Here is a 288358-nt window from a genome sequence, read left to right on the forward strand (position 1 = left end):
CCAAAGATGGCAGGAGGATGAAGAACACGTTTATTCAGAGAGATCAATTGAGAACAGAGTACACAGGTAGAAGGTTACAGAGATATAGAGTATAAGGAGGTATTGATACACATTGTACAGTATATCTCTGCCGTGTTTACATTGATCTATGTAATACAGTGGACTCACTGTCTATTCATTATGATGCAGATACGATGCAAGTTAATGGCAGCACTTCAACGAATCAACTAGTTTATCCCTCGCTCGTTATACTAAACGCACTATACTGTACTTGACTATTTTGAATGAGTAGATTAGTAACTTTATTTGGGGTTCTTAAGTATGGTGTTGCTTACGACAGTAATAACAGCAAGCTGAATCGTACATCATGCAGCCAAAATAAAGAAAATAAAAACGACTAAGCAGTTATCGATTTTGCAAATGCAAAATACCTCTCAATTTATGAATAAACAATAGTAGATCAAGGCTCAAGACGTAGTGTACAGTAGATTGGCCATCCACTGTTGTGTGTTAATATCTGAAACTGAAGCTATTCTACCGCTGCGGCTGCAGGAATTCGTAATAATCATCCAAAATTTTTTAACAAGTACTGTAGAACTTGAAATTCGTTTACCAGAACTGCAGAAGTCATGTAGCAGTGAACTATTGCCAACGTGCACTTGAGTGATTTGACGTCATACCTTATCTAAGATGAGTTATTTTATTAACTATATTATTAATCTATCGTGGTTATGATTATAATATATCGATATTGAGTATCTGGTCACCAAATTTCAAATGAATTTAGATTGCACTTAGAAAGCTCAACACATGACTTGACAGAGCAAAGATTCGCTCTGCTTGTGCTCGTTGCAAAACACTACTACTTGATAATTTACTTCAGGAAAGCTCATTTTTACCGCGATTGCCATCGGCTAGTGCTGCAACCAAGTTAGTTGTGTACAATAGTAAGACCTAATTATAAGCTTCCAAACTAGTTGATTGCAATCATCATAAAGTTTTTTTAACTTAAACAATTGTCAAAAGAGTTTTATCTCTCGGACTAAAGGAATTACTTGATACAGTAAGAATCGGTTATGATCCAGTACTTATTCGAACTATCCTTCCGGATATCAGTACTGCTTTCGCTTCAATATTAAAATAAGGATTTGAGGTAAATACAAAATGTAAACTGTAAATTGTATTTGAGACCTCAAATAACTCCATGTCTCGAGCTACAGTAATGTCACAGTAACACTTTACCATCATTTAATCGCAAGAACTCAAGGAGAAAAGCTCCCAATTTACAGTATTCACTGTCCTGTAACATCAATATTACAGTTCATGACAATGAATATTAGATAATGAGATAATCGAACATTTAACATAGCTACACTGGGTACTAACTAAAGTACATTCACTTGGCAATGGCACACAACAGAAAAGCTTCATCTGGTTGTTACATAGTTGTATTCAATGCAAAGATAACAGTCATCTCATATTCAGGAATTTTGCAATGATGTTGCTAGTTGAGCTAATAATATTGTATTATCTAAAATTATAACAGCATTTCTTGTTATAAAACTAACCTCTAACATTTCAAAACTGGAAAAATTTTTTACAGTATCATGCAAACGGCTACGCAATCAAATTGAATGGTCAAAAATTTACAAGTACGCGTATTCATTACTTCTTGACTGTAAAATAGTGATATATGAAATTTGGACAGATTTATCAATCTGTCCCTGCTTAGAACCTTAGGCTAAAATACAAGACATTGGAATTAAATAGTAATACAGTAATATACTGCATAATTGAAGGAAATACGGCTAAGATGATTTGGAAAATTCGTCATTGTTATATCTATTCCAGTCTGCCGGAGGTTTCTCTCTCAATTTCCATACAGGATTTGAATTCCCTATTAGCTTTTTCGCATCTTCTTTAATTTTAGCTTGACTTTCTAACAGTTGTTGTTTAGTTTCTTCCGATTTGGTTGTTTTATATGACATGCATTTCCTAAAGCTGGTCATATGTTCAGAGCAATCTCTGAAAGTACCATAAATGTAATAAAAGCGAAACTGATTTATCGATGAAGAACACCTTCTCCAATAATAAAATAAGTCTACGCAACTAGGTACACTATCCTTGTCGCTATCATTACTCTCCATGCTGCATCAGTAAAATGATGAAATGCTTGCAATTCTGAAGACGATATCTTATTCAGGGCTTTGCGATGTCTTTTGCAGCGTAGTACCAGGCGTTGGAAATATTGTATTACTAATATTATAGGTATACGAGATGATCTATGAAATTAATGAATTGATAAAGGTAAAATAACAGGATGGTGTCAATAGGGATTTGAGTAGTTGTAGAATAAAGTCTTTTAAATCGATCAAGATGATGAAATTTGATGGAGGTTAATTCACTAATTGACCATGATTCAAGGAGGTGCTCGAATTGCATGGGGCTACTGCAGAAGAGCACATGCGCAGTAAGCTGCCTTGCGTCTAAAGCGAACTGTACTGAAGCTATACTCTACTGTTTACTTTACATTATAGCATTGTTTTAATATTGTCGCTGCAGTACTGTATGAGTACTATTAGGCAAAAGACATTAGGGTACGTGATCAATCCTCTTCAAACTATAGTTATGACTTGAATCATTTGCTCACGCTCGCACACACTAGATTCTACAGGACTGTAGTCAGCCATAGCTATCTGATTCAAGCCATCGCTAGTGGTGTACGGTAAATAAATATCGATCAATTCATTTTGGTAGAAATAACTTATTCCTGTACTGTTCTGCTGATTTAAGTTTGATTTGAGATATACTCTAACTACGTATATAGACATAGATGCTTGTCTAAAGTGATTCCAGTATAATTCAACTGTCGTACAAGGATATACTGTACAATAGAGCTCAATCAGCTCAATGGAAGGTAAGGCAAGATTTCAAATTTTGTACTTGAAATTAGAATGACCATTTACTATAGCAAGCAATAAGATGTGCTTGAAATTAGAATGACCGTTTACTATAGTAAGCAATAACACGTTAAAATACCTGCTTATAAATCAAATTCTTATCTACTATAATTTAGATTGTATTAAATAGTTTATAGATAAAGTACTTATGATAATATATATTATCGTATAGCATATCATTCGTATAGTTATTGTAGAGGATACATACTAGTGTGAATTACGTGTATTGTTTTATGCAGGATAGCTAGACAACGATATAAAAACGTAATCTGCATTCGATGTTCATTTCCTTAACGTTGTATCGCTTTTTTTGTACTATAATTTTCGTCTTATCTACCAACAACAGAAACTGAAACTTCAAATGCAACGATTACTGAGCTAAAAGCAAAGTTAGTAAATTGCACTCAATTAAATTTAGATTAGATTACCTAGCAGAGGCATTGCACACGCTAGATGATGTGCGTAGGACTATTAACACAACAAAAATTGATACGTATAATTATAATCATTGGCTACTTTACAGATCCATGGAAACGATATCAAGTGAGGAAAAAGAAGAAGTTATAGGGTAATCTAATATCTGATGCGATCAATTTTGATGATGTATAGTATAAGAATTCATAATCGGATAGAGGAATAAGAAATTACAGACATACCGCATGAATTAACGAATACTATCAGCCGAGTTATCAATACTGTACAAGCCTATGTACAAGCTAACAAAGTTATATTAGCTTATGCTCTATTAATAACAAACGCTAACGCTTAACATAGTATACGAATATCGTCGTATGGTAGCAATCTTCTAGGATAATCATGATGTGTCGGTCTAGAATGTAAGGCGACAAAACTTACTAACCCTATGACCTTTTGTATGTGTAGTAATAATTTATGCATTAAAATAATCCTAACTACTCGTATGTGTCAAAAGAAAGTTACATCTGTAGAATATTTTTACAGAGTTTAATTCGTGAGGATAGTATCAAGGATTGTCTACAAGAAACCTAAGCCCTTTCTAGATTATTACATAAAGTCATGATTGCCTCATGAATACATTGCAATATAAATTACATATATTGACCTATATTTATGTACATGAGATTATACTTCTCAGGCAATAAATTACAATAACTTGATTATTCTAATACGAACTAATGCAGAATATCGAATAACAGATCATTTCATCATTGTCTTTCTTATCATATTACAGTTTATTCTCTTTGTATTAGTGAATATCAGCGATCCTTTGCATATTGAATGAGTATGATCATTGATATTGGACCATTAATGTCATATAGTACCGATATACTATTACGTTAAAATAAAGACAGGCTCAGTGATATCGATTAATATTCTTGTATTACGCATATATATTCCAAATAATTTCCAAAGTTTACTTTTATTTCTAGGGCTAAGAGAAAGCTATCACAAGAAGACGACAAAGATAATGTACGATCTTGAAAGTATACAATCATCCTTTAACTGCTACTTTATGATTATCATATAAATTCGTACTATTGGATACGATTTAATTATGCCAGCTCACTTAGTACTAAGTATTAGCAATTTCACAACGCACAAATTAATTAGGCTTACCGTACCTATACAACTAAATTGTTTATGCTCATATTCCCTTTGCTTGCTGCATTAAATATGATTATGATTGATGTTTTAGTAAAGGGTAAGCAAATTATAATGAATCGGACAAATTAGTAGCTTACTGTAGTACAACATTACTTTAATTCTTATAATTAACTTAAAAATGACCTTTTTTGTTAGAAAGAGCTAGCTAGTCATGTAGCAAAACATTATAATGAACTAAGAGAAGAAGGCATCGATGCACGTTATGAAAGCCGCATATTCTTCCTTAGGAATTTTAACAACTGGGTTAAAAGTATGCTAATAGGGGATATAATAGAAAGGATAAAAAAACAAAATTTAATTGAGAATAAAAGAACAATTAAGGTATTGGACATGGCTTGTGGGAAAGGTGGTGATATTAAAAAGTGGATGCAGGGGGATGTCAGTTACATAGTCTTTACAGGTAAAATACGATTTCGTATGTAACCCATGTTAACAATCAAATTCTGATTTCTATGATCAAAAATAGTACCTCTTACTTATGTATAGCACGTTTGTAAAATAGCCTACGAAAATATAGAATTTAGAACTTATTTTTCATATTTATTCAATTCTATAGATATTGCTGGTATATCTGTCGAACAATGTCGTAAGCGATATGAGGATACAAAGAATTCATCCAAAACAGTTAGTAGATCAAATCCGAATAATTCGCAAAGGTATCACAAACGTATGAGGGCTGATACTTCGTCAGTAAGTGACTATATAAAGAAAAATTTCTATTATTAAATCTCAAATTTTTGCTCCCTTGATAACTTGGACGAGCTTAAATTAAAGTAGTAGTTGTTTTAAATCTATAGCAAATGACGGATCCTAACCCTTCATCAGCCCAACAAGACTTCTTTGGCGCTGAATTCATTACTGCTGACTCTGCTCAGGTAAATTTTTATATATTGCATTTATAAAAGCTTCTAACCATTAATTAGTGACCTTCACAACAATTCACGTACTAGTAATTAAACTTTTCGATTATTTATAGCAAAGGCTGAAAGACCTTTATAAAGACAGCAATATCAAGTTTGATGTTACTAGTTGCCAGTTCGCATTTCATTATTCCTTCGAAAGTCAAGAAAAAGCAGAACTCATGTTACAAAATGCTTGCGAATGTTTAAGACCCGGCGGATATTTTATAGGAACAACACCGAATGCTTATGAAATAGTGTAAGTAGCTTATTGTAGAGCATCACTAGTGTTACAATCTGCGATACAGGTAGATTGAGAATACTGCTTAGAATATTCTATTGTATTGAATATCCGGTAAGTGGAAATGAGCAAGTAGGATGTAATAGCTACTTGCTTACATATTCAATTTGCAGTAGGAGAGCGAGAGAATCCGAAACTGGACTTCAATTTGGTAATAGTGTATATAATATTAAATTTGATCAAGAGCACTTTATGAAGTTGTTTGGAGGAAAATATGATTTCGCATTAGAAGGTGTAGTTGACTGTCCGGAATTTCTAGTCTATATGCCATTATTGAAAAAGTGAGTGAAACCGTTTTTATTTCATCTTATTAGTTACTTTACCGCAATTTTATACGAGTTCTACCAATGATCACTTTAAATTCTTATCATTATTTCATTAAGGATGGCTGAAAAGTACAATATGGAGCTTGTTTATTGCAAAACATTTGGGGAAGTTTTTGATGAATATTCCCTTAAGGCAGAAAATCGAGATTTATTATTTAGGATGAAAGCTTTAGAGGTAGTTTTTACTTTATTTGCAATAGAAAAATTTTTATTCTTCAGGTAGTAGCAGTATCCATACAAATTAACGCATAAATAAGTGTTATTATGCGAACATGTTACAAATATCAGATAATAAATTTGTAAATTAGAAATCCGGCGTAAAAATTTGTAGCTATTATAAACTTGATAGGCTAATTGAAGCTCTTGATTGCTAAAAAATTCGCTATCAAATTTAATTTCGTATTGTAATAATTTGAATATTTACTGCCCTACTCGTCTTTGTTAAGAAACCTTGATTTTGTTTGTCTTACAGACTTATCCACCCGATCCTAATGCGAGAAGGATGCCTAGGAAGCTGATGGGGAAAGAATTAGAATATTTAAAAGCTAAAGAAGTGTATTCTAGTGAGCGAGAAAAGCTGGTAATTTCTGCTTTCAATATTCACTCTTTATCTATCCTGGTGTGACAATATACAGTATATAAATTTACAATGCAGTGGCAGTATAATTATTGATTTACTTTAGCAGTTTTGATGAATTCTTCTTTATTAAATGCTAACATGACGTTTGAGTATTTAGAGTGAGATATATCATATGTCAAGTCACTAACTCATATTGTGTTGCATAACACAGGGTGTATTATCAAAAGATGAAAGCGAAGCAACCAGTAAGATGTTGATATACTCTGTAGCTTGTATTAAAACAATTTAGCTAATATTGTTAACTGAATTTACATTCGAATAACTAATTACCATTTCTATGTTACTTCTCTCTATTAACACTTCCTTTACCCACTTTCATAGGCATTTATGTGATCTTCGCCTTTCAAAAAAAGATTACTTGATTGACCTCGTACTGTATTTTATAGAAGAAATCGTCGATATCTATAAATTTCAATTATTTGTCACACCATTACTCTAGTAATCCAAAAGATGCTTTACGCTGAATAAAAATTAGGAATTGTCATATGCATAATGCAGACGTTTACCATTCATGACTTACTGAAGAATAGTAAAGTGTAAGAAAATTAGATTACGATACGAATTATCAAAGCTCATTATTCATTCTATATTGTTTGCGACTGTATTTGCGTAATTTTAATGATGCGATTAAATACTACTTATAAAATTTTATGTCCCATAAGTTAATATACATAGGATTATTTCATACTTAACTTTATAACTGTACTTTCGTGATTATGTAGTATGTTACATCCTATGTAAAATAATAATAATGCAACCCTGTTTCAATTTGAGTAAATAAAACATTGATTACTGGTCTTTTAGATCATAACAAGCAAAACGTTTATGTATACATTTACTACCTTAAATAAATATCTGAAGGAGCTATATCTAATGTTTTCGATGCGATATATATGAAGAACAATAACTGCAAAAGTTAACTGCTTGAATTCAGTCAGTATACGTTGATAATCTTCATTGCAGGTATGAACGATAACTACAGTATATCCGAAATATCAATTCATTGTCAACCAATGGGTATATAACAATAAGCGACAGAGTATGATCTAGTAGTCATTCATCGCAGCAATCCCTTTCAAATACTGGTATGCTAATGGTACTACAATATTATCTGTCAGCTGGATGTTTAGACCGTAGATAAAAGTCATTTTTGTTGATTAATAACCAGCGTAACACAGTATTCATAAGAGTACACGCGCAAAAAGATATCACGAATCATCATTGAATATCAGGAGGATCAATATTTTATTATAATAACATCACGAGAATAATGTGTAGCGAGTTTAACACTACAAGTCGTTAGCAAGGTCAACCAAGGAATTATCTAGCAGCTTGATATCGTTTAGCCTTTCTTTCTAATTTTTTCTGCTTTTTAGGATCAATATTTTCTTCTGGCGCAGGAGCAAAAAAGAATGGTGACAAGATATTTACCCACAGTAGATAAAGAGCCCGTGCAGGTAACTATAAATATTCAAAAAAGAATCATAAATGGATATAAATGCAAGTACCTTGTACATATTATAAGCTAAATCATACGGATGCCGCTTTACTACAGTGTGGCATCTACTTAATGTTTTCTTTGTAAATTTAATTCAAAAAAAAAAATTTTGCAATTTACCAGAAGCCACAAGAACCAGCAGTAAAACCATATTGCACTCGAGACTTGAACAATTGCCGTAAGTAGAATAATATCTTTCAAATGCCTAATTTAATAAAATTTGTAATTACTATTCGATTTAAATAAATTTGATATTCATAAGTTGTAGCAATTTAATCTAAATGATTTACGCACTAAAATGTTCCAATTCGATCAGCAGTTACGCACGATGAACAACATTTATACTAAGTTCTATCACAAACTCACTCTCCCATCCCAGATCCCATGTTTAGATCGAAGCCAGCATCAGCTAGGGTATTGCCTTCGAATACTGGTGTGCTCATAGAAGACATCGTATAGTAGGATACTGCAAGTGCTATATTGATAAGAAGCCATCCAGCCTATAATTTAAAATAGTTAATAATTAATAACAAATTCCTATAATTTAAAATTCATATTGACCATCAGAAAGTAATCACAATAATCCTACACAGCGTATTTTTAACTTAATCGTAGAGGAGAAATATTTTTTATATTTCTGATATAATCTTGGCATTTGAATCTTTTTAAAAAGGGATGTGCAGTACAAATTATCGCTATAGCTTCGGAATACGTATACCGTATCAGCTTTGCAAATCTCAGATAAGGACAATTCAGTTTCTTTACAGAGTTGTTTTATAAACTATTACATAGTGCATATCTAGTAGATCGAATATGAGTAAAATATACGTATTCATGCTTTACTAGTAATATATTACCGTAAAGAGAGATTTTAATTAGCTTAAAGGTGATCTATACATACTATGCAGCCAAATGAGGAATCATAATTAGATAATACCAGTCGAAAAACAATGTTTAATCCCTACAAATATCAAAGAAAAGAGCAATAGACGTTAGTTATCCAGGAGAATTTGAGAATCACTCGAATTTAGAATTACAGTCTGATATAAGCTATGATTTAAATAATCGAGATTTGAGCGTATTTATTAATCGATCATTTCACTTCTTTTACATATTTTGAAAAAGTATTATAGTTACAGGTGTTATTCGTTAAAATAATACTAACATTGCCAATTAGGATAACTTTTTTGTAGTAATCCAATGTTGCTATGTTATCCTGATGTATTTCTTTTTGTCCTTTGGTTCTCTTCTTTCCCTTATTTGCCTGAGACTGTAATAGCAAGTATAGCAATTTTATATTATTACATTAATTATGAATTTTAGTTTTTATTCTCTGAAGCATAGATGTGACCAAAATAATTAATATTTGTTCGAGAATTACTTATAAGCAAGGTTACATTGCATTGCAATAAATCGTAGTTGGAAGGATATTAGTCCATGCTATTCCAATAGACGAGCAAAAAATGATTTCTTTACAATTATGGTGACAAATTGATGATAGATTATGTGTCACTCTACTTTGTAATTTTCAAGAACAGCTTAAATTAGTAGTCTTAAGTTTACACGATATTGCTCGATATTACTGTACCGTATAGCTTGCTATATACTGTTTACGTAGGTAGAAATTTAAGATCAATCAATCAATAATAACCCTATCATATACTTGTATGTATGATATTTTTATTCGGTTATGACGGTGACCTTCAATTTACTTATTCTAAATATACAGTACTGTACTGTATTTCTAGTCTACCGAAGTAGTACGGTAATAGAGCCAAGCGAAATAATGATGGTATGTACAATTAATCGTGATTAGAGTCATTAAAGCTACGTTTATTAAGATAATTCACATCCATTATGATCATGAGCCTTGTCAATAGACTACAGCATTATCGTATCCTAAGCCCGTACAGTCCAAACTACACATTCTATAAGACGCTAATTTCTTACTGCTCCACTCATTTTCAGATCTAACGATGCGATATATAATATGAAAAGTATAAGAGAAAGCCAAGCTCGATTGGAATTTTGAATCTAGTGTACACCCATGAAGAATTAATATAAACAGAAGAACCTAGGCGTATTGGTTTACCTAGCGCTTTGAGGTTGTCGCATTTCCGATCATCATTTGCATTAGCATATTACTATACTATGAATCATAGTCGATCTAGCTAAGGTCAGATGATATAAGCTACAATATAAGCCGTTCATTTACCATGATTGCTTTCGTTTTACCAGTTGTAGTAGTCTTCCTCCATTGGTGATGCCAATCCCAGCACAGCCTTGAAGACCTTTTCCAATTGCGCAGGTGTCGATGCAAGTTGCTTCTGATAGTCCTTGTACTACAGTACAGTACAGTACAGTACATGCATTTTACAATACCAGGTACTCTTCTTCGTTTTGTACTGTACACTGTACTAGATATGGACTGTGTATGAAATCCTGTGAAGTTGGTACGTATTAAACGTTAAACCCTAACCCACGTGTACTGTACAGTACAGTATCTTGTAACTGGAACTTCTACTGTTTGCCACAAAGAATTGTGGGTAACGAGGAAGATCTCCTTCTTTTCCTTCTGACGCAACGTGATAGACATCTTGATTTTCCATCATGAATATTTTCTTGCGCGGCAATTCGTCTTACACCTACAATTGTAGTCCAGCGACTACCATTGCTGATTTAAAGCATTACTTAAATGATAGAGAAGGACTACCAGTAACCGAGCAAGTTATTACTTATGGATTACAAGTATTAGAAGACCACGTTACTTTGGCCGATTACGCCATCGAAGCCGACTCAACATTGAACGCTTTCGTACGATTACATGGAGGTTTGTACTTACAGTTAATGTAGTGTTTACAATTTTGATCAACTCTATCCTATATAACTGTACTGTAGTAACTAAATGATGATGTTAATAGTGTTATAAAACTACTAGAGGATTTGGTAAAGTTCATTTGAAGCAGATTACGCAGATCGTATTCTTTTCATATAGTTTGCAATACTGTAATCTTATGGTTACGCTGTGCATCAGCCTCCGAATTCATACAAACCATTATTATTCGGTAGCTTTCTCGATCATCTCTACAATCGCTATTCGTGCGTATGTTATGGATGAACAAGCTGTTTGAACTTATAACATTAATCTACTATATTTCATTAAATTCAGTGCTAATTATTCCTCTGGTGGTATCATGACATGTCTTGATTGCTTTTTTAGTCTAGTCAAAAGCATGGTGTATACTGTACAGTGTACACACGTTAAGCAACACTGTATTATACTGACTGTACCGTAGAGTATATTAATTTCAAAGTTTTTCAATTTACAATTTTGCCTTTCAACTTTTCATTTTTACGTAGTAGATATCTAAACGTTAAGCCATTTTATTGTCTGTATTTAGGTAAAGTACACGGTTCCTTAGCTCGTGCTGGTAAAGTCAAAAATCAAACACCAAAGGTATGTACATTGTATAGTATGGAATAATGATACTGCAGGTGGTAGTCAATCGTTGATGCAATGCTGTTCTTAAACTTTAACCCGAGTTTTGTTGGGAAAGTTTATGAACTTGAAAATTTCAGAGAGCAATCTGTTAATTTATCAGAACAACAAACCATAGTATATTACTTTCATGTAATATTCTCTGTCTTTGACTCTATTTTCCACGCCGTTGGACATTCCTATGTATTTTTTTATTATAATATTGCTATAGACTATGGAAATATTATAGCGTTGTACCCGAATACTGAGCAAAATACTTTAATTGTTGTCAACTTAGGACTGATACTTACAGTAGTTATCTTTGCCAGTACTTTATTTCACCAAAATGATTAGTTCATCACAACAGAGCTAGTTGTTTCTTATTAGCAATCTTATAACAGATGGAATTAATAATATAATCAATAAAGCTGCAGTTAGAAACATACGAATATATACAATGATTGCAGTCTCGTAAGTACGCTATGTCTGATTGATACTTTACTATCTTCATTAGGTTGAACAACAAGAAAAAAAGAAAAAGAAGACAGGACGCTCCAAACGTAGGATGCAATACAATCGCCGTTTCGTCAATGTTGTACAAGGATTTGGACGAAAGAAGGGACCTAACTCTAATAGCTCTTAAAATACTGTAGTACACTCTCTAGCAACCTATACTATGTAAGCTTGTACTCAATGTATAAACAAAAATTGGATTAAAAAGTTTGTTGCTATAATCATGTTGGTGATGAAAAGTTTTTGGCTGGACAAATTTACTTCCATATCACCTATTGCACTATATAAAGTGCTGCATATCGTAATTGCTTATTAATATATTTGAACGATTGTATTGAGGAAAGAGTAATAAGAAAAAGAATATTCTTTACAACACTATAGTACACTATAGTACTGTATTACTAATAGTAAAGTGAGATCTTTCTATGATGCTAAGCCATTTGGAAACGAGTCCAGTTGACGCTACGAAGTCAATGTTACAGCAAAATTTGAGACTTCAACAAACTAAGCAAATATGGCATCCCCCAAAAATAGACATTGTAACTAAACGATAATAACTCGACTATGGAGGAAGAAATGATTTCAGGATACTGTACATACTCTAAAATAGGTGAAAGACAATCTTCGTCTATGTGTCCTAGGACAGTTTACTGTACACATCATTGCAGTAGGTTAACCTTTGCAAATCTGCTGTATTGCATGATATCGGATATCGTATTATTTAGAAGAATGGCTACAATATGAAGTTGGAACTCTATGCTTCTGAGGGCGTAGAGATCCAAGATCACCTTCGAATCTATGTTCAAGGTGTGTCTATTTTGGGGGAAAATTGATTCAATTTATTGCATTTTTGTCTCGATCAGTTTTCAACTTAACAGCACTAGAAAGCGATAGTCAAGTATCTTGTGTCCATGTTAACTTGAAGTTAAACCACGTGGTGAAGCCTTGTAGTGGAGTGTCTCGTTCATTCGATATCGTACAGTAATCCAACTAGCGTAGTTTCAGGTCAGCAACGTTTGCTGAAGAGTGAGCTACAGTACGTGCATCGATTAATACAGTGTACAGTACAGTACAGTTGCATCAGCTCTGCACTGTACACTGTAGAGTACAGCATTTCATCGTAACACTAGTTCTGTATAGGGCGTCAATAAATCTACCTGGGGCCCCTGTAGTCTATTGAACTGAAGAACGACGTCGTTTGAGACTAGATTGCTTTCACAAACTCTTCTAATGCATCATTAGTTAGGAACTATCTAACAGCAAAATGTCGCGATGAAGTTGAGTGGACTACTTCGAAATGTCATGGTAAGATTATAATGTAATTAATGCAGTTATGAAGGGTCATCTCTATGGTACTTACACTGGTGTTCTATTGGTGTTCATTCAAAATATTTCACAGTCTGTTTATGGTTTCATTACTGATATTATGGACAATATGTATGTTCTGTACATTTACCTCGAACAAAATGATAGACGGTTAGCTCCATCAGCTTCGATACTGTACTGTAAATGCTCATTATGGGATATTTAATGAACTGTAATTCACTACTGGACAGCTTATTGATACAACTGGAACGGATCATAATCAACATTCTGTACCGTAAATCGATCATTTTGAGCAAATTAAATAACAATTATAATAGAATTAATGAACTAAAGGATTCTTAACGGTATTTTAATGAAAAGGAACTCCCGATAAACACCAACACACTTAGAAGCGAATCCAATAGGTGGCTTCTATTGGCGAATAACGTATCACGACGATGCTTGTCTTCACAACCCGATTTAAAACAATCCAAAGGTGAACAACATATCAGCAGTATTTTGAAGGATACTGTAAACCCGTCTTATTTAGAAGTAAGAGATATATCAGGTAAGTCATGTTGTTATTTGCAATGGCATAGTTGTGGTTAAAGAGTTGCAATAGGATAGTGTCTATTATGAGACGTTCATTAATGCTAGATTCATTTAATAATTGTCAAAACGATTTGTTCATACTCGTACAGGGGGCTGTGGTTCTATGTATGAAATTCTAATTCAATCCGATAATTTTAAAGGAAAGTCGATCATTCAACAACATAGAATGGTTAAAGAGGTACAATACCATAAAATGTTAGCATGTAGTCATACAAATCATTCTCTCTTCCGTGAAATTAGCATCTATTAAAATTTGATATATACGTATCAGTACAGTACATGTAATGGTTAAAACCGAACGTTGATAACTTAATGTTTACAACGTAATCTAATAGATAAGAGCCCATATCTCTTTTTTGTGCCCTAAAATATTTACTGAATACAATCAATATCTGTTTGGTTAAATAATGAATGCTACAGGCTCTCGCAGAAGAAATTAAGAATATGCACGGTTTAACTATTCGAACGTCAGTACCAAAGTAAATCCATGCCGCCCTGTGTACTAATCCAATCGTTCTTGGAGATCGCTTCAACAACTCGTTTAATTCAGCTCTTAAATCGTCGTACTTCAGCGTTAGTATTTAGAGTCACTAAAGTCATTTATAATGCTGCTTATGGTAGTATCCTTGGCGATTGCTAAAGCGAAAAGACTCATTCGATGCAGAATTCGTCTAATTTCACACGAGATAAATGGAACCAACATCTTTCAATTGTCTTCATTAAGATTGCGTGTTTTGTAGCAAATTCAGAGCTGTATTACAATTTTTAAGCTATAGAAGGAATGAAAATTTCGCTAGTTACGATGCTGCAGTATTCACTATTAATATGAACAAATGAATTGACAAATCCTGAAAGGAGTGTACAATTCGTTAGGATTGTGTACAGAACATTCAAATTGTATTAATGCAATGGCGTTTATCTGAGTGATGATCATTCAGTACGGATGTTGTTTTAATAAATTATCAATAGACAAGAAACTTCATTGATTTTAGAATTATAACTAGAACGATGGCCTGATACCTTTAAGGTATAGTCCATTCTTATTTTGCTGGAATGTAAGAATCGGTATCAAGCGTAAGTAATAACAAAAAATAAAAGAGCACGCAACGATGTACAGTATATACGAATTTCCAATTTTACTATATCTCATACAATAATGACAGTAGTCGCATACGATATATAGCTTTTATAATAAATACAGCATTGCACTAGCCATTCTATTAATTGCAGTTATATTTGCTATCTAGCCAAACTTGCCGGAGGCAACGATGACTTCATTCAAAACGCCAAGAGCGCTAATAATTATAATAACATACGTGCTGGGAACAGATTTATTAGTAGTTTTATTGTTACTTGGGTATTTCTCTAGTTGCATCAATGATGCTACGTTTTTAACCTTCATATCTACTAATACATAATAGGCAGAGTACACGCTATACACACGGTGAAAGCTTCAATATTTCCTTATTTTAGCATTCGATTTTTAGAATCACAGCGTAAACGTAATACGATATACCCATTTTTGCATACTGTATATTCATGTTTATACGATATACACTAATTAATTTATCTCAACCTAGGAAATACCATTCCATTTTCATAACACAAAAAAGAGTACTGAAATTTGATCGTAATACCGTGGTTTAAATTAGGGAATCAAGCTAGCTTTACATGAGCAGTGTGTGTTACAAGAAAGCTACCGGTTGACATTAGCCTTCAGGTACTTGGGTGATATTAGGGATTGCCACCTGTGCAAATTTTGTTACCCAGGCGATATGCGCGTTACTTACCGAATTCTGGTTTAAGTATCAAGCGAATAGTTCAAAGCTGTAATTATGTCACTTGCACTACAGTGGCATTTGTACCTGCATAAGCACCGCTAGCTACCTATTCAAAGTTTATTACTTATAGTGTCTGACAAAGGCAGAAATAGCGAATCTATATCAAATTTTACAATTTGAGCAGCTTTGCAAAATGATATTTTGACAAGATTACAGCCCCAAGTGCACTGTATGAGTAAAGTAAGATAACGAACGGTGTTTTCAGTTGGAATTTGGACATATCCGGGATGGTTAGCACAGTTGTAGTACTGCACAGGAAAATGCAACAAAGCTGCAAAACGCTGTACAGTGGACAACTCGATCCAGTGAGTATATGATTTACTGTACATCACTGCATAACAACTGCGAAAGAGCATTTCTATCGCTGTACAAAGTTCGTATATAGGTTCTGGATAAAATTTCGGAATTGGCCAGCACCCAAGCTATTCTTTAAATTAAATGCAAAGGAATTTATTGCCTTTATTATTCGTATCCTCTTAAGCAATAAAATTGAAAAAAAAATGGATGCCTTCATTTTAGTTTCCGATTTTCATTCATTTTTAAATCAAGAGATTTTTCGGATCAACATCAGTATACGGCTCCCCTTTTATTGTATATATAAAATCTACTGGATCAATATCCATATACAATATAGTAATATCCTAATATACGAACACTTATCATATACCATTAAGTACTGTACATTCATAATGTACGACATCATGACGACATATAGACGACATGCTATACATACATATAAAGACATTATCTCAATCTCATCTAAGACCTATAAATACCCTTGCAAGCTAACTCGTTGGTCCGTTCCTATGTTCCTGCTACCTCAAATTCCTTATCTATCACAACCATATCATTGTTAGCCTATAACTTGTATCTCAATAAAATCCTTTATACCTTCTATCATCGTCTACCTTAAAATATTTTACGCTACTTAAAGAAGATATTATATTATTACACACCAAGGACTACCACTAGAAAAAGGAATAGTAGTAGTCCATGGCAGCACCCAGAAGCATTGGCAACGGCATAACTTCCACATTTAAAGTGCGCCTAGTTATTAACTAACCGTAAATGGTATTTTCTGTTGTCAGAATTTATCGAGAGCTATATCAAAAATGAATTCGAGTATACTTCTATATAAAATTCTTTTACTGAGTGAATCACTTAGCCAGCCAATCCTAATTTACTGTTTAGTACTGCAGACATTTGCCCTACTTTGGTCAATCCAATTGTGTCCAACACTTCATTATGACAGTAGTAAAGCATGCAGATCTAAATTAAGTAATAATAGGACATTGCATTCCATTGCTTGTTAAGCTCTGCTTAGAAACAGTCCATTTACATCATGCATGTTATTCAAATTAATACGAGTGATTTCGAAAACAGACACGATACTGAGTAACTATTTTTCGCCATTTTCTGCTCTGAAAAGTCCGTCCATCCGAGGAGTGTTAGTGGTCTAGCTCTTTTTTCTAGTAATTCTATGGCTGTTTTAACATGCAAAATGGACCAATCAAATCAATGCAATGCTATCCCAGATTGCTTTACAAACTATGTTTCAAACTATCCATTCTACTCTATACTGTACCCTATTAATGTTACAGTATATTGTGCTATAGTAGACAAGGAAAAATAGGACTGTGGATTACCTTACTGCACACTGATGTGTACAGTGTACAGTGCATAGTACTGTACCCGACGACCAAGCAACGAGCTTTCAACTGTTTTTCTGCGTCGGTCCAAATATGATCTGCTAAGTGTTGATGATTCAAGCTAGAACTAAACTAGAAAAAAAAGAAATCAATTTCAAAGCGATTCGAAAGGAAGGAAATACAAGACACTACAGGTAAATCCGATCACTATTTCTCTTGGCTACAGCAGGTTGATTGGCAGAGTAGGATTGGTGTTTGATTGATTGTTTATGAACTGAATTGAAAGGAGGAGAAATCAATTCAAGACGGTTTGAAAAGGAAGGAAAAAGGAAGCTATTGCAGGTAAATTGAATTCCTTCTATGGCATGATAACAATGATCAATCATATCATCCATCATTGGTTTTAGATTGCACCATGACGGATACAACACCCAGTCGTCACGAAAAATCGCTTGGCCTATTAACAAGTAGATTTGTATCTTTATTACAAGAAGCTAAAGATGGAGTTTTGGATTTGAAAGTGGTAAGAGTCATGAAACACCATGCTGTTGAATGATATATGATAGTAGTGTAGACTTTCAAAGTGATGATAGAAAAATAGGCAACCAGTATTGAAAAGATCATCAAATGCCAACATTATTTTTAATTTTACTATTATCACTTGCTAGATACTGTAATGCACCAAGACTAGCGTCGTGTCATCAATGCTTGTTATTCTACGATGATCATTGATGTTATGTGTTGCATACCATCATATTAAAATAGAGGATAAAACCAATGCAATAAATTACTCAAAAGAATCATACGAGGATGACAGTAATAAGTTTGCCAATGGCATCATTCTTTAACTTTGTAACTACTGTACATGAGATTCTCGATCATTCTGATGTTGAATTTGTAGTCATATGAATCATGGAATTTGAATATTGTACTAAAAAAAATAGCAGCAACCTAACTAATCGATTATTACTGATTGATTTTAGCTCCCTTTACGCTCTAAATATACTAGATTAAAAATTACAATTAATGAAATTTATTCTTAAACTTTTCAAATAAGATAGAGCTCATCATTACATTAATTCAATTAATGCCAAGGATTTAGATCATGCTCATTAAATGCCGACTCATAATGATGATTAAATGGAACAACGCCATTGATCACCTTTTCGCTATTACAGCATGGAGAGCAACGGAGTACTGAATTTAAAATGCATAATGTAGAATTACTATTAAAGCACCCGGCTGAAATGATAACAGAAATAGGAGACACACTCTTTGTAGTGCAGAATAAAGAATGACTGCATAAACAAGATTGAAATTGAAGTAAAGGGATACACTTAATTTAAATCCATGATTGCAATATCATTTGCAATGGTGGTATGATATACGTATACTACTCTGCATGATATTGACGTACTTTTAAATTTTATGCACCACTATATTCGGCATTACTATACACACTATGTAATGAACAAACGTACCATATTAGCTACCATTGATAATTCTTGTTTGTATGATACCACACAGTACAAGTATAGCAGAAAGCCAAAAATTTCTATCAAGTTGCTATGTTTTGCAGTACTTAACTTGCTCACTCTGCGTCTCCATGTGATGATATTGCTAGAATACAATACTGTAATCTTATCTGTTAATTTATTAAAGTAACATTTTCACATGTTCATGTTTAGGCTGCTGATACATTAGCTGTTCGTCAAAAGAGAAGAATTTACGATATAACAAATGTATTGGAAGGAATCGGTCTCATTGAAAAAAAATCGAAAAATAGCATTCAGTGGAAGTAAGATTAACGATCGAATGATGTATATTGCATAGTATACGCCATACATACAACTTGTATTGTACTGATTTACATGAAACTTTATATAACTTCGTTTATCACAAGGGGAGCTGGACCAGGTTGTAATACTAGAGAAATTTCCGACCGACTGATGAAACTGAAGGATGAATTAAATGAGTTGACTGCATTGGAAAAACAAATCGATAGACACAGCGTATCCATGCAACAGAGCTTAAAAAATGTCGCAGAAGACACCAGAAATCTCGAGTATCCTTTAAACAGAAATTAGTTACCAGAATACAAGTATATTAAGGTCGAATTAGATTTTTTATTAATGCCGCCTTTATGTCTGGTGCTTTTGTTACATGCACTTTACACACTATAATTTATATTGTCATGCAAATGCCACTTCAAATTGGCAACTATAAAAGTTTTGAAATATAGCAATTAATTGATTAACGATCGGATGTTACATCAGTACTACATACTGCTAAAAGATTTTTTTATACGTTATAAATCTTGACTCGATAACACTATCAGATCTGCTTATGTAACTCATGATGATGTTGGCGTCGCTTTTCCAGGTAAGAACTTATCGGATATTATTTTATAATTTTCGCTAAAGGGATTATTGACACATCAATTTATTTCAACAAATTGTGAAATATTTGTAGAGTCGACTGTGCTAGCGATACAAGCTCCCTCTGGAACAAAATTAGCTTACCCTTTATCAGACTCTGTAACGATTTCATTTTAAGATTAAATAACGTGATAAAATTCTAATTCAAATGTGTTAATGGGCATATCATATTTAATTCCAGAGTTATCCTCCTGATATCAAGCGAAATTATCAGATACATTTGAAAAGTGAAACAGGCCCAATTTGTGTCATGCTACTTAATAAGAATGCCCTTAATGAAAAAATATCTGAACAATCATCCTATATGGAGATGCAGTCAAATAGTCAACCGCCTCCCAATCAGTTTAAGTTTAATCTCCCTGAAACTGTACAAAATTTTGAAAATATGGACACGCCTATACCACCTTCCGATACTATGAAATGCCCTCCTAAAGTAACTCATCGCACTGAACACATAAAACAGATAAAGAGTGAGAATTTTCTCCCAGCGCCACAATCTCAGTATCCAATAACAAATGGTAAATTAGCATAAAAACAAATCATTTTCCGTATCTCTTATGGTGTTCTCAATTTAACAAGTCCTAGCTATTGAATTACAACCATCATTCTGTTATGCTATCAAGATTTATTTTTAATGTCTGGCATTTTGTTTTTGCTTTAGATGTTCTTCCTATGGAAACAGAGCAAGCCATGCTTTATGATCAAATGGACCAGAATTTGTCATGTAAGACTTCTATTTCAATTATTGGATAGCTTTTTCCAATAATGCTTCCAACCACTGTATTGATACGAGTATACACTACGATCCATTAAAGTAATATGACTTACTATATAAGATGCTGTAAATAGCCTCTTATGTATATTTGATAAATTTTCTCATCAATAGATGTAGTACTGAATTTCTAAATTTTTCGTGCATAAATTCCAGATATGTCGAAAAATGATTTCAATATCGAAGATATTATAGCCTCAGAAGGTACTGAAATCTTATATAATGTTTGCTACATATCACAACAATTACTATACTTACGAAATTGATATCACGTCAAAATTTTTTCTGAATTAGATTATAGCAATATCCTTTGCCTTTCTCCACCTGGGTATCGCGATTATTGCTTCAATCTTGAAGAAGATGAAGGCGTTTGCGATCAGTTTGACATCTCTAATTTGATGACAAACTGAACAATATCCATACACTATCCAATGATTGAACTTATAATGATAACTTATTTTATTTCTCTGCGTACTTCGACATTTTGTTATCTTTCGTATCGGATATCAAAACAGCTGTAGAACATTTACAAAAGCTAAGTTAGATAGTTCAAATCGTTTGAACTTAAATTCTGTACAGCGCGTCTACAAGCTAAAATCCTTGCAATTTGCATAAATCAATCTGTATGACAATAATTCCACTATCAATTTTAAAAACTGTAATAGGGGAACATATTGACTATTTTTCCATCAAATCTTTTCCCTTTGATATCAATTTTTAATTGCTCGTAAATAATTAATACTGATTTGTTAGCTTAATATTCCGAGTACTTTAGATGTAAATCTTTAATTATTTCCTCGATTCACACTTTTCTTGAATATGTACAGCCCTCGACGATATCTTTTTGTCCCTGATGTTACGCTGCTTTGTAACAACGCCACCTCATAGTAATATTAATATTAGTTAGACTTCCCTTTCCGCTAATATAAATATATCACAGCCATCATTCCTATACCAGCAGAGTAGGATATTGAAAGAATTACTAATAATAATGCTTCAGCGATGTAAAGTGTCGAGTTATGTAAAACGTCTTTCACTTATATTTCATAAAGACCAATTCGAGTAGCTAGAAATACTAGTGTTTTTTGACAGAAGATGCCATTATTTTGAATCAATCACTACTCATTTGCTTAATAACATTCAATGCAACGGACTTCGGTAAATGTTTATTGTATTCATCTTCTGACTTATACTAAGTTACAAAGGAGTTTAATGAAATAAACATCGTCAGCATGATCAATTGTGATGATGATCTTGTCGTCTTAACGATGATCATTATTTATCGATATAGATGTGTGATCTATCAATTAAGCATAAATTGAAGTGACATTATTTTATAGTATTATAATCAATCAGTTGATTAAGCAATATCTAAATACGGCAAGAAATATTCGAATTATTAAGTAACTCAAAAAAATACCACATCGTATTATCTGAGGAAACTTCACCGATTAATTATCGCTTACAAATTTAACAGTCGACCCTAAATGAACGGTGAAATACTACAAATGCATTAAAGTTGACCGACATCCTTAATTTACTTCTGAATATGAACGTAACTATAGATTAGTGTAATTTCTTTAGCCTTCAATATAAATGCTGTAGATAAAAATAAAAAAATAGCATTTTTCTATGTTGATACTCCCTTATTACCTCACTCTAAATTAAAGAAACTATAATTTTATTCGCTGTGAATCACTTCATTAGAAACATCATGATAATTTATATTATCTACATCTACTGCAGATTGATAATTAATCTATAGTGTAAAATATTTGATCTGATCATAAAATGATGGTGCTGCCATTACCTATGATCTACGTTTATATTTCTTAATATCTCGACGTGACATTAACATCATTAAAATATTGCTGTTATAAAAAAGGATACAGCGAGTGAGCTAAAACAAACAAGTACATTAAATTATAAGATCTCCTTATCATATAGGTAATGGATTATACAGATAAGCAGCGTCAAAAATATTTGTCAACGTTCATTAAGTACAATTTCAAGTATTTGTCTACTAAATTGGCAGCTAATTCAAAGTGATGACATTTTTGTTCTTTCACGTAGCAAACAATAAATCACCAGTAGTTGAGATCGATCAGGGTATGAAGATGAATTAAAAAGTTATAAAAGAATAAAAGCTTAAGGAGTCAAGAAAGACATTGTCACAAAGTTTAATAATTAAAAATAGTAGCTATAATTATAACTGATATAGAGCAGTGTAAGGTAATCATGAAAGTAAGACAATTATAACAAAGCGAATACTGTGTTAGAAATTATCTTATGAACCATTATAAGGCGTTAGTTGAACTTAATGCCATTAAATGACATCAAATTTATCTGTATTGCCTTATTGAATATTGCAAGATTTGCTATCTTTAACATCGCTACCAATGCTTGCAGTAGAACCTAAGTTAGCGCCTCCATTAGAACTTGCACCTTCTTCTGCGATGGTTTCATTCTCATGAGTTTGTCTGATAAATTTTTGACCTTGAATCATCTGTAATTTAGAAATCAAAATTAAGTGTTATTCAACGCCATAATCTTGTCTTAAATAACGCTTATTGCATTATTTATCACTTTCTATTTATACATATATTAGAAGAGCGTGTATTATTAATAAATTAGTTATAATGTGTATCGTATCAGAATATTACTGCTATCAACTATCTATTGCATACCGTAGAAAGCATCGTCACTTTGGCTTTCAATTTATTAGAATAGTTATTAGAGGCCGCAGTAATAGCTCGATGGAATGCTTCGAAATTTTGTTCTTCCACGGGTTTCTTACCCCACTCCAAGCATAATTCCTTTATAACATAAGAATCAGCCAAATTGTAAAACAATTTATACATAATATTATTAAATAATACGATGTATATTTACTTATTCGTGCTATATGGACATTGCAGAGTTAGTATGTTATAATTCAATTATATAATAATCAATATGAGAATAAAGATGAAAGGATAAAATATTTTTTGCTTTGAAAGTTTCCATAATTACATGTGATACTCTGTCTGTATCAACTATCGATTATTAACATGTACTGCACTTCATATAAGGCTTTTCAAAGAGCGATGATTTTTGCAATTCATATGGTTCACTAGAAATGAACCTGTAGCGATACAGAAAAGTTAAGAGTATAAATATTTACTTGAATACGTTTTTCTTTCTTTTGGAAGATATCTTGCTTTCTTTTTAGAGCCAATAATTCCGCTTTAAGTTGAGAAACTTCACCACCATCATTACCTTGACCAGGTATCACTGAAGCCCTACGTGTATTTGAATCTTGAATACTGTCCATTTGGCGTAATTCCTTTGTGAATTGATGAATTATGGCGTTATGTAGAATAGCCGTTTGAGTTAAAATTTTGCAAAGAACAACGAATATCATAGTTGTAATTTACCTTCGTGGACATCTTCAATAATCTTGGATCAGCGACACTATCTTCTTGACGACCAAACATTTGCAATGTGACGCAACCTTGGTCGAACCAGTCTAGATGGTCTTGAGTAATTGTTGCTAAAGTCACAATGCGAGTATGATTATACTCTGGTGATAAAGTACCAGATTTGGTTTCTGTTTGGGTTAAGGTTTCTTCATTATAACATCTGTACTTGACTGTTAAACCTTTACTAAATCGAGCTTTATGGATTTCAGCATTCCTAATTGTGACCTAAAGAGTGAAAACGATATGATTTGCAGAATTGTTGTACTAGGTAAGCAAGCTAGAAAATTTTTGTTATTGTAAAAATTTATTACTTCAATAATCAAGTAGTATCTTAATATCTACATCAGATCTATATCGTAACAGTAGTTACTATTTATACAAAATTATAACGATTTACATAATTTTGAAAGTTTTCATTTTTCAAAATACACAATTTAATTACCTTGAAGTGATATGGCTTGCCAAGCAGATCACCCGGCTCCTCAACAAAGTAATCATCTCCTAGAGGTTTACCATTTGCTAAACATGGTGTACAACTAACGGAGATAAATCCTTCTTCAGCGCCCTAGTTTTAATATAAAATTGAATTATTTCATTAACTATGAGATATAAAATAGCCTTATATTGCTTCATCAGACGCCTTTACAACTACAATCGTAGATACAATACATTTTAAACTTATTGCAACTAGTTATTAAATATACAAATACGATATTCTTCTATAGTAAATACATTTATCTAAACAAACTCTATCCATAGTCGTACCTTATAATCTGTAATTGTTAATCTATCATCAAAATCTAAGCCGTATGCCAAACTCTGTAAAAATATACTAGCAGTCCCGATAAGAACGTCTTCAGGAGGTTCCCAGAATGGATCTTCTTCGTTCGGAATTTTCTTTACGTCTTCATCTCCGTCTAAGTGACGTTGGTATAGGTCCTAAACGATTTATAAAATGAGCTGTTATATCTCAAGATAACTTGTCAAGTATATTAGTAATTGACTATTAGTATGAGACTAATTATACCTGCATCAAATAACGACGATTCATAAATTTGCCTCTCTCCCAGACCCATGTATTACCATTCAGTAGGTCTTTCATCTTCACCATAACTTTAGTAGTTTTATTACTGGATATACCTTCCATTGCAGCACCAGAAATCAAAATTACCTCAAAAGATCTATTATAGGTATATAGAAAAATCAATAATAATTTAGATAAACCATACTAGTACAAAACGGTTGAATTACTGTTCTAAACTATATTCTAGATATAAACAGAGTAAATATTTGTAGTTACAACTTACTCATATCATTTTACATCAAATTTCTACTATACTATAATTCTGTACAATGTACTTATCTATTGTGCTAGTTGAATGTTACTAGCTTGATCAATAAACTATACCAAATAAATACTATACATGTAAACAATTATATCTTTTGAAAATTACCTATGCTTATCCAATTCTTCACTGACAGCATTGACTTCACTGACAAGTGGGAGCAGTTCTAAAACTTGTTCTTGAGCAATTTGTTGTTCTATAATACGATTTTATCACAAATATGAACTATACTATCTTAACACTTGTCCTCTCCTTATTCTATACTCTAATAGTAATCAATACAACTAATGTAATATACTTCAGTTTACGATAGTACAAACCTTTACTTAATCCTTGACCTCCTGTACTAAATCCTTTACTAGCTGCTAATTCTTTCTGTGCGAATTCGTAATCGATTTTATCAGGAGTACCATCCGGTAAAACTGGGTTCTTAGGATTGTTGAAAACGAACAAGTTGTTAGAACCGAACAGGACGCGATCAAAGTGTTGTAACACTCTTTCGCCGGTTAGCGGTGCACCATTAATCTTAGTCTTAGCGCCAGGTACGCCCGGTTTAATGCTAACTTGATCGTTTTCTAGCGTCATAATAGAATGCTGCTTTTGAACACTAAAGCCAAATAGACGACAATACACAGTAAACTGATTAGTATTATAGCTTTACCCTCGTAACTTAGATCTATTTATCTAAACTAATTTTTTTATCAATAATTACAAACATAGTAATCTATTAGTATTGTCTGTATTATACGTGTATTATATATCTTTAAATTATCTTAAATACTTTCCCTTACCCTAAACCACTAATGGCGACATCAGGACTTGCATTAGCTAATCCGATAAAGTTCTCTCCTATACAATCGCAATAATAAAACAAACAATACCAATTAGAAAATCTTAACACTATTACAACTATTCCAATAAATCTAATACATAAATCTACTATATTAAAATTAATTTAATCTAATCTAATCTGCAGTACGAGTCGACATACCTGATTTGATAAAGTGAACGATAACTCCTGATAACTGTGGATCTTCGTTTAAGTTTGTAAGGTGTGGCTCTGTCTTCCTTCTCATAGCTGCATTCTCTTTTTGTGATGTCTTCTCACTGTAGTTTTGTTGAGATTCTTTGAGCTAAGAATAATTACAAAAAATTACAACAAAATTCATTTACTATCTAACGAGTTTAAGCTCTATTCGATATGCATTAAATGATACATGTTATTATTGTAATTCGAATAGTTGCGTAACGAAATAGCTTACTTTGTCATCCCAACTAGTAGACATTTCTTTCATTGCATCCATGTTAGCTAATAACTGAGCTTTAATTTCTTCCTCCATCTCTTTCTTTAGTCGTTCTCGTTCTATTTACAATCATTAGAATATAAATACTAAGCTTAACAAATTCTATTTCTAACGGTATCTTTAAGTTTACGAGAAGCTGTTGTATTATTTATATTTACGTATAATTGTATCAATCTATCTAAAAGTTTTGTAATTTAGTCTTACTTAATATTGTTTATTAATATTATTATTAATATTACGATAATCTTACCTCCAGGATCGATTGCTGCTCCGCCTTCCGATGGAATCATACCGCCTTCCATTGCTCTTTTTAGTTTTTCGTTTTCTTCTTTTAATTCGCGAATCAGTTTCTCCATAGGATTCTCATTGACAGTGGCTTTATTTTTAATCTTCTTCGCACGATCAGCATAACTGAAAATGTTCGTAGTAACCATATTAACTCATAAATACATATAAAATCATAAACTAAATTATACAAACAATTCGTTCATTAATTAATATATTTTATACTTTACCGTAGTGTGCCGAGTGTTTCGTCGAAGTTAATATCAGCAGGCGATAATGCAGCAATCATCACAGTTTTACTATTTAGTACATTATTATTAACAAATACAAAGGAAAAGAAGTATTATATGAGTTTATATTCGCCAGCGAAAATAGAATAATCACATCTTACTTCTGTTTAACACTATCTAACGCTTACCTGTTACCGCCAAGAGCGTTTTGTAATAATTTAGTCAAGACCGAATCACGATAAGGTACTTTTATCTTCTTCTTACTAGTAGATAACTCGGCAAGAGCCTAATAAATCGTTAATTACTTTAGACCAAAAATTGAAGACTCACGCTCTATATTAGTATACGAGTAAAATTATCGATAAAGTTTTATATATATACTTACAGATATAACGTTACCCAAAGCAGATAAACTCTTGTTAATTTGTGCACCTTCTTTTAAACGATCGCCAGTAGCTCCGGTACTATCAGCTCTTTCGCTTCCTATGTAAAATTTTATAAAGATATTGTAAGTTATTATCAACTTAATTCTTCACACTCCTTACTTAGCTCATTTTTACTCTGTTACTCGTCTATATTGTTATACTTATTTACAGACTCTTACCTGCAAGATCGACTAAATTTATAACACTAGACTTTTTAGTTTCTTCGCCAGCGTCGTTTTTCTTAATTTGATCGAATGTAATTGTGACGACAGTATGAGCTCGAGAACTCGTCGCATTCATGTTAGTTGCTGCAACAGTTCGATTTGCGGTTCCTATTACGAATATAGTAAAGTTAAGTTATCATATTTTAGATTTGATAATAATACATCACCTACATAAAGTATTTAAAATATTTAAAATATTACATACTAAGAATTTTAAATTTATAGTTGATTGTAATAATACTTGTTTACATTTATGATTATCTAACCTTCTGCGGTTCTTCTTTCTATTTCTTCGTAGCTGCCAACAGCAGTTTTCTTTAAATCTACAACGTAGAAAAGCCCTAACTTCGGATTTTCACGAACCTGAATAAAATATATAATATATCTTATCTTTACTTGTTATTCAGTAATATAAAGAAGGAATCGCTAACAAACATAAACTAATCATAAAATAGTTATATACAATAACACGTATGTAAATGATAATAAATTATCTATTATTTTCTATACCTTTAATCCACCCTTAGGATTGTTTCGGATTAATAAATCGCGAACTTGTTCATTGTAAATTTCCAACATACTGAACGTAACTTCATATTTCTGTCCAAATCCAATATAACAAATATCAGTAACTCGTCAGTATAGAGTGCTATTTATTATCTAAGAGTCTCGAAGTTTACAATCTTCGATTTGTGTTACTTATTAATTAATTACTCTATATAGTAGTTTATTACAGTTAGATTTATCTATTACCGTATCTCCTTTATCTGCTTCGATTGCTTTAAATAATTCGTCACAAGTGATAGGTACGATTCCCCTTAAAGTTATGTAGTACTTATGATTAGATAGTAGATATTTATAAAATCGTACTGAGTCTATTAAACTATTATAAACTTATAAAAGCTGACAAGATCGATATTAGAAGTTTTTTAATATCGTAAAGAAACGCGATCGTATACTATTTAGTAAGTAGATTAACTTACTTATTTGGACCGTAACCGACCATAGAATAAGATTTACCAGACCCGGTCTGACCATAGGCGAAAAGTGAACAGTTATAACCTATATCAATACAGTAGTGTTAAAGTATAAATCAGGTTATGAGACCAGCTCCTATTTTATTATACTGTATTCTATTATAAGTATCGATTTCATAAAGTATTAATAGATCAATGACAAGGCGATGATGATAAAATATTAATATCTAGATCGTAATACCTTCGAATGCGTTATTTAAAACACCTTGTCCAAGATCGTCAAATACAGCACGTTGTGATGCATACTTGGGGCCCGTACCGACAAGGACACCATTATCGTCTTCGATGAATCCATCATGAGACCTTTAATAAATACAATAATCAATTTTACTTTTATTACACGAAATACGAATAAACTGTATATTAGTATATGCCAGTATTAAAGTACGAGTATATACAGTATAAGAGCTAGCATGAATTATTACTCTACTTCGTATACGCGTATAGTATAGTTATTTTATCCCATTTCTTATACGATAAATTTATAGTTCGCTATTACAATTACAAAACAAACAAATATCATGTGGATCATTAAATTTAATACTACAGATTGATGAATTATTTTTTATGATATATAATAAATTTACTTACCAATACGAATAATCAAATGTGAACTTAATTTTGAATGATGAATTAGGGCAGTAGATAGTTATAATGTAGTAAAGAAGAAAAAGTTATGATTATCTCATTTATAGACTATTATTACTATATTGATACAATTGGCTGTATAGTATAGAGTAGACGATCTGAAGTTAATTTGCATTATTCTCAGCCATAATTTACGATATTATACAATTAACTGCGGTTATTTTCCACACTTACTCGTTTCGGTTCTGCCTCTGTTCGATTCCATCATAAAATTAGGAAATTAAATAAAAGCAACATTCGATTAAATCGCAGATTGGAACAAAGAAAAAATCAGATTATTAAAAGCTATGAAGGATTTGATTGCTGTACGGGATATGTGTAGAATACATACGTTTATGTACCGTACCGTATTATTAATTCAATTTTATAAAATAGATTATAAGAATGGACTACTTGATTTGTAAATACGTATTGATGTTATGAGAAAAAATTAGGTAATCCATCCATAAATAGTCATTGTTGTTGAAGTAATCAATGACAGCCTATTAATCCCATTAGTTTAGACGTACTAGTATTTTCGGGATCAATTAAGGAGGTCTGAGGACCAGCCATTTCCACGATAAGCTTGGCATTTCTCTCTTTCTCACTAAAAAAATGAAATATAATATCGGTTAGAATAGTCGTTTTGAGTTAGCTTGATTGGCAACAACTATGGTACAGTACAGAGTGTTAATACTATCGTTAATTTTTTTAACTAAATGTTGTTCTTCTACAGCAGTGTTGAAAATGAATAATTTTTCGCTTGATGAAAAGATGAGTAATATTACATTACGCGTAATATAAAAGTGAGATATGTACGCTATCTGATTTGTCATCATCCATCCAGGTTTTATATTGTATCGTGATCGGACGAATGTATCATTCTGGGAACACTCTTACACAAAAGAAATGGAAAGTTTATCCCTTACCGAGAGTTGAAAGGACGAACACGAACGGCTACTTTAACACTATATTGAAAGAAGAAAAATTAATCATTAAACATGATGACCACTACCGTATTAAAACGATGAAAAGTAAAACAATCAATAATCCATATTCTTCCAATTTATAAATATCATTTGATTTTAATTTGCATACGCTTCTCCGCTCATTTTTGGTGCTTGTTTATAGTTTTTTTAATAGATCTGTTAACGTGTAACTGGGATGGAAATTGCTATATAATCAATAAAAAAGCAAGATGACGAAAGGTAACTCGTCCTCTGCTTAAACAATTGCCTTGGATCATGCTGATCAGCAACGCCATTGGCTAATGGATTGCAATCTAATGATGGATTCCATGAATAGAATTTCAATTTTTATTATTTTGTTGCACATAAGTAAAGGGAAAAAATAATATCCAATACATGCTGTCAATGATTTTAATCCAGCACAGCATGAAGTCCTTGATATGGACACAGAATAGCAGGTCAAGGAGGAGTAAACTGTATTATACTTATACTGCAATAGCAAGCAGCAGGTAGTAAGCCGTATTCATCTTTAATTGTCTGTGATTACGATGGGTTGATAGTGATTGAGATGATGATGGTTGCTATGTATGATAGACTGGTAATGTCTAGGAATTTGGGCAGATAAATTGCATAGCTGCCTAACTGATAAAATAACCGCATAATACTAATACCGTAACTGTATTGACACGTTCACTAGTAATTTACTAATACGTATGTAATATATACATAACCTATACATATATCACTTATGGCGAAGGCAACTCAGAATAAAGAAGTGGGCTCCATGCTTCAGGCTACTTTGCAGTGTCTAACCTAGTATTGCGTGATTGACCTAGTGTCGTACGAGAGAACATAACGATGGTTAGACTAAGTCTCTAGATTTGAGCTAAATAATGCTATCATCAATTCTGTAATAGTAAATATAGATTCAATTAAGCCTTCTTGATCTTGTCACCAATGCTGTTGTACATACTTAATTGGCAAGAAATAGCAGTAGCATTAATGCTATCATTAGCGAAGAAAATAATCCGATTCATGCAATGTTGCTCATATTTATCGACTTTAAAGAAATCCATTTTATGTACTCTTCTATAGTATACGCGTATATCCAATACAGAAAGATAACTAGATGTACAGTAGAAACATCATTCAAAGGTAGTTGGGGGAGTCTAAATACGTCTCGCCCCTTTAACAGAGTTGTACATTATCCAATATTGAATTCATTTATTATGGACTCCATTCATTTGGCGATATCCTATTTTTATTTTTATTTTATTTTGAATTCTTTATTTGATAACATGAAAGGTGATATATAAATAAATAAATATTCAGATTAAGTCCTGTGCTAATGATACTCAATGCCGGATGACAGTGATGATGTAAAATAAAAAGTGCAAGTACAGTATGCGAAATATCACGGGCGATGTCAAACACTGTTAATATTATTGTTTATTACTTGTGAACCCAATTGTGCTGCTCGATAGCGAGACGCAACTGTCATAATGCTCAACTGTAGATGTAAAATCGATATTTGAAATTCGTATCTTTCTACGCTTTACTATATTACAGTGTTCCAAGGATAAGCAGTCAATCTTGCACACCTAGCCATTCACGATAAATGCAGTGTTGCGCATTCCTGCTCCGACGCAGTTTTTACTGGCCTAAGGAACGGCAGCATGATGCAAAAAAGTGTCTGCCTACTACGTTGCTAACTGTCTATTATATTCCTACTACTGTACGTCGCTAACTGTGTTAGAACTGTTCGTTATTAGAGTCTGTAGTACTTTATACAGTAAAGTGAAACAATTTTACTTATTCTTAACAACTGACAAAAATAGAAGCAAATTTCACAGCGTATACTAACAGTACTGCTCTGGTAGTTTTACTAAAGCGCAGTCTAGTTATATACCGTAGAGTTCTGTGAAATCCCAATTTGTTGCTATGATACCATGCTATGACACTGTCAAGTTACAGTAGGTTACATAACTTACTCATAGTAACTGGTGTAACTGGTGTAACGTAACCATAGAGATTTTTTGACCTTCTTTCGGTGCGGGCAGAATCCGTACCGTCCGTCTCTTTCTCTTCAGTCCCTACTACGTTACTCTCGTGCTATATGGTATACGATTTCATTGATACGGTATAGTAGAATGAGGGAAAAAATGATAACCTCCACAATATTTTGCGCTCAAGCCCTTTCCTTTACCGTCTCTTTCTTTTTTGTACAGTACAGTACTGTAGTGTATGATACTGTACACTGTACCGTGTACTACCTACAATCAGGCATTCTCGCAGAATCCATCCATCCGTCCTATGAAACTTTCGATTTTTCTTTCTTTTCTCTTTTATTTATTTCGGAAAAAAGTTGAAGAAAACTTTGACTGGCTCCTTAACCTTTCATTTTATTAATTCCATTTACAGCGGGATTGAACTCTGTTAATGCGTAAGTAGAACTGTTAGAGAATTTCATTTTTAGTATTGGATAAAGATACTGATATCTTGCTTAGCAATTAGACCCGACCGATATCGATAAACGCATTAGGTGTTGTGATAATCTAGTAGAACTAGAATTAATTAATATTTTTTTGTTTGAATTAAGAGAGAGAGAGGAAAAAAAATAAATACAACCACAGAGTATTATTATTAATAAAACAGCAACGATAACACAATCATAATAGCCACTCATTCATCATCAGAGCAGCAAGTCATCGTCTAATTCATCTTGTAACACATAGGTTGTTCCGTCATTTACGAATTAATTAAATTGGTCATTGATTTGCCTACAACAACTTTCTTTTTCGATCGCCTCAGTTGAGTTGTCCTTTTTAACCATGATCTGCTTCTCCAATAATAAAATGTGGATTAGAAATGTTATAGAACCACTCAGCCAGCAACACTACGTTATCACGATCCGTTTACGAGTGGATGTTGGATTATGTGGGTGTCAAACACCGTATTTATTTATCAACGAATTTCCTCACGATATCGATATTTCTTGGTGTAATTATACGCCATTCTATAATGATACAAGAGGTTCATTTAAATTTGAAGAATTAGGCCATGCATTCGAGATAATTTGTAATTCTTGGCTGCCTAGTATTAACGCTTCAAATTATGTTATGTTTATTGATGGCAAAGAATATTATAGTGACGCTACTAAAAGAGATTATTATTTACGTTACTTCGTTAAAATGTTGGCAATCAGTGTCTTAATTTTAGTTCCTACTATCATGTTGAGTGTTTTCGGTCTACTTAAATATTGGTCAATAGCATTAATAAGCGTCTTGCTAAGTTTTGCAGTAATTGCTTTCATTTATAGCGTGATCGGTTTAATTGGTACAGTAACTTTCTTATTGCGACCGAAGGAAATCTTTGATATGGCTGCTCTGTGCGATCAATCTCAAATGATGATACCCTCGCCTCATGTTGTCCTCTCAACAAACCCTACTAATAACTCCAATAACAATAATATACTTACCGAACGAGAGGAACACAATCATGATGAGACTTCTCTAAATGAACTATTAATTAAGCCCAAGAGTACCAATAATAATATAGGAAGTATACAGCTATTATAAATTTCAACCTTTTGATTTCGCTGTTGTGCAATTTAAGGCTATCCGCACGCTATGTTAGTATAGGAATAATGTTTCTTATGGATGATTAATGATTGACTTAATCCTAAATGCATCTTTCTTGTATATTATATCTATGAAGCCTACTAGCTTGTAGCTACAATCGTACTGAATTCAGAAACAGCACTATCATCATATTTTAAACTATCAAGAGAATATTTAAAAAAAAGCGTAAATCAACCGTTGTATCTTTGATTATATTACACTGTTACACAACGGGTAGCACACGATAGCGTGTTTACTGAAATCTTAGAAGAAGATTACTATATCATATGTAAGTACTCTGGCATTATGTATTACCTGTAATATAAAATAAAAATAATCGAGTGCGGTGGCATATATTTCAGTAATAATATTACATATACGTATTTTATTTGATCCTTATGACTGGGTGATATTATAAAGGAGTGTATTAATGTAGAAATCATTGTTCTACCGTTTTTAATAAATAAATTTATTTAAAAATAGCCTAAATCATTGTTTGATGTTCAATATCTCTTCTCCTGCAAATAAATATGTCTTCTCAAAGCATTAACTACAATTATAAGCATTTGTGAGTAACATTTTGTCATGTCGTTCCATCGACAAAATGTTACTCACAATTGATATATCACGTATCAATGACAAAAGATTTTTATTATCCAGTGTTCGCTTACATTGATATAAATAGAAATAATCGTAGATAGACATAAAGATATAAATCTTGTTAAAAGTACTTATACGATAATACCTTTATTACAAATCATAAATAACGATGTACTTTTTATTGTAAGTTTCAGTGGGATTTTGCAATAAATCAGCTGCAGATACTAAATAAACTAACGAAAAGAATCACAATACAGTAATCTAATTAAAGCGGTTCTGTTGGCTTATCATTGCTTAGTCGATATCGCACATAACATTATGATACGAGAAATGGTTACTTATTAAGGCTGAAATTATCGACAATTGCTACTATTAAGCGGAATAAAGTATCATTGTAGTAAAATGGCTTGGCTATGTTACAGCTATGTCCTCTATCAAATTTAAGTAGTGATCAAAATAAAATACCAACTATTTACAGATTTGTTTTATATTTCTACTGTTATTTCTGTAACCTAATGACTATAAAATTGCAATAAGGGAATAATACTGTAGAAATACTAACAACATTGGTATTATGGAATACTATAGAATTAAAGTAAAATTCGAATTCAAAATTTAATATAACTCATATTTACAAGGTAATGAAATTTTAATAGGTAAGTAGTGATTAGCATTATCTTTCTAAGTGTATTTTATAGGTTATGGTCATGAAGCGACTATTCATAAGGAAGTACTTATCTTATTTTCAGTAGATGCCACAGCTTACTATCTACTTATAGTAATAAGGTTATCTAAAGATCCATACGTTTAGTATTAGGACAGATAACAGCATGTTTTACAATTTTATCAAGTAACATCGATGTTTAAGTAGGAAGGTAAAAATTGATTCAAATTTCAACAAAATTTGATTTTTCATAGTTTAGTCAGAGGGAGGCGTGTGATTACAGTGGGCTCCTTATGATAGATGATCGTCAGTATTTGAGTGATACTGTAGGCAAATGTTCAGGAGGACAAGCCTAACAGCAGATATATAATGCATAATTCCCTTAAAACAAATTTTAGTTTGTAACAGTAGTAATCGTTAAGTATAATGGAGAGTTTGATAAGCCAGCGGTAGAGGACTTCGTTGCCATGGAGAGAATTACACAAATATTTTAGTAAAAAAGAGATACTTCATTGCAGATTATAATTGCGCGCAATGAGGTAGTCACGGTAGAGCAGCGTGTATAGCTGTCGTGAAGTAACGTGAGAAAATACTAAAGCTGTGACTTTTACAATTAACGAAGTCTGAGGTAGAAATTGGTGGTACTTATAGTTTAGATACAACACGTACCATAACGGATTGTATAATAGCAAATGATTGTAGAGAATAGCGAAGACTATAGTGCTAAAGACGATAAACTATATTTGGCTATAATCCAATAAGACTGTAAAGATCTCCATATTTAAGAACTATATTAAATGCATATATTTAAGAATATTTTCGAGCTACACTACAATCGAAATATACTACTTAAGGCATGTTAATAGAATCTTAAAAATACTTCGACATACAGTAATGCTTGTTATAAAGTGTAGTCCTACAGTATATATATGTACAGTACTCCGAAATGAATATTTTTAAGAAATGAGAGTATTGCTCCTGAAACACTGATTACTAAGGTATTATACTGTATAGCTTACTGTACATACTAGTATTCTAACTTAATTACTAAATCACATGGTACATTTGAATAAAATTCATATTTGGTATCGTCAAACATACTGATATTATGTTGTAATATTATATTGTAAGTACTATTAACAGCATTGAAGAATAATAAATTATCCTAAGCCGGACTTTACATTTCTTTAATTAAAACATCACAATTAGTATTACAAAAAATAATATTTATGGTATGAAACTACAGAGTATGAAATAAAAATATTTAAAATAATCATTAACTTCCTTAATTGTTTGAAACTTCATTAATAGGATCTAGATAGCTGTCTTCAGTTAGCCTTTCATAAAAGAAGATAAATATAAAGTTTTGAACAAGTCATTATTATTCATTAATATTAACAGGAATATGCCATTAACAGAAAATAGAAATAATTGACTATACTTAAATAAAAAAATCCATTAACTACAGTGGTGGTTAAGACAATATCACAAATACATAATGCAAGTTCTGCTAAATAACAGTGGCAATAACAATGCAGGTACCCAAAATACGCTTTCATTTATAATGCGATCTTGATAGTAAATGTCACACCATGTAATTATTATTTATTAGAAGTATATTTGATACACAATCTTCATAGAGTATCATGAACAGAGCTTGCAGAAGAGAGACATTGGCTACAGATATAGACGTTCATGCAAGGGCTATGTTGTAACGATCTGATAGGGTATTTAGCGGTGTAGCTTCGAGAACACATCAGTTTTTTCATCTGCTTGTATAATATTTATAGCTGAGTGCAACAACTGTAGATAAATGTAAATCTCTGAATAGTAGAAATGCGAATTAATGTGAGTTTAAATTATCAAGATATTTAAATTTGTAGATAAAAGATGTCACATTGATATAAAATTTAAGACAGGCTATCGATACTCTTTGGAGCATTATAATGTTGCCTAAAACCAACAAAAATGACGTCTTGAGCAACAGCTAAGGTATGCACACGTTAATCTAACACTATGTTGTACTTCATAAGTTCATCTTCTATAATACCATCCTTAAAATTAATTCTGGATTAATTGGACATTTTTATTATTTCAGTTCTCAGTTAGATACATCATAGAGTATAAGGAAAAAGGGTCAGAAATTCCGTTCTTTTTTAGTTAGTTTAAGAATGTAATAATCAACAAAAAATCCTAAAGACTATTTGGAAATTGTTATTCAATACTGGCAACCATGGCAATTAAAACCAATCGTAATACTAAATAATTACGGCAAATAGTATGTTCAGCCAGGGATACCAAAAGGGAGAAATAGTCCCTAGTTTAGTTAGTACAAAAGAGAAGCCACAGCTCGGTGACCATCCGAAAGGATAAACTCTTGAATTTAGCCAAATACGTACTTGAAGTAATCCTATGTTTCACTATGCCCATCTTTGTAGAATTATTGGTGGACCATGAATCCAACCACCAAAACTACGAAAAAAACGTAGTAAAGAAGGATACGCGTGTATGTAGAAAAGCCTAAATACTTAGATCAATGTTATAGTGTAGGAAGTTAACATTCTATCGTTACTTCTGAAAATGCTTATACATCATTAAATTTCGAAATGAGAACGTATCGTACGATAAGAATTCAAGATTACATAAGATAAATCTATCCTACATACGCCTCGTACTTGCATATTGTAGTAGCATAGACCACTATACGAATATTTTTAGATATTCTACGACGTAGATTATATTAGTGTCGATTTGTTCAACTTTTAGTAATCCTTTATCTTATTCTTTAAATATTGCAAGATAATCCTATCTATACTTTTGTTTTGGTGTAATTACTGTGGATCTTACGCTTTTCTCGCCCAGCAAAGTCACACCTATGACTGTGTTGGTTCATGAAATTACACTTAAAAATTCGTTCAAGTAGAAATCGTGATCAAATTCTTCAAGGGTTGAGAGCAATATCATATCGCTAAACTAAAGATTCCATTGCTATAGAAAAACCTTGCTTTGCATCCATACCACGTGAATTGTGCTGTTTCCCGAAATAGTGAAATCGAATCAGTGCGGCTAAAGACGAAATCATTAACATGCCGAAATATGAGAAAATTGAACCAGATACTATAGCACTTGCTAATAGCAATTTTCCATAGCGATCAACGGTCGACATATCCGTTATGCCAGTCAACGTTGTCAAAGATGTGATAAATATTATTGCGAAGAGAATACAACCAAAGAGGCTACGCGCAACTGAAATGATGGAAAATTTTCTGTAATATTCGGCTTTGCTAACATTTGTTCCATGTAGATGACCATCAATGAATAAATCGAAACAACAAGTGAATGGACAGCCCAAACTATTGAAAACAATTTCAATATTATTTCCTTCGACAGTAGCTTGATACGACCATTCCAAATGTGGTGACCAATGGCATAGAATACAAACGTCAAATTTTCTTCCTTCTTGCTTAACTCCGTCGATATATAAGCCTCGACCAAAAGTTAAAAAAGTAATAATGTAAGCTTCAATGCATATTTCTACCGACCGAATCTTTTTAGTTTTCGGATTGGTTACGTCGATAGTCCAAGTGTTGCCAAACCAAAACATGGTTACTATTTCTTTTTCACCCTAGCATGTAAGTAGACCAATAAAATTCTTCAAGAGAAGCCGATCACTTGCGCGTGTATGATAAATCTTCCAATTCTATACCCTTATATACTCGTCGACGACGAAATGAGTATTTTACTTGATCGCTGGGGGGAGTCTTTACGGTTAAATAGATATTTTTACTATCATACGTGTACATATGTCTGGCTGTTACGCAATTTTTCTTATATTATTTTACTACATAAAATGCGCCTTTTAAAGAAAACTCTCAGTGTAGTCTAGTTGTACATAATCTCTCATTGTATCGTCAATATAGAGCACCAATAAAAGAATAAAAAAAATGAATAGAGTAAAACTACTTGTAACTAAACTGGCTGACCTACTAAAATTCATAAAATAGAATATGCATATAGTGGAATTTACTAAGCATACCATACAGTAATGACTATACCGTTTATAAATTCTATATGTTATATATAGAAATAATATAGAATTGGATACTATACAATACTGCCAAGTATTGACAAGCCTACAAGATATTGAATTATAACTAATGTCAATATTACTTAAGAAACTCCGCTGATTGTATAAGACCGTTCTTTATTACTGATGAGCTACTGACGAGAGGTATAAATTAGAAAAATTTCGTTTAGTAGTCTCTGTTTGTGGTCTAGAAAGATAAAAGGCACTAGATACTGTCAATTTTGAACATGATATAGTGTAATATCATATAAGGTCATTCGCTGCTATACCTGAAATAATCACAAGAGACCGGCATGGAGAAAGAAGCTAAGCAGTTCATATCAATTATGAAATTTTTAATATCTTATAAGCTCATTTATTATTTATTGCTAAACTAATAGCGGCTACGTACAGGGTAACATGCACTTTTCTTACAGATAAAACTGGACAGTTGACCTCAATTTTGGAAATTTCTCGGTACTTTCTAAGATCGTGCAATGTTATTGTGGAGCTAAGGACTACAAATTAGAAAAGGAGGTTGGATAGTTAATGGACTTTGTTAGGGAGTGATCCAATGTAATATCCTGTAAGATCATATTATTATTACTGAGCGGTAATAATTAAGGGCAAACACAAAGAAGAGGTTGGTCAGCTGTTATCAATCTCGAAATTTTATTATCAATGAAGAGAATATCTAGATTCTGTCTCTAAACTCTCCTGGATCCGAGATATTTTGCTAATGACTACTAAATAATGCAAAGGATTAAAATCAGACGTTGTATAGTGTAAAATTTTATCCTAAAGGTGGTCAATCAAATCACTGCAAAAGCAACGAAAGTAATTTAATGTTCACAGCTAGTAATAAAACTAGTACATCACAATTTCTGGTTTTAGGGTTATGTTAGAACAGAGGCTGTGTGTACGTATACACCGACAGATTTTAGAAGACATAGTCTACGCTTAATTGAAATTGTACTGTAAAAATAATTTAATAGTTATGCAATAAAATATATGTAATAGAAAACGGGAATATATTCTTAAGTGCACTATACTACTGTAAATGATTAATTCACTCTACCTTTGCTTACTTATCATTAATTCAATTTAGAAATAATATGAAAGATAAATATAATAGTAACGGACATAAAAGTTGATAAAACAATTGTAATTTCAAATTGATGAGTTCACTGGCCTGAAGAACTTTACCTATGATTGCTGGTAAGAAATAGTTATAATGCCGTCGACAATATACTATTCATTTGATAGTACAGTGCATCTACTACTCTGAGTAATTCACCCGTATATCAATTATTGGTTAATAATCACCATGTTAAACATGGCGCCAAATATAAATGCCATTCAAATTACAAGGTTATCACCATTTTGTATCGTTAATCACTGTACCTTAATTTTATGTATTATAGCATATCTGGTTATTAGAAACTGTTAAAATTAATGTTAAGATTGTTATTTGTTATATTTATCAATTTAGCGGAGAAAAATAGTATTGCAACATTGAATCCCTCTCATGATATCAATTTTACATGTATATGAGCTAAAGATAGATTAAAATAGATTAGCAATCTAGACAAAGAAATCGAATGATCTCTCAAATGTATTAGCTTTCATTATCAATTTTATCGTCGCTTTGCTATAGGCGAAGGAAAATAGTATAACCCTTTATTGTTGAAGATACTGACTTTTAATGTAATAGAAGTTTATAATGTTTAACTGAAGTACTATACGAGTAAGTAGCCTTTTCTTAAATGGGGATCTCTTCATTATCAATTAAGCTTGATCCATCGCGTTTCCTACGAAACGTCATGTAACCAACCAACGCCTTTAGAGTGAAATACAAAGAGATTCCAGCAATGATGCTGAAAACGATAATAACACCAGTATTCCATGCTAATGCAGCACTAACTATAGCAATTACACCACAAGATCCGGTTATAATAGAAGTAAATGTTAAAATACGGGCGAAATACTGTGTGTAGTACTCGCCCTTGGCAACACCAGAGTGATATTCTTTTCCATCGATAAATAAATCAAAATTGGAAAAAAATGGAAGGGTCCAAGCATTGTAAATTAATTCAAGATTATGACCTTCTTCTTCAAATTGATAACAGCCCCATTCAAAGACCGGCGACCACGTACAAAAGTTGACTTTATAGCGGTAACGTGTATCCTTAATTTTTAATTCTAATTCCCATATACTTAATATCGGCATTATACAACCGTATAAATTGATGAGAAGTATTGTCTCTTCATCACTATTTGGCGCCTTTAAACTAGGTCGCCATTCGTATTCATAATCGCACAGACGCATATTGGACTCTACTTGTGTATACTGCAGTATAATAATTATTTAGCTTACAAAGTCTAAGAAAGAATACACACGTAGGGCAGTCTCAACGTTGTCTACTATGACAAGACACTCTCTTGGCCAATCGATTGGTTCTAATATTGCAAATTATACGAGTACAATTTATACTATTTGGATACGATGAATAGCCTTTATAACTGCAATCACCATATAACATACGCGTCTATACTTCGTATATGTATTTTATCAATATAATCGAGAGTTTTAGGTAGTACAGTGTATGAATATATTGCAAGAGTAATTTAATATATAATATAAATTATCTTAGCTTTGTTGTGATTGGAATTCGAGTATTGTATAGATGTTATATATAAGAGCTGTATTTTGCGATGTTGCTAAATCGAGGTGTGTTTGTTCACTTTGCATTCGCTATACCCTATTATATAAATTTAGTTTAGTATCACAAGTTTGTATTCAAGTTCGATATCGACAGTTTGTATCCATATATCCTTGAAATCAAAGTAAATGCTTCAATGTCTGCCACTCTATTAACCGGTATGGATAAACGCTCACAATTCTAAACAAATAATTAATATCCAGCTAGCGATAATGATAAGACTTTGATACCAAATGATTCAATCGCTAGCTATCCGCTGCAACATCTATCCAATATCGTATAATAGGAAAAGTTTGCCTCGGGCGCCTTAAGTTTTAACTTATCCTGTCAATAAGTTAAGAGCCGACATAAAGTTTAACTTTGGATTCCCATATGTGGTTGCCACACTGACATCAGCAGAAATTTTCCACTACTGCTTACTGCTTACCGTACTCTGGTGTACTCTACTGTAGCCATCTCATACTGTACTATGTATGGTATGGGTGGTACAGGCCAGCATGGTTTAACTTTACCTCATACGTACTTTAGCTAGGATGGACTGACTGCTTAAAGCTAATGGGTTACGGACCGAACCAGACCGGACCAGACCCCGTGTCATTCTCTGTACAGTACGAGAAAAGTTTTCCACAGTTTGTACTGTACAGTACAGTAAAAAGTATGGTACTGGCTGGACTGTACAGTACTGTACAGTACAGTACTGTACTGTACTGTACTGTACGTACTGCACTGTGGACTTCGAAGAGGAAAAAGCTTGTCGACTTTCGCCTTTACCAACTACCAATTGCACTTCTAAAGTAAAAAGTAAATGATTTCGTGTTAGCTCCACCACTGAATTGTTGCTATTCATTAAGCAGTTTATTATTGATATCGTGTATTACTGAGATGCCGTCCAAACGTAAATCAAATCACAAAAATTCCCCATCTAAAGCCGCTTTTAAAGTTACTAAAAAGACCAATAAAATTAGTAGAGATAATCCCAATCGTAGCCGAAATGATAATTATAAGAAGAACAACAAGGTAAGCATAAGATCTTGGTATAACTTTGCATGTTGAAATGATAAAAATGAGACGATTGCAAGTACTTTACTTTGCATTATTATCAGGAACATTGGTCAGCAGTTTTATTTTGCTTACAAATCGATCTCGCTGCGGCAAATGATATCACCGTAGTAACATTCTTTTCTACATGATACGCTCGTAGATACCAAATGTAACCAACTCGCTACGATGATACAGTATGTAAGAATACAATAGTTGCAATCCAAGATACAGTATAACACAGACATAAATCCTATATCAAGCACCCTCGCGTCATAAAATTAAAATTCATACATTGTGGATTAGATTAAATTTCAAGAACTACAGTACTACAAAAAGTAAGACAGCAAATACAGTATCTGTTATGCTGTTAACGTTTGATATGCATGCACAATACTGTAGAGTAGGTGTACAAGAAGAGCGAAAACTGTCGAGTGCATACTGAAAATGACGTAATATTCTCTAGCTTCTACTATACTGTACAGTATTATAATGTTACTACATTATACGTATTTGAAGATGCACCATGGCCCTATGGCTAGTCACTGATTTGTAAAGTAGTTCTTAATATAATTATTGACCTTTTCTCAGGTAAAACATCAAGCTAAGAAGATAATGGAAGAGTTAACGCATGGAAATGATCTCTATAACATATCACAGACACCAAAGAATCAACAGAAGACTAAGGAAACAACAGTTCGGGTATTTACGCAACGATCTAATAACACTAGTAAACAGCACTTCTAGTTTACATTCTGTTTACTCAAAATCATGCTTGGTAGAATGAATAAACAGTAACTAGAGCTTTAAATAACTGTATCAGTTCAGTCAGCTATAGCAGTGTGTCGTATCTATATAGTGTCATCATGACATTCGTATATTATCCTAGGCTTTTTTGATGTATAATTAAACCAATAATACCATGAAAAATCTGCATTCTACAAAAGTAATTAAAAGTATTTACTATTTGTAATTTGTTTTAATATAGAAATCCGTACTGGACCGCATCCAGAAAAGCATCGTCGATATAAATAGCGCTATTGATGCATTTGAGAAGCTATGACTTAGATTAATTATTTTGTATTTCACAAGTATAACATGATAACCCTCAAGATATTTTGCTGGCCGAAGATTATCCTAATATTATTAACGATTCAATCAACAGTAACTCTATCGGTGTACCCGTGTTCCTAGAAATATATGCAAACCAAGACTTGCAATTCATATATACATCATAGGGTGCAGTACAACATTATTATTCCAACTGTACAGTTTTAGCTTCTTTAGATATGAGCCGTACTGATGATACTGTAAATTATTATCCTGCGATACTACATTACACATTACATAGTATAATTTATCTACTAAAGCTATGCTGTATGTGTAAATAAAAGCTTTTTATCTAGGAACTAGCTTTATGCAGTACTGCGTCAAACCTATTGTAATCCCACATGCATTGAATTCATACAGTTTACATTTTACATTACATTCAATGCTGACATTGTCTCACGTACTTGTAGTAATTTCACTAATTTTGGCATCAATACATTTTACAATACAGTACTACTACAGCATATCTACGCTGTTAATAAAGCCTTGTCATATAGTATCGTGAAAAGCTTTCTTAGGAAATTGCCAATCAGTTTGATCATTAAAATTACATTCTCATTCAATTTACATATTTATTGAAAATCTTATTACAATTATTCGTCCATGGCTCTTTGTGCAATGCCAATAATATTACTGAATTATGTGTCAAATTACTCCGCAACTCTTTAGCAATGTCAAAGCAATGCAATTTGTTTAATTCTTACTAAGACTTAGTAGGTTCTAGCTGTAAACACATGACAGATAATAAAAGTTCAATACAGATTTTTCTAAGTTAGTTCTACAAGCGATTCTTTGCCGGTACTAGAATAAAGCTAAATAATTCAAGTAAACACTTCGTGTCGAAAATTTACCACAAAGTATACTTTAAAAAGATACTTTAGAAACAAACTAATAATTGTAGTCACTGCCAATCTACGCGGTGGTGCATGTACATACAGTAGAAATAAATGTTTTTATGTTTTAAAATGTAATTAATTACTAGCAACATAATCTAATAAAAGATTCTATCGTATTTATAATGATCGTAGTAAATTCGCAACAAAGGAATAAACAAACTTTAGCATTCATTAATTCATAAGCGTCACGCTATGGTACTTATACGTTGAAAAACATTGTTAGCAGTAATCGTAGACATTCTTTATCGATTACAAAGAACAGGATATTTGGATAAAAATATCAATTTCTAAGTTTAGTTACATTCAGCTGGAAAATTATTTATTTCACCCTGATCTTGTATAGTATTACCATTCATATTGAAAGACAACTTAACCCTCATCCGGATGTTTTGCTAAAAAAATATGGTGATACTTAGAAAGTTGCATTTAAAGAATTAAGATCATTTGAAACGCACTTGTCTATAGTTTATACCTTATTTGGATTCGAGACTTTTAAGACTTGTGTTATCGAACCAGAATTGTTAGGCGGAACTACAGCTCCAGAAGGAGCAAGAATTTGTAACTGAAAAGACTTCAATAGTATAACAGCATATATCAATTTACAATCATTATTTTAACACAATCGTGTATAGCTAGAACAATATAGCAAATAAACCTACTCTAGGGACAGCAGCTTGAAATACAAAGTCAGTAAAAGGAAAAGCTGTAGAGTTTGTAGCATTAAGTGTCATCTGTACAGTATTGTCAGGGTTAATGGTGGCCTTTTCAAAGTTAAAGTCTATTCTAAGACCATTTTTATCGTAAATATTCAAAGGTGGAATTTCTTTAATTGTAAGATATAAAAAAGAGCGACATCGACACATTAGCGAAAATTATCTTATTTATTATCAGATGTATGTGACAATAGCTATATATATACTGTATATGCATTATTAGTCAGTAAACACTAATTATTTGTACCTGGCGGCATAGCAGCAACAGGCTGGACCACTGAATCTTCATTGCTACTGCTACCTAATAGATCTAATAGTGCATTTCCTCCTACTAATGTTGAACACATTGAAAGTTAATGCATAGAATATAGTCGAACTGCGAGGCTATTATGGAATGGCAAGTAAAAGTATTTAAAGAAATTAATTTCATACTAGATGGGATATTATTTCCGCTCAGGATATCAGAACTAGCAGCACTATTATTTTGAGGTTGAGTTGGTTGCATCGATGGTATATCATCTCCAAGAAGATCAAGCAAGTCATTCGCCTAAAGTAGTTCATTTAGTGAAGAATTATAATAGATTACAAGATGGTCCAATTATAACTAATGCAATCCGAATTTTCAATGTTTATTTAATGAGTTAATTCCAATTACCTGTCCTCCAGTCGATGCAGCTGCAATCGGAATTGTATCTAGAATAATTCAATTTAATAATATTAATATCACATTATATTTGGCATTAATAAGTAAGTTTATCATTATGTTGCCGCTAATGAAAATAAAATGCTTTTAAATTACCACTAGTAGTTGCATCAGCCGATACAGGTGCTTCTGTTCCATCATTTTTTCCAATGCGGGGCATTCTTTCCAGTAGGCCAGGTCTGAATGTATAACCCATATGTTAAACACAATAAATAAATAGCTTAGTCATTTTATTCAACAAACATGATCCACAAATATCATAAATTGTACTTGTGCTCAGTCTATTATATCACATTAAAGGTATTGCATACCGAAGAGTATCATAACTTTTAAAGAGCGCACTATACTCAACGGAACGTTGCTGCAACTCTAGATCCAGGCTATTAGTATATCGAGCAACTACTTCCTTGATACGGCTACAATAGAAAAGTGATTCAATAAATGCTGGAGCTATGGCGCACAATATCAAACTGTAAAAGAGAAAAGGTATCTACTATTTACCCTGCCGCTTTTGGAAAACGGGTACTCAATTTCATTAGGGCATTTAACGTGAAAGCCCGTGTTATAAATGACGTAACGGTATCGTTTAAGACGCTTTGTAGTAGATCCAAAACCCCATCTTCGTCAATCTGAAGCATAACAGCAAACTTCTATTGTTACTAACAGAACTTATGCAGTCAATCATCAATAACATCAATTTTCTATAACCTTATGCGAGCCTTCTTCAACTGTTCCAGATATGAGTAAATCTCCATATTCTCCTAAGCACCAAATTGCTACCTGAGCAAGAGGTTGCTAAAATTGGCAGTAATGATATTATCGTAATATGTTTCAATCAAGTACGCATACGCTACACTTAAGGCCATATGAAATTGCAATCAAAAGTATTGAAGCATTATTTCAGACAGGCTCTTACCTTTGAGATATCTGCATACATTGCAAAGTATAGCTGTTGTGTTATGTAAGCGTGTAAATCACGCGATTCACTAACGGCATGGATAGAACTTGCTACAACTTCGTCATTGACGTAACTACCGCCCTATGTTGACATGGATTCGGAAAATATCGTATTAAATGCCGCTAGCATTCTATTATCATATTTTGTTTTACAGTACTTACAGCCTTTAACATTTGTAATATAGTATCTAATTGCCATTTCTTGTCAGGCGCATATCTATAGTTTGGGTAATAAAAATTAATTATTACAGCCTAATAATAGATAACCTTACTTTTTTCTCTGATATCGACAGCTTACTTGATAGCTGCTTGAAATATCCTGAGTGTTGCGAATGGCTTAAATTCGGAATCGGCTCTATTAAGGAAGTCTAATAATTCCTTTATCATAGTTTTTACGTTAGATTCGTTGATTAAAGCAAACGACAGCTCCATTGCTCGCCTATGAAAACATTCGTTACGATAATTAATCCATTAGTACATATCTTAGTAAGAATTGTTGATGCCAATAACTAACTTTCTAATGGAGATATCGTGATCTTTTAAGCAGTCAATTATAGTATTACGATGACGTTGCACGGCCGTATGGTCAATGCTAATCGTCTTTTGTAACGTTTTCAAAGCCACGTATCTAAACAGAGGTAAAAATATTTCAAAAACAAAGATTCCACACTAGCTTTTGAAGCAGTACTAAAAGCAATTATATATTGATTACCTGATATTCTTATCACTATTTAATAAGAATCTTCCCATGATGTTTACAGCAAGCACCTGTATAAGATTCATTAATTATTTAACTGATGTAAAATTGTTAACCTATGTACATAAACGTAAATTATACTTACACGTAATCCACTTTCTGCTTTAATATCCATGATACACTGAACAGTTTGATATAAAACAGCATTACCAGCATTATGACTACTCTCAGTGTTTGTGGCAACCTGGTGTATGATATCATTAAGGTATTTATTGAGAAACAAGAATTAATACAATCTTTATATTATACGAGTATATAAATTAAGATAAGAAATAATAAGATGAACGTCATTACTTGAGCCAGAATATCATTCATAGCCTCACTGCACTCTTGATCTTCTTTACCGAGAATTCTTAGTAGGTTTAGGATACGAATCTGAGTTGCAAGTAAGCAATATCTAGATATTATTCATCTGGAATATACCGTGCGTATGAGTGCTATAACCTAATTTAGGAGTATCATTAACCTGTAAGAAAGGATCACTAATGCCAGAAACATCATGATCTGGAGCATAGCCGGCCATAATCAAATTCTTCAGTAAGCGTATCAACTGAGGTGTCCACTAGGCATAACAAAATAAAAAAGTACACATTATTTAAGCAAGACTTTATCAATATGGCACTTTTAATGAAACTAACCCTTCTGAAATGTGGCATAGTATCTGGCTTGACAGTACATATTTCCGTGATCAAAGCTACTGCAGTTAGTAGAACACCTGCAGGCATAATCATAAAAACAATTAACACATCAATCGTTTCATAAAAACTTTAATAACTTCAATTTTCTAACCATGATTTTTTTCATTAAGCAATGAACGGGTGACAGGGATAAATATTTCAGATAATTCAGGAACCTTACGAACCATTCGTGTGGCACATAGAGCAGCCTATTTCATCACATACAAGATGTTTATTTATAATTTATTGAAAGGTGTAGAATATTTCTATCTTTCTGAAAGAGCGTAATGTTTCAAAAGTAGGTTTGACCTTTTTCTTAATGTAAGCATTTGCTGACTTTAACAGTTTTTCCACTTCATTCGCGAGATCTCTACTCATCTCTGGAGAGCAAATGCTACAATAAAATGAAAATAAATCTCCCTCAGAGCTACGCAAAAGTAGTATAATTTATAGGCTAAGGTATAAATAGATTGTCCAGAGTAAATTACCTTCCTAATGTACATAAAGCAAGCCCGACAATGAACTGTGTTGAGTTATTCATATCACTGAAATGGAGTAGTAACAAGTTAGATAAGTGAAGCCAAGACATCATATTTCATTCCATAAACGTTCTAGTTAATTCTTGTATTTTATGCTACCGGAAGTTAATTGCATACTTTTTTAAGGAATTGGTGATAAGAATGTGGACATCTTGACGTTCGTCTAACAGAAGCATAGCGCCAAGATAACCGATTCGTTTATCCATAAAACGATTTGATGCAATCAACTTAAGGCACTCCAACTGTAGAGAAAAGGGCATTGATTACTAAGATTATTACTAGCCATTATAAAGACAATAAAATACAAATTGTTAATTTCATGTAATTTATATCTATGGATAATAGAACAGTACCATTGCAAAACAGTTTATAGATAGTAGTCCTACAAATTAGTAGCTAAAAATCTAGATATGATATACCTGCCCGAAATGCGCTGGATAACCAAGCATATGGATATATAATAACTTAGCAACATTTCTGCATCTGAATTCGTTGTCTTCTTCTTTAAATGTGGTACGAATAAGTGCACATTCCTTGTTGACAGCAGTACGCTCTTCCGCTGCGGTCTTGCAAGACCTTATTAGTCGTATTAATTCTTTCAAACGCATAGGAATCGGCATAGTGCTCAAATTTCACCTAGTTATAGGGCTGAAATTAAGGGGAGGGTTAGTCATAATTTTATAAAATTGATGTACTCAAAAACATGTAAGCATGATTTTTAAAAACACTCTTTTGCTATTAGCAACATTATGCATGTCGATGTAAAATAGATAAAGTCTATAAGAAGAGTGGATATCATAAATTACTAAAAACACAGTTTACGTATATTACTGTAGTTTATAATCATATTAAATATCAAGCATTACTAATTTATCACAAATTAGCTAATTGCCAAACTAATGAATATATTTAAATCATATTGACAGAGCATCTGACTACATAGCATTTAATTATTTGAAGTTAAAGTTGAAATGTAATCTATTTTGTGTACCAATAGTTGGTTAAATATATCAATATAAATTCTAGCGGCACAGTGCAAAGTAACTCTATGGTATGGCTTCGAATAATGTCGAGGCACAGACAATATTTTAGATGATTCCTTTTTAAAGAATGTCGATATTACTTTTAGTAATGAATCGCTACAGGATTATAAAGCGATGAAGCTCACTAAAGCACAGATTATGTAGCACAAATAAAACTTTTATCTTTGTCGCAAGTAAACCGCAACTATGACAAATCTTAAATAGTTTATATACTGTAATAGTAATAGTTAAGTTATACAGTACATTAATATCATGCTGACAATATGTTCACATATATTCTTTTACACGCTGCTGTATACAGTTGTGTCAGCGTTGAAGCCTTTGCTCTAATAGCGAGCAGTGTTATAAGTCTCAATAATAGCAACTCTTTTAAAACTGCTTCATGAGCCAGGCTGATTTTACAGCTTCCGATTCTCCTTAAATTTCTCCAAATCTTCCACATCATGTAATCACAGTTTGCTACGCAATTACCATAATGATAAGTAATATTGATTCTACTGTAAGATTGATTGTGTAATTATACGTCAATATTATCGATGGCCATGGTAATTTTGAGTGCAAACTACATGTACCGTGGACAGCAGTCTAGGCGGTATAGTTTATTATTGCTGGTTCTTACGAAGAATTTGAATTAATAACAAAATGCCTAGCCATCCACGTTGTAATGGTAACAAATTCAATTAGGATGATACGTAAGTCAAGGCGTTATCACAATGTTTTAACGTACTGAAAAAAATTCTTAAAGTTCCGTATGATCCAAGAATGGCATTACATTATCACTATGACTACATATCGGTCTTCTTATATTGTAGAATGCTCGTTAAGATCTATGTTGCACTACCTAAGGGATTACTGTAACTTGTTGTGTTCAAATACCAAGAGTTGATTAATCCACATTGTGGTGTGGCATAATCTCGGTATTCTCAATGCGGTTTATCAACAAGTACGCCATTCATAGAATTATTAGTAAAATCCATTGCTTTTTCATCAAACGATCTCATTTTACTATGGAAAACTCAATATGAGCATATCTGCAAAAAAGGTAGCGACAGTATAAGAAAACTGACAATGTTCTCGATCCATCGCTACACGGAGATTAGGGTCTCGCTGTTCTTTCTCCTGAAACGCCAACACCGTGATGATATACAGTAGTAGTAGTATCGAAGTTTGTATTATTCAAATCTAAGATTTATTCTTTGTATGACTTTGACTTGATTATCATCGTTTAGTGTTGTCTTATCCTACAACAATTATTCTATATTGAACTACAGTAAGTGTCTATGCAGTTTCTATTTTTGAAACTCAGTAACAGTAGCGTCATGATAGAAGACTATCATCAGCCTATAGTGTCAAGTATAAAAAGTTATCAATGTAAAGAAAGCTAAAGCATCCATTAATGGTCATTCATTAAACTTATTCCTCAGTAGTTTCTAGCTAGACAGTACATCAATTACGGCCAAGGGTAGGTAGGGGTGCAAAGAGTTTCGCCAGAAAATACAGAACAGAATCAGCAGATTGTGCTGTACAGTAGTATGACTATCAACTTTAGACAGTCCAGCAGGAGCGTTATCTTTTTCTCTATTTTAGAGTAGACTACAACTGGTCAGAGCGACTATAGATAGATAGATTGGCAATTTATTAGCGCTCTCATTACCTTACAAAGCTTTGCACTATTCAAAACATTAATAATCTTGGCTTAAAACAAGACACTACTGGATTTGACTTTGACGACAGGATGCTCAAATACAAGTCAAATCAAGGCGGTTTTTATCATCCTTTCTATACGAACAACATGTCTATTCTACAAGATGAAATACAACTTACCACTGTAGTAATAATAACAGAAGGAATAAATGACTTGGATAGAGTGATTGCTATCACACAGTTGAAGTTTATAAGTTCAGAAAATAGTGAAAATAATGAGTTGAAATTTCCACTTGCGAACTCAGATGGTGGCCATCTTCTCAGAGGAAAAAATCACGCATGCGCACAATACCTGAACAGCCCATGGGCGCTCCGATAGTTGATACTGTGTTAGTATGGTACACGGAAATTATGAGAGGTTGAGCTGTCAAGTGTTTTGCACAGCACTCTATACTCTACAGTGAATACTACGCTCTATGCATACTGTACTATAGGCTATAGCAAAGTATACTTGGAGTATAGTAGTACTGGATACTTCTGGACAAAAATTGATGACACCTGTAATATGTACTCAAGGATAGATAGGAAATTTATAGTACCAGAGATGACTGTACTGAAGAAGACCTTGAAGTAGCCCACCAATTCATGACTAAATTTTACCTTTCACTTTAATCCATGAATGCAGTCATGGCTGTTCAGTGAAAAGTATAGAGAGAGAAAATCACTAGCAAAAGTGATGTCACGTAGCTAGAGTGCTGTCGTGGCGCATCCATAGAGATATTTTTTGCATACATTTTTTTCATACATCTACTACTTGTAGGAATGGGCGCATCAAACAGTCAATATTTGGAGGACCGACGGTGAACATGTGCTGGGTCATTCAGCACTTGTTACACTCTAAACTCACTCACATAGGCGTGAGTCACAACCCTGGGCAATTTGTGATGCTATACTGTGATATACAGTAGTAATACAGTACAGTATGGTACGGCTACTACCAGGGGCTACTCGATCGAAATGATACTTCGTGCATAATAGATTGTCATCCCTGCCCTGGAAAAGAGAATGTGATAGGCTCGTACTTTGGAGGGGCTGGGTGACAATTCTTATGCACAAGACTACACTTTTAATTGAGCAGCCCACACCGGGTGGTGTAACTTCCATACTGTACAGTGTACAGTCAGTACGTATACGTATAGCATACAGTACAGTATGCTCCGACGGAGCAGCCCCATTTGTAATACCAGGGGCTACTCCATCGAAATGATACTTCGTGCATAATAGATTGTCATCCCTACCCTCGGAAAAGAGAAAACGATAGGCTTGTACTTTAGGGGGCTGGGTGACAATTCTTGTGCACGAGGCTACAATTTTAATCGAGCAGTCCCACACCTGGTGTTGTAACTTCCATACTGTACAGTATACAGTACAGTACGTATAGCATACTGTACAGTATGCTCCAACGAAGCAGCCCCATTTTGTAATACCAGGGGCTACTCCATCGAAAAGATACTTCGTGCATAATAGATTGTCATCCCTGCCATGGAAAAAGAGAATGTGATAGGCTCGTACTTTGGAGGGGCTAGGTGATAATTCTTATGCACAAGGCTACACTTTTAATTGAGCAGCCCACACCTGGTGGTGTAGCTTCCATACTGTACAGTGTACAGTATGCTCCGACGAAGCAGCCCCATGCCCCGTACAGTACGTACACTCATCGATGACGTAGCATTACGTCATCAGAGACGACAGATCACGAACCAGCGACAAGGCAGAAATGAATTAACTCCATGCAATCGGCGACTGTAAAAGCGGCAGCAAGGCCAAAACGCCATTTTAAAGCTATTTTCTCAGCTATATCTTGTCAATAAATTATTCATTAGCTATACTGCATAGGCACTGGTTAATTTTTCTACCTCAACGTATTGATCGATCAAGTTATCATGATGGTAAAAGCGAAAATATGCAGGATATTATTGCGTCGTTTTCATACACGAGCGATGTACCTTCAACATGGTAAATTGATGATATTGCCTAGCATTAATGCTGCATTCTATAAATTCAATACAATTTGAAAATGATATTCTTAATCCAACAAGTGATTGATAAACTATTCTCTATGGATAACTTTGGGGTTCGCCCGTCACTTTTATACTGTATAGTAACAATCTAAACGAAGTAATACTGATAGACTATCTGCATAATATAGCAGAGCTGTAAAATGATGGTCATATTGCACATTAAGAGTCTATACAGTAGTACCACATTACTTGGATGTGTGTTAATCCAACAAATTATTAATAAACTATTCTCTATGGATGACTTTGGGGTTCGTCCATCACTTTCACACTATATATTAACAATCTAAATGAAGTAATACTGATGGACTATCCGCACGATACAGTAGAGCTGTACAGTAAATGATTGTCGTAATGCCTATCGGAGTCTATAAAGTATACGTATAGCAGTGGCACAGTACTTGGATGTGTGTCCATTTGAGTCTAGACTTATTCACTAAGTGTTAATTGTATCGCCTCTAATTAGCTGTCACATCCAGCAATGTAAGTCCGATGGAAGCTACTACAAGCATCAGCACGTCCGCCGCCTTTGATACCCTTCAATTTGTAAAGACATTGACCAATCGAGGTAATGTCAGAATGACATGGTGAATAGTAAGTGTAAACTCATGAAATCGTTCTTCTGTCAATACAAGTACGGCAAGCAGTAAAGTATCCATAATTTAATGCTATTCTAAAGAGAAGCCAATATCTACCATGCTATATTCTTCACTAAAATAGTCTGTAGCCAATCAATCACTGTAGCTAATACGACTTTATTTGATTTAATGGTCAATGATTGATCTTAGTCATACTACTCAAGTAAACACTCTAGACGAGTATTACTACTTTGCGGCTTATGACAATCGGTTATGTTAGGATTTCAGACACAACAAGCTGAAGTACTATCGCAAACGTTAAATCAAGTACTGGCTAATTTACAGTTATCTTTTATGGAAAAAATGGTTACCAAAGATCAACAGGTAAAAAGATTGCCAAAAAATTAGCCTTAAAAGTAATTTAACCATACATAATAATATAATTTATTTTCATGATAATACACAAATTGATAGACCTCTGTAAATAATTATTCTAATTTCAATTTAATCGTATTATAGGACAAATTAATCTTAAAATTAAATTCGGATATTACTTCTTTAAGGTAAGTAAATAATCCATTAGGTGGTAATATTAGTAGTCTAAAGTGACTCTAATTTCGATGCGACAAAGATAACGAGGCTACTATACGATATTGAACTAAACTGTAATATACTGCATAAGTCTTTATTGCTAACCTATAAGTAATGCCATTATATTTTAATTATGATAACTCTCTATATTGCAGCATTTATTGCATTGAATATAATCAAATTTAATTTTGACTTGATTAAAGTAATTTCAATTATGCGCTATAATAAAGGGGAAAAATACGGTATTAATTTTAGTATACGTGTACTTAATCTTGCATATCTGTGTCAGACCAGCTCAATGCAGATATCCTTTTGAAGCTTTCATATGAAAAGGCATTAGCGAGGCAACTTTAAAGTAAATGTAATGAAACTTTTTCATTATAGGAAAGACATGTTTATACTAGAGAAAAGTGAATTTGACGCGCTAAAGAATGAGAATGAGGTAGGCAAGCAGATTCAAGCCATGAGTTACAGTATCGTATCATTTTTATCATATCTTTTCTATATACCACTGTAGAAGATACTGTTTCTAATTTTCTGTATCCATTAATTATACAATCTATTTACATAGAAGTTAAAACATGAAGTGGAATCCATTAGAAAACTGCTTAAGGTCTAACTATACTGCTTATAAATTTTACCATTTTAGTTATCCGCAATAGCAATAAATGAATATATAAGAGTCGCATTGTTAACGAATGAAATACTTCACCGTTCTAATCAACATTTATTTCTAATATCACGCCTTCCATTCTCATGTTTCTCTTCAAAACTGCTATACTATTTTCATAGGATGAATTATCAAAAGCCAATGCTAATTTTTCATTAGATGTCAGCATGGAAAGAAGCAGACAAAAGGAAGTTGTATGTATACGTTTTTACTCCCTACAGCGGAGATCATTTAAATTTAAATTTTAATCATATCTTACTTTACGAGTATTTCTAAATTATCGTTTACATTATTAGTGACGCTACGAAAGAATGTGTCGTATATTCAATTTGATGTAATCGTTAATTCTGATAAGTATCTATTATTAGGCTGCTGATCAAGAACAAAAAATTAGAAATGTCAATACTAAAATCGAAACTGAGGTTATTAAAAACGTATTTCAAACATTAAAATTCTACATTCTCTCATGTTGCCTTGTAGAATTTATTGCTTATGCCTATTTGTATGATTGTTACAATATATTTTTATTGTTCAGATCGCTAGTCTAAAAACTAGCCTAGAAAGCCACAAGTTAGATGTTATGAAGTATCTTGCAGGTACTGTTTTATTACAACATCTGTGAGTTTTTAACGAAAATAGGATGTGTACGCACTATGCAGCTTGTATAGCATTCATTGTACTGTGAAGGTCTAAGTAATAATTAATAAAGAGTTTATATACCTTAGAATTGCGATTTATCATTGTAATTAAGGAGTTTGCTGCTCTCATCTATTTTAGGTTCCTTTGTATCGTTTTTAACGATAGGATTGGCTGTCTGGAGACTGATAAAATGATTCCTACTATTCATCTGCTGTACATGACAAGTGCGATGTTTTTATTATAGTTTGATAAGTTCCTGAATGTGCACCGATGCATACCTTTGTATAACTTAAAGAGTCTGGCTATTCAGTATTTATTTTGTAAATTATGAAATTTGAATGATAAATTTTGGATTGTGTAGTAACAATAGGAATAGCCGTGTATTTTGATGCTTACGCTGTACCTGGGGCCTATACATAATACAATATTGTGTGAAGATATGTATAGCATTTATGTATATTATTGAATTTATGTATCAAATGATGATCCATTATAATCACATAAGAAATTTGATAGCGGATTGAACGTATCTTAGGCTCATTAGTATTATCGAAGTCGTTATCATTTTTAATGCTGCCTATTATCATCTCTATTCTTTGCATTGAATCAGTCCTATTAATATGCACCAGAGTATTTGCAACATGCTTATCTTCCTTTTTCTAAGTGCAAGTAACACTGTACTGTACTCGATCGTTTATTATGAATGAGTACATGCTGGGGCTACAAATACTGATAATAAATTCTGAATTTAATTGAATATTTCTGATTTTATTTGTGTTACAAGCAACAGTTCACATAGGATAAAATTATGAGAAATTCGCAATTTATGCAGTAAAATGTTACAGCGGATTGGTGTGGAACGCCTTCATAGATCATTCGTGTAGTATATTTGCACTCCAGCCAAAATTAAAATACGTTGCTATCATTTATCACACTTAAATTCACATACAAATATATAAAAGTATATCAATAAGCTCTTATCGGCAACTAATAATACAGCTATGTCCTTATTCGTATATAATCCTATAGCATGTCTCTTATCAATAGTTAAATAAAATGTTCCTAATATTGTAGTCTTTAATGCAAAGTGCATTAAGTTATTGAAAAAGGTATCAAATACTTATTTTATAGTACTACAGTAAATAAACCGTTATTCAATCAGTCATTTATAGAGTTCAGTATCGGATTTCGAAGATTGTAATTTATTCATCCTATAGTAAAAATAAGTGTAGTAAAAAGGTTATAAAGACATATACAGTATAACTTTTAATTTGTTAAAAACTTACTTATTTGAATGGAATCTTCTAAAATAGCTTCTTGCTCTTCTAGCAGGTTTTCCTCCATGAAACTATAGAAAATAAAGAATGTATAGATCATTCCTTAAATGGCTATAACAAAAAAGAAACAATGTCTTCTGATTGATATTAGCATATTGCAATTTTAGCATATTAACATAGAAATACTTGTTAAGACATTTGCGTATATCAATACACTATTTTACTTAATACTACAATCATTAAAACTTCAATAAACTATAGTAATCAGCGATTTCACTTCAACTCACTGTTGCATACTTCTCTCTTAAGTCAATTATCTCAAATTTTTCTCGTTCGTATGTTCCTTGCTCTTCTTGATACGACGATTCAAATGTTCCTTGATCTTCGTGATACGATCTACATTTTTCCATCGTATTCTCAGGCGATCTGAACAATGTACGAAGTGTAGAAAAAGTTTTCTGTCGTCCATACTGTGACTTTGTCGCTTTTCCTTTTATAGTCGATACAATTACTAATAATAACGTATTCAGTAAAAAAATGTTCGAAAAGCAATAATTCAGAATAGATTTTATATAACTCCATAATTATTTATATATTTCCTTCTATTGGCTTTCCGCTTCATTTGGTTAGGAATAAATTATTATGCTTCTGACAAAGCAAGATTAACAAGAATATCTTAAACATAAGAGTTCGCTCACAAGTTATATTGTATTAGAAATCTTACCACACAATAAATTGTTAGCTTTATATATATGTACTACAGAAAGCGTTAAATTTATTTAATATTAAGAAGAGCTTGTTAGTGTTAGATGAAAATGCCATTAGTTTTAGTGAGTTTTATATAAATTTATGCGCATCAATAATACAGATTTTCAATATATACAACTTTAAAATACTGTATCTTCCATTAATATAACTTAAAGGCTTCATTAAATGAATTAAACTATACATGAGAAATGTTAGAAGCGACAGAAATATTCAAAAGTATAACGTATCAGAATTAGGGACTCGTGATAAGTGACAGTTTTTATTGTAAAATTTTTCCAATTAATCCTAAACGTGTATGTAAGACTTCACAGTAGATACATCAAAAGTCGCATCAGACTTACGATCATCCTAATACGATATTGATATCGTAAAGAAAGATGATTTGCATTAGTAGAGTGGTTAGAAAATATTGCAGCAGTTAGCAATTAGCGAAATCTGCGGTAGCAAAGATGTAATTTCTAGTAAGATCAATTGTCAGCGCTAAACTGTTGACATAGACTTTTTAGGGGTTACTGGTGAGGCAGGTAAAGCAGCAGCAGCGACAAGAGCAATAGCGGTAGATGCAAAAGAAGGCGCAGCTGAAGAAGAATCTTTCTTACGGTTTGCATTTGCTGAATGTAAATTCATAAAGGATCCTGGCCTTTTGCCGCTGTAATCCCTAATGCTAGGGTCTGCTTCTATAAAGACGAAGAAAATCAACCATTGATGTGATAGTTAATTTTTGTGTTGAATAAAGATAACCAACTTACTGTATTTAATGATTAGCAGCTTTGCAATATCCTCATGATCATGCATTAAAGCCAAATGCAACGGTGTGTAGCCCTACGTAGAAATAACATTATGAACGTTAGCCTCCAAAAAGTAGCTCTTCCCGATAGAATTAAGCAATAGACGATATTATACGTTGTGTAATATCAAAACATTTACCCCCTACGAGTGTTTGCGGTTGATTTTCAAAATTTAGAACGCGGTAATTATGTTAACAAAAGAGACGGATAATAAATAATTGGTTAAAACATTTTTTAAACAGATCAAGTTAATTATGCTAAGAAATAAATTGAAATTTACATTCGATACTATAATACAGTACGTTTAAGGAGAGCTAGCACTTACATTCTAATTGAAATTGAGTTCCAGATTGTAGTAATGTTACATACGTCGTATAGATAAAAAGAAACAGTGATGGTTAAGCATAATTATACAATACACGGAAATCTATATCATAAAACTAACAGATCTGATATTAGCATCAGCTCCATGGCCACATAGAAATCCTACCACATCGGCGTTGCCTTGCTTCGCTGCCCAATGTAATGCAGTCTATGACATTAAATGATGTGTTAAGTATTGTTTCCATCAGATCAAATTAGATCCAGCAAATCATGATTGTAGTCTATGGTATCACTTACATACTACGAAATATGCCCGGGTACGACGAATATCCAACATTAAATTAATTTAAAATAGATTTAGAAAGCATTACTCTAAATATCATCTATCCTTATTAGTAAGTTCTAGTGTATAAGCGCTAGATATTATATAGGCTGAAAGAATATAGCTAAACAGACATTTTATATTCGAAATTGAAGATAAACGATTTGTGCTAAGAGAGGATAATTCCTATACTAATATGTTAGCAAGTAGTTGTGAAGCTTGAGCGATTCTTATTTCAACTCACCCCCTATATCGAAGATAAATAATAAGTATGATTTACAGATATATGATCGATAGCATAACCTAATAATATTTATTTGCAACACATCATAATATATACTGTATACTGTATATAGTAAGTCTGTACTGTATTCAATCAGGATCAAACGTACCGAAACAAAATCTCGTCTATCAAGTAAAGATTCATCTTTCTCTAAAAGCGTCTTTAATAAATGAATATTACACATTGATGACCATCTCATCCAGTCATGTTCCTCAGCATCCAGCTACAACATCCAATAACATCAACAGATAAAGTATGAGTTATGTTTCTATACTATATTTACAAATACAGCTATTAAAATACAATAGAATAATCGGAGATTCATACTGTAGTGAATAATGATTTTAATTATTTTGATGCACTACTAAGGAGAAAATATCACTTTTCAGCTAAATGTAGAATACTCAACAATCATACAGTTCTATGCATAAAATCTGTGTAATTACATGTAATAATAGATACACGCATAACAATCTTGAAATCATAGTAACTCACTAACCCCGTAATAATAATCGTCTTCGACGCTGTCTGCATCTCCCTGAAACAAACGCGATTCATTACAGTAGGTTAGATTATTCTAAATTGTAAGTTTTTAGTTAGAAATAATATATCAATAAATGCTAGAATAGCGATTTGTTCGTATAATTATTTTAAGCGCTGTGTCTTATTCATAAAAAGGTTTCAACCGTTGATGTTTTTACATCGTTATTGACAGAACTGATATTATCAATTATAAATAGTCTATAACACTTACATCATCAAGCTTGGGGGAAAATAACGCAAAAAATGGAGAACATGTACAAGAAATAGCACAAGCAATTATAAAATAAAAAGCAGCAATTTTATGTGTTAATATTTTAAAATCAACTTTCTCCTACAGTTGGTCAAAAAAAGGAATTCATATATAAAAGAAACAATATTGTTTATACTAACTTCCACTAATTCACTAGTCGGCTGTTCTTCAGAAATGGCTGTTAAATCAGCAATAGTGCTCATTTTTGTAGATCTTAATATCGACGGTGAATTGGTCATTCCGTTACCACTCGGTTTTCTTCTTAAAGACATCCTTCCTTTAGTGTCGTCGGTTGTACTCCTTCCTATAGGACCTGCAGTAGTAATACTAGATTTCTTGCGATTGGGTGTACGTACATATTCAGAACCCTAGTTTAGGTGTGTAATGAGCAATTTTCTTTTTGAATATTCATTTCTCAAATGTTACGAGAGCGCAAAGAGAGAAATTACCAATAACTAGTCAGTCATACCATTGCTATAATCATTTTAATTTTAATTGAATATATATCGTTTTCACCTTTGATGCTCGACGCTTCGAAGTAGTGCTATAGCCTCCAATGGTTGAGACTTTGGGTGTTCTATCTAATGAATCGTATTTACTCATTGATCCATCAGCTATCGCATCTTCCGAGATGGTTGTTAAACTTTCGTCTCTTCCAACCGGTACAGAATGAGATTTATCATAAATTTTCTTGATAGGAATATCATCATCCTCATCAATACTTGCACTGCCCGCCATCGATACTCGTTGATCGGACGAGCTATCGTCGTTTCTAGTTGAATTTGAGGTTAAAGAATGATTGTCATCACTTTCATCGTCATTGTAAACAGTGGCAGGTGCTGCAGTAGTGGTCCCTTCATATTCTTTGTTTCTGAATTCGGGCTTCAAAACGAAGTAGTTGATTTGCTTGATATTAAAGTATTTAGAAAAGAGCTCAAATTAGTCCACTTTTTATGTTATTATATCGTTATGGACATCGTGTAAGGTATGCTAGAGTGCTCGCTCAAATGGGAATATTGATTATGCAATTAAAAACATTTACGCGTACACCGTATAATCTATTTTTGTTTGATTTAATTGATACTTTCATCAAGATGGCAGTCAGCAATTTCGCACTGTATTAGTGGTATACGCCAAGTGTTATCAAGATTTCTGTGAAAAAGAGTTGATGCAAGGTGTTCTATTCTTACTCATTCTGTATGCTTGTCCAGTAGAGCAGAGATTTAGCACTACACCAGCAATCCAGTTTTAATATACTCGTAAACACTTTAACACGATTGCGTATCTAAGAGTATCACTACTAAGAGTAAGATAGCAGCATCACCAGGTCGACAGAACCTTTCCCGAACCCTAATTTATTTCATTTCAAACGAGTTCATGCTAATCTATCGTACGATACAATCTAGACAAAAATAGCGAATCCATCCATGATGGCTTGTAAAACCAGTGTTTATTGATACTATATGATGTTATTAGGGATCAAAGTGCCTATCTACTGAATATGGCAAGTTTTTACCATGTAAGATAACGAAATATTGTCAAATTACTGCTAAACTTATTCATCGTTTTCTCGATTATTCCTGTCGATATTCTTTATTCCAGTACAGTACGTAGATCAACAACGCTATCCTAGTGACTAAAATCAATACTAGGATATTGCTGATTTGGAAGAGCACACGTAAATTATAGGCTTATACTATTAATGCATAACAAGCCATTGTAAAACGAATTGCTTTTGATAGTCTACTTACATCAATTTTCTCAATAGTTGTTAAAGCGTTTAATCCGTGACGGAAATCGTCCCGATGTTCTATGTAAAATTAGGATATTATCAGTTTTATGACAATAACATGTGATAGAGTATTCGTTGATGATATCATACCTCGAATAGACTGCTTGAAATGCTTACTAAATACTTCATCTTTGACCCTAAAGTTATGCTCAACAAAGTACTGCTTAATTGCCTCTCTGACTTCTTGACTTGTGCTAGCCATTGCCACTTTATCGATTAGATTAGTTGATGATTTCTTTTAACAGCGACTAGATGGTATAACATCCATGTACTATACAATAGTGATAGGTATCCCTTTGCCACGTTAAGCAAAGCAGTTTAATCGTTAATCTTTCTAACTCTAAATCAATTAAAGTTAGCTAACTGCGCCCAGCGATATTTCGACAGCAACAGCATCCGGATCAAGGCCTAGATCTGATCCTATGGCCTAGATCGAGGATCAGATCTAGGCCTAGACCTGACAGCTACCGTAGGGTACAGTGCGGTACAGTACAGTATGAAGAATCCCCGCGTTACAGTACTGAGTACTGTACTCGAAATCATCACAACTGGAGAAATCCTTGGGTGTGGCTATCGAAATCACGGTTCCAATGGACGATATCGCTGTACAGAAGGGGGGCTCAAAGTAGTTTTTGGAAGAAGAGTGGGCCAAAAAATCATTATTATTTTACCTTCTATCATCAGATCAATCTTTTATGCATACCTAGTTTCAACATTCAATAGCAGAGTGGCAGAGAATAGTAGTATACTTCTATGATAGCTAGGATACTGTGCTAGACTGCATGCTCGTACTGTATCGATCCATCGCCCTGCTATGACGCTTATCCATTCGTTTTATCTAGGAAATCGAACTGTTATATCTGATTGAATTGAAATTAAATAATTACTTCCATGATGGGATAGACACTTTTGGAGGTGGCGATTGAATATGACAAGGTGCTATAAAATGACCAACGCAGCATACAGTATGCAGGACTGTGTAATGAATGAATATAGACAGCTACTATTCGCGTCTACTATCAATCGATACCCAGCTATGTTAGTAATTGTGGAATAGGAGGTGATATAAACTGATTAGTATAGCATGCAGGATTGTGTCATGAATGAATATAGATAGCTACTCTTCTTGTTTACTGTCAACCAATATAGAGCTATATTAGCAGTTGTTGGAGAGCTCAAGATATAGATATACCGTAGAGCTTTAAAGACACTTCGTTGAAACTCCGACCAAAAGCAAGAGACTGTCGAGTAAGGATGATGTAAATTAAAGACTCTTAACGAAGGGTGTCTAATGTAAATGTGTCACTTTTAAATACAACCGTACGCGTATGTTTATAGTACTGCAATGTTATCCGGTTACTGATTTGCTAAATCGTGTTATAAATTTGTAAAAGGATATTGGGTAAGTTTGTAAGGAAATGCAATATTAATAAAATCCGAATGGAAACTTTTTATTTATTTGCTGTCATATTGGTCATGAATAGCCTCATCCGGTAAAGGAGACGGAGCAGAGTCTTATATCCGGTTGTAAAAATTGTCCTAAAATAATTTTCATGGACTGCAAAATTTAATTTTTGTCCATTTTTTTTTAAATTGAAATCAAGTGGAATGAAAATGTTTATGCAGAAAAGTCTAGAGTGTTTTAAGTAATATCATGATCCAGCTCGATCGATCATATCGTTATTATGAATCAATCGAGCTATACCATACGAACGGAGTAAAGTATTCATAGTACTGTAGCTATACAAGGTATGGTATGACTATAAGTGCGCTCATGGAAACAGTGTATAGCACTCAGTATTAAATAGATTTAGAATTTTTATATCAAAAACCAATTTGAAATCAATTTTATAAATTCTATGAAATCAACCAAACCATTTTATTCAGCCTTAAGCTTAATACATCATATAAGGAGTAAATGCGCAAAAAATAACATTTTTAAGCCTATAATTTTCCCAATATTGAATAGATTTCAGATTTTTGATTATGTTACAATCCATAAATGCATTCGCCATTTTCATACTAATCAATATAGTACAGTACCAAATCTACTGTACTTTATACTGTATCATCGGCCATCTCTGCGGCAGCGCACCAAAAGGTGTCTCGCCCACTAAAGTTTCTAGTAGTCCATGCATGTACTAGCGTTTGATACAAGTTCTACTGTATTTGCTAGTCAATTTAACTGTACTTGACATCTGTAACAGTCATGGTACAGTACTTGGGAGAAGCATTTGAGCAATCGCAGAAGCAGACCAACCCTTGAGCCAGCTTCGCGTGAAAATCGCTGGTTGCCATAACAACAATAAAAAAATACGTTCTCAATAGAGAACATATTACTATATCAGGCACTGTAGAGGTAGAGTCGATGTTGTACAATGTTTTTATACATATAGATGACATACACAGCACATATCAAACTCTCTTCCTATCGTCCTAATCGCATAGAGTTAAATATTAAGATAAGCGAAATAGAAGAATCTTAATTTACCAATTCGTCCATAATTGCATACTTATAGGTATTACTGTATAACGCAATCGGAACTGCAAACCTCTTGTAGTTCATAAAGTACTTCAATATCAGTTTATTGCATCAATTGCCTTGTCATAATACAATCTTAGTCCTAAAATGGATGTCGATTACTTAAAAAAGAATGTTAGTGATGCATTGGCAGAAGGATTGAAAGAAGTCGTCGAAAAAAGACCAGGTGATCCTATTGAATTCTTGGGACATTGGCTGATCAAGTACAGGCAAAACCAACTCGATAATCAAAAGGTTAATAAAATGATAATATTTATCAGTTAAAATTGGGGTGCAAATACCCTAAAGAATTATATTAATTATAGCCTCGACATAAGACGTGCTAAATCAATTCAGAAATCACTGTATACGTGCATCTAAAACCGTTATAACGTAGCAGTAATAAGTTACATCAACATCACAATTATTTTACATCAGATCCAAAATATTATTTTAGCAGGCGATCAAGATAAAGTATGTGCATTGATATAGAAATAAAAATTAATTGTGAATAACTTTTTATTCTTAGTTCTATATAAAATTTACTGCTATATAGTAGTAGATGCCCAAAAAGTAACCGATATACTATATACTTATATTGTTAAGTATTAATATTATGCCTCGGAGAATCATGCATTATCTTCAAATCTGAAGTAAGGTATAGAACTAATTTCAATCTTGAATGCAAACTAACAATGATACATAACTGTAGGAACTTGAAGAAGAAGAGAAAATAAGACAAGAAATTCTAGAGATAGAACGTGAAGAAGAACGAAAGCGAAAAATCCAAGAAGAAATACTGAGATTAGAGAAGGCGAGAGAAGAAGCTAGGAAAAGAGAAGAAGCAGAATTAGCTGCATCAATCCAGGAGGCTCGTATAACGAATGCTGACCTTGTTGATAAAAAAGAAGAAGAAAAAGTAGAGGTGCCACAGTCGCCTATCATTATTGGCGATGGAGAGGAAGAAGGTGAGAATGGCTATGGCATTGATTTTATAAATACGTAATCTAGCCTTAAATCTTATGTAACTCATAGAGTGCTATCTAAAGCAAGCAACCTACTTTTTACAGTCTCTGTATCGGATAATTTTATTTCTTAGTGAATCTGCAATTTCAATAACTTTCTTTCATTGAATACGTGTATATAGAGAGAGATGATGACGATCAATCTAGAGGAAGCTCCAGATCAGTAGCAGATAGCAGAGATGGAGAAGAAAGGCCATCAACTGTAGATAAAGAAAGTGAAATTGATCCCGAAGCTGGTAAAGATTAATTCCATTGCTAAATTTTTATTTCATAGCTGATTAATTATAGTTGATTTTTTTAATATACCATTGTCAAATAAACTACATCATTACTAATATTACAATATTTATGGTATAGCCGAGGAATAAGATAGCAATGCACCCTTGAAATAATTTCGACAGTCAAGGCTGTAAATAATAATATAACTGCACCTTATGGCTCCTGAAAGAAAGAATAAAGAAAACACAATTTTCTGACTATCAACATGTACGTAAATTCTGTTAGTATACGGTATTGTGAAGCTAAAGGTAATTGATTACGATTATCCTTCGATCTTATACCAATCTTGTTCATAATTTATTAATTAACTAAACGGAACGGTTGTTTACTTAAAGTTGGAGATGCGATTCATGCATGAATACTAATCCAGTAATGATATTTGCTACCAATTCATTTGTATATTATAAGGTCATAACATTTAAACTGTCCTTACTAAAATAAAGTGTAAATCGTACTTGAATCTTAAGGTATATTTTCGATTTTGTACAAAAACCGCTATTTTACTATAAGCGTGTATTAATTTAAAGCTTGCATAACATGAATAACCATGTAAAAGTAAGAAGTTTAGCTAGTGCTTAAATTATATTCCACAATAATATTTACAACCTTGTAATTTATAAAATAATAAGAGTACGAAATAGAATTAGTAAATAATTGAGACTTGGCATAGATTTTCATTATACTTTCGTTTACCATAAAACTTATAAGCAAGCGCCCTATTCTGTAAGTTATGGACCAAAATATCAAACATGAATAACATTGGTTATAATAAACTGCTTATGTAGAGCTTTTACGCTTTTGATAATGTGAAGAACTAAATATTAAAATTACAATTTGTGAAAAATGATTCTGATGTACTTTATCATAAGAAGCAACAAATCATGAATCGTTAACACGTAACTGTAATAATGTCTGCTATTAAAATTACATATAATTGTGCGTTGCACATTAGTAATTAGCATGCTAGCTAATTAGTAATCCTATATAGTGCTTCAGCTAGTAGTTCAATTACTCTTCACTATATCGATGAATATATCTCTAGAAGACACATAATATCAAATGCTAGAATAAACTCGTGCAACTATAGTTAGATACATTTTGTATCGTCTGCATTTCTCGACAATGTTAATGAATAATTCTTCTTAGATAAATTTGGTGACAATATTTTTTAGTCTAATTAGTAAAGACTGCAGCATTGTTATGGTTGAATCTAGATATGTAAATCTTACTCGTACGTTTTATTCATACCCCTATTATTTTTTGTTCGATTGTTTGTAACTAATTTACACCAATATATTAAACTTATCTGCTATTAATTGTGTGATAAACGTAATTTTATTCAGTACTATTTTTCTACAAAATTATCAGAAGACAAAGTTACGAAATTGGCTATTCAATAATCAAATTTACTTTATTTAACTTTTATTCAATTCTTGAGTAGTTTAAATAACACATTGTAGCAAAACGATATCCTGTTTAGAATTGGAACTCTTGTTTGTAATTCTTGATGTTGGGAAGATTTGCAATACGATCACGCAATGCGGTTAATTTTGGAAATTTATCTGCCCATTCTCCTCCATCAAGAATTTTCAGCAAGTTATTGGAAATTTCGTAAAAGGCAATGTCAGCATATGTTAACTGTTACAGAATTAGAATTAGGAGAATGTGCAATTAGTTTAAAGGATGATAAGATTATTAAACTCAAATATAGGCAAATACGATGCAATTGTATCTTAAAAGAATTTTATCAGTGTAAATTGTTTCTCGAAGTTGCAATTTATAGTATATTTACATTGCCAGTAAAGTATTCACCACCAGCATTTTCTAAGCGACGTTCCAAAAATCCCAAGCCTTTCGGGGCAGTTTCTTCCACAAACTTCTTTCTTAACTGCTCTTTCTTCTCTTCGTCCTTCATCACATAGAATGTAATCATCGGCTCCCTAAGATCGACGGTTAGGAAGTCATAGATTTCATCAGCCTGAGCTTGTTCTAGATTAGTTTTTCCGGCTAAGCCTACCATTTTTGGGTTAAAATTCATTTAGAATAGTCTTTATTGCAAAGAATACATCATTATATGTGCAGTTCAATTATCATGCAAAATTATTCTAAGATTAAATAGCACGGTAATTATAATATTATGGAGGGAGTATCCGATAATAAGGTGCTTTTCAACAATAATTATTTATTTTCGGCTGCACCCGACAAGCAGATAATGTTAAAAAGTTTTAAACCTACCCGTAAAGCCTGCAGCAGCACGAGTAATGGCCCCACTCTGAAAAAAAACATTCCCATCAATTTCTAGGACTGGTATTTGTTGAAACGGAAACCTACCAGCTATAATGAAGGAAGAAATTTGCGCAACGTCATTAACACAATTGTTTTAAATTATTTGACAGTAAAATATAAAAAATTCTTTTTTAGTCACATTGGTATTACTTCGTATCAGAAGCAAAAACAATAACATTAAATTATCGTACCCTTTTATGTATCAGTAATAAGTGAAATATTATCAACTCTCCCATTATAAAACTAAGAAAATATCTTCCCATTATAAAACTAATAAAATATCTTTCTATGCAAATAGATTATTGTTGATAAGGATTAATAAAATTTGATAATTTTCCGACTCGGAAATGAATAAGGAATCGTTAGCACCTTTGATCATGAACTTGATGGATGCATTATTACCAGTATCCATTACAGGTGTTCATCTACACTGACGTTCAGTAATAAAAAAATATGAATCAGTGGTATATCTAAGAGTACTGATTCTCACTAAACGTGATAGGCCCAGCAATTTTGATAGCATACACTCGCATACACCCTATAGGTAAGTATTTACTGGCGTCTTTAAATTGATTTACTTAATTAATTGAGTATTTGATCTTTTACTAATGGCTGTTGCATGGTAACCTCTGGTGAAAAAAATTGTCCTGAGTCATTACCTCTACGCACTGCAATATCCTGTACAATAGAGCACTTTATGGAATAGGACTCTCTTAAAAGCACCTATATCTTAGTATAATATGCTTATTTATTTTAGAGGGATTCTCACGCCGTATATTTGTACTGTAATGTCTATAAAGTAGTATATACCAAAGGAAACGAATCTTTTGTGAGTTTTTGCGTAATACTTAATTTGCACATGAAATACATATCGTGATAGTGATTTATTTAACCAGCTACGGAGAAATTGCACGATTAAATATCCAAACTTTGAAAGATGAATGTGCCTCAACTCGATGTATTCACCGGCAATCAACTAATAGTCTTCACTATATATTAAAGTACTAAATTAAATTTAAATTTAGTGAACATTCTTTTATACATTTTCTATCATTTCTCGCTTCATTATAAATAGGACAATCATCTCAAAATATTATGTGTGAGTAAATTAAACTAATGCGACAAGAAAATCGATAATTTTTAGAACTGCTGATGCCACAAGTGTGTTACTGATATGATAAAACTTACAAGTTTTGAGTTCTGGCCAGTCACTTTTTTCAATCCTCTCATCAACGTACTCTAATCCAGCTTGAGTAAAGATAAGGCGAGCAATTTCAGCTCTGCCGGGTATGTTGAAGTACGTGAGTTTTATAGAAGGCATGTTTAATATAAGTTCTTATCACTTTAGTAAAATAAAAGTAAGATCAATCAGAGCAACACCATCAAGGAAAAAGAGGGTGTATGAACAGGTTAAGTCTAAACTAGAATCCTCATACTATTTAGAAAAGTATTGTTCTATCTTACTAGACAATGACAGCTGCTTGTTTTTTATTCGAACCCTTTCTACCTTTTATTCTTCTGATTTTAATAATTGCTACCTACTGTGCATTATGATGTTGATATTTTTCGACCAATAAGCTTCCCTTTCATATTATACTGGATTTTACAGAATTACTCCACGTTATTAATACTGCTCTAAGTGATTCAATTATAAATTCCTTAGACTACTACAACTAGTTGATACTCAGAAATACTATAAATAGGGAAAGTTTAATTAAGCAACAAGCATGTGTGATAGTGATCAACTTTTTACAGTGCTTGTGCGTTAGGATTTCAGATACTGAGGTAATATTATCAGTATTAAATCAAGTATTGTTTAATATACACCTCTCGCTGAATAAATAACAACCAAAGATTAGCAGGTAAGGATTGCAAATAGTCAAGATCTAGAAATAAATCTGTCTTGCTATAATACGATGTGCAAGAAGGTCATTGATGATCATCATTGCTCGAAATGATGAAATTCCGCAAGGAATACCTTAGTTTCATTCAATTATATTATTGGACAAATCAGTCTTGAAATTAAACTTGAAAGTGAATCTGTAAGATAAATTACCAAAAGCACCAATCATATAATATTAATGAATTATTATTTGAAGAGGGTAAAGTAAAAATTCTACTAAAGCATGGGATGCTAAACCGAGCTGCTCTGCACTATGCACGCATTAAACTCCGTATTTATCCTCGAAGATATTTGTTGTATCGCAATCATTACAATATCACCGTACCTATTACAGTATTTGTATGATAATAATACTATTAACAGTAAGTCTCTCTAGAATTTAAAAATAATCTTACGTAGTGTTTTGAAGTTATATTCTTTGTTAACAATAAAAAATCTTACAATTTATAACATATGATAATGACTTAAAACAAAATTACCAGGGACCCAATTAAAATTTGATATAGATGTTCATTTATGCTTTTCTGCTGATAAGAAACTAAATATTTTATGAGTTATAGGCCAAATTATCAACAGGTTAATAAAACTTGTTGTCACAAGCTTGCTTAAATACAACTTTTCCGTTTGTCGATGCTGTGATATCAAAAATATTAATTCTATATTATGGTTTGTAAGGTACGTTATGTTTTTAGATGTGCTTTTTTACACGAGATAGGTATGCTGTAGGTTCGATGAATTGCTAGTACCTTACCTATATAATACTTTAAAATCTTGACTACTAAAATTCACATTAAGGCGAAATACGTTTACACATTAAAATTAACGTGGTAGTAAACTGTTTTTAATACTCTGTATTTATGCGTAGCAAGATACCTCGTCAAAATGTTTAATTACTTGTCAGTGTGTCGATAAATGTTTTCTATGGTACATGTAATAGTAACACTAGAGTAATCTTATATAGTCATCGTTAAATTTACTGCCTATTGAATAGTTCTCTCTAGTATAATTTTTCAATAACCACCCCTCAAATAAAGCTATCGCACCGTAAACTGTACGCGTATGCTTCTTACTGCTTACAGTATTGTATCTCTTTATTATTCAATCGTTTACTATCAGATTATACTATCACAACAAGCTAATCCAATCTCAAATCAATACTGTAATAACCTCGATTTTATTTACGATCATTTTCTACAAAAGAATTATTTCAAGACGGGGTTATAAATCAATAGTTATTCAATAATTAAATCTACTTTATTTAGAGATTAAAGAATATCCAAAAAGTTTAGTACTAAATGGGCTCTTGAGTACTGTACTCTAAATAACATAATGCCGTAAGATGGCATTCTATTTAAGATTTGTGCTCTTCTGCGTACTTCTTGATATTGGGGAGATTTGCAACACGATCATACAATGCAGCTAATTTCGGGAATTGCGTTGCCATTTCTTCTCCATTAAGGATATTTTCCGTAAACTTAACAAATCGGTAAAAGCCAATGTCGGCATATGTCAACTATTGCAAGAATGAAAATTTGGAACAGTATTAGATTTTAATTGGTACATAGGCAAATTAATTAAACAATATATTAAAGTTTCCATCAAGGTAATTCCTTTTACTTGACTATCATTTACGATATACTCACACTGCCAGTAAAGTATTCACCACCGGCCTGTTCTAGACGTTTTTCCAAAAATCCTAAACCTTTTGGAGCTTCTTCTTCAACAAATTTCTTTTTCAGTTCTGCTTTTTTATCTTCATCTTTCTCAACGAAAAGGAACTTGATCATCTTTTCCTGAAGATCAGCTTGCAAAAAATCAACGATTTCATCTGCTAAAGCTTGTTCGAGGCTAGTTTTTCCGGCCAAGCCTGCAATTTTAATTACAGGTTTATTTTACGCTGATTCTCAATGCACCTAATGGGCTACAATGCCTACTTCATTACCATATGAAATTACTTTAAGTCTAAACGATAATGCACTTGTATCTTTAGTAACTAATCATCTTGTATGAATGAAAATAGACTTTAAATATTATTACTCTAGGCTACGTCATATTCGCTAGGATATAATCGATGTATGAACAAAGAAATATTAACTAAAATTTACCAGAAAAGCGCGCAGCAGCACGAGCAATAGCTGTACTTTGAACATAGACGTGGCCATCAACCTCTAAGATTGGTATTTGTTGGAAGGGAAACCTACCAGCTATAGTAAAAGAAGAAATTAATACAAATTTGTTAAAATTATTTTAATAGAAACTGTAAATTATGTCATTTTGTTTCTTTGCCGTACTCATGTTACTATACGTATATCGAAGGCAAGAAGGATGATCAGGCTTGACTGGTAGGAAATAATATGGGAGACGCTATGAACGATTCTCATTCTATAAATTGGTAAACTATCTTGTATGCTGAGTGCAAGAAAAATAACAGGTATACACTCGCATACTGTATAGAATTTCACATGGTTCTGTACCTCTTAATAATATCATTGGGATTACTCAAAGTGATAAAGAATAGTTTATCACTGATAAGGATGTAAACGAAATTACTAAGCTTACAATCTGGAAACAAAATTAGAATGAATAGTATTGCTATTACTAGTCACCAGCTTCACGAATAAGCATCGATATAACATTAATAGTGATTAATGAACTTTATAAGCGTTCATCATTTACGTCGTATCATTTATCTGACTACAAATATCGCATGAAAGTATTTCCACCGCACACTAATACTGATCCTTACTAAATAGACATGAGCTTATCGATAGGAATTCCACATACTCCCTACAGTTAAATCTATCTAATCCCATGCACAAAAAATTAATTTATTTAATTACTCTACTTTTCTGATCATAACTCGTTGCTTAGTAACGTTGAATGAAAAATCATCCAAACGTTACGTTTTACACCGTAATACGGTACAGTACTTTTTAAAGTTAAAGGGACTGTAGCCTTATGGACTGGTATAAGGTGTTGTACTGTATGATACCCTCTATAGCAATAATATTAAAGTTTGTATACCACACCAGGGCGCATTCCCTGACATAATTCTAGATAGTTAATGAGAACATCTACGGACAGATGCAAGTAGAATTTATTTGATATATTGCCATGATAGATGGAGTTAAAATTTTTTTTGCATGTACCGGATAATACTGTTATTCGATGTCTCTGTCCTTTATTAACTTGGCTTTCATCATACAGTATATTAAAGCCCCATCTAGTAGATATTTTTTACTGCGTTACATCTCATTCTCGACTAAAAATTTTGCATTTAAGAGGAATGTATCCGCTGAAGATCGTAATGAGAGAGTTAGCAACTATCTAAAGCTAAACTTGTTTAACTAAATAATTGTTATCTAAATTACAGGATTAAACTAAATTTTATTCGATCTGCTACCTCTGCTCTGTTCTAGACTGATTATATAAACGTCAATTAAACGAACATAGATAACATTGCTGAATTCTGAAAAGCATTCTAGACAGTCACAGTACGTACTTTGCAAAATCACGAATAAATAAGGTGTATTGCAATGTCACTGCTTTTCTAAATTTAGTTATCTAATGCAAAATAAGATAATTACTTTTACACAGACACTCAGTTGGTAAATGTAAGCAAAATTGGTGTGAAAAATATTAATTTGCAACTATCAAAAGGTTATTGAAACAAATTGGGCGATAAGATGGAGTAATTAGATGAAAACTTACATGATTTAAGTTCTGGCCAGTCTTTTCCTTCAATTCTTTCATCCGTAAAATCTACGCCACCTTGTGCAAAGATAAGACGGATAAGTTCAGCTCTGCCGGGGCCGTTGAAGTAGGTAAGTTTAATGGAAGGCATATTTGGTGTGAGTTACAAGTACAATCTGCTGCAATAAAAATAAAACAAGAGCAATCAAAGTAACACCGTCGAGAAAGAAGGCGTGTGGGCCAGATCAAATTTAATGCAGCGTCTTTATATTGTAGGTTGGCATTGTTCTATCTTGCTGCGTAATGATGTTTGGTTGTCATTGTTCACACTCCATCCACCTTTTATTCCACTCATTTCATCATTTGTTTTCTACAGTGTCATATGACATCAGCAATTTTCAACCAATCGATTTCTTCCTCATTTAATGATATGTAAAGTCTGCAAAGTTAATAAATTATACATTCATATGAATATTGAGCTTTTATGATCAGTCATATTATTATACTTAAGTAGTATTATAGATCCAGTTAGAAATATTTAGCGATGTTGAAATCATAGCATGTATACGAGAATGCAATTTTGAGTAAAAGTTGAGATCAATCTTTCTGATGATGTTTAATAAATTGTAATGGAGACATACTGCCACATAGCGATGCCGATGATTTGAATATATAAAATAAGCCAATGCTGTAGCAAGATATAAGCTTGTGAATAATAGAGCTGAGCTATTTTTTGATACTGCATAACTTAAAATGTTTAGGATGCTTTATTTACAAATCCATGACAGGATTCAGGTTGTCAGCAAATCAATATTATAAATAGTTGTACTGCATTGACATCGCTACAGCTGAGTATGGCCACAGTACAATATATGATATAAAAAAAATCCTGTACGATATTAAGATATCAGACGTAAGAAGCTGAAGTGATTTAATTTTCTTTGCTGTTAATATTGTCATAAGTGATTTGCTCACACAAATACCATAGAAGTAATGAGGTAGTTGTACGTGTATAGTATTACGATATTGCTGCTGAATATTAGTATTATTATAGAACAGGCATATGATACTATGGTTCAGGTAGTAATTACGTAGTAGTATCCAGATAGAAGCTAAAATACTTTCTGTAAGCGTTACATGAAATACTCACTAATCTGCAATATCTTTTACATAAACAGTACTGTAATTACTAAAGATCAGTAGGTAAAGATTGCAAAAGATTAATCGTAAAAATAAAATGGACTGTGCTATAATACAATACAATGTAAATGTAATAATAGTATTTTTGATGATGGTCTTATGATTTATTTCTATAATATTATGCCGAATGAAAGACTTGATAAACAAATGCTTTAATTTCAATTTAATAATATTGTAGAATAAATTAGTCTCAGAAAATAATTCAGGATGCACATCTTTAAGATATATTATCTACTAATCAAGCGATATCAGTCGGCTAGCATTTGAATATAGTAAAATAAAAACCTTTAAGCGATAAGTAGCTCAACTGAACGGTGCTTTACTCTTCTAGTAATTATTAGTAACCTATAAATAATCTCGTTCTAATCCTATCAAGACAAAACCTTTGCAGTAACTGTTAACTAAATACAGATTGAAGCTACCTGATTAGCTGTACTTTAAGTAAGTAACTGAATTTATTTTAACTACGTTACGTTCAATATGTGGAGAAATACAAAGTAATTCTTAATGTAACTGTATTTTACGTTGTTTATCTGCGTTAAGTTGGCTCAATGTATGTATCATTTTAAGTCTATTTTCGATTTTGCAATAATGGCCAATGGCTTCTTCTGTGCATTACAGGAAAGATATGCTAATACTGAGAAACGTAGATTTGACCTACTAAGAATGAGAATCAAGTAGCCGCTTGATTTATATTATGTCATTAATATGCACGTAGACCCTAAAAGAAAGTAATTACAGAGCCGTGATCATCATTATGGTCACAGAGCTGTACATTATTGGTTTTCAATATCCATTAATATTTTACGTGACAAGTTGCAAAGGTGGAATGCAGAATAAAATCTAGGTATTATAATTGATCTCATCATTTTTTAATTAGTTAATAAGCTATTGCCTTATATCGAAGCAGTAATTTATTGGAATATTTTTAATTTAATTTAACTCCTTGTAATACACGTAAATTCTAAGACCGTCTTTTTACGCAAAAATCTGAACGTATAGTGGCGGTAAAATGTAAGCGAAACATAATCTATAGCTGTAGCTGTAACTGCCTGCAAGATTTTTATGCATGAGGGACTGTGCGATCAGTAGGTATGTGACAAAACTTATAAGCTTTTACTTGTTCCTAACCTTTCCCATCAATTCTTTCATCAACGTATTCCACCCCATCTTGAGCAAAGATGGAACGGATAATTTCAGCTCTACCGGTGGCATTGAAGTAGTTGAGTTTAATGAAAGGCATATTCGATATAAATTAAATGTAATAAAAATATAAGTAGAAGTAAAGTAATGCGATGAAATAATACCTTTATAGCGCATACGTAAGAGCTAGATTACGGGTAAGCTAGAATTTTTATACAAGATGTGATATCTTGTTGGGTGGTAATATTTGGCTATCATTGTGCCCTCTCATTCTGCCTTTTTTGTTCTGTTCATTTTATTGGTTGTTACCTATAGATATAGTATACGACATCAGCAATTCGATCAGGGAATTTGCCTCTTATTTTATTTCAATAAGGCTTAGGTTGCTGCCTTTACGCGGTGAACTGATAACAATTTGGTAATCGATTTTATTTAGTGCATGTATGGACATAGAGAATTAATAAAACTGATGCAATGATGTTGTATTGTACAGTCACGAATATCCTATTTAAATGCAGAATAACGATTAATTGATATTGAGATCATGCATCAGTTAAACAGTTAAAATACCGGATACAATTATGCAGGTAACCCAGCAAATTAAAGTAAAGAGAGCAGTTATCATACTTTATAGTATGCTGTATATGTAATTGCTCCATATATAACAGTAGTGACTAATCCAATTCAAGTTTAATTATTAAAATAATATTGAAGTACCTTACTGCTAGTGCATTCTAAATCGTTCGTTACGAAGTTTAATAGCATCGATGTAGGCTATTCTAGTGAATCTAAGACATTCTGGACTATTATCGCAGAGTATTATGGTGCAGTAAGGATAGTATACAACAAAAAATGCGATTACGGCTGTACAATATACGTATATGCTAGTTAATTAACTAGCTTACCCTCTCTACTCTATATGCCGTCAAAAATACTGTATATTAACAGATATTATAGACTGGCGATGTACAGGCTGTCAGATAAAATAAAAGGAGTGTATGATAATGCTTTGGGAGGATCTTCGCGATAAAAGGCAGTACTACGCCATTAGTCTAGAACATTATAGTAGTATATATAAATGTCATATACGAGTACAATAGATAGTAAAAGAAGACAGTGAGTCAGCAGAAATGTACAATAAACATAAAGTACTGTATACTGTAGGGTGTGTTTATTTTATTTTCAGATTACCAAAATCCTTCTCGAGGTGCTTTAAATAATGTAAAAGACCTCTAAATTTCATACCAGTGTGTAAACCATTACCTACGGGTACATACAATATTTAATATGACTATTACTTAATATAGTCTGTTTAATTTATGAACAAGATTGTGAAAATAAAATAAACACACTGAGTATGTGTATATACAGTATATACATCTAGTACTACATACTGTACACAGTGTACATCTAAGGGTCTCTAGTGTACAGTATACAACGTAGAGCAAACAAAACGCCATATTATTCCTAGTTAATAGTGATAGCTATCCACATACAGTACAGATATTGTACTAAATATACGTATAGCGACAAAAATGTTATTAACTGTCAAAGCTATTCTTATAAAGTTCAGTATGCTGTAATTCTATAAATCGGGAATGATAGATGTTATTATGGCGCAATGCGATGTTTGAGTACTACTATTATATTTTACTCGAGATGTCACGCCCTTGGTTTGAACAGTATTCCTTCCTCAAGCTTTATATTAAAAATGTAAAATTTTATCATAGCATTCGAATTCAAATCTGATACTACGTATGATATCATCGAAGTTAGCCTACAATATAGTAAAAAATTTTGAAATGCCGAATTTTGCAAATCATCCAGATAATGTATACTGTACCTGCACTTTACTGTATGCCGTATTACTCGTATACTGCATAGAACGTTAATTATACAAAAATTCCACGCTATTCGCAATTGAAAAATTTGAAGGAATTCACTGCTATGCAGCACTGATTGTATCATAAATCATATAGTAGGCATATGTTGGCGGATGTTGTGAAATTCGAACAATTGCAAAGGTCCTATGGTCCGAATTTCGCGAGCGTCGGCTAACATTTATTGTGTATGTACATTGTACGGTAATAATTGTCTACATAAATATGATAATAATCGTATTAATTGAGCGTAATATATGTATCGTGGAAGTTCTATTTTATTTATCAATCATATAATTTCTTCATTGCAATGAAAAGTAATATCTATCATAAGATCACTCAATTAGCACAATATTACCTTGTATGAATAATTCTATAGTATTATAACATAATTATAATGTTCGTTATTACTTTTATATTAACTAATAAAACCTAATGATCTTCATGGCTGCATTTCATCTTAACTTCACTTTTTTAATTACAGTTTCTGATTGTTAAAGAATCGCAATCGTCGTCTACTATTTGTCTACACATGTATACAGCATTAGATGATAATCCAATCCTGTTCTCATCGGTAATTTTATTAATACCGCTTGTAATATACTAAAGTTAGAATTATAGTCGGCGTTAAGTAGAAATTTTAGCGCTTTTCATTTGTAACGTGATAGTTTTCAAGTTATAACTTGCTCTTTCGTGAGTACAATATCTTTATGCCTCAAACTTACTGAAGGAAAAGGTTGCACTCGATCAGCATTATCGACTTTTGGCTATGTACGTATATTGGGTAGTACTATAATATCCTTCAAGCCCATTACTAAGGAGATACATTTAGATATTTTTATAATAATACAACATGAACCTTTATCAATCTCAAATATTCAACTAACGTTTTCTTCTACTTGCGTTATAATTTGTTATAATTTACTGTTTACAGATACACGTACAATCGTACGATAGCTACATGAAGCTTACTCCTGAGTAGCCTGACTTTCTACATTGAACATATTTATATGGATATATTATATATATATATTTATACATGTTGGGTAGTTAAATAATACACCACAATAAAGTGACTATCACCCAAAAAATTTTAAATATAAGTTGATTCCAATACCAAATGATTTGAATGATCTAAAAAGGTACATGATTTTTCGGTTTACTTTCTTCCCACTTCCTTATATTTGGAAGGTTGGCAATTCTTTGGTACAAAGCAGTTAATTTGGGGAATTTCTTAGCTGCCTCTTCGAAGTTAAAAAAGTCTTTGACAACATTAGCGAATCGATAGAAGGCTATATCGGCATAGGTTAACTGTTGATATAAAATGAAATAGAATTAGCTGCCGACTGATGATCATATTTTGCCCATAAAGAATTCCTAGTTGTTTCGTTAGGTTATAATGGCCTACTGTATTCATATTTAACCTGCTACCACATGATACCATTTATCCAGCTCACTTACTTTACCCGTAAAATATTCTCCTCCGTTTTCAATTAACATATTTTCAAACTTTTCCAAATGGAATGGAATAGCTTCTTCAAAGCACTCATGCCATTTCTCTGCTTTTTTTAATTCTTCATCTTCCAGCATATACTGAATATACTGATTAAGAAGATCACTTAACAAATATTCTGCAATTTGATCAGCTTTTGCTTGTTCCAAACTAGTTTTTCCCGCTAGTCCTATATGAAGGAAATTGCATGCAAAAGTATTAATTGCTAACTAGAAGAATGACATTATAGAGTGTAAAAGGTCATTATGAATTATGTTGAATTCAAGAATGAGTATACAGTATAAGTATAAGCTGTACTTGTAAATTAATGAATGACAATTACAATACACTGATGATAGTATGCATTTGATATAACTTACCTCCCATACGAGCAATGTATCGAGCTATAGTTGCACTTTGACATATTGTATGGCCATCTACTTCTAACACCGGCAAAACTTCAAATGGAATTTTTCCGCCTGCATGATAACACGGAAAATTATTCATGCTAGATGACCACACCGGTAATACACTTACGGTTTTAATTTATAGCTAAACATATCACTTCCTCTTTTAAGGAGATAAATGTAGCAAGTAAGCTATCTACTCCATTTCTATCGAGTTTTTTTTGTTAGAAATCAATAACAAAAATTTTACTTAAAGATTTTATTGGTATAGGCTGCCGATAAATAAAAGTAATCAATAAACTAAATGCAAATACGTAAATGTAAAAGAATTGGCTTAAATGCCGAATGTTAAATTTTTGACTGGATTATAATGACTTGAAATTCTTTGATTCGTTATGTAATCTATAGGCTAAAGAGATTTTCTAGTTTATTTATGAATCTTTAAAAATTTCTATGATTCATGAAGCTAACCTTCCACTGGGAATGATAATTGCCCTTAAGGCATAACAGTTCAAAGCTATAACCGTCGATCTTAATTGCATAGCATCAAATTACGACTATCAGAAGTATTTTCACTAGCGTATGCTATTACTTAACCCTTATAGTTTAAGAAATGTGAATCGGTAGTCTTTTAAACTATGTATTATTCAGAAATTGAAAGTGGTAGCGTAGTATCTGATAAGAGTGTTGAAATCTATTCTTAACTCCATTCTTTTAACGAAACATTTAACTTAATCGATACGAAAAATTAACTGGCAACTTGAAAATGATTCAGTTCAATCTTTACCATTAAGCACGTATAAAATTTCATTCGATCGCATCATTTCATTTAAAATATTACCGTACTAATATCAGCGAGACTTTATCTTAATCGGGTTAAGTCTTCTAAGGTCAACCATCACAAAAACTGCAGTGATGCTTTATCTTTACAAGTCGCAATGAATAAACTTACTTTTTCTCAGTGTGGGCCAATCTTCTACTTGAATTCTTTCGTCTTTGTATTTAATATCACTCTCTGCAAGGATTAATCTTATAACTTCTGCTCTTCCTTCGCCGTCAAAATAATATAATTTTATATTTGGCATTATGAGCAATTACTAAAATATATGTTTTCGATAAATTTCATCGAATTAGGGATCGAGAAATATTACAATATACTACACGGACTAGCGTTATATCTACCAGACAGCAAAAGGGAAGATTAAAAAAATACCAATACAATCTATGATTTATCGATAGTAGATATTAATACAGGCGTAACAAGCCGAAAAATTATTGGATAGTCTTTCATTAGACTCGATGAGTATTTGATGAAGATACAATACCAAATTATTACTGTAAATTCATCAAATCTTTTAGACTTTTGTACTTCTTTATAATTCTAGGTTAGTTACTATAGTAACCGACATTTTTCGATAGTGATAATCAATAGAGTAGAGCACATAAGAGATACCCAGCTAACACAACAATAGAAAGTACCCATTTGATAACAAAAAATGATATATAACATTTACTATGAACTTTATGGCTCTTTTTTATTAATAATTATGGGCTCTTGAGAAAAGATGTATAATTATAAATCTATTAAAATATTTAAAAGATAACTGATTGCAAGGTATACTGTAAGAAGCAAATATTTAAGATATACTAGTACATTTGGTTATTGTAGTACCTAAATATAAACTTTAGGCATTGAATATCTCTGAAATATCGTGTCTTGCATCTGAATATGTACCTCGTAAACATATGCTGAGTTATAAACATGATCATAGTATAATAAGGTACTGCAGTAATCGTAATACCGGTATATTGTAACATCTTGATTTATCGTCGAATATTGAATCCTATAAAGGTGATCTCGACGGTTGTCAAGATTGTCAAATTATTGTAGTCGATATGCAAATAGCCTCAGTATAAGTACTGTTATTAATTCTCTTAACTCAAGCTATCATTATAGTGCATTATGAGAGATTCCATACTGAACGAGTCACATGGTTATCATAGGTAGTAAACTGATGAATGAGCAAATACGCGAATTAAAATACTTGCTAGTAAAACTGTACTAATGTTGTTATAAATCTAATACTATCTATCTCTTTAACAGGGTAGAATATAAATGTCTTTAAAATAAAATGCTGCATGAATTGCGCCAGCACTATAATACATATGTGTTTCAGTTTGTAGTTAAATAAATACTTATGCCGCGAAGGGCATTAGTTGATGATAATTCTATGATATCAGGTATAGCATTTTCCTGATTTGCGTATACATAAATTTATTTAATTCATCATTCAGTGATATTTCGTGCTATGCAAAATTCCAATTATTAGTTGACGATACACGGTCTATTACGATAATACCCACATAAAAATAAATTAAACTCGCACATTATCACAGTTTATTGATATTTGGTATCACTTTGCCATTAATCTAATGTTTATAAATAACATACAGTAGTTACGAAGCTAGGCAAAACTATTTATTACTGTTGTAAGGATTGATAGGGATCTACCCGCATATTGAAGTGATCATATTACCAGTATAGATTAAAGTTTGGTGGTTTCTCTTATTTGAATGTTAGCATTCAGTAATCTTGTCAGTCAATTGCTGGTGTCGCACTGATGTGTGCTATCTAAGCGAATATTATCATATCATCAGAAAAGCTCTCGTGCATCTTGTAATTAATGGAAATATTCTTGATAATGTTTTAATGTCAGTGTTTAATTCAACACATTTCAGCTCCATTGCCTATCATATACTGTATATTCCGACAATTAAAATACATGTTTGCCGGATGCAAACTGGGCTAAATGATACTGTACACCGTACAGTATTGCACTCATCATTATTTTTAACTTAAAGGGTAAAGCAGTAAATAGCTGAACTAAGAAAATTAAATCCACAGAGTACGGCACTAAGAAAGGCAACTTAGCCTCTCTAAAGATTTCCTACCAGTTTGATTTCATAGCTAAATACTTGTTTTAATGTTCTTTTTTTATTATTAAGATCAAATCTGCTACGAATATAGCAATTTCTAAAATATTTCTTATACAACATAATTTAGTTAGTAGGATTTTATCAGTTTTTTCCGTTTTAGTTTCTGAGATACTACTAATCTACGATATTATAATATCAAGATCTTAAGTAAAAAAGTTACCGGTATACTTTAAAAATGTACCTAATTACGATATTCTTTGTTTACGATTAGTGCTATAGAAGAATGATTGTAATAGTAAAATTAATCAAGTAAATTCTACAAATTACGATCATCTTTAATTTCGTAAAACAAATAATTGAATTGATAACATGCACTGTTGCAATACTTTGCCAGAGCTATGCACGAGATACTATTATTTAACTAAAAAGGAGTATTTGGCTTTCTGCTTTCCCAGTCTTTAATACCTGGTATCTCTTTAACTCGAGAGTATAGTCCTGTCAAAAGGGGATACTTTTCTGGCTGTGGCTTTAGGTCGAGTGATGATATACCAACACTGATAAAGCGATAGAATGCTATATCGGCATAAGTAAGCTAAGAATGAAAACGAAAATTTTATTATTAAGATGATAAATGGGCCTAAGAATTTTAAAATTTTGCCTCCAAAACAGTCAAGGTATGAACTATTTAAGAGCTTACAGAGCCAGCGAAATATTGTCCGCCATTTTCTTGCAGGATTTTCTCTAATTTGCCAAGGTAAAAGGGAATAATTTCAGTTGTATATGTAGTTTTTATTTGTTCTTTTTTAGTTTCATCTTTTTCGAATGTGAATGCAATAAATTTATCCAATAAATCATGCAAGAAGCAATCGGCCACTTGATCGGCAACAGCTTGTTCTATGCTGGTTTTACCAGCTAAACCTAAATAATACCGGAATAAATTACTTTGAGCTTATGATTACCATGTAATGGGTAGATTTGATAGCTATAACAAATGGATTTCTTTAAGTACAGTAATTTATTTATTTTATTTGCTATGTTACAAAGCATTACTAGAAATAATTAGATATGTCCTACTGGAATGCATTAATTCAAGTAATATTATCGATACCTGCTAGGCGTGCGGCAAATCTGGCAATAGTAGCACTCTGACCAATAAGGCGACCATCGACTTCTAAAACCGGCAATTGATCAAATGGGAACTTGCCACCTGTAGTAAAATTTGGGAATTACCTTCCAGTTGATTAAGATATAGAAAATATTTGCAATAACACAATACTTGTACTGCTTGATAATTCTCGTTTTTACAACTATAAATTGAAAGCATTAGGATGCAAGTTCTCATTACAAAACTAGTGACAAATCTCTATTTGCAATCAGTTATTTTTTAAATTTGAGCCATAATCAAAATAATTTCTAAAGTTCTTTTAACTAGTTTAAGTAAATAGGTATGAAGATTCTGGGTATTAGTGATTCTTTAATTAATGGCGATGATTATAAATTACATGAGTTTTTTAAATAACAATAATCATAGCCTAGGATACTTTTCACATTGGCCTTATATTACGCATATTTTCATCAATATCAAGCAAGCTTCAGAAATTGCTTAGTCGATTTTAGCTATCAGTTACTACCTCATCTGGGAGAAGAGAACAAATACATATATAAATATAACTCTACCCTAGGATGAATAATGCTTTCATGCATAGGGGAGGTCTAACACAAGAGACATCTTATTAAAATTCGATATATTGCATAAGGACAATAAAACTTGAAGCTTCCATTAGGCAATTCCAGTGCAAGTATGTAAAACTGTAACTGTAGCGACTAAACCTGTATGTTGTTATGTAGTGGTCGAAACCTTTATGCAATGCTACTTAAGTTAGATGTTACTGTTACTACCTGATTTATTTATATACGTTTAGCAAATTTTCACAATTTGTTACATCAGTAAAAGGAGTGAATTGTTTCTGAAACAGTGTTAGTCTATATTCTGCCAATTTTAATTACTCTAACAGATTACTTGATTAATTATAAGATGAAATGCTATCGTCTACAAATATGGGTAAAATTACGATTTTAGAATGACTTTCAATATTAATTTTATACTGACAAATTATGTACAACTGTACACTTCATAATAATGATAAAATTAGATTATCTAAGTGTATGCTGGATATGTACTGTAGGCCTTTTTTATGATCGATACTGGTGAAAAAGAAGCAAAAGTGAATTCTTGTTCCTATTGTACAGCAAGTTATCTTATTTAGAGGATAGACTACTTTGCAGCTTGTGCAATTTGATAAAATAAGTTGTCATATTAGAATAAAGTATAGATTATGGGACTTACTGGCTTTTAACGTAGGCCAATTTTCTTGTTCATATCTCAAATCTTTATAATCAACTCCTCCAGCGGCAAAAATTAGCCTAATAGTCTCTCCTCTAGCTGCTAAATTGAAATAGTGCAATGTAATGGCAGGCATGTTTATGGTTGTTGTTCTAAAACGTCCTTGATTTTAGCTAATACCAACAAGTCAAAGAGGAAAAGTTTTGATCTTGATTCAGCTTTTATACCGTTCGAATCAGATAGATAGCATCTGTTAGAATTGACTATCTGAAGATTTATCAACCAATCAGGACTGAAATAGAATTAATTGATTGTTTTGATTATTTATTATTATTTTTCATCTAGATGCATTATTGTTTTTTCTACGCCTAGTTTATAGATTGTATCATAACATATTAATACTAATGGTGTCTAATCAACACCTAGCAACTAAAAGAGTCAGTAATTACAATTCTCATCCCATATCCGATCATTGAATAAAGTTACAGCGTCATGGTTTACCTTATGACATGATATTTTGCTGATTGAGAGACAATAATCATCAACATAACCTCAATCGTCATTACTGTAAGGTCATATCTAGTATTTATGTCATATGGAATAATATTAGGGAAAGAAAAGTAGTTCTATATGCTTACTCAGCAAATTATGCTGCAAGTTCTTCTACTACTTTATTTCGCAAAAAAGAAGTTTTAGCCATAGGCTTCGGGGTAGAAATAATGAATGAAAGAAATTTTAAATACAAGACCAGCCGTTAATACTAATAGTATTGGACGTTATTCAACACATTAGATCACGTATGTGATAAAATTCATTCAATTTTTACATTTGCAAACATGTAAGTATTTATCCTTATAAGTCTTTGTCTTCAAATCATTTATTATTAGGTTGGCATATAGTGATGACGTGAACAGTATATGTATTGATGATCAACTGGTTTCAGTCTTGTAATAATAAAAGGTCAAGTTATTGACAGTGAATAATTAGAAAAAATGCATTATCATCCATTATATTATGCATAATAACTGATGGACTTAGGTAGCTAGTGAAACAAGCTATCATTAATTTTGAATACAATTACTGTAGTTTACTTAAATGAATACGAGTATATGTGTTCCTATACGCGTATATATAATATTGTATATATTATACTCTTATACTAGGATATGGATCCATATACAATACTGCTTAGTCATGCTTCCACAGTTGCAACACGTCATTTCGAAGAAGGATGTATTTATCAATTTGATCGATATCCATAGTAAAAGCTCTAACGATAAAGCCTGTAAGAATTTCTGGTCATAGTCCCAAACTGAAATGAATGAATGTAGTATTTTTGTCTATTTTGAGGGAACAAAAAAAGGAAAGCTACCACTTGCAAATAATACATGCGGTGAAAAATACTCGTAAGTCTACAGTATGACATTAGTTCCGTCAACCAGTACTGTACAACGTACAGTATACAGGGTAAATGATGTATAAATCAAGGAAACACCATCAATTTTTCGTAAAGATAAGTGATGACTATTCACAAAACTAGAATATACATACATTGCTGCTTGCGACTCTGCACTTAAAGTAATCGCCTCTAATTGCCTCTATGGCAAGGGTAGGAGTAAAAATTGAATAAGGTTGATCATCTGCATCAGCTGAGGCATGCAGCTCATTATCACATGCAGCAGCATGTACGGCACATTGTACAGCATACAGTATACAGTATTATAATTATACTTCTTATTAGTGTCGTCGAAATTGAAAGAAAAATGGTGGAGGGATAACTTTAATATTGAAGATAAAAAAATTCTCTGAAAAGTTGAAGGACAGTTTGATTGGAAGAGAGTGGTCTTGAACATTTATTCGATAAAAATCGCTCGATAGTAAAACAATTGGGCTCAGGCGGGAATCGAACCCGCGGCCTCTCGCACCCGAAGCGAGAATCATACCACTAGACCACTGAGCCGTTGGTCATCGTCGGAACTGAAACTTTGCTAGTTAAGAATGTGGAATCAAATAAAAAATTTGCGCAGGCGTAGGTATACGTTACATAATATGCTGTGATGCAATGTAAAATGCGTCGAGTTGCAGTGAGCGTTATTAGAAGTGTCGATCTGTTCGATACTTACTACTACTTTAATACTTCAAAGTGCAGTGAGTGTTGCGCAGTACAGTACTGTACTGTTTACAGTGAGAAGTAGTGTACCGTACCGTACTGTACTGTACAGTATGAGAAAACCTACGTACTGTACAGTACTGTACGACTAAAGTGTGTACTGTACTGTACAGGAAAGTAATGGCCACTGAAAGTGCAATAAAGAAAATTTGAACATCCAAAATCCTAGTCTAAAAGCTGTTAAAACCTAAAAATAGAGCACTTTTTATTTCGTTTCCATAGAAAGAAGTGGCAAATTTATAAGCTTTATTATCCTGTTTATATAATATATGAAGATATTTAGCAGGCTACGGAGAGGGTCATTTAGCTATTACAAGTTTTTCAATTAGTAACAGCACGCTCTTAAGTCGACTAATGAATTTTTTTTCGACGTACAGCACGCAATTTTTTCGGTCTAATCCTTATGCTCACTTGAATGTTGTATTTTTAAAATTTTCATTTACGGTTGTTAAAGCTCGATTAGAAATGAAGTGTTTTAATATAGAAAATTTTTAGATTTTTCTCTATTTTTTTTATGTATTTTAAAGAATTTTTAATTTTTAACGCTGCTGAAGCAACTAAAATTAAATTCGACATATTCAAAAATTAAGTTGATTTGACCGCAAATGGCCGTCAAAAAGCCTTGATTGTACTATACTTTTATGAGCCATTAGTGTACCGTGCGGCATGGAGCACCTGTAGTACAGTACAGTACCGTACTATCACTTAGAGGTTTATTCACTTCAAGGTCTGTATCCTCATTATTGGCAGCCAAGTCGACGTTTCCTATACTGTACGACTTTGAAACGTTGGCGTACAGTACACCAGTGTGGAGTTAGCGTACTTTCACTCAAGTGTCTAGTACTGTACACTGTACATCTGCCCATCGATTTACTCCATCGGGACTGGTTATCGTCATGACGGTAACATAGGATCTCTATTATAACTTGACTCAGTTTAAGCACAGCCATAGGCATACCGTCAACACCGATGCACCTCACAAATTCGACGTCGTGCGACTGTTATTGAAACGTTTCTCCATCGTCTCGCAAACGTTCAATAGCATGGGACGCGACAGTGAAAGGTTGGATTGAAAGTGAAATTCTTTGAATCATTTTTTCATTTTCTTCTTATTGCCGCATAGAAGTGTTGAATGATATTCTATTAATGTGGACTGTAATAGATTGATATACGAGTAGAGTGATAGCATTAATTACAGCTAAGATCTATACATTTGCGTATGTTCGTATATATCCAGTAAGATATCCATGGTGATCGTCATCGACGATGCTGGATTTGATGCTGAATTTGTTACTCTTTCAAACTAGCAGGAAGCGACATCGATCTCGGTCGCGTAGTAAAGAGCGTAAGAGACGTTCAAGAAGTAGAGAGAGAAAGAGTAGACGTAGTCGTAGTAGAAGTCATGAACGCAAACGCCATCATCGACATAAACATCGCGAGAAAGACAAGAAAAGAAGATCAAAAAGTCGTGAGAGGAAAACTCGAAAGCGAAGTAGAAGTAGCAGCTCTAGCAGTGGTAGTAGTAGTCACGAATATACATCGAAAAGTAAGGAAAAGAAAAATGTAAACAACACTTCGAAGGAAACTGAAAAAGCAAATAACCAACTGAAAGAGCCAATGTATGTTGAATTGAATTGCATTTCTTTCATTGATACTACATATAGAACAGGTGCACACTCGAATGTATTGACAACAGGCTTTTTAGCGTGTTTTCTAATGGAATCATACTGTTATCTTAATGCTATCAAATACAAGAGATCGAATCTAAGTGAATTTAGCGAATGTCTATTGAAAACACCATTTATGTAATAGAACAGTGACGGTATCGTTGTCCTTCAGCTTGCTGCACGTTCGAATATTGCAAATGTTCTAGCTAAGGGTCATTTATACAGTCACAGTCATTTTTCTACCTGCAGAAAATGAACATATCGTTTTTATTGTGAAACATTAAAATTGGGAGATACTATACAAGTATATATATATATACTGTAAGTAATAATGGGTAGTTTTAGCCATTTCGAAACTCAGAATAGGATGGCACTATCATTATCCTGCACATACACTGTACATCACATACTCGTGTACTAGTGTAAGAAACACTACCTGTATCAGTAAATAGCAACATTTAGGATGTAGCTACATGTTGCGCTAGATTCGAACTTAGTACAATCAATACATAATTGCACACTTTTAAATCTTGTAATTTCTTTTATTGTGTAAATTAACAATACAGTATAAAGTGGCATAAACTAGACGATCACTCTGTACTTATTTCATTTTCTTGACTAATTAGTTCACTCACGCTTACTAATTGTATTATATTATCATTACATGGAATTCGATCGTTACTAAATATTCATATTATGTACCTTATAATCAATAGAGTATAGATTTTAGTCTATTCTAGCAATCATAAACAATGATTAAGCAAGCAATATAAATTTGAATTAATCGTTTCGTTATATTTATGCATACTAACGCAATTAAAAGAATGTATCGCCCTTAGTAATACGTAATATTTTATGCAGCTTTAGTCTGGTGTAGATAAGGTAGCTTAAATCTGTAACAACAAATTAATCTATCTTTCCTTTTTAAAACTAACCTTGGCTATTTATTTTATATTAGTAAAGATACCAAAGAAGAGACGTCAGAAAATGCAAATGATTTGGTATGCTTACCATGCATAATTTTGATAATGTTTGGATATTAGATATACGAGAATCGATAAACTAATTTTCTACACTTATTATCTTTCTTCTATGCGGCCAATAGACCTTAGAACAAGATGCTCTTGAAGAAGAAATGAGAAAACGACGTGAAAGGTATAAAATTTAGTCGTCATTACAACGTATTTCCTAATATACGATATTATGTATGTACGCGTATTACTAGCAAATATGATATCATTTTAGTACTCATCGACATTAATTAAGTATGGCTATCGTCTATATGTCATTTCCACATTGTACAGGGTAGAAGCTTGGCAACGAATACGCAAAGTTCAACTGGATGAACAAAAGAAAGTTACAACAGAAGATGATGAAGAGCAAAAAGGAAAAAAATGGACATTAGAAGATGATGACGATGATGATGAGGCTTATCACGATTCAGAAAATGAAGACGATATAAAAGAAGAGGTTAAATTTGCTTATAAAAATAGCAATCATGCCAATATTAACTGCAATTACCTAATTACAAATTGATGTAATTGTTATAACTCGATATAAATCCTTCTAAACTTATTACGTTTTCAATCGCCTTAATTACAGGAATTAAAAGATCCGCAAATGGAAATAGATAAGGACACAAAAGATGCTGAAATCAATGATGAAGGTAATTTACCCATTCGTTAATATTGATAACTGCTACATTGGAATTTACTTGGCTTGGAATAATTTTGCCTCAATATCAATATTAGTGATTGAATGCACATTTTTCTTTTTTGTTCACGTAGCGAAAGATGATCAAGCGTTAAATTCAAAGGTGACTTTTATAATACTGTATATCATACTAATGGATTACTGTAACAGTGCTGGATTGACACTTTGAAAGTGTGTAACATAGAATAGTTTATATTGACATAATATATATTGTATTTTAAGGATGATGAAGATGATATCGATCCATTGGATGCTTTCATGGAATCAATAAATTCGGAGGTTAGTGTAATAATGATTATAGATATGTTGCTGTTGGTTGTATAATGATATATCGTATTGCAATTCATTTCTTGATAATGGAAACTTGCCTATTTTAGGCTAAAAGTGTCCAAGCGAAAGACCAAGCAAGAATAGCAGACAGTGCTAGTGACAAGCGTAATCAGAAACTGAAGGTCATCTACTGTTAATTTGATTTAATTTAAGATATATTATAAGCCAAATATTTAAACGTTGATAGGATAATATCTGAATAGTATATTGTTATAATTTGTATATCTTCTTTAGGAAATTGCAAGCAGTAAACGTTTCATCACTGTAACCGGAGTTGCAAAGAAAAAAACTGCAAAAGGTGAACTCATGTCGAATGATCAAGATGCTATGGAATATTCATCTGAAGAAGACGATCAAACACTTGAAGATCTAATGGAGAAGAAAAAGAAGGTTACCACATGCCACTTCATAATACCAGTATTATCAGTGTAGTTTATTTTATATTATTAAGGTGCAAATTACAATTATTTATGATATCTTAACCAAAGTGAAATTTTTTAATTACAGGATGTTAACATTGTCGATCATAGTAAGATATATTATGCCCCTTTCAAAAGAAATTTTTATGTAGAAGTTCCAGAACTTGCTAAAATGACTTCGGAAGGTACTCAACAACGTTTGCCCCGTAATCAATTACGTGTACTATCTAATCTTCCTTTTATACAGTCTGTGTTATAATAGTTGATTTAATATCTACATCACAGAAGCCGATGATGTCCGCTTACAGCTTGAGAACATAAAGGTCAGAGGAAAAGGATGCCCTACGCCTGTAAAGAATTGGGCTCAGGTTCGTTTGTTTCATTGATCTCAAGTACACTGCTCTAAATTTTACCTCGTTACTTGTAAAGGATTAATTGTAAAAAATTTTTTCTTAATATGTAGTGCGGACTAAGTGTGAAACTCCTAGATTCACTGAAAAGGTGAATGTGACTATGAGTAATCCATTTCTGTTGTATTTATATAAAGTGAATTAATTTTTAATCGATTGACGCTGATTACGTATGTGCTAAAAACTGTGTTTGTTAGAGTCAAATATGAAAAACCGACGCCTGTCCAAGCTCAAGCTATACCTTCAATTATGTCTGGAAGAGATGTTATAGGTAATATAGAATTGGTTGTGTCTTGAAAATCAACTATTTTAGTATTTGGAAGGGTTAATGATTATTAATATAATTTTTTGGCGACGTGTAATATACTTAGGTATTGCGAAAACCGGAAGTGGAAAAACATTAGCATTTCTATTACCAATGTTTCGTCATATCTTAGATCAAAATGCATTATCTCCCGGCGATGGCCCAATCGGTATGTCTGTTCATAGCGTAGTAAAGAAGTCGTAACAAAATACTAAATTGATCATTTCCATCTTATTGGTAAAGGTCTTATTATGACACCTACTCGGGAACTTGCTATACAAATAACTCGCGAATGTCGTCGATTTACGAAAGCCATTGGCATGCATGTTGTATGTGTTTATGGCGGTACGGGAATTAGTGAACAGGTATCTATCAGCAAATTGAATGATGTACATTCATTTGTATTGTTAATGAGATAATTATCTATTATCATACTATTAGATTGCTGAGCTTAAACGTGGAGCTGAAATCGTTGTATGTACACCCGGGCGTATGATCGATATGCTACTGGCAAATAATGGTAAAGATTGTCAAAGAGTTATCTAAACAGCATTAAATTGAAAATAATAGAACTGTCTATTCTTGATTTCTCCTTTAGGACGCGTGACAAATCTTAGACGTGTCACATACCTCGTATTAGATGAAGCAGATCGCATGTTTGACATGGGTTTTGAACCACAGGTAATGAAAATTGTGGAAAGTATACGTCCTGATAGGCAGACTGTAATGTTTTCAGCAACATTTCCGAGGCAAATGGAAGCTCTTGCTCGAAAGATGCTAACGAAACCTATCGAAGTATGGATATGCTACTTGTAAAAATATTACATTATATCTCAATATACAAGCGATAAATTTCAATACATTAACTCTTTTTATATGTTATTGTAATGTTTTAGATTGAAGTTGGCGGGCGCAGTATAGTGTGTTCTGATATAGAGCAGCATGTTGTAAGTATTAATTAAATTCTTAGAATAAGACTGTCAATTGACAAGTGGTCATGTATGAATTATATGTATGCTTGTACTTTCATAGGTAATTATTAATGAAGAAGATAAATTCTTGAAACTATTAGAATTGCTAGGACTGTATCAACCTTATGGTAGGGATATTTCTAAAGCAATTTTTTGTTTAGAAAAATCTGTATTGGATACTCGTTAAATGAATAAAATAATATAATCTGACAGGTTCAGTATTAGTGTTTGTCGAAAAGCAAGAATCGTCCGATCAGCTATTGAAAGATTTAATGAAAGCATCATATCCTTGTTTATCTCTTCATGGAGGTATATCACTGAAATCGATAATGTATCGTACTTTAATTTACTATAATGCCTATTAAATGATTCTTTGCATAGGTATGGATCAAAGCGATAGAGATAGTACAATTGTTGACTACAAGAATGGTGTAATTAAACTTTTAGTAAGTATTTTAAACGATTATATGTGTTAGGCTATTAAGCATAAAGGTGCTATTACTGATCTGTTGTCAACGTCTTTACAGGTTGCTACATCAGTTGCTGCTAGAGGGTTGGATGTTAAAAATTTAATTTTAGTTGTAAATTACGATTGTCCGAATCATTATGAAGATTACGTCCACCGTGCAGGGTTAGTATTGGCGAAATTAAAAATTTTTCGTACTATTTTTAGGATAGTAATGTGGATAAACATTATCTTACTCAGGCGAACCGGAAGAGCTGGAAATAAAGGATACGCATATACACTAATCACAGAAGATCAAGGTAAATATGCAGGGGATATTATACGCGCTTTGGAGTTGTCAAAGAATTCTATTCCAGAGAGCCTAGAAAAGTTATGGAGCGACTATAAAGAAGAATTGAAAGCACAGGGAAAGCATATTGCGAAAAATCGTGGATTCTCAGGGAAAGGTGTTTTTAGATTAAAAATGACTTTAGCTTAAACTTGTACTAGGATATATGTTTTCGTATCATGTTCCTAAGAATATAAATGATTTAGTTTCGAATATTTTAATATCAGAAGCTTGTTCAAAGTGTTCATAGATTAGATATAGTAGTATACTAGTTTGATTTCATAGAGTTATTAAAACGACTGGATCTACTAATTTTTAGGATAATTATACACTAGTAGTTGTTTAGAAGATATTACGTTCCGACTAGAATGTGACACTTTCAATTAGAGTTAATTAATACTCTTATGAGGATTGATGCATGTTCTAGTGACTCAAGATACGCTAAATGAAATTTTCTAGGATTTAAATTTGATGAAGCGGAGAGGGCACAAATGAATGAATTTAAGAAGCAGCAGAAGAAACTACTTGGACTTGAAGACTCAGATGAAGAAGATGACGACGAAGTGGAGGTACTACTTAACTATTCATGCTTGTATCCTTTTTGCTGTATTGCTTTGAATTTTAAACTCTGTGAATCCGATCAAGTCATTGACTGTATGCTATACTTGTAGGTTGATCAACAAATTGACGAGATTTTTAATTCGACTGGAGGAATTAAAGAAACAGTATCTTCCGGCTTAATTTCGGCACTTTCTTCAAATTCTTCGGAAACAACTGCTTCGCAAGCATCAAAATTGGCTAAAGCTGCTGAAAGTGCTGCTCAAATATTGGCTAAAAAGAATATTGGAAAGGTTCACTATAATCAAGCAATCAAGTGTTGATCTGTTATGTATAACGAGCTATAATCATAATCTAGTTTTTATATAGCGTAAATTTAATAGCAATTGCTTTATCGTAAAAATTTATTAGAATTTGGATGCTACGCAACGAGCAGCTGCCAGGGTGCTGAAAGGTGAAGCAGTTACTGCTATTTCGGTAAGATTGATTCGCTATGGATTTAATAAGAAGTGTTTCACCTTTATTAGCTAGCTCTATCCATTTTACGTAATTACTCATAGACGATAAATGTTGTCGTGTTAAATTACAGGGATTCAGCAAAGCGAATTTGGTTGCCGAGCGTATTAACGCCCGCCTAAACTATATAGCGCCTGAAAAAGAAGAAGAGGAGTCAGCGGACACTCAAGCTACGGGAAGTAATGAAGTAACACGTTATAGCGAGGAATTACCAATCAATGACTTTCCGCAAAATGCAAGATGGAAAATCACTTCCAAGGTTGAAATCGTATTTCTAATTTATTAATTTATTCGTATTAAGTGATATGTTTCGATAAATGCAATATCTTGGTGATTTAATTCGCGATAAGCCTGTTTAGTTGTTCTGCACTGTTAATAATATCATTATAACAACTTGTAGGACACAATTTCTGATATTACAGAATTATCTGAATGTTCAATTACAGTTCGGGGAACATACTTTCCACCAGGTTTGCATTTTACTTATTTACATACGTAAAGTGATTCTTCAAGTAAAATACGCGTGGTAGTAAATAAAGCCTATTTACGACTATTAACCCATGTATGCTAAATAGTTACCTTTTTATCGATACGATCATGTGTTCATCTTTCAACGATTTTAATTATCAATGTTTATTTCATGAATGAAGGTAAAGAACCTGGTGAAGGCCAAAGGAAAATTTATTTGTATCTTGAAGGTCAGTGTTGCATCATGGATATTTATTTATGGATAAATGCTTTTCCAGTGGTTGTATCATTTGAAATTTAACCCTCTTAAATGTTTTTTCTACTACAAAGGTCCTAACGAACGTTCTGTTCAAATTGCAACAGCTGAAATTAAACGGATACTGAAAGAAGAGATTTTGAAAGCGGTAAATATTGCCGATAATCGTATTGTATTTATTTTACCTTGTATAGCCTTAATAATATCCATTTAAAGTCCATTTCATGAACACGCGGTACTGCACCATGTAGTAAATTAGTTTTCCTCTATAATTTCATACGTTTTTCACTAACAGTAATGATAATTAGGCATTTTAACCGTATACCAGCAGTGCTATTACAATTGTACTCACATGTTATTGTATTGTAATGCAGTTATACTACGCATATAACGATTTAAAATGGCATTAGTGGCATGAATGAATGGTACTATAGAGCAATTAATTTCACAACGTGCTATATACAACTTTATTTATTTTGAGAAATTAGATTGGCGTTGCTGTTATATCCTTCAATACTCTTCCTAATTACGATCTGCTAACAATATTTTTTAATCATTTATTTTATTAGAAAACAATGCAAAGCTTACGACCTGGACGTTATAAAGTATTGTAAAGGCAAATTAGTGGCTATTTGCCCTGTTATGCTATAATTATGGAAGGAAATTTTCCGATTGTATCGGATACCTACTAATCATTCCATCATATTGTTTAACATTTTGTAAAGTACTTTAGGCATTGTACACTATTTACAGATAACACTAGAATTGTTAGCAATCAATTTCCCCTATCTGTATTTATGTTATAATAGCGTCCCATTTTATGCGAAATAATCCAAGTAACGAAAGAGGTTTCACTTTTACCTATAGTAAATGCGAAAATAAAGATTGATTTTCATCTTTGATCTAATTTCTTTAGCTAATGTGTAATTGTTATGATGGTGGTATCAATCAACATTATCCTGCTGTTCCTTTAGGTTACAAATATCTACAGTAATTGCATTCAAGTTGATGTACGCGCATTTGAACATTTAACGACATTATTGTAATACTTGTACATGCCTAGGTGGGATGGAATCAAAAATTGAAGAAATAATAGTCGAAAAGTAATCATTGAATAATTTTTGGATAATTTTATTATTAATTTTGAAACGAAGTAGCAAATTAAAAATTGAATAAGTACTGTATAAGGGTTACTGTTGACATTATGTATTATCCATTAAAACTACTACAGCATACCGGTCATTTGGGACGAATTCTAAAATTAAGTGCTATAAGTAATCCAGCTGTTGCACAGTGATGAGTGTCGCAATTCATTGTTACAATGCAATTATAGGAATATGATTGAAATCATATCGTTTTTATGCTTGAAAAATACTGCCGTTATTAATTGTTCAAGAAATAACGGCCAGTAAATCTCCTTAAATTGTTTTATTTGAGAAAGTAGTATAATGTATTGTGTTCAGATTACAGCATGAGTGCAATGTACAGTACGTATAATATAGCAAAAGTCGAAAAACAAGTATGGTACAGTACTACTCCACAATATCCAACGTAATATTTAAGAATTTTACAAATTGATCATAAATACTCGTAAATTGCTTTTAACATTATAAAGGCATTGATTATTTAGTACTGTAGTTCGGTATAACATACAATCGGCAATCGCCTTACCAAAGTGTTTTTGGTACTGATTTTTAACATCGGTAATTATAGGTTATACTTTCTCATCTTATCACAGTACGACAGGGCAGCTGTTATCCTATATTGTTATACATGTATACATGCTTGTTCGTTAGATATCTCTCTATTTCTAAACAGTGAATTAAAGAATTATGCAGCAATTCATGGCATTGCGTTGTTAAGAACATCTTTTGAATAAAGTTATTTTTGATTTTTATCAATGAGAACTTGCATGGCACTGTCTGGTACTAAATCATTTTCGTTAACAAATTCATTGCAACCACCAAATGGGCAACGATTCTTTTTACCAGATTTCTGGTTAAGGTTCATTATTTCTATTATGGCTGCATGTGAATAAGTATGACCACAATGGATATTTTTAACAGGATCTACGATGTCTCGTTTGGTGATGGGGCACGTGGTACTTCTGTGAACTTGTGTAGTAACTAGATCGTCGTTCATATCGTCTTCTATAGTAAATCCAGCATCTTGATATTGTCGAATAAAGGGATGTGCTCGTAGATCGTTTTCAGTAGCTTTATTTGCACTATCCAGGCAGTCTTGAAGTATGGTTTCATGGATATCTTGATGTGGGTTGATTCGTTGTTGATCATTATCAATTCTCATCTGGTAATCGCTTAAAGTTTGACTATATCCTTCGATGACTTTCTCCCATTCTTTGAGTTGACTATCGACTTTAGCATATTCGAAGATAGTATTCTCGAATTGATTGACAAGTAGAGTATCTTCTTTATAGCTGATTGATTGTGCAACTTCAACTGCATGATCAGCAGCCTCATTGATGGTTCTAATAGCTTCAGAAATGGTCGACATGATTTCACTGGCGCCCGCCATGATTGCGTTTGTCGTTTTGCAGACTGTAGCAGCTTTCGATAGATCTGAGTCAGACGGTCTGACCGACCGACTGCTGTACAGTGTACAGTACCTTCAACATTATCGTCCGGACTGTACAGTACTATATAGTACACTATTGGAATCTACAGTACTGCGTACTGTAGTATACGATTATCATCCATTGGCTGCTAGGTTGGTTTTGTACAGTGTAGTGTACGGTTTTAGTGGTAGCGTCTAGTAGAATGACCAGAAAAATGTTTGGCGCGGCATTATTTTGCAGTGAGTGGCGACTTGTCGTCCTTCTTCTCTCTTTCTCTAGTACAAACCTACAAATAATCATGGTAGTATGTTAGGTTAAAGATGTTAATAGTCGATGATGATGCCCAATGAAAACAACTGAATGACAAGCACACTAATAATGATGTTAAGTCGCTTTTATTAGTCGTTATTAGTCATTTGTAAGACAGCGCATTTTAGGCACATGGTACCATTTGAATGTAAACTCCCTACTTAGATACTCATATCATACATAACTTGCTATACTGAGTCTACTATAGTAGCGTATCGAGCAGAAAGTCGTACCAAGTCACAAGCTGCAAATCATCAGATCCAATCAACAGCTGACCAGGTCAAGGCCAAATCGTTCATTAAATTGGCTTAAATTGGCTCGAGTAGTCACTACTGGGAAGTTTAGCGATCTTTCAAGACAACTTGGCTACTATTCCATCTTCAGTGGTAAGTTTAGAAATTGGACTAACGCTGTGCTCGGTAGTTAACGTTGATTGAAAGGGTTATGGGTGTCGATAATGGGATAGAAAAGTGGATGTTGAGCTGTTCAATGGGATGAAAGGTTCATCAGCCCAGCCCATCATCTGCCCTCTTCTTGTACATACATTACGTTAGCATCAGTATGCAAATAAGATTTCCCATTTTACATGGGAAATTTGATTTATTTTATCAGCTTGCTACAACGAAATCATCACTGTAGAATCACTGATAGTCTTCTAAATTACTACGCTACTACTATTTTGAGGAGGCTGTCTATCTTTTAGCTTAATTGACGATATCAATGAGCTAAGGATGATGTCATAAGTCTGCTGGATGATAGCTTAAAAAGTCTCTATTGACTATTCATTCACGCGATGCTTTGCAGTCGGTAAGCTCGCGTAAAATAGACCTCTGATCTATCCTCAAAACGACAGTATCTTGAGTTGACATGCAATATCTCATGGTATAGTAATGTATAAAAGCACAGGATTATTGCCGTATAGCTACTGTATATAGGTCAAGGAATCATGAATAGATGTAGTATGATCAATTAGTTATCGGCTAGATTTGCAGTAGTACAGAGACATTAATAGACATCGTTAAACGATAGGAAGGATGGCGTTTTAAGCTTTACATTAACTTTCATTCATCTCTTTCTTGTAGTTGTAGAATTGATGCTGATTTTGTCAATCGATTGAAACTACAGGTGGTTAACCAAAGAAATAGACGATATGCGTCCAAAGCATCCAAGGCAAGATGGAGACAGCTTAGCTTTCGTATACGTACTGTCTATAGGAGCGGCGACAATGTCAGAATTAGGTAACCATTACTACGGTATCAAGTGATCCCCACATAATGATTACCTCTCCTAAATTGAATGTTAGCCATCTGATTGAATCAATAGTCGTCGTACATTCTTATTCTTTCATCAGTTACTACAATTTAGGATAGTATTATTACTAGTACGACTCTCTTGTATGTTACGTGCGATATTGATGCGATGAAATCATATATATCAAATGATCTTGTTAAAGACTTTTTTACAGTTACAGTGTTTGCATAATCTTGACGTCAGCGAACCTTTTAAATTATCATACCTTATTTCACTAATAAATTGATGATCAAATAGTCCGACTCATTATTTAGATATAGAAGTAGCAATTATAATAATTGAGCACTGTATAGTTTTTCATACAATGTAATAATTCGATGATAATGCGCTTGTAGACTTGTATATTGGAAGATCAATTGACGCGTATGTAATTTCTGCTGACCTAATTCGTTAACAATGTACATAATATCCACATCGGGTAGTGGCTGCTTCCAAATTAAACGATAACAGGCTTACTTCAAAACGTAGATTAAAGCATGTATTACTAGAAACCTACTTAAAGACAGGTAGAGCTCCTAATACTAATTTAAATTTCTAGTCTTTAAATTATGGAAGCATAGATTTTATTATTATCACTTATCGATGAAAGCTAGCAGAAAAAATTAGAAACTCGTCGAATATATTCTTATAATATCAGGATGATATCGTTATCAAAATGATGAATTATTCCAAAAATTGAAACATTATTAAGCTGCCCTATGTTTGTCACTTATTTACTTGTATTATTGATAATTAATTCTCTTTAAAAGAATCGCACTTTCAGCGTAGTAGAGCTTTGCACTACTCTGCACTCTGAAAATATTTTACACCTTGTATGCTCGCTCATTTAGGAAATAATTACCACATAGCAACGGCAATACAAAGCCATAGTGAGACTTTCGTAATGGATTGCGCATCTCGAATAGTTACTGTACAGAATGAAATTAAGTGTACCAAGCAATATTATTCTAGTAATATATTATTACTGTAGTTAAATGCAAGGATAATGATGTAACATACGCAAAAATATAAAATTTATAACGTGCACCTTTTAAACAATTGCTAAAACGAAAAATTAAAAAATAAGCCTCCATAGCTTCTACTCTACGTATGCTTGATAGCGTAAATCTTAATAATACGGATGTAAGAAATGAAGATCAAATTTAATCGACACTAACACTTTCACTATCCAATTCCTTTTATATAGTAACTTTCCCGTTAGATTTAACCAAGACCCGATTAATAATTCAAGGTGAAGGAGTTGATAAAGATTTAGCCAAAAGGCAATACCGTGGTATGGCCAAAACACTAGCTAGTGTGGGTAAGCGTATATTTGAAATTTTTTCACTTACTAACTAAATCTTGATAAATGGCATCACTCGATCTATTGATAATTAATAGTAGTGCTCTGTTGTAGAGATGAAATCATGCGAAATATCAAAAAATAAATATGTTGTGCATTGTAGTTAATGCTATAATAACTGTGATGGAATTACTGTAGATTGGTAATTAGAAATATACGTTGCTCGTTGCTCTTAATGGTTTCTATCAACTATCAAATAAAAATCTATCTCAACTAACATAAATATGCCTAAATTTAGTTAAAGAAGAAGGATTTCTAAGTTTGTACAAAGGTGTAACTCCTGGGATTCTAAGGCATGTTGGTTAGTAAGAATTTATTAGCAATATATTCCTTATAAGTAAGTTTGCTTTTTAATCCTGTGCTATTATTAACTATTCTTTAATTGAACTTATGGCCAGTTTACTCCGGCGTCCGCATGGTCACTTACGAATACATACGTGAAAATATTTTAGGCAAACGAGAAGATGGCATATATCCTCTTTGGTAAGTCAAAATAAATATAGTTTTACTTTTAATTTCAGGTACTAAATTCTAATTTCTTTATTTAAAATCTTTCAATAGGAAAGCTGTTATATCCGGTATGACTGCTGGTGCTATAGGCCAGTTCTTAGCTAATCCAACGGATGTTATTAAAATTCAGATGCAAATGGAAGGAAAGAGAATCCGCGAAGGCAAAACTCCCAGGTTTGTACGAATTGTCATCATCCTTTACACTTGACTTTCCAAAAATTGATAGTTACCTTAATGGTTGACGCATGTCTAGTAATGTATAATTCCTGGCATTTGTTACACAATTTTACTCTTGTTCAGCTGATTTATCTGAAAAAATTTGATAATTTATTCTGGAAAGGTATCGTGGAACGTTCGATGCATTCAGCAAGTTATATCGGAGCGGTGGTATTCGCGGTTTGTGGTTGGGATGGGGCCCGAATGCTACAAGAGCATCATTAGTTACCATGGGAGGTTAGATTGCGAATTTTAAATGAAATTTCTTTAATTTTTGAAATTGTTAACGAGCTAATGCTCCCATTAAAAGATGCCAACTTCATTGAATTTAGATTTAACTACATATGATACGGTTAAACATTGGTTATTACTAAAAACGACATTGATCGATAACTGGGCCCTTCATTTGATATCAAGGTAAAAGATTATTGTCAAATAATCCTGTAACGCCTACTTGTTCTTGTTTAGTAATTAATATATTATTTTTAATGATGTGATTATCATTCTTAAAAAATAGCTTATCTTCCTTACTTTTTTAATTTGTAATCTCTCAGCGGGTGCTCTAGCTTAGTAGCTGCTGTACTAGCAATGCCTGTGGATGTTGTCAAGACCAGGATAATGAATCAAAATATAGTCACTCCAAAGGAAGGGTAATGAAGAGTTTCAATTTATATTATGCGTTAGCTACTATCGATTGCTACCTCTGATATTTTACAGATAATTAAAAAAGAAGCTGTATTGTTTTAGACATTTCTAATCATAAGTTTTCTTTATGCAGTCAAGTAATCTACAGTTCAGTTATCGATTGCTTAACCAAGACGGTAAGTAATTCAATATTTACTGAAAGAAATATTCAAGCTTTGACATGATCTTGATCATAAATCAAACATAGGTTAAAAACGAAGGATTATCGGCTTTATATAAGGGTTTTTTTCCAACATGGTTACGAATGGTTAGTATTAACTATACAGTATATACGCGTATTCTTATACTTAATAGCTGTATCTTATTTTAAACATTATTTATATCTTTAGTGTCCATGGTCGCTAACATTCTGGTTTACTTATGAAGAGATACGAAAACTATGTGGTACTCCATCCTTTTAGAGATTAATTTTTAAAAGATATGGACAGTTATTTTTATATCGGTTTTTAATTGATAATGATGCACGAAATGGCAGCTACCGTTAGTTATGTGGCATAAATTAAGTCAACAAATTTATCAACCATCCTCGTGCGAAGATATTGGATAGTACTTTTTCCTTATATTTCATGCATTATTGGACTGATGCATTATTCTTGCAGCTGAACATCTGTATTCTTGGAATAATATATAGACACGCGAATTTGCAAATTTTAAATCCTGTTATTTGGCTAATCTAAGAATCAATTTTTATACAACTTTAAAAAATCAGGATGTATGTCTATTTTGTGTTACCTTGCAGTATTTTCGTACTGCTACAAGCCCTAATTGACACTAGCATGACATTACTGTATGCTGAGTAACAGTTTCGGCATACATAATGTTACAGTTCATGTAGTATTTATAGCTAAATAGGAAGTTTCAATTTTGCAAGGGCGCTGCCTTATGTTCAATTAATAATTGACTTATAGTTTAGTGTTAACTTTAATACATTTACAAAGTCTTTAATTTCGAAGTACCTCGGTAACTTAACGAAATTTATGCGTAAAGTAATTATTCGAACTACTCAAGTATATTCAGTCTTAATCGGATACTTTCAAAATAGTACTTAATAATATTTATATCGGAATCAAATTTGCTAGTTATTGAGTATTAATTGAACATGCTTTTAATACCGTTTCTATCAGAGTCTATGTTGTACTGATATATGAATGTAAATTAGCTCAGTTTTGATATTGAGGATACCTGCAAATTGTAAGATATTGAAAAAGCTAGATTTCATTCAGGCTAATCTGGAGTCAATGCCTTATTATATTCGAAATGGCGTTAAAAATACGAATACATTGCGCATATGCTTAAATTTATCATCGTAATAAATAATAGATAAACATCTATAAACGTATACTTTAATTCGTAAATTTTTCTGGAAAGAGATCTGATGCTTGTCTAATTACCTGTTGATACATTGCTGTATAGGGCTATAATAATATCAATGATGCCATTTTAAATTGAAATACGCTTTATATTTATACGTGTATACAGTATATGTTTCGATTAATTGTATTTAATCTTTGTATGTATAGAGAATGGTATCACATTTGTAATCGAATATGCAAGATAAAAAGAGTTGGGAATCGATATCATTACTGACCCAACTAATTACTGTACTATACTGCATACTGCAATAAGCACAGTAACCTAATACTTGTATGCCTGCTTGTATAAAGTCGAGCTAGAATTAGGATACTGTATCAGCCTGCATATTTTGTAATTTTTCGAAGATATATTTATTTAAAATATGCTGGTAGTGGCTTAAACAGTGCCTGGTACATAAACATACAAGAATGCTTAATAGATTATTCGTGCTAATTAATGGGCAATTTTCATGCAATAGAAAGTCATTCCACTTTCATTCACACATGCTAGATACTTGATGAATCGTGTTCGGTTACGGTTGCCGTGATATTATGGCCGCAAGTTAGCTGGTTACTGCCATCATTTCTAGCAGATTTGATATATACTGCAGCAATACGATAGCTCAAAATTATAATTGTCGCTGTGAATTAATACTGTACTGTATGCTACTTGCCTATATTTAATTTTCACGCATCATAGAAGATGATTTGCTCAATATGATACTATATGCTATATTATGCCCCAATCATGGCAACTTTAGTATCAAAATAACCTTGATGCGAATTTTGGGCCAAGTGATACCGTCGCTAAAAATTCAAAATTTTCACTTGTCTCGTATAGGTAACAGACTAGTATACGGACTAATGTTTCATAATCCCATGTGCTCGCATCTATACTTTCACGTTATTATTAATTATTGACAAACAGCTCTGCTCAGGCAGCCACTGCATGCAATCTTGACTCATTTCCTTCTAATTAAACTCTTATTCTCGTAAGTGCTTTTACTACCTGACTGTGGTGTCTGAAAGGAAGTCTAAAGTATCTACTAGAGTGGTTTTAAGTTTTGGAGTTTTCTAACAATTTATAATGATAGCATGGACGAATTACCTCAGGTTGACTCCGATAACAAGCCCTTGATCTTTCACGATGATGCGATATCTAATCACCCAAACACCCAATCTCCCATCAAGATGAATGAAGATTGCATAGAAGATAATGATATTACAGTAAGAGATCATGAGATCAATCCATTTCAAGCCAGCAGTGATCAAGCTGGTCCGATGGAAAACGATCATGATAGATCTTTAGTTGGCAACATTGTTTATGCTCCAAACCAGATGGAAATCGATACGAATAGCAATTTAAATCGAGGTAAGTTCTACTACAGTAGATGCTATACTAGTACTCGCCAAGTTATCCATGACTTTATCTTCATAGTGATTAGATCAGAGATGGAAATATTGCTAATATACATTCTGTACTATGGCGTTTCTTTCACATGATGAAATTATTATATTCAGACTTCAGCTTAAACATCCCTTGAGATATTGCTGATCCTTGTGTATGCTGTAACACAGATTGCAGAAATGGCTGAGCTTTCTAAGATTGCAACTCTTCTTCCTATCGTTTAACAGATTGTCGTTATAGTCGTATTTGTACTGTACAGTATAGCTAATTAATTATCAACTTAGTCAAATTGTGCTTTCGATATAACTTCGGCCAGTCACATCACTTAACCTACAAAAACCAGGATACATACAGTATAATGGACATGCTCATGTGCCTTATAGTTAGTGCTCCAGCTATGGTATGTTCCCTGGCCTCTAATTTCTAATTTAGTTAATGTTGCCGATTCAATATCGCTAGGTAGACAAGAACTAGAGGATCATTACAATTATAAATTAGTTGGTCATATTGTAGATCTGTATGTCATGTTTGTTATTTCACTCTCTATAATTCTAAGGAAAGGATTTCAGATTTTAAAATATATCTCAAGCAAAGTTAAAAGATTTAGAATTTCCTTGAAATTGTTAATCAGTTCTTTTATTTGATATTGATCGAACAATTGTAGCGGCAGATGAAGTAAAGATAGTGGAATTGACATTTGATACACAAAAGACGAGCTTAAATGCTAATTTGTATGAATCTAGCTCAATCAAACCGGTAGAGAAAGATGTCAGGTAATGCGATAACGCGTTTAGTAAACAGGTTTTGAAGCTCTATTACTAATATAGACGAAGTGAAGTGTCTAATCATGAGTCTATTTCTAAAGTATGCAGAGGTTTTTGCATTATATCTTATACTACATCTTGAATGTGACAAATGTCGTGAGCCATTCCATTATCTATTTGATTAACGTTAGTAAAAGCAATACAGATGAAACATTTGCTGTCTCTGGACAAACGGATACCTTATTACAAGGTAGATGTGAATGTAGTTTGAATTAGTCCGTTTTAAAATTGTTACAATTGCAAGTAAGAGACAGTTTTAAGGTTGCTATAATAATTTATGGTATTATCGATCTTAACAGTATCGTGTAGTGATACGCAGGAAAATAACGAAATGCAAATATCAGAACCAGCAATGGATTATTTTGGTGATGAAGACGGTGAGATAAGGTCAGTGATAATACGAGTAGATGCACTTATAAGCGTTTGAAGTAGGATTTAGTCACATCTTGGATACATTAGTATAGTGACTGATGGAATTAAAATTTCAGGTCTAACACTTCTATCCATAAAGATGAAAGTGAGAACCGCAAGTCTGATGCCCAATGTCAGCCTTTGTTAGCTGATTCCCAGCCGCAGTTAGAATCGAATATGAAAGTTTGTCAAGAAGATGAAAACGCATTAAAAATGCCTATTCATCCATCTGTGCCAGAAGGTCAGAGTGATGAAGATGAGTTACCATCATCTAGTGACTCTAGCGATAATGAAGGATCTGACAGTTGCCGGTCTTTAGATGGCAACGTCGAAGAGATAGGGTAAAGTCTGTCATAAATAATTGCCACTACTGATTGGATCTTTTAAATATTAATTTTTAATGATTGATCCATGGAACAGACCTGATAAATTTCGTTCAGCTCCAACGGTGGAAGGAGAACTAACATTAGAGGTAATAGTTCTTCTGATCAGTCATTTTATCTGTTATGTTGTAACATAGGTTGAAGATAAATTCCTAGATATGATGTTCAATCTGTCATTCTAACTCTCTGACTCATATTAGAATCTACCTGAAGTGGAAGAAATTGATTTCAAATTAGATGAAAGCATTGCTATGCAAAATATTGGATCAATATCTTCAGTGATAGATACCTTAGGTAAATTCGCTTTCTCGTGACAATCTATATATAGGTTATCACATGCGTTAGTTTTTCATAATGATCATTTATTCATATCTACTTCATCCAGTATCTTTCGATTTGTTGTGAATGAGTTACTGACTTTCAATGCATTGACATTAATTATAGTTATTGTGAAGGCCAACGCACTAGCTCCTGCACTAGATATCGATTCTCTATTATTTCTGGAAAATAGACTCTGCATAGGAAAGGTCGGTACTTACGCTTTCTGTAGCTTTTTATTAAACACCGGATTTCGATAGCTATTTACAAAGTAGTTGTTATATGCTTATTGATATACTCGTACTATTTGCATCAATAACTTTTCTCACTATCTAGGATTTGTGTATCCGATATAAATTCATTCTGAAAGCTTCATTAAAGTGACGAGTGAATATGTTATTGATATTATATTATGCTAATTTCGTATCATACTGTGTAGATCTTTGAAACATTTGGCCCTGTAAATTCTCCTTATTACTCTCTCCGATTTAATTCGAAATCGGCGATAGAAAGAATGGACCTTATTCCATCTATCGTAGTATATTCTGCGCCTGAGGTAAAGGATTTCACAGGCTATGTCTTAATCGAACAATTACGCCGGTTAGTTGCTACCAATTGGATTGTAGATTACCCATATATTATACTTAATAAAGCAGTTATTTAAGAAACAAAACAGTATTCCTAATGTATCGGTGTGATTTTGTTGGATAGGGTTAAAGGCTCCGATGCATCCTGGAAAAATGATATCGAGCCACCACCTGATGTTAGGAGTTATTCTCTACGAATAAAAGCTATCGTAACGTGCACTGAAAGCTTGGTAGTTAAAATTGATCTTTTTTTTACAGCATATTGAGTATTCTGATGATGAAAAAGAAAGGCAAGAAAAAGCACGCTTAAGAAATAATGGCAAGGATAACCTGTAAATGGACTATTTGTCTATATGCTCTCGTTAAGATTTTGCATGCTATTATTTCATAATTTTATAATTTTACGACTAACATTGAACTTCCTTATCAGACCCCAGAGTGATAAAAAACCCAAGAGTAACAAGCGTAGAGGTAATAAAAGGCAATATGATAGACAACATGGCGTTAATCAAACCGGATTTAATAGAGGTATGCAGTATTATTTCAGAGTTCAAATTATGTAATATTTAAAAGGTCCAATAGAACCATTTCCGATGTTAAAATATCTTACAGGTCACACACGCAATAGCTACGGACTTTTTGGGTCTAACAGTAAACTGCAACAGAATTCTTGGAATAACCCTCGTAACCGCTCTGATAAATCTGATTTTACGCCTACATCATTTAATTTTAATGGAAATTACGCCTATCAAATGCCTGTTCAATTTAGTAATAATTCGTACACATATCCACTTAATGCAACGCCTACAAATTCTAATCAACCTTCAAGTTATATGCCTAGTCATTCGATGATTCCTGGGCAATCCCAACTAGGCTATACCTACAATGAACAATCTAGGCCGACAGTGCCACAGTTTTCGAGCCCCTACGAAATGTATCAATCGTATAGCTCGACAGGAACTGTGTCTTATAACCAGCCATGGTTACCGCCAGATCCTAAGGCAGATCATGAGCAGTGATAGCCTACTACTTACATCTACTCAAACAGTTTTAACTTACACAATGGCTAATGTAAGATATTGATCATAGTTTCATAGATGTTAGACATATACACGTATATATATATATTTTATTATAAAAGTTTATGATGCTTTTGTATTTATATGATATATACTATATATAGTCATATCACAGTAAAAGTATAGATACTACATATGTAGCAATAAAATGTCATTATGGTTGAATTTACTTCGTTATTTCGGGATAGAAATCCAAAAAAGGCATACATTTGATGTCAATGGTACGAGTATCGTTCTATCTGCTACATAACATACTGTAGATGTAGCTTACATGACTCGTAGCCATTACTGTAATTAATATAATGCGAGATAAGTAAAAATATATTTATTTTGTAACTGGTATCTATCGTAGTATATAAGTTACGTAACATTTCCACGGATATAAAGTATGAATGCCAAATATCAACTCTTCTAAGTGATATCTATTTTGGCTTATAATGGCCATATAATAATATAGTAACATAGAAGTATATCAACATTTATAAGATATATATTCATCAAACGCGTTTTATGCTGCTGTAGTGATTTTATTTCCTTTTATAGCTAAGAAACACATTTACATTATTTGCAGTTGAATAAAAATACGTCACATTAGAAATCTCGTAACATCATACCAGTCTGATACCACAAGATATCCTTCAGTTATTACTGTAATTATAAATTTAAAATCATAACATCTTTAATTTATTTATCTCCGTAGCTTTCTTAAGAATTCGAGCTCCAATTTTTGCTACTCTTATAAATATTAAGTGATAAATCAGATCTTTATAGTACCGTTTGATATCTATAGTTGATAATACGCTTTAATGATAAGAGTACAGCGTAACATTCAATTATAAATCGTAGTCACTACAGTCAAACGTTATACAAATTTATTACAAAGCAGCAAATACTTATCGCTAGAAAAATATCACGGAAGTATGATACAGCTTATTTTACAACTATACTAACCGGCATACCAATAGATTCTTAATTAAATAAATGAGACAATAGTTTATCTTTATTATTAGCATTAAGTAAAAATTATGTTATGAAGACCAATTCGGTGTTGAGAATGTGGGTTTCTCTTTCTGCCAAATCATTTGACCGAAGTGATAAGTCACAGCTAACGTACCCCCAATTGCTGCAGCTAAAGCAGTCGCTCTAATTCCACCTATAGATCAATTGAAATAGATGCTATGAATTGAAACTGTTCACATTTAATATTATTATCAGGAAATAAAGTACTGTGCTAATGTAATTGGTACAAGAAACGATGTAGTGTTGCATGTCGTATTTAGAACATACCAGTAGATTTGAAAATAGCGCCGGTCAAGACAGCAGCACCGACTGTGTTGTAGGGATTATCTTCATCTTCTTTCTGGGTGACTTTACCTAGAATTGTCTCTGTACACGTATACAATAATGCTACATGTACATAGTGACAAACAAACACATATTAATACAGCAAAGTATCCAATATAGAGAGTAGAATCGATATGTTCAATTTACAAATACTGTACTGTCTAGATGAAGCGATACATATACAAGTATATTGGGTATTCATACAGTGAGGAAACATTGCTAATTAACTATAATCTATCAAGTAAATTGATTTGTCACTTTTATGTGGGTAGGATTAAAATACAACGTTTAAAATTGGCTGTACAGCAAATAATATTGTTACGTAATCAGTATATCACGCACGCTATGGTTAGATGCAATCAGATTCAAGATGATTTACCTATACAGCCCAAGCTGTTGCCAACGAAGGGTCCTCTTCGTGTGCAACTATTTAAAATGCCGTTAATTCTAAGTTTCATTGTATTTCCGTGAGGAGTTCTTAAACCTTCGAACAAACCCCACGCTCCACCACATGTAATACCTATTAATAACCGATTAATATTTGGTAAGGCGAAAAATTATAAAAAATCAAGTGATGTAAGCATTCTCCCTTAGGTTAATATGTAGCACATTATAATATGATCATTCAATCTTAATATGGTTAATGCTTTTTAGGCTACTCTAGTAGTCACGTTAAATGATTATTTAATGAGTACCAATCATATAAGATGATCCAACATTAGAGAACATCCTTTCACCCCAACTTCTCCTTTTGACGGGTTCACCAGCAAATATGAACTCTGAACCATCCTGATGAGATAAGTAAAACGAAACGCTATTAGTGATAAATCATTAATCGACTTTTTTTGCATTTCAAGTGTTCAGAAAGTATAGTCCATTTAAAAGTCTCCTTCCATACAGTAATAGCAGCCTTAACATACCTGATGTAAGGAGCGAGGATCGATATTCATATATGGAGAAAGCAAGGCCTTATTCGTGGATGATACTGTTTTGATGATAGGTAAAAAAAATAACATGAGGTTTGGTGAACGTCTGGCTATCAATCGAGTACATTACGAATGTAATTTTACAAGTTAAGTAGGAGCAACCAATAGTGACTATCCGTGGCAGTAATATTGTCATCTTTTATAGCTCATATTTTACAGTCCGTGATAAATCATATCGCTAACAATGCAATTGGACTACAGCCGTTGATGAAATTGCTTTCCAAATAGCAATGTCATCGATACAGAGATTATTTAATATTCATGATTGAGCGCAATCCTTGGTCAAAATTGAGCAACAGTTGCTCAAAAGCGTTCGCAGGAGTAATAAAAGGGGTCCTACTTTAATATAACTGTATTAACCTGACTGTTGCGATAATTCCTACAATCATTTAAAGATGTGATTTTTAAAATTATTGATGTCCAGATGTACTCTACAATATGATGCAATCGGCCATTCGCATAATCTGTGCATACAGGCGATTGAATAATATAGTCTAGTAGTATAATACTGTATTTTCAAGCTAGCTAGTTCAAAGCGGTCAAATTTTCACTTTAATAGATATGTGAATGGTTGAACGTCATAAAACTGGGATTAGTAACTCAAGTTACGGATCCAATAGAATGGATATAACACGTTGATTAATTACCTTCGAAATTCACCTAGTAAGAATTTTTACTCAACTCATGATCCACATAAGATATGGTGAGTACTGGTGATGGTGGTCTAATGAATCAGTATTACGGCTATAGTCAATCCTCGATTTCAAATTCAATTGGATTAGATTATCATTTTGTTGAATTTTCAAAGTTTACTTATGACTAGAAAGGAAAAATTATTCTACATCATTGTTGATGGAAAAAGTTGAAGGATCGATATCCTATTCAAGTTGAACATCTGTGTCTCAAACATGAATCGTCTACAGAGTACATCCTGCCTGTCTATAGTAGAGTACAGTCATGAAATGGTGTCCACTGATAGCGTGGATTTAATATCGATCTTTGTAGAGAAATGATACTCCTTGTCACACATGTCTTCAAGATAGGCAGCAACTGTTACTAATAACACCTGCCTTTTGGTGACAATAAGCAATGGCTTCAATGATGGATCATTCAACTGGCACGACAGCAAAAGCAAGCGCGATGCCTGCTTGCACTAAGCTGCCATAACACCATGTGCGAGTATAAGGCGTATGATGCAATGAGCTACTTTCATCAATCATGTCATGTCCAAATCGACCATCATTTCATTGCGTAGTATCCAATTGTAAAATAGAATTCTATCTCAATACTTACATGATGCAGACATGGTTGGATCTGTTGACGAATAGTCTCTTGAATAGCCATCTTTTCCGTAGTCGTCAGACATGATGTGGACTTGTCGCTTTGCTTGCACTTGGTAGCCGCCGCTTCGCCCAATTTTTTACAACATGGACACTGGACAGATTGGATATTGACTTGATGGATTGCGATCTGGATACAGTGTACAGTGCCCGGACTGTACTGTACACTGTACACTGTACTGGGTTCGTTATTACAGTGCAGTACGGCATGGACACTGGACAGATTGGATATTGACTTGATGGATTGCGATCTGGATACAGTGTACTGGGTTCGTTACAGTGCAGTACGGCCATGGACACTGGATAGATGGGATATTGACTTGATGGATTGCGATCTGGATACAGTGTACCGGGTTCGTTTTTACAGTGCAGTACGGCCATGGACACTGCCCGGACTGTACTGTACACTGTACACTGTACTAGGTTCGTTAGTAAATCGTTACAGACTTGCAGTACTGTACAGTACGGGTACTGGTACCGGTACAACATGGACACTGGACAGACTGGATATTGACTTGATGGATTGCGATCTGGATACAGTGTACAGTGCCCGGACTGTACTGTACATTGTACACTGTACTGGGTTCGTTATTACAGTGCAGTACGGCATGGACACTGGACAGATTGGATATTGACTTGATGGATTGCGATCTGGATACAGTGTACTGGGTTCGTTTTTACAGTGCAGTACGGCCATGGACACTGGATAGATGGGATATTGACTTGATGGATTGCGATCTGGATACAGTGTACCGGGTTCGTTACAGTGCAGTACGGCCATGGACACTGCCCGGACTGTACTGTACACTGTACACTGTACTAGGTTCGTTAGTAAATCGTTACAGACTTGCAGTACTGTACAGTACGGGTACTGGTACCGGTACAACATGGACACTGGACAGACTGGATATTGACTTGATGGATTGCGATCTGGATACAGTGTACAGTGCCCGGACTGTACTGTACACTGTACACTGTACTGGGTTCGTTATTACAGTGCAGTACGGCATGGACACTGGACAGATTGGATATTGACTTGATGGATTGCGATCTGGATACAGTGTACTGGGTTCGTTTTTACAGTGCAGTACGGCCATGGACACTGGACAGAAGAGATATTGATTTGATGGATTGCGATCTGGATACAGTGTACACTGTACAGTGCCCGGACTGTACTGTACACTGTACACTGTACTAGGTTCGTTAGTAAATCGTTACAGACTTGCAGTACAGTACGGGTACTGGTACCGGTACAACATGGACACTGGACAGACTGGATATTGACTTGATGGATTGCGATCTGGATACAGTGTACAGTGCCCGGACTGTACTGTACACTGTACACTGTACTGGGTTCTGGCAACCAAGGACCTGGTTACAATAACCAGTACGGGTACTAGGTACTGTATTAGATCAGCAAAACGTACAAAAATGGATTATTAACTTAAGTTAAATTAAAGGGCCTTGTCCTCGTGACTCTAGTCCGTCCCCTTTGGCATTTCAGGCATACTAAACAGTCAAAAAAGAATAGAGTACAGTATGGTCATTTTCTGGTACGCAGTCCATGACCAATTGACCATGACGGTACGGTACACTACTGTAGGTGCGCACGTGGTGGGTTGAACCACCGTACCAAAATCAACCTTATACAGTACTTTATACTGCCACTAGTACTGTACTCTAGATAGACCTGTCAGAGGTTCGGTGAGCGTGATCTTTTTCTTATTCCATTCTTGAAGATCAAGTCAAACACTTTAGAATTAACCAATGTAACATAATAGTATACATCTATGAGAGCTTACTATTTCCACATATCAAAAATTTTTCGGATTTTGTCAAAAGTTGCGCTCGTACAGAATATTACAGAATGTGCTAATTGATCGGTTTGGAAAGGATCACAGTGTACAGTACTGTACACTGTGGGGGCTTTCTTCTAGTAGTCCATGGCCTTGACTGCGCGCGCAATGGCGGAATCGACTGATGGTCACATTATTTTCTGTCTGTCAATCGGTCTGTTTGTACTTCAAACTGGTCCTAGCTGCACTGTACTGGAAGAAAACGAAAGAGAAGGACAAGAAGCCGCCATTTACTTCACTATGCTGAAAACAGAGGGCCGACAATTTTACTGATCATTTCAACTCAAACGTCTATCCGAAACGATACCCTATATGTAGACTGTCTATGATTGTCATCCTAATGACCTGCTTGCTTGCTTTTGTAGAATACAGTATTAGAATGATCAGCAACATAATTGAACGAGCTAGGCACCAATAACATTATATTGGCAGAACTATCAATATACAGCTCAGTAGAACATGGCGTGTTCACGGCCTAGGCTTAGCTCAGCTATACATCAGCACACTAAACTAAACCATAAATAGACATATCGATCGACGAGAAAACGATCTGGATAGCTCTACCTTTCAAATTGAAGTCATCAATACGCTAATAGCCTAATACTGCAAATTTCTCATAGCAATGTCACTCAAATTCAATTACTACACTCTCCATCTCTTGTGATGTAGTATACCATGTAGGGTATTAGCCCAACAATGAATAGATTCTCGCAAGTAAGAATCGATTTAATACTTTAATCTTGAAAATCCCCTCTCAACATAATTAGACGTCATGTAAACTACTTTCATTCCCCCCCCCCAAAATATGGGATATTATTTTACAAATTGTGCCTTGTGATAATACTCTACCTTGTCGTTCCGCACCTATTAAGGAAGATTGATATAGAAAGGATCAATGCATGAGCCAGTAGATGCGCATATGTTGCTTTCATCATGTTATCAAATAGGAGGTTAAGAATGATGACTCATGGATGGCCATCATAATTTACCATTTATACAATTTAGAGATTAAATCGTTTTCCGTAGGATAGAATATGATGTCAATCACTTACATACCTGGTCACTGACATAGAGATACATCTGTATGCTAATCAATCAATCCTTATTACATTATAATAAGCTTTATAAAGTAAGTAACTAGTATCATATCATATATTACAGAGCGAGAAAGAGAAAATAATTTTATTATCCAATAAACTTCAATACCATGAAATTTCTCATAAAAACCTGAATATTTCAGTTTTCAGTCACAGCCACACATTAATTTGGCTTAAGAAATAAATCATGCATGTTACAATGTTAAAGGAAAAAATAACATATACTTTTAAATCGACTCATAACAAGGTGCGGGGTTTTATAGCTTGTACAATATGTATCAAAAATAAAATTGTTATAATTTTTACAGCGAGCTGACAGCGTTCTTGATGGACTGTATTTTGAGCGACCTCAGTAATATTCATAGTCCAAAAGTCTTACTAATTGAATCGAATGAACTACTGGAAAATGCAATCTAGTTACGGTTTGAGTAAATTGTACATAGGTCGAGTCTAATTTTTTTCGCTTGATCAGGTATAAAATAGCTAAAGTGTATCACATATATTGCATAAAACAATCTACTAGTCCTATAAGAGGACTTAAAATTGCAATGTAAAACCCAAACAGTCATTTTATAACATTTACGTAATCTTTCATGAATAATAATCACATACACTACATCCAAGCCAGAAATATGCTATTAATTTAGCTTACAAATATATTTAAACATGGCGCTATAATGAGATTTTAAAGCTCTTCGGTTGTATGTTAAATATATTAAGCGATGTTATAATGAAATTATTAAAACAGCGAAGGAATATCAAGCCACATGGGGAGTATAATTCAGTATACAAGTCACTCTGATCATTAATTTGTATTTAATACTTAAATTTTATCAATAAATTAACATAAAATTAAATTGCCGATTAAAAAGCTCTCACCGTTATTTGATCGAGTAAGTGCGAAAATAAGGCTGTCTAACCATTTTAAAGTTAAGCCGTTAACTATCTAAACATGAAGTATAATAGAGTGAGTACTTTATTAATTTTCCCTATGCTATCTTCAATCGTCATTTACTACACTGGAAGCGTGAACAATATGAAGTATTTACTGTGCTGCTTTGCGGTAAAGTAATGAGGCGAAAAGTCGCTTCGTTTATTGTATTCTTGTGTAACATGTTGAAAGCTTTACCGCACAAATAATTTACTCACATTAAAAGAAAAGCTACGAAAAGAAATCATTTTTTTTTACTCAGGCGAGAAGAAGATCATACTCATTTTAAATGCGAAATTAGGTTACGACAAAAAGGCTATCCTCATCATATGTATGTATATCATTAGCCATCTTGCTTTACAACTGCTAGATTGAGAAGCACTCCTGTTTTACCTGCGCTTAATAAAAAGTGAATAAATAGGCCACTGATAAATTGCGCATCCGAACACAAGCAATCTGCATTTGCTTTAATTAAACAGGCACCGTGGGAATATCATGTTAATTTAAATTTCCATTTATGATATTCTTTAGCTCTGGTACTGACTAGTCATATATAATCCGATAAAATGTAAGTCGATGTACATTGTACAGTTCTGGCAAAGGTGAATGATTTAGTATGCGATCATTAGGTAGCAACAATATAGATTATTTTATTTATATTATTATTATAAGGATATATGTTACTGTATTACTATTAATTATTTCTAGACAGCCATACATTTCATTAGATATTGATGACTAAATCATTTTGTATCTATCTCAGTCAATAACTACTATGTGAAATATAGTGATTTCTTTGAAGAAAAATTGATCCCTTTACCCTGATATTACACCATGAAGTTATTCATAATGAAGACTAAGCGAGTCGATACAGTAATACATTTAGCCTTGAAGAATCTTGAGGTATATAAATACCAAAACTCATTCATTGCAATGACGATTACGCTTACTGTTTAATAACGACAGCTGTGAAGTCGATAATGCGAAGTCTTCTACATGATCAATCTGTGATTAGTAAAATTTTGCCTTATAAGTACAATATTTAAACTCGCTGACTATAGTTACGATTTAATGGACTCATTTTCATGATATTAAATAAAGCTGTATTAAATATCACGTAATATAATTTGATCTTCTTAGAGAACAATTTCTTTTGTAAGCCTGTGACGCCCTTTATTTTAGAAAAAGATTAGTTTTACATTCTCGCATGCTCTTAATATAAAGGTGAGCACAACAGTGTTGTACAGCCGAATACTGAAATAGGAGAGAAGAGCTAATTTGCACTTCTAAAGTACTCGCTCATATACCTTATAATATTTATGGCCTTACAAGCAATAGGATGATAAAAATATTATATTTAAATAACTGCAGTACCTATATATTACTTCTATGCCTTGTTTACAGATTAACTATATTATAATACGTCTATCGGTGACGACATAGAACCATAGTATAGCTTAGCATACGTTATTTATGGTAATTCATGCTCAGAAAAAGATTACTAGATACTTCAGTCTCTAACATAATACACAAGAAGTATTTACAAATTTATCCTTATTCTGCAATACGATGTTCAGTTTCTTTACACTGATATTCCAATTTTCTGATAACAGTGAAATAGTTTCAAGTTAAATTACTGCATGAACTATGAACTGAGCAGGGTAACTATTTGAAAAGATTACGCCTATTAAAATTTGATTCTTTAATAATGTTGGATATTTTTTAAACTAATATTTTACATTCATCTCATCTTTCGCACGAGCTTTAGTTTCTGACGATACTGAAATTGTTTCAAACCAAAATTACTACATTAAATGTATATTGTATCTATTGCTTGAAAATATTGCCTCAATTATATTTCCATTTATTAAAAGCATTTTACAATACTTTTCAATCAAATATTTCACTTTATCCCATCTTTTACAAGAGTTTTAATCTACTGACAATGTTGAAATAATTTCAAATCAAGCCGCTGAGTATTGAGTTTAGTACTGAGTTTTAATTACAATCTATTACTTTAAAAGATTATCAATATTATCCAACTATATTTCACTTATATTAAATCCATCCGTGACAAATTTAATCATGAACATGAAGATTTTTGCCATCAAATTGATTCCCGTAAATTACGATAGTAATTATTATTCCAATTCTCCATGATAAAATCAATCATATTTTATTTTATTAATATTTAATGATCCAATTCCAATCACGTTATAATTAGTCAGTGGCGTTATTTCACGTATGCTCGTGACTGATGTTCAAGGAGAAAACTATCAAGGCGATCATAATAATATAAAATCAATTGAACATATTCAATTACGGGAAATGTTGACTATTACAAAACTACATCATTCTAGATCATTATTTTATCGATTTGAAATCATCTGAATTGATGATTGACGCAATAAAATCGTCATAATATTAATTACTCAACCTCAATAATGACTGATGGTATCTGATGAACTTTTGTTTCAACAGATACATTCTAGATCCTGGCATTAATATTAATCTATAGTATAGGTCAAGGTAGCTGGGTCACTACTACAATAACAGTCAAATGTACATCATTAAATAGTAACGTCGACACTAATCTCAATGACAATATACTATTTAAAAGGATATTTTTCTTATCGTTTATTTATTTATTATCTCTATAAATAGTGATGATACGAGAAAATAAATTAAACAAACTCAACCTAGTGTACTAACAATGTCATTCTAGGAAAGAGTGAGTAAACTGAGTAGTATAAACTAGCTAATAATAATTTACATCAAAGATACCGGCAAGCCTTTGATAGCTGCCGCTTAATAAAACATAATGATTATTTAACCACTCCTTCCTCATAAACTGATCTTGTATACTAACATCATTAGCTTTATTCTTATTGACACTAGAGTAGTCAAGGATAGAGTAGATAAAGTTGGAAAGTTTCCAGCATTAACAACGGTGCTAGTCTTAATATTTTAATCTATCTTCAATAAAGCGACAACATTAGTTTTAGATTCAATAAAAAATAAATGTCACCTCTCTACATCATTGTAGTTGACGATATTTTTATGTAAAGAAACTGCAAACAAGTTGACAGCGATGGCATTTAGTGAAGAAAATCACACATTAATGCTAGATTGATCAAAGTGCGTCAGTAAAGTTATTTTAGATAGGACCAAGTTGTTATTTTACAAAGAATGGTTGCTACTGGTCAAGCAAAGAGTACAGTATTATTGTGACCATGATATAAACGCAAAAGCATTCGTTTAAAGCTATGCCGATGTAGCATACTACTACTATTGCTACCGTAGCCAATAAAAAACAGTATTAATCAATACTAGTCCCGTTACTGAGTCAAGTAGACGTTTTACTTTGTTCCGGGTAGCATTAACAGATTATTGATTGCTGTAGACCAGCCAACAAATTATCAGTGATTAAATGAATAGCGGATAGTTGCTAAATTGTCTGCATATAATGTATCTCTAGTCATGACAGGTATTACACAAGCATGAGTTGAGCGACATGATAAAATTCTTAAATTGGATTCGAATGAGTAATGACGATAGAATGTGATCATTTACGGAGAATATCATCCGTCATTATTAATGTCGTCGACGATTTATGTCACTAATCTCGGCCGTAAACTAATTTATAGAGATTATCTATATGTAATATATAAAGAAATGCTCTGTGATATTCGACATTGATATTGGCTAATGAATCGTCAATATTAATATTATATATAAAAGATACGGAAGGAAAAATCAGTAAAATATTGAACGGCAATGATATACTGCTAATTAATTATATATATATACTAATAAATTAGAGTAACGTTACCTTATTATGATATGATATTAAATGAAGCTATAGTTGCCATAGACACCATAATTACACTGTTTTATCTTATTATAATTACTATTTTTGCAGTAAATCGAAAATAAAGCTAGTAATACACCGTATTATTACATACTGAAACCAATGCAAGAGCTAATTGATGGATTATAACATTAGAATTTGGAAACAATTAGCATTGAATTGGTTCTATAGTAATTTTTTCTAACGAAATAGGAAAAGGGATATTGATAAATCGTAAATATATCCTATAATTAATAATTAATAATTACCGTAGGAAAGAGAAACGAAGGTTGTAGGTTTTTCAGATTTTCGCAGATTTAGCCATTTAAAGAACTATTATGTGGCATAGTATAACAAAACTTACGATACCATCTGATGATTAATGAACACTATTCTCTCTAATTGGAATAATTATTGTAAAGTGGCATCTGATCATCGCCAGATAGCGTACACATGAATAGCACGCATCTCTCATTTGTAGCTATTTCACTTGCTAACAATTAGATTAAATTCTTAAAATATTAAATTAATTTAATAAAAGTATTATATATATATGTTTACCAGGATTTTATCTGATATCTAGGTTAATTCTGAGCGCCAGTCATATTAGCTATCGATAGAATGACTGTATATTAGTGTTGATTAGTAAATCAGTAAGATACATAATTATGCCCTATATTGGAACCTATTGGCCAAATCTAACGGTATAGCTTTCAAATTATGATTACGTTGGGTGATGATTTTTACTTAACAAATTTTGAATTTTACACGTATACAAAGCTTTAAAGAGCTCGTATCTACAACAATGTTCTATAAGCATCAGCCGTGCATATAGACAGGGGAAGATAGAAATTTTAATAACTAAATAAAAATTAATATTCTCACACTAGTAAATGTCTTGCCATAAAATATACACTAATTCCAATAAATTTGTATAGGACACAATAAATAATAGGATGTTCTTGGTGTACGTTACTAGAAGTAAGTACTATGAGGACTAACCATTATTAATTAGTGAATAAAATTACTAATTTACATGTTTAATATTAAATTTTAAAACTTGCAGTGTAATTAGTAAACTACCAGTAATAGGATTATGGTCCAGGTTGAATGACATACCTAATATATGGTATGTCAATAATATAATTTATTTATTATTGGTATTTATTACTTGAAATCTTACCAAATATAGTCTAACTTTAATTAAATGGATGTTTGCTACGAGAAAGACAGAACACTATTGTACTGCTATGTATATTTTAGTAAGCCTTTGACGACATTACGAGTGGAAATGAAGGCCAATCTATGCGTACTACGTCAATTTACATTCGATATTATTTACATATCAATATCAATCAAAATCATGAACTGTTTAACACAAGATAGCGTCACTAAAAAGCAGTCTATTAGTGTATCATTAAAGTCAACAAATTCCTCCGTAATCAAAATAGAGCGGTTATGACCGTTATGTTAATAATAAAGGCTAAGGAATGAAAGAAAAATAAAAAAAAATGTACGTACGCAGGATTATTTCGAGTGGAGCTAAGTGCACAACATATAATGGCATACTATTAGCCTCGAGTCATATCTAGATAGTGCGTTCTATCTATCTAAGTAAACATTGGAGTGGAATATAATAATTTGTCATGCCAGTCCTGTATATAGTCTTTTATCTATTAAAACAATAGCAGCCATAAACTATAGCGATGATATTCAGAATTTCATTTTAGTAGCGTAACTGGTAACAATAAATAAATTGATCTTTCCATTATTGATTGTAAAAGAAAGTATTTTGACTGTAATTAAAATTAGGATAAATAGGCTGCTTCGCATGTTTCTCATTCGTTATTTTTTCTATTTCATCTAGTATTAATAAATATACAGCTACGCTACAATCGTTTAGCCATAGGAACAGAATATGCTGTCTTCTATGTAATAGTTTGCAATTGAATATTACCGGTTAGATAGTGCGATTGATGCTTTGATGTATAGTAGGTGAAATCCTTGTATAGATTTTATCCCATTTTGTAAAGGATTAATTAAGAATAGCGGCGTCATCGATCAAGCGGTTCGTCGGCCATTTCACTACTTAATTATTTATTTTTTCTATTAACCTTTATTAACATTCTTAACTTGACGATTAATTATACAACAATATAAGTTAGTTCGCTGCGGTAGAACTATTAAGAGTGATTAATGTCTTTTATCCTATTCTTTATTAAGCTCGTTATAATTGTAACAAATTTTTTTAAATATTAGATACATTTATATCAACAATCGCAAGTTAAGAAACATATTCCAGTACTTGAAGATTGGCCTTTCAAACATTGCCGGAGTTAATCACGACATATTGACACCATTTAAATCTAATTGTCGGTAAGACTTCAAACCGGTTTTATCCTTTGCGGATATAGTATATATTTAGACTATGGAATAAAACCTTCATATTTTATCTCTTGGGGTTTCCATAATTAACTTCTCCACCACCAACTGTCACTTTCTACAGTAATAATATTTTCTCGTAGTATCTATCTGCATCAATAACAACCTGCTGTAAAGACTACTATACGCACAGATACAATATTAGCAACTGTATTTCATTCAATTAGTTACGTTTACCGCTTATAAAAATTGTCTACTTTGATCATTTACCATTTTTTTTATCGGATAAAGAAGTCTATTTTGTATGTACTTTATAATTTTTATCGTGCTGATGACGATAGTGACAGTTTTACTTAGTTGCTCTTCATTCAAATGAAACAAAAATTATTATACCATTAATTAAATCACTCCCCTAAAAAGTAACCTCTCCCCCTTACTGGATATCTTTACTAGCCACTCTTTGATGGTTAACTATTAATCGCCTGGAATTCGATTGTCATCGTAGGAGTTGGAGAAATTCGACTTAATCAATTTTGATAAGAGGTGAACATGCCTATTCTTGATTAGAAAATCATTTTCCTTCATCTGCTTTTTACTGTATATTATTTTTCAAACGATTTGCGACATTGTGTACGCATAATTTGTTAGCAAAATTGTAAACTGCGTGTACCTATTTATTGTTATTTATTGATTCTATAACGTTGTAAGATCGATTACAAGAGAGTGATTATAGTACTAAATAGCAACTTTAAATATTGATATAGTCTGCGTGGTGGTCTCGCTACTCCTTTTTTATAACTAGAAACGTCATGACTACCAGTAGCACACTCGATTTTTATTCATTTTCTGTGATGCGTTGTAAGTTTTCTATTCGTTAACGTAGTTCATTCAGTCAATGATGCTGCAGCGAAGACACTGATTATATTAGCAATCTTATTGCAGTATCCAATCATTGCATAAGCATTTTGATTCGTTATCATGGCATTATCGACTGGGTAGTAGATTTAAGTTACGTTCACGATAGCAAAATAACAAATTCATTCGTAAAATATTAGCCATTAATAGGACAAAAATTAATGATAGCAGAGTAAGTCAGAGAACATTGCAATCAGTTCCTAGCGAACACTTTAGTATAGTGTTTTCATGTAGAATAGGATAAATCAGATTTAGCTTCTAAAATAATTATTTAACGACATGCAAGTTCGGAACAATGGAGTTTAAAATTAAAAATTCAATCGCTGAATGATTTAGCTCGATATTTTACTGTTAGTTATAGTAGTTTGATCAGGAGAGCGTAGGCTATGACGGGATCTAATGTGATAACTAGAGATTGATTTAACCAAGACAGTATAACATTTGTTAATGAATAACCAGCTAATCCTACTAATGTATTACTGATACCGGAACTATATAAGACGGATTACCAATGGATTCAATAATAACTCTACCCAATCGATTCCATTCATCTCCATCTCCATATTTCAATATTTTCTACAGCCCATCGATATGACTGTCTTGTTCACAATAATACCATAATTATAACATTGACAAGGTGGAGTTAACCCGTTTCTCCCTTGTTGTCGTGGCCGTCTTTTAAAACTATTTTGCAGCAAGTGTATCGTCCTTTATTGTCCATGTCTGTCAACGCATTCCCGTTTTTTTTAATGAAACACGTTAATCAATTAAGAAAACAACCAATTTGCAAAGAAGAGAAATTGACAAGGCACAATCAGCAAGACATCGATTAATTTTAGACAATACATCGTTTTCAGCTTTAGAATATAGTATTCTACTGCCGGATATCTGAGAATAGACAACGCTGTTGGGAGCTGTAATTGTAGTGTACACGTAAACGCATATTATGATCGTAGAATGCACACAGCAGCGTAAATTGTCGTGGTATGAATCATTTGGGTAACAGATAGTTATGGATTGTACATTGACAGAAATAAATCAGTCTAGTTACAAAATGTAAAACTTCGTTTCTTCACTCTCTACAGTACTATACAACTCGTTTTTGTAGCCATCCACAATCATGCTCTATGTATGTAAAATCCGACTTGGATTATTCTCGATGACCCGTTAGATTATAACATGATGGCGTTTAATCATACCATTCGTGGACGTCGTTTCTTTTCTTTTCTATTTTTGGGGGGTAGCTATTCATTTGGCTATTTTGCTATTGCATTGAGCGTACAAGAAGCTGTATAACCTATCGTTCAGTCTTACACTTATTACTCTTACAAGAAGTAAGGCAGTCAGTCGTTGCAGCATTCCCATAATGCTGTCTCCAATAGAGTGAGTAAAAAATAAGCAGATGCTCATCTATCGTCCAATCTATATTGACAAGATTGGATCAACTTGTAGCAACCCTGACCAAAACAAATAACCATTGCAAGAGCACAAGGTTGAACCTTTTCTAACTATTTTTTTTTTGCATACTCCCAACATTTTTTTCTGCTTCTCTGCATTTTCCTATTCATCATCGGAAAAATGTTGACGATCGCAAGAAATGCCATCGTAAAGATTATTATTCATGAGAAGAGATAATCTTCCTCGATATGCGTATATCCAGTATACGAGTATAGAGAGAGAGAGAGAGTAGAGTACTGTCGCATCGCTCTCTTATAAGCAGCTATACTCGTGTAGACAGTTCCCGTTGCAAAGTTAATTATTGTTGTCATGATAATGTTGTACTAGTGCTAGGCACGACTAGAGGTGTTGTATACGTTAGTGTGGTAAACATTAGCAGTCAATGAATAGTTAATTATATCATTGGCCATCGATGATTGATTTGTCTATAATAAATTAATCAGTAATTATTATGTAGTAACAACTGATAACCTTAGCGATTAGTCACTGATTCATATTGCAATCTGCCTTTATCTAGGAAGTCATTGAGACCTTATCTCGACTTGACTTTGTTCGTCTTGGCGACAGTCTGACGGGTGAAAAAAAAAAATTATTAGCAAACTAGGCAAGTTGTTGTCTACCCCATTTGGTCCAACTTTCATCTTGAAAAGAATCGATAGGGAAAAGAGAATTGCATATCATTATCATCGAAGAGCTAGCCATTACAACCCCAGTCAAAGCCAACTTCTACACTAGGTAACTACGCTCTCTTTTCCCTCCCTCCCCCCACATTATTGATAAACATAAATTGACGCAACGATCAGTGGCTTTCTTACGGGTGTAGTAGACGTCAATCGATAACAGCATAATCGGTTAGAATGGGATAGATAGCTTTTAATGTGAACAATTTTATAATCGACGTATAAATTAATGTGATCATCAATAGGTCGTTGATACAACATCAATCTAGGCAGCATATGCATTCTTACCGCCTTTTAAATCAGTTATAAAAATTTGAAATGACTTGATGTTGCAAATAGGCTATACAGGATATGAATATCCATATCAATTGATTTATTTATCGTTAGACAGTCAAAGCAAAACTTCTCCAAGATAGAATTGTACCTGTAAAGTCCAAAGAAATTGAATCAACCTGGTTATACCGCACTCTCCTCGGTCCGTGCCTTCTTGGTTTCTACATTACAAAGTGATGCCTTGTGAAATCGATATGAGTGGGGCACAAGACGAGTCGAAAGAATATGGAGAAAGTAGCGATAGACGTAACATGGTAAGTCCATCTTATCGATCGATAAGGATAGTACAACAACGCAATGTCCTGCTACACAGTGGATCACTTTACTCGAAGTGATGACATCTTTAGTATTTATAGTCGCTAAACGCGGTATTTTAATCGTCGGTTTTTACTTAACTTCGACAAGATGCGCTAAGTTTCTCTTAGTACAGTATAACACAGGATAATGGTGCAGTAGAATGATATCAATTAGAATGCATTCGCTCGAACGTTGTCGCCCGTCATGATAATTATACATTATCCAAGATCACATAATGTAAATTATTGCCGAGTATTTTATTACACCATCAAAAGATACTCTTTATCTGCACGTATACAAAATGTATGTCCATAACACAGGTAACTTTCCCTCTTGTTAGCTTTTTTTAACTGTAAGTAGAAACTATTCCAGAATTTTTTTTTTCAAATTATATATACATTTATGATGGTTTCCTGACGTTAAAATCGAGCTGTTATTTCTAGCGATAGTCAATTTTTCAGAGTTGCTACCTTTTCACCATACACGTTAATCAGACACTTTCTCCTATCGAAGAGATTTTAATAGACTTACTTATCACTCGTGCAATCTTTTATGGAGTATTTGATAAAAGTACAATTCTCACCTGTGGTGTTCTCAATAGTGTGGACAGATGCTATCTTAGGCGATCGTGAGAATTAACTAAAATATATCATGTTATGATTCTTTTTTTTGAATAGAAATTACTGCCTAGGAAAAGATCCAAATATATGCAACCAGGTAAAAACAGGCTTTGCATATTTTTCTTCGTGTTTGATATGTTTTGTAGACGTACAATCTCTTCTGTTCGCGTGGATGTGCACGTATCAGTCTTGGTCTCTTATTTTTATGTTTGTACACTCCCTAAGATCATACGGTACAAGGGCAGGGATAGTAAAAGGGAAGGATAAGTACCACAATTTTATAGTCTATAGGGAATGTAATACTGTTAAAAGAGGATAGCTTCTCGATAACTTTACGATAAGTGCGATAGAATTTGTGTCAAGCATCCAATCAAGTAATCAAACTTTGTATCCACTAAGTGTATTGGAAGAAATCATAAATCGAAATCAATTACGCTCTGTGACCATCAAGTTGTTATAATATACTCGTATGCGCAACGTCTAGACTAAATCAACTTCTGACTATTTTATTTACCGTCAAGACAAGCTGCTGCAACGATGATTACTCAAATTTTCTTTTCTACCCGTCCTACTGTAGAGAAAAAATTTCTGTCAATACTTGTCTTGATTGATCTAGATACTCGATAATGAACTGATTAATTAGTGAGGCTATTAGGTTAAATACGGTATGCATCATCATAACTATAACGGCATCCTTACTCGACTTTTTTTTCAGTCATGTTTACGGTAAACCCTGAACTTAAGTTATCGATTGATTTGTACTGATACTCTTTCAATCGACCGGCGAATTTACCACTTGTTGCTTTATTAGGTTCTATTCGTTTTACTATTGATCACTCGCGACTCCTGATTTAGTAAACATAGAATTCCATTTATTTAGAGTGTAGAAGTTCATTAAAAATCAGTGAAGTCGAAGTGGAGGAAAGTAGAATCTTGGGATTGATACCAACTTTTGTCATATCGATAAACAGTACTATAAGTTCTGTAACCATTCTATGCGCATCTCTTCACGTACAGTATTTCGTTACGTTTTTAGCTAAAATTGGATCGTCTATTTTCTATATGTTCCGCCTATTCGCGCCCAGACATACTCTAACTTAATTTACTAACTGTAGAATCAAATTTAAGATCAGGCCTGTTCGAGTACAGGGACTATTATTATTCTCAGCGCCTGCAATAGATAAAAATGATTTTACAACTGCAGGCATTGTTTTTGCTTGAGGTATACTTTCGTTCTCCTTACCTTTGATTAAAGTTTTGCTGTCATGATTTCTACTAGCGTTTATTGCCTATAATTGTAATCAGTAATTGCTCTTACCATTGTACAATCTCGGATATCTACTTAATTAAGCTCTGTATTATTTTTATTAACACTTCCTGAATAATGCTGAAGTAACCACCGCGATTTAATTGAGCTATCGTAATTATTATTGCAGAAATATTAAACGCACTTGTTTATGATTTCTACTACAGCAAAGGACTGCTTTTATTTTTGTAACCTTTTAAATCAGCTTCAGTACACATAATCGATTATTTATAATTTTTTCACAAGCAAGACGCACATTTTATATATACTGCCGATTCGAATTTGTCATTGCCACTGAGAGAGAGCAGATTTACTTACGATCACCTAGAATGAGTAATGTGTAGTAAAATAGATAGATAATTCTGTATGCGTGCTATCACTCAAATTACAGTATTTCCTTAGGTTATAACTGAATTAAAAATACACCGCATTTTATAGATTTAACGGTAAACATTTCAGTAACTAAGTACTGTAATGCATTACTAATCATGGTATCATTTGTTGACTGTTCCAGTATGTGCATTTTTCATATTTAACTGTTATATTATTAGTATAATACTTCTCACAGGAAGAGTAGATATGATATATCCTTTGTTGCGAGAATACTGTCATTTTTTTGAATAGCATAACTAACTATAACTTCACCTTTTAAATGGCTATGTATTTCATAGAATATCTGGAATCTCAAATCTTCGATCATTCCTCCGTTGAAATTAGTGATCTTGCAAACGACTGCATTAACGAACTTGAAGTAAACTCTAATCGCCATGACAGTAATAATCTCGTGAGTTTTTAGTAAACAGTTTAATTAATTAATATACAAACTTGCTACAACTTAATTTTAATTTTATTCTTATACAGAATTGTAATAGTCCAATGAATCATTTGTTTCGATTTCATCAACCCTATACCGACGGTTTGATGGGTCGGGATGGAGTTATACCTTCTCTTAGCACTCCGCCTGGGCCATATGATATGAGAAGCCCCAAAACTGGTCATACACCTGGTGAATTAATGTCCCCTATGGACTTTGCGAGGAACAACAGCTACTTTGGACAACATATCCTGTAAATTAATTAGATTTCACTGTTGCTTTAGTTTTAAAATCATAATACTATGCTCATACCATGCAATATCGCACCGCTATTTTACAGTCATCCTTTACAACCAAGCCCGACATCTATTCCTAGTTACTACCCTAGTTATCGAGGATCAGTTTCGCCGCCATTTCATCACACCGGTTTATCACCTGATACTACTCATCCTAGTTATTTACGTGGTCCTTTTCACTCGCCTCTTAGTCAAGGTCCAATTGTGGCTTTAAATAACGATGGGCAATTAAATCCAGCTAATTTTCAAGCATCTATTAATAAGTAAATATATGCTGTCTCTTAAATACGTATTCTTATGTGACTAAAATACTTGCTTTAAAGGAGGTTTAATATTAATTTACTCCTATGGAATTAGTTCTCTCAATGTAGGCGAATGTATGAATGGGAATGGGATATCACATAACATGGCCAACTTGTCACCAAGTAATGAAAGATTTTGTTATATAGTCGTAGTTGGTGTATGTATTACTTGTAGTAATAATTATTAACGATGCTCAACTAAGCTGAGTTTCATTACGCGCTTCAATTAGATGCTAGAAGAGATGAGAATAAGAAGCCTCATATTAAAAAGCCATTAAACGCTTTCATGCTATTTATGAAAGAAATGAGGCCGGCTATTGCTAATGAGTCCGGTCTAAAAGAAAGTGCTGCCATTAATAAAAAACTTGGAGAGCAGGTTCGTACTATCGTTGATTGTAATATAAGCATTATATTGTGCCTTTACAATTAGTTCAAGATTATACTCAAATATAACGTTAGTAGTATTGTGAAAGTTATCGGCGTCTTAACTAGATTATGTATGTCTATAATTTGATAGTGGCATTCCTTGGATAAAGAAGAGCAACAAAAATATTACGATTTAGCTCATGAAGAACGAACATCACATATGAAAAAATATCCTAATTGGAGTGCACGAGATAATTATGCTCGTCGCAGTCGAAAGAAGAAGAAGAGAAAGGATAAGATGCAAGCTGACTCAGGTACTGTAATACAGTACTTTAATACTAATTGATTGTAAAGATGATTGCAATAGTTAACCTACCTGCAAATGGGCTTGTTCAACTACGAACTTGTAGGATTTAGAATAAAGACGTACAGTACTCATATTTAGACGTGATGACTGATGGTTAGTCGTATCATAACATTGTTATAGAATCGGTCGCAACATTCGGAATCTTTCATGCTCTATATACTCTAGACCCAGTAATGTAGCGGAGTAATAAAATACGGAGCGATTATTAATAAACATGAGCTTATTCGGACAATAAAGGATAAAATTGTTAGCAATTATTATAAAATTCCAGTTGAATGTATACCGTTACTCCATTACTTTTCTCGAAACAATTTAAATATAATTAATTTGCCACATGATCAGACATAATTAAACTTTCCGTATGAAAATAACGCTATTATTACGAGTAAAAAACATCAAGTGTTAATAATTATACCATTATCAATGTTAGTTCATGCCTTTATAGCTGATACGGTTTATAGTAAGTAAGCACTGGCAAAATAACCGCGATAAGTTATACAGTTAGTCAGCTAAATATATATTTTCTACGTAAATGCAAGAGATGGACTGTAAAAGTAATCACTAAAATAATTTTGCAACTTAGAATAAAGCATCTTAAATGAAAGTGATATTACCTAAGAGGCCACTCTTTATCAATACTAAATTTTAGATGGAAATACCACAAAGAAATGTAGGGCTAGATATGGTATTGAAAATACTGCAAAATGGTGTAAACCTTGCAGGTCAGTTTACGGCGAAAGTAAAGAAATTTCTTTTGCATACTGGAAGTAGGTCTATTGTTTATTTTACATGTTTATCTCCATTTATAACTCATAGGCGTAAGAAGAGATGCGAAAGATTCGGATCCACAGAAGCAGCTGGCACTGAAAGAGATGATTCAGTTGAAAGTGATTCCTAAAAATGGAAATTGAATAAAAATTATAGTTAATCATCAGTTTATTAGATATCCTGACATCCATTAGACAGCTTGCCTGCAATTTTGCGTCCATTTTGATTTGAATGTCATCATTCATGTTATCAATTTGTAAATATTTTGATACTAAACCTCTCGGAAGGACATTAACAACTTTTCTATAATGCCGTATTTGAAAAATCATATATTTTGTATTATACGGTTGGTAAAATTTTATAAACGAATGAGGAAACATTAAATAACCTATATCCAGTAGCAAATAAAATATTAAAACGATCTGCTTAGTACAATAATAATTTTTATACTGTCTTGGTCGATTTGTTAATTGTTACAAGTAGAACATCGATGTTCAATACTACTGTACTTTATGATAAAAAATTGGTCAATTTGACCTTTAAACTAAGTATCGTTGGCAATGTTCAAATCTTTTTCGGCCAGCATAATAATTATTCAAGCAGTAAACTTTTCAAATTGTAACTATGATGAAATGCTGACCGCACGTTGCTTGACTATATTTAAAAATAGTGATAGCTCTGTATAGCCTTGAAGTTTACTATATTGTAAAAGTATTAGAGACTGTTACAAAACTACTGGATATTTTGATAAATAAATTGGTAAACTATCGTCATGACTATTTCTTTATGTTATAACTCGTGAAAAATTTTGAAATAAATCAGTTATCCGATAATTTGTATGCTAAAACAGATTGGTTCATTCTCAAGCTAATACTTTTTATCCGCAATTAATTTTATATCCTGTAGGCAATACCTAGGGTGAATCAATGTTTAAGTTGTTACAACGTTTAATTAGCAAATATTACGCTCATACAGTAGAATCATCTGTAATATTATGGTTTAGTATACGTATTGTAATATGATCAAGTAAAATTAGCCTCGCAATTCGGATAGTCACATTTATTTCATTGAATTACATTGTAAAGAACTTACAGTATAACAATCCAGCTATTTACTGTCTATGTAGAAGCTATAGTGTTACGAAAACAACTTGGCTAATTACATGGTGAATCTATTGTAATATGGCGGTGGACTATGAATTCACTTTGAAATAAACTGTAAATGTGTGTAAAAATGCATTATGGCTATAGCACACTATTTATGACACAGGATTATCTCTGGTTAAAAAAATTGATTCGTTGATATTGGTCAAGTCAATGATGAAATAATATATTACGATTTCTACGGTTAGTTTGATCCTTCATGAGATAATTTATTGATTAAATTTATTTGACGATTATAGCTACAAACAGTTCACGGCCTTACAGATAAGATCTTAATAAAGTAATATATTGATCATTGATATCCAACCTACAGCAGCGAAAATGTTGTACGACATCTAATTTGCAATAATATCTTTATATAATATCATATATTACAGAAAGAAAGAATAATAATCTGTCAATATATATATTGCGACTGTTGAATACCAAACAGTGGGTTAATACGCTTTACATCATTGTACCTCGCTGTACGAATAATTACTTTTAGTATATTACATGAAATCATATCATAATATTATCAGAAGATGACCGATAATCATGTTGACCTTTTATTCCAAGTAATGAGTAGCACGGCGACTGTTAATTGCCATGATACCCTTTCTACGTCATTTCTAAAATATGAGTACTTGAACTTTAGATATATTTTAGAATACTTTGGACTATACGTTGGAGCTTTTATGTACTGGTCTGTAAATAAGTATAATCTGTCGTTATAGTAGAGTAGAGAGATAAAGTTAGGACTATAATAATGATAGGATTCAGCATTTTAACCTTATTTAAAAGGAAATGATACTTTTTTACTATAACATAAGATAAAATTCTTTATAGTCTGTTTCTATTTGACAAGCATGCCCGTAAAATTGATACGACGTAATTCTAGTTTATACATTAGACAATTTTTAAATTATTTTGGGTTATTAATCAAAGCCTCAATTTCCATTAATTTGCTGTATCTACAATAATCATATCAGAGTAATTTATTTTTTTGTCACAGCGAAGTAAATGATTAAAATAATGATTCCTATTATAACTAAGATGATAATTGCAACCATAATCTTGTGCTGCATCGCTCTAAAAAAATAAATAAAATGATTAAGTTAAAATAAGCTGAGTTTCATTACATAAAGATGTACTTAGATAGTTACCTTCTGTACATTCTCTGTAATACCCTATTGCTCTTGCTGAGATCCTGGTTTATTCCGCGTAGCTATAGTAAGGGACAAATTTTTAAATGCTACTAATCAAAAATTTATAAAATCTACCTCTAGTAAACGGCAAATTTAATCACTTAGAGATCCTCATGATCCGTAATTGAAAATTTTATGCAGATACATGTTGTAAATTAGAAAAGGTGAAATCTGCAATATACTTACTCTATCACGCGATCTCTTAATCTTCTCTCGATCACTATCCAAATTAGTCATTATATCAGCCCCTACTTGTTCTAATTAATTTAATTACAAGAGTTAACTACTTTCAAAAGTATCATTCTAATCAGGTATGGAGTATTTGGTAGTTTTAATTAATAGGGGATTACCTGTTTCTAAAGCTATTCTTAATCCATCATCTAATCTGTTATTGGACTTATTTATTCTGTCAGAGTTCTCTAGTAGGCGTGTTCTCTGCGGTTACAAAGAAAACACAAATATCATCAACAATAAAGAATCTACTATTGATGTAATCAAATAAATATAAAATTACTTCAAATATAATACCACTACATACTTGATCTTCTGAAGTATAGTTATAGTCTTCTTCACTTCCTAACAAACGAGTTCTTGCTGTAACAGAGTCCATTAAAGCAACACGAGCTTTCCGCTGTTAAATAGAAAAAGATAAATTAATAATTAATATGATTTTACCAAAGCAGTTTTTTACTGGAGACGGACATAAATCGACGATTGTGACTGCAGTTTAGCATAAGTTAAATAAAAGTAAATAGTTGCTTCCAAATCTTTTCAACTACTATTGCAGAATGGTTTTGTAATAGAGGTAAAATAATGGCTAGTAATAGGATAATACTATCATTTTACATAATTTAATTAATTTGAGATGTAGTAAAATGTCCAGCATTATTGAGCATGTACTTTTGATCTTGCTGTAGTTTAAATGGAGCACTTTCTAAATTATGAGTAAGTCGAACAAAAGAACATTCTACGCGTGATGTGGGTTGAATTCCAAATAAATGCTCGACAAAACGGCTTACAAAATCGAGCATCCCTCAATTTAACTTTCAAGATATTGATTTAGGCATAATTCAGATTACGGACGTCGATCTCATACTGTAGCTCTGTCAAACTATCGTCAACAAGAAGCTATTTCAGTTGTATTAGAGTGCATTACTGTTTATAAGCATAACAGAACGTATCAATAGTGTTAGATACAGTAAGGACAATAGTCCGATTTGTACCAAGTACATAAACACGGACTTCTAAGAAGAGGAAAGAAGTCTCTGATATCAATATACACAGGGGTTAAATAGCATAGCGCAAAATTCCACCTTGAATCATAATAAGCCTATCATCCTAATTCAGAAAGATTCCTAAGCTCAAAAGTTGATAGCATGTTATGGATTGTAAAATGCAGAAATTCTCTTACAAAGTTGGTCTCCAAATCCTTATATTCTGTATTGTAGTTGTTCCATTTTTTCGCCAATTCTGATCGAGCAGTGGAAGGAGCATCACGCACTTCCAAATCCATTTGCTCTATCTATATAATCATTCATGATAACAAGAGATATGTAGAATTTGTTTCGAATATTCAATTTAATTCAATTAGCTGGATAGGATAGGTACAAGCATAACAAAGACTTAAAAAGACAGTTTTAACGTTAAAGATGATGTGTCTGATTGATCATTTAGAACTCTTTTAGTTCTGCTTTACTATTTTCAGTGTCATTATCAAGTTTAATTTTGCGATTGATTTGAATAATTAGGTGTATGTATGTGACTTCTAGAGAAATTTATATGTAAAATGTTCCATTATGGATTATTAAGCGATTCTTTAGTAATTCATGGATAATTATATAATTGTAAACGGTAGGTGATGTGCTACAGCAGGATGACAAACTTAACATAGATCATATGAATAGTTAGAATAATACACCCAGTTTTGCTAAGCACGCGACATTAGTAATTGAATAGAAGCAAGGCTACACCATACATGGTTAGAAGAAGCTAGGTCATTGTCGCTGCTACTCTCTATTCACATAACAGTTATGTAGAATAACTCAAGGTACAGTACAGTCTATATGAAAGCGGAATATACCGTATGAAATTAGGATTATTTTTTAGCGTATACGCCTACAGTTGTATTGAGTACGTTCGCTATGTAAACCTAAGTAGAGTCTTCTACTAAAGTGAATCTATCTTATCCAAAAGGATGCAATTTAATTTTACGAAATAGCGTATTCAAGCATTGATATCAAGAGTAGGAATACATATTAAACTAAGATATAAAACTTATTCTTTTAACGTGGACGACTTTGAGTGCAGGGTATGGACGAGATGTAAGAAATTTTGATTATTTTAGATAGGTCAATGAAACCATGATTCCTGGTAAATACGCCATATGTCCAATATAGAAACTTACCAGTTCTTTCATATCCTCTAAACTGTGTTCACAGTCATGAATGACAGCCTTTTTCTCATCTACAAAGGACAAAGACATTGATATCAATTGATGTATTCAATATTAGTCTTAGCGATTTTAAACAACGTCGTTTCCACTCCTAGAACACCCTACCATGAAGGTTAAGCTGTGGGTAATACTACCTAGTATAGTGGTGACTACAACTATAATACGTACTGTATCCATTCAAAAATTGAAAATTGGCCTGCTCCATAACTCTATAATCATTCATGCTGAATTTTCTCCGTAGTTGTATAGGAAAAACTAGCCATACATCACTGAACAATCAAGTGATCAAAGTAAAGTATTTACAAGACTGTACTGACTCAGTGATATTGCAAAAAACTGCAAGAAAACTCTGGGATAAATAGCCTACAAGGACATTCATTAGCCTCTCGTGGATAGCAATATTGGCTCCAAGTGACTGTAGAATGCTTATTATGATTGATCATCATTGGACATTGTGAGATAATACATAGAATTGACCATCTTACCTCCATTTAAATTGGGTATACGATTGATCTTGTAGGAGATATCTGCTACTGAAGCAGAAAATTGTTGTTCGTAATTTTCAAACAAAGACATTGCACCTACAAATCGGGCATTCAAATTTTGTGCTTGGAAAAGAGGAAAAAGGACAAAAGCTGTTGGCCGGTTGTACCGATTGAGAGGGGAAACGCTGTACTTTTGAATTAGGGTTTACACTAGTTATTCTGTTTTCACTGACTCCAATCCTATGGCACAGTCCTGTACTGCCAGTAGTACAGTATATTATACAGTACTGTACAGTACGCGTGGTCAATACCGTACTGTACAATACATAGTACGGTATCCACTAGAGGTTCAAGAACAATTTTTCTTTCTTTTTCCTCAAGTGTAGAACTGATTAAAAAGGAAAAGTAACAAGCATACAGTACACTGTTTTACAACTGACTGGACATTGTACTGTTCAGTGTACATAGTAGTTTCTTATATTTTGTAATTATACAGCATTCTAGTGCTTAGAAAAGCAGTTTCAGGTGCTCCAATATAATTACGTAACTACAGTGTACAGTTGGTCAAACTTTGTAAAACCCTGCGTGTCCCTTCTGGCTCACCGTACTACAGTACTGTACTGTACAGTACAGTACTGTACTACATAGTGGTGTTACCCGAATAGTGAAGTGTTGATCAAGCAGCAGTCAGCAGCAAAATATAAAAGCGTAGTATGACATCATTAGACATCATCTGCGATCTTGGATATCATGTTAGTCTCTAGTGTACTGTACAGTACACTAGAGACCCGCTATACTGTATATACTACACTGTGCAGTTGGTCAAACTTTGTAAAACCCTGTGTGTCCCTTCTGGTTCACCGTACTACACATAGTACTGTACAGTACAGTAGTGTATGGTACTGTAATACTGGAACGTACTGTACACTGTACACTGTACAGTTGTACAGTACAGTTTGGACGTACTACGTAGTGGTGTGACCCGAATAGTGTACAGTACAGTAGTGTTGATCTTGCAACAGTCAGCTGTCAGCAGCAAGATATAAAAGTACGGTGGCTCACAAAGTTGTGAGCCACCGTATAAAAGCTTACTATAGTATGACATCATTAGACATCATCTACGAGCTCGGACATCATGTTTTGATTGATTTATTTGATATCACCATTTTTGAACTGGAATATTAGTCCAGAACGTACAAAAGTACTCACTAAGGTAGTCAGTGATGGGCTTCTCCATACACAAACTTGAAGTCAAGTGCTCAACAGAGTGTATGTTGCTGGCGACTTTTGGGCTAACTTCTTCCGAGTACAGATGCTAAAAAGGTTTTAAGGTTTTACATGGTGTATCTCAACCAATAGGAGATATACTGTATACGTGGTGGGCACCATTTTGGTTCAAATCAGGAGATTGACTTCACTACAGCAATAAAATAGTGCGAATGGGTAGCACTCGAAAGATGCGTATACTGTAATGAGTACGATACTCGTATCTAGCGACAGATTCTATTCATAGGATTTCATACCTACGGTAGAAAGTAAATAATAATATTACTGTATACAGTACATGAACAAAATAAAAGGAATCATGAATACAGTACGTAATACAGTACTATTAATAACTCCAAAAAAATGACATCATTGAGTAATGTTATCCAATAAACTCTCTCAAGTATTACCTGATGAAAATAAGAATAAAATGATTGCAAGCATTTTACTCCATTAATTTAAACCTGCACATTACTGTACTGTACAATTAATAGACGCAAATACGGCTAAATGTCAGCGTACAGTAAGAAGCATAATTTGTTGAGCTCTAAACATACGATATTATTATGTGCTGATCGATTCTGCCGGCAGTTCATTATAAAATTTTAAATGTCTGCAACAAGTCTCTTTATTGTATGTAAATGGTAACAGTTGGATAACAATGATAGAATATGAAAATATACATGGATCACTGGTAGAGAATTATTAACATTGTCTTATTTACCTTCGGTTTGTTACTCCATAATAAAAAAAAATGCCAAATCGTAGACCACATCGATTATATTAATCAAGCCAAGACGCAATCGGACAGGTTGTAATTAATATATTTTACCTTGAGTTTGTTTTGGAAATGATCGTTCAAAGTACTTGCGCCGATCCAAATCGATCACGAATGTGACACGTATGACGTATCAATATTCAAAGCTTTAGCAAGTGTGTGCAGTATTGGAGATGCAATGTAGTGTAATATAAGGTAAAGTAAAAAGTACAAGTACGGTACGTGAAGTATCACCAGCGAGGGCTCCACTAGTTAATATTAGGAAAGCTATCAAGGTATCTGAGGACCTTCTAGCAGGAAAGTGTGAGGACTATTGGAAGGTGAAGAGCTTTTCATTACCATGATAATTTCATAGACATCGAAAGTAGCTATTATATTAATGCTAACGAGTAAGTTAATTATTCAATACATTTCAACTTGAACAGAATATGCTAGTACGGGTATAATGCCCCAAAATTCTTAAAATTTAGAATATATTTTGAACAAGAGGGACAGCATAACCATTGTTCTACTTTAATCATATGGCCAAAAGTCAACATCCACTGATTTTATTGCGAGCAGATTTACATTCACAGGATACAAAATAATACGGCTGAAGATATAGGCATACGATATAGTAAAAACAGTAAATCGAATACTTTAAATTTTTCTGTCTCTACATAGAGAAACGTATATATATATATATTAACAAGTAAATTAAATTATACTATTTGCATCCGTGTATTGCAGAAACCCACATCAATTCGCAGTTATTATATACTTGTATAACTGTCTGAGACAATAGCATCGTTTTTGTTGGCATTAATAATCAATTTGAGTAAGCGACTATTCTATTTCACCGTTGGTATTGTATCCCAATGCAGTATCTACAGTACATTACATGACAGAAAAATCATGAAATTAAGCCTCATTTAGTAATTCGTAATAATATCTCCAACGTATGAGCATTGCGGAAATTTAAAATATTTCTCACATAATAAATACAAATCATACAAAGAGTTGGTGTTTCCTTGGATGCGTGTATTTGTAAAGTTATACTAGTAAGACCGTGAGTATTTACTAAAACATGCTGTAAGGTGGAGACCAGCGCCACACGCCTTCAATAGAAGAGTAGATCCACGCTTAACTTTTAATTGCAATACAATTGAGTGTCTTGACATTTCTATATCCAGATCCTTATCATCGTATATGCGTGTGATCATATGAACATTAAGGATGAATCATGACCTGGTAATACCAGGCAATAAGAACTCTGTAGTTGTTGCTAATCTTCCATAAACACATTCTCAACCTCATCAACGCTGAATTCGCGATTTCGCTTACGCTCTTTACTGGTTACCTTGGCTTTCGCTTTCACATGATGTCTCATGGCAGCCTGCTTTCGTAAAATTTTTCGGTATTCGTTGGGAGGATTGTAATTAGGATTTACAAATAACGTTGGACCTCCAAAGCTACCATCAAAGATGCGAATTAAATTTAGAGTAAATCTAGGGCCAATTTCCACCAAAGTGCCATCTTCTTCAACGATTTGGTAATTACGGAACCAAATTCTTTCGTCTAATAATGAGAATGAAAAAACGTGATCGACAAAGGGCTTGGAGCGAGGGTGATTTTGTGGAGTACTAAAAACTTGAGTAAAAAGTTCCTGCAATAAAGAATAATGCGGCGACGTAGAAAAGCCTTTATCAAACGATACAATAGGTCTGGAACCTTTCAGACAATTACCAGTCATCTTCAATTCATCCATGGTGTGTACATTTTCGACAAGAAATTTAGCTGATGGTCCATGAGGTATATTACTTATCCACAGGTAAGCATCTTGCTTCTTTTTAACTTGAAAAAATAGGCACTTTGTGCAGTTTTTTAGCTCACAAATTTCATTAATGACGCGTAATTCATCACGATTTTCTAATTTATTGTCAGACTTAGAGTGTGGAATTAAACATCTGAGATCGTTCATTAGATGGCGTATCCCGTATGTGATGCCTCTAGCTGAAAAAATTAGTATTCGTTGCTTATTCGTCCATTTTTGCACGATCTTGTTCTCATCTTGCTCCTCTGCGTGATCTTCTTTGCTTCTTTTGACCTTCTTAACAGGGTCGCCTTGTTTTAAGTTTTCTTTTCTTTTTTTACCCATTTAAATGCGCTAATAAGGTTTATGATGGTTTATAGTACAAGTAAAAGATAATATACCTAGAAAACGATATTAATAATTGTAATTGTTCAAACTGATAGGGCATGTCCAACGCTGCTGTCAGCTCCAGGTCGTTAGCTTTTGCAAGCAATGCAGAAATGTCCAGTACTGTACGCACGTGTGCCGATTATACTGTACTACAGTGCATACTTCAACATGGTACTGGCTACTGGTAATAATGCGCTGTACAGTACAGTACTGTACTGTACATGGACTAATACTAGAGGTACTGTACAGTACTGTACTGTACAATACTTCCATTTCTTGTGGTCCATGACTATTCAGTCCACTGACACAAATTCTTCTCTCCACTATAAATATTGTGCTGTAGCTCCTCAATCGGATTGTAGTCTAGTAGTGGAATTGTTGTGATTTAACGCAGTTTATTCCTAATATTAATCAATTTATCCGTTCACAAACACAAGCAAATGGTAAACGTCTTGAAGGGAGTGTTGGTTGAATGGTAAGTCTTTATTATAATATCGATTCCACGTAAAATAGGCACAACAAAGAATTTTAGCTATACAGTAGTTAACGACAAAAATACAGTTTATGCTAGCAACTTTTAAAGATATATATGTTACTGTAATGTAGTGGAGTTCTCTCCATCATAAATTGATATACTAGTTTATACCTTATGTCTGACTTTGTTACGGATTCTATAACATGTAGTCTTAAGTTATTACGAAACATAACTACAAAATCGAACAATTATACGCGTATAATGAATGATTACGAGTGGGGACTACAGTACAGTAGTTCGTGGTGTTGCTCGTTTGAGTTGAAACTTGAAGGATGAAGAACTACTGTACCTGCACTAATTACTCACTGCACAATGGACTGATACTTTAGAATTGACCATTTCAAATTCACAATTAATGATCCAACATGCGATTCAGTATGGATTAGAAAGTATTCAGTTAGTAGCGAATATTATACTGCACAATAGGCCCAGCCATAATAAGTCCGATTACTCAGATACTGCACAATAGATAAATGACTATCTACAGTTGTGTTGTATCGTTGAATTATATGATGGTGGACCTTATTTATAAAATACAATATTTATAAAAACTAGTGCACACCCTGCTTGTTACATTAATAAGGATCAAATAAATTGAGCAACATTGACAAGTTTGATGGAAATAAGATGTTGTGAATGATCGATGATAAAGCCTACGAGACCTTCTGTAGAAAAGAAGATACCTTTTAAAATGGATTCTACTGTACGTATACTTGTTTATTTTTAAGATTTCTTTCCGCCTCTAGTGATCCAACGGTGAAACAGTACTTACTGCACCTGGACGAAACCAATGCCCTTGGTCAAAAATTCGTTATTGAAGATTTAGATGATCAACATGTATTTGTCACAGCGGAGATCAAAGATACGTTAATGAAGAAGATTGATGCTATGATGGAGCAGTTATCTTACTCCTCGAGCGATAAGCAAGAAACCAAGTAGAATAAACACTCGGATAAAAAAATAATCTATCGCAAATGCTATTACTGTACAGTACTGTACATATATGTACCGCCCAGCATATTTTTGCTGCATAACTTGTATACGTTGTAAAGTTGAATAAATTATTGTCATTTTGGAGGACCTCTGATGATTAGTTAATGAATATGGCCGTTGACAATGATGTGATTGATGATTTACCATATAGCGCCGCATGAACACAAGCAAGCTGGGAACTAATGAAACAGATTTAAACGGTAACTAGCTTCTATGATAGCTTCGCGGGCGTTTACATTGCTATCTTAGTTTCTGATTAGTAAGTGATGGATCCATCTATCTTCTTAAGCAGTATAGGATTACCATAACATTGGTACATTAGTTGCCAGCACCGAATTGGTTTGAAAGATCAGCAAAATAATACTGCGTCTAAGAAGTTATTTGCCACCCTTTGAGAAAGACAAGTTTTGATAATTAATAATATTTTATTATCTATTCCTAATCCACGCCAATACTATTAGTAAGTAGTTGTAGTCTCGTAAGTTATACATCACAGTAGTCACACTATGAGAAAGTGAAGTTTTGATATTTAATGAAATTTTATTATCCATCCACTATCTACGCCAACACCATGAAGAGTTGTTTTCACATCATCGAGCTATCAAAATAAAAAATAGATAAAAATATGATACCAAAATTGATGATGTTTTGGAGATGTCATGTAATTATAGACTATTGATATTAGTTTACGACCCTTCTTCCAATCACTTCCCCAATTTTTTAAATAATATATAACCATTTTTGCACAACATTCATTATCTGTCATGAAGCTGTAAATACGATGTTTTTCCGACGTGAAGATTAATTACCAATAAATCGATGGGTTTATTTGTTTCAGATATCAAAATCTAGTTTTGATTTCTACCGATTACATTTTGTAGATTTACTGGCAAGGATAATATACAGTAAAAGAAAGTAAGAAATTATGTCCATCTAGATTTCTTACTGATTTCGAAATAATAAATTTCTTTTTAAAATCTTTACCGTAAATGCTTATTTGGATTATATTATACGCGGGGTGATGCTCTGGGGATAACAATATATTGTATCACCGTAAAGAAATTATTGGTATTACAATCAGCTAAGTTGGTTGTTAAGAAAATTTGTTAATGTATTGGAGAATCTTGTCGGCGGTTATTCTAGCAATACCAACTAATAGTAATCAGCAAATAAACAGGCGTGATTGAACGGCTACGAACTAAAAAATGGAAAAAGATCAATAAGCCTCTAGCTATTCAAAATATCAAACTTATTATCTTTGCGGCTGATATAAATAACATTGAAGACGTCATAATTTTGCCCAAGAAATATTTACCGTAAGCTCTTTTGTCATTACTGCAAATTTTGTATCGCAGCGAATCAGCAGAAAACGTTACAGGTACGAAACTCCATTTTTATTATAATTGGTGATTAACAACGATGACAGCGTAACATATGTAAGTCCTAAAAGTATGATTTAGCTGTTGAGCTCAAATACCATCAAGTGTCCTATTGTACCAATATCCTCGTTCATTTGTACCCGTACTGTTATCCCGGCGTATAGGAGTAATTTATAATTTACCTATTCTAAATTTAAAAAGAACATGCTCATTCTTAGCATTGTTGTTAAAGGTAAAATCTCCAAGTTTGACTGCACTATATATATATATATATGGGATATTATGCAAGTATGACTATACTGTACAAAACACTACAGGATAATTTACGTTTTGCTAATTAACTCTCATGCCGTAGAGATAACTAAATTCGTATTATTTACTTCAGCCGATTCTATCGATGCTTCAAATCAAATTGATGCTATCAGTCATTTTATTATTTCGTCTCTAAGTACGTTTCAATATTTTCGGGTGCTGTAGGTTCAGAATTTATCTGGTGTTATGATGATTGTAAATTATGAAATCTCCAATTTTGATGTACAGTACTATAGAGTATTCGTATTCTTATTCGGGTGGGTCTGGAAGGTACTGTTTATAGAGAGCAAGATTTTTTTCTGTTGCCTCCATGGGCATTGTTGACTCAAGTATTGTTCAAAGGTTTTCCACAAATTAATCAATTTATACTATTTGTACGTGCATTTCTAATCTTTGAGTGATTGCCCAAATCTGGAATTAATAGAAAGTGTTCATTTTTATCAAAATCTTCAATGGTAGGAATTATTTGGTTGAAATCCTAATTTTTATTCTCATACTGCAGTATCGTATTTCATCTCATTTCTGGTCGTACAGTATACTGCACGATACTGTGTAGAGGTCAATCGTGGGATTGACCTCAACATTTACTCACCATACTGTATTGTATACATACTGTACAGTACATACAGTATACTGTACTGTATACCTATGGATGCGTATGGACAGTACGGTACAGTCATTCGTTAATTAATTATAATTGACTGCGATTACCTTGTGATACAGTAATTGAGATCTTGTGAAGGCAGATTATAGTACTGTCATGGTAGAATGATCAACATAGTTAATTTACTGTTTAACCTATAGTTGAAGCTATGAACTTTCCATACAGTAAATCTGTGTAATGGCGGTATTGTCAACAGTGTAGTTTTGACCGTAAATATGGTATTGCAGGGTAGAGTCCGAAGCTAGACTTCGCTAGTAATGGTGATGAGTAGAATTCTTGTACTGCATCATGGATTCCATAACTATACCAGATATTCGATTCACTACTTCACCAAAAATTGGATTGAAATGGCAAGGTGAAGTATGGATTAAATAATTTATAAGATTCAATTGATAGGGATAAAGAAAAGGAGGAAAATGATTTCCTCTTTACCTACACGAATCAGGTGTGAAACATCAGATGTGACCCGTCCGTCACGCCACGGACCAGTCAAATTTGTAGCACATCAGCCTACATCAGACTACAACATCAGACCATGCAGATAATCTACAGTACAGTGAGTACAGTACAGTACGACCGTACTGTACTGTATAGTGTACAGTGCTGTATGTCGTAAATGTGATCCGTTTTCTTCGGTGTGTTTGAATAGTAAAAACTTGTTAGTAAAACGCTCTAAAAAGCTAATCGTTATGACTCTTCCTATACTGTACACATAAGTCTGTTATTGTAGAAAGTTACCCACTACTTAAGTCGAGAGCTATCCGTACATATTAAAACCATGATTTTGTGATCAATTTTTGTATCAATGCAAAAATGATAATATGGAATGTACAGTACATTGTACTGTAGACTCCGAGTACTTGTACAGTACAGTTGTACAGTATCTGTTTCACTGGAGTACTGTATTTTTAGAAACGTTTAATTAATAAAAGATCGTTTGCTCTCTCTTTTTTTGCGGCTGCTGGTAAAAAGAAATTGGGTTGTTTTTTTTGGGGGGGGGGTGCTTTTGTTTCCGAAAATACACCATGGCTATAGGAAGTTCAGTGACTTTATGGGCCAGGTTAGGGCCTTAGGCAGTTTGTACATTTGTTTTCTTTTTCACTCTATTCTCTGATTGTGGTTGTGTACAGTACCTCATTATCAGGTCGTTAGTGAATGACACGTGATAAAGTGATACGTAATACAGTAGTACAGTACAGTCAGTAGAGTACGCACTGTCGTGTGAGATGTTGATGACAACAACCATACAGTACTGTACAGTTCATTCCGCTCATTGTGGTAGACAGAGAGAGTGAACGCACCCCAATATTCATTGTACCCCATTGGTTAATAATCATCGACGTCATGGCATTGCTGACACCACAGTAGTATCGCACAGGAGGACGACAGTAGCTACATACAGTACGACAGTCATTGTCGCTGACGTGAGTATTGGACTTTGTACAGCGAGTGTGAAACAAGCGGCAAGCTATTACTACCCAATACCGACGGTAATTACTAGCGAAAACACTCATTCGTGTTTGTCGACGTTGATAGGCGACAACACCTTTCGTTGCCTAACGTTGAAGAAGAAATCAACTGTTGAACGTTCAATTAGTTAATACCCAAAGTGAATCTTTGCCCTTTTCAGTCGATGTGGTTGTACTCTACTGTTGTACATACTGCAAATAAGATTGGTCAAGCGAGAGAGTAGACTGTCAACAGCATAAAACCAAGGCGATTACAGTACAAGACTCGTCTAATAAGTAGAATTACAATCATTATAACTGGACACACATCTCTAAATGTGTCCTTGTTCAGGAAAGAGTCCATTGAAGAAAATACACCACAATTTGTAAACAACATTATTGGTGAGTCATTGCTTGTTCTCTTCTTAACAAATTATCATGATATCATGCATGGCGATTCTGTGTATTAGTGTATATAGTTGTTTTGTATTACAACACTCTTCACTTTGTCAATCAATAGCCATGTAGAATATTTCATCTTCGGCCAACTTGATAGTCATGATAAGATGGACGACACGGGTTGACGTAAATCTACCAATTTCAATTGATTGACAACGACAGTACTATGGGACAGCATGTAGAGCATACAGCATAGCTGGAGTCATATGTACATTAACTATCTAGACTCAATTAACTTTATACAGTACGTATGTCTACCACTTTATTTATTTATTCTGATTCATAGCAGCTGATGTGCAACGTCATGAATCTCCAGACCCTACTGTACATCAGTAAATCAATATAAATCAACCTAACGCGTATAACGACATTATACCTTGAACAAGTAGACGCTACTAGAACAACATTAAATCCATTGAAATACAATCGACACTCATTTCAAGCGTGCATGCATGCTTATATTCATAGTCAACTTCAGTTGAACTTTTCCAACATTGAGCACGTGGTATGTCATGGACGACAAATGATTTCATTAATAAGCCTATCCGATCATCTTTGATAGCATTAGTTAGCTGCAGGGTGTAAAACTAAAACCATTCTTTTCGTCCATCTCCTGCTGGATCCACTTGATACTCCAGTGCTGGATTTTGACTTAGTACGATCAATCGAGCAAGTGTAATAATGCGTAGACCTGTGCAATGTCAATTTCAACGACACCAAATTGGCTGATCAACTTATTTCTATAATTTTTTTTGGTGATAGATCTTCCTTACTAACAGTCAAAAATGTCTTCATTATGGCAAAACTCAGCCGCGGTTGCGGGTATTGGTGTAGCGGCGGTAGTTTCCGCAGTTTATCTCTCCAAACGTAGCGCCGCTCCAGAAATACCAGCCATTGATATCAATCATCAATCAGTGGAACTAGAGGTAAGTCATTTGTGCTGTACTGCACTGTACTCATTTCGTGTTCTGTATGAATCGAGTGGCTAGCTTAAGCTTACACAACTCCTTCTCATCGATGCTTTTACTGTCAAGTTCAATAAAATGACAGTTAATTAATGAAAGACAATGATCAATGCTCTTATGAACTACTAAATTGGGCAGTTGAATCATACTATACTGGATGGACGATGATAATAATAATCTTATACAGCATTCTGTATAGGTACTATTTACTTTTGTTTCGCAAGCTACATTTTTATTTCTAGTCTGATGATTTAGCAAGCAATGCATACTGTACGATGGTGCTGGACCTCTGTTTACTGTTGAATTGTTCCATGTGTAAACTACGGTATCTCTCTCTCTCTCTCTCTCTCTCTATAAGTATACACTGCACTCAGTGCTTAATTGCCTACTACGCAGTGACTCACTGTCATCAGTTGTTAGTAACTTGACCAAATCTTAAAATGAACTATAGGCGAATGTTTGAATTCCTTTTCTTCTACAGTATTTATTAACTCGAGCAAAGTTGTCTACGTGCTTTCCGCGTCGTCGCGTAATATGTCAGCATTCTTACCGGGAGGAGGCCTGCCACGATGCACAGTTCTGGATAAGGGTGTTATTTATGTCTTCCTATATCTGTTAATACTATTTAATACATACACTTACACTCACAAATTACACCATCATCCTCAAGGTGATTCTACGTCGGTAATATTGGCATGAGCCAGAGTTAGAAATTATAGTGCGGGACTTGCCAATTTCTGTAAGCTAGTTAAGTATAAGTGGAGGATGATGATACTAAAAATGAGACTCTTTTAAGGTGAAATTTGAACAGCTTTTACCAAGGAAATGAAAAGCTATGAACAATTTTCCATACATATTCACATCACTGTAACAAAAAAAATAATAATGTAATCTATATTGACTGCAACTCTAACCACAGACTACTAGATATTAAGGTATGACATCAGAGAGGCTAAAGATGCCTGCGGGCCTCACTCAAGTTCAAAGCTCTGCTAGATATGTGCATTTATTAATCTATGCCCTAGTTAGTTAGATAGCTATTAAAAGATGTAATGTGATATAATTTGATATTGATGGTATATTGTCCTTTAATTAGCATTAGCTGATTATATTAATTATTATGATCATTATCACAGAAATGATTTAAAAATAAATAATAAAGTCATAAGATTAGACTTCTTTTTATCACGATTAATACTGTAGTGTTGTTGCATCTTACTATGGTTAAAAATTATACTTATAAATTTTACTATTTGAGTCTCCTGTTAATTCACAGTTGTGGCTTTTTTATTCCTAATACGCGTATATAAATGTGTATATCTATAGGATGGTTCGCGTGTACATGCCGGATTAGAGGACCCTAACCAATTATTAGAGTACTTATATGAAGATTCTAAAACAGTTTTAGAGTGTCTTCACCGTGGAGCTCGTGTATCAAGTAAGATACTTACTAATTGCTACTCATCCTGATCAATGCTATGAAAATACAAACTCTTCGATTGAAGCGTTCGATTTCATAAGTATGTACTTATGGCGATTTCACATCGTTAAATGTTCCTATTCATTGCTAGACAACGGACCTTGCCTCGGTTATAGAGATGGGGATGGACCTTATCAATGGATCCACTACAACGAGGTAAAGACTGTAAAAAGTTCATTTCGAGCTATGTGTATTGAAATTCGACTTTGGACATAATCCTATCTTAAAAATATACCCTTTTATCAATATAACGATAATATGTGTAGATATACCCATTTAGACTGCACCTAAAGGTGTACGCAGCCACATATTATATTCTTAACATTAATTTATAATTTATGTAACATAGGTTATAGAAAAAGCAGAGGCAATCGGATCTGGTCTTGTATCTCTCGGTTCCAGTCCTGGAGAAGATACATTCGTTGCTATCTACTCACAGAATCGTCCTGAGGTTTGATTTGATGATTTAAATCATTTCATCTGACTTAATTGCCATTTAATGCTAAACAAATTTATTTTGTGATATAATATCCGAAAAATATTGTGTATTTCTTACACTAGTGGATTATGTGCGAGCACGCGTGTTACTCTTATTCAATGGTGGTTGTTGCTTTATATGATACGCTTGGAAAAGATTCTTGTCGATATATCCTAGACCAAAGTGGGTTGATTGCTACAATTGAATATCATCTGTATGATGAAACAATAGTACAATAGTAATACTTAACTAGCACCGCAAGGTAATTATTTTATGTCCACAATCAATTTTAATTTCAGCTAAATGCACCACTGCTATTTGCGATAATAGCGAAAAAGTTAACAGTTTACTACTGCTGTGTGACGAGCTACCAAATTTGCGTAATATTATCAAGATAGATGATGTAACACCGGAAGAAAAAGCGCGGGCTAGTAAAATAAATGTCAACCTTCTTCAACTATCTGAGTTAGAAGTATGCCCTCAGATTTCCTTTTAAACTTTGCTAGCGTTGTCTGCTTGTTTTAAAACTGTTTTATATTCTTTATTTTAATATTAAAAGGCTTTGGGTAGAAAAGACAAACATAAATTGCAGGTATTTGTTGGATAACTATTCTGTATTAATTTAATAACATCAATACTTTCAATACTTATGTGTAATAGTTGTAATTTATTAAAACGGTACTCCATTTGTTAGCCTGCAACTCCAAACAGTCTCGCAACACTTTGTTATACCAGCGGGACTACAGGTGAGTTTCGTACTAGTTTACAGCATCAGAAGTTATCACATACGACAACTAACATGGGCATAAACTTGAATATTTATTTCTTTCTTATTAGGTGACCCGAAGGGAGCTATGTTAGATCATCGTAGTGTTGTAGCTAATTCCGCCGGACTTTACAGTCAAATGAAAGTTAGTGTTGCTACAGCTTCGGCAGTTATTGTATTGTGTAATATTAAACTTTGTTGTATTTGGCTTTTACCTTTACGTAGGATTCCGTACGTATCGAACCTAATGACACGCTTCTTTCATACTTGCCTCTTGCTCATATGCTTGAAAGGGTTATTGAGGTATCCTGAAATCTTACGCATTTCCTGCTCTACTCCTCTATAAACACAATTACAATTACGATATTAACTGACATTTTTTATAGACATTAATGTATTGTGAAGGTAGTCAAGTAGCATTCTATCGTGGCGATGTAAAACTCTTAATGGATGATTTAAAATGTGCAAGGTCTGTAACCTATTATTAAGTTCATTGCCATGGTTTATTCATACAGATAAATTAATCTTTTTAACTTGCCTAGGCCTACAGTTTTTCCTTGTGTACCACGATTATTAAATCGTATATATGACAAGGTGAGCTGCGATTGCTCTACTACTACGTAGCTATTGCGTTTTCGTTAACAAATCTATGAATTTAGGTTTTGGCTGGTGTCGCAGAAAGCTGGTTAAAAAAGTCTATATTTGATATGGCCTTAAAGTATAAAGAAAGAGAAGTACAAAAGTAGGCATTTAGAGTAAAATCGTCTGTCTAGTGTTTTTACTGATTAAATTACGATTATATTTTGAAACCAACTGTTACAAATTTTCCGGTAATTGTGACCGCACTTTACTCATTCTTACCTAGAGGTATTATTCGTCAAAATAGCATATGGGACACTCTGATATTTAAGAAGGTTCAGGTAACAATCTGAACAAATACATTTAGTAATCATTAATATGTGCACAGTAGCTTTCTTACATTACTTTTTGCATTTATAGAATCTCCTTGGTGGACGTGTGCGTTTATTGGTTTCCGGTGCTGCTCCATTATCGCCGAAAGTCTTGCTATTTTTACGAGCAGTTCTAGGTGTTCCAGTAAGTTCGTACACAATTTAAGTTACCATATGAAAATAGTTCAGAACTTAATTGCTATACGTCGGTATGGTAGTACTGAATCTGTAACGTTAACCTATTGTAACTGGATTCCTGTCAGGTTCTGGAGGGATACGGACAAACGGAAGCAACAGCCGGTACAAATTTGAATGTTCTTGGAGATCCAACAGTTGGTATGCAATACTTTATAAAATTTTATCTTGTTATCTAAGCAAAGTAATTAATCATTTATAACTTGATTTTAAAAAATTAATAGGCCATGTTGGACCGCCTTCGATGTCAGTGAAAATTAAATTGATTGATGTACCGGAAATGGACTACTATATAAAAGATAACAAGGGCGAGGTAGGGCTATCGAATTTTAGCTCAATATCATATACTCTGTACTAAAATTTTAATTTTAAATTTGGATATTCAGATTTGTTTTAAAGGTCCAATATGCTTTCGTGGGTATTTCGGAAATGCGAAGAAGACAGCAGACACTATTGACAGTGATGGATGGATACATTCTGGAGATATTGGTGAATGGTTACCGGTTTGTATACGATTAATTTATTAATTTAAATTCCTGTGAAAGTATGTAATATATTATTTATCACTTCTAGAACGGTGCATTAAAAATAATTGATAGGATAAAGCACATCTTTAAATTATCGCAAGTATGAATTATTTAGGAATCGCTAATACAAATATTAATAAATGAGACTATGTGTTACTAATACTTATTGTACACTTTTAGGGTGAATATGTAGCGCCAGAAAAGATTGAGAACGTCTACATTAGATGCCCTCTAGTTGCTCAAATCTTCGTATATGGTGATAGCTTGCAGGTAGGGTGAAAAGTCAAAATACGTTCACATGCAGCATTACTCAGTTAAGGGTATTAAAATCTTGTGTTTATACTTTGTTTTAGTCTTATCTTGTAGGGATTATTATGCCAGATGAAGAATCTGCTTTTGCATGGGCATCGAAGCGTGGCCTTAAGAAGGATCTCCAAGAATTAAGTGTAAACGAGACATTCAAAGAGGCTGTTATGACAGATTTGAATCGTTTAGGAAAAGAAAATGGCTTAAAATCATTCGAACAGGCAAATAAAATACAGTTTAATCTTGGCCATACGTGCATTCAATAAAGTACTCATATTTTATATTCAATACTCATCTAGATTAAGAAAATTTCAATTCAAACTGAATTGTTCTCTGTGGAAAATGGTCTTCTCACGCCTACTTTTAAGGCAAAACGACCACAAATTAAGAAAGTATATGAAGCTGAATTGATGAAAATGTATAAGTCAGCTTAAATAAATTCAACTACTAGTTCTCACATTTAACCTTATGTACTTGAAAACTATAATCAACATTAATACATAAAATATAGTATTTCGTTTTTCCACGGCGTGAAAACATATTTTTCTAGTTGACATATTGCCGGATATATCTATACCATAATAATAATTCTTCTCCGTAGTTCATTGTTTTCATTAGTTATATCTTAGAAAATATTGCCAATATTTATCGCTGATTTTTCTGGTCTTTTATTAACTTTGGAACTGATTGAATTAAGAATCTTACTTTTATGTTGATTTCGGTCTATATTATGGCGTTTCCAACTCTACTGTTAATTTATAAGTGTACTAACTGAGATTGATCGTGACCGCAGATGTTCTGTTATCACTTAAATGTTTATCGTTAGTATTCTCCGAATTAATAGTATATTATGGTTATTATAATAATTTTATTGTTGTAATTATTTTTAAGGTAACTGGTATTTAGTTGATTTAAATATTTTGCATGTGCAAGTACCTCCTGCATGTGACATTTGACTTAAAACGCTTTTACCACTACCAGCTCATCGGCTATGACTGCATATCGTGTCAGATATTCTATTTAGAATTTAATCGGTAATATATTGTGATCACTTTGACCTATATTGATTTTAATAAAAATAATTTATCATCGCTGTATAATATTGTGGCAGTTCATATGTGTATCACAGGCGTGCGGCGTTGTAGTCCTTTAAACTAATAATGATAAAGATGTGGGACTTTTGATATACTGAACGATACTACTAATTCGTATACTACAGAAAGATATTCATATTTCGATACGGCATTATGTATACATTTATCTTCTATCTATCAACCATTTCAATTTAGTTTAAAATTATATCAAGTTATTTACATTAGTTAGTTAGTGTATTAGTGTCATGGTATGTAAGTGTCAAACAATGCAAGCGAGACTTGTCAGTATAGGTAATGTCGAATCTAGACTAGGCAAATTCTATAGTTAATCGTGCATACTTGCGTTCTATTATTATCTTATTTAGTTTTAATTCATAATTCGATATAGAATTCTAGAATACACTGCTCGTCTTGACTGGGCTAGCGTCTTTAAGAAGCTCTCGCACTTTTACAAGCTTTCTTTGAATCTTATCAATTACACCTATTTATGAACATGTATTGAAAAGTAATAATTAATAAAGTAATTGAAGTAATTATACTTAATCTCGATTGCGTGAATATTGCACAGTACTGTAGTTACTACAACTTACTTCCAATGTAATACGCAAGTTCTAAGATTTCAATGTGTGGGATGGGCTAGGATGGTGATAAACTATTCTTGTATTATTGTCAGGGCGCTCATACGTTATCTGTTTTAATCGCAAAATGTAAAATGAAAAGCATACTGTATACAAATGCTAGAGTAGTAGGGCAGGGATTATAACATGGTAGGCCTATGTCCTTCGTGTGCAGATTTCGACTGCTTTATTATTATTACATAATAGTGATCCATTTACAACCTCATTAGACTGGAGTTGTTATCTAACTGCCGTATACGCTGTATTTGTTATTCAGTGATCTCATTTCTTATCATTAGCCTATAAATATCCTTTTTATAATAATTACTCATAATACTACAGTAATGATAACAATATAGTGAAATATATTGGAGTTACTTGTAAACGATATAGCGATTGAAGAATATTAAACACTATAATCAGATATTATAGCTACATCTCGCACGAAATTGTGTAAATATGGATAAAAGTTGACAGTTTAATGTTAGCATATCGTCATCATTGAATATAACAAAATCATCAGAGTAAACTGTCAAGGCAATGATAACTGACTGGTATACACATCATTGTGATTTACACAAAGTACAGGACAATGTAATCACACCTTTCAGTTTACCATCGAATGAAAATTAAGTAGAATATAAAGCAGCATTTATGTCAATGTTACCCACTTTCATTCATCTTAGCAATGCAAAAAATACTTTATAAACTTTCTATCTTAAGTATTTTAGGATTAACTTCTAATAATATCTACTACTAGAGCAATATGAAGTTTGATTGCACAGTTGACATAAACACGATAAATGATTAAATGTGATACAGGATATAGCTTTACATCCGATTTCGAATATATGAATATCATTTTACTTTACGATTCCGAGGCAACTTTGGCACTTTCGGATGAAGTCAAGAATTGAGCAAGGTCGATGCTAGTAACTATTCCATATACAGATTGTCTTTCTGTAACTTCCTTAGAATCTAAGTTTTGATTAAATATGAAATTAGAACGAGTAATAAGGGATGACTCTTTATTAATTGTAGCCTATTGTATAAAAAATCTTGACCCGTATCCTTACAATGTTTTTGATTGTGGACAATCAAAGCAAAGTGATCACGCTCGAGAATGCGGGAAAGTTCTCCTAACGTTCTCTTTAGGGTAATCTAGATTGAATAATACATCTCTATTAACCTTAGTACGAAAACAGTCATAGCACCTGATGTCATTACTATAATAAATTAATTTTAACCATTTATACTCTATGCAAACTTTAATCTCGTGCTTCTACGTAAATTACCGTATTAAATCTTTTGTATGCCATAACGGAAATTGGATCAGTATTATTAGCTCTTCCTGCCAGTAACCAGGCTACAATACTGCCAAGTGTTACAACGCCAACAGGGACACTATTACAATATAAAAATGAACAAATAAGTCGTTGAAGTACGGTGGCGTATAGATTAGATGTTTTCGAGCGAAGTAGACTGGTAACTAAAAGACAAGTTAACATGTTCTTTGTGTTATAATCATTTGATAATTACCCTGATTCATCAACGATAGGCAATTGGTTGAATAATTCTCTATTATTAAAATTTAAAGGCATTTTATAAGATTTTTTAATACAATGTAGATATTTGTGCGTATAAACTTGATACCAAGGTTGTATTGTAAAACAATTGAGAGATTCTATTTGATTTTTACCTTTTCATGATTTCAACAACCTCACCAATGGTTACAGTAGGTGTAATAACTAAAGGGGTAGAGATATCGAGTCTGCTGACTGGTAAATTCCACCACCTAGTTTTACATATATCATACGTAAAATTTAGCATCAGCGAAACCGGCGTTTAAAGAGTTATCCATAAAGACTATAAACAGAAAAATGAGGCTTTCCATCTAACTCACCAATGTTTTAAACCAACAGCGACAGCCGGGTCTTCCATAAATCCGTTCTCTATCATCCAATCATCGTTAACGAATTTGGTCCTATGTTATAGTATAAAAGAGGATATCACAGCTTAACTGCAGGGATTCTACCAACGCAATCTTAATCATTTATCCTAATTTATGAAAAATCGCTGAAACATAAACGAACATGTAATTACGAATGGAGTCCGGGAGGATGACTACGCAAGTTTGATTTTCATTTAAGTCTTTGGCAGTCTGCAACGCTATCGAGAGAGCACTACCACTAGAACCGCCTAAGCATAGCCACATAAAGAGGTAAGAATACGCGTATACAGTAATTACTGAAAGACTTTAGAGATGAAATGTTATCTAGGGAGGGCATTGTAATCGTACCACACAGTAAACCCTCCTCTCGAATGAGATATCTTGCATATTCGAATGAATCTTTGTCATTACACTTGTACCACTGATCCACAACATTTCGGTCTATAACTGTTGGAATGAAGTCGTATCCAATGCCTTCCACCTTGTGAATAATTATAAAATTATCAATTAGTCACATACTGAAACGCTTATTTTATATTTACTACTAATAATTAAAATGTACATGATATCCTGAGGAATCAACGTTCAATTCTTTCGGTTGAGCAAGGATCGATCCTAATGGATCCACTCCGATAATCTTTTTTGTAAAAATGTGATAAGACATACAGCATTTTAAATTATGACGATTTATCCCGCCGTCAAGATATATCAAAGGTTACATTATACATATTCTTTAAAAGTTTCAAGTAATACCTTGACATTTTTAATCTTTTCCTTTAATTTCCGACCGATACCGCTAACAGTTCCACCAGTTCCGGCCCCAGCAACCAAAACATCAATTTTACCTATTAAGATGTAAATCATGAGTGAAATTAAAACAAATAGGGCAGCTAGAATACATAATTGTGTGATTGCATAATATCATAAATCATTAAAAATTATTAATTTTTTGCACTTACTATCGCATTGATACAATAGTTCTTCGGCAGTAGTATCGTAGTGTGCCAATGGATTGCCGGCATTGACGTACTATGCAATAAAACGTGATAATTTTGAATAGTGTCAATAATATTAGCGTTCGTTGTTAAAAAGATTATCTAGTTATCAAACGTATTTTACGGTGAAGCTGCGGACTAACACTATAAATCTGCCAACCTGATTTAAAATTATAGCATTTTTAGTTTCTTTCTGTAATCTTTCAGCGACCGCAATATGCGATTCTAAATTGAGATTAATATATATACAATAATGTATTAGGATAGTTGATGGGCCGAATAGAAAACTTTTTTCTCAAAATTTACAACATCGACATTATACTCGGTATAAGGAATTCATTTTTAAGGTGAAAAGTCGCTGATACTTTAACTTATGAGAAATGTATCATCTTGAAAACTACTGTAATCAATTATTATGATGGTATGCTTTTTAATTAATACTAAACCTGGCGAATCGAAGCTAGCATTAGTTGGAGTTCGGACGATTTCAGCTCCTAAAGCCCTTAGCGTCAAAACCTAGTAGTATAACAGATCAACTATTTATAACATGATTGATTACGGATTGCATCTGTAAACAATACGAATAGGAAATTTCTTTTCCATGACGCATACATTGATTATAATTAACCTTTTCTGCGCTCATTTTTTCTGGCATAACAATAATACATCGGTAGCCTTTAACCGCCGCAACGAGGGCTAAACCAATGCCTTAAATCATTTAGGAAATTGTATGATATTTTAATTGTGTTACCCCTACTACTGTATACTGTAATAACGCCATTATTGGCTGAAATAAACTTAATACAACTAGTGTGAAATGAATTAATAAACCATGTGATGTTACCAGTATTTCCCGAAGTTGGCTCGATCAATGTATACCCTGGTTTAATTTTTCCTTCTCTTTCTGCTTCTTCTACCATACGCAAAGCAATGCGATCCTTGACAGAACCGCCAGCATTCATAAATTCGCACTTTGCCACTAGAAAACAAAGAGGCATACATGCATCAAGATTTTATATATAAAATATACATTAACATGAGCGTCATGCAAACGAGTTGTATCCGATAGTTGCTACCAGAGGTGAACTACTCGATTTACCTACAGTAGTTTAAGGCGCAGTATTTTAATCAGGTCAAAAGAGTAGGTAATATGCAACGATAGCGTCAACATTCTATAAAATATTGTATACTTACATAGTCTACATTTTAAGCCAAATTTCTTTTCAATTTTATTTAATCGAACAACAGGTGTAAAGCCTATGTTATCCAATGCTGTTTGTCTGACTTTGTCATTGATTTTCCTATAAAGTAAAATAGCAAACGCCGATGAGCAAAATTTTCATTTAATCCTGTGCTCAGTATCGTCTAGTATAATCGCTAAACTGGATTCCATACAGTAGTTAATTTGAGATGCTATAAGAGCACAAGAGACACGTTGATTGAGAAATTTTTGAATCATAGGCTCCTACTATCGCTCCACTATTATCGAAGATGGTAGGATTACGATGGATATGCAGCTGCATTTACTGTATGTGATCAACTTGACTATAGACTGTGAGTATTGATGTTCTTGTTATGCAGTCCATGGTCAATTGTGGCAGATCGATCAGAGTTTACGAGTAGTTGTATGAATAAAATCTTAACACGTAATGTGAGATAGTAACAATATCGGATGTATTTTACCTAATTTGGTTGATTGACCATTTCTTACTTAGCGAAGAAATTGCTTTAAGAGTAGAGAATAACAAGAGTTGTAGGTCTTAAGGGGACAGCACTCATGCCTTACTAAGTACAGTAGTGTAGAGTAACGACCACAAAAGTTTAGAAAAGGAGTAGCAGTAACAAATGTAAAAGTGTTTGAACGTTAAGCAAATGCTTCTTCTTCAGGTATTTTCCAACATGTTGAAAGGAGTTTATTTTCCAGCTCCATCGTCAAGTCGTTGATGTATCTATTGGTGTGCGTTCTTGTGCTCAAGTTAGCGTAGGCCCCGGGCGGAATGATTGGTGCTAATGTTCTTCTCTGCTGTGTAGTACCTTGCTCCCAGTACTGTATAGCAATAGGTTCGGTGGACTGTTGTTGTAGCAAAAGCATTGCTACTGTCTAGTCCAACTCAGCAATTGGTTAATGTACGCTTTTAATGTATTGAAACTATCAGTGGTAACAAGGTCAATATGTTCAACTACTAAGAGAAGAGAAAAGAAAAGAAAGTAGACTAAGAGTTGAAATTGAACTTTTGTAGGAGAAATAAGACAGTAAGATACTGCAGTCAAAGGGTGAGTGAGTATGGTATGCAAGATGGCAAAGCAATCCAGTAACAGACTGTTTGTTTAACCTGTACACAGTATGCGGTCTTGGCAAGCTGTGCTTGGATTTGATAGATATATTTGTACTAAAATAAGTTAGTGAACATCGTCCATGATGATCATCTTTCTCTTTTCTACTATTCAAGAAAGTAAGAGAAGATGCTTCAATGTATGTTTCAGTTCACGGTAGCGAGCACCAACAAGATTGAAGATCGAAAGGGGGGGAAAAAAATGAGAAAATTTTCGATTGTCTTTCGTCTCACTTGATGATGAGGCTGTATAATTTGAAACGACTTGTTCAGTATGACATAGTCAAGTGGATTGGCCATAGTTTTACGCCATGTTGAATAATGTACTCGTCATCAAGACTAGAAATAGAGCATGATTGATGTCAAGGCGAGTATCCAACCTTACCGAACTTGATGATGATGCGGCGAATTGGCAGTCGTGTCTAACGCCCAAGTACATTTAGAAGGTCGATCAGGCCTATCTCGTAATCCACTTTGACTTTCAGAAGTAGCATCCGACATAATTTTCAATTTTTTCTCACAAGATTGGCACAGTTGTCAAATATCCACAAGGGAATGGAAGTCAAAATCGCTTTCAATTGCTTGAACTTTCTGGACTTGAAATTGGATCGACGGCAATGGACTCCAATCGGACTGAGTGACACACTAGTAGCGTGTCAACTGTAGTAGTGGGAATGACGCTCGTATGGAGAGTGAAGCGAGTAACGTAGACGACACTGTCGAGTCGACTGCAACAACAGACTGAGTGACACACTAGTGGCGGTGTCAACTGTAGTAGTGGGAATGACGCTCGTATGGAGAGTGAAGCGAGTAACGTAGACGACACTGTCGAGTCGAGTGCAACAACAGACTGAGTGACACACTAGTGGCGTGTCAACTGTAGTAGTGGGAATGACGCTCGTATGGAGAGTGAAGCGAGTAACGTAGAGTCGACTGCAACAAAGGACGAGTGACACAGTAGTGGCGTGTCAGCAGTAGTAGTGGGATGACGCCAGTAACGTACACGACACGACACTGTCGAGTCGACTGCAACAAAAGACGATTGATTGGTCAAGGGCTGCGTGACGATATCAAGGTGGCCTGTCATGTGGTCAATACGCTCCTGGAGAGAGTATCACATCGCATTCAATACATTACAGTCAGTACGCGCGCCTACACCTTTTCCATGCCTCGTGCCACATCAAAACACCTGCTCGATTGTGGTGCTTTTCTGGACCATGACGGACACGGATCGGTACTAGTAGGTACCGTTTAATGGAAAGGCGTGCCCAAACGTAACAGCCAGTCAAAAACGGCGAGAGGGACATGTCCCCCCTTCCCTTTTTCAAAGCGCTATTAATTGCACTGTTAAGACATACGTACGCCCCCCCCCCAAAAAGGCAAAAAGAAAAAGTTCTTTCTTGGACTAGAAAGACCCTCAGGCAAATGATTTCACTACTTTCACTGCCGTCACTAAAGCAGAACAAGATGGAGGGACGATTGGATTGTTTTCTAATCGCTTTATTGTAGAGTCGTTTCTTTTTTTTGGGGGGTACCTTGATGATTGCTTTAAACAATCGGACATGGGTAGAAATTACATACTGTATGTTTTCCCAATGAAAAACTTGGTGATATCCAAGAATGTCCATTCTGCCACACCTGGTAATGGTAGTAAATGGCCACATCCACTGTAGGAGAGTAGATCATACTATCCTTGAAACTACAATTGTGGGTTAAGCGTATTGAAATGAAGGATTAATGTTGTTGGAGATGTGCTAGATACCTGCCACTATCGTGGTAGCCATTGGGCGAGGGGAGCCTTATTTCGGTCAAGATAGTGTACTGTATGACAGCTTTTCTGACTAGCGATCTATCTTGATTTACAGCTATTGTAGTCAGCGACTTTATTAAAGATACTGTACACAGCATGGATTAGGAAATAGACAGCTGTGCCAATTAAATGCCAGTCTTGCCATGTGTCAAAGTCTTGTGGTTACTGGATGGATATTTCCAATTTGTGCCTAATGTTAGGGTTTGATTGCATTACACAATAAGAAAATAAATTTCCTTCAATGAAAAAACAATCTCGTCTACGGATTCTTCCACACTCCATTCACAATGATATGTGTGCAGAACAGCTTGATCGCATCAATACATTCAAGAAATGCTTGATGTTAAAGCCAATTTCTACTCAATACTGAATTGATTACAGTATACAAGTGATATAGATCTTATGGTCAATGTCCAATCAATGGGGTAGTGTGGATTACAACGGAACATTAGTTCCATCACTGCATGGTAGCGCAACAAACATTTTCAATCAGTGCGACGCCATTCAAGCCAATGATAATCAATAAATCAATACCTCACAAAACCATGATCAGTGTTTGATATCACGCACATCTACCTAAATCCGCTACTGTTATCCATAATTACTACCTTTCAATAAGCCACATACAGATATAACCAGTCGATGTATTGCACCCAAAATCCATTTGTGGCTCAACAACCGTCCAATGTCCACAGTAGTTAACCAAGAGTAAAAGTGTGCATCAATAATAACTCATGATTTTGGTTATACTGCCGCCACAATTGTACTTAACAGCTAAAAGAGATAACCAATTTGCTTCCACAGACTACTACAATAATTGGCATTTTATTGTATGCATGAATCATCTTTATCTCAATATTTATAACAATCGTAATACTTATTCATATATCATCTCTATAGACAATCACTGAAAATTAAAAGTACTACGACTAGTAATTCATTAGCCATTCGATATTTACTAACGTCTCATTTTGTGACTAAACTGTTCCAAAGGGAGTAAAATCAAATAGGCTAGTTTCCTCCTACTTCCATACAATTGGAATGCAGCTAGGAACCTTAATTATTCTAAACCGATCCAGGGCTACATTGATACTTTCGATATGGTAAATACTTGCAGAATAGACTTTGTATTTTATATTGGCTTAATCTTTCCTATGTAGGTACTGTGCGCAGTAGCCGACACTCAACTGCCAATATACTATAATTATATCGCAAATCAATTCGTTCAAAAGTCATGCTATTAAACCGATAATAGTCATCTTATTGCCATTATAACCTCGTACAGTGTATGGTTTGAATTATAGTACAATATCAACAAAATATGGTGGCATACCTAAACGCTACATGTTATCGCTAATAACAGTCTAGAATCAATTTTTGAGAGAGCGAAAGTAGTCCGGCGCCATTTCCGATAGCCACTCTGGTTCAATAAGACTTAAATCTCTCATATAACATTTGGTTGTTTGAACTAAATCGGTATATACAACATAGGCCGGCTTAGCGCCAAATAAGCATGAGGTTGGATGTATAGCTACTGGTAAATGATTAGCAATGGTGAGGTATCCACTGTCCGTTTGCAGTTCAGCTGTATTTAAAAATAATCCAGCAAGAAGGCACCGTCTTACTAATGAAGTATCGTGATTACAAGATACCAATGGTATCCCAATCGTTTGGCATATCTGGCATAATTGTTGACGAATAGCTATAGCACTTTTCATGGCGCGAATGTTAATAAAGTTCTGATAGCACCAATCTTTGCTACCTTTCGCCGATTTAAAAGCTTTATATAGATTTAATAAAGTAACATGATCCCCTTCAGATGATGTTAATTTTCTTCTTACTTCCAAAGCTTGTTCACGCTTATCATAAGGCGTATACAATATTGAATCTTCAGAAAGTAAGGCTACAAGTGTAACTATCTCTTCTGTACAGTTGTAATTTTTAGCCGTGAGAAGAATTTTGGAGAATCGTGGTTCAAGCGGAAATCGAGCCATAGTTTTACCTAATTGAGTCAACTGAATATAGTCCATTTTTTCCACTGCACCTAATTGATAAAGTTGTTCAAGTGCATTGCGTAAATTATTAACTGGTGGCCTATCAATAAAATCGAAATTGATTACATCCTTGATACCAATGGCTAACATTTGCAAAGCAACACCAGTTAGGTTACATCGTTGTATTTCTGGTCTCGTATGAGACGATAGCTCGTGATACGAATCTTCAGTGTACAGCCGATAGCACATTCCACTTGATTCTCGACCCGCTCGGCCAGTACGCTGCAGTGCTTGATCTTTGGCAATAGGTTGGACAGTCAAAACATCAAAACCAGTACGTGAATTATATTGTCGAACTTTGACCATACCGGTGTCAATGACAATTTTAATATCTTTAATTGTAACCGAAGTCTCGGCAAGATTTGTAGCTAGGACTACCTTGCGACTATTAGACGGAGAAGGCTCGAACACTTTCATTTGCTGACGTGGTGGTAGTCCAGCAAACATTGGACAGATTAGTATTTCTGCTACATTATTCACTAGATGCTTCAGATGACTTTTAAGCAATCTCTCTAAAGATTCAATCTCTTCTTGACCGGTCAAAAATACTACAATTCCCCAATGGGGTGGATGGAGCTTGTGGACTTGAAGGATAGCTACTAGAGCAGAATGGAGATAATCTGGTTGAGGCTGAGAGGTATACATAATTTGTATTGGAAATTGTCTGCCTTCGATATAAATAACTTTGGCATTATCCAGATAATTGATAAAGTGTTGGGGATCCAATGTTGCAGACATAATCATAATCTTAAGTGGATTTAATTGCGGATTAGTGGCCCTTAACTGTTGACAATTTTTAATAACACCAAATAAAATATCTGTATGGATGGTACGAACATGAGCTTCATCTAATATTATGATATTGTAGCGGCGTAATAACTGATCATTCATAGCTTCGCGTAGTAACATGCCATCAGTCATATATTTAATTTTGGTAGCAGGTGAACTAGTATCATCGAATCGCACAGTATAGCCAACTTTAGAACCTAAGCGAGTACCCATCTCTGATGCTACCCGTTCTGCAATAGTGACCGCAGCAACACGTCGAGGTTGTGTACAAGCAATAATGCCATTACCGCCTAAACCGCTATGATACAGAAATTGAGGTATTTGTGTTGTTTTACCACTACCAGTTTCACCAATGACAATTAAGGATGCATTATTTTTAACCTGCAAGCAAATTTCTTTTCTCACTGGGTAAATAGGTAAACGTTTCCTTTCATTAGCAAGATTGGCTGTAATCTTTTGCATGTCCTTAGTACGAAATTTTTCGGTTGTGTTACTATTCCATTTTTGTTTGTTGTCAAGTAGTCCAGTGTGCAAATTACCTTGCTTCATATCATCATTATTAGTAGCCATCGTTCAAGTCGATATTGCAATAATCAGCCAAGTTCTATCGATTCATTAACTATCCTATTGGGTGAGTAGTGATCGGTACAGATAGAGCATCCCATGCGAAGCAGTGATGATTAAAAATAGAAAATTGAAGATTGTCAATATGCTACACTATTACTGTACTTATTCGTAGTACTGTATCGCGACAGGCCATGTGCTGTACTTACTGCTATTCTTGTCCACTTTTTAAAGGTACGTATTATTCATCCTTTGCAATTCAATTTTCATACAAGTTTTAGCACTGTCGTTTTACTGTATGCCCTATATTATTCACTAAGTTAGAAGTGCAATAACATCGACAGTCAATCATTTCAACAAGACATAGATACTTTTAGACTACTGTATATGGGAATTGAAAGACACCGTGGCTCAATTACGATACCTTACATGAATAAAGGAAAGCATGGAGCCATTTTAATCATGCAATGCGATACCCTCCCACAAGTAGAGATGAGCAATACCAATAGTAGTCTTCTCTGTCCGCAGTTTGTGGTCTTGATGGAGATGCCAAATTGTTATACTGTAACTTGGTAAGCGCTAAAGAGTTTCCACGATCTCCAAATGAATGATTCCAATGATGAGAGGAAACTATTACTATAATCTAGTCGATATGTTACTACGGCAGCTATGGCAACGTTTCTCAGCACTGCCTTGACCCTAAGATTGACGAGTACAGTATACTAAAATCTTACCGGTAAGGTTTACATAGTAGTCTATGTATCAGCGTATGGCGATATCGACTGTACAGTACAGTACTGTAGCATGGACTACTACTATAAATCTTACAGGTAAAGATGTAGTCGTCTATGACAGTATAAAAAATGTGTAAAATCGATGTCGTATTATTTTCTTGCTATTATAACGCAACAACGCCTAAGTTGACGACATCTGTTTTACATCTACTACGATAACAGTCTTTTCCATATTCATTTCTGCCTCCATCAAACTTTTTTCTCATCAACTTGTTTAATAATTCGGATCAAATCCATTAGACAGACTCAGAATATTTTTACACTATATCATATACAAATAGGCGAAATACATGTCGAAACTTGTCTATCATCAATTTTTACCATCATTCTTTTCTATGTAACGAAAACCAATTTTCGTCATGATTTGGTCAAGTTCAATTTTCATTCAAGTAATTTCTATTTCATTTTCCATCCGAATTGATTTTGATACTAACTACTGTTTTTACCTATTTTCCTACCTAAAGCAATGCGATCTTAATACTTACTATACTTCCATCATAACGATGCATTCCTCGTTGTGAAAGAGCTCTTCTGTGAATGTTTCCTAAGCGATTTATACCGCATATTCTACTGTTACTTCGAAGTATTACAAATCACCATTTGGGACACTCTATCTGTGCAATGTGATCAATAAATATCAAGTACAGTAGCCTATCGACTTTGCAGACAGTAAGCGGTTACTTACTGATCCTGTCAGCCTGCAAGAATATTTACTACAGTGCAGTATCGAGAATGATTACCGCAGAATAAGAAACGAGATTCGCTCTCGTAAGTACCTGTAGGAAAACTACATTATGTTGAGGCCACAGGTAAATAAGATCGTAGATTAGAATTAGCGGTGTTCATAGATACACCCTATTAGGTGTTATGGCCATCACAGACAACGAGAGGATAATGTTTTAGATGTCAATTGCAGGAGCCATATTGAACGTTAAGTAGAGTAAGGAATAGTATAGGGAAGGTTAAATAAGATTTTACTTCAATTGATTGAAACGGGGATTTGATAAACATACTTATCAATCCTCCTTTCTACCAATGTGTAAAAGGCCAACTCCTTGGAGGGGGAGAGAGGTCGATAGCCTTGAGCTAACTGTGTATGTAATTACGTTATCTTAAGTTTTACTGCTGCAATATTCAACAATAATATTTTAGGTAAATAAACTATTTTTCACTGCTACGTTGAGGGCTTACTTCGTTGTGTGACTGGATACTGTAGGGCTAAAAGTAGTACTTATTAGCAGTACCGGAGAATGGACGAGAAAGAATTCTGATTCTCTCTCATATGCACTGAACGCTGAACCAAAACGAATTCTTAGTTCCGCTCATAGATCCATTGGATGCTGAATGAGAAGGAATTGTGATTCGCTCTCAACAATTAATTTATAAGCTCTGCATGATAAGTTGGTATTTATGCTAGTATACAAAATGGAGAGTGAACATCATTTGATTCGCCTTCATACTGTATTTACTGGATGCTGAGATGATAGGAGAATGAATCAGAATTCGTTTCTTGTTTTGTGGTGAGATAGACAGTTGTTATAGGACGAGAGATTGTAAAGAGGATGAAGAATAGATTTTAAATTTTGCTATGAAAGTTAAAAATCGATACAGTAGAGTGAATCTCGTTATATTAGACCAAAGTTATGAACTACTAAATTATGGTGTATCTAGTAGTCCATGCCAAAGCATTAGTTTCGTTTATTTTGTATTTTTTTTAGGGAGGATTAGTAAAGTGCTAGAAAAGATCGCAGGAAACTCATCTACTGCATTGCGGACTCTGCAGTGACGTAAAATACTTCTCGTACATCTGACCTACAAGCATGATTTATTACGGGCCTGTAGCACAAGTAGCAATGACAATTATTGAATTAAGCTCCTGCTTGATATTTTATGAAATGGTAATCGCAGTCGAGGTAATTTAGTTATACGCGTCAATAAAGTAGATAGCAGTCTAAGAAAATGAGATTTTAATTGAATTTGTCATTAGATTTTATCAAAGTAAAGTACATTAGTCTAAAAGAAATTTTGCGTAATCGATCATTTATGACAGTTGTGACAATTTCACTATAAGTACACAATAACAGTCAGCAGTCGAAGAAAATAATATTTTAATTTGATTCATTTACTTGACTTATCAATGTAAAGTAGTTTAATTTAAAAGTAATTTTATCTAATTGATCATTTATGGCAGTTGAGATAATTTAGTTAAAAATACAGTATAGAAGTCAGCAATTTAAGGAAGTAATATTTTAATTTAAATTATCAATAGACTTTATAAGTGTAAAGTAGTTTAAGAGTCATTTTATCCGAAACGTAAAAGATGACTTTACTGAAAGATTAGCTTAAACGAAAAAATCATAAGTATTGCGACTCATGTGTGTAATAAAAAGACATTGATAAATCAGGTTTGTAGTTAATATCAATCTCTAACGCAATCAGTATTACCGATGCTTTAATTTGCTTTAATTGACCAATGCTTTTAACTTAAATTCTACCATACAAAATTGAACAAGAACACTAGATCATATTCTACTCTTGAAGCAGCAGGCAAACAAATTGAAGTACGGATATAAAACTGCCTATCAATATTTAACATGAATGTGAACAAAAGTAATATTTCAATGATTGCAACGATTGTGAGTTAGTAGCTAACATAATGGTACACGGTCGCTTAACCACATAATAAAGATGGCGCTAAAGGAGGTTGATTAAATCATAAAGTCTCAAAGTCCAAAAAAAATTGATTCAAATTCAATCCATGCAAAAATAAGCTAACAATTGCTACTGTCACTGTAACAATAAAAATAGTCAATATCGAACTGACAAATAACAGAATCGTTACAAGTAAAATAATGTTGAAAATATGAAGAGTGGGTATCAACGTAAAGAATGTTAACAAATAGGCAATGATAACCTAGCCAATCTTGCCTATTTTATAAAGTGAAAACGAACGATGCGATAGTAATAGGAACTACCAAATAGATCATTTAAGAAATAATATGGTTTCGATAACCTTGACAAATATATTGTTAACTACGCCAAAATAAGAATTCATCGACAAGCACAACAACAGCTGTCTATTGGGAAGGGTAACAGTCTGAATTGAATAAATCCAGAGTACAACTAAAATCCACTGCGGTATCGAGGTGAAAGCAATAGCAAAGAGGAATAATTGAAATAAAGCAATTTTTAAACCAAAATGCTATATGATTACAAGAAGTAGAAAGCTAAAAGAATAATATAAGCAGCTGATAGCCAAGTAGATTATAAAGGAAGTAAATGTAGCCATTCAAGGTGTAATAAGAAGTTATAAATTACGGTAAATCATATAGTAATGGACAAATCATAGGCATGAAGAGATTAAACTGTAAGTTGTTGCACACCCTATGCTGTGGATCTTGATGATAAAAAAATTGATAGAAAAATCCTGACACATAAAAAGTAATGTTGTAGGTTTCAAGTATTTTCAAGGAGCAAAGTTTTGAACCCTAAACAATACTGTATTCCAAATTCGATTTTGGGAGAGACTATTTAAGTTAAATGGGTATGAACATCCACTAATACAGTATGTTGTATTAATCCTGCATAGGTGTCTACATAAGCATCTAGAACGAACAACATTAAATATTCTTTAATAAATATTTTAATGATCTTAAATTGGATGAATTTCGTTCATTAAGGTATTTCATAACAAACGATTATATTTTCTATCACTAGAATTAATCTGTATATTTATTATTAAAAAATTAAATTGTCCTTATATACTGAATTAAATATAAATGTTTAAGAAAATTGTATTTTAATCATCAATATATCATACTATTAATGAAGTATAGAAAGACGATGTAGCCTTAAAACGAATTAAAAAATATACCATCGAAATCTTATCTACAGTAACTTAACTGTTATTAATATGCATCGAAATCACAAATTATTATTGTTATCTTACAAGATACAATCAAAGCAGGATAAAAATAGGTTAAATTTATCGCCATAAACTCAAGCTATTGATAAAAAGTGATAAAGATTGATGATTGCCATTTATTACAGTAAACAAATAGTAGAGTTGATTGTTTTGATATTGCGATAACTTTAAAATAGATATGTAATATTACCATTTTGTGGGGAAGGGATAAGATTAGATTGATTATGTCACCTTAAAAAAAATGTTAGCAATTGATGCCCGAATCAACGATAGGTCGAAGAATTGCATTGCAATATATTGTGCGCGAATCATAATTATTTTATATCTAATGAAACGACTGTTTATTTTACTATTGAAGCGATGATTTCACTTGAAGCAGTTAACCATATTTTTCTTTACACACTATCTGCAATAAGTCTGAATTAAAATAATCATTGAATTATATCACTGAAATGAAGATAAAAATCAAAGAAATTATCCTATCAGAGCTTATCCTGTCACTGAACAATGTATTCCATCTGCATCATTATTGCAGACTTGTTAATTATTGACTATAATTATCATCTATAGCAAATAGCTTTCTCGTTTCTGCCCTTTATGGAATTAATTATTATCATTTTTATTTTATTGTTATAGAAAATTTAAAGTGAAACTTGAAAAAATTTGTATTATACGTTCTATCCCATTCATTTCTAGCTTTTATTAAGAAGGATACTGTAGCATCCACTGAAAGACGTCAACATCAAGAGAAATGATGAAGATTATGCACATACTTTTACAGATAAAGAGCTAGATAGCGCTACTATATTGTTATTAGAGATAAAGATTGATATGTATCCTTGTTAATCAAATAATAGAACATGAAAAGAACGCAAGTTAATAAATTAAGCAATCGACATCGATATATTATATATTAATTTTAAAATATTGCATCGTCTTGCTTATCACAAGAGTGATCCTATATGCGACAGCTAATGATGAAGTATAAACAAAACATTATTTCGATTATATAAAATTTTATCAGCCCTAATTAGCAAATAATTTCTAAATAAAAATCGTCTAGAAATGAATAAAATAGGTAAAAACTAATTATTGTAACAACTCAGAAAATACTACTGGTATTTTACAAAAATTGCCTATTTTCACTTAATTTATCATCTAAAGATATGTTATATTAGATTATATGTCGTATTGATATTATAGAAGCGGAATTCTTGAGACTAGGATCACCAACGCCTCTTTACAGTGGTGTATTAATGTCAAAAAATTATACAGTTTATAGATTGCTACGATATCTATTGTTGCAAGCGTAAGATAGAAATTAATGTTAAGTAAAATCAGTTAAATCAATTTTGCGCTAGAAAATAAAGAGGAAATAAAAGTAATTATAATTTTTTTGAAATAATAGCCAAAGAAACTATCTCACTCTAATTAATTTTATGCAAATATTCTAGTCTAATTTTAACTAAAACTACTATTTACTTTTTTTGACTTCCTCAAAAATTTTACTATCAGAAAATGAAATTGTATATAAAAAATAACATCAATGCCAATTAAAATAGCGAAATTATGACAATTGCAACATTAGGAACAGGTAATCAAACAATCAGAGTCATCTAAAAACTTCTTCCATATAATCATTTCCTAAATTTTTTGTTATCATTCATCAATCGATAAAAATGATTGGAAGAGCTATCTTTCAGTATTGCTAAAATTACCGCAAATGATTGGAATATTTTTGCAATTAGTAAACATGAATAACTGCTTGAGTCATTCTCATAATGGTAATCAAAATAGACTAAGAGATTTCTCTTCGAAACCAATGAGAAAGAGGTTGACTATAAAAGCTCCCGAACTACAATATTATAATCTAATTTTTTTCCATTGCCCAATGCTGATTGCTATTTATGGGCAATTTTTATTATATTGAAAGGAGATCGTGAAGATTGAATAGGGAGGATCTCGTATGATGTCGGATTAAAAGTAATGGTAGGTAAATAAAGTTGATACCATTCTATGAAGCGGATGCTTGACGTAATTACTGAATTGAGAGTAATCAAAATTCTATCAAGGAACTATTGCAATCCCATTGCGTAATTGTTAATAATTTAATTTTAAATTTCCGTAGTACAATTTTTTTCTCATCTACTTTGAGCTAAAGAGAATCCTATACCATAAAGTCAACATAAATGAAATAATCGAACAATTCTAATAATACTGATATTATTTGAAATATTAATAATAGCCATTAATTGTTCCAATCTTTCTATAAAATTTAGCTATTTAAGGAATATACTTCTATTGCTAGATGAGATAAGAGCCCGCTGTAGTATTATTACAAAGCAATTCTTGTGCATTGTAAGGGTAATATCAAATCTTGGATTATCCACTTCAACTAAAAAATATTTTTTCTCTGAATAGCGATAGTAACATATTAACATATTTGTCTTCAACAGTTGTAAAAATAGGCTTTATCATACAAATATCCGTTTATTTTAACTTGTAAATAAGAGATTGTTGTTCATAGAAAAGTGAGTCCTTTAGTATGGTAAAATACTAAAACAGATCATTTCTCGTTAGAGTAAGGAATTAAAGTTATCTTTCTATAAAAAAAATAAGATCTATTATGCTGATAATAGATCATCGTTTACTGTAATATAAGATTGCAATAATTTGACATCGATTTAAGTGAAACATATTAAAACGTTACACAAATATTAAAATAAGCAAATATTTCTCAATGAAACAGATGTAACTAGCATCCGTTCCAGTCTTAAACTGTTAATTTGTAATTTAAACTATCTGCTACTACCACTATAGCAATTAATAAAGAAATATGCATTGTTAATTACCTTTAATTGAAGTATTTTACGTCATGCAAAGACAAGGAATATAAATTATAATAGCTATAGAGAGCTATAAATAGTTTTAATAGCGATATATTCGAAAAAATTTCATAATGTATACGGCTGTATCATAATATAACTTCTAGCATATACGGTACTAATAAGCAATTCTGATAATCTTTCAAGAAAGTCAATTAATTAGAGATAATAATAACAATTAATATATATAAAATAGCCATAAAGTAGAGATTCTTGTTCTGCTATAGAATATCCTAAGAAATGAAATTAGATTAAGAGCATGTGGTCCTGATCAAGAAGAATAGCATGAAATTATTAATGTTTGAAAATAGATGATGTTAGAATATTAGTTAATAGATTTCTGTTTCACGATCGTTAGGCTACGATTATATTAATAATGATGATGTTGACAAGATGGGTTCATCTCAATATTCAATCCATTTATATTAGCCCACATTGTTGGAGATAGCATCAATAACAATACGCTTAGTGTAAAATTCTAGCCTACCCTTTATCCTAGTGACCCTTGATCATAAAAAAGTTAGAATATTAAAAATGGAGAGTTACCTATTTAATATTTTTTTGAATAGCGCAATAATTACTCTGTTATGGAATTCCATACCTTTTGAATTTATATTTCAATTTTTCCAGTAGAAGAATAAAACTACCGATTGTCAGTATTCAGCATCAGAATGATTTATAATTTTGACTATAATGAGATATAACTTTGTTACAAGATAATAGATAGATACGTATTCACATTAAACGGTAGTTATTGGCATTAGATCTCAGTTTGTAACTCTATCCAGTAATCTCAAAAAGAAGACGAAAACGAAAATTTTCACTAAGAAGATAATAATTAATGTGAATAGTTCGTCTATTACAAGTCAACTTTCGATATGTTACGATTTTCATCATCTAATTAAGATTTAAGTCAATTTATTCATTAAGAGGTCGAATATAACAAATAATTTTACGAATCATATGCAACTGATTTTTTGTTGCATTGATATACGAGTATGTGATTTATGTATATCAGGATCTAAATACTATAGATTACTAAATAAATCGCTCTCATTATCAATTGTAATGATAAAAAAGGACCATGGCGATCAGTAGTGTCATTTTAAATGTGATTTACTACATCCATTAATTACTTTCTTGGATTACAACGATGTCTAATATCTTTAATTTCAGTTGAGATGATAGTAGAAATACTAAAGATCGACCTGGAAGTAGAATAATTTACAACAACATTGATTGATTAGACAGGTTCATAGAAATTATCTAGCAATAAGAATGATTATACAGCTTAACTTAATGGTAGCTGTCTAGTCTTGTGACAGTAGTTATCCACGATTGTAGTATTTTGTGCTCTCCATTTAGGCTAAGATGAGCACGACAACTAAAATTGAAATAATAAACAATCATGATTCTAGCCAATGTTGATTAATGTACAGTACCTGCTATGACTAGATTTGCTAGAACCAGCTGGCAATAATGAAAAGTCAAATCCCTTTGAAATCTTAGTTCTAATAGTCATTGTGTTATCTCACCTTTCACTATCATCAACCACATTAGCAGGGCTGCAGTGAAAGTGTACGTCCTACATTAAAATAACTTATATGTCTTTATTTGATAAATTCAAATTCAAATTGTCTTCATGAGTCGACTGACTTAGTCTCTTTAGCTTATTTAAAATTTTTAACTTATAATTATTAATTTGTAATATCCATTCATCTATAATATAGACAAACGTAGACAACCTAGTATGCATATTAAAACTGATGTAATTAATTTTGAACACTAAAAGAATGTAGTTTTAGGGGATAAAGTCATTAATCATGATCATTTATTATTCATTGAATCCATTAAAATTATCTGAAGATCGTCTGTATTTAATGTAATTGAACTGTGATCTTTTATTTCGATCACTATTGTCTCCAACAGTGACTCTCAATGTAAACATTGCGACTTTGGATACCATGCCATATTTAATCGTAAGTAAAAGAGATGATTTCACGTAGAAAAATAAATAGTTAACAAAAGAAAGGTAAAGAATGGACTATGTAATAAATTTGATGAGACAACTAGACATTAGAATATTTAAAATTTAAACTGTAAAATTTTTATTCTGTAATTAGAATAAAATAAAACAACTATTACCTATAGCTAACCAAATCAATTTTATCGACAAATTGGACTATTTCTTGCTAAACAATACCACAAACCTCTTACTAAACAATATCACAAACCCTTTAGTAAATTTGGTTACTATATTCTTGAGATATTGTTGTCTTCTCTACATTAGTATTATCAACTGAGGACGCTTTTGCTTCAATTTCGTTTCGTATCCGTAAGATCTTATCGCGTAAAATATTTTACGTCTATAATTTGTAAAAATTTTAGGCCTGAGGTATTTCAATTTTATTTTTAGATTAACGGTCGTGTAGCAGGATGGAACGATAATTAAAGTAAATAAATAAGATCATACTTGCTATTTTTGTTTTTGCTCTACTTTCCTTGTAATGCATTATTTGGTAAGGCTAAATAAAGAGAGCAGCACTTATAAAAGATACGAAATAACAAGACTATTAATTATCGTACCATCATAAAACAGCAATAATGCATTAGACCATATATTATGTAATACGTAAGAGATAAAATAGTTAAAAAATTTAGTAACCAAATTTTAGAATACTGTACCGTATCAAAATCAATAGATCTAGAAGTAGCTGAAAAAGTAAAAGATCTCATCATTTCTCATTTTGAAAACTAAGACTTTTAGTCTTAGATAACATAAAAAAAAGTTTGAATTACGTTAGTGGTTAACACTGTTAAATTTTATTTATTCCTATCCAAAATCGATTCAAATTGGTCCATAAAAGAAGTATCACTATTATTAGTAGTAGTATTTGTAAAAGTAAAGAAACAGAAAAATCCGGTAGACGCACACATGATATAGTACTATGAACGGAAGAGAAAATATTCTTTTAAAAAACTAAATAAAGAATCGATATTTGATATTTTCAAAAGATGCGCCGTCATCAATTCAATCTATAGAGTATCGATGTAAGAGATCAATATCAAGTTTATTTGCAATATCCATAAGCGCGATTTATAAGTCAATACTAAACAGAATACTCAATATTTACGTTGAAATATCAATTTTGTTAACCACATAAACGATTGCCTGGATAGTTAAACAGAGCATATATTTCAGTTGCAGTCAGTTTTAAACAAAATTCAGAATCATTCAATTACATGACAACATATGTCTATATAATTTTATCCGTTATTATTGACTTAAAACTCATTTATTTTTTTAATAATCCCTCCCATATTTTCTATCTCTCCACCCACTCTACAATTTCAATTACCATTGTTGAATAAAGAGAATAAGTTTCTTTTTCTACTTTACAGAAATTGATAAAGCTAGTCAAGAGAGAAAGACAGACAGAATCGTAAAAAATCAAAAAATGAAAACATATGCTACCTTTCACGTCGAGAAATATCTCTTGTTTGGAAATTACTTAATCAATTTATCATAAATGAATGATTTAAAGTAGAAAATTTATGACTTCACATACTATAGTCCATGACTTAAAATTAGAATTGGTTAGGATTTAAAATGATAATCAATTGAAATTTTTTATTGGCTATATGAATTATTATTGACAGTATTACCTCAGGCTTGAGAATTAGGTATTGGAAATATCCTATCATAATAGAGGGAAAATATGGAAATCTTCTTCCGCAATGTCAATATATGTTATGTTATATTATAAATACGTCGACTAATTAAATATCGTAGATTGAGTCATGGTTGCGTATTTTTGGTTATGTGATATGAAATTGATCGCGGTCTAAGAATAACAGTTATTACAAGTTAGACTGTATATCAACGAATAAAGAAGTATATATAAATTTGTTCTCATATACAAATAATGATAATATGATTGCAAGTAGGTAAACAAGAAAAAAAGAGAAATATCGTAAGTGGGTGCTACTACCTGATTTCTTGGATGAATCTTTTATTTCCATTTATAATGATAAATCGCCACTGATGTCACTTAGGTTATCGTCGCAACAAAGTAGATATATTTATAATTATTCATATTTCGTAGACTTCACCCAAAAAATTTAATATATCATCGATGGATATTAGAATGCTGTCATAATAATATAAACAAATACTATAAAGAAAGTTATCTATAATGAAGCCATTACCTGTGATTACTCCTTAACAACGAACGTTAAATCTATATATAGCTAATCAGTCAATTAACTGCTATCCAATATGTATCTGCATGCATATGCGTATGCATTATCTTAGTGATATATTAACTTTTCGATAGTAAGCTACAATTGCCAAACGTTATAATGAAACAATTGCAAGATATCAATGCATAATAACAGCAATGATTAATTGATTTCCATTTCTCCACCTCCAATTAAATCAGAAAACATTTCAACCATAAGATAATACATCTATATATGATTGGATTTTTTTTTCATTTCCTTCCTTGCTTGACTTACAGCGTTATTCAATTGATTTGAATGCAACTATTATCCTTATTTGATCTATTGATATTTAACTTCAATTGGATTCAATTGCACATGTTATTATTGCAATCTATTGATTGCTTGTCAATGTGTCGAAGGTTGATATTGAGATAGGAAATCAATCACGACAATATTGTCAATAGTATAATTGTTTTAATGTTTAATTAAAAAAAGCAACACGTTATAATTAGCCGATCACATCAGACGGTTAAAATACAATGCCCGTCCAACTGTATATAAGCTTGGCCAATTGACTTTCGTTAGTCATATTTAACTCGACGATTTCTCTTGTTGAAACTGATTTAAAAAAAATTGGGCAATCTTTCATCAGGTAAGCTAATTTTCATTTTATCTTTCTCAAAGATTGATACTATATTCTTCTCGTTAAATATACGAGTGGAAAAATGACACCATAAAATTGCCATTCCAATCATTAATACGATTTAATTACGTTTTTCGATAGTATCATTTGATTTATTAGGATAGCAGTTAATTTAGAATGACTTTCTTTTCACTTTATTCTCATCGCTTCTATAAGTTATAATAAAGGTATTTTTAAGTGATAGAGCAAGTTCATCTTCATGTAAGCAATTTGTGAAAAGTGATAAAGATTTAGATCTACGTTTACTATAGTTAAATATTCTTGTTGTTATTGCTTCCATAGCTTGGATCAAGTACGAAGAAAGTAATTACATGATATGTCCTCAAACATTTGTTTTCAAGTTAATCGTAGATAACTGACACATTCCGATAGGTCTTATCCTGATAGTAATGGATAAATCATACATATAAGATGAATTAGAGTCAAATGGAGTCAATATCAATATGAAATTTAACTATTTCCCTACTAATTGAGACATTGTTAACTGATAGATTCATTCATGACAGGAAATTAACACGTTTACTTACTTAGACTACTTAAAGTGAAAAAATAGTGTTGCCACTAGCATTAATATTAAAGATAGTTTTATGGCAAGCGCGATTTAATATTAATATTTAATAGCATTTTCTGAAGGTATGCTAACTCCTCTTACCCTTTCAATACCTACATCATATTTACCAATAAGTTCATAATTTTTATCATGTGGGATGGTTAAGACAACAACTATCATTTCATTCAATCTTTCTTAACTTGATTATGAATATGTTTATAGCCATCGTTTATTAAATCTATTAAAATGAAGCTAGCTATTGACAACAGCAAGATATATACAATTTATTTTTTTATTCATAGAAAAATTATTAAATCCTGTAGCCATGTTTCTTGTATCTACTGATATAAATATTCAATACTTTATGGCATTTTCTGTTTAGCCAGTATGCTTTCTTTAATAAAAATGAATACATATAGAAATTTATTTAGATACATTATGTATTTGCAATCAGAATCATTGTTAACTTTGCCTTACTTGAATATCATTGAAGATAATACCTACTTTATGTAAATTCAAGTAGACAACTATGGCATTCTCTAGACTTTATTTTATATAACATTGTATTTATATCCAGACGGCAGCTTATTTTGATTAGAAATTCATTAAAAAAAATATAATTGTTGAAGTTGTGAATCAATCCCCTAATTAGACTCAGCAAAGTGTTATGTCTATTCATGCATGGGTGCATTACTTAACTATTCATAGCACTGAAACATAGGAAAAATGTTTCCTATACCTCATCATTATTTCAGAAAGTACAGAAAATATGAAAATTTTCCTAATTTATGTTGCAGTGTAGTGACTTCTTCCTTATCTAGTCGATGATTGCTTTTAATTATGGCTTGATCTTCTCATTAGCTATTGATTAAATTATAATTTACTATATTTAATACTATTTTCAGGCTGAAATCTGATAGGCTTTCTTTAGTATTACCATTTTTAATTTAATCATAGGTTATATCCTTCCTTTTCTGTCATCACTCTGATTTATTTGAAATTCAATGGATCAAATAAAATCTATGTAATATTTTCTATTCCTATTAGCTATAACGTGCATAGACAATGTCATTAACGTTAGCAATAATCTTGATTTAATAAAAAGGAAACAAAGGATACCTTGATATAAAACGTTGCAGTTACTGTTCGATCAATACTTACTGTTGCATAATGGTATTGATTTTTGATTAAATTAACCTTTCTTTTCCTATGAAACTAAATATATAAGAATTTACAGTATTAAACACCTACGATTTCTTCTAGGAATACATATATAAAGACATAATAATTCAATATTTTGCGTCTATCATTTCATCCTTTGATTGCTACTTCATCGATGTAGGCATTTATTTTTTTTTGTAATACCCTACAGCTAAAATACTTTGTTTCATGTACACCTGTTTTCTTCAAATAAAAACTGATGTTCCTAAATTAATTTAGTTAACGGCAAGTTATTGCCTTAAAAATTATTGTTGATTTCCAATCACATATATCTATCCTTCTTCTAATCCTTACTATTTTAACTTTATTATGTAGATATCATGGTAAAATTACTGATTCTTGTTGCTTTGGTAGCTATTCTTGCTACGACTATTGAAGGTAAAGTAAAATAAGGATTACCTGGACTGATATACTGACCTCAATATAACAGTTTTAATTTAGGAATTCAGAACATTATTCTCATATAAAATTTTTTTATCAACTACATAGTCTCTACTTTCTTCTTATATACAATTACCCTTTAATAAATCACTATTTTGGTGTCGACTTTTTAAGTTTACTCATTTAATCAGACACAGGATACTGTACTGTCGAATCTAATAATGATTATTACCATCATCGGAAAGCTATTACTAGATTAATTTTTTGTCCATACCTTAATATTACCAGTGTGCTCAGCTTTTACCCACTAGTAATAGCATATACGTAGCGTCTAAGAAAACGAAGAAAGCGAAATATATCTCATTTTTTTGTGACATTAAAATGTATCCAAACTATCTCTCATAATAAACAAAATTGATAGATTGAGTTCAATCATTTTCTACAATGATAACAGGTAAAGCTATTAAACAATCTCAGCCTATGGATTTGGGTCTTATCTACTCTGGTTTTCAAGGACCTCCAGGCAAACGCCAAATGGATTGGAATTATTTCAAAAGAAGTCCATTACGCTATTTCAGAAGATTGGATGGTGACTACATATTGGTAAGGCAAGACGATCTTTTGGATAGCTATTTCAAGAAATCAGCTGATAGGACACAGCCGGCACTCGATGAAACTTTCTCACCATAAATGGTTAGTATACTACTACAGCGTGATACCTTTAAAATGCAAGTTGTTATTTATCCGAGATATTATTCACTATCGATGCTAACTGAATCATTTTTTTATCTATTTCAATGGGTTATTAGCCTTACGATGACGAGGAAGAAAAGAAGGGATATTATAATACACATTGAATAGTGATTTGAAAGTAATCTTCCAAAAAGTTATAAATGACTTGCTTCACGAATCAAATCGCCTATACCGACTTATGGAATATATATTTAAAATTCGTATAAATTATTGCTAGATCATGACGTTAATGATATGATTCTGTTATTGTATGTAGAGTTAGTATATTCATAATAATGTTCGTGTAATAGGTAGGAAAAATTAGTTAGAAAATCTGAAAATTATACAATCGAATACCACTCCAGCTGTAACAGAGAACTTGGCCATTTTAAGTTAGTTACAGTAAACAGATTATGTAGACATTTTTCATAGTAATGAAAATAATATATGGCAATGATGATATAATTACCAAATTCCCTATTGAAATTTTCTTTCTCGCTCTCTTCCTCTCTATGATTCTATCTACACTTACATGCTCCCCATTTCACAACAATGATAATGTATGATGTTCAGTATACTCTAGTACAGTATAATATCTGAACTCTAACATTTTTAAACAGCTTCTATCAATGGCTATCGCTTACCATTAAAATGATGAAATAGAATAAAATCGCAATAAAATAATAAATACTTAATATCCACGGAAAATCTCGGCTTGTTGAATTGTTTCTTATTCTGAAAAAATTGAATATGTAACATTTAAATTGTTGGTAGCATCTTTTAGTTTATAGAAAATAGAAAACTTTAATTAATTTGATAGTGAGTGTAATAAATGGCTATAATTAATTATTTATTACAACTATACTGATACTGAAGATGAGACAGATTAAGTGGTTGAAAGTTGACATCATAAAATGCAAAAATGTCATTAAATTTATTTGTATTAACACTTCTGATACTGTTATCTACTAGTTCCTTCCTAATTGATATACACATGCATGCATATATCAATAAAGTTATAATTCATTCCGTGCAGGTCATGAAAATAGAATTAAAATGAAGAATAAGTTCTTAATTCGTAGGCTACTATGGAAAATTATTATGACTATAATGACGGTATAAAGCTAGGAAGATTGCCACAGTTAAGCGCCAAAATGACAAAATTGTAATCGTGTACTATAGTCTTTGCTTATTTCATGTGATAAATATCATAGCAATTTAATATACAGAATACCTAATGCGACATAAGATTTAGACTTAGTTTGATCTTTGGTAATAGCGATATCGCAACTATAAAATATGAGAAAGTTGAAAATAAAGAATTTTTGTAACTTGCATCGGAATTGTGATTTAATACCATAGAAAGCACCATCAATTGCTTGATATTTCTATTTTTCGTAGAATAGTAGTGTTGAAATTAGCAAAAGCTTTCTCTGAAATACCGGCATGCTGATGGAATTTGTAAGCTACCTCAAGTGAATACTCGCATATCCAATTTATCACTGTCGCCGATATCATCGACATATTATAGTCCTTCCTTTTGATAATAATTTACCGTGATAGTTGCCTAAATTTTTCCATAGAGATAACTTACTAAATTTTTGAGATTTTGCTTGTAAGCTAAGAGCATTTTAAATTCTTAATGTTATGAATAACCTTTAAATAGTGGGGAAATTTCAAATGTTGAAGGTAAATTAGAAATAACACTATCAAAGAAAGGACCTTGTGCCAAAAACATTTGAGGTGTTTGATTAAAAATCCATAAAATTTCTAAGCTGCTGTTGTATCTCGAATCTTAAAGGTAAATTAAATTAACATGGGATGAATTTAGTCCGGCTTTTGCGTGTACGAGTATCGTGCACTTTCAGAGGGAAAGAAAGTGATCTTGCCATGCCAGTACCGCTATCCGTAGGATTAAAGAATTTCGGTTAATAATGTTAATACGGTGCTATTTTTAACAGGTAATAGCGTATGAAGAAAGTAGATTTAATCTTTGTTCTAATCCATTTATGGATTGCAGTATTATGACAATCGTATAGCTCAAGGTCTTAGCGTAGTTAGTCATATCGTATTAAGAATGCTTTCCTAAGCCACTCATTTGGAGGATAGTTACCATTTATATCAGCAGTAAAGTTTTGGTAATTGACGACTCGAATATTTTCCATTTGAAACAAAGTTATTGTAGCTATAAGTGGAAGCTCTAATAACATTGAGAACACGATAATTAGTAAAGCTGCTATGTACATCCATTAGATACTCTTATAGCTATATTCTACGGCCGTATCTGATCGTCTAATGAAGCTAATTGTTTGTTATGCATAACGATTCCAATGCAATTTTAATGAAATTACCAAGGTATTATCGGCAACTGCCAGTATTACTTTGAAAATGATGCAGTAATAGCATTTATGTCTAAAGAAAATATTGTCATAAACCACACTTGCGATAGAGATTTATAGAGAACTCTAACATAAGATAAGTTACTTATTTAAATCTACTTTCCCTATTTTTTCAATCTGTATGCGAGCGATATAAAGAGCTCGATTTCTCGGTTGTGCTTCACAGACAACTGATTGATTGCTACACTTTTCTTTACATTACCACTCCTGTACACTTCTTAAGCAATTGCTACTTTATTTTACAACACACGTTTAAGTAGATTTCTACAGTGAATTCTAGTGTTAACAGGAATTCATATATTACAAGTTAAATAAATTAGTGGTTGCAGCTAGATAATCCTTAGTAGTTGTAAGACGAACCTAATCTTATGTAATAAAGTAAGACTTACAAGAAACTGTAGTTCTTGTTGTATTTTAAAGAAGACGCTTTATCACAACTTTGTATACGAGTGATACATGAGAACTCGGTTTCTCGGCTACACCACAGAGCGTAGACACAGGCAACTGATTAGTTACTACATCTTCCTTTAAGTTACGATTCTTATACGCTTCGTAAGCAATTAATTTATTTTACTGCCGCATACTGTTCAGTAGATTTCCGCAGTGAACTTCAATGTTAATTGGCATGAATTCTTATTTTTGTATTCTATTATATATGTTATATACAGTGGAAGGCTTAACTAGTTACTAGAAGCTGGACTTTGAATGAACGTTTAGAGGCTCTAGAAGTTCGAAAGATGTTATTTACATTCATACTTCATCATATGCTTGATTGCATTGATGAAATATGAATGTAAATAACATCTTTTGAACTTCTATAGCTAATAGGCTAACAGGTGTTGAAGTAATCATCCTTCGATCTTAGATGGTTCTATTGTTAGAGCTTAGCACACTTTTCAATCTATAGTAAATTAGCTTGCAATAGTTTGTATTTCATGTTACGATTCTACTACCGTAGTAAAAATTATAAGCTCAGCAAGATTAAGCTTAAACATCAAACATAGCATATGACCATATCTAGACTATTTAAATGTATTTATTATTCACTAATCAATAACTCAATAGGCGACACAGTACTGTGATAAATTTACCAATGTCTCTAGAGTAAGCTTAAATGTAGATCATTTAATCGGGTAGTGCCAATGCCAATGCGAGATAGTGCACTAGAATCTAACTTTGAGAATTAATTTACTTTGGATGTAATAGGAAATTAGCTTTGATAGTACCTTATTGCGACAGTGTTATGTACTGCATTAGAGTAGAAATATCTATGTTAGGATAATTCTGTTAGCCTATCCTTATTTAGTTAACTTCTAATTTGGATATACTGTGTTTTAATATAGCACTGACTTTTTATGACAGCGACACTTTATACACCTACTGAAATTAATAGTTATAATAGGGAATGCAAATCATCTACTTACAGTTAGAATCATTGTGATTGTAATTTACTTATGGTAGATCGTAAATTATCATGGAAATGTTCCGTGATAGGACATATCGTAATCTGACTATTCTGTATTAGTCATTACATGTCTATGTTCGTAAATACTGTTGTCTGCATTAAGGTTGCAGTAGCTAAAATTAATATCTAATTCAGTAAATGATTCCAATGTTAATTGTATTAACTATGACTCATGAACTATTGAGGAATAGTATATAAATGCAGCATATCGTGAAATAAAGTAAATTCTCAAACTTAGTGTTTAACGTAAAATACGAGACGTTTAAGTCTTTGCGTAATCTGGTAGTAGAGCAAAAGTGTTTGTGATAGTGTAGATATCGTTCCTTGATACGTGGTTTAAGGAATTGACTTATTGATCGTATATTACGTTGTCTTGTTGCAAAGCTGTTTTGTGACACCTATACAGATCTAACTGATAAACCCTTTTCAAATTTCCTGACATGGAATCATTAATGATTGCAACATTTCGCTGACCGGAATGCTATACTATATTGCCGGCAAGTATACCTAGGAATAAGATACTATTGGCTCCTCTATTATGAGTTGACTAATGCTTCATAGGCCTTATTACAACGTCTTTAACTCCAGGATATTGGAAGGATATGGCTAGCTAACAGTATAGTAGTACTTCAGAACGAACATGAAACTTTTAAATATAGATTTAGTGATCGTGAAATCTCTATAAATTAATAGTATCTTTGCTAAAAACTGGAAATGCTAAAAAGATAAAAAAACTACACAGGAATTCCTTACATACCTCCGTACTTTATAAACAAGCAATTTTTAAATTAATTTTTAATCGTAATTCTTTACTGATGTACCGGAATGTGTAAAAATGCATCTGTTAAATTTAATTTCCTACTGTTCTGCAGTCCGAACGCGCTGCTAATGTGTAGGTATTTACTGTTAATTCAAATTACGGTATCGTAAGTTCTAATATGACTGGAATAAAACCGAATTCTTATACCGGGAAATAAGTATAGTGTATATATATTGATAACCTTCAATGATGAGATAATGTTATGTTTTTCTAAGTGATAACATGCTGTAGAAGAGGTGTATTTATGGTGTTATAAAAAATGTGGTAAAAATAACGGGACTGGAACTTTGATTTCTCGTAAACTTCATTTTATGACGGTAGTGTATTTGAGAGAGAAGCAACTATATAGAGCAAATAAATGTAGTAAAATTAAACAGTTTATTATTTCATCACATTGCATAAGTAAATCGATAAAAGATCAGAATTATCATAGAATAGCTCAAGCATATACAGTAGCTCAGCTTAAACTGTTTATCAACAGTACAGAACATGGTTCTATAATTAATATATCACAACCTAAATATACCACATCTTAGTTCTAAGCAACCATACAAAAAAAGGGGTATTATCGACTACAGTTCATAATCGATTGCTTCTCTAAAACAAGGCCTTTTACTACCGTAAACGGATTTTCCAGACAGATAGCTGCACATGATCTTACATACAATCGTACGTTTAAAAATTAATCTATTCCTTCTTTAACTAGGATACAGGGGCCAACTAACTACCGTACTCTAAATTCGTATCACAGATAGATCAGAACACATTCTCTAAATATGAAATACAAAATTTATGCTTCAATCTTGAACTAAGTAAAGACGACGTGATACTTAAAATACTAGAACGTCTTGACGGTTTACCGGTTATACTGTTCATTCAAAGGAAACTCATGTATTGAATATCATACAGGAAATAGTATTTGTTAGTTTAGGAGTAACTCGCTAGTGATTAGATGGAGTTAATATCTGGAGTTTATTATAATGAAAGAGGCAAAATTAATAGAAGTTACGATTTATGATTCTAAATCTGCAGTTAATTATTTAAGATTTAAGGTTCAGCATTTATTGATTACATTGCTTTAAGAATTAATAGCTATTCGTGCCAAATGGTTACGATATTTTATATCTAGAATAACCAACTTAAATATAATTTCATATATAACTAATAAGTTACAAAATTAAAATCAATTTGCTATCTTAATTTATGGAAATAGACCTTATAAATTGCATATGGATGATCGATTATCGGAAAACTGTTATCGTGTGATAAAAGAAGTTAAGAGTGGTTACGTAAGGATATTTCATTTAAGCCGGCTCCTTAATATATCACTGCTGTACAACATGAAATGTAACAGTATTTCATACGAATTGTAGTTATAGGACATAGATTGGATAATGTTAGTTTCTACATTTTACATACGGAGAAGATACCTAACGTATACACAACTGTAAGGAGGTGGTGTACTGTTGTATACGAATATTTCGCCTTAATTACATTGTATTATTTTAATAATTTAATAGAATAGTATTCATTTACATAGTTACAATTCTCTTGATAGGCACAGGACTAGTATAGTGCAGTTTTATTCTGCAAGCAGCAAATAGAACTTGCATTACATCCAATCTATCAGGGATGTGTGTACAATATCTACACTTATTAGCCTAAAAATATCTAATGTATGGCACCAAAAACAGATTATAAAGTCTTGTTATTAAAGCGATTACTTAGAAGATTTTATGATTATATTAAAGGATATCTCCACTATTCTATTCAATAAAAATATCAGTTTTATTCAACAATAATTTGAATGTAGAAAATTTTAATTGAATATGATAACTTATAAATCCTTATTACCATCTGCCGAAGACTCCTTATGAAAATGGAAAACTTTTCAATATGCGTGTCAAAGTGTAACTTATAACTTCTAGATTGAGTTCAATAACTTTATAACAGTCTAGCAATAGCTGTTAGGCTTACTAAATATATTATAGCGGTAACAAGGCACTGGCTGCTACTGCTATAAATCAACGAAGGTTTGCAGGTAAAACGGATATGAATGGACTCATAGTATTGTTATTCGCGGTTAATTAAATTTTGTGCTATTGGTATGCGCCATTTATAATATCTGATTTAAATTAAGAAGATATCAGATCAATGATTAGTTGTTATCATAGATAAAGCGATAGAAATTTTACTATCAACGAAGGAATCATTAACAAAATACATGTAAATTGACAGCGATATTTATTTTCCAGTTAATTAGAGCTCGTACTATTAATATGTGGGGGATATTTATCCTAGATCTGCAATCTTTACTAAAAACAATAGCTATAAATGGAAAGACTGCTTCTGCTACTTAACAGACGAACTAGAATAACGGTTGACTTTCATGAAATAAAATGTATCATTTAGATCGTTTGTTGTTAATTTTATAAATTCAGGTAATAGCAATCTTACCTAGCAAAATAGCCTATAAATAGTATCATTCAAATTAAGGAAAGGTATTGCACAAAGACTACAAAGAAAAATACAATAAAATTATAATTAAATGTGTTATGTACTCTTGACAAATCTATTTTTAATCGTAAGTAAAAAATAAAGTTTACTATGACGAATTTATTCATTTTACGTTATTACTCATTATAAATTATAGACACTAAAGAATTTCATTACCTGTATAAAATTACAGATAGTACAGCTTAATGATGATTTGGGCAATAATGTTTTGGAAAATTGCTATTAAATCTATCATTATCTAGAGTATCTAGATGGCTTTATAAGATCCATCTATTTCCAAGCATATTAAATTTTAATCAATGCGAAATTACTTTCCTTGAACATAATTTACATATTAAGCAATGAGCTGATTTTCAGACGTTTATATCTAATAAAGGAAATTAAATTACTTTTTTGTAGATAGTAGACTACAGGGATTTCGATGTTAATATTTTACCATATTTTATTTAATTATTATTCAATTAGTACACAGATTGCCTTGTCTAAAAGCTGTAAAAATTATCTTCAATATAACTCTTCTGCACTATATTGATTTATTGTATGTGATATTTAAACTTTAACTTATGAAGTGGTCAGTATTTCTTATGATTACTGAATATACATACTACCAAGTTGTAATAATGTTTAACAAATTATTATCATCGGGATGAATTTTAGTCATAACTATATCATTAATAAGCAATTTAATAAATAATATTTCAGTTATGATTATTAAATATTCCTTATAATAACAAAAAGGAAATATGATAGCAAAGAGAAGGAAAGTGCTAAAAATTAATACTTTACAACTTGACGCTTCATCATACTGCAAGATAAAATCCACTATCATTGTGATGAAATAATATCATAACAACATCAAAATAATATACAGAATTCTAGAGGTGTTAGTCATTAGTTCAAAATATTTATCAGATCAAAAATTTGATAGGTAAAATACTTCGCTATTGTCGATACTCTATTAATGAATGATAGAGGCACGTTGTGCGTACACTTAGGATATAATACTGAGCACAAATAGAATTGCGTAACAAATTGTATTATTCAATTAAAAAGTTCTGCTGAAAATTTTCACCTCAATTTTCTCACGAATCATCTTCAATTATAAGTTCAACGCTTAAATTTTACTCTTGGATAAATTATACTGTCTTTTGTCTATTTATTTGATTCTCTGGTAGTTAATGCAGATTATTCATTTTTTACATCTAAATCCGTAACGTATACTACTAAACCTGAATTTTCAAATCCATATTGATATACAATATAGAACTGATTGCTACATAACTAAAAGAGCAGCTATATCGTAACTATTATTCAAGATCTCAAATATTCTTTATTTCAGTTGACTCTTGGGGTTATTCTTCAACGACAAAAATTTTAATGACTAATCAATCTTCAAAGTCACTTAGTGCTATAATTGATCACTATATTTAAAATCTATTGAGGATGGCATTAATCTTTTCATAGCACATTTATGTCACAGTACACACTATCAAGGCAAAAAAATCTCTGTGGCGTTATTTGTATATATAGAAACATTACATAATTATTAAACTTACAAGATCGTAAACTTACTGTCTCTATATATAATTTTTACAGTACAGAATGCCATTGTATCCAAGTTGAGAAAAATTGTTGATAGGTGTTACTTCCCGTTTAACTGCTAAAGCTAATAAAATTGATCTGACCTTAACAATCTATTATTATTAATGATTTCAATGCGTTGCAGTATTTTTAAATACTAATTTATCATAAATAAAACAAAAACATTCCGGATATTTAGTTACATTGGATCGATACGCTATGTTTTTATTTTACTTTTGTTTCATTTACTATTTGTTCCTGAGCATATGCGTACATAATAGTTATCGGCGTAATTTATCTGTTCCTAATTTAGGCTATTTATTTACAACTTTTTTAGTAGATATATCAGTTTAAAAATTACATCATTTTTGTTATAGTGACTTAATCGAATGGCAACAATATAACGGCGATGGGAATCCGCCAGTAGTGCGTCTTATTAAGTAAATAATTATGACTGCTATTAATGAGTTCAATTTTACTAATTAAATAGTAATTAATAATTTCAAAGCTGGGAATCTCATTTTAGACATGTTAAGTTTAGATAGCAAATTTCTGTAGTTAACATGGAAATTTTAACTTATTCTTAAAGTATTCCTTTCAGATGCTAAGTTAATTAAATCCTATCGAGTAAAACTACATTAATAGAATCGAATTTAAGATATTATCGAAATTGTGTCGTGACGTAATTAATGTAGATTACACTTAATAATGGCTAATTTATAAATTTGAGTCAATTAAGTTTGTCGTGTCAATCTATCGTAGACTGGCACTTAGCAAGAGAGATTATTCGATCCTATCCTGAAAAAGTGCTACCAACGTTTTTCTTATTTTGAGTAAGACCTAATTTACTATATCAAATGTACAATATCCATTTAAGTATTTTAGATTAGTGATAAGTTACTGAAAATTGTAGTCAATGCATCCTTTGGGATTATATTTTACTGTGAAGGATTTATTCTAGATCATTGTTATCTAATTTTCAATATTATTGTAATTCAATGAAAAAATTGATTTGTGTCCTTTTTGACTAGACTAACTACATACTAAAAGTTGTTCTATAGCGATACCATCTGTTTTAAATGAAAATCAATCATTTCATTTCCGCTCATTTTTAATCCTTATTCCAAACTTACTAGGTTAATAAGGATAGATCTGTATAATAAACCTATAAGGAAAAAAATTATCCAAAGTTTATGAATGAATAAGTAATAGGGATTGCTACAGCTGTAATTCAGGGCATGAATTTAGCTAATATCTTGAGATTAAATATCTTTTGGTCTATCATGCATGTATACAGTATAATGCATCTCTGATAATAGCATCTTCGCTAATGAGTTAAAGGTTATTGATATAAAATCAGTTACTATTTGAATACATTTGAAAAACTAGAAGTATTCGAGTCGATTTTGGGATGCTATTGTGTTAACATCTGAGCAATTTTGAATGGTTATAGACGTTAACATAAAACGAAATATTCCACCCGCAAAAGATTAATTTGATTTTTTTGTCTAGACATCTATCGAAAACTTTTATTTGTAAAATAACAAGAATTGATACCTACTTCTGGCACAACGGCTTTTAAACAGGTGCTAGACCAGATAATAATATCAATAACAACAAAAGACAATCTTCTATATATTAATGACAATATCTAATTACTAATATGGAGATGATGTACTTCAGTAGTTCTAATTGAAATGCTAAAAATGAAATTATCAGATCATATTAATCATTGCATTGTATATTTTTAATATATAAATATCGGCTACAATAGATTCAATAGGCGTTCACTGTACAACGAAATATATGTAGGTATATATAACATATATATTACGGTATTTAGGCTACTTTTGTAGCATTATATTGCTGTATTTAAGCAGTTAGGATATATAATAAGATATACGATAATGCTAGATAAAATATTTGAATAAGATTACAATGAAACTATAGAAATAAATTCATTAGCATCAAATTATTTACTACCGGTTTTAAGATGATTTTCTAAATGCCTGGTTGTCATATTTTCCTATTAAATTAATAGCTATTACTCCAATTGTTTTTTCCTTTTGATTTTGCTTACACTCACTTACGTCAATTCTTGCAACAAAGCTATTTGTGGTAATTATTATCGATGGTATTGTTTACAATTAATAAAAATCTAGACTAATGAGGCATATTATTGTGATATCATAAAATATCATCTGATTTTTTCCAAAATAGGAAAATGAAGTAAGTAATAGATATAATGAGGAACATCGATTATAAAAATTGGGAGAATAAATATACTTATATGTATTTCTTTATGTCGTTAGCAGCTTGTATAATATTTAATCCTAAAAAATAGAGTATAGTAATTATCACAGTTTAATTAGCCAATAGCTGATATAATTTTCCAATTACGCTACTGGCATAATCTTAAAATAGCAATTTGTTTTAGGTATAGAATAGAAATAAGACAGAGTAAAAACTTTGCAGATTGAGTATATACAGTATATATTATATGTTATTGTATTGGCATGTTCAAAGGCACTTTAATTGCCTTTATTAATTCTATTTTAAAGTTTTAGAATTTAAGACGAACGATATTAATTCTAATAATAGTTAAATCAATCAATTGTGAATACATGTGGTGTTGATCAATTGAAACGTAGACCAATACCAATAGACAGGTGATCAGTTGCACTTGAATTAAAAAGCTTACTATTAAATAAAAAAGCAAACAGTAAAAAGTTAAAGCAATACCATTGGGAACAATGATATACTTATCAATAAGATTGAATATGTGATCTACTAAGGTAACTTTAATTTAATCTTCGCAAAACAGTATAAATAGGATTGACTGATGAAAAATTCGTCATTCTCATTAACCGATTTTAATATTTGGAAATCCTTGTTAGCACAACTTATCGCGAAAGCAAATATATTATAGGTGAGAAAATTAAGAAAATCAGTTAAATTTTAATCATATCTCGTAATTCAATTTACAAATTTTGATTTTACCTTTGTAAATGATCTACGACATATGCTGTATGACTATATTCACATTGAGTTTATACTCCTTTCCAATATCTTTGTTGAAAATTTATCGACTACTCCAATTTTTATCTACTCTTTATTAACTTGATATTAGTCTAATTGAAGTTATAGAGTAGCAATTGAAAATAGTTTTATTTGCATTAAAAAATATCTTGTCTAAGTACGGTATAATTGCATCCAAATTCACTTCAACGATATCACGCATAAATATGAGATGGATAATTAGTTTTCTTTACCTAATATGAATTAGTTGCGATATGTTTTAATGACAAATGGTAAAGGAGATACAAGAGAAAATATAGGCATTCAGCCGTGATGATTACATGTTTATTTTTAGCATTAATTTTTATCCGCCATTGACTGTTTACTGTGTTTTAGGGTCAAAAAATAACTCTCACGTTATAAATCAGTAAATATAAGTAAATCTTGCTTTATAGTTTTATGCCTAGAGCAAATTTTATTTATTACATAGCAGATGCATTCCTTAAAGGTTAGGTTCATTTATAAAATGAAAAATTATCGTAAAGCTAATCAATCATGTTGTCCTTGAGAAATGGTTTACTTAGTATGATACACACATTGCGCAATAACTAAGTTATTAGTTGTTTTTTATTGTTATCATTATACTTTTTGACATTTTGTCCAATATTTTTATCTTTTCGAGTGATTACGCCTTATTTTTCTGATCTGAATTGGCTGATTTATGTAATAATACAAACCGGTTTAAATGAATCGATTTCCTGAAAGAAATCCTTCATTAGATATATTATAACTCTGTGTAATTTTGCATAATTATATGAAAATATTTAGTACTGTATAGTATTAGTTGCTTGACGGATGATCAATACTGCTTTCTCATGATGAATAGCTACTAACTGTTGGGATACATCTTTATCGGATATGTAACCAAAGTGAGTAGTCATGGCTACTTAATTAAAGAAGATGAAACATACTATTACTTTGTTTGAGTGTTATTGTTACGTGAACAACTGTTATCGAGATCTTTTCTCTAAACATAATTTTTGTTTAAACTAATTACAAATGATATGTTTTTCATTAGGTTTGATTTAGGCGTGTTAACATTGAACTATTAAAAATAAATGTATTCATGTATTTATACTATCTTCCTGATTATATCTTTTAGAAATGAAGCAAATTGCCCTCATTTTTTTCTTGACAGCAGCTATCGTATTTGCTACGGTTAATGCAGAAGGTGAGAATGTGTTTAGAATCCATTCGCTATATATTTTAGCAAATTATTTCCTTTAAATTCTAATCTGTTGGGATCTATGGCGAAAAATTGACTTTTTGATTTTTTGCCGTAAAAATTTTCTTAGCCACAAATATGATGAATAATACGACTTGTGTTCTTAACTACTTTATCTTTATGAAGTTAAAATAGAAATCCCAATTTATATTACGGATTCGAAACAAAAATAACTCCATCAATGTGTTATTGTTTAATTTTGCACAATCCCCATTATCGATCTAATCGTTATATAATGCTTTAGGAAATTTGGAAAGTATATTCAATGCCAAGCGCGAAGATCAGGCCAATTTAAAAAGTATATTCGGCGGTAAGCGTGAAGATCAAGCTAATTTGAAAAGTATATTTGGTGGTAAGCGTGAAGATCAAGCTAATTTGAAGAGCATATTCGGTGGTAAACGTGAAGATCAAGCTAATTTGAAGAGCATATTCGGTGGTAAACGCGAAGATCAAGCTAATTTGAAAAGTATATTCGGTGGTAAACGCGAAGATCAAGCTAATTTGAAAAGTATATTCGGTGGTAAACGCGAAGATCAAGCTAATTTGAAGAGTATATTCGGTGGTAAACGCGAAGATCAAGCTAATTTGAAGAGTATATTCGGTGGTAAACGCGAAGATCAAGCTAATTTGAAAAGTATATTCGGTGGTAAACGCGAAGATCAAGCTAATTTGAAAAGTATATTCGGCGGTAAACGCGAAGATCAAGCTAATTTGAAGAGTATTTTCGGCGGTAAACGTGAAGATCAAGCTAATTTGAAGAGTATCTTCGGTGGTAAACGCGAAGATCAAGCTAATTTGAAGAGTATATTCGGTGGTAAACGCGACGATCAAGCTAATTTGAAGAGTATTTTCGGCGGTAAACGCGACGATCAAGCTAATTTGAAAAGTATTTTCGGCGGTAAACGCGAAGATCAAGCTAATTTGAAGAGTATCTTCGGTGGTAAACGCGACGATCAAGCTAATTTAAAAAGTATATTTGGCGGTAAACGCGAAGATCAAGCTAATTTAAAAAGTATTTTCGGCGGTAAACGTGAAGATCAAGCTAACTTAAAGAGTATTTTCGGCGGTAAACGTGAAGATCAAGCTAATTTGAAAAGTATTTTCGGTGGCAGACGTGAAGATCAAGCAAACTTAAAGAGTATTTTCGGTGGTAAACGCGAAGATCAGGCTAATTTGAAGAGCATATTCGGCGGCAAGCGTGAAGATCAAGCTAACTTGAAGAGTATTTTCGGCGGTAAACGCGAAGATCAAGCTAATTTGAAGAGTATCTTCGGTGGTAAACGCGAAGATCAAGCTAATTTAAAAAGTATATTTGGCGGTAAACGCGAAGATCAAGCTAATTTGAAGAGTATTTTCGGTGGTAAACGTGAAGATCAAGCTAATTTAAAAAGTATTTTCGGTGGCAGACGTGAAGATCAAGCAAACTTAAAGAGTATTTTCGGTGGTAAACGCGAAGATCAGGCTAATTTGAAGAGCATCTTCGGCGGCAAGCGTGAAGATCAAGCTAACTTGAAGAGTATTTTCGGTGGTAAACGCGAAGATCAAGCTAATTTGAAGAGTATCTTCGGCGGTAAGCGTGAAGATCAAGCTAACTTGAAGAGTATTTTCGGTGGTAAACGCGAAGATCAAGCTAATTTGAAGAGTATCTTCGGCGGTAAGCGTGAAGATCAAGCTAATTTGAAAAGCATTTTCGGTGGTAAACGTGAAGATCAAGCTAATTTGAAAAGTATTTTTGGTGGTAAACGCGAAGATCAAGCAAACTTGAAAAGTATATTCGGCGGCAAGCGTAAAGATCGAGCCAATTCGAAGAAAAAATTTGGCTGTAAATGCAAAGGTCGAGGTAATATGAAGAGCATGCTCGGTGGTAAACGTGAAGATCAAGCAAACTTGAAAAGTATTTTTGATGGAAAGCGTGAAGATCAAGCTAATTTGAAAAGTATTTTCGGTGGTAAACGCGAAGATCAAGCTAATTTAAAGAGTATTTTCGGTGGTAAACGTGGAGATCAAGCTAATTTGAAGAGTATTTACGGTGGTAAACGCGAAGATCAAGCTAATTTGAAGAGTATTTACGGTGGTAAACGCGAAGATCAAGCTAATTTGAAGAGTATTTTCGGTGGCAAATAGAAATAGAATATATTATAAATTAGCTTATTTAGACAATAAACTAAACGAATATTAGACTGAAATGAACATGCATACACTAAAGAAATGGGGACGATTGCAATTATAATTCACTAAAAAATTAACATATCATATATTCTATATAAAATGATCGCCTAATCGCTTCGTATTACGGTTGATAACTTTTAATTCGGGATAATAGTCTAGTTTATTATCATCGTTTACTGCCTATAATCCAGAAAACCTCTATTTACTGGAATAAATATCATTGATTACTACCAAGATTTAAATATTAAAATTCGTTTTATGATCTTTCGGTAATAACTAAAATTTAAATAATTATCTTTGGTTCCTTACAACTATCTTTGTCATTACTTGATTTCATTTTCGTGAAAATTGTAGTTTATCTTGTGGTTCGCCGATAATAAATACTGATCAACAAAATAAAATTGTACTGTTATGAATGTTTTTCTAGTCTTACTTATTTTCATTAACCGCAATTTGAATGTGGATAAGCTAGTGCAAACGGCAAAGTCAAAACAGTAAACCCGGTGTCGCCGTTTACAGTAATGAGTAAAAGTATGATCATAGATGCTACGTATATGAGCTATATACTCTTATGTCAAAGTGGGATCGGGTAGTAAAAGTAACGAAAATATAAAATAACGTTAGACAAGCTAGTTTTAGAAATAGTGAACATTTACTATAGTAACATGTGCTGACTTGGAACAGTTAATCACTGATGAATCAAACTTTAGCGGCTTTTATTTTGGAGTGCCCCAAATTTTCTTACTGGATGCGGAGTTTACCAGACTCATACAATGATTGAAATTATTCCGCTACATTAAAGCCAATTTTTAAAGTCCGATTTTGGCAGATTGTTTAACAAGATAGCAGTCTGATAAGTTTAAGATTTTTATTAATATAATATGTATGAATTAAACATTGAATTTCAGAATAGCACATTAAAGAGTATGTAGCTTCAGCTCTAAAACCTATCAGATATTGATCGTTAGTAAAAGAGCGTCATATTTATACTCAAATAGTAAATACCTGTATTAAACCAATTACTCAAGAATTATAATTTTAGAATAAAGCACTTTAAAAACTAATAGTAAGTTATTTTAGTCAGTGAAATATTGATATTAAATGAACATGGAATAAAATTCATCGATTGTAAAAGTAGTCATTTACACAGTAGGCTTCATCCAATACATGAAAATTACAGTAGCATGTTCCAATTTAATATTATACGCGTATCTAATCATTTTATGAAGCAAAACCATCAATGCAGGTTCTTAAGCATTGTAGCAGTTTTACATGCATACTATGTCTCTCTCTCTATATCGTTTAATCAATAGTCCATTTACATACTGCATGGCAAGGTACAAACCTACTGTATTTGGATTGATACCATGATCATCCCGTAGATTATTAGATACATCTCGTCATTATTGTAATTTAATACAGAATATCATTATACAATCGTAATTGGTTCCACTAGGCTGCTAAATTGCAGGCTTGATTTAACCTCATCCACCACCTCCTCGAGCACCACCTTTACCGTGGATTAGTACGATAAATAAAGCAATAATTAAGGATCAATTAGCTGTTTAAAATTTGTAATTTTGGGGGTAGAAATCAAACTATGAGATCAAAAAGTCTAATCATTGAAATGTTCATCGATAGAAACGTATTTAAAATTGTACATTTGCATGAACAAAGTGATAATTTCGTTGTAATGTTTTCTTACTTATTACATTATAAATGCTTTACAAGCACAAGCGCAGTTAGAGAATGATAAATATAGTGTACCTGAACGGCGACTGGGCCGGTATGAAGACATTGCTCCACCTCCAGTTAAAGGATTATAATTATCTTTTAAAGAAAGCACATAAATTAGCTCATCTCTTTTTTTTAAGTATCGCCTGGTATTATGACTTACGAACGGTATTGTAATTATTTGTGCATGTAAAACTTATAACAAATCATTTCTTGTCAAGAATTATAGTTAAAAAACTAAGTTAATATATCTTAATGATGTGAAGGTCATGGTCAAAGTTAACGAAACAGCGTTTGATTAGAGTATTTACAAAAAATTTCTGATAATTCTAATTAAGATCATTATGGCAGAAATTATCATTTTAATGCATAGCTATTAATACTTCCGCCAGCAGTGCTAAACAGCCAGATGATGTTGCTATCTATTCACTGCGATAATACTCCGAAAAATGTTTACAATGATAGATTATGTGTTAATAAGTGGACCATTATTATCAAATATGGGTATGATACAGATATATCAGTTTTTGTTAATACGCGTGTACATAGCATTATAAAACCAAGACATTTAGCATCTTTCTACCATATTACCTCTCCAAGATGTTTTATTAGCATTACGTTTGTTTTGAGCTTTAGAATTCTAAAATTCGACATATATATGCATAAAACAGTACGAGTTTTATTTGACGTTCACTGTATGAGGAGTCAAGCAGTAGAAGTAGTATCAATAACATACATGACTTACATCAGGTTTATCCTTTGAATCAGGGTCATGTAATCTTCGACCATTACCGAGTAATTTACTTTCAAGTTTTAAAATATCATTTTGGCGTTTGATTTCATCTTGCTAATTGGTTTCATATCGCAAAATAAAGATTGTCATACAATACGAGAAAGGAAATTATTATCATTGTCATAATAAAGCTCTCTGCATATGATAAGATGAGTGTATTGGATATAAATTCACGAATACATTGTAATTTATTTTACTCTTATCATCTATCATCATGTTCTGTAGTGTATACTCAGTGTGGCTACGGATATATATAATTAATTACTATAAGAGCAAGTTTTATATTTTATAGCGTAATTTACAATAAGATCCTAGAAATAATTAATAAGGTCAGCGTGTAAATTAACTAGTTGGATGGCATTTATTGAGATTAGCATATCATCTAACGACATATCTTTAATGTAAACAGTAAATATTATATATTGTAGCGTAAAATATGGTAAAGACTCAACAGAGTATAGTATCCAGCGTGAGCAATATTTTATTTTGAAATTCAATTCAATTTAACTTACTGACCTGTTTCCTTTTTTCAATGTATGATTGCACATTAAGATTATAGTCTTCCTGCAACTTTGCTCGGGCAGCAAGCATTTTTTCATTTCTGGCCAATGCTTCAGATGAGTCTAATTTAAACAAACGATGTATAGCCAATACTAAATTTAGCCAGATGACTCATCCGTGTTATAATATATCAAGTGTATTAAATTGTGCTTTGAGGTTGAACTTTTTTGCACTACATACAATATTACTGTACAGTACATATTTACTCTGCGTTAATTTAACAAATACACAATTAACTTGTAATGTTATGTAAGTTCAACTTGACCACAACAGTTTAGAAACATTGACATTATGAGTCATAATCAAAAACTTCTTGTCAATAGTATCATACACATATCTGCATCTTATACAAGTATAATGTATGAAGCAACCATCATAGTCCTGTACTTAATACCGTCATTGGGTTGAATTCTTACCATTTTTTTTTGCATTGGCTGCCTTATTCTGGTGATATTGAATCTTTTGACGATTGCTGATTGCAGGTTTTAATTTATTGGTCCATAAATAGTACCCAATGGCAGCAACAATAACAGCCAACCAACAGAATATCCCAAGGTATTCTAACAGTCAAAATCTATCGATTAACGCTAAAGATTTTTTTTACATAATACAAAACTATCGAAACTATACTACGGTTACGTCATGGAATCAGTTACTATCATGATTATCTATCTTAGTAGTCAAGTGGGAAAAGGTATACTTTATCATTTTTGTACAACGTTTTTTTTTATGTAAATACAGATATTTTCATACTATCATTTTGCATAGAATTCTACGCAAAATGTCGGGCATATACAGTATATACGTAAGATTGTACAAGATATGTAAAAAATACAGAACGCTGATAGTTCGATTATTAATGCTTGCTCAGTAGAATTGTGAATGTCTACAGATTAATTCGTATAGTACAAGTCGATTTCTTGGCAACAATTAGAAAATGCATCCAAATGTCGCCCTAAAGCTTCTAGTATATTAATACCTATTTGCTACTAGAGAAATCGGATCACCCTGAAAGAACAACTCCTATAAATACTGTACATGGATAAGGAGCATCCACTTGCACAAAGGCAATCTAGACTTCGAAAAGACGCTTCCCCCTGCCGATACTTTTAGTAGTTTTACTTTACACTCATCACTCATGTCGCTTTTAACCCCTTCATTCATCAGTGGGTTATTATGATAATCCCATAGCCGTTGGCTAGCTAGTAGGCGATTATTCCTAGGTTGTCTCCAATCCGGTTAATAATAAAGGTCAAAAATTTGCTAGTGTACATCAAATTTGGTAAATACCTGTCGAGATGTAATCCGTCCGTTGACTTGAATTGTCTTCAAATGGGGGGGCATCATCTTGAGCCATTTTGCCAACTTTAAGACGCAACTATACTGTCTAATCCACTTTTAATAGTTATCTATTGTGCTGTAGAACATCAAGCGATGACAATTAATGTATTCTACCAGCTTGTAATGAGTTTAGCATTAACGATATACCTACCAATGGCAATTTCATTAGAACATGTCAAGGAAATCTTGCCGGAGTCAAGGCAACAGCCCAGGAGAGTCAAATGGTTCTACTGTGATGCTGACTCACACCGTGATGAATCAGTTGGTGTCAGCCCTCAGTAATGACGTGACATCGCTTCAACCGTTCAATGAATAAAATGAGCTTCCCGTACACAGTACTGTAGTATACAGTACACAGCACAGTACTCTACAGTGTAGAGTACTGTGCTATCAGAAAGAAAGAAAGAGATTGAGTACAAGCATTTGCTTCGTCAAGCATTTGTGATGTTATTATGGCTACTAGGCTACTGATAGAGACATACAGTATTTAGTGCTGACGCCACTTGCAGAAATCATGACTCAGTAGAAGACTAACATGATTTCGCAACACCAATTAGATTGCAGTTGCAGCCATTTTAGCTTCTCGTTCTTGACCTTAGACTAGTAGTGTCCCAGATCGGATGCCATAGTGGTAATAAAAAAAGACTCTTCACCTTTATAGAGCTTTTACTAGTCTTTCTATGTGGCTAAAAGCAATTTAATTGAATCAACCTCTCTGTTCTTGGCATAAAGCGAGACTGTAGAAACACGTTCCTGTACTACAGCAGTGGTTGAAACGACTGCATGAAATCTCCTCATCAACATATCCATTATCCAATTCCCTCTGTGATATCCTCTTGTAGGAATGATATCAATGGAGAATGGATTGAATTTCTGAGATTAATCACTGCTATGACTTTACTATTAGCGAGCTAGCTTGAATTGTACTATCTTATCACAATCATCATGCCCAACGATAAGGATAAGCACAGTGCCTGCTGTGCTACTGCTCATTTTGGCCTAACTCAAACATTAGATGAAATGCAATTTGATCGAGGAATATGGGCAAGTGCTGTCAATGGTGACTTACAACGTCTTAAGCGATTCTTAGCTAAAGGAACTGACGTCAATGTTACCGATAAAGCCGGCTATACCGCATTGGTAAACCATGGCTAAAAATAAGTAGATGTAAAACTGTATAACCATGGACGCCTTTAGTCAATACTCGATGGGCAGTGTACTTTACTGAACTAGATACTAAGCATAAACCAAAATACATATTTAAACCATGCATTCTACGTTGTAGATGAGCTGAACTACACTTGACGACATGTACTGTATAGCAGATAGCATGCACAACTTAAATAAATATAATTACACATCAGAATGAAGGTCGTTCTCATGCTTGTTGATTCAGTTGTCCTCCATGTGACTATTATACACGTACAGTATGATTGAACATTAAATTCAATTTAATTTATAGAGCTAATTTGCTCCATCAGTCGTTGCAATTGCCTAGTGTAAACTACATAGATTTATTCAATTGATTAAAATGTTACTATGAATTTGGCTTACTTGCTCGTTTGGTTTGTCCACCTATAGCATTATGCTAGTCGTCATGGACACTATGAATTTTGCAAAACCCTCCTGGAGAATAATGCCACAGTTGATTGTTTAACCGGCAGTGGTAAATCAACTCCTTTGCATCGTGCAGCTGGCCAGGGACATTTAAAGATTATAAATTTACTCTTAAAATACTCCGCTAGCTGCAGCCTTCAAGATGCAGATGGCAAGAATGCTGCTCATAAGGTATGACATTAATATGACTATAAAATAAATCTGGCGAAATAGTATAGCTATACAGTACAGTAGTTGCACTTGAGTTATCATGGGATCACTAAAGCATCATGATCCCTACAGAAGTGTTGTATTTTGTAATCGATGCAACAGTTTGCAGATTACCATTTTCATTTAATTCTAGCTATTCTAATTCTCGGATCATCCGAGTCGGATGTTCCTGCTGGCGTAATTGTATGCCTGTAAACTATATAGAATTTAAGTACAGTAATTATCACGCTTGTAAGATGATATCGAAATTGGTTACAGTAAAAATTCCTATACCATAAACATATTGCTCTGTAATATAAAATGACTCTTTCACAAATGATACAAGTTTATTATTATATACTGCTGTAGGCGGCGGAAAACGGATACAAGGATATTGTCTATCTACTACAAAAATACAATCCGAATGTACTGGAGGTCAAGGATAACAAGGGCAAAACACCTCATGATTACCTTCATGTGGAGCATTGAAACCTATTTTCTGAATTACTTTGATCTTTATTAACTTTAAAATACACATATGATATCGATAGAAAAATTTTTAAATTAATTATTAAAAGAGTTTATAAAACTCCTTTGCTATCAAATATTTAAAACTATTGCTCATTTTGATATACTGTACAATGTCGCATTTTTCACTACATGCAGTATACTAATAAGTCATATAAATAGTAATAAATATACAGGAGCATAAGTAATGCACCTATCTTTACACTTTTAAGTTTTCTTCCGATATAAAAGTAATCATAAAAATATAAGAAGAAATAATTTGCATCTTGGGTAAAAAATTAGGTCAATACAGTACATGCGGTCGATTGGTACTGATTCCGAATGTACCGGGGTCATGAACACGCAAACCACCTAATCCAAACTAGGATAAGAATTAATTGGCTTACGATAGATTAGACATGACTCCACATATGTTCGGACTGTAAAATCACATTAGATATATACGTGTATATATACATACATATTATACATACTAGTCAATTAATTATTATAACACAAGTACTATCTCGGGTATCTCTGTTGTAGTCTCGATCTAGCATGTTTTGGTCCGATAAGTGGATCTATTTTTGAACATAGAATCATCTTTAGCTATCATCAAGACAATGTCATAACATTTCCCTTGCAGTATGCCCTATGGAATGCAAGTGATCCGACGAGACTTTATAGAATGTCAATATTTTACAGTATTAGCAGCTTCTCGACATTGTAATTAACAATTATCATACAGTGCAATTACAATTGACATAGAATCTTGGCTATACCAAGGCAACTACAGTTATTGGCCAAAATTGGTAGTAATATACTGAAAAAGTCAACTATGATTTAACGTTACTTCTTAACTGTAACGCTAACGCAAACATTATCTTTGATGTAAAATCTTAATGGTTGTGATGCCCAATAATTACCAGCATATTCAACACCGATTCTTTTGGCACTGACCAATTCTAGCTGCTTATCCTGTGGTTTAGGCTGAATCCATATCTCGTTACTTTGACATAAGTCAAGACAATTTATGGTTTTATCTATAGCCAAAGCTTGGCATAACTTGGCTGGTCCGTTACATAATTTCTCGACGGCTGTATTTCTTTTATTCTTCTGCTTACCGTTTAATCTCAATTTAGTCATGTGGTCGATTCCATAAGTAGGTTGAAGAGCTCTAACCAAAACAGCAGCACCATCTCCTCGACTAGAAATATTAAAGCAAAAGTGTATACCGTATATTTGATAAACATAGGCGGTACCTGGTGCCATGAACATTGCTCGATTACGTTCAGTTGCTTTGTTACCGCAGGAATGGGATGCTTTGTCATCACCGCCTAAGTAGGCTTCAGTCTCGACAATTCTTCCTGCTACCAGGCTATCATCTTTTAATTTACGAACTAACTCGCACCCAAGTAATTTTTGACTTAAAGTACTACAGTCTTCATCAAAGAATGAATGATCTAATTTTGTTTGGCTAGATAGATTGAACATGGCAGACTGCTCTTCATCACTGCTTACAGCTTCGGTCTTTCGCAATTTCTTCGATGTTGTAGCTTTCCTACTTTCGATCAAATCAAGTTGATTGCCAGAGCTGCAATCTAATTGTCTTTTATAACTTGCAATTCGTTGCTTAAATTGGCGCAGATTGGAAGTATCACCATCGTCCATCCTGAATCTTACGTACGGTACTCCTTTTCCTAATGCCTATGAGGCAGGCGTAATTAAACCCAATGATAATAGATAGAGAATAGCTAGAAACACCTAAGATGAGAAAGCTTGAAATGCAGTTTAGACCTAGGGATGCCTAATGCATAGCTGCAGAGTTTGCTGGCTTGCTGCAACTTCCTTGCAAGAGTAGGTGGGATTGGCAATTTACATACAGCCGAACTGTAGCCTGTAAGTAAGTAATACTACGTATACAGTAGTAACTGTCTACGCATGTGCATTACCGCAGTATTTCCATCTTCAATGCCCTATTAGGTACTGTATCAAACTGTACACTGTACAGTAGTCACTGTCTACGCATGTGCAATATAGTAGTATTCCCATATCGAACTCGACAGTACAGTACAGTAGTCACTATCTACGCATGTGCAACACAGTACTGTAGTATTCCTATCTCCAGTGCCCTATTACAGTAGGTACCGTATCGAACTGCTTTCCTCGGTGTACAGTGTACAGTACTGTAAACTGAAGAGGGAAGATACTGTAGATTGGATTAAATCATCACCACTCGCCTTGTACCTTTACTCAGTTCGCTGACTAGCTAGCAATAATTGCAGCTTTAATCTTTAGTCATGAATTTACTGTGCTAAGCAATGGATTTTCTTACACTGTTATCCAGCATTACCTTTCGCTGCTTTTAATGTTTACGGATCCTGATGGCAAGTATGTATCCTATCGGTAGGATGATGATGTGGTGGAGAATAGTTGTGATGATGATGATGACAACACATGCGTATGCATTACAGCTCTTCCTTAGCAATAGTCATGGAGACTTCTACACACAAAAGATAATTGTTAATAACGCTAACAACATGGTAGAGATGCAATGGACAACTCAAGATGAATCTCAGATTTCAGTTTTTATTAATTATCACCAGGTTAGTCAAGATAGATTGACTGTCAACACTTAAAAAGATAATCAATAAAGCTAATGACACATACAGTTTTCTGCGATAGACTACTTTACGCTTACTCGAACAGTCGGTCCAAAAGTCAAAGGGTACCCTAGGAACTGTGATTTGTTTAATGTGGAATGTTATAGTAATTTAATAACCTAATGGTGGAATATTACAATTGCTTTAGAAGAATCACTTACGATTATTCTATTCAGAAATGAAGTTACCGGGGTGACTACTTGAAAATTCTTATTTTACATGATCAATAAACCTCGTGTATTCGTAGTACTCGTTGTGTAGCAATAGTTTGGATTTCAATTACAATTGTTAAAGATAAATCTTGTAAACTCAGTAGCAGTAATCACTGGTACTATAGTACTCGTTAGCAATATTTTGAATTTCAATCAGAATTGTAGGGGATAGTTTTAGACATTCATGCTGTAAGACGTTTACCAACATGATCCGAATGATGTCTTACTTTAGCTAATTGGAAGAACATCAAGTTCTCTAACTTATCACGCTACTAGAAATATTGTTTATTCATTTCGTTATCAGCCATGCGACAAGTTCAAGTATGCGACAGTAAAGTTACTATTGAGAACGAATATTTTGGCTGATTGATATCAATAAGAAAGACATTATTAAGTGAATAGGAAAACACAAGTCTAACAATATCAATCCTTTAAAAATCATATTAATTAACTTGATAAATCAGCTTATAAGCGTTGTTCGATTGACTGGGCTCATTTCTTACCGGTGTTTGATCTAAAAGTAAAATGCGAGTATTTTGTACTTTTTAGTACTGGCAAATTTTTCGGATACGAACTCTAAGGGAGATGGACTATTACCAACACACTTCTGCGAAGCTCTCTACGTTCCAACAGCTTTGCTTCGTGAGAAAATTTCACTGGAAAGAGTTTATAGATTTCGAATCGATGACCAAATTATCTCATGTAAGTTTCTATGTGGTAAACGCTCGTACATTTAAAATCAATTTTTAAATTAAAAATATAATTCAATGATTTTTATCCGTTGTTAATTATTCTTTCTTGCTCTTATAACTGCAACAGCAACATTCACGCAAGATTAATAAAGCTGATGAAGATCTTGGTGTAAAGAATGTTAATTTTAATTTTTCCATTCCTATGAATAAGATTATAGACAACAATATTAGGGAAATTTGCCATGGTAGCAAAACTGTCTTAGTTAACAATATAACGATTGTAAATTCTATTTTAGGTAGTAAAAATGTCAATGACAGGACTACGATAAGAACTGCAAACAAAGATAGCTTATTTTGTTCTAAGATTACTGATAATATAATTTCACATCAATGTTTGTGTAATTATTCGTTATGTTTAAATTGGTATCCTTGCAATTATAAGAATTGCAAATTACTAGATAGTCAAGGAAGACAATCTTGCAGTATAGCAAGTTGTAAAAGATGTTATCATTTTCGATATACCAGCGATAGCGTGATGGATTGTTTATGGGACATTTAAAAAGGTGTTGGTAGCTATTGGATAGCTTGCTTGATGAACAAGTAAATACTTGTTAGTGATGGACAGTTTTACGTCATAACAATGCCATGTCTTACTGTATTTATTTGTAAATTTTTATCTATGGAAAGATCTTCTGCCGTCAGGGACTGCACTTACTGGTTAACTTACCAGCTGTAAATAATAGCTAGTGTAAATATTCATACTATCTATGATTATATTATTGGTCTTGAATTGGAGTAAAAGTGAACAAGCCGCGATGGAAAGGATACTAAACCCAATCTGTATCTAAAGATGCTATCAATATCTGCTGATAGTAGTTAGTCATATATAATAAACATCTACTACACTAGTATAGCGTGGATATAACTTATTGCTTGAATGGCATCACTTAGCCTTAGACGGAACCTTAATGCCGGGTATATAATAATGGTAACCATTAGAGGTAAAAAACACTGTTGAAAACAATGCATGTGAGGGCAAATCGTTGACGATACAATATTCGGGAGACATGATGCAAGGATAAATATATAGATTAGATTCTTATTTAGTTGCCTTGCCACATGTTATTTATACAGTTCAATGCAAAACAGTGTACTGCGGTACGATATAATTTACTATTACATAGTAAAATGACTTTGTTAAACAAAGATTGCAAAATATACTGATAAAATAAGAACTATATGTAAATGTCTAGATAATATCTTTAAAGCTGGTCTGTTTTATAGTTTAGATTTATTACATAGTAATTGGATCTGAAGAGTTCTAGTCTATTTGACGATTATATGACTGCATTGTTATCTTTGCGTATCAGCTTTCCCGGCCAGATAATTAATTAATTATGCATATAAGATCTCTACGCCCATAAAACTCTTCGGTGTCCATAGCAACGAGTGCGGGTGGGGCAAATTAATTAATGTGCTTTAGTAATACATATATGTTATATTAACGAGAGGGGAAACAGTGCCTAAAGATTTGTGGGTTCCTAATCTACTTACTGTACCCTTTTGATAGAGCAATTACCTTCGATGTGGCAACTTGTAGTTCCTAGTCAAGACAGTTAACATTGATTTTATTGCTAGATGTTTCTAGAGACGTTTTTAATCTTTAATATCTAGTTTTTAAATACAAGCACAAACATATAATTGCATTAGCTCGGATTAATCATCCCTTATAAATAAGTGAGAATCAATTCTCAAATTAACGCAACGCAGCAACTTATTTACCTACCTACTATGTTATTTTCCCGCACAGTGTAGCATAATGAGTGAACTGATTTGTAATACCTAAATAATACATAGTTATTACGTATTTTAAAGTTGTAAAGTTAACATTCGATAAGATTCGATTATTGCGTTTTCACAAGTATAAAATCCGCTAGTTGATTGCCAATCTTTTGTAAATATAGTTGGTTTACGATGGAAAATAAATACCACCAAACAAGAGAAGATCTAAGTACATCATTAGGCTATACTGAAGAGGTTAGAAATTCGCTGACTATTTCTAAGCCAAATCTAGAATTAATTCGACATGATCGCCAGGAACGAGTCAATAAAATTATGAAGGTAAGTTTAAATGTAATACTTTAAAATAAAATAGTAATTAATAGCATAAACTTCAATATAGCATTTTATCCAAACTACAACAAAAATCTCTTTTAAAATGGATGTATCAAATATACTAAAATTAATTAACATCACGACAAATATTCTAGGATGCAAATCCCTACGTGGCGAGGAATATCATACCTAAAGTAGGATTGATTTAAGTTGTAATTTTAAAGCAATAATTATTAGGCAAATTTACATAAAATCAGTACAAATTTTATGAGATCTATTTAATTTACTTCACTAAAAGCGGAATTAAATGTGCATGTATCGGTTAGGCTAAACTATCTCTCGAGGCATCAGCTGCAATCAAAATACAGTCTTACTTTCGCGGAATGTTAGCCCGCCGAGAGTATCTTAAAAGGCTGATACAAAAGATGGAAGAGGTAAAATGGATTGTTATATCATTGTAATCTAAAAATTAAAGGCTGCCATTCAGAAGTACACTGTACATTATATTTCGATTATTTTGAATATATTTGCACTCAGGAAGCGGAGAAAATGGAAAGAAAACGAATGGCGCAAGTTGAAGAAGGCGAAATGTTGATTGAGAAGTGAGTTTAATTTAAGTATATTACTGTAAAATGCCATTACAGCATTTATAGTCAGGGAAATAAATTTGCTATTTTAATCATCAGCTATCGCTTGCGAGCAGAATTCGAAGACAATAAAGCAGTAAGAAGGAATAAAAAAAGATTATATGAAACACAGGTTACAAGGTAGCAACTAAATCAAAACTCTATAGATTACAACTTACCTAATACATGCAGTTAAAAAGTTAGTTAATCACTCTTGATTGATTATGATTTAAACATAAGGATTCAACGGGCTTGGAGAGGATTCAAACGTCGACAAAGTCAGGCGTCGCTTGCTGATGAAGAAGTCAATCAAGAAGAGAAACCTATTGAAGATGATAAGAACGAAAACTCAAATATGCCATCTAAAATAGCTGAGCTAGTTGCTGAAGACGTTAGTGATTATAGTGTTACTACAAATATAGAAGAACAAGTCTTTAACGGAGGTCAACCAAAATCAGAGATGGACGTGATAGCGATATTATTATCAGAGATAATTAATAAAGCGATAGATAACGAAACAGAAAGCCAAACCGAATCTCACACAATTTCGCGAGATCATCACTCAAAAATTAATGAGCACAAAGCAGTTTTTGACGACGATAAGTTAGATATTTCTTCTGATGAAAAAATACAATTGAATGCTACTCCATTACCCAATGACAGTAATTTATCTAATAAGGATATTCAGTCTGAGGCAGGTTAGTTATATTATACCTAATGTGATCATTTTAGTAAACTGTTATACATAACCATAGGTATTTTTAACACTTGTAATAAATCGTATTGTTTTTTTCATGCTGCAATTACTGCACTGTGTATTTATATTTGCAAGGATTGAATATCGAAAGTATCCAAAAGTCCTTCGGTGATGGCTACAAGCCATTACTCAATTATTCTAACGATGATTTGAGTGAGAAAAAAGTGAAACTAGAAAATTTGATCCAAGGTTGTTCTTTCAGTCTGATATTACTTTATATAATTTTTTAATTATGCTTGTGAATGCAATAATTTCGTAGCTAGGATAGCTAACTATAATTATTTACGTTAATTTTGCAGATACGTCCAAAAGCCTAATCCTACTTCTAGTAGAGCAGGATGAACTGAAATCGGCTAATGTTGCATTAACTACTCACGTTGAAGAGTTAACTCGGTAATAACAAATCTCATACGAAAATGAATAAAAATCAGTTAAAATGCAATTTTAGGATCCGTTTGTCTTTAAATTTTTGATTATGAACGCTCGTAGTGGAGAATAAATCATTGAACGAACGCTTCTTTTACTTGATTATTTACAGAGTTGTACAAAAGCGAAACTAAAGTTGAAGAAAGACATATTTTTAAGATCTTGAGAAGGAAGTTGGTATAATGACAATTTGGATTGTTTCTTGCTTTAGAAATTCGTATTTGCGATGCTGATTCATCATGCATGCTTTCATTAATAAATCAGTGATTAATAGATATAATCAGAACTGATAACAATGTTATGTTATACATTGCAATGTAAAGACATTATCCAAAAATTTAGGCTCAAAAATGACTACTATAACAGGATCATAATGTTTATTTGTCAGTCTGTATACAAGGTACAGAAAAGTACGGTACAATTTTTGCATTTCTTTAATTAGCAGTAAGTTAACTTTCCTAACATTTCGTTGCCTTTTAAAACAAAAAATCGTAAATCCTATTTATTTTTTATTCCTACGCAATTTGATGTAATAATTTTAGTATTGGCATTCGATAATGTATTTTTCATTGACTCTTGATTTTTCTGACGAAAATTTAAGTTAAAAGTTCAACCCATTACAGTGCGATAGATGGGTATCAACGCTTACTTGTCGCTTACACATTCTACAAAATTAGACATTCAGATTCACCATTAAAGATTTTAAGATGTAAATGTCAACGTAGTACGGTCTTCGCTTAAAATAATGATTAGCATCATACACATCTTCTAGCGCCAAGATAGCGTGTTATAACAAAATTTCAAACAGTTTAAAAAGAATACACAGTTAAGTATATAGATCTATTAGAGAGCGAAAATCTGACAAGAATTAAAAATGACCGATTAACGGTCACAGCTTTAAAATCAATCTGTAAAAATTCAAGTAAACAGCATATTCCTTAGAATCACAGACAGACTTGAGATATAATATGATCAATTAATACCAGCATGCCTCAGCTGATAATGAGCTTGCCATGTATCGCCTAAGTGGATTCTCTTATAACGTTAAACACGTCTTATCTATATAATTAGAATTGTAAACTTACATTCAAAAATATAACAGTAGACAAATAAAAATCGTCTTGCCTAAAGTTTCACTCCCAAGATTATTCCTTAGTTAATCTTGATTAATTTTAAGACTACTTTACGTGTATAATTTGGAACGAAAATTCATTATGATACATTACTGATAAAGGAAATTTACTGACTCGATCCTAAGTGATCCGGTACCTAATAATTGGAAGAGTAAGATTTTATGTATAATGAATATTTTTGAGCTATAAAATAAATGTACAAGGTAGAAGAATTTCTCACCTCCGATCCTACACGAGCAGTAAATCTGTTTCTAACGTCAGAATCATAGCCCTGCTTGAAATCAACTTCGCTAGGATGGACTAATTGCGGATCGTTAATTGACGTAGACGCTTTTCTAGAAGATAAAAGATAGGACCTCATATAAGAGAAGAGTCACAATAAACATTGAAAAATTGATGTGAAGATTAATGTGACCGAATGCAAATCTTTCGAAAGACTCTTCTATTAAGTACATTTAAAGTAGACACTTACAAATTTTCTGCTTCAGCTAGCATATTGCGTTTTTTCGCACTATAATTCAGCGTGCCACCTATCATTATGGTATTATTGACTTAGGATTACATTTTCTCAAATACCTATGTGTAGTATTCTTTACTACTAACCTCTTGCAGCATCAACAAGGTACAATGCTACAGCAGCAATAAGTGCAACTAATAGCAAAAAGGAAAGTGGTTACACTTGAAAATTTTCATATCGAAACTTAATTCCCTTTATGTTAGTTATATCACCGATGAGTTATATAGTAACTTACTGCTTAAACAGCCTCCGAAAAAAACTTCTAAGAACAGATAGCCTTTCGAATCGACAATATCCCCAGCAACTATAGCAACAACGGCCAATCCAAGATTTTGTATAGCTTGCATGCTATCAGGAGAAATTTTATTTTTATCAATGTACAAATGCAACAAGAAATTAAATATAGATTCAGAGTACGATTTAAGATTATTACATGTTAGAACCTACATTCCGTAAGCAGTTCCTAACTGATGCTCTGGTATAACATATGCTACCATGGGCCATAATGCACAAGCAAGTAAAGAATAAGCTAAGCCCATGGTAACCATAGCAATATAAGGATTTAAGAATGTAAAAGCCATCAGCATGTGGCTCCCAAGAGTTGCAACAACGCCCAAGATAACTGCGATTTAATGATTAAATTAACAACCAGATTAGAATTAAATAAAGGAAATTTCAATCTATTATTTATGTTTGATTTTCTTCGGATTCATCTTTACCCCAATATAAATTGCGACCCACTTTATCCACAAGAATACCAAAAATGGGGGACATAAATGCTGATAGGAGGTACACAATACTATCGCGGTAGAATATTACGATTATAATATTAATATCAATTTGGTTATGAAAAGGTACTCTTATTCTTATTATGTACCTGTTTACCGCACTTGCAGCAGCGGGGTCTAGGCCAAATCTTTCTTCAAAAAATACTCTTTAACAATCAAAGTATGGAGAAAATTATAAAAATCTTTTAAGTATTGATAATCATTACCGAGAAATTACGCAGTTGAATAATTATAATTCACCATCAGTTTATATACGCAATAACTTACAATCCTAAGCTTATGAAAGGAAATACTGTTACGTAGTACGCGACACAAATAATAAACATAAGCCATATCTGTAAAGAGAAATCTTTTACATCCAGAAGACTGACTTTTTCTCCTGAAAAAAGACCAATCCAATAGTATATGATTACTTGATGTTAATAACAAAAGGTAAATTTTCTGAAAGTTGTTATACCAACCAGTCTTTTCATCATCTTTTCCAAGTAGTCTATTTGCTCTCTTGTCGTAATAAGCCAGAAGGACAGCACAAAATAGTGACAATATGCAAAAAGCGCATCCTAGAGAGTAAAAATATAAGGTTGTTGCTTATCATTCGTAAGCTGTGAGTAGTGACACTAGCGGTGAGCCATAGAGTTGAAGTAATTTATTGGCTCATAAAAAAGGCAGTTAAGTCTGCTACGTACCAAACCATAATGTAGCACCTAAACATTGGTAACCCGATAAGTAATTGTTCAACCAACGATAAATTGGTCCCATGATGTTTATATTGACCGTACTACCCTATATTGCAGCATTAACATATAATTGTAAAATAAATTCAATTTTTATGTAACTAAGGAAAGTATCCTGATAATTTCTACAAAATTGAATAAAGTTATTACCACTCGAGAGAAACTGAGCTGCAAACCAAAAACCATATTTAACTCTTTGCCTTTAAACCAACTAACTGCATAGGTATTTTGGCCCACTGCTAAGGATTCTCCACCAATTCTAGATTACGGAAAAAAAATTTAATCTGCTTAAGATCTCGATCGTTACTTGTGATTCACTTGGTAGCTAACATTGTCTATACATTTTGAAATAATTTCCGATAGTACAATTTAAGACTTATGGTGATGCAGTGCGTTTTTTGTTTTATAAATTTTAAAATTACTGTTAGAATAAAAATGTCAATATATAGTTTCCTATTAATGGGAGCAAAATTTCGTGCAGCGACAGAATATAGGTACTGAATGACCTATTTACCGAAAATTGAGGTCGTTTACAGCAAAGTCTTACCCAAATACAAATCTTCCAACACACATTAGCCAATATTTATCCAGTTGAGCACCTATAGCAAATATGATCTGTACAGATACATGATATAGATAAAATACATGATGTTAATTCTTTTAAATCATGAAACTGGAATGATTAAATTATATTATTAGAGTATACATTTATGACTGTCTTGGTCGTCTATGCATTTTTAAGTAATCTATCAGAAATGATGATATGTAAGCTAAAGGCAATTAACAATGTTAACGTACTTGACCAACTAATACGAAAAGGGCGAATACAATGGTTCCAAACCTACAATAAGATAGGACATTTTCATACTTAAATGCAAGATCAGTGACAGCCAAGATATATAAATTAAATTACAGTAGTATCAAATCATTCCAAAACTACTTAACAGTACTATTACTGATTTAGTTAATTGGAATATTTGGGAAGATTATTGCAGCTATTTTACAAGATATAAGCTAATGCTGGTCTACGCGTATTAATCGATAGTAAATGAGAATGTAGGCTTAAGCTATTATCATTCTATTATTTTTTCGATTTTCTAGTTATATACTGTATGATATAGTGATTACATATTACTAAAAAGGATTAATCACATTCTGTTGCTACTAAGCGGATATTATAGATATAATAACCTCAGTCCTAAAAAGGTATCGAGTAAGTAACCACCAAAGAAGCAAAGAACAACATTAGGCCATGAATATAAAGAATATAAAAGTTCATAGTTGGCAGCATTAACCCGCATATCCTATCCATATAAATTATTTGAAATGAGAATACAGGCAATTTGTGTTAGTTCAACGCTTACCGCAAGCGTGTTCGATTATAGAATTTAAGAAAAAGTTTCCATACCGTTTCAATTTGCTTCTCTAATGCAGCAGGATTATCGTAGACGAAGTAGCTGCCTGTTATTATGGGAGAAAGTTGATATTATTATTTAATAAGTCACTTTATTTTTATCATTTACTCCATGCGGCAATCGATTAGATACGTAGATGTAATGCAAAACGCTATATGCAATCTACACTCCACCGTAGTCTCTATCCATTACACTAAAGGCTAATTGATTGCGATTTACCTAATAGTATTCTTAATGATTAGTCTATCTTGGTGTGATGAATATTATTACTGTATACTGTAATTTGGCATGCTATAAGGTACCTCTGTTAATACTGTACCTTTCTTATAGGCGGTACAATAATGTGTGCATTAAATTACAATATTATGCAGGACTCTCTAGTGGTTGACTGTCGCCTCAGCGACTAAAGACGTAACATTCTTTTCTTTCCTTGAATACTAATAGTCAAGATTGACTGGATCTGTATTCTTCGATCAATCTAACGCTATGACTGATAGTAAGTAATAATACGATCAGAATGAGACAATGTTTGTACTTGTCACGAGGCGACGGCGACATGCTTCCATAATGATTGGACTATCTCGTTACTACTAAGCACATCGATTGTAATGTACGTACTATATGTATAAGTTTAAAATGTTTTTATGATAATCCTTTTACGATTATACGAACCAACATTTCTCCCACAGTATACACTATGCTCCATTTCGTATCATTGGTATATCGATATAGTAGTATACATAGAGTACGATTTTGCTAGAATCGGTAGATATCTTACCGAAACTTAGAAAGCACATTAAAATTAAAACCAAATAACGATGTAATGCACGTCGAGGATCGCAAGCCATGGTGGCCCCACAACCCGTCAATTCCTCAGTTAATGGTTGCTCATCGGTGGTAGTATTGCCTTGAGTTTGTATCAATGGAGTATTCTCATCGATAGCCATGATGAGAATGAGTATGAATTAATTGCAATGGAAAGACAGAGTGATTTAATGAATTATAAATATCAATGCAAGGAGAAGATGGCCACAAAGTGATTTTGACCGCAATGATAGACTAGTCGAGTCGACGTTTTGCTTTCATCCATACAGGACCACAGCCTCATCTACAGTGCACTACTGTACAGTGTACAGTAGATTCGTGACGAATGAGCTGATGGTACTGTACACTGTACTGTATGACTAGTGTCAATTTTTAGCGATACTGTCCAAAGCCAAGGACGGTATTCAGTTGATACAATCACTTGTATAGCGTAGTAATGTTTACGTAGGTCGAGAAGTATGGTAGACAAAGCCGTGTGAAGCCGGGGTCACATGACGCTCACCAGGCTGTCGCATCACTTGCATAGGCTACAGTAGCAGTAGTGTATCATGGACTTCGAACCAGGGGACTTTATCCGCTAGTAGGACATTGCTAGTGAACGATGGTTTCTAGTCCTTCTTTCGTTGGCTAAATTAGCGATTCTACTGTAGGTCTGGCAGACATTAGCCATCGCTATCACAGAACCATTCTATTCATAATATCTTTTACGGTAATGGTAACCCTCGCCCTGGTACCTTTTCGTTAGTACCTCTTTTACTTTGCACCTGGCGTTTCCTAGTCGTTACGCAATTTTACTGTCTACAGTATAAACTAGTAAAGGAAACTTGCAGCATCAACGACCAAATGCAGTCCTGTATATCTGTCCAGTAGTCCATGCTTAGAGTGCCATGTCTAGTCGTCCACTTGTCCATCGGGAGAATGTTGAGTGAGCACTGAGCAGCATCAACGACCAAATGCAGTCCTGTATATCTGTCCAGTAGTCCATGCTTAGAGTGCCATGTCTAGTCGTCCACTTGTCCATCGGAAGAATGTTGAGTGAACAGCATCAACGACCAAATGCAGTCCTGTATATCTGTCCAGTAGTCCATGCCTAGAATGCCATGTCTAGTCGTCCACTTGTCCATCGGAAGAATGTTGAGTGAGCAGCATCAACAACCAAATCCAGTCCTGTATATCTGTCCAGTAGTCCATGCTTAGAGTGCCGTGTCTAGTCGTCCACTTGTCCATCGGGAGAATGTTGAGCGAGCCCCCCTCCCCCCTCCCCCTGTGTAGTACTAAAACAAATGGACGCGTTTGACTGTATACTGTACACTACAGTAAAACACTTGTATAAGACCAGCGACTACTAGAAGTCCATCATGTACTGTGCAGCAAAATTGATTGCCAGCCATGCTAAAGTAAACAACTTAATCATTTGATCATAGCTAGAAACTATGGCAATATCGATCCAACAGCAAGATGTAATGGTTATGAAAAGTGATGATTAAACTACAACATACGCACGTATACGAGTAGAATACTGGAAGACTATCCAAAAAAAAAAAGAGCTTATTGATCAATACCGGTTTCCCTTTAGTCGTAAAATTACACATCAACTAGGCTGGAAAGGATGATTCAATCATGGGTTAAAGTCACTATAACATTATGCCTTTATGGCTTCTTTAAAGAGATGAAACCATCTGAGCCGTTTTTAACACCTTTTCTCAAAGGGTTGAGTAATAATTTAACTGAGAATGACTTAGAGCAAATTTATCCTGTTTGGACATACAGTTATCTAGGCATGTTAGCCATCGCTCTGTTAGTCACCGATTTAGCTCGTTATAAACCGATTATTATCATTGAGGCGTTAGCTTACTTGGCTACTCGTATCATTTTGTTAGCTGGCCATAGTGTGCCTATAATGCAACTAATGCAGTTTGCTTATGGCATAGCGACCGCAACTGAAATTGCATACTATGCTTATATATATGCTGCAGTCTCATCGCAACATTATCAAAAAGTAACCAGTTATACACGCATGGCTGTATTATGTGGTAGATCATCGGCAGGTTTTATTGGCCAACTATTAGTATCATTGCATGTAGCCAATCTTTACGCTCTCAATGTTATTGCTACCTGTAGCGTTTGTATTGCACTGGTATTAGCTGTATTACTTCCAAAGATTCATCCTAATGATTTGCAATCAAACCAAGATCCACCCCTAATGGTATCCATTAATAATCGTGCCCTAGAAACTGAGAGTCGACATGATAATAGTCATCAACAACATCAAGATTCCAAAGTAGACAATCGTGTTAATACGGCGATGTTTTCACAAAGTAAGCCGCAAGATACTGACAACAACACTACTTCTTTAATCAAGGATAATAATGAAGATGAAAACATACCTAGAGGATGGAAGCAGCAAATAACCCATTTTACTTGCACCTTGACCAATCAAATTGCCTATATCTACTCCAATCATTGCATATTGCGATGGTCTCTTTGGTGGGCATTAGCTACATGTGGTGAATTACTTGTAGGCAACTATGTAGAAAATTTATGGGACGTTATCTATCCCGCCCGCTATCATAATGAAGATGTCTATAATGGCCTAGTTTTGGCTGTTGCAACCTTGTTGGGAGCTGGTGCTGCACTAGCTTTAGCATATGTAAAATTTGATTGGGGCTTTTTCGGTGAGCTAACGGCTGGTATTGTATCTGCCATCGATGGCGTTTTACTATTAATTATGGCATTAACCAATCAAATTTGGCTATGCTATGGCTGCTATGTCATATTTCGTACCTCGTATGCCTTATTAATTACGATCGCAAGGTAATTAAATTGATCTACATCTACTTTCTGCTTACCCTCAGCTATAAAGTTCAATAGCATACTAATGACTAATTTAATTTATACTGTATTGAACTAATTGCATGATATCTGAAACATAATTAATTTTGATTCCATTATCTGATCTTCTTTTAGTCTACAGATTGTGAACGAAATTAAAAGAAATTGCTATGGATTAGTCTTTGGTATAAATATGTTCCTAGCATTGAGTCTTCAAACTATACTCCAAGCGGTCATACAAGGTTACAAAGTACATGTCGTTCATCAATTTTATACGTATTCTGCCTACTTTGGTCTTCTTGGATTAGCGTTTACTGCTGTTGGAGCTTACAAAATTGGTAAGTTAGGATGGAGAAAAAGCTGGCAATTCTCAAAGCTAAAGTATATTCAACGAGCGTCTGGCAATGAATCTGTTTCAACAATTGATAATAATAACGATATTGACAGAGTTTAACAAAAATTTTTTTCTGTATTCATTTTATCAAAACTCATAAGCAACACTTTGCTAAATAACTACGCGTCCACATGAAATAAATGTAAAATACAAATTTTGTATATTAGTGTTATTAATAAAGTACGGTAAAAAGGTTATATTATCGCATTGATTAGCATGAATTCAGTTGTAACACATTTACTGCTTTAGTTATGTATCTTGAAATCATTTAGTTAAACTTCAATTTTCATAAACTATCAATTTATTAGGAATATTTAGTTATTGAACTGGCTGTCTTTATGATCATAGGCCTAGCGTACTATAATTTAATGATACAGTTTCATATGTACCCATATATACTCGTATATAGGTTGAAATACGTTAACTGATTATATTTCATGTAATTAAATATTTTCGAGCTTTTTTTCGCTGATTTAGCAAGGGCAAACATGATTTTAATAATCTAAATTATCTTACACGATCACTGTGCGTTAAACACATTGTAGTTTAACATTGAAGATTTTATTTTTAGAATAAAGTCAAAGGATAAATATATCAGTGTGCTACGTTTGCAAATATTAAACTATGAAAGAATAGCTAAAAGTAATAATATTTCGCCACACATTCAATTTTTTTACAATTTTTGGCATATTTTTAACTATTTTAATGCTGTATAGAAAAATTTACTCAAATTTCAAATATATGTAAAATTGTTTATTCAATTGCTTTAACTCGATTAATTTTAAACAATAGCATAATAAAGCTATGATTGTTTTTGTTACAAAATTAGTGATGCTAATACAATTTCTATATTATAAGCTAAATGCAAAGTTTAACCCATTTTGTTACGACTATGATAGTATGTCCACTTAAGCATAAGATTTGCACTACATAAGTCTATTCTGTTACAGAATAGAAGAGTTTCGAAAACGTAACAGCAATACAAATTGAAATTAGTCTATTCTATAATCTTATTTTCAAGGCATAATACAATGTATAATACTGAAAGTCTAGTCTGTAATAGAAGGACACTAAAATAAAATTTATCACCATACTAATATAATCATTACCTATAACATTGAGAGCACCAACAAAATGATAAAAACTAACATTACTTTTTGTTATGCATTCTTAATCGACATTGACACATATTTACTACCGTTTGACAGAATATAAGAACTAAAATTTATCACCTTACTAACGTAATTATTATTTAAGACATTGTAAGCATCAGCAGGATAATAAAGACAAACACTAGTTTGTGTTATTCTTTTTTAAAAGAGTTTAAAAGAATGCTAAGCAACATTATTTCTATGGTTGCGATTTTAATTAAGCTGCAATATTTTAGTGAAGTAGGGCAACGAGATACTAAAAAATTGCGATTGTAGCATCTATCGAGATTGGAATACCCGTATATGATTACGTATACTATCGTTCAAATTAAAGCTTAGTTATTTTGTCGTATACCGCTTCAACCACGCTTTAGATACGCTCACATCAATCGATTAGGGATAGTATTGCATTTGATTGAGATACTGTAAAAGGAAGTTTGAGGATGTATTAATAGACAATATTGCTGCAAGTCTGATCTAAATCTTAATATAAAATTATATAACAAATATTTTACACTACAGAATAACTGTATACATATTACTGTCATAATTGATCCATGATAATTGCAGATATAAAACAGACTTACTCCATGGTACCGATTTCGTCGTCATATTGCCTAACCTTCTCCGACAAAACACTGTATCTGCCAAATTGAATTTTTACCAATTGGAAGACTGCACTACCTGTAAATATTATTTAGATTAAAATAAGCTAATCCCATTGAATAGCAATTAATACAGTAGTTATCTATGATACTATATCCATTAAAAATTACTCAATTAGTAGATCATTCTTATTAATTTTATTCTTTACCAAAATAATCCTTTTGGTGTGATTTACTATTGACACTGTGGATAGCTACAATCAATAACTGTTGTTTCAACGAGATTTGGCTTCCATAGATAGGGACTTTTAGCTATTATCAAATAAGAAAATGTAAGCTATTAGGGTTGAAAAGCTACATTGGAGAAGCTCAAAAGTTCTTAATACAGCATCATGAATTCCATCTCAAAATGTACGGGTGTATTATGTCAGTAATTGGTACCGCTAGATCAAGATGAATATCGAAAAAGATTAAATTGGAGTCTATTATTATTTTTGATAGGCAAAACATGCTATACCCTTTCAATTCATCTTGTAATAATTATTTATCGCTTGATAAATTCTACTGAAATATCGATACCTGCTTAACAGGACTATTTTCATGATTTGACCAATGGCATGAAACCCTATCATTAGTGATATGTGTTGCATTACCACTGTTGAAAGATTGATCTTGGCTTGTATTTGTTGACTCACTAAAAGTTACTTGACTATTCTCTATTAAAATGATTGAAATGTAGAAAAAAGCATATATTATTGCTACGACCAAACTCATTTGAATAACGATTAATGTGATTAGAATGTGATATTTTAATTATATAGGATTAAATAAAAGAATTCGTTAAATTAATGTGCTATCTTAATTCTACTGAAGTAACGAACAGTAAATTAACAGAAATTGATATAAATTTTGTTAATGAACTTCCATATTGTACTTTGAATATGGTCAAGGATAGTTATGGTTTATAATAATTTAATTGATAGACCTGTTAGATCTAATCAATTACCGTTACATCCTATAATATATGCCTTGATTTGGATCTTAATGTTTTTTTCTTGACGCTTAGTGCTAAACTGTTAGATTGATAAATTAAATTAAGATAAAGAAATTGTGAAATGGTTTAAAAGATCATGAACTGTCAATTTACATGTATCGTACTTAAGTACGGATCCATATTGAAATAGTATAAGGCAGTTAATATCACTGACTATTGTGCATATTTTTTGCTTAAGTTAATTAAAGTATAGAGTAATATAGTAATTACCGTAGTTTCGATTTCTGCAATTTCAAGATTTACATAAGCACGACTCTCTATAAAGATTACAATGGATTTTTAATCTGTTAAATTCAAGATCAATAATAATAATAATTGTGTAATCAGATACAGGTATTTATAATTTATAGATTGACTAATTTTACTTTAGTAATGGATATACATGTAAAATTAGCTATATAGCTATGAATGTTATCGGTATTGGTACTGATTCAAGCCTAATTCTGGTATATTTCAACTTTGATGTAGGTATAAGATAGAAGTTGATCCTGGCATATTACCTTCATCTTTAGGCGTTTTAAGTAGGAATGACGAAAATACTGGCCGTCGATTAATACCATAACTAACATCTGGACAGCCTAATTTTTTAGACAGGAATTGGTGATCAAAATTGCTTTTTTTATCAACTTAAGTATCCAGATTGAAGCTGTTGTTAGACAAACCATAAATTGTATTGCTGATCGCACCATTCATGTAGCCTTTCTTATACAGAACTCTTCCACCATACCATGCCTCAGGAGTATTCTTTAAAAGTATGATTAAACCCATATGATAATTAATGAAGTACAAAAATGTAGGTATGTAATAATATGATAAGCGATGATACTGCTACATACAAATATCATAGTAATGAGTTGTTTCACGGTTAATGATCAAAGTTATTATCATAGTGAGTTATCAAAGTAATACTTCACTTACGAGCTTGTCTTTACTTTCGGCTGCAGTTGCAGGAAAATTACATTCAGCCTCATCTAAGGTTTAATAGCCAAAAGATCAGCGAGTATTTAAAAAACTTTATCATTACTACTAAAGTATACCTATAACGATTAACCTACCGAAACTTGGTAATGCAACTGGCATTACTTTTTTAAGTTTATCTCTCATTTGCCAAACTCGGATAAGATGACTTAATTCTCTTGATGGATCAACTCCCTGTTTTAATCGGTTTCAAAGGCAATTAATATCATTCTTTAAGTTTATCTTTTCAGATTGCTACACATTAACAGCGTTATCGATCGACGTAGATATAGTAGTGATATATGTATAGGATTAGAAATGAACAGCCAGCTCGTTAATTACCATTTCAACTTTAGCACAATTTTGAGTAATATCTCCTAATATAAAGATATGATGGAATTGTTGCGTTACATCATAAATAGGAATGCCATTACCATCAAACTTGATCTTTTTTAGTACATCCATTACGTCTTGTTTGACTCTGAATAGAAGTAAAATAAACGTTATTTCTATTATTTTATTGATGAGCCGCTGTTTTTTGATCAATTTATGTTCCTGAAAGCAGTATCATGCTGTTATCTAGGTATGACTTAATTAGAACTGCAGTCCATATAGCTATAAAAATGGCAACATACGTACACGTCACTATGAATATGTTGCTTAGTGTCGCAAACTAGCTCTATGACAAGACAACGAGAAGCTAAATCTACATATCTTTTCCCCAACCAACATATCAGGGTACTAAAAACTGTCTATGGAATTCTGTGGATACTTATCCCTAATTTTACAAATCCGTAGTTATCTGTACGCCTTTAACTTTGTGTTAAACACTAAACTTATAGAATAATATTTTTATGCAAAATACCGGATTTATGTACTTTTCTGCGATAATTAGAAGTTACAATTAGCATCAATAGTACCTGTAAAATCAGGTACTAAATTTATATTTCAATGCCTAATTAATGCGGTAATAGCAAGTTTAAGATCATAAGAATTGCAACAGCCACGCTTATGTATTTGTCGCCATTGCGTTGTACCACAAATACACAGAATCATCAAGTCATAATACACATTAACTGATAATTAGTCACAATCACACATTACAGTACAAGATGTGTAAAGTATAAGCTATCTTGTAATCTACGTAAAATAAAGCTATGCCAATAAAACATCGCCTACTTCTCTACGGTGAAATAATACCGTAGCTGCCAGAAAAAAATTCACGTACTTTTGGTCTACATCAAAATTGACCTTCATCTGCAGATTAAGGAAGCAAATATGTCTGCTAAAGATGGTGAAAGATATTGCCGTTGCTAAAATTCAAACAATATAATTCAATGATATTTGTGTATAGTGAAAAATTGTACCTTTTTTGTATCTATACACGTGCTTAAACACAGTATATATGTCCGAATACATGTTTTATAATCGATCTTATTTAATTAATCAATCTCACCATCCGAACTTTCTGCTTTTCGTATATTATCGATCTTCCTCAAAATATTTTTGCGAGCAAATATCATTAATTTTAAACTAGATGACGATAAAGCCGTAGAGGCGCTGCTACTTTCGCATAGCTATCAATTTATTTAAAAAAGTCAAGAATACGTTATATACCTCAGGACTTTCGTAACGGTAAGCGATCAAACTATAAGTAGAGAGCCAAACTCTTCTTCACTATTGCTACAAGCCATAAAAATTTCTTACCTTTCCATACTCTTGGGAATCAGGTATCGCTTCAAGTAAGCGCTTTTTCCCTTGGACATCATTACAATTCTAAAGTAATTCAAGATAGGCATAACTGCGATTAATACTGCTCGTACAAGTATGTATAGATCACAGAGTTTCAATTATTGTTATGAATAGCAGTCAGTAAATATGTTAAATAAATCAATACATAATTTTGGAAACTAGCTTAAAACTTAAACTATGATTTTCGTAATAGTTACGTTACTTGAGGTCTGAAAATAAAATAAATCTCTGGAATATTTATAGTAAAGGGTTGTATATGTTTTATAAGTAATATCGAGTTATTCTATATACGTCGAAAATCTTACAATTTATCCAGCTCTGTAATGGTTATATAAATATGGGATCTCAAAAAGTTAATCATGAAAGCGAAAACGACTCACAAAACTACGCTAGTACAGGTAAATACCTTTCAATTCTGATTTGTCAACACTGCACCTAATCCGCTAGCTACTATAAAGCTTGGAAATTCTATTAACTATCAAATTAAGAAGAATTATGATGCTAGGGTATTAATGCTATAGCATAAGAGTGAATGTTATTACTGACAAATCAAAATAAAAAAATCTGAAATTTATTAAATCAAACTAATACATCATTGTTGTGAATGGTATAAGTATGTGAACTAGATCTTGGCAGAGTTACTTACGACAGATGGTATAATTAAAATATCTATTAACAGTTCAAAAAATATATCAAAATAATAAGGAAAGAAAATAGTAATACAGTTATTGCCGCAGTGAAAACCCATCAAAATTGGACAGTTAAGTACTTTAAAACTTATTGAAAGGTTTCGTTGAAATATAACAAAATCAAAAACTAACACAATATAAAACGAATATTCAAAATAGACAACCATATTCATTTTACAGTACCTGTAAACCAATAACGTATATATCACTTGGTTTATAGCTGGATTCAATCGTGAGATCACTTCGTGGATGTCCTTGATTTGTTAGCCACTTTTCGATATTAACATTATTAAAGTTTACTCCCTCTAATGGAAACAAGAGGTAGTCGCTTTTATTAAGTAAGAGTAACACTGAAATCATATCTAATCAATATACTATTTTTAGGAAATATCTAGGATGGCTAAAAGATTCAGATGGGCGTATAAGGTTTTAAATTAATATCAATTCTATAGATTGAATTATTAATATTACTTCGTTATAAATATAATATATAAGCGCATATAATAATCTTCGAAAGAGCAATTTAATTGATCCACGTAAAAGGAGAGAATAACTTTAACTGACTTGAAGCGAAGGTCCCAATAAATATCGAAAGCTCATTCATTTTCGCAAGTGACCATTTATCGTATAATGTATTCCATACATTTGTAAAGACTTTATAATCCTGTATGGACAAGACAACATGGCCTACTTTAACTAGATGTAACGATTAAAGACTTCCATTATGGTTATGAAATAAAAAACTATTAGCATATACCTGAGTCTGCTTAAAGCAAATAGTCAACGTTATCATCGGGTGAATTTTGATTTGGCTCATGTTCACGTCAGGATTTTCAGTAATTTCTGATACTAAGATTAAAATCACTATCATTACATCAAGTTTAACTATATATTTTTAAATAGACGAAAAGTAACGAGTTTATTTATTATGGTATTTGACAAAAACTTATCACTGACAATATTATCGTTAGATCTATTGATAATACAACATATTACCCTGGTCTAAAGAATAAACTTCTGTATTACGATATTGCGGCTGTTGATTTTCGTATAGGATTGCAACTAGAAAATATAATTAATATGCCAATAATATATCATAACATAGAAATTTAAGATTTTAATATTTTAAGATTAAGAGTAGAAATCCAAGAAAATTTAATGTAACTGTGGTTAATTTCCAAAGTAATTTTATAAGCTACTGTCGTTTGTTACCAGAAATTTGTATATAACTGATCTCTTTGGTATTTTACGAAAATGCAGAAAATGTTTACAACCGCGTATATAACATTAAATGGGCGTTAGCTAGTTTAGATATAAAAGTTCGAGGACTTACGCTGCTCAAAATCAAGTATTATCTTTCCCGGATTAAATGTAGCATCATCATTATTAATATTCTTTTTAATACTAACCTATATTTAGATAGGTGTAAATTAAGATCTAGTTTAGAATCTACTTTCATTGTAAGAAAGAATGAAAATCAACACCATTCTATTTTACCAGAGAATTACAATGTTAGCTTCATCGTAAAGTACCCGCATGCTAAGCATCGCTAATGTTACAGTCTATTTATAGCATTATATTTTTCTTATTTGACAAGACTTCTAGAAATTACTAACTAAGATATCTTATTATTCATTGGTAAATAGAAATTATAAATGCCTACGTGAAAATTCCTTTTAGTAGGCGAAACTGATTGTTCAGGAGCCGAAAATATAGAAAGAATTTCGCTCATATATTTTTTTACTTCAATGATTTTCTTCTCTAGACTAACTAGGGAAGCGGAAAGATCTTCACTCTTTCGCTTGTTATCTATATCCTCATATATATTATTGATCGTCTAAAATAACAATAAAAATTGAATATTTTATAAATCATCGTAACTCCAAAAATATTCGTCGTACGCATACGCCGATGTATTTTCTTAATTTCGCTTATGATACGAAATGTGGAAATCGTCCTAAAATTATGAAACTATCTACATTGTAAATAATTTCATGTTATCATTAGTGCAATTATTGCAGTGATATTATATCTTTTACCTCATTAATTCCTGTATTAGCTTGCTCCTAGAAGTAATAGAAATACGTAATAATAATTTTGTACATATCAGTATGTAAAGGCGATGTTAAGATTGCTATTCTATTAGGCTATAGAAGAAAATGCTAGTAATCTCACATCATACTCGAAAATAAATGTAATAGCAAATGATAGAGATCTCTAATAAATACTAATAGAAAGGATAAATTAAGTCCAAGGGAAAATTTCGCGCTAAATCTAAGAAAAAATTATAGATAAAGTTTATGGTACCCTATTCTCAGGATAATCTGACGCAAGCCGTTGATGAACCCGACAAACCTTCAGGAAAGCTTCCACTTCCAATGTAAATTTTGCAGTTGCTCTACAGAAAGATAAAATCAGCATATTAATATAAGCGTTAGCATTGAGGGCAGCTCTTACATGCTGTATGATATATCTAAAAATTACTAGCAGAAATAGATAGATTACCATTTATTATGTGCTAGTAATTTCTTCTTAACTATTTTGGAAATGAGAATTCTCTATTATACCGTAAGTCGATATTCTATTTGATTTGATTTTGTTCCGCTATTATTGACATTTAATACTATAATCTAGCGATCATAGTTACCAGGATGCTCGTATAATATATCTTTAGTTAAGGCTTATACAGTAGATAATCTAAACTCTAAGATAGATTTTTTTGTAAATTGCTAACATTAGATGATAATTTAATATCGCGTAAACTATCCCTATTTGTAGATATTCCGTTTATAGTATTATCAATATGATTAGTTGGCTGACAACTCTCAGTCTATCATTTTACTTTTCGATCTAAAATTAGATTTAAAAGTCCTTGCTTGATATGATTTCAATAAACTTTGAAGATAAATCTCCACATGCAACTAGTCAATGCAAAATAACAGTTAAAATTTTTAGAATCTTACGCATAGCAGTTAGTTTTCTTCAACAACTTCTCAATTATACAGTTAGCATTGTCTTTCCAATTGCTTCTTTCAAAGTGGAGATCTCGTACATATTGCCTTGCTAACTCTATATCTGGACATGTGTTTGAAATTGTACCCGAAGGCTTAGATTGGCTATTTTGGGTGTTTAATGTCATGTTATCTGGCTTATAATTTTTATGTACATCTTCACATACTGGACTCATTTTTAAATACCCGAAATGACCAAAATTACTCTCATTGCTAGTAGGTCTATTTTGTCTTAATATAAAATCATGATCATTTGAAAAGTGATGGATAGATGATGTTGAAGAAGATGTATCTGCCGTTGATTTGGTTACTTCCTCATTCGAAAAGGGGCTGGTAACTGGTTTTGTAGAGGTATAACTCATATTTTCAATTGAAGGTGATTTGCTCAGAAATGGCCGTCTATTAGAAGTTTGATTGGTAGATTCCTGACTGTTAGGAGTTAATGGAGGCCCATTACATCCTATTGGGCTGTTAATTGGTAACTGAAAGGCTTGACTTGTAGCATTGATTAGAATTGGTAGATCACTATTATTGATCTTATTAGCCTCTGGCTGAAAGTCGCTACTAAATGAAGAAGAATTTTCGTGTATTGGTGAGTAAAGACCAGCCCTATACGCAGAGTTAAAATTATTCGCTGAGTTGAAATCGCTAACAGGATACAGCGTTTTAAATGGTAGTTTATTGCTCTTGGTATAATGATTTGCAATCTCAGACAATGTTTGAAATTTCCTTTGAGTTGTTAAATCTTTGTCTTCGGTCTATTTAGAATAAATCGCAAAACTCAGTACAATAACATTGTAGTAATACAATCATTGAACTGAAAATATCAGATTATTTTTAATGTATATCGTACAAGACTTTAAAATATATTTTTATTCTGCGTATAAGCAGTATCACGTTATTTAGACATCCGTACCATTAAAAAATATATCGTACTGTACTTTATTTATGTATAGTTAGCAATTTAGGAGTATTTTAATTACTAAAAATCCCTATATCATGAAAGAGGTTCTAAACTTTGATATCATCATAACTTTCAGTATTTAAAGCTAATACAATGCTGTCAATATTTTGTAGATACATCGTTCATCATTTTTGCAGTTAATTAATTAACTAATATATATATCGTTTACCCTAAGCAACTACATCACAAAACGACAATTTACATTTTAGTACTTATCTGGCAAGGTATACGTACGAGTTATATAATCAGCAAGACTATGGCCAGTAAAAGATACTTACAAGCTCCGGAACTATATAATGATCATTATTTCGTATGATTCGGTAATCGTAAATGGTCCCTTCCCAACTATAATATTAATTGCAAGACAAATTAAGGCATAAAGTGAGTAGAAAAGAAAGAATTTAATTTATACACAATCAAAACTCGAATATCAGTTACAATTAGAAATTGCATATTAATTTAGGAAATGCAAGAAATTAGGTGGCTAATATCGTATTATTAACTTAAGGAGTGATGACAATGTTAAAGATCTTGTACAAGAGGGCATTACAAGTCGATTCCTTATAGGACTTTGACATGTGAGAACTGGAGTAAAGTACAATAGTAAGAGAAATGATTCCATCCTATTCAACTTACTAAACATTTATTACAATAAAGTTCATAGACGTTACACTATATCTGAATAAAAATGCTCCGTCTCTGCCATCATTTTCCAATCGAGTACGGGCGTCTACTGCAGTAATATCACGAAAGAAAGCAGGATAACGTAAAAGGTCTTCATCGCACATTTTGCTAACAAAACTAAGAAATTTAATTCCGATTTCTAGCTGTAATTCGCGATAGCCGCAGCGAGTTTCTTTATTAATGAAGTGCTGGTGTCTAGTAAGCTATTAATTCCGATTTCAAATGCTTATGTTTAATCCTATGCAAAAAATAAAAATTAGATTAAAATTTTGTATTTCAGTGCCGTAGTTTAACACATTTGAAAAATACATTGTATCTGATGAATTTGTTATGCTCACTACTATTAACTTTAAATTTTGCTCAGTCTTCATCTTATTTGTACTGTAATTTCGAAATTGCGTATTGGATTTAAGGGGAATTGTATCTTAACTTTATTTTTGGATTGCGCATCAAAATTTGCTATTAAAGGAACCAAATACTAGAAAATTTCAACAGTCTTTGCTCAATCCATAAGCGTTGTTTACTACTATTGTACTGCATAAGTAAATGGGTATCAATACAAAATAAGGTGTAGATAATCAGATTTTATGTAATTTCAAGTCATTCATATTTTGATATATTTTCTTCATTAAATTTATCAAGAAACATACTGAAATACAATATAATATAAATGACAAAATTTTGCTACATGCCAGTTTTGAGGTAAATATTTGTAAAAGTTAGCATTTAAATCAGATAGTTATGTGTTCTAGACGCAAGATAGCTTTTAAGCAATACCGTAGTTAAGTCTATAAATGTGTATGAGAGTAGTAGATGAAATAGTTTTTCACTTAAGCAATTCGATACATGATTTTAGTATCAGAGTTCTAGAGATAGTTGGGTTTTACAGGTCCTACAGCTAGTAATTTTTGGCTGACTCCCTACTCTAGTATCACCAGTCTTAGTTTTCTATAGCATTATATAGCCTAGCTATAGTATCCCCTTCCCCTAGTCTTAACTTATGCGGAAGTTGATTACCATTTCAATTATTTTCTATTTTCTATGTTTATCACTTAGGATTTCAACTTTCACAGTATTGAACTACGAGTACATGACTGTATATTTCAAGAACAGTAGATCTTGTCAAGTTACTTCAATGTTGATATTCTCCGTTATTGCTGAGTCATTGAAACATTTCCTATATCTATATGATTCATAATATAAGGAATGTATTAATGTTAATGAACTCCTGCTACACTTAAGTAATAGCGTGTACATTTCTCATCGTTTTGTAAACTAAAAAAAGTATGTTAGATTTCATGATTTTACATTAGTGTTCTCGCCACTAATATTATCGAAAGGGAGTGTTTTACTTACAGTCTTATCGGAGCAAAACACCATTAATACAGATATTAGTTGTATGAATACCCAGCTAAATGTTAAAGTGTATAGAAAATTTGCACGCATTCAACATTGTTCCATGATTCTGATTAAATTGGTTAAAAACTACTATTAATCAGTAGTAATATAAGATATGATGAATACGATGCCACGCTTAATATCATGAGCTTGAACAATTTAGTCAGTTAAGAAATACTATTAAATCGAAATTATTAGCTCTATCTAATTTAAAGGATGTGATATCGATAATCACTTGTCTAGGTGAGGACTACTCTCCATAATAATAGAGGCGTCTAACGTAATAAAGCCAAACAGTTTTAATTTTGGTTTTATTACGGAACATTTGAGTTTAAATGTGCCTACAGTTCGAGGAAGATTACTTTACAACTACAATAATGTCTTATCTTGATAGTGGCTTATGTAGCATACGATTTACGATAAGCATAAACAGTAAATAGATGATAGAAATTTAGCCTCAAAGTACGGACAACTTTCTGTACTATATTTGAAAAATGGAGATAAAGTAATTCCTTCGCAACATGTTTCAACTTCAACGAAGAAACTTATTTGATCATTTTAGAACGTATATGAGTTATAATATATGTAATATTATTTTGGGAACGATATAATCTTAATATGAACAGCAATATCTTGATGTCGAAGTATTGAACCACGGTAGTATTGAGAAGGATGCCACCACTCTCATCCCTCTACTTTCTAGAAGAGCTAATTCTGTATTTAGTAGTCATACTCACTCATACAGATGTAACCCTTTTGATCTCTTTCAAGCGGATAGAAATTGGGAATTGCAACCCGTACGAAATTTGTTACCCAGAAATGATTATGATCATCTACGGCAGTATAGGATTTGATGGATAGCAAACGTACAAGTATACGCATTCGGTAGAAAAAACATGGCTAACTATCACTTTTGTATCATCCTTAGCAAATTGTAGTAAAAACTCTCAAAAATTGCTTTCATAAACGAAATATTTCAACTTAATATCAAATGAATTGAGAAGCCGGAAATGATTTAAATTACCACCACCTGATGATCATACAGTAACATTATGTCACAAAATACTGTAATATACCATCGCCAAGAAGGAAGTAATCAATCTTACTTTTACTATTGTAGTTTAATTTTACACTATAGGTGCTTAATGAATTTGATATAGATAAAGTGTTCATAGTAAAGAGAGTCGATAGACACATATTATTTTATCACACTAGTATATTAGTAGATATCGCCTCTTTTGAATTAAGATATCATATGGTTACATTCAGTAAAATTGCTTGAAGTTTTTCACAATTTTAGTTTGGACTAATAGGAGCTATCGTAATATAACGGCTTGGAGTTAACGAGAAACTGAATCGGTTTGTAGTATTTTAAAATTGGCGTAAAATTATAGTATGGTAGGCTTCGATGTTATATTAACATTGAAGAAAATTACCCATACATTTGCTATGAGAGTACAGTATTGTATGTACTTTCCTATCAGTTTATTATTAGTCAAAGCTTAATCATTGCCGAAAAAAGCAAGATCAAGTTGAATAGAATTGTCATTAAGATAGCTATTATCTCGGAAATTAAAGTCTGAAGCTATCCATAATACAGTACCATAATTGACTACTTCAATCTAATCGTAGCTGCTCATTTTAAAAAGCACAGACATAGATTGTACTAGCTCTTACCGTTTGTGCCTAAGTCATTTTTGGGAAAGAACCCAAGAATATCAGACCAAGCCTTCCTACAAGATGATCAATTGAACGTGATGATTCTCCTTATATCGGGCAGTATTCAGGCTAGTTTTCTTAACGATAGTAAGAATAGCTATTCTTTCGATCTTTTATTTCCGTAAGTTTATACTTTCGATGGGGATAAAAGATTTAATATAGTTACCAGTAAAACGTCAATTACTTGCGTAACAGTGATTGTACTGTATATATTTGAATAGAGTAGTACTTCTATTATATAGACAATGCGATCGTAGCCAATACTATATATAAATCGATCAAAGGAGGTCAAGGAAGAATGTTAATATTTGTACTGAAGATGTAGTTCCTATTTGGCGCTTATTGTGGTGCAGTTTTATGCAAGTTTGCAATACACAATTAGAGGCGTGGTATAAGTTAGAGCCTTGGACTTCATAATTTGGTTAGATAGATGTAAAGGAACTACATTTAGCTATATGAAAGTGCATATAACCGGTAGTATTAAAATATGGCACCCTCCCTATCAAGAAGAATTTAAGCTGACTTGTTAACTAGCTATTTAGCATAATAAAGCCCATTATTATTTACCTATTCTAATTGAATCAGAGCCCTTTCTTCTATAATTCACTCATTGTATTCTCAAATATTGTTTATATGGAAAATGGAATAGAATCACAACGAAGTAAATATTTTAGTTCGTATTATTTCCTTGTATTTTTTCAATATGATTGAATGTGATGAAGATAGAATTTCTTCGATGACAGTAATATGGAACATTGATTACATTACGTTATAATAGCAATTGAGTAGTTGAACTACGGAAAAAGATTATTAATAATACTACGATAGGACGTTAGGAGCAGTTTATCCGCATGCAAATATTAAGTGCATCGAATACTCCAATTTTTCTTACTGTTATCGTTAGTTATTTCGTATATTAGCATAGTAAATTAAGGGCAGCTATTCTACATTTTCATAATTTCTTTTAGTTATAGTAATTAAAACTACTTATTTCTCCTAGTCAAACGATTTTTTGCTAAATATGGGTTCGTCGTTGGTGCAATTGTTACTTTGAAACTGCATCTACTAACGTCTTTTAAAAATGAACTTGATCTTGTTGGAGCTATTGTTTTACGTTTTCATAATATATTTTAGGGGTAGTAATTAAAACTACTTATTTCTCCTAGCCAAACTATTTATTTCTAAATATATATTTGTTGTTGGCGCAATTATGACTATTAAATTACATCTAATGCCGTCTTTTAAAAATGAACTTGATCTTATTAAAGCTGCTATACTATATTTTCATAATATCTTTAGGGGTTATCATTAAAACTGCTTACTTGGTAATTTAAGAGAAGGGATTGCTTACCCTTAAGTGTTTTTAAGTAAGAGTATCATGTCTAAATTCTGAAATTCGCATAATTAAAAAATTACTATACGTAGCGTATACAACTGCAACATATATAAGCAGTAGTATAATCAATATCATAAGGGTTCTATTACATATATCTTGATAAAAGAAACCGCCATCGATACAATCTATTCTAACTGTATACTACTATTTCAACCATATATTACCACAGTCTTATCGAATTTATTTATAATTATAGCATACCGATATTATTATTAAACAGTATCACATAACATCACAAATTAAAGCTTTGAATCATGTTACGATACTGTCACAGTACTATACTATCTTACTGCCTTACTATAAGTACGGTACTGGTAGAAATTATGATGTTAGCTTTTATAAAATTATGACTTCATCTACAAACCTAAGTCGCTAACTATGGCATCAGTATCAATTTTTCTGATCCTGAAGTATTCGTACCGTATTAATACAAGGCCTCAGTAAAACTTAGCTTCAAGTATCCTTAATAAACACAAGTATCTATAAACTCCAACAGACATGAATCAGCAGTTATGGGCAATAACTATAAGAGTATATAATAGTTATACCGTGTATCGAAGTTTAAGCTTCAGTTTATAACATTTACATATTATAAAATATGAATTATTTACCTCAGTCATGAACTAAAATGATTATAGTTTTCTACTTTCTAAACTGAGATTCTTTTACTGTATTACTGCCGTAAAATGGAGCATGAAAGGTATCAAATGCAGGATCTTTAGGGACTTTTTGCTTCCTGTCTAGAATTTGTATTCTTTACGAAGTGAAAACTAAAACTAAAGTAAAGCAAAGAAGTATATTACCACATTAAAATCTAACCTAGGCAATTGAATTAAATTTGACATTTTTAAAGCTATAATGCGTGTTGACGATGCAGACATACTCTATTTTTCCGATAAATTTTCCATAATATGATAGATCAACCGCTGGTGTCCTTTTATTATTTTGGTTGATGATTAAATTGAGAGGTATGCAACCAGCACCTAGAGCAATTGAATTAGAATTTTATAAATTCATATTGCTTTACAAACCTTACTATTGTAACATTGTAAATTCTTTTACCTTTATAATGTTTGGTGTCGCTCGTTTTCAATATAGCTAGAAGAGTTTGACCGTTTAGGTATTTTAGATCTGAATCTTTGAAGTACTCTTCCTATGATTAATACGCACGAGTAAGTTTGAAAATGTTAAAATCGCTTAGATTTAACTTTCTTATAGACTGTATACTGTCCATTCTGAAGCATTAATATTTTAATTTATTGCCAATAAGAGAGTAAAAGACCTGAGAGAATTCACGAATTGTCCACTCTGGGCACTGATGACGATCTTCAAATTTTTGTCCAAATCTTGCAAACTGCTGTTCACGAACATTGAGATTATCAGACCAATAGCTTTTGTTTGGGCCGCTGATAATTGGTGCTAACAAAGAAATAAAGTAACTTATATTTCTAATTAAACTGTACGATCAATAAGATACTTTTTTTAGTGTTCGTAGCCGATAAAGTTGAAATTAGATTGTATCTGCACTTATGAAAGTATAGACGACTCATTAAAATACATGATTTTCATTCTGGTACGTGATAGCTAGAACTATATTGGAATTATAATTTTTTGAGTGAATTTCATTTTTATCAAAAAGTTGCATGTACAAATATGTTAATAAATAGAATCAGGTCAAAACTTTGCCCAGTAAGTGTGTTTAATGAGTAAACGTCATAACAGCATTTGATGGCGATAACAAGAAGATGTTAGATCTGTATCAGATATCATAAATATTATGAAAATGGAGATGCGACTAAAAATGGAATTAAGAGCTTACAATTTAAGCAATTGGAATGAAATTCCAAAATCAAGCTTTCCGTAATTTCTTGATGCGATTTTAGCTAAAACATGAATCGAATATGAGGATCAGTTGAGTATCATTTAATGTTATAACTACAGTATTTACTTATATGATTTTAACGTTATGAAGCACTAACTGCCTACATATATGTAAAACGATTTAGAGCTCGTTTTTAAATTTATGACTAAGAAAATAAAATAATAATTGCCATGGTTTCAGTATAGCTATTTTATTTGTATAATCTATTTATTCCTAAATGGCTATATTTGCTACGCTGAATTTATTTTGGTATATGAATGATAAGTACCGTCCGTATTCATACTAAAACACCATCAACTTATTCAATGGTATTATCATAGATCTAAAATAAAATTTACAATCGAGGCCAGTATTCATTCGAAAGGTGTACAGCATTAACCATAAATATAGAAGATGCTTGTAGTTAAGGTCAGTTCACTAATGCTAAGATCAACATAAACTTACTAAAACATGGACACTTATAACTTTTATATAGGCTAAGTGATCTTTTGGTTTCCAATCTTTAGGGCGTTGTGCTAGAGTAGGTTAAAAAGACATTAATATTACAGCAACATGTAACATAAAATATAAAGAGACAGTGTATAAGCATATAGGCACTTTACTATCAAGACAGTTAATAGTCCGTAGGGTACCGAAAAAAGTAAATTAATTGCTGATTTCTTTGTTTCAGTACTTATAAATGAAGACTGCATTACTTTACAGCTACATGACTAGATTTATATTATGAACCTACATTTTCTAATTGAAAGCCATACTTCAATATTGTTATGATAGATGTCTGCTTCAAATAAGCCATAAACCGGCAGATGATCGCTTGATTTAACATCCATCGCTGAGCCTGATCAAAATCAAAGAGTAGTACTACTTAAAATGCGAAATTAAATAGGCGAAAGATTCACAAGTTACTTGCGATCAATTTAATGATATACTATATTGGACTGATGTGCTACAGCATAATAAAGGCCAATTTTTGGAATTTTTCTTCGTCAATTTTATCTGGCAGAAGCAATTATGAATTACATAAAGTACGGTACTTGATGTACAATTTTAGAGGCAGATTAAGACCGAACCTATCTTGGTAGTAGAGGTGTAAGCTTATGATCCTATAAATGGATTTAATAGCGTTGTGTAGTAACAGTAGTCTCTAATAGATGGTGCAACTGTCCATTTCATTGATTTTCCCGATTGATGTTGCGTGAGAATTTGCGAATAGTATTTAAGCTTAATATGCAAAGTAACAAAAGGATTTCGGTAATTTATCGTATACGAGTAAGAAGTTAGACGGTTTATTATAGTATGCCTATCGCGGGATTCAAGTGAAAAGTTTATAGTATAGACACTACAGAGTACAAATCTTGATATGCAGTTTAAGCTTAAAGGAGACCAAAAAACAGTTCTACATATACTTTTATCTCAAGATTATATACTTATTAACGATAAGAATAAAGTGGTGATTTTATACTTAAGGTTCTTCTAACCGCTTACCATAGCATACAAAAGGTAGCATTAACTATATAATATCGCCTAAATAACACCGATATATTATGCTTATGTGATATTGTAGAAATTGATTAATAGCAATATCGTTACTTGCCATAAGCTAAACACTTTACTTTCTGCTGTGGATAAGACTTCCATAAAATTCGATCGCACCAAGAATGAGCGTTAACGATGAGCTAATATTGTATCGGATCAAAATCCAGTATTATTAAATAAGAAATATGGCTATAATCAAGAATAGCTATCAATGTTAATATGTTGCCTTATCATTGCATATATATTGTATATTTAAGGAAATAAAGACAAGTCAAGAAAGATAATATCCGTCATCAAATATTTCATTCACTCACCTTATTTTTACCTTTATTTTTGTAACACATGTAACGGTTGTTTGAACCAACAACCAAGCGATAGGTAGGTGCGAAATCAATTTGCTTTTCCTCTATCAATCACGAATAAAAGGGAATATTGTATTTAAAAATTGGTGAATGCTAATATAACGGTAAAAAAAAGAAATAGTTTGATTTGGAAGCTTAAAGATACTAAAAAGCGACAACTAATTTTAGGTACAACATCTATCAATAATATTTATACTCTGATACAGAGGATTAATGGGTCTTTGTGCTATGTAAAATAAAAAAAATTTAAATTGAATAAATCAACATACCCCAATCAAAAAAGATTATTCCATCGCTTTTCTGTTGATTAAGTTGGTCCTTATTCAGAAGGCCTGTAAATTGTTTATTGATCACTTTCTCATTGACTTCCTACACGTATAGAGTAATTTTATCATTATTATTACGGTTCAATGTCGATAATTATACGTGTTGTACCGTATTTGATCAATTATCATTATGATTCATATTAATTAAGACATGCAGCTACATCAGTAATGGTAAAAAGATTGCTATCATATCCTGCGACCTTATCTAGAATTTATATTAGCATCAGTATTACAGTAGTAATAATAGCTTTCCGTAAATTCTATTTTTTCTTATAATAATCAGCCAATTGATTAACTAAAATTAATGGTAATGTTGCAAAATGGAATTGTTTTCATTCATTTTATAGCTTTACAACCCTGTATTTTCTTATCTTATTATGCTAGAAATGGATAGTCTACAAGGTTAACCATAATACCTTCAATATGATTTAAACTTACGCTTATATTCGCATCAACACGGTAATTTAAATCTCCAAACCAAAATATATGATGAAATTGATGAGTGACATCTTGTAGCTTCGATTGAAAATTTCCTAGGCGCAAATTTTGGGCAATTCGTTGAACTTCATCATTTCGCCTATCATTGAAGTGTTAGTCATAGTTGATAAATCTGTTAAAGAAGTTCAGTAAGTTGATTTTCGAAGTTTTCAGGCTTTTGCTAGATATTCGTATATCTTACTTTACTAGGTTTTCTGCTCTTGCAGCCAAGTGACTATTAATGAAACAAAAATGGGTTTGATGGAGCTGAAAGGAAATGGCTACTGCACCTTTGTTGCCTAAAGAAAATATAAGAAATTATTGTTTCACAAAGAATAAGGTTTAGGTGAATTATATCGCACAGATCCAAGGTAGTCAAGGCGAAATAATAGCATGTAATAATTTACCAAATCTTGGAACTCCAGGTATATTACCAGTTCTAACAAAGTCATGTTTGATATTAGTGATCACTTTATGGTAATCAAGGCTACAGAATACTGCAATCTTCATTTGAACTAAGCCTAGTGCATCCAGCTATAAAAATAGAAACAGAGATAATTCTTTAATTTACCGCAGTAGGTTATGTTTTTACAGTCTGTTCCGTTACTTCGAATATTTTTTAGCACTATTTTATTCAGTTAAAAAGTCAAATGAATGTATCCTAATAATTAGACACGATATATTTCTGAAATTAGCTGTAATAATGAAAATTCTAATTTATAATATTAGCAAACTGATTTAATATATTTTTAACTATTAAACAAGTCTAGTTTAACAAATAAATACTTTATCTTGCATTACTATAAATACTGTATTATTTACTGAGTTTAATATGCATTATATATTATTTAAGGAATTATGCTGCTTTTGTCATCAACAAAAATTCTATTGTAGTACACTAAATTTTAGCTTGATGCATACGATTAGCTATGATATATTTAGGTAATAAGTATTTTATCTTATACAAGCTACATCGCCGGTTCCGTGAATGAATCATTGATCCCCTTAAATTACGTAGCTTAATTTTATATTGATCAATGCTTAAATTAATATTATTGGCAGGTATATTTTATATCATAAAGTTTGGCTGAGTAAAATAAGGTTATATACGACGCAAGTTAATATTCTTTAAGACTGTGTGTTCTCATGATATCGAATGCGCATGCAATATTTACACTACTAGACATACACACTTGTACGGTATAGTTTTCTCTAGCTGAAAGAGCTTAATATCGTAGCGGCGTCATGTTAAATTTTCGTCATCAATCAACCTCGGGCTTTAAGTTCAGTAATTTTGCAATGCTATTAATAATGTTATACTGTTATTACTGTACCTTTACACTACGCTACTGTAGATGCTTCTTGCTGCCATACTGAATGAAATAATGAACTGTTTTGGCAATTTGAAATAACCAGATACGTGCAGTATATTGCAAAATACTCAACATACTATATTTAAGAAAGGAATTTTCATCAGAAATTACTTTTATAAACTGAACATTAGAATAAAAATTGTGAAAGAGTAAGGATTCCTCTATTTCAGTGTATCGGCATACAGCTTACGAAAGATCCTAAGTAATATACCTACCTTCACGTAAAATTTTGCAGTCATTTGGTTTAATAAATTTTTCACATGATTAGTCCAGGTTGTAAGATTACTCATTCCACTCTCCTGAGTAATACAAATTACAAATTAATTCATAATTTAATCTAATGTTTTAAAATCTTAATGAAATGTTAATGCAAACTTATCCTATATATTACTCTTTATGTATTCGTACCTGAGTACCAATAACGTAAATATCATACCCTTCCTGTAAAGATGAAGATATATTGGTGGATCCTTGGCATGTTAGCCAAGGTCGAATATTTGGAGCTTTAGAGAGATTTCCACCTAACGTTGTTATTTAATACGATTCAAATAAAAGCGAGAATTCCTATTAATAATCGCTTATTTCTATTACTTTTATCTTTATCATATCTAAAGCCTTACTTATCATCATTAATTTAAATTATTATATACGCTACCCATATTCCATGTGCCAACAAATATTTTGACTTTTGCTTTAGGCGTCAAATCACTGCTGAGACTATCTAAAATACCGTAGAATTTGTCCAGATCCTGATATCGTAATAAATCGTATACAAAAGAATGATCAATCAATATGTTAGAGATTTATTATAGCAGACAATCTCCTCTAAATCAGCTAAAATCTATTTCTATCTTGATTTTTACCAAATGGTTAATATTAACAAATACAGCCATTAATGTACGAGAAGAGCTAATATCATATTATCACTACATGTTCAATTCATTAATTTTACATTTTTGTCATGGAATTCGATGATTTTTGGCCAATTTTCATGATGGTTTGCATAATTAATAAGAATACTTTTTGCACTCTCGTCTTTCTTTACAGTTCGAACTAAAATGAAATTAGTAGCAATAGTTCAGAAAAAATGCTACTAATATTGGATTACACTGCAAAAATTGGTAACAATCCTCTAATAAGTATTATGATCTGTAATAGAAGTAAATAATTATGAGATTTTTATTTATACATATTGTCAGAATATCTAGCTTCTAATAATTAAATTTATTAATTATTGGTTGCAAACGTTATAAGTTAAGAGAAGATAGAGACATCAATACTCTGCTAAATTTCTTATATCTTCCTGTAAACTTAAAGGAATCTACTGTATTATCATTTTAATTTATAAAATACAACTGGTTGTCATATATAAAGTCATAGGCTACAGAGATATTATACCTGATCACTCTATCTGAGAATCTTATTTCTAATAATAAACTTAAAGAAATCAATTATGCTTATTGCTGTAACTTATGAAATATATCCGACTATTACTTAGAAATTTATAAATTAGAAAAATGCTTACTAGTGATGTTGATTATGTCTTAACTAACTGACTTAAACGGGAACTTGAAGCTATCCATTATTATAGTCTCCAGGGCATTATTATAAATACTCAAAAGTGCACTGGTTTATTGATATATCTAATAATATATTATTCGAGCTATTAACTTAAGATTTACGAAAATTCCAAGACATTTAGAAATTACTTTCTGCAGTTGAAATATCTTCCATCAAGTTGCTACTTTGATGTTTGTCTTGAAAGCTAATGATTGCTGTTTCTAAGTTAGATAAAATAACCATTGATACATAAATGGTAATATCAGTTTACAACATTACGGAATATAACAATCTAATTTGTTCTACCTTTCCCTAAATTCAACTTTATCAAGACATCATTTCGTATGTTTTTGCTAAGTAGCAAAGTTGCATTAGCCTAAAAAAACTTAGTCCATGAGAACACTAATTTAAAGCTATCGTATATTCAATAAATCAAGTTAAATGAACAGTTTTTGGTTATGATAATGATAAAGCTACTAAACCTCAAAGTTTGGTTGAGGTTCTTGATCCGAGAACAGCGTAGATTCATTGAATGCGAACATATTTTGACCTTCATGAGAAGTATCTGGCTCTGACATGGTTTGTATTGGATTCGTATTACGCTCTAACGTAGAAAATTGAAGCTTGTCGTAGTTTTCATTATCTATGTCTTCATCGTCAGAATTACGATCTGTTCTTTCGGAAATATCAACAAATTCGTAAGATTCTGCATGATTAAATTCGTTGATATTTGTAGCGGCTTTAACTTCCATCATTTTATAAAACTAGAAATGGATAAAATTTATAACATATCAAATATCATCAACTATGCTTTAAATCACAATTTTATTTAGAATTTTTATTTGATTACGGCTAATAATCTTTGAAAGCATTATAAATATAAATCACTGTCTATATCATAAGTGAAAGGTTTATGTATATTAAAATTAATGGAAAGACCAATTTGATATGTGATTCATTCGATCACAACTATAAAATTTTTAAGCTTAAAGTATAAAACTAATATTGCTTAATCGTAGAGAGAGTCTATACATGCAGTAAAAAATAACGATGAAAGCATAAATTATAACAGAAATTATACAGGAAAATATATTTTCTTTTAAGATTTGACGTGACAATTTTAAAAATTATATAAAGCTAATATCAGTACATTCTCGCAGAAGAGCAGACATTTATTAAAGTGGGATAATTTACGCAATATTTATCAGTAATTGTATACAGTCTTCGCTATTTACTACAATGATTTAATATTATATAGCCTGTTTATGGTATATGATGTATCTAATTTTACAATCCTGTTATCTGCATGTGTTCTCACTCTAAAATTATAAATACTGATGATTTCTGCCTCAGATTTGTTTTGTTGCACTTGTTGGTGTTAGTATCTACTCACGTTACTTCACGACAGCTTACACGCTGATCTACTAGAAACTACCACACTGAACCTAGTTATTCTCTACAATAAATATCTCTTTTTCTAATAATCCCCGTATCATTATTGTGAAATGCCTAAGGAGTCCACGTTCGCAGACTCTTTGAACCCTCCATCGCAGTAATCATTGCTACGAATTTTATCTGTCTTAGTGATTTAATTACATAAATTGGTAAAGATTGAATATACAGTATATCAACCATCATACGTACTTTCTTATGGATTTCTGTTATGAGATTTTTGCAGACCTCAAACTGGCATACCATGTCACCTAATGTCATTTGACGGTTTTTCCATTCATCAGTACGGGTAAGAAACTTGCAGGGAATTTCCGATGGCTATAATCATAAGTACGTATACACTTAAAATAAAAGCTCTCATGATATTGATAGATAAAGCCAAAATTTTTATTAAAGCTTGCGATAGAGAAATTTGGACATGGTTAGTTATTTCGATAAAATTATAAACTAGTACTCCGTTATTCATCATAAATATTAATTATTTTATTCTGTTTTGAGTACAGTATGATATTAATTATTTTTAATCATTAATTTAAAAATTCCTTTCATTCTTACTTCTGTTAACCGCATAAGTACTTGCTCTAGATTCTTCAGATAGTTATAATATCCATCCATTTCCCTATCAGATGAGGATATTTTACAAAAATATTGTATCATGAAATCTTAATTCTAATAAAATAGAGGTATAGGCATTCATTATATATGAAATAAGATGGTTGATAAACTTATGTTCATGGGCAAAGATTTAAAAGTCTAATTTAATATTAAATTCAGAATATTTAAAATGCATCGTTTGAACTACCGATAGATATAATATGAAAATTTGTAAACTAATATGCTACAGATATTTTACTTAGTTGAAGTATTGCACATAAATTACTTTTTATATAAGCTCCTTAAAAGGTGATATAGCATATTAATTTCTGAAGATCCTGTGCTTATACTAAACTAGCTAAATTCTTCTGTGGGGCATACTTATCATCTACAGTAAGCATTTCAGGAAGGCATTGTTGCGTACTCTAATTTGTAAATTTTGATAAGTATTCTGATTTACGTAAGGATTATGTATATTTAGCATATAAGCCATTTGAAGTACTCAACAAAATTATACGGGATAGTATATTTATAAAATGAGGATATTTAAATTTTAGGCTATATTAGGTCTCATATAATACACTAAAGCGTGACATCGCAAATACAGATGTGGTTTAGTTCTAGATCATGTCAATATTACGAACTTACTTATTTACTTTACTAGCTAAGGATAGCAAAAGCGTCTCAAGGCGTTCACACGATAATTCTCCATTTTGAATACCTTCGACGTCTTTGTTAATGCCTTGCCTGAGATAGTCCTGCAGTAGTTGTGTCTCCTGGTAACCATATCTAATTGTAGGAAATAAATAAATAATGCTATGTAGTAAATCACTATGTATATTCGATGTCATCTCGAAAAAGCTATAAATTCAGCAATGTAATAGGGGAGACATGATTTACGTATTTATGAACCCTGGATGAATTATCTAATAGGATGTATCAAACTTTATTTTTAAAAGCGTATTATTGATCACAACAGTTTCTAGAAAACTTTAATAAGGGCCTACATCCACAATTATGATTAATTTTCCGATAACTCGATAAGCTTTGAATATATCAGTGGCGAAGTATCGTTATTTATTAAGGTGTATCTAGCAAGTTATAATCCCAAAATTGACTGTATTGTAGGTAAATTCTCTGATTATGAATAGCTATGTTATTGCTACCGAAATAAGCTTTACGTAAGTATAAGTACTAAATTCTTACGATAATCTTCCAAATTGTCTATGAGCTTCCTCAAAAACTTCATTATGATGCCGGTTGGAAGAAATACCTATACAATTTTAATATACCCAATTAAGTTAGAAAGCTGGTAGAAAATAACATGAATAGAACATTGGGTCATGCTATTGCTGCAACCATACGAATAGAAGTATATGTTCCAATACATATAGGCATGGGTATAATTCGGATAACTAATCAAACTATTTCATTACCAATTGTCAACTGACAAAATTTTAGCCCAGTAAACGAAAGTGTGGCGAGAATCGATCAGTTGACATATAATAATTTACTGTTAATCGATAGCATTTAATTTCTAGAGAAGTTAGAAAATACGAACTAGCTGAAAGTTATGATTATAAAGTGATCATGAGTTTAGAAATCTTACAAAATCACAGAAACGTTGGTTATTCTATAAAATTCTCAAATTTGCAAATAAGTGGAACTTATGAAAGTAGACTACTGCAATAAATGAAGATATGATTCACCAAAAGTATTCAAGAAAGAATATTAATAAGTAGTGACGGTTAGAGTTGAGCAATGCCTCAAATGATAAAACCGAGTTGTCCATAGCAATCAACTATTGTACTGGTATATTCAGGATTAGAGACCGGATCAACCGAACCTAATAATGAACTTAGTACAATAATTTAATTTATTTTGAACTATAAATAGCGGACAATGAAGCTGACCAATAATGATAAAATCTTGTAAATAGGCTGATAAATAAATCTTTAGAGAGAATGGTAACTTACTGTTTCTGGGAATCTTATCTATCCCGTAAACACCCTCCTCACGACGGCGAAAATTCAAAATATCGCTAACGTTGTCAAAAACCAGTTGATTGCCATCATCCTATAGGAATCAATATTAATCATAATTTAACCGAAATTATCTACGCAAGGAACTTTATCTCGTATTAATAGCTGCTAAGCTTTGGCTCATGAAGAACTAATGAAGAACAATTGAGAAGACGGTATGTAATTTATTGTTGAATTTCTGTATATCCTAGTATAAGCTTTTATTTTCACCATATTAACTACGATATTGCTTATTAACTACGGTATTACTGTTAGGAGGAAATTATTTCCATACCCATGTTGTTGACTAGACATGAATTTGTCGTAGTTATACTATTACTAAAGAATTTAATCAATTTGTTTCACATTAACAATTTATTTTTCTTCTCTCTGCTAATAGTTGCTACATATTGATCCCGAAGAGGTAGGTTTCCTTATGTAACAGACTTATACCAGAGCTGAATAAAATAGGCTTAAAATTGGAATCTGTAGTTAATAATCTTACCGCAAAGCGATCTCCTCGGATGATGTGAATGTGAGGTTTTCTAAAAGCAAGAGAATTCAGTTTATGGGCATGGCTAGTTTCTTTGGCGTCAAGCTGCTAACAATGTGCAATTATGCTGTAGCAATATACTTCATTTTATTTATTAAATTGTCAAGATATTTAAATTACGTTATACTTCAAGATAATAGATTTTAGTCGGTGAGGTTGATTACCTTTGATTAGCTGGGGTTTGTTCTCCTTTAATATTTTTAAATGGATTTGTTGAAGTCTTAATTGAAGATCCTGGCGTCAATTGTGCATCATTTGATCGAGGCTGATTGTGGGAATTGGTTGGAATAGGCTGAGGTAGTGGACGAGCTTGATGGTGATTTAAATGTGTTTCTGCTACATTAAGAGGGGTTAATGTCTTAAAGACCAATTTAAAGTTGTCTTTATAATAGGCAGTAACTGAGTTGAGGTCCGTAAAATATTTTAAATTTTCTGGGATGCCTCCAGGTTTACTCTTAAAGTAAAATGATGGAATATTGAGATGTTAATATTACATATTATTGCCAAGTACTGACGGTAAAACCAATACAGTAGTTAAGTTGTCTATTCTAACTCAAAGATATGGAATTCTAGGATTTAGATGATCTATTACTTACAACTTCCGGGACAATAATCCTGGTCGGCGTAATAATAATACGATGATGATAAATTTTCCCATCCCAGCTATGAATCACAAAAAGAAGAGAAATAAAGTTGAGTTCTGGTTGCAGCTTTAGGCGTAACTTTTACATAACTGGTTCGTATTATTCAGAATATTAGAGTTAGATAATTTCATCTATGAGATAGATAGATAGATATTTGCTCAGATCATTTAATTAAGCAGTATTCCAATTCAGTAGCTGTACAGTACTCGTATGTAAGAGCTAAAATTCGAAAGGTTATACGTATACTCGTGTTTTATTTCAGTATTAGCTTGTAACTGGACTTTACTATCTGCTAAATTTATTGGTTTAACTTCTATATTTACATGGATTGAATAAATTAGGATAGAAGAAGTTGAGTTGATCGACTTACTAAGCAGTAATGGTTAAATCGCCTTTAGCACTTCCGCTAGGCCTAATTACAAATGCTCCCTGCATTTCAGTTGCTTGAACCAGTTCAACAGCTTTTTCGGCAGTAAGCGATGGATCATAAGCTTGACATGACAACAACTTGGAATTAATGTTGGAAGCCATTGCTAGCTTGATAGCGTCTTGGATTTCACCAAATGAATCAATTCAATGCTACTAAATGATGAAGAAGTTATTAAAGTATCCATTTAATTTGATTTTAATTTCAGTATTATATTAAAAGATCAGTTGATAGTGTCAAAAGTTGTTCCATCTAGATGTCAATATATCATCTCGATCATTTTGCCCGATTCCGACTAAAACAGATATTTAAAACAGACAACTTGAGTAGTAGGATGTATGGAATTTCTGTTTATGATAGGATTACACAAACAACAGGTTGTATTAAAATAATGAAAGTCTCAATTGCTAGTCAATATATTAATAAATCAGCAAAAGATAGACAATTTTCTGGAGGAAAAGTGTATAACCTCGAACTTCCTTAGTGGACCACTAAAGAATGTATTGAAATACGATAAAATTTTTTAATAACTTTCTTCTCTATGATGCAAAAATAATCAATTTTATCACTTTCTTCTTTTACAATCAATGTGAATGTTGATCAGGCTAGTAGCTTAAAATACGAACAATATCAGTGGACATAATAGCTGTAAAATACTAACAAAATTGATGGCATTCACTCTTAAATTGAACTGCCAGTGTCATAAGCAATAAAGTGCATAATTTCGAGGTGATGCCAAGGTTTACAGTAAAGTATCTCAAAGATAATCTATCAAGATTTCCAATTCTTGATCAATTTCTTATTACTACATAGATCAGTTCTTCACCTAGAACTGTCTATATTTACATGACTACATTTACCTTTACTTCTATGGCTTGTACAAGTAAAGTTTTGTACAGTAGACTCAACTACTTCAGCATACGGGTAGATATTTCGTATACTTCACTGAAGCTGCTCTATTGCACGTTCTTAGAGTCTAATCTACAAACATAATTGTTTTAGAGGAGGCTGTACTATAAAGTAATTTAGTACTTACGACAAATAAAGACCAAAATTACAATTTTATTTTTAGCTTATTCGTCAGTCGAATCCAACGAGTCTTGTAAACCGAATTAATAATGAGCCATGTCTAATGGAAAGTAAAGAAATGGTTAAGGATTCGTCATCAACTTTAAATTTCTGAATCGAAAGTTCTCTTAGTAGTTATTGCCGTGGATAATCCTCAGCAAAGAAGAGTAGATTAGTATACAAGCTTGGAAAGGATGCCTCAACTCTTTCTATTTGTTGTTCGTGTATATGCCAAAAATAAATAAGAGACATTCTACTCTACTTCCGTGAACAATAACTTATCGTTCAGTATAAAAGAAATCATTAGCATCCAATAATATTTAGACAATGCCTTCCCATATTGAAATGTAAATTTTTTCGCTAGTCTCTCGGTCCAAAAGGGAACAATAACTTGTTTAATACATTGAATAACGTTTATGGGAATGAAGGACGGCCAACGTATACTCGTACATCGGCATTAATTTGATTTTGTAAACCAAAATCATGATAATTGACATTAGGGAGTACTTCCCAGGGAAAAATCAAGCTTATAGCATGGGGTTTCTGACTGCTATAAAGCATGACATCAATTTTTATGAAGAAAATAGATGGATTTAAGGTATACAGGTTGTCATTATGAGTTACATCACTATAGACAATGAATATTAAATATAATAAAATGGAATCCCTAGGTGTCCATCAGTAACAAAGATATTTTCCAACAGCCTACTTAGAACAATTCTTTGACCATAATCGTGCAACATCCAATTAATAGCATATATTATTGACGGGTGGAAAACTATAATGAAAAATTAAAATAGTTTCAAGATAGTAATTCATAAAGTTTCAGGGGAAGATGAATCCACATCATTATAATATATTGAACCATTGAGCGATGTTGCGGCAAGTATTATAGAAAAATGAATTAATTGATAATTATGCTAGTGATAGATCACTAGCAATCAGGATCATGATCAATATCAGATCAAGTTTCTTTCCCGAAATCGAAACACGATTTAATTACTATTCTTGGTAAATTTCTTTATTATAAGAGCAAAGCACATTTAATCAAATGCTATTTGATGGCTATAATATAGTAGCAAATACTCTAACTTACAAATTGTAACAGAAATACCTAATCTTTTTCGGTTACAAACTATAGTCAATATATTAGAAATTACTAGACTTATTTATGCTAATGGAGAGAATACTTTACATTAGATAGTAATCTTAATATAAGAATATCCATGTCTATTTACTCATCGACAAATAGCCATAGCAATTTTACGCTATCAAAGTCAATGACGGCGTAATAATATTTAAAATCGCTGCATAGGCTTTAACCGTTAGAGATCTGCATCTATACTGAAGGTAGCATGCATATGGTTTGCCTTTAGAAATACTACGTTCAGTTCTGTGTAGGTGACAAAGTAGGACTCTTATTGAACTCCTTGTATTATCTTTTTCATAAGATAAAGTTTTATTACAAAATACGAGCGAATACTTCTATATGGGAAGACCGAGTTATAAATATCATTCTTAATCAAAAATTAGTATCCGCTAATAGGTCTCTATGATCACCAGCATTTTGAATGTAAAAATAAGATTTATAGGTACTTCTGAGAGTAAAATTACTTTGTATCCATGAACAATTACTACGCTAATTTTCTAATACAAAAAATATAGCACTTGCAAATAGCATTTATATCGAAAAGCATAAAATATAATTGATCGATTGCAATTTTTGCTCATTTGCACTACCAGAGTAAGATTCAAAACTATTGACCACCATTACCAGCTTAATATGATACATAAAATAAAAACCATTCTGTCTTTTACCAGTTTTTAAAAATAATCTGCAAAATTGTTAACTACAAAATCAATATACTTATTTATAAACTTTAACTGAATGCACAATTAACAATTAATTCTCCTCGCCGCGGCAGTATGCACATATATATGCTTATATTCTCCGTAATATTATCTTTAATACATACATATAAAAAATTCATCTACATTTAATTTTGGCAGAAAATTTTAAAATATTAATGTTTAGGGCAGTAGACCGCTAATTTATATTTATCAATGTAAAATAAAATAGTTTTATTTCAACGGTGGTCTGTATACCATAACCTTATGGATGTAACAGCGAGAAGTATTAACGTTATAACAGCAACTTGCATGGAGTTAAAATTCTATCGCCCTTGGATATTAGATCATGTAGCATTATCGAGTGATATAACCACTAATTCTGTAATAAATGAAGATAAAGTTAAGGCGCGTACACCAATTCAAAGTAAGAATTGCATTAAATACGATAGTAACTATAGTTAAAACTAGTGCCCAATAATAAACTTACTCGAGCTTGCCAATCTCTTCCCCATAGAGTGTCAAACTTGCTACATAGCTTTTGCTTTCATGTGTCATGAAAGTTGTTAATGGAACGTGACAAGCGCCTATACAGAAAATAAATCATCTAATTTAGGGAATATGTAGATTATCATTAAGAATTTTTATGAGGTACATCTGTATGCAACCATATGGTGCTAGTACAAAATGTGCTATAAAGAGGTATACTTGTAGAGCACTAGGGAAATAACAAATAACCAAGACTTTATAATATCGCAAAGCACATTATATAATAAAAGTATAAATACTAAAGTTAATTTGTATGCGTATATAAGATTATCGCTACGTACCCAAATATTCTCCATTATCACTTGTTTTTAAAGATACTAAAAGCGATTGGCGTTCAAGATATTCATCAAAAGGGTATTTTGCTTTCATCTAGATAGTAAAGGATAGCAACTAAATATTTCAACTACAAGAAATGATGTTAGATAAACATTATAATAAAACCATTATCATCAATACCCTGTTAGGAAGATCAGAAGATTCCCACAGCGGACAAAGATGGATTTGATTTGATGGGATTGATGAATGGGGTATTTGTGAAGTAATTGAATTTATTTGCCATCCTGAGGTATTAGGTGCGCTTTCTACGGGATCTGCATGCGAATAAAAGCGTTTCCGAATCGCAAGATTTACAATTAACAAAGTCCTTAACGAGAATTAGATGAAATAAAATCGTAGATATTGCATTATTTAACATATTTCAGAAATGTGGTTTTTATAATCGATCAGATTATATTTACCTTCTAAACAGGACGAAACAAATTCTAAAGTGAAATGAGCAACATAGCGTTTAACTGAACGGATCTGTAAGTAAATAATATCTTATTTTAATATCATATACCGTACAATTGCACAGGATCTTACTAAAATGAATTAAAGTGAAAATATTTACTTAAAGATGAGACGTTAGTAAAAACAAATAATTAAGCTTTCAAAGTTATTAAAAGTAATAATTCGGTTGAATTGCTAATCAATCAAGATTTGACTTTAATTTTTGAAGTCAGATAAGCACGATAGTTAAAGTTTAATAGATTGATGATACTGAATATTGATGGGACGATAATCTCAGCAATGTAAGGCATTGAGGATCAGAACAATAGACGACGTACCGCAGCATGAGCATTCAATATTGCAATATACGCGGGCATCTTATGCGGATTATAATTGAGCTTTTTCACTTAAACGTGCGAGTTTTATAGTCAAAATTAGTAGTTAAAACAATTTTAAAAAAGTATATATATACACATAGAAATTTTTTTGTGATAATTTGTAACCTAGCAAACGTTCCAAATTTTTATCCAGTATTTACTAAAAATGCACATATTATTAATAACAATTACACACACAGTATGATAATAAGTTTCCGTAAACTTACTAATATCGACCAAACGGTTACTATTAACATCAGTTTGGTACAATCCAAAAACAGGCAAATGATCGCTTGTCAGTATATCATGAACGGATCCTACACAAATTTAAATTACGGATAATTATAGATGCTACGATATCTGATTGATGCTGTTGCACAAGTAAGCGTATTTCGTCTTCTAGCTAAAGTAGAAATATTTATAATTCACTCAATCACTTAATTTTCTCATACAGAAAATGTACGATGATAAGAATAGGCAAAATTAGCTTTATTGACTCCACTCAGTACCTTTATAGGTAGGTAGGAAAATCAAACAAGCTTGCATATCAGCATTTGTGAGAACAAAAGTAACAGTGACTTGATGCATCGTTTTATAACTATGACTAAATTATTCAAAATTCTTTGCTATAACAAAATCTAAGTGCTTTACTGCACGTATATTGTGGTAGCAGTCTTCGGTAAGGTATTACAATTTGCCTGCATATGTAGTTCATGTATACGTACTAATTTTTACTATGGACTAAGAAAGAAACTGCATCTAGTTTTGAGACAACTTTATAATGTCACGAAAGTACTAATAGCAAATCATACCGTATGATATACATTCCATAGCAAGACTTGGATACGACTTCCATAAGATACGATCACACCAAGAAGGTGTATTAATTGCGTTCTAAAAATTATATCTAAGATTAGATGTAGACTATTTATAAACTGAAAAGAAAAGTAAAACATAACATTAAGTTAATCATGCTTACTCTGCCTCCTGGTCTCCTCTTGAAACAATCATATGCATCATCTTTACCAACCACTAAGCGATAAGTTGGGGGAAAATTCAGTTCTCTTTCACCTGCATAATCAGTTATTTAGTTAATAATAAATAATCGCATAATCATATCCGATATCAAAACAGGTAACATTAGGTGATCGTTAATATTGTAACGTCAGTTCAGGTACCAATTTTAATAGACGAAATCATTTATTGTATGTTTTATCCCACGACAACTTATCATCAAATTGAAATGTCTAATTTTGTGATTAATCTAAAGCTATAGTCAGCTCGTGACATACGCCAATCAGTAAATACACTGCCATTCAACTTCTCTTGATGCAATTGGTCTACTTGAAATAATTTGGCAAAATTTCTACAGGAAATACCATTATTGGCTTCCTGAAATGATAAAAAGTTAAAAGCGCTACCTTAAGTTAACCTGTCGTAAGATATGCTAAAATTTTAAAGACAGTTTATCTAGTAGTGAATCAGTTTACAAATGAAAAAGGGTGCTGAATTAAATATAACTTTTCATGTTAATGAATTGCACAATATCAATCAACCAATTGATTGATCACAGATGCAGGGAACAAAAATTTAAAGGCTTGAGATATTTCCACTAGAGCTGAAACAAATATAACTGTATTCTTAAAGGCTACTAAGGAAGGAAATTACCGGAACAGCCATCTCTAATCTATAATTCAAATCGCCAAACCAAAAGATATGATGAAACTGATGTGTAACGTCCGTTATATTTGGATTTAGGTCTCCCAAGCATAAATTACGGGCAATGGCTTGAACGTTATCTTGTCGCCTATAGAATGCCAAAACTTGTGTAACTTTACTTCAATTATAATAATAAAGCCTTACCATCGGTTAAATTAATGTAAAAGTAATCTCTAACATTTTATTACACATCAATTGAAGTTAGTGTCATGAGATTGATTTTTACCTTTTCTTTTCTTCAACTCTCGCAGCTAAATGACTATTGATGAAACAAAAATTTGTATCGTCTAATCGAAATGATACGGCTACACCGCCTTTATTACCTACAAATATAGATTTAAAATACTTTCAAAGATTAATTCTCGATTATTTACAGATTGGTGCTGAGTACATAGCAGTAAGGGATCTTAAACGCTATTTATACATCAGAAATGTCATTTGTAAATCGTTACTGAAATTTTACCGAGTGTGCCTCCTGCTCCAGTCCTAACTTGAGCGGATTTAACGTCAGTAATTCGGAAAGCAACTTCTGGCCGGCATAATATTACAATCCTAATTCCCCATAAGCTATTCACTTGTACCTACGTAATTGATTAATTAATATCACGATATAAACTTCCTAAATCAATATTTATTATTAATTAAATTAGTTAATTTAACTACTTAAATTAATTATATAAAATATTAGGATCAAAAGATCGTCCTACCATACTATAATCCAAATTAGTAATTTGATACAATGAATTTTTCAATTTGTCAACCCACTCTGATTCGGGGATTGATGAACCCTCCTTTGTTTAAGATTAATAGTTGAGAAGGCTAACTTTAACGATAGATATATGGATCGTGATATCTAATGCATATATCACCTAACTAATTACTGATAGGAGCCATTTAGATAGTTTTTACTTTATTACTATACATCGATAGTGTACAGTATATCTACCTGTGTACCGAAAGCATAGATATCAAATGCTATATCAGCTTTCTTGTTCAGTTTTATGCCTTGGCCGTGACACAGCGGCCATGATTGTATATCATCTGGTGGACGTTTACCACCTATGATATGGCATTCATAAAATATCCATTAGTATCAATTACCGACTTAAAAATGTGCAAAATAGAATTTAGATCTGTTTGCAGATACCCATATTCCATGTACCAACAAAGATATTGATTTTATCGCTGTGTTTAGATGTATCTGGGTCTTTTAAACTCTCTACGCCAGAGAAAAACTGTTGCGCTGACTATTAACATAAACCAATACAAATGCAAAGCGTTATAATTTCAGAGGGTTAAGATTGCTGCTTTCTATAATTACTTGTGAGTTTATTTGCAGAATCAAACTTACGCGCGCATCTGGAAATCGAAAAATATGCTGCCGGCTAAATTTGCCTTTACCGAAGATTAATTTCAATTTCTGAAAGTCTTCCGGATCTTTAATAACGCGATAAACTAGAAAATTGATTGATTTATTACTGAAAATCTTAACAGTTCATTCGCCAGCGAGAAGATTGACGTAGAAGCGATTGCATCATGAGAATCGTTAATTAGAATAGTATTACTTTCTGAGGGGAGGGTTTTAGAAATAACCGTTCCTTCTTCCGAACTAAGCAAAATTTCCAGTTGTCCTACAGACAGAATTTACGAAAAATTTCAATAACGTGATTGACTACAAAAATAAGTTATTTGGCAGCAAATATTTATGCACGTTAAATGTTACTAGCGTATAATCCAAAGGGATTAGTAATTGCAAAATTGTTAAAATGTAAATATCAAGAGTATAAAACATACTCTTGCTAAAATCTATTTTAATTGCGGCTTCGGTGGTTTTTCTCTTTTCGGATAGGACAATTACCTAAAATGGAAGTTCGATAGAGATACAATACATTAAGATCAATCACTAAGAACTGTCTTTTAGAAAGCACACTGATTATATTGTTGATAATAAATTAAACGACTACGCTGTCAATATTTGGATAAAATGTCAAGTTTAATGCTCCTTTGCATCTCACTTTGTAAGATCGATTCGGCAAACGAACTTCCCGAGGTTCATCTGCATCCGGAGATTGTCTTGTAGCAGGATCATGATCATCATCTGAAGTCCTTGCTGGGTGAATATCGTCACTTTCGTTACTAGATGTATGATCAGTTATCATTGCAGAATCTCCACTATTTGAACCAGATGATGAGGGATTATCAGCATCAACGTCAGCTTTCAGTAGTTTAAAGAACTAGGTTTGAAATTTAAAACAAATATTTTCATTTTCATCTTAAAGTATGTATGAGAAGAAACGGAACGGAGTGGTATGATTTAATGACAATTGCTTCTTTAAAGTGAATCTCTCTTCGATATCAGTGCGTCACTATTTCAGTCGGTTTATTGATTCATTATACATGTGCATTTTTACCAAGTACGGCGATAAATAAATTTAATATTCTTATTTTACCTGGTCATTAACGTTTTGTAATAATTGCCGGCAAGAAGACAACTTATTGACTACCGCATCAACAGTCAGTTCCATGGGTGAATCATCGTTATCAGGTCGTATTCGATAAAGGAAGTCCAGTGAATCCGGAGCGGGCTAGATTGTATTGTGGAATATAGTATACAACAGTAAGTCATGGATTAATTTAAAATTATAAAAATTACTCGAGTTTAAAGTAATCCTAACGAATCAATATGTAAAAAATATTATACTCTAGAATTTACACTACCAGCTCTCAATGGTATAAAAATTCTTCCTAATTCACCTCGTCATGATTGCTACTTAAGATTAGCAACTCTATTAGCTTTTGAGCATAAAGTGTCTGTATTATACGCTTACAATAGCTACAGGGTCTAGCTTTATTCCATATGCTGTACATAAGTGTAAGCTACATAATTCTGCATAAAGTATTTATGGTTTTAATTGCAGCGCAAGTATACTGTATATGGCATGCATCACTTGCAGCAGCATCCTTTCAATTTCATCATTGAAATTATACAGTAATTTATTGAATACTTATCGTAAATTTCACGAATTTAAGTAACCGTAATACAACAGATATACAAATATAAATATACGGATAGTTTCTTTATAATCCGTAGTAGAGTAGTACAGTATATTGATTATTATCTATAAATCTGTGATATTAACCACTGTGACTAAATATGCAATATATTAGAAAGAATTAATTATTAATTATTAATCGATAAAATTTTTCTACAATAGACCGTTCTAAACGGATAATTACAATTATCATATCTTTATAATAGTTCTCTATATATGAGATTGTAATTGCTACCTTACCTGCGCAATCCTAGTTGTAATCTGTGCCATAGTGTCCAAGTAACCATTAAAGTGATCAATCTCGCTAGAAAATACGTATTATCATAAAATATTGGCTAACATATTTGTGATAATATATCATAAGAAAATGGTAATCTAAATTGCTACCTGTTCAGTTGCTTTGACAACAAAGCTAATAGTTTTTCAAATTTCGTACAACGACCGCTGTTATTTGTTTTAATGTCATTTAAGTCGTCTAATACTTCTTTTTCAAAATAGGTTTGCATCAATTTGGTATGTTCATTAGAGTATCTATATCGAGATTAGGTTTAGCTTAGCGCATAATATCATTAACAAATAAGTTTCATACAATGTTATCTACAACAGTTCTATACATAGCTGATATATTGACTTTTATCGGACCTTGTAACAAATACGAAGATATGTTTTTTGATAGCACATAATTAAATTAAGCTCACCCTAAGGAAGGTATACTCCTGTTAGCGATCTCTTTAAGTAATGTTTTTAAGCTGTTTTCATAATTTGATTCATCTTTAGAAATCAATGAAGGAAGAGTATATGAATCATAAACAATTTATTTTAATGTCAAAAAAGACAAGTGGATGATTTGCTACAACTAAAATATAGGCGTCGAGGAAATTGCTCGAAAATACGTGAAACTGCTAATGAAGTGTGAAAATCTTATTATTTTTAATCTCGCTGATCAAATTTGTGTATAACAATATAATACTGATATGAAATACGTGTACTATTGCGGTACAATAGTCAACAACAATAACTGTTAATATCTTTACGGAAATCAGGTTGAGCGATAACTGGTAAGAGCAATATTAAGTATAGGGTATATTGTAAAGTCGTGATGTTTATTTTAATTTATTGTACGCAATTAATAAATGCTATAACGTTTATTGGCTTAGAAGTAAAATAAGTATAGTAATAGAAATACCTTCTTCTGTTGGTGTTGGTGGAGAGACTGACTTAGTAAGGGGATGCGCTAAGCCTTGGTTAGGCTGCCTGAAATGCTTTACCAGTTCGTCCATACTGCTGAAAGTCTTTTCGGTAAATCCTTCACACTATTATAAACAAATAAACAGCTCATTTTTAGACATAAATCTCATATTGTTGCGATTAATTAGATGGCAGTGATATTAGTCACCTATTTTCTATTTTAACGGCCTTAATTACTTTGTACTGTAATATTTGATGCTAGTTGCTTTTAAAAATTAGGTGAACCTTCTGCAGTGCTAAATTTTATGTTAGGTAACTAATATTATATATAGCAAATATAACAGTAAGAAAATTCCAAAACAAAAGTAGGTGAAGTGTGTTATTCTTTATCCAAACACGCATGCATAAAGGTATTGCAGGGAAGTGAGTTCATGCATGCTTCATACTATTTTTACTAAATATTAAGCTATTACAACATGATTTAACTATCAGTTCTTTGGTACGGTAAATACATATAAAATTGATTGACATTTTTTATTAGCTGTTCCATTATGGCAATAAATAGTAAAATTTTAAGTTATCACTTACCACAAATCGGCCATGAAATACTTTTATCCTATGATGGAAGAATTTGTTGCGATATCTAAGAGTGTTATATATATATTAGAATAATGTCATTATTAAATTCATTTTCGAAGAACAATAAATCGACACTAATTACACATGTAGTGAAAAGACCGAAAAAAATGAACTCCAATTCTTTAGCGGTATTCTATTTATGATACTGTAGATTTTTTTACTAACATAGCTGTTAGATGTTATTTGGTATACTGTAACAGATTGATTGCTTAACATGATCCACAGATCGCCTTAAACGTTAATGAATATTACATTATTCAGATACAGATAACTGATATCGTAAATGTAAATCCCTTTTTCAATCATGGATTACTAAATGGTTCTAGTATTTTACATACTAAACTATCAACTCGGTACTATTTTTTAACAATATATTGTAGTGCTTTCTTGGTATTATCTTTCTTCATACAATCTACATTACTGAAAGGTTAATTATAGCTTCTTTGACAGACAATGTAGAGGAGGACAAACATCGTAAATCAATGATAATTATAAATTTAACGACAATAGATAGCTATCGTACTAGATAAAGCAGTTAGTACGTCTATCGAGTAAATGGAGTGACTTGAAGTACCATTCTAATAGTTAGTCAATGATCACGAAAAGTAGTACAGTAGTAGTATATATGGGTAAATATAACATGTAACTGTAACAAGAATTATATAGTATACTGTATTAGTGTATACAGTACGTAAACTAACTGCTTCATAAAAGACAATAATTTAGATAGTGTAGCTAAGGAGCAAGTCTGATTTAGACGTAAAATTACAACTATTTGACTGTTCCATGATTGGTTGTCACATCGAAAAGAAGGACGGAATCATATCGATAGGTATGCATTCCATATTGTCTATGCGTTTTTAAAGTGTGCTTACGATACAATTCCCAGCAGCTCATTTCCTATTGACTTAACTTATGATATGTTAGAGAGGATGAAACGGTATAAAGTAATCTAGTTATTAGAGCCTTACATATGAACAACTTATCCAATCGATCCATTACCGCCAAAAATGTAGTGTAAATATAGTGAATTAATGATATCGGATATCCTGCAGCGACTTAGGATAGGTAAAGAGTATTGATTATCATCTATTAGTGCTCTTCTCCTGTAGCTAACAATCCAATTTGCAGTCATTTCTTTGAGTATCAGACTGATAGATCTTTTTTAGTGTATTTACAAATACAGTCTTTAACTAGGGCCAGGAGATACTTAATAAGGTATACCTTTAGGTTTAAATTTATTCGATACACCAATACAGTGATTAATTGGTGTTATCCTGCAGATAATTTAAGACTTGACTTCGGAATCGAATCAATCGTATGATTGCTGTTGCGATTGCATGATTATATATCATATTAGGTCAGGAATTAACTCCTGATTTATAATTAGTTGTGCAAATTTTACATTTATCGTTCGTAGTATGATAGAGCAAGTTCATGTCTGATCATAACAGTCAGTTTTTTTAATAATAAAATCCATAAATACTGTACCTTATTGATAATGCGAATGTGCCCGGTACACGATGACTAGGTCTGATTAGGAAGGCACCATCTTGGTCTTCTAGTCTGAGTAGGTCTTCAGCCTGTTCATAGGAAACGTCAATGTAATAATTGGCTAAGTTCTCCATGACTACTCAAAATGACCTCTACCTAATTTATATGGACCAGAAGAAAGAAAACGAAATTAATAATAATTCGAAGTTACTGTAGCGTTGAATCAGGTAGCATAAAACGTGACTGGCAACGTTCACATATTAGTCGCATCCATAGTTCTAATGTGCGAATCAAGTGATATATTAAGAATTGCATTAAATTATGTAGTAATAATGTCGTGACTATCGATAATAATATGTAATTGATCCGATTAATATTGGAGAAAATGCAATTTTTTCAACATGTAATGAAAGTTTAATTGGATCAGACTCGATTCATGCAATTAACCTTCAAGGTGTAGCAGCTCGGTGACTCTGAGCGCTACAAATGATGATAAAATAAAGGAAAACTTTACGATACGTAACATATATGTTACGGCCAAAACCCGAAGTCCGGCCAATACGCGTAATGATAACCTATATATGTATATTTAGGATTAGTTTGCTCAACATGTTCGAAATATCAACAGAGTGCAGAGTGTATTAGATAAGATCCTGGAAATACTTAAGTGTCAATGACCAGGAACATCGATTTACTATTAACGTTTGTAGAAATCAGGAGAATTGATTTCAACCAATTAATCGTCTTATCTACAATACTATTTTACTGCCAATTGCTTGACCATTTTAAATTATTTACAAATTGAACATGAACTTGATTTATTCCGGTTGTACACGAGTATACTGCAAGTCGGGGTCTACTCTACTTAAGAGTTTCAATATTAGTATGATAGTCATCACAGGAAATGATCACTATTCTAATTTCAATGATACCATCTTGATAGCAAGCAATCAATCGATGCTGTAATCTAATGAAATATTTTTGATGGGCTCTTTAACACCGCAATGCTGCATCCTCAGTACAAAACTATGGAATTATGACATCCAGGGCAATAACGATTCATGAATAAGACGTTGCAGGCTTGATTAATGATTTGCTATGATTGCAACTAAACTTTGACAAATACTCACGCTGACTACGGTGCCAAATTCAATCATTTCAACGACTCAACAATAGCAACATCAGTCTCATTTCAACTTGCCTCAATTTTTCGATTGAAAAGCTCTATCAGGCTTGCTCAATATCCAAACTTTCGCAATATTCTCCTGATTACAGCGATCTTGAAACTCCAAATCACTGTTTTCACCCTTTTGTTGATACCGTCTATCCAGCAAGTTCTACTTTTATGCTTGTATGGCTCTGTCAGGCGTGCTCAATATCTAAATTTTCGCAATATTCTGATTACAGCGATCTTGAAACTCCAAATCACTGTTTTCACCCTTTTGTAGATACCGTCTATCCAGCAAGTTCTACTTTTATGCTTGTATGGCTCTATCAGGCTTGCTCAATATCCAAACTTTCGCAATATTCTCCTGATTACAGCGATCTTGAAACTCCAAATCACTGTTTCCACCCTTTTGTTGATACCGTCTATCCAGCAAGTTCTACTTTTATGCTTGTATGGCTCTGTCAGGCGTACTCAATATCTAAATTTTCGCAATATTCTCCTGATTACAGCGATCTTGAAACTCCAAATCACTGTTTTCACCCTTTTGTAGATACCGTCTATCCAGCAAGTTCTACTTTTATGCTTGTATGGCTCTATCAGGCGTACTCAATATCTAAATTTTCGCAATATTCTCCTGATTACAGCGATCTTGAAACTCCAAATCACTGTTTTCACCCTTTTGTAGATACCGTCTATCCAGCAAGTTCTACTTTTATGCTTGTATGGCTCTATCAGGCTTGCTCAATATCCAAATTTTCGCAATAATCTCCTGATTACAGCGATCTTGAAACTCCAAATCACTGTTTCCACCCTTTTGTTGATTGCGTCTATCCAGCAAGTTCTACTTTTATGCTTGTACTGTACTTTTATACAGTATAGTACAGTCCATTTAGTGGTTGGTTGCTGTTGACAGTACAGTACTGCACAGGATGGTACTTTGTACTATATTGTTCATCATCATAACAGGGACTACTGGAAAGAGGAGGAGGGTCAGAGTGTAGTTAAAATAACCAGCAAAAAAAAGGTCGGCCTCCATATTGCTTACGAAAGTTCATGATAATTATTGTTATAATAACTCGCCAAGAAAGCCGTCCTCTCCCTCTGGATCACCTTGTTTGCTAGCTTTTGCCGAGGGCTGATTGCACCCTGGGGTAGTAGTCAGGGACATCCAGATGCTAAATTGCTAAGTTGGTTTTGTGCAATATATTATACGGTTTCATGGATACCGTAGAGTAGAAGGAGTAGAAAAATGAAATGATCAAACTCCGTATTATTTTGCAATGGTGACGGTTTGACGTCCCTCTTGCTTTGCCTTTTTTATACAGTATAGACGTTTTCGAAATCCAACCTTCTTTTTCTGTAACAAACGAGCGCTTCTGTGCAAATGTCCCTGCGGACAGACATTCCAGCTTTATGGATGAGATTGAATTGCAAACTTTACACTCCAGTTTAGGCGTTATGACTGTTTACAGTAAGTTGAATTTCCTTGCAGAAATGATTAAACTGTACATTTAAATGAAGGTAAATTTGATTAGTTTTGATAGATTCCTAACCCACCCTCTCTCATAAACTCCCAGCTTTTATACCCTCGACGGCGGATTATACCGTAGGGTATCTGCAAAACCGAGCAACACTTGCAAATCCTAACCGTACAGGTCCTTGTCCTAACATCGCTATTTTATGTCATAGGTGTTGCACTAATCTTAGCACTTTCGAAATGGCAGTAGAGTACAGTACAAGCTGTAGTTGTGGTGAAACTACGCCATCATAAAACTCTATCTGTTATATCGATACCAAAGCATGATCATGGAGAAGAATCGAACAGGTTTACTAAAAACTACCTGGTAGTCACACAAGACACAAGTCATAAACTCACAATACTATACAGTTACTGTACGGAAAATTTCTCATTCGCAAAGTACATTGCAGTAATAGTTTATTTATTTAAGAAAATTAATGACATATCACCGCACGGTGGGACGGTATAGTCAGATCAGTATTAAAGTTAAGTGGAAAGGTCAGAGAAATTAGCTTGCTGTAAATGAATGCAGCAGTTGCTTTCAAAAATTGACAGCCATAACGATGATCTCACCTTTCATTTTAGTCAATTTTACGGTATCTTGCTCGCTAAAGAACGGAGTAATTGTATAATGCATCATTCATATTATAGTACTCGTATATGAGAAGACGGCCAAAACGCGTATAACAGGTTAACGTGATGGCTGTCAATAAATTTGATTAGGCTGTTGTTACTGGTAAAAATACCTTTCGGTAGTGAAAGACAGCTTGGCCAAGATTGTGTAGTTCCAATCCTAAAGTACACGTACATGTATTCTGCAATTCCATAGATATCAATGCCACAATTACTGCCATTAAACAATATCGCCGAACAAGTTGTTCGTGCGCTATCGCAAAATGCCTTAAACGCTGTAATAAACAAATCCCTAACGTGATAACAATTTTACGATTAATCAAATCTTGAATAAAGTATTTGCATTAGATAAGTACTTCAGTACTAGTACTAAGGCTAAACACGATATTCCATTTCTAAATGATGATGTAAATACACTTAAATACACGCGTAAACGTATCCTGAACCTCTGTCAAAGGAGGAATCGATTCTATACTGTAATATAGTAGCACAATCTGCAGTAGTGTTCATTAAAATAACCATGAGAATAATATTGCATTTATTATTTTTTTTGCCCTGTACACTGTACAATAGTAGACAGTAGTATTCTGTATCCCCACTTCTGCTCTAATAACGCTATTCAGCATGCCTTCCGAATATTATACTGTTTGGCAATACTGTAGCACTGTATATGTTATTATGAATGAATATATGGTTTGGTTTACTGTTATTGCGTGCGTGAAAATTCTAAAGTAGAGACTAGAGTAATGTTGAACACTCCTTTAGCATTTTTTGTAACTAGTGTACTGTTATTACGTTTTGGCATCATTTCAGCTATCGAGGAGTGCTAGCAGGCAGTTGCAATCATGAACTTTTGGCTTTTCCTTGTTGATCAAACATCCTCTAGTTCTGGAAGGGAAATCATATTGTGAAGCGGCAGACAACTATATCTATACCTGTAAATACTATAGACAGAGAATGACAAATATTAAAAATAATTGATATCATATTGAATGACGACCATTTTTTTACCACTTTTTAAATTCCTACATGATGTTATCAATTATGATTGCTTTATCACTAGTACTAGTTGGATGACTAAAGCGATTACGTAATGCGTACATGGCACATTTTTGATATAATCAAAGTATTTCTACTATCAGCTGGATGATTTATGAATGATAAGCTGGAGTGTATGAATAACTAGCAGAACTGTTTACATTGCCAGAGCTTCGTGATTGAGCAATGAAAGGTTCTAAATTTCTAGTAATCCGTGGCAATACCATACGATATGTTGGTAGGCTATACGTGTACTACAATACTGTATGTAGAAGAATACCTGTTTAAATATCTAATTTTTCGCTTGATTAAAAGTTTATGCTACTGTAATTATAATATATTCTTTCCAACTGAGTTCATTTATTTAGCCAAATATCATCTCTTGTACTGATATCGTAAGTTTTGCTCTATAAGCACGATTTGTGTACATATGTAATTGTTGGTACGATAGCTAAATAACCGTAATGAATGAAAAGGTAAAATTGAAATCATGCGATTATGACTATGAAGCTAATGGCTCACCCAAGAAGAAAAGTAATTTTGAAATCATTAGCATAACAAATAATTACTGCCAGAGCCGGCGACAAAGTTTACTCGATGATGACACTGATGAGATAGATGGTGGATTTCGAGGGAAAGGAAACATTCAATTCTCAAAGTCATTGATCAAGCGTCAATCAGTTAACAACTGTAATAACATTCAAGAAGAGGCAAGTAATGACAAAGTAAGCAATCACAGGACAGAAAGTACTTGTAGCCTGGCCGTTTCCAAAAATACTCATAATAGTGCAGTAATCTCAGATGTGGCAGACAGTGCCACTTCTACATCTCGCTTCAGGATAGCTAGACAGTATAATCTATCTGAAAGGGGACGATGGACTTGTCGAGATTATATTTCAAACGAGATCAAGACGGGTAAAAAATTACATAATGATCGGTTAATGAATGCTAAAGAGGAATGTAATTATAAAACAATTCAAAACACTAACAATGGCAATTCTAGTCTGTATCATTCAGATGATCTATCACTAGAATCGAGACGTACACTACCTGAAAATACAACAGTAAATCTATCTAAGAACGTGCCATCATTAGTCCCCAAAACTAATAGCACATTAGATCGAGCATTAACAACTACTGCCAGTACAAATATTGCCAATGCATCTATAAATAATAATGATCCACTTGCCAACCAGTCTAGCCCTAAGGAATCCGTTAACTATTTTAAAACAAATATCATCAAACATGGCCAGCTAAATTTAGGAAGAAGAAGTGAACAACCTGGAATGTTTAGACCAATTCAAGACAAGAATGGGCTATCTCCAACGAATATTGACATTATGCACTATCAACAATATGATCTAGGATCGCCTAATGACTTTCCTAGGACTATAAATTCGCCTCTTGAAGAAAGCCTAATATTTAGAAACAGGTTTGTTAAGCAATTGTAAAAACACTGACAATGGATATTATTAAAATTAGTTGTAATATCATAAGCACCATGAACACGTAGATTGAAGTGGATGTATTATGCTCATTTTGATTTAAAAGATATTTACAGACCTAAATTGTTTTATGCGCGTTTAGTCCACAAACTGTGCATCAAGACTGCGTTAGAGAAAGGGCATCTGTAAGTTGCAATGTTATGTTATATTTGCTTATTGTATATATCTCAGATTTTAAAACGTTAGATAAGAATGCGTTTAGCTCGTATAATTAATATGATACGGTATACTTGTATAGTCACTTCATGAGAAATTTTTAAAAGTAAAGCGAACATAATTCACTGATCTACTCGTACTGTCTTAACTAGAATAGAATAATAAATACTATAAAATTTTTATGTTCTATCTACTATCGTCCGCGATATTTTGTTGCAATATAAAAGTTAATAATTTCTTGCCATGTTAAGAAATGTTAATTCATGTACCGAGCAATCAGTCATTACAGTACGCGTATGTTGTATGAATTAATCATTACTGAAATGGCTAATTACAATATTCCTTCTTTCTTGCATTTTCTTGTCATTGAAAACGGATAAAAATAGACTAATTATCAATACCGTCAATATCAATATCGCAGTCCTCAGCACTTTTCGCCTCATCATCATCATCAATATCAAATAAGTAATCATGACCACTACCATACGATTGCCGGCATTGTTGAGGAACAATTACATCGAGTTATTACGCCACTTTATGAAGCTATCGATTACCAAGTTCAGGAAATTATGAAATTAAAGGATGAAGTTAAACTTTCACGTACGGACCACTTGGTGGCTAGTGAGATTGCCTTATTAAGAGCGGAAATCGATTCCTTAACGAAAGTGTTACGATGATTAATCGTACTTACAGTGCTTTTTGGAAGGAATTATGTATGCTAATCAGTGGTTGCTATAGCTGCAATTATATACCTGCGTAAGTATTTACAGTATATTTAATACGCGCATATGGTAGTATATACGCTTGGTTCAAGCTTTCATCTATGTACAGTATAAGCGATACGTTTTACTTACACACTCAATTGTACAGAAGGAAAGCAATCAAAAATTATTGCTTCTCTAAACTCCAATCTAAATCATATGATAGATAATAAAGAATTCGTGTATAGTCGTGTCTTGCTAAAGTACAGCGCTACTAAAAATTATTTAGTAACGCGTTATGTTAGTTAACCTATCGGTATAATATTCTACAATTTAGGTAACTTTATAACTGTAATAACCTCTAATATCGCAATATATAATTATTCCAAAGTATATACTATCATATCTAAGATTTAGGTAACTTTTATAAAACAGGCAAAAGCTTAAATTTTGATGAATACAGGATGCAGTACTATAACATCGTTGCTAAATAAATTGCTCGGTATGACTGTTAGCTTGTAAAGATGCTATCATTAAATAATTTAAATTATTGCAAAGACTATCTTGAATAAAATACCGAATACCTATCATATCTACTTAGGCTCTTAAAAAATTCAGACTAATATAGTTGAGGGCATAGATTACTAACACTTCGGTATTATACAATCGGCAATTACTTTTATTATCCGGTATCATTTCCTCATAACATTATTACTAAAATGTACAAGACCATCTCTTATATATTGCATATATTTATAATATGAAAAAAAATATAATTTTTGATAGCGTAAGAGTGCGATCGTTATGAAAGTATCCTATATTATTCAGCATGTTTCGATTAATATGTGTATATCGTGATTCGGACCGGAATTATGCAATTACTAAAAGTGATTTCATAATATACAGTAACAGTATAAATAACACTTACTTTTACTATGAACATTAGCTTTATACAGTATCATAATTAAATGGTACGAATAAACGCCCATACAGCCTCTGTCAATTAGCAAATTTGCATCTAATTCCCAGATTAATTGTAATTATTTGAAATTTAGCCCATAGCTATAGTGCGGTAATATGATGCCAGAAACTTGTAAAGTACATACTCCAATTTATACCATAAAATATAGAGCGCACACATGCAACGAGATAATAGAATTTTAAGCGTTGCATTAATTGCTCAGATATTAATTTACACTTGAATCAGCAACTAAAGCAATAAAAACTATGTTAGAGTACATGTGCTATTTTGATTTTAATGATGGCTACTTCTATTTTGGAACGGATTGTTGAAGGATTGCTTTTAATCGTTCTATTTCTTGCTTTAGATGAGCATTTTCTTCCATTAATAGGTGTAATTGAGCATTTTCCTCCTTTAATCGATGTAATTGAGTATTTTCCTCCTTTAATCGATATAATTGAGCATTTTCCTCCTTTAATCCATGTAATTGAGCATTTTCCTCCTCTAATCGATGTAATTGAGCATTTTCCTCCTCTAATTTAGCGTTTGAATGAATTAAATGGCTACAATGTCGATGCACCTCTCGCCTTAGCATATCAGTAATGCCATCCTAATATACAATAGATACAAATATGTGAATACTACAAACCAGAGTGATTGCCTTATAAAACAGAGTATAATTTCATCGGTACGATAATCGAATATGCATTTACCATGAATCTGTTAGTCATTTCATTGCATTCGTTATGCTGGAAGCTAAATCAAAAATGAAAGGAATACATTATTAGCAACGGAGAACTATATCAGCGGGGTTATAAGAAATTCTGTATCACTATAGATGAGTAGTTTACACGATATTTAACGTAATGTTTAATAAGCATATAGGAAATATCATATGATCAATCCACTGATTTATGGCTGTGTCAGTTTTTAACGGTGTTTTAATATACTAAAATCAGAGATCGATGATAGCGTAATCAGACAACCTTACTGATCACTATGAATGCTATCTTCGATGTACTGTACAATAATTTTTAATTAAGCAACCTGTGTTGAGGGCCAAGAATAGCGCTGTTGGCAACACCAGTTGAAAATTGATTGTCCTGAATAGATTGTGTGGGATTACTCAGATTACCAACGGGAAAATTGTTCTCCTGTAAAGGTGGCGGTAAATAATTTCCTGTAATATTACTAGTTGGAGCATTATTAATAGGGGCACCATTCTCGGTTAAAATAGGAGTATAATTGCTGTCAACAGCTTGAGACATGTTTGGGTAGCCAAAGTTCTCTGTCGAAGTAGTGTTGGTAGTAGCATTACTCTCTGTAGGCGATATCTGATTAAGCACCATATCATTTAATTCTTCTTCTTGAATACCTTCTATTCCAATATTGGTCATTACATCACTACCGCTGTTAGAAATTCCTGATGCTTGAGAAACGGTATTATTGACATTTGTAACATCGTTATTAACATACACACTGACATCTTCATTGCTTTCAACGATATTATTTGTATCGTTAGGTATATTTGCATTCCCAATGACAGTAAGTATTTCATTTTCTTGAACGATAGGCTGTTGTTGAGATTCGTTTTGTGGTAATTGATCTAATTGTTGCATTGTTGGTTGTGAATGTTGAGCTTGCACCTGTACTGATGATCCAACCTCATTCAGTTCGCGTAATGTCTGATCAGTGTACTGAAGCGCATTTTGTTGCATTGTATCGTTAGGTACAATTAAATCAGCATCAGGTATACTAGGATTAACAGGCTGCTGCTGTATATCGTCAGTATTATTAATGTTTTGTGACGGCTGGGGGACCACAGGAGACGGTAATGTTATTGAAGGTTGTTGTGGCTGCCGCTGTTGAGATGGTTGCTGTTGATGCTTATTGTTGCTTTCATCCAAATTATTGATGCCATCATCCACGGTAGTGTCACTGCCAGCATCTGATTTAATAATTTCCTGTCTTCTTTCTAGATAATCACGACAATTCCAGCGCCCGCGCTTGAAAGTCTTATTCCTAACATCAATAATTACACGAAAGCGAGAAGTCGGAGGAACATTGTGGCCATTTGTTGTTGCCTCGACTTTCTCTTGTTGTTCTTCAATAGGCAATAAAGCATTATCGTTTATAGTTAATGTACTATCGTTATTATCGTATACTTCACTATCTTCCAACTCATCGTCAACTACACTAATATTGACAATTTCACTTTTGGTAGATCTGATGCTGGTAATTTCAAAATTGCTTTTTTTCTTTTGTAAAATACTTGATTGAAGATTAATGGGTTTCTGATCAGGAGCGACTACAGCTATGGTAGATTCCTTTAAATCGCCCTCGGCCATGATGAAAGATAAACTTTCCACACTACTTGTAAAACACTTAACGATCTATCTTTCTTTTAAGAAACAAACGTGTAAATATTAATGGTTCGCTGTCTTATACCAAAGTTTGATTAGTCAAGGCTTGCAAACTTAGCTATATTGTACGTAGGGATTGCTAAGTATACTAAGAAGTACAATCTTGTGGGGGGGGGGATTTCAGTATTTGAACAATATTATCTGATAACGAAGGGTTCTTTTCTTTTCGATTATGACAATGAATTGTTTTTTAGACTTAATCCGTAAATGTGTTCGTATCTATCCAATTAGGTTTTTAAAATTTCCTGTCTTTTAAAGTTTTGCAACTTGGATGACGACCAGAAGTTATGAAAAATGACATTAAAAAAATAATCTCCTGTGAAGTACCGTTTTAATTTCTTTTTGATTTGAAATTTTTCTATCCCTCCTTCTGGTCAGTGAAGTCGGAGGAAACACGATAGCAGTCTATCGCGTTGATAACAAAGTTGAATTGAATTTGTCTGTAGATACTATGATAAAATGCAGTCTTGTATGTGCAATCTGCTTTTTCTTGATGCGCACAGTTTGAGACCGCAGAAGATCTTAATAATATTAATTAGCTATCAACCACAAAGTAGGAAAATGGTGCTCGATAGCAAAATAAACCTATACTAGGCCTACTGTGATAACAATACTACGTGGTTGAATAGTGAATGAGTAACACCCTGTTTTTAAAATAAAAAATAAAAAGCAATGAAACCTTGTACTGAGTATAGTTATGACTGAAGTCGTTTGGATTTCAAGACAACAGTAATCCAAGTTCAAAGCAGAACTTACTATCGCAGCAGTAAAAATAAGTAAGATTATGACAGTGATAGAGCTTTTCTGCGATACCAAAGAATGATCACCAGTCCAATGTCGGTCTATACTCTCGATACATAAAGTGCCTTAACATTTCAACATGGCCAATACAAAGTAGTCTAGAGCTATCCACTCCTCACAACTGGGGAGTGCCTTGATGTTGTGGCAGCTTGGTTTTAAGACGTTGAATAACCATATCGTCGATTTATTTTTTCGCCTTTCAACAACAGAATTTGGTTTATGAGGCTATATCAAAGTAATTTTCTTAGGATAAGCCAATCTGTTTAACGTAAATTTGATTTACTTTTACTTTGGTGTCGTGCAGTCAGTCACTGCCTTTCGACACTACTTTCTTCCTATTGACCTGTGTGGAGGCTTCAGTCTGCTTCACGATACAGTCAGTCACAGTATTGAAGTTTGGTAAAAGCGAACGGTCACACACGGCTGACGGGGGGGGGAACACGATCTGTGCCACTGTGCTAGTAGAGTACAGTATGAGAAACGAAGTGCTCAGTGCGATACCAGGGAATTCTCTGATCTAGACGCTATATTGTCCATTTGCTTGCATAGCACAGTATACAGCGGCCACACTGATTACACCTAGCACTTCAAATCCCTAACAATAAGTTTTTACAGTCAGCAACGACAATTTGGTAATGCTATTCTTCTTTCCTTTCCGAGAGTTGTGTGCGTAATATAGGACTTAGTATTAAAAGCGTTTTTTCCTGCGTTCTTTTGATACGTTGCAGTTCTGTACAGTATACTGTACTGTACTGTGACAATGAATTCATGATACAGTACAGTACTGTATATTAAACCCTTACTTTTACTTTGTACTGTAGCCGTTCGACTACTTGAACTAATGATTATGAAGAAATTAGACGTCGTACGCCAATTTGAATGACTGAACTATGTTGGTTAACTCTCTACTGATTGATGTATAATTTATCTAGGATAAAAAAATGATTTTTGTTCCAATTTTTCGGCTCAAAGTTTGGCGGCATACTGTACTGTACACTGTACAGTACAGTATGCTAGAAGCTTTTTTCTACCGTAGTCTGTACAGTACTGTACTATACTGCATCGATATAGAAAAGAAAAGAGAAAGAGATTGACTGAAACTCTGAAAGTGAAAAACGACCGTCCAAATGTGCACTACAGTACTGTACGGTAACCCAGAAGGCTTAGATAATACTGTGTGCCGTACGGTTCCATGTAGTCGGTCAATTTCTACAACAGCGCAAGACCACTTCAAGTCTTTCTCTTTCTACAGTACAAAAATCGTTCATCACATACTGTACTGTACTGTAGGTGATGTATCGTAGATATCGCAGCGCGAAACTTTTTGTTTTACAAAACTAAAAATTAACACTACAGTACGGGGATGCTTGTATCAAATATTGATGTTAACTCATGGATTGGACTTTTAAAAGATCCTTTTCAGGCTGCTTGGTTATAATACGCCACACTATTTGATTAAGATGGCACCGCATAGGTGAATAATGACTGGTAGATGTCAGCAGTCTACTAGCGACTACAAGAGAGTCTATTAGGTCTCTAGTGACTACTAAAGGCAGACAAAGTCCCTGATAGAAATAATTGTTGATATGCATTGCAATTTCTACTTTGGGACAGTAAACTAGTGTCTACGAATAGTCATCTTACTGTAAAAAAAGAATTTGGAAGATTCCGGTTGATTTGATAGATACTATCTATGTAAAGTTTTTATTTGGTTGGTAGATGTCAGCAGTCAGTACTAGGGACTACAAGAGAGTCTATTAGGGTCTCTAGTGACTACTAAAGGCAGACAAAGTCCCTGATAGAAATAATTGTTGATATGCATTGCAATTTCTACTTTGGGACAGCAAACTACAGTGTCTACCAATAGTCATCTTACTGTAAAAAAAGAATTTGGAAGATTCCGGTTGATTTAATAGGTATTATCTATGTAAAGTTTTTATTTGGTTGGTAGATGTCAGCAGTCAGTACTAGGGACTACAAGAGAGTCTATTAGGGTCTCTAGTGACTACTAAAGGCAGACAAAGTCCCTGATAAAAATAATTGATGTGCATTACAATTTCTACTTTGAGACAGCAAACTACAGTGTCTACCAATAGTCGTCTTACTGTAAAAAAAGAATTGAAGATTCCGGTCCATTTGATAGATAACATCTATGTAAAGTTTTTATTTACAGTTTCGAGATCAAGCATCGATCTCGGCTTACGATGCAGATCATAAATATCTTTAAATAAAAGACGATTTAAAGTAAAGTGTATTTATTACATTATCAATTACTATACTGTACTGAGATTTTATCTCTGTCGGTCAGAATAATTCCATGTAACGCAGTATTCCATAGAGCATGGAAGTAGTGTTTGTGAGATTTGCATAGAACACGATATACAGGATTATAGTAATAAATGAGAACATATGAGCAAGATTGGAATAAAGACTTTTGTTGAGAAATGTGGCTTTAAAAAAAGCCGTTTGTTTTAATTCTACAGCACGCTAACTGCTTTATTCATAAATTGGGAAATTAGTATTCCTGGGATTGGCTGGAACCCTTCTTGGAGCCGGCGATTGGTACTTTGCTCTTCTTGGGCAAAAGTACAGCCTGGATGTTAGGCAATACACCACCTTGGGCGATGGTGACTCCGCTCAAGAGTTTGTTCAATTCTTCATCATTTCTGATGGCCAATTGCAAGTGACGAGGAACAATTCTCTGTTTCTTGTTGTCGCGAGCGGCATTACCTGCCAATTCCAAGATTTCAGCAGCCAAGTATTCCATTACTGCTGCAAGGTAAACTGGAGCACCAGCACCAACACGTTCGGCATAGTTGCCTTTTCTCAACATTCTGTGTACACGACCGACAGGGAATTGTAGACCGGCACGAGTTGATCGAGATTTGGCCTTATTGCGAGCTTTTCCTCCTTTACCACGTCCAGACATGATGATTAGTAGATGATTGCAAGAATTCGATAATTACTGTGAACAATTTCGAATACATAACCAATTTGTCCAAAGATCATCCAATTTATACATTAAGGTCCGGATCGAAGAGAACCAATCACAGTTGATCACTAATTGGCTCCGATCAGGTCCGCAAATCCAGATCGAGCTGCCGGATCGAATTTGGATTGTGCGCACTGGTTCTAGATACGTTTTCGCGCTAAATACAATACTATACTGAGTGCAGTGGTAGTACTACTACAGTAATGCAATACGCGATGATGACTGCGAGAAACTTAACACATACAGACCGCTTTGCTGAGTACTGAGTGTACACTTGAAGCGGTACAGTATAGCTATGTACATTACTGTATTGTGTGAATGTGAAGTAAAGAGTTGTAAATTCTCCATAGCAGCAGATCCCATTTCTGACCTCGATTAATAAATTATTTTTATTATAGTATAGTAGTCCGCCACATTGGATCCTTCACTGTAGTTGATTTTAAGATTACCTTAAAGGTCGATTATTTCTAAAATATACTGATGTTCATGTAGTACTGTAGCCTATGTACTCATCGTGAAATTACGATATGTTGAAAACTTCCAGAGTCAAGCATGAGCTACAGCTATTGCAGCAGTTACTACCACAGGACATAATTTGCAAGCCAATCAATGATAGTTTGTGCGAATTCAAGGCCTCCATTGTTGGTCCACCAGCATCTCCGTACGCTGATGGAGTCTTCGATATCGAAGTGCGATTATCGGACAGGTATTCCACTTTTTCATGACAACAATTTACTATAATGACAATTCAGTTGTAGGATCAAGTGCATTAGACAGTTATGCTCGTAATTTAATGTTAGTGTAGTCACGTTAACCAGAATTAACGCTGCAGATTTATAGTCAATTTCAATTGATAAGATTATTTAATCGGTCTTGGTAATTCGACTATAGCCAACTGTGCGCCTCAAAGTTATAAATCCATATGTAGTTATTAGTCAGCACAGTACTGTATGTGCTAATCGTTGACAACTTGTAACTAGGTCACATTGCAATGCAAAGGCGCCTTGGTTTTGGATATTACATAGACAGTAAATTTAGATTGATCTGATTTTCCTACCAGGTATCCGTTTCAGCCACCATTAGTAAAATTTGCAACACCGATTTACCATCCCAATATCGATCAGAGTGGGAGAATATGCCTCGATCAGCTTAAAATGCCACCCGCGGTACTAGCTAGGCTCGAGCATAATGTTATACTCTTATCATTTAGTAGTGTATCTTAAATAATAAGAGAGTTTCTTAGATCGATAATGACAGTGGATTAGGCTCTCTGTACAGTACTGTATCTGACTGTAGTATTATTGGTAATGAATAGTCAAAAATTCAGTACAATATGTATGATAGTTGGCTGATTTACGTTCTTGAATATGAGATAACTTACGTATTTAAAGTTTAATCTTGTTTGTGATGAACGTGTACGATTAGGGGTGCTGGTCTCCATCGCTCAACATTGCTTCCGTACTTATTGCGGTTAAGCAGTTAATAAATGAAGCGAATCCTGATGATGGTCTTATGGCTGACATATCTGCACAGTACAAATCTGACCGTACAGAATTTAACGCTGTCGCTCGACAGTGGACAATAAAACATGCTATAGCAAAGGTAAGATGATACACAGTACATTGTTGTCATACACTTACATGTAATAGTATACAATTAATTTTATTATATTAATTTATCTTGAAAATGAAGGAGAATGATCCAACTAAGAAATTAGATGATAAATGCGAAAAAAGTGATGTAGATGCTAATGGACCTATCAACAGCAAAACTCAAGCAAGCATTGATACTGGTTGCAGCACTACCAGCACATCGAAAAGACTGCCGATGCAATTGTCCAAAAATGACAACAGTTTCATGGGCAGTAATAAAAGGCTAAAGCTAAGCTTAAAAGCAGCGCATAGAAATGCACAGGAATGATTGACTGCAATTAGCCTAACCAGTTTCAGAAAAGCAATTTGTAAATATTACAGAAATTTCGCACCTTATTTATGTAATGATGTATATTCTGCCATAAATCCTATTTATGTGCTAATATCTGTATATTGGTAATTGTCATGGTCATTTGAAGTCAGCTGTATAAAGATTGAAACCTAACTTTTTGGAAAATGTGCAATTGATTAGGTTTGGCATTTCTATAGCCTAGATTTATCATCTATTTCCAAAAATATACGTATATGTTGTAAACTCAAGAGTTTCGAGGTTTCATGCAGGATATGAGACGTACAGTATAGTAGTCATTCTTGAGTATCTCTATACACGTCTATATCATGCATATATACACTATTACAGTACTGTATGCAATTATTTTATTGGCAACAAGTATATAATACCAAATTATTCTAAAATAATGTAATAGCCAGAGCCTGAGATTGATCATTTCAAATTGATTTGTAAATAAAAGGAGAATTTTTGAAAGTCAAATGGTTGTATCTATAAAGCTACGTCAAAAACAAGTACAAATACCAGCATCATTGGTGTACCAACATACAACTGTAGCATGAACAGTAAATTGCTAGTATTGGTTAGGGAATGACTATGTGGAAATGTAGGCCAGACAGAAGGGGAAAATGACATGGTTTATGGTTATCATCCAAGTTGATCATCGATTATAATTTAATTTCATTTTTCAGGAAAATGAAGTCAAGCAGCTGACGAAAGTACATGCTGTAGTCAGCTCATTTACTGACGTTAGTAACATGACAGCTTCTTAATCGCGCTTGTCTATGGGATCCATTTCAAGTACCAAAAGCTTTGGATTTTTCCAAGCAATTACTATCGTCAGTGTGGATTTTTATGTATCCAGTAGGTCCTATTTTGCCAATGGAGCAGAGTAGAATTCTCCTTGGCATGATCTATGGTCAAATTCAAGCTCATCTTCATGATTGCTTGCTGACAATATCAGGCAACCCTACAGTACAGTACAGTAGTCTAGTGTACAGTACACTGTACTGTACTATACAGTACGGAAAGACTTACAGACTGTACTCTACTGTACAGTACAGTACAGTACGTCAGGTCTAACTCTACAGTACAGTACTACTACTACTAGTAGAGTACTGTAGTACTGTACTGTACTGTACTATACGGTATGGAAAGACTGACAGATTGTGCTATACTGTACTACTACTACTACTACTGTACAGAACTGTACTACTAGTAGAGGTTCCGGTACAGTACTATAAAAGGACGGTAGTACTGTACAGTAGTCTAGTGTACCTGTACATACACTGTACTGTACAGAAAGACTGACAGACTGTACTCTACTAGTGTACTACAGTACTAGTCGAGGTTCCGGTACAGTACAGTACTATAAAAAGACGGTAGTACTGTAGTCTAGTGTACTGTACTATACAGTGCGGAAAGACTGACAGACTTACTGTACACCGCCCCTATAGCAACTGTACTGCACTGAGAGAGAGTTTATTTGCGGTCAATCTTGGTTAGCGAATGACGTGAACGCTCAATGTAGAACCAATATGTCCTAAAGCAAGACACACCATGTTTACAGCTCGACTGATTTTTGGGCCATGATGAATATTTCCACCGTTTTACTTCGATTATTTCGACCCTTTATTTACTTATCTATTAGTATACGTTCTAGTTTGTCTATACTCGCGAGCTATGCTACTTCTCCATTGGTTATTGCAGCCATAGCCACCCTGGTAATCTTGATCATTTCTCACTTTTATTGGAGTAGTAGTAGTAGTAGTGGTGATGATCAGCAGAAGAAGACTAACGGTAATATCGATGATGCCACCGGTCCAAAAGCTACAACCAGGCGTAGTATGATAGGAGGGATTCCTGTATTGCTTGAAAAATTCATGAAACCTCAAGCCAAGGAAGATCTTATCCAAATAAAGATTAATAAACGAGTCGATGATGATGGCGAACGATGTGAATGGATTAACGCTGTCATTCGATGGTTTTATTTACAAGGACCTGATGTCAATCAATTGATTCAAGTATGGCTTGATGCTTTAAATTTAGAATTAGCCAAATTTAATCAGGTAAGAGGGTAGTGTACATTCTGCTTCATTTTTCTTCCTTTTTCAAATATCTTGTATTCAATGCAAAGACTACATCAATATGAGCAACTTTGCTTCAATCTCGTGTACGACATTAAAATGGCCAGGACTGGTCTACTGTCTCCCAATGATTTTGCAGTCATCAGCTTGATGGGTATACTTTTTTCATACATGTATCGCACATCGATCTTGAATATTGGCTAGGATTTGATCAATTTTTGCAAGTACAAGCAATAAATTGAATACAACATCATGACACTCATTTGCCCATATAGGTGGTGTATATATACTTTTCCTTACACGTAGCCAATATCTTTGTCCATTGTAGAATTATGGATCGGGATTTAAAACGGTAGATTGTAACATTACTTCTACAATCACACATAATATATCGTCAAGGGTGAGATTGCATTAAATTACTTCAAGACTAATACCAATGCAAAGTAGGGACTACTCGACTAATCTCTATCATACAAGACAGCTCTATATCCGATCAATTTCTAGCTTCTACCTCAAATTCCCTGCAATCCGTACTTTAGCCCAACTATCCTATCCAGTTACTGCTAACTCAAGTCTTGGATAGCATCAAGTTGTAGTCTTAAAATGCAATCGTCATGATTGCTGAAACAGAATATACTCACTCTTAAGGAATTGACCTTTACATTCTTAGCACGCTTTGTTCAAATTTTTAATCCAACTGAATGGATCAAATGAAATCCTTCATGCCTTTCAATGTTTGATTTCATTTTGGGGGGATAGACATAGCCGCGCTTTTACTACTATCCACTATAGTCGTATTAAAATAAATGTCTGCATGTGTACAATGCCATCTATTACACATATTCAAGTTAAAGCCCAAGTCTTCTCCTTTATTCTCATCTGCGCTTGTAGTTCTAATAACAATAATGCATAGCCTGCCTATTTTTTGGCTAGTATAGTACTTCAATTAATTCAGTATCGAATACAATAGTATATTCTTATTTTAATTCTATTGATTGATTCTTGTTGCAACCTATTCAGCTCGTGCAACATTAATTAACTAACGAATTTTAAAATTAATCAATTATGATAATCTATATGATCTTTAGAGCTAAATGGACAAGTTCATAATTTTTACATATATCACAGTTTCTTTACTATTCATTTTTCAAAGGAGTTCAACAGTAATCAGAAAATTGTACTGATCTAAATCAATTTTATCAGTTTTACCGACAGTAGGACTTTTTCTACTGAGATAGTGTAGTACAGTACGTATTGTTGTTCATGACCAATATAACGAATATAAGAGGAAACAAATCTTAGCCGATGTTCGGTAAATCACCTTCTATATGAAACATGAGCTAAGAATCGATTTATGTAGAAAGCATTACATCTATCGATTAATAAAGTGCATAAAATTGATACTCCAACTGCTCGGACTTTTAAATTTGGTAAACTGTACAGCACTACAATGTAAATACCGATATGCAGGTAAGATGGAGTCAATTATTTGCTGTTAATAGAAAGATGTTAGAATGACGATTAAGTCTATTTCATCGCAAAAATGATTTACTTTCATCATTTTTATATTATAATTTTAAAATGGAAGACAATGATTGAAAAATTTCATCCTTCAATTTATTCATCATCCGGGGGACTACTACTAAAACTCGCTGTTACTGTTATTAGACTTTGGAATATTTTTGACAAATATTTTCTGCAATTAATTAATTGAATACATTGTGAAAAAGAAGCATTCTAGATAATTGAATGAATTGTAGCAATGCAAGACAGTTAGATGTTGTTATTAATAATAACAAATGTAGCTATACATGAGCACTGTACGAACTGTAAAAATTATTATGCGCGTAAATGCAAATCATTTTAATTTACCAAAGTTAGTATATGGATTTTTTAGCTTTTTGAAAATTTATACAGCTTTTTGCTGAAAACTGAGTTGTGAATATCTTCAAAAATTCATCGTCATAGCTACTAATGTCCACCGATTTTAAAAGATTTTTGCCAATCAACATTAATATAGACTTTCTTTCACTAATCCATAGTTGATCGAGTACGTTGTCTCGTTCTTCTTTCATAAATAACTCGTTGTACTAGTACAGTAGATACAAATATACTATACACATATATCTATCGCATAAATAATAAAATTGTTTATTGCTGACCAACATATACATCTAATTGTTATATTTAGATTGAATAAAAACCAATTATAAGCCTAGATCTATAATATAAAGTATAAATACGATTGTATAAAATTGTCAGAAATGTATCAAATCAATATTCAGCCAAATAATGGCTATCACACTAGTATACGAGTACGTTGTACATTGGCACCTTGACTTCTTATAGCCTAGAATTTCTTGTCTACGATTTGTCTTTATTTACCAACTCAATGATTACAGGTGTATCCTATGTTTGTTATAACTAACCAGTATCGCACGAGTTTCGATTACCAAAATCATTTGTTTCCAAATTATTCTTAACTCATCGGTGTGTATTAATTTCTAGCAATTTACCACTACGATACATTAATAAGGTTAGGGCATTTCTTCATGTACTTTATCATGAGTGCTCGATCATGATTTTAGTAATCACCTATACAAAAACATAAATAAATTAACGATTGTGTTACAGAATATTTAAATTAGGCGTCTTGTCATCGCTGCTTAATTGTTGTTGCAGCGACAACATTTATGTAAAGCTGACGAAGTATTGCTTAGACGGTAGAAATAAGTCTTATCTTAGTACTTCTCATCAGTGTGGAATACGAGTAAGTTGCGAAATCTTGCTCTTTGCTAACACTGAATATTTTTTTAATCTATAATGAGTAATGAGTAAAAATAGATCAGTACAATTTATATTCTTGATCCTGCAATAAGGGAAAAGATACGCATAACGGTAAATAGTGTAAAAATAGATCAATGTCCTACAATGATTTATTCATCTCTATGGATATTACATGTTATTCAAAAAAGTTATTTACTCTTATTCTATTATCACATTGCAATAAGTAAAATAGATTAATGTGATGCGCTATATATTTCTTATATCAAGCATGTATTGTAATGCGTAAATAATGCATGTCTACATACGTATGTGCATATCGTATTTCTATTTCGTTATTGCTTTTACTAGTCTAGCCCATGATAAAACATTAAGGGCTGATTTATTTTTAATTGTCATGTTTGCACAATAACGTTATTGAGTATCCAATAAGGGCACTATGTACGATTATTACTTTCTTAATTAATTTTTATTCTGCTATTGTATTATTTGTATCCAAAGTGTAAGAGTTATCATTTAATGAAACTATGACGAGAAGTTCATATCCTATAACAACTTTAATTAATAATTTAGGTCTCAATAAAGTCACTTTTAGTAAGAATATTAGAACCTTTAATAGCTTACAGTTATGTAGTTACCCATTTTAGACAAAGTTAGGTACAGGGTAGGATAAATGGTATTGGCGACATATAACCAGTAACTTTATAGTTTGCAAACTTGAATTCACCAACTTTTTTCAGGCCTTTATACTTGACTTTTTTGTGTATTATACGCATGTCAAGTTTTATGATGCGGTATAATATCATTCATATGTGGTATCTAAAATCTGCTGATCAATATTATTGTGTTTAAATGGATATCTTGACATGATGAGAAAAGATAGATAACTGATGAGTTATTTCATGAACGATTGCTGGAGATATCATTCTATTTTTATTAGAATCAGACTTTTTGCGTTGTAATTAAATATCTGATAGATGAATTATAAATATTATAGAGTCTTAATAGCAAGTTGCCCTAAGCAGTATTTAAACCATCGCATATCTTATGCAACAATCCATGAATTTAATTAATCAACTTTAATTGAAAAAGTAATTCATGCTAATTTGCAATATTTTTTCTCTCGTCTTGATTTCAGTCTAGTGATATCGAATTAAAAATCGATCGTTTGCATCAAAATACCTTGCCTCCTACAATCGAAAGTATTAAAAGTATATCAGGAGCACGAGATGCTATGGTGAGTCTAATTTGCTATTACTTTAAGTTAATTATGTTTGTAGGTCACTTTGGGCTATTGTAACTTTAATGTTTAATTTCGAAGTCGGAATTAACCTGTACATCTCAAAAATTTTTCTTTCAGGAATTAGCAATACAAATTAAAACAGATGAATTAGGTTTCATTATTAACGTTAGCAGTAAAGATTATGATAATGTCCTATATAACGTTCTTGTAAAAGCGATAACGACTAAGGTAAATTTACTTCACTTGACTTTATTATTATTATAAAATTACATTAACGTGGACAATATATTTTTAGACAGATTTTGTTCACATCCACCTAAGATACCAGACGTTAATATCTATGTTGCTTCTGTTACATATTATATAAGTAACACTTGTTATTATTACTTTATGAAAGGCTATTTTACAATTAATTGTTATCGATGGCTGTCTAAATGTACGGATGGTAATGGCTGACGAATTCGAAGCAAAAATTGAAGTCCGAGCAAAAGATCTACCTGTATGATATATATTAGTGTTATAAAGTAGTGATGTTATATAACAGACAAGTATACAATTTGCCTAAAATTAATTTACAACTGAATCTAATCTATAGGAAGATACAATTAGTGAACATTTACTAGATTCCATCCGTTGTGCTGTAAAAGATGTTGTACTAAATGCTGTACCAACAGTAATTCTAAAAAATCCACTTGTAACAAGTCCTCCAATCAATTCACAATTTAAGGTATATTCAATAAATTTTTGAAATCAAAGAAAAATCTGATAATGGTCATTTCTAACTTCAATAGTTTGATCAACTGAAAAGTCGAAGAGAATCACTACGGACGGTACCAGTAGATGGGCGCATAATTATAACAGGTTAGTTTCATCGTTGTTTTGTATTCTTTCAAATGCCTTAAACTTTACTCTATTCATTTCATATTTTTTTTCCGTAGTTATTTCTGCGTGTGGGCTAATTGCTAAACATAATCACGGTAATGCTTATATATGGTTTCTATCAGAATTGCCACTAATAGTAGATCATACTGTCTTATAATCGCTTCTGATTGTAATCACTTAGATATAACAAAAACTAAATATTGTCATCAAAATTATTTTCAGGTCATAGCTGCCCTTATTGCGTTATTAAAATGGATTCTACTGTTTATAGAACTAAAATTGTGCGATTAACAGCGGATCCCGTATTTAATGAGCATTTTGTCTTGTATGTATTGCCATTAGTTTAATTCTTATCCTAGACGATAGCATCAGTGAATATGTCATGATCTATTTGATTTATATTTTATAGCGAGACAAATAGCAAGAGTGGAGATATTACTTTTGATATGTATAGCAGTGATACGCTGGCAAAAGGTAGAACAAAAGCTTTTCCATTCAAACACCAAGTTATCTACTTTGCATTGATGTGCCAACATTACACCATTTAGATACTTTTCTTGGGCGCACATCTGTATCCTTATTAGCAATTCAAGCTTCAGAAGGTCAAATGCATGCAAAACTTCCATTATCTGGTTTAAAACCGAATGATAATATTACTGGTTATTTAAATGTTGAGGTTTGTTGATAATATAATTATTTTAACAAAACATATGCTTAATATATCATACTGAATAAGAGTACTCGAAATTGGTACTCTCTCAACTTATGTTACGATGTTAACATCAATTATAATTATTATTCTGATATTAAATAATTCTTATGTTACTAGTATTCTTTTAAGCCTGTTGTTGCTGCTAATGGTTCTGCTATTCCGACGAATAAGTTAGAAATACCTCCCAGAAGTCGAAGTTAGTTACAAAATAGTGGCGATGTAATTCGTTTATGTTGGTTTATTATGTCGATTGTAATGATTGTAATTCTAAATGCAGGAAATTCGCAGTCAGAAGTTTCGATTTGTTCATCTTATGGGGGTATCCAGTTCGATATTACTGATACGTCCACAAAGACTTTAGCCAAGTCTGAAATTGATAACGTTAGTGTCAAAAGTCAAGCTGATACCGATAAGAACAGCGTCGATGATCAAGAAAAGGATAAAGATAGACATAATGTAGATTATTCTCAGGGAATTGGTGCGTAACATTATCCTATTTAAAGTTATAGATGTACGTGATTAAGATTAATTTTAATAATTTGTTTCTATCGATGAGTAGGTTTTACCATTCCTAAGGATCGTAGTACTGGTAATTTTTTGAAACGTGCATTTTCAACTCGTAAGAAAAAAGTACGCGATTCGACTGTAAATAGTAACTCTAATATGTTGTCTAAGCCGAATGAAGTTGTAGTCCCTGACATGGGTCGACCCATGAGCCATACATCCCTAGATAAACTCAATAAAGGTTCAATAGCTTCTTCTGCAAATAGCCATGATCAAGTTAGCGTTCTCTCTAACACAAGTATGAGCTGTTGATGAATCATTTAATTGACATTTGTTGATTGTAGATATTATTGTGTTATGAAATATTATTATTGAATGCTCGTTTAACGCTTGTATGATACCATAGGTTCGATTAACAAAGCTATGTCTAAACTTAGTTATTCACCAAACGGGTATTCATCACTTGTGATGGAAACAACAGAAAATGACAGACCAAGGTAAATTTAAATATATTCTTATTATGTAATTTGTTTCATAATGTCTGAGATGCAGCTGATGTTGTTGCTGTTTTTTTAACTTACTAGATACTACTTAATTCCTTTAAATATGGAACGAGATAAATCTTACAATATCTCCGGCATTAAGCTCCACGTCTACAATGATCACGTTTTTACAGCTGTTCACTTTGCAACGTACGAACTTCGTATATAAGCCTATATTTCCACTTAGGTTATATAATATAGAACTAACTAAGGAACTAATGAAGAATTTTTACCATTAATTATAATTAGACCCGTTGAATGCAGTGTCTGCAATAGACAACTATCAAGGCGAATTGGAAAACAAGGTTATCAATGCAGAGGTATATTAGTCTGTAATAATTACTTCAAATATCTTCAATATATAGATCATCGTGTAACATTGATATTTTAGGCTTAAAATTTGGTAGCTTATGTTGGATTTGAAATTTAATATGTAAGGTGATAATTTTCTGTTTTTATCTTTTATTGCTTTACTTAAAGATTGCAATTTAATTTGCCATAAGCACTGTCACTATCGGGTTACAAATTTGTGCCCGTCCAGTACCGTATCACAGATGGATATGTAAGTTCTAAAATTTTATGAGCGTAATATTTCAATAAAATTTACAATTGACGAGACATAATCTTATCGTAAATTGTAGTCTGCACTTGCATGATAGGTATTCATGTACGTAAGAAGAAAAACTGAATGTATAGTAATATTTTTATACCGATATTGTTTTAGGGTTATCCTCCAAAAAGGGAACGATCATAATTTAAGTTTATAATAGATTCCTGACAATTTTATTTCGTTCAAAGAAGACTAGTTGTATTACAGTAACGAGGCTTAATGGTCACTGTATTGATTGGTTTAAGTAAAAACGGTTTAATACAGATATGCGACAACTGTAGCCAGTTGGTGTCTGTCAACATTTCATTTAAGTATTCATGTTTATTGGTACACTAAAGTTTTAGATAAATCCAGCACTATTCATATAGCATGTGTAAGATTATATCTTGTATATGTTTTAGTTAGATACTGCGATCTTTTTATGGCGATATAATTTGACCTGATACAGAATTTTTTTGCTATTATTGCAAGGCTATGTTATGAGATTTATCAATAGACTTTCGCGATGGAGAAAGTAACCATTTACTTCGACGAGTAGCGCAATAATTAAATTCTTCGTTTCTTATATGAAATATTAATTATATGTATGTATGTGCTTTGATTTAAGTTATGTTATGGATGCGAACTTGTTGTTTATTATTATTTTTAGGTACAACATTTAGATTTCGAATTAATTATATATACAATTGAGTACAGATATTCTTTGCATGAAGTCTTTGCTATCGGTAAATGTTAGTGCTTCGAGCTTGTTGGACATGAACATTACTGGATTGATTATTTCGAGTTTTGGATTCGATTTTTATACGTGTTCCGTACAAGGACGGACTGCATATCCAGAATGGTTACTTAAAAGTCTGACGGAATATGCATAAAATAAAAGACCTTGAAATGAAATCTCATAGGCTAACTTGTCTGCTATGCTAGTAAATTATACTGCGAGATAATGTTGGCAAATCTCTTTCTAAAATTTAGAAAGTCCATTGGATTAGTTGGTAGTTAATGTGCCATACCGTAGTAGGTGAAAATGTAACAATTAAGAACTTCGTTATCTTCATATGCTACATGTGAATGCGATAGACGCATATCCAAAAAATACAAAAACTAGTTGTGGTATTATGCCAAGTAATACACTTATGACTGAACAAGGGTTATTGATTGGATTGGATATTAAGTTCGCTAGGTACAGTACAAGGAAGATATCGAATGATTAAATGAAATTATTATTGAAGAGTCTACAATGGGCATGTTGATTCTAACATTTTAGACTTATAAAGTATACTCAGAAATCCATAATCATTATACCGTATTGCGGTATCTAGGCGAAACTTAGAGTTTTTCTTTTATCTCTATCAATCTTACCCCATTCGACTAAGAAATACTTAATACAGTACAATAAATTTATAATATCTCGAGATTATTCAATTTCTACATCCTAGATATTACGAGTATGTTTATATATCGATATAAGCAGTTACGCTACCTTACTTTGTTTGCGCAATAAACATTATAAGCAAAGTATTGAAGCATTAACCAACACGATTTACCATTGCTGTGTACAGCATTGAACCTTCATTATTAGTATACAGCTTTCCTTGATATTCAAAATGAAGAGAAAGCAAATACGTATTTAACGAATTCATTTTATTTATTAAGTTTTCATTTTTTTTCATTTTTTCAGCAAAACTATGAATTTTACAACGCATAAAAGCCATATTTCTTATTTTTCTCATTGGTACTCCATTACAGCAAACCTGTAGATAATTTTAACATGAATCATAGGATGATATACAGTGATCGATAAAGTCCTTACAACTTGTCATCCATTCTAGGTTAAAAAGCCGTACATTGTCAAGATAGGCTAGACTACAGCTCTATTCTACTTTGGAAGAATGATGCAATGTCAAATTACAAACAGAGGAAATCTCTTCGAATACATTACAGTCCGTTTACGGTTAGAAAAAATTCATAGTGCTTAATATTGTTGCGCAGTGTGAAAACGGTCGTTGTTAAGAAAATTGAATGAGATTGAGTTAAAGCTTGCTTTGAAAATTAATTAGCCTTGCATATTGATGGCGTCTTACTATCTACCGTGTGATATCCTTGCAAACCAGTCTATACTCAAGAAGAATAACCATCCGCGATATTGAGACATCAAATAGAACATGAGTGTTCACTATTCTTCATTATATTAATAGAGTATTACTTTTCAAATTCGAATTTTGGAAATTCGGTTAAATTTCCGCCACCGAAACGATTTTGAATTCTCACAAGTTCATCAGCCATTCGCCTTTCCTCCTCGGATGTTACATCGACGAATCCGCCACCAGCTGTTTTCTTCTTCTGATTGTATTCCTTTAATTTCTCAATAAACAGCTGCTTAATAGGATCG

General features: G+C 32.6%; 44 protein-coding genes across 44 annotated transcripts in view; 20 read left to right on the forward strand and 24 right to left on the reverse strand.

Annotated features, from left to right (window-relative positions):
• Positions 1-1808: 1808 nt before the first annotated feature.
• On the reverse strand, positions 1809-2147 carry TRIADDRAFT_60156 (uncharacterized protein; the record flags this gene model as incomplete). Its single annotated transcript, XM_002116216.1, has 1 exon — positions 1809-2147. The coding sequence occupies one exon, from the start codon at positions 2145-2147 to the stop codon at positions 1809-1811; it is 339 nt and encodes a 112-aa protein (XP_002116252.1).
• Positions 2148-4751: 2604 nt separating this feature from the next.
• On the forward strand, positions 4752-6353 carry TRIADDRAFT_30586 (uncharacterized protein; the record flags this gene model as incomplete). The annotated part of the gene is made up of 6 exons (XM_002116126.1): positions 4752-5004; positions 5161-5232; positions 5439-5479; positions 5581-5762; positions 5918-6085; positions 6188-6353. Coding segments are annotated over 6 exons (882 nt in total), but the record flags the coding sequence as incomplete, so codon positions are not given.
• A 1737-nt stretch (positions 6354-8090) lies between these two features.
• TRIADDRAFT_60158 (uncharacterized protein) lies at positions 8091-10230 on the reverse strand (the record flags this gene model as incomplete). The annotated part of the gene is made up of 6 exons (XM_002116217.1): positions 8091-8231; positions 8389-8473; positions 8635-8768; positions 9170-9229; positions 9434-9538; positions 10219-10230. The coding sequence occupies 6 exons, from the start codon at positions 10228-10230 to the stop codon at positions 8091-8093; spliced, it is 537 nt and encodes a 178-aa protein (XP_002116253.1).
• Positions 10231-10831: 601 nt separating this feature from the next.
• Positions 10832-12478, forward strand: TRIADDRAFT_63138 (expressed hypothetical protein). The gene is made up of 3 exons (XM_002116127.1): positions 10832-11098; positions 11670-11725; positions 12261-12478. Exons 1-3 carry the CDS (start codon positions 10879-10881, stop codon positions 12387-12389), a joined length of 405 nt encoding a protein of 134 aa, XP_002116163.1. The 5' UTR covers positions 10832-10878; the 3' UTR covers positions 12390-12478.
• A 521-nt stretch (positions 12479-12999) lies between these two features.
• TRIADDRAFT_60160 (uncharacterized protein) lies at positions 13000-14659 on the forward strand (the record flags this gene model as incomplete). Its single annotated transcript, XM_002116128.1, has 5 exons — positions 13000-13066; positions 13502-13564; positions 14061-14132; positions 14266-14354; positions 14597-14659. The coding sequence occupies 5 exons, from the start codon at positions 13000-13002 to the stop codon at positions 14657-14659; spliced, it is 354 nt and encodes a 117-aa protein (XP_002116164.1).
• Positions 14660-18081: 3422 nt separating this feature from the next.
• TRIADDRAFT_50818 (uncharacterized protein) lies at positions 18082-21286 on the forward strand (the record flags this gene model as incomplete). Its single annotated transcript, XM_002116129.1, has 7 exons — positions 18082-18189; positions 19355-19464; positions 19570-19731; positions 20005-20048; positions 20139-20203; positions 20307-20427; positions 21171-21286. 7 exons carry the CDS (start codon positions 18082-18084, stop codon positions 21284-21286), a joined length of 726 nt encoding a protein of 241 aa, XP_002116165.1.
• Positions 21287-24226: 2940 nt separating this feature from the next.
• TRIADDRAFT_30614 (uncharacterized protein) lies at positions 24227-30785 on the reverse strand (the record flags this gene model as incomplete). The annotated part of the gene is made up of 22 exons (XM_002116218.1): positions 24227-24562; positions 24780-24902; positions 25103-25276; positions 25365-25518; positions 25792-25879; positions 26004-26338; positions 26671-26816; positions 26946-27017; positions 27227-27398; positions 27503-27571; positions 27691-27788; positions 27888-27985; positions 28107-28259; positions 28418-28514; positions 28662-28751; positions 28905-28968; positions 29135-29213; positions 29370-29491; positions 29780-29802; positions 30011-30021; positions 30346-30422; positions 30745-30785. Coding segments are annotated over 22 exons (2622 nt in total), but the record flags the coding sequence as incomplete, so codon positions are not given.
• A 7850-nt stretch (positions 30786-38635) lies between these two features.
• TRIADDRAFT_60164 (uncharacterized protein) lies at positions 38636-39271 on the reverse strand (the record flags this gene model as incomplete). Its single annotated transcript, XM_002116219.1, has 1 exon — positions 38636-39271. The coding sequence occupies one exon, from the start codon at positions 39269-39271 to the stop codon at positions 38636-38638; it is 636 nt and encodes a 211-aa protein (XP_002116255.1).
• A 2224-nt stretch (positions 39272-41495) lies between these two features.
• Positions 41496-42062, reverse strand: TRIADDRAFT_60165 (uncharacterized protein; the record flags this gene model as incomplete). Its single annotated transcript, XM_002116220.1, has 1 exon — positions 41496-42062. One exon carries the CDS (start codon positions 42060-42062, stop codon positions 41496-41498), a length of 567 nt encoding a protein of 188 aa, XP_002116256.1.
• Positions 42063-45793: 3731 nt separating this feature from the next.
• On the reverse strand, positions 45794-50466 carry TRIADDRAFT_50819 (uncharacterized protein; the record flags this gene model as incomplete). The annotated part of the gene is made up of 24 exons (XM_002116221.1): positions 45794-45892; positions 45973-46071; positions 46160-46323; positions 46461-46541; positions 46691-46760; positions 46869-46873; positions 47013-47095; positions 47228-47332; positions 47418-47545; positions 47625-47711; positions 47833-47955; positions 48036-48090; positions 48172-48312; positions 48388-48501; positions 48586-48641; positions 48716-48814; positions 48925-49005; positions 49097-49192; positions 49269-49345; positions 49420-49516; positions 49617-49701; positions 49796-49852; positions 49964-50088; positions 50266-50466. The coding sequence occupies 24 exons, from the start codon at positions 50464-50466 to the stop codon at positions 45794-45796; spliced, it is 2328 nt and encodes a 775-aa protein (XP_002116257.1).
• Positions 50467-55103: 4637 nt separating this feature from the next.
• Positions 55104-57118, forward strand: TRIADDRAFT_60167 (uncharacterized protein; the record flags this gene model as incomplete). Its single annotated transcript, XM_002116130.1, has 8 exons — positions 55104-55179; positions 55470-55573; positions 55709-55752; positions 56165-56222; positions 56573-56644; positions 56819-56872; positions 56986-57046; positions 57090-57118. 8 exons carry the CDS (start codon positions 55104-55106, stop codon positions 57116-57118), a joined length of 498 nt encoding a protein of 165 aa, XP_002116166.1.
• A 2496-nt stretch (positions 57119-59614) lies between these two features.
• On the reverse strand, positions 59615-63638 carry TRIADDRAFT_60168 (uncharacterized protein; the record flags this gene model as incomplete). The annotated part of the gene is made up of 11 exons (XM_002116222.1): positions 59615-59811; positions 59884-59956; positions 60368-60454; positions 60813-60815; positions 60961-61074; positions 61351-61428; positions 61606-61725; positions 61785-62012; positions 62161-62550; positions 63396-63454; positions 63527-63638. The coding sequence occupies 11 exons, from the start codon at positions 63636-63638 to the stop codon at positions 59615-59617; spliced, it is 1461 nt and encodes a 486-aa protein (XP_002116258.1).
• Positions 63639-66065: 2427 nt separating this feature from the next.
• TRIADDRAFT_60169 (uncharacterized protein) lies at positions 66066-67229 on the forward strand (the record flags this gene model as incomplete). The annotated part of the gene is made up of 4 exons (XM_002116131.1): positions 66066-66212; positions 66396-66431; positions 66670-66925; positions 67105-67229. 4 exons carry the CDS (start codon positions 66066-66068, stop codon positions 67227-67229), a joined length of 564 nt encoding a protein of 187 aa, XP_002116167.1.
• Positions 67230-68737: 1508 nt separating this feature from the next.
• Positions 68738-70868, reverse strand: TRIADDRAFT_60170 (uncharacterized protein; the record flags this gene model as incomplete). Its single annotated transcript, XM_002116223.1, has 4 exons — positions 68738-68899; positions 69054-69274; positions 69497-69595; positions 70736-70868. The coding sequence occupies 4 exons, from the start codon at positions 70866-70868 to the stop codon at positions 68738-68740; spliced, it is 615 nt and encodes a 204-aa protein (XP_002116259.1).
• A 1933-nt stretch (positions 70869-72801) lies between these two features.
• On the reverse strand, positions 72802-75294 carry TRIADDRAFT_30702 (expressed hypothetical protein; the record flags this gene model as incomplete). Its single annotated transcript, XM_002116224.1, has 3 exons — positions 72802-72963; positions 73094-73317; positions 75162-75294. 3 exons carry the CDS (start codon positions 75292-75294, stop codon positions 72802-72804), a joined length of 519 nt encoding a protein of 172 aa, XP_002116260.1.
• A 5206-nt stretch (positions 75295-80500) lies between these two features.
• On the reverse strand, positions 80501-86682 carry TRIADDRAFT_38221 (uncharacterized protein; the record flags this gene model as incomplete). Its single annotated transcript, XM_002116225.1, has 3 exons — positions 80501-80677; positions 84900-85120; positions 86550-86682. 3 exons carry the CDS (start codon positions 86680-86682, stop codon positions 80501-80503), a joined length of 531 nt encoding a protein of 176 aa, XP_002116261.1.
• A 3312-nt stretch (positions 86683-89994) lies between these two features.
• Positions 89995-97336, forward strand: TRIADDRAFT_30653 (uncharacterized protein; the record flags this gene model as incomplete). Its single annotated transcript, XM_002116132.1, has 26 exons — positions 89995-90279; positions 91489-91538; positions 91688-91853; positions 92319-92411; positions 92661-92816; positions 92934-93030; positions 93131-93213; positions 93309-93346; positions 93453-93526; positions 93627-93728; positions 93803-93924; positions 94001-94079; positions 94158-94354; positions 94456-94506; positions 94592-94658; positions 94744-94839; positions 94912-94976; positions 95058-95161; positions 95237-95442; positions 95784-95893; positions 95996-96175; positions 96294-96359; positions 96472-96657; positions 96799-96868; positions 97049-97096; positions 97197-97336. The coding sequence occupies 26 exons, from the start codon at positions 89995-89997 to the stop codon at positions 97334-97336; spliced, it is 2931 nt and encodes a 976-aa protein (XP_002116168.1).
• A 1667-nt stretch (positions 97337-99003) lies between these two features.
• TRIADDRAFT_60175 (uncharacterized protein) lies at positions 99004-99657 on the reverse strand (the record flags this gene model as incomplete). The annotated part of the gene is made up of 1 exon (XM_002116226.1): positions 99004-99657. One exon carries the CDS (start codon positions 99655-99657, stop codon positions 99004-99006), a length of 654 nt encoding a protein of 217 aa, XP_002116262.1.
• Positions 99658-101156: 1499 nt separating this feature from the next.
• Positions 101157-104491, forward strand: TRIADDRAFT_60176 (uncharacterized protein; the record flags this gene model as incomplete). The annotated part of the gene is made up of 12 exons (XM_002116133.1): positions 101157-101244; positions 101740-101823; positions 102504-102617; positions 102898-102960; positions 103058-103142; positions 103221-103343; positions 103510-103622; positions 103718-103802; positions 103940-104035; positions 104164-104206; positions 104278-104337; positions 104420-104491. The coding sequence occupies 12 exons, from the start codon at positions 101157-101159 to the stop codon at positions 104489-104491; spliced, it is 1026 nt and encodes a 341-aa protein (XP_002116169.1).
• Positions 104492-106537: 2046 nt separating this feature from the next.
• TRIADDRAFT_60177 (uncharacterized protein) lies at positions 106538-110392 on the forward strand (the record flags this gene model as incomplete). Its single annotated transcript, XM_002116134.1, has 13 exons — positions 106538-106814; positions 107515-107623; positions 107806-107864; positions 107974-108061; positions 108163-108426; positions 108506-108557; positions 108669-108762; positions 108913-108995; positions 109226-109386; positions 109498-109549; positions 109632-109705; positions 109804-109901; positions 109986-110392. 13 exons carry the CDS (start codon positions 106538-106540, stop codon positions 110390-110392), a joined length of 1818 nt encoding a protein of 605 aa, XP_002116170.1.
• A 1088-nt stretch (positions 110393-111480) lies between these two features.
• On the reverse strand, positions 111481-114148 carry TRIADDRAFT_60178 (uncharacterized protein; the record flags this gene model as incomplete). The annotated part of the gene is made up of 6 exons (XM_002116227.1): positions 111481-111605; positions 111740-111838; positions 112176-112316; positions 112492-112585; positions 112717-112781; positions 114076-114148. 6 exons carry the CDS (start codon positions 114146-114148, stop codon positions 111481-111483), a joined length of 597 nt encoding a protein of 198 aa, XP_002116263.1.
• A 17388-nt stretch (positions 114149-131536) lies between these two features.
• Positions 131537-132763, forward strand: TRIADDRAFT_30575 (uncharacterized protein; the record flags this gene model as incomplete). The annotated part of the gene is made up of 3 exons (XM_002116135.1): positions 131537-131635; positions 131777-131944; positions 132659-132763. Coding segments are annotated over 3 exons (372 nt in total), but the record flags the coding sequence as incomplete, so codon positions are not given.
• A 2099-nt stretch (positions 132764-134862) lies between these two features.
• TRIADDRAFT_60180 (uncharacterized protein) lies at positions 134863-138138 on the reverse strand (the record flags this gene model as incomplete). The annotated part of the gene is made up of 7 exons (XM_002116228.1): positions 134863-134994; positions 135297-135367; positions 135461-135545; positions 135649-135741; positions 136522-136632; positions 137515-137573; positions 138048-138138. 7 exons carry the CDS (start codon positions 138136-138138, stop codon positions 134863-134865), a joined length of 642 nt encoding a protein of 213 aa, XP_002116264.1.
• A 3217-nt stretch (positions 138139-141355) lies between these two features.
• TRIADDRAFT_60181 (uncharacterized protein) lies at positions 141356-142228 on the reverse strand (the record flags this gene model as incomplete). The annotated part of the gene is made up of 1 exon (XM_002116229.1): positions 141356-142228. The coding sequence occupies one exon, from the start codon at positions 142226-142228 to the stop codon at positions 141356-141358; it is 873 nt and encodes a 290-aa protein (XP_002116265.1).
• A 485-nt stretch (positions 142229-142713) lies between these two features.
• On the forward strand, positions 142714-143747 carry TRIADDRAFT_30732 (uncharacterized protein; the record flags this gene model as incomplete). The annotated part of the gene is made up of 2 exons (XM_002116136.1): positions 142714-142748; positions 143555-143747. 2 exons carry the CDS (start codon positions 142714-142716, stop codon positions 143745-143747), a joined length of 228 nt encoding a protein of 75 aa, XP_002116172.1.
• Positions 143748-149562: 5815 nt separating this feature from the next.
• On the forward strand, positions 149563-154141 carry TRIADDRAFT_50825 (uncharacterized protein; the record flags this gene model as incomplete). Its single annotated transcript, XM_002116137.1, has 21 exons — positions 149563-149619; positions 150355-150466; positions 150600-150664; positions 150858-150959; positions 151070-151169; positions 151286-151458; positions 151681-151732; positions 151824-151897; positions 151978-152055; positions 152139-152221; positions 152295-152346; positions 152412-152494; positions 152618-152672; positions 152752-152847; positions 152966-153038; positions 153122-153210; positions 153284-153400; positions 153471-153524; positions 153605-153694; positions 153778-153965; positions 154030-154141. The coding sequence occupies 21 exons, from the start codon at positions 149563-149565 to the stop codon at positions 154139-154141; spliced, it is 1905 nt and encodes a 634-aa protein (XP_002116173.1).
• A 2168-nt stretch (positions 154142-156309) lies between these two features.
• Positions 156310-161221, reverse strand: TRIADDRAFT_30632 (uncharacterized protein; the record flags this gene model as incomplete). The annotated part of the gene is made up of 17 exons (XM_002116230.1): positions 156310-156407; positions 156506-156602; positions 156737-156845; positions 156981-157019; positions 157141-157236; positions 157345-157425; positions 157535-157640; positions 157741-157873; positions 157955-158029; positions 158146-158237; positions 158352-158421; positions 158548-158612; positions 158834-158903; positions 159016-159095; positions 159232-159366; positions 159582-159688; positions 161106-161221. The coding sequence occupies 17 exons, from the start codon at positions 161219-161221 to the stop codon at positions 156310-156312; spliced, it is 1569 nt and encodes a 522-aa protein (XP_002116266.1).
• A 32390-nt stretch (positions 161222-193611) lies between these two features.
• Positions 193612-196561, forward strand: TRIADDRAFT_60185 (uncharacterized protein; the record flags this gene model as incomplete). Its single annotated transcript, XM_002116138.1, has 3 exons — positions 193612-193660; positions 194315-194383; positions 194682-196561. 3 exons carry the CDS (start codon positions 193612-193614, stop codon positions 196559-196561), a joined length of 1998 nt encoding a protein of 665 aa, XP_002116174.1.
• A 1810-nt stretch (positions 196562-198371) lies between these two features.
• TRIADDRAFT_64251 (expressed hypothetical protein) lies at positions 198372-201051 on the reverse strand (the record flags this gene model as incomplete). The annotated part of the gene is made up of 6 exons (XM_002116231.1): positions 198372-198436; positions 198932-198980; positions 199086-199187; positions 199650-199756; positions 200111-200254; positions 200985-201051. Coding segments are annotated over 6 exons (534 nt in total), but the record flags the coding sequence as incomplete, so codon positions are not given.
• Positions 201052-202010: 959 nt separating this feature from the next.
• On the forward strand, positions 202011-203315 carry TRIADDRAFT_7160 (uncharacterized protein; the record flags this gene model as incomplete). The annotated part of the gene is made up of 3 exons (XM_002116139.1): positions 202011-202175; positions 202617-202823; positions 203211-203315. Coding segments are annotated over 3 exons (477 nt in total), but the record flags the coding sequence as incomplete, so codon positions are not given.
• Positions 203316-204197: 882 nt separating this feature from the next.
• Positions 204198-204842, reverse strand: TRIADDRAFT_30689 (uncharacterized protein; the record flags this gene model as incomplete). The annotated part of the gene is made up of 1 exon (XM_002116232.1): positions 204198-204842. One exon carries the CDS (start codon positions 204840-204842, stop codon positions 204198-204200), a length of 645 nt encoding a protein of 214 aa, XP_002116268.1.
• A 4047-nt stretch (positions 204843-208889) lies between these two features.
• TRIADDRAFT_60189 (uncharacterized protein) lies at positions 208890-210810 on the forward strand (the record flags this gene model as incomplete). The annotated part of the gene is made up of 7 exons (XM_002116140.1): positions 208890-209036; positions 209357-209464; positions 209568-209632; positions 209675-209797; positions 209897-210354; positions 210489-210602; positions 210713-210810. 7 exons carry the CDS (start codon positions 208890-208892, stop codon positions 210808-210810), a joined length of 1113 nt encoding a protein of 370 aa, XP_002116176.1.
• A 1630-nt stretch (positions 210811-212440) lies between these two features.
• TRIADDRAFT_30594 (uncharacterized protein) lies at positions 212441-216274 on the reverse strand (the record flags this gene model as incomplete). The annotated part of the gene is made up of 15 exons (XM_002116233.1): positions 212441-212502; positions 212576-212623; positions 212725-212837; positions 212937-213111; positions 213209-213288; positions 213367-213423; positions 213545-213656; positions 213739-213837; positions 213964-214060; positions 214162-214270; positions 214559-214626; positions 214810-214852; positions 215203-215315; positions 215420-215472; positions 216205-216274. 15 exons carry the CDS (start codon positions 216272-216274, stop codon positions 212441-212443), a joined length of 1299 nt encoding a protein of 432 aa, XP_002116269.1.
• Positions 216275-217860: 1586 nt separating this feature from the next.
• TRIADDRAFT_50830 (uncharacterized protein) lies at positions 217861-224320 on the forward strand (the record flags this gene model as incomplete). The annotated part of the gene is made up of 4 exons (XM_002116141.1): positions 217861-218569; positions 218645-219065; positions 219219-219421; positions 224295-224320. The coding sequence occupies 4 exons, from the start codon at positions 217861-217863 to the stop codon at positions 224318-224320; spliced, it is 1359 nt and encodes a 452-aa protein (XP_002116177.1).
• Positions 224321-233244: 8924 nt separating this feature from the next.
• On the reverse strand, positions 233245-237569 carry TRIADDRAFT_60193 (uncharacterized protein; the record flags this gene model as incomplete). Its single annotated transcript, XM_002116234.1, has 8 exons — positions 233245-233327; positions 233420-233475; positions 235741-235840; positions 235920-236010; positions 236140-236276; positions 236677-236740; positions 237184-237254; positions 237473-237569. The coding sequence occupies 8 exons, from the start codon at positions 237567-237569 to the stop codon at positions 233245-233247; spliced, it is 699 nt and encodes a 232-aa protein (XP_002116270.1).
• A 756-nt stretch (positions 237570-238325) lies between these two features.
• Positions 238326-248168, reverse strand: TRIADDRAFT_60194 (uncharacterized protein; the record flags this gene model as incomplete). Its single annotated transcript, XM_002116235.1, has 19 exons — positions 238326-238415; positions 238590-238681; positions 238907-239006; positions 239402-239540; positions 239643-239739; positions 239848-239974; positions 241029-241112; positions 241222-241334; positions 241469-241562; positions 242856-243137; positions 244018-244143; positions 244381-244444; positions 245068-245208; positions 245626-245692; positions 246396-246495; positions 246946-246985; positions 247158-247447; positions 247590-247656; positions 248008-248168. The coding sequence occupies 19 exons, from the start codon at positions 248166-248168 to the stop codon at positions 238326-238328; spliced, it is 2274 nt and encodes a 757-aa protein (XP_002116271.1).
• A 3169-nt stretch (positions 248169-251337) lies between these two features.
• Positions 251338-260901, reverse strand: TRIADDRAFT_60195 (uncharacterized protein; the record flags this gene model as incomplete). The annotated part of the gene is made up of 26 exons (XM_002116236.1): positions 251338-251362; positions 251471-251567; positions 251811-251898; positions 251986-252119; positions 252267-252330; positions 252636-252703; positions 252902-252991; positions 253487-253568; positions 253654-253745; positions 253967-254066; positions 254343-254481; positions 254620-254716; positions 254857-254974; positions 255340-255452; positions 255541-255640; positions 255745-255848; positions 255959-256024; positions 256188-256251; positions 256409-256627; positions 256844-256978; positions 257687-257750; positions 257834-257977; positions 258145-258217; positions 258633-258759; positions 259223-259277; positions 260765-260901. 26 exons carry the CDS (start codon positions 260899-260901, stop codon positions 251338-251340), a joined length of 2595 nt encoding a protein of 864 aa, XP_002116272.1.
• A 4688-nt stretch (positions 260902-265589) lies between these two features.
• Positions 265590-267463, forward strand: TRIADDRAFT_60196 (uncharacterized protein; the record flags this gene model as incomplete). The annotated part of the gene is made up of 2 exons (XM_002116142.1): positions 265590-266557; positions 267208-267463. The coding sequence occupies 2 exons, from the start codon at positions 265590-265592 to the stop codon at positions 267461-267463; spliced, it is 1224 nt and encodes a 407-aa protein (XP_002116178.1).
• A 1295-nt stretch (positions 267464-268758) lies between these two features.
• Positions 268759-270796, reverse strand: TRIADDRAFT_60197 (uncharacterized protein; the record flags this gene model as incomplete). Its single annotated transcript, XM_002116237.1, has 3 exons — positions 268759-269058; positions 269162-269204; positions 269496-270796. The coding sequence occupies 3 exons, from the start codon at positions 270794-270796 to the stop codon at positions 268759-268761; spliced, it is 1644 nt and encodes a 547-aa protein (XP_002116273.1).
• A 3024-nt stretch (positions 270797-273820) lies between these two features.
• Positions 273821-274601, reverse strand: TRIADDRAFT_64252 (uncharacterized protein; the record flags this gene model as incomplete). The annotated part of the gene is made up of 1 exon (XM_002116238.1): positions 273821-274601. The coding sequence occupies one exon, from the start codon at positions 274599-274601 to the stop codon at positions 274188-274190; it is 414 nt and encodes a 137-aa protein (XP_002116274.1). The 3' UTR covers positions 273821-274187.
• A 590-nt stretch (positions 274602-275191) lies between these two features.
• TRIADDRAFT_30629 (uncharacterized protein) lies at positions 275192-276275 on the forward strand (the record flags this gene model as incomplete). Its single annotated transcript, XM_002116143.1, has 3 exons — positions 275192-275370; positions 275725-275830; positions 276090-276275. 3 exons carry the CDS (start codon positions 275192-275194, stop codon positions 276273-276275), a joined length of 471 nt encoding a protein of 156 aa, XP_002116179.1.
• Positions 276276-278197: 1922 nt separating this feature from the next.
• Positions 278198-279406, forward strand: TRIADDRAFT_60200 (uncharacterized protein; the record flags this gene model as incomplete). Its single annotated transcript, XM_002116144.1, has 3 exons — positions 278198-278674; positions 279021-279092; positions 279323-279406. The coding sequence occupies 3 exons, from the start codon at positions 278198-278200 to the stop codon at positions 279404-279406; spliced, it is 633 nt and encodes a 210-aa protein (XP_002116180.1).
• A 1578-nt stretch (positions 279407-280984) lies between these two features.
• On the forward strand, positions 280985-285782 carry TRIADDRAFT_60201 (uncharacterized protein; the record flags this gene model as incomplete). Its single annotated transcript, XM_002116145.1, has 16 exons — positions 280985-281007; positions 281375-281462; positions 282615-282713; positions 282837-282947; positions 283117-283218; positions 283315-283446; positions 283511-283580; positions 283658-283696; positions 283824-283926; positions 284011-284075; positions 284150-284277; positions 284431-284509; positions 284591-284791; positions 284873-285115; positions 285224-285314; positions 285725-285782. 16 exons carry the CDS (start codon positions 280985-280987, stop codon positions 285780-285782), a joined length of 1632 nt encoding a protein of 543 aa, XP_002116181.1.
• Positions 285783-287600: 1818 nt separating this feature from the next.
• TRIADDRAFT_38228 (expressed hypothetical protein) overlaps positions 287601-288358 on the reverse strand; it is a gene marked incomplete at its 5' end in the record, with an annotated part of 793 nt that continues 35 nt past the window's right edge. The window contains one exon of the mRNA XM_002116239.1: positions 287601-288358. This exon is cut by the window's right edge and continues 35 nt beyond it. Coding sequence (XP_002116275.1) covers positions 288169-288358 — 190 coding nt within the window. The 3' untranslated portion in view covers positions 287601-288168.

Source organism: Trichoplax adhaerens, genomic scaffold (genome assembly GCF_000150275.1).
Source record: "Trichoplax adhaerens TRIADscaffold_14 genomic scaffold, whole genome shotgun sequence".
NCBI lineage: Eukaryota > Metazoa > Placozoa > Uniplacotomia > Trichoplacea > Trichoplacidae > Trichoplax > Trichoplax adhaerens.

Excerpts from the sequence above, each read along its gene's own strand:
- TRIADDRAFT_63138 (XM_002116127.1), top strand. The coding sequence starts at position 10,879 with ATGAATATTTTCTTGCGCGGCAATTCGTCTTACACCTACAATTGTAGT. Across the intron at positions 11,099-11,669 it reads TTTCGTACGATTACATGGAG|GTAAAGTACACGGTTCCTTA; the intron begins GTTTGTACTTAC and ends GTCTGTATTTAG. Across the intron at positions 11,726-12,260 it reads TCAAAAATCAAACACCAAAG|GTTGAACAACAAGAAAAAAA; the intron begins GTATGTACATTG and ends TATCTTCATTAG.